Source organism: Denticeps clupeoides, chromosome 1 (genome assembly GCF_900700375.1).
Source record: "Denticeps clupeoides chromosome 1, fDenClu1.1, whole genome shotgun sequence".
NCBI lineage: Eukaryota > Metazoa > Chordata > Actinopteri > Clupeiformes > Denticipitidae > Denticeps > Denticeps clupeoides.
Genome location: NC_041707.1, coordinates 15,777,354 through 16,017,992, shown reverse-complemented (window position 1 = coordinate 16,017,992; position 240,639 = coordinate 15,777,354). Strand labels below are relative to the sequence as shown.

The 240,639-nt window shown below is 41.4% G+C and overlaps 15 protein-coding genes across 31 annotated transcripts in view; 3 read left to right on the top strand and 12 right to left on the bottom strand.

Annotated features, from left to right (window-relative positions):
* Positions 1-14,069: 14,069 nt before the first annotated feature.
* Positions 14,070-22,857, bottom strand: ewsr1a (EWS RNA-binding protein 1a). Its single transcript, XM_028997379.1, is given in 17 exon segments — positions 14,070-14,450; positions 14,529-14,754; positions 14,922-15,019; positions 15,141-15,282; positions 15,375-15,494; positions 15,619-15,748; positions 16,898-17,013; positions 17,166-17,183; positions 17,858-17,895; positions 19,864-19,964; positions 19,966-20,057; positions 20,160-20,488; positions 20,946-21,144; positions 21,435-21,576; positions 21,683-21,734; positions 21,886-21,922; positions 22,628-22,857. Coding segments are annotated over 17 exon segments (1,896 nt in total). The 5' UTR covers positions 22,644-22,857; the 3' UTR covers positions 14,070-14,410.
* A 567-nt stretch (positions 22,858-23,424) lies between these two features.
* On the bottom strand, positions 23,425-38,916 carry atp6v0a2a (ATPase H+ transporting V0 subunit a2a). Of its 4 annotated transcripts, none has more exons than XM_028986972.1 (21): positions 38,644-38,916; positions 38,198-38,388; positions 37,361-37,439; positions 34,356-34,453; positions 32,685-32,822; positions 32,440-32,537; positions 31,505-31,631; positions 31,131-31,213; positions 30,421-30,514; positions 30,068-30,280; positions 28,850-29,000; positions 28,142-28,281; positions 27,802-27,959; positions 27,601-27,691; positions 27,307-27,425; positions 26,486-26,696; positions 26,193-26,312; positions 25,529-25,642; positions 25,334-25,451; positions 24,526-24,697; positions 23,425-24,364 (listed from the first exon to the last, which is right to left on the bottom strand). In XM_028986972.1, exons 2-21 carry the CDS (start codon positions 38,312-38,314, stop codon positions 24,262-24,264), a joined length of 2,544 nt encoding a protein of 847 aa, XP_028842805.1. In that variant the 5' UTR covers positions 38,315-38,388; positions 38,644-38,916; the 3' UTR covers positions 23,425-24,261. The 4 variants fall into 4 exon arrangements, with proteins under 4 accessions (XP_028842805.1, XP_028842823.1, XP_028842830.1 ...); XM_028986990.1 differs by having other exon boundaries at positions 31,131-31,162; XM_028986997.1 differs by lacking the exon at positions 38,198-38,388.
* Positions 38,917-39,592: 676 nt separating this feature from the next.
* Positions 39,593-42,662, bottom strand: nfkbil1 (nuclear factor of kappa light polypeptide gene enhancer in B-cells inhibitor-like 1). The gene is made up of 4 exons (XM_028990057.1): positions 41,514-42,662; positions 41,294-41,406; positions 41,078-41,195; positions 39,593-40,266 (listed from the first exon to the last, which is right to left on the bottom strand). The coding sequence occupies exons 1-4, from the start codon at positions 41,827-41,829 to the stop codon at positions 39,677-39,679; spliced, it is 1,137 nt and encodes a 378-aa protein (XP_028845890.1). The 5' UTR covers positions 41,830-42,662; the 3' UTR covers positions 39,593-39,676.
* Positions 42,663-48,482: 5,820 nt separating this feature from the next.
* Positions 48,483-50,157, bottom strand: LOC114792332 (apelin receptor B-like). Its single transcript, XM_028983334.1, has one exon. The coding sequence runs from the start codon at positions 50,072-50,074 to the stop codon at positions 49,010-49,012; it is 1,065 nt and encodes a 354-aa protein (XP_028839167.1). The 5' UTR covers positions 50,075-50,157; the 3' UTR covers positions 48,483-49,009.
* An 8,103-nt stretch (positions 50,158-58,260) lies between these two features.
* On the bottom strand, positions 58,261-87,159 carry LOC114796037 (TBC1 domain family member 10A-like). 4 transcript variants are annotated; one of them, XM_028989883.1, is made up of 10 exons: positions 86,948-87,159; positions 86,379-86,845; positions 76,695-76,794; positions 76,006-76,113; positions 75,825-75,931; positions 64,725-64,839; positions 64,339-64,404; positions 63,351-63,540; positions 62,925-63,094; positions 58,261-61,592 (listed from the first exon to the last, which is right to left on the bottom strand). In XM_028989883.1, the coding sequence occupies exons 2-10, from the start codon at positions 86,573-86,575 to the stop codon at positions 61,137-61,139; spliced, it is 1,509 nt and encodes a 502-aa protein (XP_028845716.1). In that variant the 5' UTR covers positions 86,576-86,845; positions 86,948-87,159; the 3' UTR covers positions 58,261-61,136. The 4 variants fall into 4 exon arrangements, with proteins under 4 accessions (XP_028845716.1, XP_028845723.1, XP_028845708.1 ...); XM_028989890.1 differs by having other exon boundaries at positions 86,379-86,842; XM_028989875.1 differs by having other exon boundaries at positions 86,379-87,159.
* A 4,629-nt stretch (positions 87,160-91,788) lies between these two features.
* Positions 91,789-120,248, bottom strand: atxn2 (ataxin 2). Of its 6 annotated transcripts, none has more exons than XM_028983917.1 (25): positions 119,746-120,248; positions 115,915-115,948; positions 113,001-113,060; positions 112,117-112,188; positions 111,431-111,578; positions 108,449-108,463; positions 105,800-105,924; positions 104,937-105,028; positions 104,618-104,806; positions 102,894-103,051; positions 101,567-101,806; positions 100,332-100,514; positions 99,900-100,079; positions 99,680-99,781; positions 99,038-99,108; positions 97,457-97,507; positions 96,782-97,152; positions 96,451-96,520; positions 96,228-96,374; positions 94,434-94,500; positions 94,067-94,260; positions 93,528-93,651; positions 92,979-93,337; positions 92,671-92,830; positions 91,789-92,471 (listed from the first exon to the last, which is right to left on the bottom strand). In XM_028983917.1, the coding sequence occupies exons 1-25, from the start codon at positions 119,862-119,864 to the stop codon at positions 92,443-92,445; spliced, it is 3,360 nt and encodes a 1,119-aa protein (XP_028839750.1). In that variant the 5' UTR covers positions 119,865-120,248; the 3' UTR covers positions 91,789-92,442. The 6 variants fall into 6 exon arrangements, with proteins under 6 accessions (XP_028839750.1, XP_028839733.1, XP_028839741.1 ...); XM_028983900.1 differs by having other exon boundaries at positions 94,428-94,500; positions 119,746-120,247; XM_028983908.1 differs by having other exon boundaries at positions 94,428-94,500; positions 96,451-96,517; positions 119,746-120,247.
* An 859-nt stretch (positions 120,249-121,107) lies between these two features.
* mapkapk5 (MAPK activated protein kinase 5) lies at positions 121,108-139,565 on the bottom strand. Of its 2 annotated transcripts, XM_028998809.1 has the most exons (14): positions 139,073-139,565; positions 137,299-137,372; positions 135,213-135,288; positions 134,721-134,818; positions 133,946-134,054; positions 133,201-133,290; positions 132,704-132,799; positions 129,638-129,718; positions 129,073-129,260; positions 128,704-128,824; positions 125,447-125,577; positions 124,893-125,008; positions 124,471-124,575; positions 121,108-123,929 (listed from the first exon to the last, which is right to left on the bottom strand). In XM_028998809.1, exons 1-14 carry the CDS (start codon positions 139,106-139,108, stop codon positions 123,835-123,837), a joined length of 1,416 nt encoding a protein of 471 aa, XP_028854642.1. In that variant the 5' UTR covers positions 139,109-139,565; the 3' UTR covers positions 121,108-123,834. The 2 variants fall into 2 exon arrangements, with proteins under 2 accessions (XP_028854642.1, XP_028854654.1); XM_028998821.1 differs by lacking the exon at positions 121,108-123,929 and having other exon boundaries at positions 124,482-124,619.
* Positions 139,566-140,670: 1,105 nt separating this feature from the next.
* LOC114792325 (aldehyde dehydrogenase, mitochondrial-like) lies at positions 140,671-151,967 on the bottom strand. Its single transcript, XM_028983323.1, has 13 exons — positions 151,744-151,967; positions 151,284-151,388; positions 150,799-150,939; positions 148,472-148,551; positions 147,942-148,053; positions 145,490-145,618; positions 145,195-145,308; positions 144,983-145,085; positions 143,648-143,832; positions 143,261-143,425; positions 141,578-141,735; positions 141,184-141,298; positions 140,671-141,062 (listed from the first exon to the last, which is right to left on the bottom strand). Exons 1-13 carry the CDS (start codon positions 151,861-151,863, stop codon positions 141,030-141,032), a joined length of 1,560 nt encoding a protein of 519 aa, XP_028839156.1. The 5' UTR covers positions 151,864-151,967; the 3' UTR covers positions 140,671-141,029.
* Positions 151,968-158,023: 6,056 nt separating this feature from the next.
* LOC114799405 (phospholipase DDHD2-like) lies at positions 158,024-167,250 on the bottom strand. 3 transcript variants are annotated; one of them, XM_028996029.1, is made up of 19 exons: positions 167,025-167,250; positions 166,379-166,584; positions 165,886-166,078; positions 164,769-164,959; positions 163,833-163,922; positions 163,446-163,566; positions 163,105-163,194; positions 162,836-162,977; positions 162,503-162,711; positions 161,862-161,929; positions 161,512-161,640; positions 161,310-161,405; positions 160,940-161,092; positions 160,784-160,810; positions 160,129-160,284; positions 159,947-160,049; positions 159,605-159,778; positions 159,173-159,320; positions 158,024-158,754 (listed from the first exon to the last, which is right to left on the bottom strand). In XM_028996029.1, the coding sequence occupies exons 2-19, from the start codon at positions 166,508-166,510 to the stop codon at positions 158,673-158,675; spliced, it is 2,304 nt and encodes a 767-aa protein (XP_028851862.1). In that variant the 5' UTR covers positions 166,511-166,584; positions 167,025-167,250; the 3' UTR covers positions 158,024-158,672. The 3 variants fall into 3 exon arrangements, with proteins under 3 accessions (XP_028851862.1, XP_028851871.1, XP_028851879.1); XM_028996038.1 differs by lacking the exon at positions 160,784-160,810; XM_028996046.1 differs by lacking the exon at positions 167,025-167,250 and having other exon boundaries at positions 165,886-166,074; positions 166,379-166,475.
* A 25,854-nt stretch (positions 167,251-193,104) lies between these two features.
* Positions 193,105-194,788, bottom strand: LOC114798711 (ribonuclease-like 3). The gene is made up of 3 exons (XM_028994631.1): positions 194,723-194,788; positions 193,746-193,807; positions 193,105-193,653 (listed from the first exon to the last, which is right to left on the bottom strand). Exon 3 carries the CDS (start codon positions 193,643-193,645, stop codon positions 193,205-193,207), a length of 441 nt encoding a protein of 146 aa, XP_028850464.1. The 5' UTR covers positions 193,646-193,653; positions 193,746-193,807; positions 194,723-194,788; the 3' UTR covers positions 193,105-193,204.
* Positions 194,789-200,859: 6,071 nt separating this feature from the next.
* On the bottom strand, positions 200,860-206,260 carry plbd2 (phospholipase B domain containing 2). The gene is made up of 12 exons (XM_028983480.1): positions 206,015-206,260; positions 205,306-205,399; positions 205,052-205,210; positions 204,483-204,583; positions 203,753-203,967; positions 203,499-203,593; positions 203,160-203,320; positions 202,931-203,026; positions 202,742-202,813; positions 202,320-202,472; positions 201,743-201,905; positions 200,860-201,470 (listed from the first exon to the last, which is right to left on the bottom strand). The coding sequence occupies exons 1-12, from the start codon at positions 206,197-206,199 to the stop codon at positions 201,303-201,305; spliced, it is 1,662 nt and encodes a 553-aa protein (XP_028839313.1). The 5' UTR covers positions 206,200-206,260; the 3' UTR covers positions 200,860-201,302.
* A 3,393-nt stretch (positions 206,261-209,653) lies between these two features.
* On the top strand, positions 209,654-214,063 carry LOC114787776 (neurofilament medium polypeptide-like). The gene is made up of 4 exons (XM_028975630.1): positions 209,654-210,597; positions 211,683-211,882; positions 212,020-212,144; positions 212,457-214,063. The coding sequence occupies exons 1-4, from the start codon at positions 209,814-209,816 to the stop codon at positions 213,613-213,615; spliced, it is 2,268 nt and encodes a 755-aa protein (XP_028831463.1). The 5' UTR covers positions 209,654-209,813; the 3' UTR covers positions 213,616-214,063.
* Positions 214,064-218,573: 4,510 nt separating this feature from the next.
* On the bottom strand, positions 218,574-226,109 carry thoc5 (THO complex 5). The gene is made up of 20 exons (XM_028981815.1): positions 226,003-226,109; positions 225,550-225,647; positions 225,294-225,437; positions 225,048-225,161; positions 224,817-224,914; positions 224,248-224,394; positions 223,842-223,956; positions 223,436-223,568; positions 223,086-223,163; positions 222,603-222,643; positions 222,405-222,504; positions 222,054-222,162; positions 221,736-221,837; positions 221,338-221,434; positions 221,008-221,119; positions 219,715-219,818; positions 219,507-219,594; positions 219,302-219,417; positions 218,992-219,185; positions 218,574-218,904 (listed from the first exon to the last, which is right to left on the bottom strand). The coding sequence occupies exons 2-20, from the start codon at positions 225,643-225,645 to the stop codon at positions 218,841-218,843; spliced, it is 2,052 nt and encodes a 683-aa protein (XP_028837648.1). The 5' UTR covers positions 225,646-225,647; positions 226,003-226,109; the 3' UTR covers positions 218,574-218,840.
* Positions 226,110-226,341: 232 nt separating this feature from the next.
* On the top strand, positions 226,342-230,022 carry LOC114797371 (insulin-like growth factor-binding protein 3 receptor). 2 transcript variants are annotated; one of them, XM_028992306.1, is made up of 9 exons: positions 226,342-226,505; positions 226,696-226,719; positions 226,801-226,966; positions 227,142-227,379; positions 227,559-227,742; positions 227,870-228,029; positions 228,405-228,440; positions 228,506-228,545; positions 229,611-230,022. In XM_028992306.1, exons 3-8 carry the CDS (start codon positions 226,808-226,810, stop codon positions 228,527-228,529), a joined length of 801 nt encoding a protein of 266 aa, XP_028848139.1. In that variant the 5' UTR covers positions 226,342-226,505; positions 226,696-226,719; positions 226,801-226,807; the 3' UTR covers positions 228,530-228,545; positions 229,611-230,022. The 2 variants fall into 2 exon arrangements, with proteins under 2 accessions (XP_028848139.1, XP_028848129.1); XM_028992296.1 differs by having other exon boundaries at positions 228,405-228,545.
* Positions 230,023-232,829: 2,807 nt separating this feature from the next.
* morc2 (MORC family CW-type zinc finger 2) overlaps positions 232,830-240,639 on the top strand; it is a 13,920-nt gene continuing 6,110 nt past the window's right edge. For both annotated transcript variants that reach the window (XM_029000277.1, XM_029000269.1), the window contains exons 1-16: positions 232,830-232,986; positions 233,824-234,013; positions 234,664-234,717; positions 234,809-234,843; positions 235,219-235,287; positions 235,551-235,641; positions 235,845-235,953; positions 236,289-236,448; positions 237,415-237,526; positions 237,663-237,788; positions 237,884-237,963; positions 238,198-238,280; positions 239,011-239,096; positions 239,235-239,375; positions 239,584-239,738; positions 239,878-240,006. In XM_029000277.1, coding sequence (XP_028856110.1) covers positions 233,946-234,013; positions 234,664-234,717; positions 234,809-234,843; positions 235,219-235,287; positions 235,551-235,641; positions 235,845-235,953; positions 236,289-236,448; positions 237,415-237,526; positions 237,663-237,788; positions 237,884-237,963; positions 238,198-238,280; positions 239,011-239,096; positions 239,235-239,375; positions 239,584-239,738; positions 239,878-240,006 — 1,498 coding nt within the window. In that variant the 5' untranslated portion in view covers positions 232,830-232,986; positions 233,824-233,945. The remainder of the gene's footprint in view (positions 232,987-233,823; positions 234,014-234,663; positions 234,718-234,808; positions 234,844-235,218; positions 235,288-235,550; positions 235,642-235,844; positions 235,954-236,288; positions 236,449-237,414; positions 237,527-237,662; positions 237,789-237,883; positions 237,964-238,197; positions 238,281-239,010; positions 239,097-239,234; positions 239,376-239,583; positions 239,739-239,877; positions 240,007-240,639) is intronic.

The window sequence follows — 240,639 nt, the reverse complement described above, 5'->3', positions numbered from 1 at the left end:
ACCAAGTCTGTACTGGTGGCCTTTGCGCAGTACACTGTGTCATTTTGTGGCAAAAACTGTTTACCCTCAGTTTACTCAGGTAGAGTTTTCAGGGCAGGTAGAAACTGCATTACTGTAAAATCTTGTATTTCTGGTTTGATGGGGAGGAAGGGAGAAGCATAAAATCTAAGCATATAAAATAACAAATTGACGTTCTAGGGAGTGGCACAATATGTAAGCTAGTTCAAATATTGTATATATTACACCCAGGAAGAAACTAATAATAAAAGGACATTATCATGACGAATGCGAGTTTAGGGCACGCTGTGTTGGCAAAGTCACACCGAAAGGGGGACACGAACATCCACTCTTATGAGTCCCTGCAGTTATTTCCCGCCGGTGTACTAACAGATCAGCATACCTGTGAGAAAGTCCTACCTTGGCCAATGCGCATGCGTAGTTTAGAATCACGGTCGTGTTTCGGTCGCGTCTATCATTCTGTCACGTCACCGAATAAAGGAAAGAAATTGTACATAATTGGTGTCTTTTCTACTGTGCCTTTTCTCTTCTGTAGCCGTTTTCTGTTAGTTGAGCGAGGACTTTCGCGCACGGACCACGTGATTTACGGACCGTTCATAAATTCTAAATGTATTACAAACTCAACTTGCTGCGGGCCGAATCTGCACAAATGTAGTTTATTAGTGCTCGTTTTATCGTGTATCTGTCAGAATGTAGTTGTATTTTGTGAATATGTAGTTTTACTTCAATACTTTTCAATATTCATTTCACAGGAATTTTAGCCAATGACATTACAGGTGCTGGTCATATAATTAGAATATATTCAAAAAGTTGATTTAATTCCATTCAAGTATATATTCATTCCAAACTGACTGATATATTTCTATATATATATATAAGGGTTTATTCCTTTTAAATTTTAATGGTTATAACTGACAACTAATGAAAACCTGAATTCATTATCTCAGAAAATTTGAATATTACTTAAGACCACTACAGAGAAAGGATTTTTACCATGAATCAGTCTTTACAGCCAAACATTCAGTACATGCTCAAACTTAAGAAATACATTTTTAAAAATGAATGGTGCAGGCCTGTGTCACTGAAGTGCGTAAATGCTTCTTCACCCCACTGGGCCAAAGCAAAGTACATTTACCCCGAATTACGATGGGTGTTGGTTCACACTGAAAGGAATAAAGCAGGTCGATGCAGGATCCGGGTGTTGCCACGAGGTGTCCACACTGCAGTGGGATGCAGGCCCACAGTTCGCGTTCCACTCAGCACTGGCACAGGAACTGCTCAGGATTATAAAATTATTTATAATTAATTAAATTAAAATTATTTATTAAATTAATTATAAAATTATCACAGAACTAGAAATAGGAACAAAGAAACACAATCCCGTCACTCCCGTGAATTTGTTAATTTATTCAGAGGCGTAACAATAGCACTGATGATTATCATGTTAGATTATCAGGGTTCACACGGGTCAAGGAATTTCTGGAATATCAGATAATGTCAGAAATGGAAAGTCAGGAAATTTGATTATTTGGGTGCCACGTCAGGGAGTTATCAGGGATTACTATTAACACAATTGTGTGGTTCTTCCTCAGCTGGTTGGAGGTTAAGACATCATGGATGTGTCTTGCTCACCTCACCCTTACTAGCTGCATTGTACACTGCGATGACAACACAAGCTAACTGACACACAAAGTCCCTGAGCAGGGCACTTAACCCTGGGTTATTTTTCATTATATATGTTTTGGTGTATTGCTTTTTTAATTAAAAAAAGTAATAAACACCAATACAAGTAATAAAATAAAGTTTAAAATGCAATAACCAGAAAGTGATTATTGATTGGATTTAATTTATTAATATGAATTAGTCAGTGGGGGAGCTGGAGAGTGGAGAGTCTCTAGATGGTCCCACTGATGTCCTCAGCTGAGCTCCCCATCCTCAGTACTTTCTCTGCTGTTCCTGTAGAAGGTCTTCTCCTCGTCTCTCCTCCACTGCCACAGAAGGAACAGTTTGTATATCAGACTGTGACTGTCCAATGATGCTGGGTCCCTGTGGCAGGGCGTGGTCTTCTTGAGGGAAGACGTGTGGTCATGGACCAGACTGCAGGGCAGTGCAAGCCTGGAGGCGTGGCTTGGTCAGAGGGTGGGCATGCTTGGCACAGGTGTGGGCACGGCTTGACTAGGGTGGGGCTTGACTTGGCACGGGTATGACTCAAGGTACGTAGCACGGCATGGGCCAAAGGGCGTAGCCATGGTGGAGTGTGGCTAGGTCATGGATGGGCTTCAGGAGGCGTGGCTTGGTTCAAGAGGCATGCGCTTGGCTTGCCATGGGCGTGGCTCGAGGTACGAAGCTCGGCATGGGTTGAAGGACATGGCTAAGGCAGAGCATGGCTACGTCATGGAGGGAGGTCAAGGGCAACTATGTGCATGGGAGGCATTTGGCTTGCTTACCCCAATCCAAAAATAGCACTGGTGGCCTAGTGGATGTGGTGCTTGTGGGAGGAGGCATGGCTTGGTTCAGGAGGCATGGCATGGTGGTATCAGAGGCTGGAACAGAGTCTTAATCCTGAGTCAAGCAGGCAGTCAGCAACATCAGGGTCAGAGTGAGAAACTGATTGTTGAATGGGTTGAGTGGTTATTTCTGAGCTGATGGGAGTGAAGGATCTACTCTGGATCTTTTCTGGACCTGATGCAGCAGCAAAGGTGCCAACAGATATGCCGGAAGAAAGCCTGCATTCTTCTAAGGGTTGTACGGCAACAAAGAGCAGTCTTGTGCTTTTTTCAGTCCTCAATTCTGGCTGCAAATGGATGCTGCAAACAGATACGCACAAAAACATAGAGGGTGGAGTGTTAGCACTGGTAGCAATTTAATCATATGAAAAAAAATTTAGCTCAGGGTGATCAAAGCACCAGTAGATGTTTTTACTCTGTGTCAGTAGATTCCTTAACAAAAGCAAATCTTCCGCAGAAGGTTGGCTCCCTTGATCTCGAATAAGGGCCTGTTTGACAAAGTCCTTAAATTCTGTAGACCTGTAGAATTTTCGTTTTCCTGCAGCTTGGGTGGCACCATGATTTCAGATAATTTGTAGGTCACAATAGTGAAAACACACATACAGACACAAATATGTACATCAACCCTGAGAACAGGTGGATATATATTTTTTTAATAAACATGCATTACTTGCACTTGGTTTATGCACTGTTAATGAAAAGTGTGTACGCCTACGTCTTTGATAGAAACTTACCATTGCAAAGTTCCCACACATTGGACCCTGGACACTAAAACACTCCAGCACTTTCAACAACTTCTGGACTATATCCCCAGCCATTTGCACAGCTTCACTTTTCACTTTACACATTTGCACACCTTTGCCCTACATATAATTTATGTTTAAAAAACATATACTATTAACAAATGTGTAATATTTGTATATATTTGCATATTTGTAACACTTTTCTAATTACTTGCAATATTTGTAATATGGAGGTCAATAGCAGTTGCACAAGCATTTCACTGCATATCATACCAAGTATGACTGTGAATCAGGGTGGTAGTAGCCTAGTGGGTAACACACTCACGTATGAACCAGAGGACCCAGGTTCAAATCCCACTTACTGCCATTGTGTCCCTGAGCAAGACACTCAACCCTAAGTTGCTCCAGGGGGGGACTGTCCCTGTAACTACTGATTATAAGTTGCTCTGGATAAGGGCGTCTGGTAAATGCTGTAAATGTAAATGTACACATTGTGTGTTTTTAAACATATTACAATTATAGGCATGCAGACGTAGTTTTTTTTACAAATAACGAAACCATTTTATCATTTTTAGTCAAGTCATCAGAATATTTAGACAAAACATCTTCAGAGCTCAAACAATTTAACATGTGGTAAAGAAAGAATACACAGTGTTCACCACATGTAACCGATGATAAATTCCTGTACTTGTTTATTTGAAAACCGTACATCGTAACCTGTAGTTTTTAGAAAATTATAACGGTTGACCAAAACATCTTGTCTGGTTTGTTTCTAAAACTGTCAAAAAAAACCCCAATACGTTATTCAGTTATGTACGCTGCTAACCAGTGTTCACCCGATTGGTCCAAACTGTGTGTTGATTATCACAGATGCTGGTAGGGTTAGAACAGGTCCTGTGGGTAAATGGTCAGACGTTAGAACACCTATGTGTTTGAAGAAATTTTGTCCATAATATTTGATACTTAAATGTGTTCATGGTCTCAGTAGTGGTCCACTTTGATTATGCTATCAAGCATAGACTATCAAATGAATAGTTTTTTTCGAAGCGGTTGTCTAAAACCAACCTGATGTTCCCCGACCTAAATAATGACGTGTGTTGGCTACACTCCTTGTCCGACATGAGGTTAAATGCATAGAACATGTCTCCATTCAAGAAATCTTCTCTGTCGATAGACAAAGCCCTGTTTTTTAGATGTCTACTGGTTGATAATGCCAACTGGTAACACTCTCTTATAGCAGAACTTTCTATGTACTGTGGTTAAAATTGCTTGGCCGGGAATTGTTGTCCATCCACATGGACAACAGTGGTGTGGTGGCCTAGCGGTAAAGGAAGCGGCCCCGTAATCAGAAGGTTGCCGGTTCTAATCCCGACCCGCCAAGGTGCCACTGAGGTGCCACTGAGCAAAGCACCATCCCCACACACTGCTCCCCGGGCGCTGCTCACTCAGGGTGATGGGTTAAATGCAGAGGACAAATTTCACTGTGTGCACCGTGTGCTGTGCTGCTGTGTATCACATGTGACAATCTCTTCACTTCACTTTAAATACTGGTGGGAATTCGAAATCATAATGTAAATGCATCGTTGTCCACCATGCCAATCACAATGGCTTTTGGTAGTGTCCCCAAAAACAGGTTTTCCTGATTAGCCATGCGGGTCCCGGTGGGCACTGAGAAAATTTGTATGTACACTCTGTCGATAGGATACTTAGCAGTCGCTGTGACCAGAGCATGTCCCAACCTGACAGCCGGTGACACCGAAAGCTTTTTAACAAAGAAGGACGCAGCTAGTATGTTGATTTTATTGTCGCTACGCATTAGACAAAACTCGTCCTTAGCCCGTGTTAATCGAACATTAATATCAACGCCGTTCAGCATTAGTTTTTCTTTAACAACGATGTCGCTGTGTATAGGCGTTAACAACTCTACAACATTACTAGCATTGGTGATATCGGCCCTTTTTTTAAAACTCCAGTCGGATCTGCGATATCCATCTGAGCCACAGTATCCTTGTAAAATAGACCTGCATAGAAAAGTGATTCCAGGGTGTGGTGATCATTATTCATCAGATACCCTATGATGCTTCTGTACGGGTATGTATTTGAACGCTCCTGGATAATTAATCAACCTCAATGTTGCTCCATCATCTATGTTTGTACCATCCAGTTAGTGATCTTGAGCCTTGTGTATAACATATTCTTCTCCATTTCCTGCTATAAAAAACTCCAGGGGCGCAGCCAATGGCGAAATAGGAAGTACTTTGATGTATGTACTTTTTTCTGTAGACAGCTGCGTCATAGGAACAAATCCAACTCTGACTTGACACAATCATCGGACATGCCGTGTATTATCGCCATGACAAAAAGATGGTTTTTAAAATTCTTTTAGCCAGATGCTCGTGCAAGCGTTGTTTACCCCGCAGTTCCTTTTGGACACTGAGCTTTTTTTGTTTTTCTCCCCATGTGAAATTCGTTTTACACCCGGTGGTTTGTGCGTAGACCTCCTATGCATTACCAACATACCTGAACCACCCTGCCCACCATAATCTTGTTTAGGTCTCATGACATAGCTGACGACATTGGTGACAATGTTTTTAGTGGCCGATTTTAGATGGGGATTTGCTATAGTGAATCCTTTTTTTCAATAGCAGTAGCGGCACTCGAAAAATACCGCCTAGCCCTGCGCCATACATAGAAGGCACGTCATAAAAACCAGGAATCCCACCTCCCACTTTGCCTTTGATAATATGTCACATAACGATGTGGGTTCATTGTGTATGGTGTTAAAGGTCTTCATAGTTTCTCAAATTCTTTGAGATTGTTTTGTGGGTATGAAATGTAATTTTTTAACCACCTTACTGTATTTAAATGATATGACGCGATTCTGATCTGATTTCACTTCTACAGCTATATCGCTCTGGGATGTGTGATTTCGAAACACGCACGAAGTGTGTTGTCATACTTGATTGTGACAATCTCTTTGTACGCATTGTAGAAGTGGGACAAAATAGTCACCCACCACCTGGTATTCTCTAATGTCTGTATAGACAAAAAGGGCGTATTCGCCACCATACAGGTTGGTGGGGTATATTGCATATGACCGCCCCCAACAGATCCACCGTAATGGTTGTGTCAAAATGTTTGCTGTTCTTGAAACCTAAAATAATCCTAAATTTACCGGATATCACTATGGTGACAGGTTCAACCGAATAGACATAAACCTTATTAATAACGTTGTCATAAGCAAATGGAACGCCGCGTATCATTGTATGACTGTTGATCTCTTTGACTATATCCAGGAAGCTTGTGTAGTAACTCACACATATTGCGACACCTGTTCTCTGACTGATTATATTTTTGGTCAAAAAGACGGCAGGGTTACATAAAAACCCTCGTCGCCCATGGTGTTGTTTTATCGTGAATGAAAAACTGGTTCTGGAACTGTTTTTAAAATGATTTAAACATCTACTGCGTCTTTTTCATTAACCCAAGAGTTAAACTTCATAGGCCAGCCCCATGTTCATCCTTTCCAAAATTTTCTAAACTTTAAACAGTTCATTACTGATTAGTTTCATCTTTTGCAATTCTTCTTCATAAAAGGTACCGTCTATTATATAACCGTCATAATCTTTCAATTTGTAAACCAGAGGTATACGCGGGATACAGACTGATATAGTAAAGAATTCCTCTGTATAGTTTTGTTCATATCCTTTTATGAACGCGCCTCTCGCTTTAGAAATTCTTACAACATCGCCTGTTTTGTATTTAAACACCACTTTGCATCGTTCACACCGTACAATGATTTAAACACTTGCTCTTCATTTTCAGAGTTTACATCTACAGGTCTCATCCTAATGCTTTGGTGGTAACTAGCATTGTATGAAATTATTAAGTCAGGGAGTATGTCTACATAACTTTTAGAATTGACTGATGTCAGATATCACCACATTCTACCCTTAATAGTTCTGTTGCAACGCTCGACCACACTAGCCTTTAACATGCTACTGATGGTAAACTGACCGATACAGTGTTTTTTCATTACATTTTGAAAACCTTTGTTGAAGAACTCTTTCCCCAGTCGGACCGCAATTTTTGAGGTACTCGGCCTTCCTTTAGAGTTTCAAAAGCCAGTTTCTAACAACATCTATACACGTTAGCAAGTATTTATAACCATCATTTTCCTTTGAATACATAGACATGTCAAGGTCTGCTTGGAATTGTTTGTTTATACCGTACACCATGATTCTATTTCTCTTGTACTTGATACGCACAGGTTTGTGTAACGTGTAAGCATCCTCCCCTGATAACCAGTCGGAAACTGTCCTGTTAGACAGAAGGCCTCCTATATTTTTAAACACAGCATCTTATAACCTTGTTTTACCACCAAAGGAACCCTCGCTGTCTGGCGTATAGTAGTGTGCTTTTAAAAGATCTGTCATGGTGTGTTGTTTTGTGAAATAATGACACAGTCTGTTTTGGTTACACAGCATTTATTTTCAAAGAATTATGCATTGTCGAGGTATTGTAAAAATTTAACACTCATATTTAAATCGCTCTCAATAAGGCATAAAACCAACGTGTCCACGATGGTATAAACATTCATTATAACATTTTCAAGCAGTTTAAGAATACAGACATTGGTTACATAAGCACACAACGTTATGATATGAACTATTCTAAAACTATGATTACGCAACATGGTTTCTATGATCCTACATATAGATGCATGACAACATTCATCAGCGTTTACACAAGTATTCACAAGGATTAGACCAAACTATAGAAATTCTTCTGGCTAACATCATGTGTTTTTTAAGATTGTTCAAACATTTTCAAGATGTAACATAAACAGTGTTAAAATGATGTACCTCATCAGCGCTAACATTACACAACAAAGATATTATTATATTATATATATTACTTCAGATTTAGCTAAATCTTTTGGCAGACAAAGACCCAAGTCTACATAACATTCTTCTCACCACAGCGCATGCAAGCATTTATGAGTTTAAAAGTCTTTTGTGCCGAACAATCCAATTCGTCGGCACCCCACGGATTTAAGGCCTTGCACGAATGTGCCGCAGCCGCTGGGGTCTCCTCATCCAGGGTTTGCAATGGTGGGGTGCCATGTATGTTAAATTCTCCTTCCCCAGACTATTGGCCAGTTTGTTGATCCAGCAGCAGTCTTCATTAGCACTGGATGCTCCATTCAGTGTTATATCCATGGCTCAACAGGATCTGTGAAAAGTCAGCATCAGCATTGGGTTCTGAGGGCCTGTTCTGCTTTTTAAACGGTTGGCCGGAGTGGGCAATGATTCATGGTGTGATTGTGCGTTGTCACATTCCACCTCTGCATGAAAAAGCCGGACCCTGATTTCGTTGTATCCGGCCAAAATTTCACGCCATTTAAACAATCTGTCAATCTTTTTGAAGACGTTGTGAAGTATGGACACATCTTTCCATGGGTACGTTGCTTTCATATCCTATGGCGTACACATGGCACCACACGACTAACATTCTTACAGTTACACATGTAAATGTAAGACTCCGATTTCCTCTCTTGACGTCCGCCAAACATATAGTAATGGTTTTGATCTGTAGCACTGGCCCACGATATGTAGAAAGGCTCTGTAATTACGCGTTCACCCGTTCCCACGGGTTTTTCCACCCATTATTCTTGAACAAATTCCAGTCTTTAGTATGAAACGATATACACATTTGCTCATCTGGAATAAATTTTTGGTCCATGTCCACTGAGTACAAATTCACATGACACTCCTTCTTGTCAAAGACATAACCACTGACACGGTCATCAGATAACAACCATTCATATTCTTTACATCCAGCAGGGTTCTGAAGAAATTCACCAAGGATCGAGGCCATCTCCTTTTTGGCGCAAATGGAGTTTCATAAACAACTAGCCTGTTTGTCTCTTCATAGTCGCAGCAAGCAGAGTGGACATTGTAACAGAACGTGTTGTACTCTGTTCAGAGACGACCACCACCACCTCATCTATTACCCTATGTCAGTGTGTCAAAAAGAGACACCTTACCACAGGCTGGTGAGGGGAGAGAGATAGAGGTGGGGAGGGGATATGTGAGTGGGGAAGGGAGGGCTGGTGAGGGAGAGAAAGATAGAGTAAATTTTTTTCAAAACATTAGGTCATGAGAAATATTAGATATATTTTACCTATTTTTAAATAGCTATTATTATTAGGTATTCTTTATGCAAATATATAGGATAGAATGTACCAAAACAAAGCGAGTGCAAATTCCTACCTCACTTTTATTGAGTAGATTCTATAAGTTGTTTTTTACAGTGTGTTTTAAATCAATATCTTGCATTGACCAAAGACATCTGACATTGACAATGGGATAAGAAAAATGTTTGACCAGAATTCTTAAAACTAGATACATTTGTTATTTTAAAAACATTTCTTACGTTATCATGAGCAAACTATGTTAAGACACCTGCATCTGCTACCAATATATTGTCAAATTGGGGCTTTTAAAAACCTGTTCTTGTCAGGCAATAGTATCACTTCTAAGGCCTGATTAAAGCTCTAATCCATGGTTACATCTATTCTGTCTATCTGATGGTCTGGGCGATCCACCCGACTTCCACAGCACATGCACTTTCAGGAATATCTGGATAACAACCAATCAAACCGCCCTTCACGGTCTCTGATTGTTTAGAATATACAAACCTAATATGTGTCTGCTGTGTGAACCATAGGGAGATTACAGAGATTTTTCTCCCCCTGAACGACTGGTCACACCTATACAACCTCTGATGTTAATAGTCTCATCCACACCCACTGCTGCTATTCCAAGCTGCCCACTGCCTCAGGTGCAAAATAGTTCAATTCATGTTCAAGCAAGATACTGATTTAAAGATTTTTTAAAGATTGTTTTTGTTATGGTCATTGGATATAGCTTGTAACATGTAAAAACGCACTGCATTTAAACTAATCTGATGTTACCTGTACATACAGAGGCATGGCACAATAGAAATGATAAGAATGAACAGTTTCTAATTTATTAACAATGGTGGATTAATATTGCAGTTATGTAAAAGTGTCTGAGTCTGCAGGTTTCTATATCATCAAGCAGGTCAAAAGGATCTGTGATGATCTTCCCTGCCCTCTTCTTGTTTCTTGAGAGGAACAGGTCATGGATGGAGGGCAGAAGGACACCAATAATCTTTTCTGCCATCGGCACAGTCCATTGCTGTATTATCCTGTGCTGTTGAGTGGCTGCTCCACACCAGAATGTGATGGAGAAGCACAGTACAGACTCAATGACTGCAGTGTAGAAGTGGCTTAGCAGCACCTGTGGAAGACTGTATTTCCTCAGTTGTCTCAAGACGTTCATCCTCTGCTGGGTCTTTTTGAGGAGGGAGGAGATGATGGTCTCCTACTTCAGGTCCTGGGAGATGTTGGTATCCAGAAACCTGATCTCCAGATAAGACACTGGGCTGACTGATATGGAGGGGGGAGCAGTGTTGAGGGATTTCTCCTGAAGTCCACTGTCATCTCCACAGTCTTGAGCATGTTTAGCTCCAGGTTGTGCTGACTGCACCAGAGTACCAGCCTCTCAACTTCCTGTCGGTATGAAGGATCACCATCCCAAAAGATTCCAATGATTACAGAGTTGGCTGGAACTTACAGCTGATTCCTGGAGATGTAGTCCTCAGCGTAGAGGGAGATGAGCAGTTGGGACATGACACATGCTTGAGATGCACCAGTACTGTTTCAGAAGAGATCTCCCCCAGCCTTACTTGTCAGGTGACAAGTTGAACTGGGAGAGTTAGAAAGCTGAACTAAAGTCCGCAAACAGGACCCTGGCATATAGGTTCATGGATGGTCAAGGTGTTGCAGGATATAATGCAGCCCTATTTTCACCACATCACCAACCAACCTGTTTGCACGGTAGGCAAACCTCAGGGGGTCTAGTTGGTGTCCTGTACTGTCCAGGTAATGCAATCAAACATTTGTCTACGTCAATTAAAATCATTATATTTTAGTGGATGTTATTACACTAAGCATTATGAAGTGAGATATTATGTGTAACTAATCATTGCCAAATCAATTTGGTCAATTTAGATCAACATTAGTATAAAACAGTTCAAAGTAATGTGATTAGAAGAACATCAAAATTCATAACAAATATCTATCTCATATTAAGTCTACTTTAGATGACAGTAAATCACATCAAAATTGTTATAGCTGTTGACAACATTTTAAGTGGCATGGTTTTATCTCTAGTGCATATCTCAGTGATTTGAAGTGTAATCAAATATTACTGTTCATTTAAATGTTTATTGATTTGTTCTAATATTTGATTAAACTCTTTCTCTTTTGTCATCAGCCCACCTGTATAAAATGCACTGTGATGAATCCAGGCTTGACCACTTTGGCCATTTCTGTACTCCACATGCCAAAACTGGAAGCTTGAAATACTCTGGGACAAGTTACACTTGCAGTCTTTGCTTAAATATCTGTATACCATATTTCTGTATTCTGTATTAAAGGAAAGGGGTAATACAAGTTACTGCTTTCCCTTTGCCAGGGAGGGCAAAGATGTCCTGATATATACAGATCGCCAGGGCGGGGTGAGGTCCCCCCACATGCAGGAGGCTGCATAGGTGATCTGGCAGTGGGAAGTGCTGCATGTGAGATCCCTCAACAAAGGTGAAAGGGATGAAAGGCAGATACATTTGTTGATAATGAAAGTGTTCTGGAATCGCTTTGGCCACCTGGTGGCAGACCTTTTGGCATTCAAAATGAAAGCACAGCTGCCACTGTGATTTTCTCTTAGGAGCTGGAAGGACCAGCCAGCAGAGCTCCTGCAATGGATAAGAGAAGACTGTCTGGAGGTGATTGTAATATGCCAGGTGGTATCTAGACTTGAGGCAGATGCTGGTAGCCCCACACTGCTCGGTGCCAGACCTAGGAACTGCCCTCTTGCAAGTGGGGGTGTAGGGGCGACACGCCCAATCCTCAACGGAGGTTTGATGATGTGATGCTTGAGCGGTACAGCCTAGCTTGTGTGGGTCTTACAGATTCTGTAATCCATACACTACAGAGTGCCAGAGCGCCATCTACTGTGTCAAGTTATGCAGAGTGGTGTGCAAACCGCGGCATCCGGCCAACTCACTGCTTTTTACAGGAGGTGTTAACATTCCTTCAGGATCATTATGAGGCTGGGTGCCATTTACACCTTCAGTGTAGCCACCCATTGCTCAAACGATTTATAGCAGGTTCCCACTACCCAGAGGTTGGTTCCTCTGTGGGATTTGCAGATGATGCTAGGCAGATTTAGTCATCTGGCCCCATCCACCATGGACTCGGGTGCCTCTGGAACTGCTATCATGAAAGACAATGCTTCTGGTGACCTTGCCCTCTCTGTCCACCCAACCTGCCTCACCATCCTAGGGGATGGCAGCATAAATGTGGCCCAGCTGGTACTGTATTCAGTTTGCAGAGTACGGAGAGCAGAGCAGCGTGTGGTGTGCCCTTACATAGAGAGGGCTCCTACAAGTGGGCAGGGAGGACAGTTTTATTCTCAATATCCAATAGGGAAGCCTTTACCCAGAACTGGAGTTACATACCCAGTAACTTGGATTCCACTCAACATTGAAAGTGAAGCGATTATCATTGTGAAACACAGCACAGCACATAGTGCACACAAAATGTTTCCAAATATCTGCTGAAATCCAACATGAAACTAACTTCACCGCAATGGTTAATCCATGTGTTCCCTGAAATGATGGCAGTAATAGAGGCAGGAACGATGAGTGCAGCCACTCGTTCCTCTGTGGGTGTCAGTTGAAGGTGGGGGTCAGACTGCGGGGGTCACCTGCTTCTTTTAAGCACCATAATGGAAAGAAATTTGACCCTAGTTCAACCAAGTGAAACACATAACTAGGATTTCCGTCAAACACTAGAAAGAAGAAACTTGCACATTTACACCTCACCACCAAAAGCAGTGATTCTGCTTTTTGAGATTAGACCAAACATCACCATTTTATTCCTCTTGACCTGAATAAACAAACCATTTTCCCCCATTTCTCTTTAAGTGCAAAAGCAAGACTAGAGAAAGAAGGAAAAAAAAAAAAAAAAAAGTCTTCTTTATTTTGGTTGTAATGATGTTGATTTCCACTTTTGAGAAATTCCTTGTCTTTGCCAGGTTCCAGTACTCCATGAGGTAAATTACACTTTGTTTCAGCCGGCGGATTTATCATCATGATTATGTGTGTACGCATGGATTAGCACAGGTACACCAGTTTCATGGATCACTCGTCAAGCTTTCCATACAGGGATTTTTACACCAGAATACATGTTCATTCTGGTAACTGCCCAGAGTTTTGGAAAAGCAAGCGAACTAATTCTACTTCAACACAGAACTAAAAGTATGCATCAGTGCTGTGTGATTAAGACACATTGTCCTGACTAATACCAGTAATGGCGTCAACATTTTGTAATGGCCTGAAATTTACTTCAAATGTGAAACTTAAAATTCATAACTATGATCAAAGCTGAAAAATGGTTATCCTGACTTCTCAACAAAAAAAAAAAAAAAAATCCCAACAAGGATGACACCATAACTAGTGCAACTCAGGATTTTATTCTGATATGGCACCTTAGGTACCACCTGCTACATTCAAAATAAGGTAAATTAATGTACCCTGCTGTTAAATTAGCAACTTGAGAGCACAATAGGACTGTGGAATGTAGTTTAAAGAGGTTACTGCCCATTTAAATAATCCATGATTAATACAATTTAGTCACACTCATTAAACAGACATTTTAAACTTGTTTTTTTAATTCTGTATTTTAACAAGTTGGGAGGAAAGCAAAACAAGGGTAAGAAGAATTTTAAAAAATGCTTAGCACAAGGTGCACAGATTACACAAAATACACGTGCCACAAATCCGATATGCACACAAAACAGCATGCACCACGTCATAAAGCACACTGGATGTTCAGCAAAACAGACAACTAAAAAAAAAAAAAATAATAATAAAATACAAAGTTCACTGATTACTACCTGCCAAGCAGACATACTTTCCATTATAAATACTGAATTTTAAAACCATTTGAGGGAAAGAATAGCTAATAGGCATGGTTATGTTGTAAATCCTTTAGTAGGGCCGTTCCCTCCGATCCTGTCTGTGTTCTACCCTGGAGGGGGGAATTACACATTAATAAAATACTGATAATCTCTTCTATTAGCACGTCGTACAAAACAGTAGTACTCACTTCATGTCCATCATCTTGCCAGGTGGCCCCATTCCTCGCCGCCCTCGGCCACCCATGTCATCCATCGGTGGTCCGCCACGACCTCTACCTCCTCCAAAACCTCCGCGATCCATTCCCCGCCCACCACGGAATCCACCTCCACGGAAGCCACCTGCCCCCCCAGGGCCTCCACGGTCCATGCCTCTACCACCACGCATGCCAGGGCCTCCACGACCGCGGTCACCACCTGGGATGGGGGGGAAATGGGACTTTTTACAACCTTCAAATTTAATCACCATCTACCATTAATACTATATTATAATTACTTCCTCAGAATCATTTCATTCCACATTTTCCAAATGAAAACTTTGAGACAGCTCAGGATTAGAGATGCACGCAACCAAAAGTGCATACCTGGAGGGGGAAAGGGAGGGGGTCCAAAACCCTCAGGTTTGGGTGCCTTGCACTGGTTGCACTCCATCCGCCAAGCAAAGTTCTGATTACCGCAACCCCTGAAGCAGGACAAACAATTTAGCCATCAGATGCACAGTACATTATGTCAGTAATTAAAGAAATTACTAATCACCAGCAGTATAAAAAGCCACACTGTTTGAGTGCAGAACTGTCACTTACGCATTGGGGCACTGCCAGTCTCCTGCTCGTTGCTGCATGTTGCCCCCGGTAGGACCCCCACGGCCCATACCTCTGGGACCACCACGCGGCATGAAACCTCCACGGTCCCCACCACGGCCCATACCCCCACGCACCATCATTCCTGCAGAGTACATTTAGGCTGTATGATTCAAGAATGAGACACATGCAAATGTCTGAAATGAATTGTATGTTAAGCATGTGAAGATTCCTTACCTCCACGCCCCATCATGCCACCTCTGCCATCTCTCATGGGCATTCCTCCACGCATCATGCCTGCCATGGGTTTCCGCCGAGCCATAGACACTCTTAACTTCTTCCCCTGGTATTCTTTGCCTAAAGAATACAAGAACACAAAATAAAACCACACATTAACAAAAGCATATACCAAACTTAGCAGTTCCATTTGATCAATTATATATTCATGTGCTTCGTTTCATTTAAAATCACAAAATCTTACCATCAAACCATTCTACTGCTGCCTTTGCAGATGGGGGCTCCTCATAAGACAAGGTAGCATCTCCTTTGGGCTTTCCTGTTTCCTTGTCGGTGTAAATGTTGATAGCGTGCAAGCCAGTACGTTTATTGATCTGAAATCACAGGAGCATATAAAATCATTGTGGATTAATTATGATGTGTGTGTGTGTGTGTGTGTGTGTGTGTAAATATATAAATATTTATATATATAAATAATGTGTCCTATTCTACACATACAGTGTATATAAAAATAGGACAAATGAGTCTTGCCTACAGGTGGTTTGAGGCTACATAAGCGCTGAATATGAATGTCAACAAGTACTGTGATATACTGAAGCAGAGCATGATCCCACTCCATTTGGAAACTGGGCCACAGGGCAGTACTCAAACATGACAACGACCCCAAACACACCTCCAAGGTGACCACAGTCTTGCTAAAGAAACTGAGGGTGTTGGACTGAACAAGCAAGTCTCCAGACCCAAACCTCACTGAGCATCTGCAGTGCATCTTCAAAGCACAAGGTCTCTAACCAACACCTGTTCTGTGACGTCACAATGGCTGGAGGAAGACCTGTGAAGCTCTAGCGAACTAAGGGTGTACTCACACTAGGAATGGTTGCCAAGAACTGGGCCCCGAGTATGAGTATTTGCGCCGGGGCACGCTTACGTCATTATGGTGCGACGGTTTCGGGAAGAGCAGCGCTCTCGCTGAATGCAATGAAGTCCAGTGCTCTTGTTATTTTTTGGCTGGTAATTTTGAGTCACAGCACAGTGACACAACGAAATGTGTCCCCTCCTTTTAACAATCACCCTTGGTGAGCAGTGGACAGCCATGACAGTCTCCCAGGGAGCAGTGTGTGGGGACATTTATCACCACTGCCCCTAGCTTTACATTTACATCATTTATCAGATGGCCATATCCAGAGTGACTGGTATGCACGATGAAGATAATCCTGGAAATGTCAGAATTTTAAAGCATTTTGTCCAGCTGTTCTTGTACACTCTCATCTGCCCAAATTTCCAACAAACACGGCACCTCTCCATCGACCAAAGCAACCCTTTCCCTGCCATGTTGGTTTTGGAGTGTTGCAAAAACGTGATGTCACGCGTCTTGTTCAGTGCTCCAGCACAGTTAGCACTCACACTACATGTGAACTCTCATCTCTTCAGTGTTGTCCCAAGGACAGATGAAAATTGTTTGCAAAAATTTTAGGGGTGTACTTTTATTTATTTAAACACTGAGATATAATTTCAGCACTTACCCTGATAATCCCACTGTGCTTGAAAAACTCTGCCATCTCATCAAGAGTAGCATTTTCTGTTAGACCAGTGATGTAGATAGTGCTGTTCTCAGAGTCATCCTGCTCTTCTGGTCGAACTGCCCAAATATATTGTACATTTATGAACAACATGAAAAGACTCTTGTAACATGAAAAGCATATTGTAAGTAAACAATTTGTTTTGTCCCACTCGGACACAGGTCCTTCAAATCCTTTGGACAACCTAAATAAAGCAGTAAGAAGTACTTACCAAAGTCTGAGTCCATTCCTGATGCACATTGAACATGTAGGAAATGGTAAAAAAAAAAGAAAATAAATGAAAGTCAGTACAGATATTAAAAAAAAACCCAAAATGCAGTACTAAGGCTGATTAAATTAATATTACCCAAGGCACACTTAAGGCTTTAATGACCTTGCATTGTTTACATAAAAAGGAAAATTAGACTACATTGTGTACCCTTGTATTTCTGAGAACTCATTTTTAGAACCTAAAAGCCAAATTGAGTGTGCCTTTTAATATAGGAAGTGGAAAAACTTTCAAAAAACACTGTTCAACCAGTACCAAAATTTGAATTCTTACCCAAATGCCCCAGAATTTTATATATGTGCATCAGTAAGACATGTGACTATAAGTCAGGGACCGTTTACCATGAAAAGAAACCATCTACAGGGTTTTACTGCTCTAGTAGACCTTGTACATTAGAGACTCAGCGCCACTTTAAAGTATTGTTGAAAAACCCTTTTCTTTAACCATTGAAATAAGAATCCCATAGTGAAAAGGTAAAATTAGCCGGGAGTATTGTTTTTTTTGCATCGTCTCATGAATTGAGAGTTATTTACCCCTGAAATTTCCCCAAACATAACCAGTAGAATTGTCAGTAGAATAAGCAAAATATCAGTTTGCAAATCTAGTGTATGTTCTTGGAACTCATTTAAACTTACCACCAGGCTTAATGAAGCCACCTCTGTCTCCCGTGCTGCTGGGGGGGCGGAATAAGCGCAGATATGAAGGCGATTTCCCTTTACAACAGCCACTTCTTGACCACATTGATTGGGGGACTGAAGAGGCCACAATTCTCATACTAAACTTCCCCAAAATCACCCTTTCCAATCAAGACAGCCTCTTTAAAGTGACATGTTTATGAGGGGGTGTGAAGTTACAAATCCTCTATGTAATGGGTTAACCTTGTTCAGTCACATGTAAAGGGTGGCTGTACAGTTCTCCGGTGGCTATATTTAAGAGGAAAGTGTTAAACTAGAGGGTGGAGACACCACCACGATCCAGTCTTTACATACAGATGTTTTAATTGTTTCAGATGATGCTCTAAAAAGATCAAATCTGTCAAGAAAAAAAAAAAAAAAAAAATCCCAACCCCTGCACAGACAAAAACCAAGGCATAGCACTGTGCACTAGAAAAACAGCTGAATTGCTTCTACATAGCACAGGACTGGAGTTGCTGAGCAGTATCTGAAACAATCGGTGTACAGAGAGCTGGAACATGCAATATAGTGTACAAACAAAAAGATAGTTACACCATTACTTCTTTTAACAATGTTTTTAAATTATACAAAAACAGAAGTTCTTAATGCCCCCACTCCCACTCAAAAAAGCAAAAAAAAACAAAAAAACAAACAAAATAAAAACAGTTTTTTCTTTTAGACAAAGTAGCTTTCCCGTTAGTGTAACACCACTTTCAACATCTGTTGTCCCCTCTTTTTCAAAAGGTGGCCGGCCCACACTGACAAATGAGTTGTTGTACTTGTAAAAGTATAGAGGTGTGTTTACATGGCTCTCACTTTGTAACCTGTAGCATATAAATGCGACAAAGCATGTTAAAGAAAAATGTTCAGAGTAAATCATTTCACACAGAAACATGCAATCCAACTCATTTTTTTTTTTTTTTTTTAAAACCACAGTTTGTTCAGCCTGACATTGCTTACCTGCCAAGGTTAAGTACATGATGAATGCAGAGGAGGTGCTTTATAAAATGGCCCTTCAACCTTTGTAAAAACCTTTACCTAGGGCTTGATTTTAGGCAAGACTGGTACGCAAAAATAATTATACCTAGAAACGCATTTACACAAGTTAACTAAATGATTCTCAATTTACTTCCCAATGCCCATCTCACTAATTGTTTAGCATGTGTCATGTCAGTAAAAATAAAATGCAAATAAACCGTGTGTGTGTGTTTTTAAAAACCCGTTGCACAACCACTGCATTCATCTTTAAAAACAACGCTTAAACACTTCCATTGTAGATCATGAGTTTTCAATATAAAGCATATTTTTGCCACCTTTCAGGAAATACTGTAGAAGTGCTAGTGAGAACTATGAGATCTAGGTTGGAAAAAATAAATTAATAAAACCACCAGAAGCATAGCTTTATAAAAAGTCCTAAGAACATTATTTTATGCTGCTATGGTTGACCTCAAAAGTGACATGTTTTATATAGCAGCACTTAATACTATAAAAAAATGTGGGGTTGTGATGTGGATCTCCCTCCACTTGCTTGTAGAGTATAAAGTTTTAGCGCAGCTTCTTTGGACAGTGGGCTATGAGCATGCTCCTTATGAAATACTACACTCAACAGTAAGTGAGGAACCAAATTGTTTTAAAAAGTGAGACTTTGTAGGACCAAATATAAAGATTTCAGGCTTGATACTCTGACAAAGACCCAACACCACCTTACCTTCAGCCAGGGTTTAGCAGGACTAAGAGCAACCACCATGACTAAAGTAATAATTCACTGAGAGAATCTATGGTTTAAATGCAATGCCATTGCTCTCTAGAGAGCTTTAATGTCAAATATATAACATTATACACTATACATTGTAAGTTTTATCAGAGAGTAGGTTCGCTCTTAGCCCTGGTCACTGGCTGTTCACAGCACCTGGAAAGAGGAGAGAGTATTAAGTGAGATGTGAAGATAGGAGCAGACAAACACTTACCCCATGCCTCCACGGTTCATGCCTCCTCGCATGCCACCGCTGCCTCCTCGCATCATTCCACGGTCAAACCCACCGCGGCCACGCCCACGGCTGTCCCCCCCCACCCATACCACGGCCCTCCCCATAGCCACCAGGCTCAGACCCTCCGTAACCACCTCCGCTCATTCCACCTGGATGATCCTGTCTGTAATTGCCTAGAAAGTCAAAAGGACAATGGTTATCTAATCAGAAATTTGATTTTGAAAAATAACACTGAATACAAGACAAATTAAAGACTTAAAAAGGACAACACTCACTGTACTGGCTAGGTGGTTTATAGTCTCCCTGCTGGCCATAACTTCCTCCCCCTCCTCCTCCTCCTCCCTGCTGGCTGTACTGACTAGCTGGGGACTGGCCATATGAGCCAGAGGGTGGAGCATAGCCAGAAGGTGGTGCCTGCTGCTGAGGAGGGGCTTGTTGCTGCTGGTAGCCACCCTGTTGACTGTAGGAGCCCTGTTGGCCATAGCCACCCTGCTGACTCTGGTATCCACCCTGTGAGGGCTGCTGAGAGTAGGAGCCTTGCTGAGGCTGCTGAGAGTAGGAATTCTGCTCATAGCCTGCAGGCTGCTGGCTGGCACCACCATAGCTGCGTAATAGAAAATTAATAAAGCATGGTTCAAAGAATAATCATTTCCAACAATTAATATAAACACCATTGACCAAAACCAATTATTACAATTTCAACCTACTTTATTTTGAATGCAATTATTCACTTTTGCACATTATCTGACATTTGCGATGAAAGGCAAAACATTGGGTCCGCAAATATAAAAATGAGCTCTTTCCCTTCTTCTAGATGCAATTTCAGGGTAAATGCAGTAAATGCATTAAAAAAAAAAAATTTAAGCACTGATTAATGTGTGTCTTACAAACATTCACACTCAACCTTAAGGACCCTTTTTTTGATATTGTAAACATGTTTAAATGCCCGCCGCAGCTGACTAGATGTGAGACATGGTAGAGGGCCTGATTTGGTGAATTGTGTCATCCGTCGAATTCTGCCCAGTCATTGCACGGATCTCTGACAAAGTGGTGGAACTAACCTGGGTGGTGCTGAGGAACTAGGCTGCTGTCCATATCCAGGATATGCTGGCTGGCCTCCATAACCAGACTGGCTGCCATAGGTGGCCTGGCTGCTGCCTGAAGTAGCTGGGGTCGAATTGGAGTCATAACTGCCAGCTCCATAACTTTGTACTGACTGGCTGTAGCCCTGAGGGGCTGTAGGAGCAGCATTATATCCACCTTAAAGGGAAGTTGGGCCATTAAATACAAGTTATAATACAGATGCATCTAAATACTAATGCATTCTTTGTACCATCTATAAGATCTACAGTCCAACTAATTTAATCATTAAACCTTCCTTAGGTCTGATCTGATGAGTATCCGAAAGCATTGAAAAACATTCATGTTCACACCATTTTCTACACATTGACAGTAATTAGAACAAGATTTGATTTCAGTACTGATTCGACCCAACAATCTTTTACAAAATCTCTTACACAATCTACTGAAAACAAGAAGTCCTCACTCACTTGCAGCTTGTGGTTGTTGCCCATACGAGGACCCATAGGCCTGCTGGGAGTAGCTACTGGAAGAGCTGCCTGTCTGGGGGTAGGTAGAGTCAGCAGGCTGGCTGTATGAGCTGTAGCTCTGCTGCTGTCCATATGCCTGTTGCTGTACACAGGAATTCATTTCAGTCATGCAAGGGCATGATAGGGATGCAAAAATATTTAGTAACCTAATTAATTGTCTGTGGGAAACTGCATTGTGGACAGCTAACCTGTGTGCTTTGGCCATAGGCCTGCGAGGGCTGGGCAGCATATGAGCCATACCTGAAAGCAAAAAAAAAAAAAAACTGTTAGGAAACTGCTTGAGCTAAATGTATTAACTAAAATTTTATTATACTGACAAATGGACAAGTATGGTAGATCTTGAAACTGAAAAAAGGCAAAGGTGTTCAATAGTGAAAACAGATGCACCAACCCCTGCTGGCCTCCAGCCTGGCTGTAGGAATTGTAATCTGAAGACAAAAAAAAATAAAAAATTATTAAAAGCAGTGTAAGTATTTACAAAAGACGTCTAAATTGAACTGCAATACATTTTGAACAAATAGGATTTTGCCGCAAATTCAGCCATGCATGTATTATTTAGTAGCTTTATGTGTCCTTCCCATAGCCACCGAGCCGCGCTGAGGTCTTACCATAGAGGCATATAAGGAATTAAATATGGCTGATTAGATACAAACAGAATCAGACACAGGCGGATTGGCATAAGTGGCCAACACACACAAAAAAAACACTACATTCGCAATAGAATTTCTGATTTCCTGTTTCCAGGGCAACCCGGCGTTTCATTCTCAATTTTCCAGCACGTGAACACGATGCGACGCAGGCTCGTTCAAACAAGGAGGCGCGCTAAACCGCAAAGGCGCGCCAACCTAGCTGCTCTGCTAGTGATGATAATCTAACGTGTTTGTATTTCAGGGAACGGTATAGACGAACGTAAAGGAGGAAAAAAATATGGAAAAAAAAGATGGAAACGCCACGAACCGCCCCACCCCCAACAATACACACACATGTCCTACCCTGCCGTACGTACATGAAAGAACACAATGCTATCTAGTTCCAAATGGTTCAGGTTAATAATATCCGTTTTCGCAAAACATCACGTAAACAATACACGGGAATATAAAGTCAAAAGAAAAAAAAATCCCCGTTGTCCTTACCCGCTGCAGACGCCATTTCGTGTCTCTACCGGCAGCTTTGGCGCATGCGCAGAGTCTAATATTTTAGGCCATACCAAGTTTATTTGTGGCGAAGAAACTCGTTGCATAATTGTTTTGATAATAAATTAGATGATGCCAATCTCCAATCAATATAAACGTACTATGATATGTAAATAAAAACATATGGATAAATTGTTGGTTACCTCCTATTCTTATTAAAACATTTCTGGCGACCTCTTTCAAACGAATGGACTCTTCCAGGCCACGTCAGGATGGCCTATATTTGAGCGGGATGGCGTAGAGCAAATTTAAGATATTGGTATTTTTGTTTTAACCACTTAAATGCGTCATTGTAAACGCCAATACAACATAATTCAATACAAAATAAAAAAAAAGTCAACGTTTAAAAGTGCTAAGCAGATTAACAGCATTGGTTTATTTCAAAATACTGCTGCAAGATGCCTATATTTGTATGTATATATGTTAAGTATTATCTGTATGTATAGTTTATGAGTCGATGGTATCTATTTCAGGGGTGGATATAATGCATTACACATTCCATCAGCTCTGTTCTTCATTTAGGTCTAACCTGAATCTATAAAACAGTCCAGGGTGACTTGAGTCTCAACTAACTAAAAACTACAGTATGCTTTATATGGTGGTGTGTTTTGCACTCCTATCATTTGTATAAATGAGGACAATGACAGTGATTCCATATGCAGCGATACATGTGAAAAGTGAGTAGAACACTGATTCCTGCAGCCTTATGAGCCTTCTGTTTAATCTAATTGTGAGAGTTTTTTCATACTCAAATGTTAACTTTATTTGCTGTAAGTGATGATCATGACAACAGACCAAAATTATTACTTTAAGAACCACAAGAGGTCTTAAAATATAGATGTGATTTAAACACCAGTGACACAAATCATGAAAATCAATATATTTTAGCTTCCAGATGCAATTAAATAACATGGAAAAGCAACACCCTTGAAATTCGTATGAAACCACAAAATGTGCAACCGTATATCACAGTTTCTTTTGCTACTGTTCCCTTTTATGAAAACACTTGCACAACTTTTTGTCTTTAGTCAGTGCTTTTAACGAAAATAAGTGTATGCCTTCAGTCCAGTTACAGAGCAATTGAACAATTGTTTTTTGTAAAGGTGTCAAGGTTAGTTTTCTACGTCTCAGTCTGTATATGGCAATGAAAGAATAAATCTTCATTTACTGAAGTACAATCACATTCAATGCTGCACTGAAACCGGCCCACTGAATAACATACATATGGCACTTTAGAATTTGATATGACCTTGATTAAACATAATAGTGTGTGAAATATTTTATATTTATTATGTTTAAAACCCCCAAATTAGCTAAGATCCGAAAATCATAGAATATTAAGAACAGTAATGTTAGACTCCTTGAGACATTAAAGGTTTTCCATATAAAATGCCAACCAGTAACCAGTCTGAAGAGCTCATAAATCTGAGATTTGATTGATATGGATGTCAAAGGCATTGATGTGGCCCATTTTGTCTAAATATATAAAACATCTTGATAGGGAGAAACAGCAGCATGTCAGCAACCACCTCAGCCATGGACATCCAGCTCAGTACAAAAGTTCCTTGGGGAGATTAGAGTAAGCCGTCCTGTTCTAAGACAGAGGGAATCAGGGAGAAGTCAAAAGGAGCAAACTTGACCCCAGTCCCACTGTAGAACTTGTTCTGAAACTCAACCCTGCAAGAGAAGAAAGACAAACCTTAATAAGCAACAAGAGTTGCATGTTTTTGTAATGGATTCAATTGCCTGACCATGGGCCACTGCTGTAATAGTTTCTTGGGTCAGTTTCTGACCATGAACAGAGCCATGGCTGTGTAACTTGATGTGGACATACTCACCAGTGCAGCCTCAGTGCATGTAGGAAAGCAGAGAGGCCCTCCATCAAGAGCAAGATGGAGACAGTGAGAACAGAAAACACAGCAAATGCTACAACCAGAAAGAGCAGGCCCAGTCTGGAGCCAATCCTGAAACCGACCCGCATCACCATCGCCCATAGCACTTCTGACAGCTCTGTTACACAGGCAGAAAGATATACCAAAAGGTTACATATCTCAGTAATCATCATGTGTATAGAGATTTAGGGCCCAATACTTGTGAACTTAAGACTTATGAATTATCAGAAATAAATACTGTACTGATCTAATACATTTACATTTACATTTAAGGCATTTATCAGACGCCCTTATCTAGAGCGACTTACAATCATCAGTCCCCCCCTGGAGCAATTTAGGGTTAAGTGTCTTGCTCAGGGACACAATGGTAGTAAGTGGGATTTGAACCTGGGATTTGAACCTCTAATACTGTACTAATTAAAATATCAGACTCTTTAAACATGACATTAGCAAATCCCTCCAATACACCTTAAATAGCAATGCAAAATTGTCCCTTCAGTGTGGGCATATATGTAAATGTATTGGTAGGGGGGTCATTTCTTCAACTTGTAACTGAATCACTGTCTATTACTGGACAGTTTTCTGCATCAAGGTGATCACTAAGAGCCAAGAAATGTAAAATGTAATTTTGCTTCACATTGGTGGCAGCTACTGAAATTCAGGTCACAGTTGTCATTATTAACATTATTTTCATGACTATGCATGTTTGATTTTAAGTGTGAGAGGAGTTGGAGAGGATTGATGTTACACTCACGAGCATGTGCAAGGCTCAGAGCCCATAGCCGCAGGTAAGAGGCTGTGTTGGAAATGCAGCCCAGGCAGTACTCGATAGTATGGATGGCTTGGTGCAAGAACACGTCCCCAAAGTCAAACTGTCACACAGCCAAAACACACACATTCAGTCTGAATACTGTGATAAACTGTTTGTCAGTGCAATAGGGGTACTAACCTCCTGAGGACCAGCTTCTCTGCCAGTCATTTGATCACCAAGTGCCTCCTCCTCATCATGAACAATGGATGGGGACAAGTCTTCTTCACTCACACGTCGAACTCGCTCATAACCCTACATGGGCATTAAAAAAATCAATTCATGATTATTTCATTTTAAAGCACATCTTCTAAATCTAATTAAGCATGAGTGACGAAGTACCTATCAATCTCTCCATCACTTTCTATAACAACTTAATCCTAATCATGGTTGTGGCAGCATGGAGCCCACCCCAGGGTGCCAGCCCACCACAGCCCAGACAATTCAGAGTTGCCAATTCACCAAATGAGAATGCCTTTGGATAATGGGAAGAAACTGGAAAAACTTGTGCCGATTTGGGGAGAGTATGCAAATGTTGCAAACTTACAACAGTGTTGCTAACCACCATGCCACTATACTTTCTATCTATCAGGGGCAGTGGTGGCCTAGCAGAAAAGGAAATGGACTCATAATCGGAAGGTTGGCGATTTGAATCCCAAGCCGCCAAGGTGCCACTGAGCAAAGCGCCGTCCCCACACACTGCTCCCCGGGGGCCTCTCATGGTTGAACATGTCATAATGACAATCGCTTCACTTTCACTTTTTATCTATTTATCACACAAATACACATGAATATTAATACTCACCCTGTGTGCGCCCAAGCTTTTCCCACCATGGTGAAGCCAGTACAGGTAAAGTGGTTTCCCTAGCAACAGCACAGGTACCGACAACAGAGCTACCACTAGTAGGAAGACCTGCACCCCTGTCTGTAAAAGTACAACCAGAGTCACATTTATTGTTGGTTACATAAACTGTATACATTTTATCCATAACATGTCACAAGTCATTTTTTGTTTATATTGTTGCAGTAAATACAAGTGGATGTGGAATATTTTGTTGTATATTTAATCGTATATGTATATTCTGTTAGGTGACTGACCTGTCCAGGATAGAGCGATGAGGTGGCAACCCCCTGCATTAAGAACATGTTGATAAAGTGGATGAGAATGCTGGGGGCAGAGTAGGACTCTTGCACAGAGAAGGCCAGCCACTTGTAGAAAATCATGAAAATCAGGTATCCAAAAAGACAGAGCAGAAAGAGCAGTTCGGGAAGAAAGAGCAGGTACAGCTTATACATCTGACGGAAATGTCTGCAATGACAGAGAGAAAGCACAAGGACATGGGAACGAGAAAGAGAACAGGAAAAAACAAACATTACAGGTAAAACAATAGTACAAGCTATAATGTGAGGGCTGCTCAAGTGCATGACATTATGCAAAAATCTTCCCGTGGTCTAGGCTGACAACAACCCAAAGCAAGACAACAATCCAAAGCATACATCGAAATTAGTCCAACAGTTCAAGGGTACCAAAACCAAGATCCTGGAGTATCCTGCACAGAGCCCAGCCCTCACTCCTATTGAGAATCTGTGGCGGCTGCTCAAAGTGAATGTCCATGCTCGGAAATCATGTGATTTAAACCATGGAAGAATTGACTAAAATCCCTCATGAGACCTGTGCCAACCTGGTAAAGAACCACTCTAATAGATTTTTGTCAGTTGTGGCTCAGAAAGGGACCACTATTGACTATTAATGGCCAGGGGTCTAATACTTTGATTGTCTCTTTTTTGCACTCAGTCTTATTCATAGATTATTTGTTTCCAACATAACATTTTCATGAAGAAATCAAGAGTGCTGTCTAATTAAGGGGGGACTAATAATTTATGTCTCTACTGTATATACAGTCAACCTGCATACTCACAGATGGTTAAAGACACTCAGCACCACCCCAAAGGTCATGTGGATGACTCCAATAATCACAGACATCTTCATCTTATAGGAGTTCAAGAAGGCAAGGCGATTTGTGGCCATATTCCAAATCTAAAGAACAAACAAAAAGAGACCATACTGTTTTCATGGGGAACTGGTTATGCCTTTCCAATGTGTTTTTCTCTACACACGTTACTGACATTACTGATAGAGATGCACTGAATATGATGATTTAAGAACAATAAACAATACAGTTTTACTCATTTCTGATTGTGCATTTACTCACAGGGTCAATGCCAATTGGATAGGGTCCATTAAAAACCCCTGAGATGTTGGGATCAAGGGTGAGCAAAGCATTTGTTTTCAAGGTTTCATTTCTGCAGAACATGAGAAAATAGGTTCAGTTGTTGAGCACTGGAGTTCAGTTTGTGCTCTTTAGCTCATCTTTGTGCAGATACAAAAATTACAAAGTGTTTCTGTAACTCACGTCCACTGCTGCTGTGTGAACATGGCATGAACGCTCCAGCCAGAGCCAAAGATGTTGAGGGATTTGGAGAAGCAGTCGTTGTAAATGAGGCCAGTGTAAATAGAGAACAGTCCCATCATTAAGATGATGTAGCGTCCGTCAAAAAATATTCGCCAGACCTGAGATCATACATAAAGGGACAAGCATTAATTAAATGTTACCACAGCTTTACACTTCCCAGTTTATCTCAGTCCTTGTTTAGCCTAGTGAGTGATGGTCATATATAAGTCTCAGATTAAAAATGAATATTCAATTGCATTTTTATATAAAAGTTCATAACCATAGCAGAAAACCCCCTTGCCTCGTTTCGTGAGCATCTCTGTTTTTGGCTCATTTCACTCAGCACCATCCAGAGGCCAAACAGAGCCATGATTGCACCATGACCAAGGTCTCCAAACATGACAGCAAAAAGAAAGGGGAAGGTGATGATGGTGTATGGAGCTGACAGAGAGAAAAGCAACTGTTAAAATTGTCAGGCAAGACAAGTTATTGAAATGAAAAAACTGTGGAAAAACTGTAGTATAAAAATTACTAGAAAGCAAAGTTTCAAATGCTTTGTCACTAACAAGTAAATCACATTCTGAAGCAATTAGTTCATTTTTCATTTCACCCTGAAACTTGAGCGAAGTTTTCTGTAGCACTCTTCATTGAAAGTGAAGTGATTGTCTAGATTGATCTCGATGTTGTGCTGGAGAAATAGTTACTGCTTGCTTTCCAATGTCCTGTAGTGTCTAGTCTACCCTCCTGCCTTAATTGAGAAGAGGTTGTGTTTATCAGTTAGTGGTCTGTCTCCACGATCTGTGGCGAAACAAATATTATTATGAGCTGCATGATTTACCATCCAGTTTTATTCTTACAGGTCTCAAGTGACAGTGCATTTGAGGCTGCTGCACTGAGACATTGGAGTTGATGTTTTCTGGTGCTTTTAAGAGCTGTTGTATGGTCATGATAAATACGTGGAATCTCTGAATTGCCATGTGCATCTGCAGTCTCCTAACAACATGCTTACCTGGACTTGCTTCTCTGTAATCTCCAACTCCATAGGCCTCCACGATGCTCTGGAAGCCAGAGGTAAATTTGTTGCTTCTGAGGAGAGTAGGGGGAGTATCACTGCTAGGAATGCGGTTTACAAATGAGGGCACAGGGGCTTCACCTTTCCGCTGAAAGATAACGAAACAGCAAATCTGAGTAAAACCATTAGCAAGGTGGTAAAAGCAGTCTTGGACACTGAAGTCATTATGTAGTAAGTAAGTAAGAAATTTATTTATAAAGCACTTATCATAGACACTTATCATAGATAGTAAAGTGAAGTGATTGTCACATGTGATACACAGCAGCACAGAACACGGTGCACACAGTGAAATTTGTCCTCTGCATTTAACCCATCACCCTGAGTGAGCAGTGGGCAGCCATGACAGACACCCGGGGAGCAGTGTGTGGGGACGGTGCTTTGCTCAATCCCACCTCAGTGGCACCCTGGCGGATCGGGAATCGAACCGGCAACCTTCTGATTACGGGGCCACTTCCTTAACCGCTAGGCCACCACTGCCCCCCCCCAAAAAAATGTGATGTTCTTGTCGAACTTCAGCGCCTGGTGGTGGCTCAGCAGCTGGCTGACCATCCCCACCGTGGGCGTCGTCGACTCGCTGAACGACACGTGGTCACGGGGCCGTGCCGAGAGCGGGGCACTGTACAATAATAAGACAAAGTAAAACAGGATAAAAAAAACCAAACAAGAACAAAGTATAAAACATAACGTAAAAAACAAACACACATATAGGGAATGCCGTAAAAGCAAGACAAACATAAAACAAAAGTTGTTCAGCTCTGATTAAAAGCCAGAGTGAAAAGAAAACGTTTTAGCTGTTTTATGAGGCATTGAGACAGCAGTGCGCAATCAATGTGGCAAGTTGTTCCAGGGTGCCACTGCCTGAAAAGCACAGTCGCCACATGTACGAGGGATCACTATTAGGCCTGGTTATAGGGCAAATCCCAACTCATTTTGTACCCTTGCCTTAATAAGGAATGTTTAAATGATGAATGTGTCTGTCACTATATTCTAGAATCTAGCTGAACTGACAATCCCAGTGCAGTATGTTTTAAGACACCTCTGAAATATCCTAACATTACTAGCACCCCCAGCTAAACACATATTTACAGGGTTAGAGATCTGCCACAACAGGAAAGGTACATTTCACACTCCCGGAAAGTGGTTAGGGGAACTCACTGAACTCTCCTCCAGTGCCCTCCGGAGGTGAGCAAGGTCATTGACAGGACACCACACTTCGGCAATCAGACACTTGTTCGTGACATCGAAGCTGCAGAGGTTGAGGATGTGGTATATAGCCTTCATCTTTTTCACCTGAATCACCCAGGAGTAGGCCGACTCTGATGCTTTGTGCAGTACCTGCTTCAGGTAGTCTTCAGTGCGGCGTAGTACCTGACGGGATCATTGTGAAAAACAGAGAGGTGCAATTTGTCACACGTGATTCTTTTATTTAATGCAACAACATTAGGGACACTGTCAATTTCTTTGCTGGTTAAGAATGATGGGAAAATTCTTAATCACAAATAACATACATTGTTGAGGTCCTGGATGCGCGTCCGTAGACTATCCATTACATCTGCCCGCTCCTCATCACTCTCAGGATGGGGGTAAAGGTGACAATGGTAACTATAGAACAGATGCATTAACAGCACATCTAATACAGGTTGTGCATATAAAAATACTACAATGAGGCTAAAAAATAATAAAAATAAATCACAAAAATGTGTGCCTGCTTTTCCTCTGTTGTTTTTATGTGGTAGCTCTAAGTGATAAATTGTCACCAACAGTTTCTAATTTTCATATACTTCCACTCACCATAGGCAGTATACCAATATTTCTCTCTTTGCAATCCTGTCCAGTTATTTGATTTATCTGATCAAATGTTGCAAATTATTTAGAGAGAAAAATATGCTAAAAAGTCCTTTGGGACTCATAAATAGGTACTTGTTTTATTTATGGCCTTATCCAGAGTTACTTAAAATCAGTAGTTACAGGGACAGTTCCCCTGGAGCAATTCAGCAAATCAGAGACACCATGGTAGTAATTGGGGTTTGAACCTGTGACTTTGTTATTATAAAGATCATTTAAGTTATTTAGTGTTTTCTTCTATTTAATAAGGTTCAATTTGCCACACACGGGGAGAGTACATGACCCAGTTTTTAGTAATCAAAATTATGATCAGATATAATGGACTATATATAATGTACACATTCAACCCCTCAGTGCAAAAAGAAAAACTCACCAGTCACAGATCTTCTGAACCTTCTGTCCAATCTGATCTCCCCAAAAGGAAATGAGGAATACAACATTTTTACTTATCTCACCCTGAAAACCAGATACAAAAGGATGAATGTTTGTACATTATGCATTCCTTGTTGATATTATAGATGTACACAAATGTGTTGTAGCAAATGTCAAATAAAGTTTGAACTGAGTCTTTCAGATTTCTTCTACACAAGAACAGCACTCTGCGCTAGGCTTATTTAATTTACTTGTAGAATTGTTCTTGCTGTGAAGTTGAGGTGACTAAGAGTACGATATGGTTCATTATAGTTAGGATTTGTATTGTTACTCCTTTGATATCACACAGAGCAGTTCTGTAAGATTGTCACTCACCGTGTCAAGGTCAGCCAGGCTCTCATCCACTTCAGCATAGCTGAGAATGGTGTATCCCTTGCACACCCTCCACAGCATACGCTCAAAAGCCTCCATCTTCACCCTCTGGATGAGGCCCGAAACAAACCTGTAACATTGTGGGACTAGTGACCCTGTGTTCGCCACAAACACACACACACACACACACACACACACACACACACACATTCACAGTCACACCCATGGTCGATCTTGAGCACTACCCAGTGTATGTGCCTTTGGATTTCAGGAGTAAACTGGAGAAACAGGAAATAACCTGACCCAACATAGGGAGAGTATGTAACTGTGGGGCAGAGGTGTGACGCCATGTTGCTAACAGCCACGCCACTGTTATTTTTTTTATTTCATTATGTATATTCTAATATAAAAGGACTTTCATGTCCGTTCTATCTCTGTGTGTCACGGCTACCGTCCAATCACTAGGCCATGACACACAGTATAAAGTGGCTGTATACTGTATACTGATTGACCAAGCCTCACATCAAAGTTTTTGACCTGACTACGCCTTTTGCATCGCCCTTTTTCCTTTCATCTGCCACAGATGTTACAGACCCGTTTTTCTGACCAAAACCAAGCCCAGCCTTTGACATTGCATCCTCCACTGAGACCAACCACGCCTGCTCACGTTTACAGCCAGCCGCATCCACTAACACTACACTTAGGTCAGTTTCCCATCTTCTCTCTCCAACGCCCGGACCCCAGCGATCATGAAGAGAAGCCGCGGCGTCCATCACACTCCAGACCACAACCGCGCCTGCTCACCCTCCCTCGCGGAAGCACACTCCCAGTCCAAGCGTCTTCGACCCGAGCCCCAGACGCCAGCTGCTAGTGCACACCGCGGCCAGGTTTGTGATTCTGTGTCTCTCTATATCTGCACACATCCTCGCATTGCTCACCCCAGTTTGGCTCCCAGTCTCTGCATGCTGGTGCAGCCAGTAACAGATTCTGTCTCCAGAGATGGGAATTCTTCATACTGTGGTCCTAGTGCTTCATGCTACAATAGAACAAGGCGGTTAATGGGCCAATGTGTAAAATTTACTCAATGTCAAATAACACACTTTCCCCTACATTTAAAAATACTTGTGCATTGTTATTACACATGCAGTGCCCAATAATAACAAATAAGTGGAACTGAACCCACCCTGGTGCGGCTGTGTACGAAGGTGTGCGTGATGCGTAGCATGTGCGTGTACTCCGTCAGTTCTAGAAGGTTCCGCTGGAGCTTCTCTTTGTTCCGGGCCACCTCACTCAGCTCTACCTCTAGCCTCTGTAGCTGCTCCTGCAAAATGAAAAGGACAGAATGACCCTCAAAGAACCATCAACATAAAGGATCCTTGCAGACATGCTAAAAGAATACATTCTTACATTTACAGCATTTACAGCATTTGGAAGACGCTCTAATCCAGAGCAACATATAGAAGTCAGATGACTTCAGATGTGGACAGTAACAAAGTAGATTTACTTGAGTAGCTGTACTTCACTTGAGTAGTATTTTTTGGGTGAATTTATGACTATGGTGTCACTACATTTGAAAGACAAATATCGAACTTTTTACTTCACTATGTTTCTATCAAAGGTCTCACTACTAGTTACTTTTAATTAAAAGTAAACTAGATTTTTTTTGTGATTGGTTTATTCCTAAATGACAGCCCATCAGTAATCATTAGGGTACTTTCACATCACGTCTGACATAATCTGTAACCGTAAAATAAAGTAAACATCTCTGCAATGCGAGTTGCTGGACACCCTTGGCAATATCTTGATCAAATATTTGATCAAAGTTGGCCATATCTTGGTCAAATTTACAACAGAGATTAATTTCGTCTTAAATCTGTGCTGTGTCTGACTAAAACCAACTATATAATGCCCTACAAAAACTCTCCCTCCAACCATATTTAGGTATGTAAACATTTAATTAGCTACAAGTGAAAGTTTGCCATTAAGTTGTCTTTTAGATAGAAATAACATTAACGTGTCCAAAATGGCCAGTGAAATGACTTTGACCACCGAGGTAAAGCTTCTCTGCTAACTGTAATTTATAATGTTAGCATGTAAAAATGGAGCTACACGGACATGAATCCAATGTTATGTCTATATAATATGTGTAAATAGTTGACAAAGAAAAAAAAAGAGCTGTCATCTTACATTTGGTGCACGTGTGTTGGTTGGATTATAAACAGATTACTTTCATTCTGTATATTTTAACAATTTCTTTTTTCTAGCGGTTTTACAAGCTAGTCAGAGGAATTCGTTTTTTTCATGTGTCGTGCCAATGATGCAAACATGCAGTGAAAGAAAAGGTATTTTTAATATTTGTGGTTAATTGTCACATGTGACGCAGCACAGCACACGGTGCACACACTGAAATGTGTCCTCTGCTTTTAACCCATACCCTGAGTGAGCAGTGGGCAGCCATGGAGCAGTATGTGGGGGCGGTGCTTTGCCCACCTTGGCGGTTTGGGATTTGAACTGGCAACCTTCTGATTATGGGTCTGTTTCCTTACCCGCTAGACCACCACTGTCCCTGTATTTCAGTACTGTAACTTGAGTAAAAATTTGACTGTTCGACCTTCACTTTTCACCAGTGGTGGTTATACTTTCACTTAATAATGAATGTGAGTACTTTGTCCACCTCTGCGTGTGTTATATATTTAACAGAAATTCATAGTAAAAGCTACACATTTTCATTTGTTCTGTTTGTTCTATTAAGCATAATGGTAAAAAAAACGTTAAACAGAAAACACCAGATAATTCTCACTAATTTAATACCGATTTTAACTCTAAAATATACTGTATACAATAAGACACATACCATGATCTCCAGGACATGTTTGGGTGCAGGAGCAACTGGACTATCATCAGTCTCTGGAACTGCAATATTTGCTTTTTTGATCTCTCTCAGAAGATATGCTGTCCAAATAAAAGATAAAAAAAATTAGTATTGTTTAATGATACAACTATACAAACATTATATTATATGTACAAAACAGACAGACAATCTATAGGTTTTAATGCTTTAAAGGTCCCCTATTATGAAAATTTCCCTTTTTAAGATTATGTAACATTAATATTAGTTCCCCTTGCCTGTCTATGGTTCTGAAGAGGCTAGAAATGGTGATATGTATAAAAAGTGCTTTGGTCATTCTGCTTCGCCGTTCAGGGACCACGGCTCGCCTAAAAATAGCTCCACTGACCATCATGGCTTGAAAACGTGTAAAGCATTGCAGATGCTTGGTGATTGAAATGTTTCGTCACGCGAGACTCGGAAGAAACAGCGGTTAAATGTTTTTTTCTGGAAAAATTGCGACACAACATCCTGGTTGTGCCAAACATTGTAGTTGATGAATGTTGTTGATGACGTCATTTCCGCAAATGCCCGATCACATCTATAGGCCGCCCTACTCCTCGTTCCACCTCGATCCTCCTCGTTTGAATTTAAAGTGACACACAACAAAGCGGCATGTCCTCACTGTGAGACTGGCTAAATGTGACTGTAATTCTGCACCAAGTCTGAATTTCGGAATGAGACTTCAGATACAGTTTTAGGGGAACACTAAGACCTACATAAAAGCAAAATGTTTAATATAATTTAGGCCATGCCTTCATCTAACACAAGTGCTGCATGAACATGTTTCATGCACATAATTAAGCCTATGCGTGTTCCTCATGTGGTACTGTAGCAATTTGTTCTGGCAAATGTGCAAGACATTGCATGATCAATGACGCTAACACCCAACTGTACACTCAGCAGTTTCCAGGAGGAGGTCTAATTGGCTTCTCTGCTGTGGATTTGGTGAAGGACGAGACATATTTCACCCCATCTGTCAAGAGAAAGGTGTAGGGGAAACTGCCAGAAAAAACAGCCTCTGTGTGTTATGCTCAGCGGATCACAGACCCAGTCCCTTTGTTGGTCTGCAATCAGCATCCTCTTTACCTCAATTTACATGGGTCTACTAAAAATGTCCTTTGAATCATGTCATGTGTATTCCAGATGTGCGCTATTATGGAGCCATCACCCATATCAGGACTAGATCTGCTGATGCTGGATGAAACAGCTTCTGTTGTTGCAGTTGTGGCCCAAATCTCGTTCACTCCGTCTAAGCTATCTAGCTGAAACATCTTCAGATCATAAAGAACACAGGTCATGGAGATCACAGAAAGTCACAACATCCTATGGAAGGCACAGTCCTTTGTTCATGTGATTAAAAAAGGAGACCGCTCCCAACGAAGAAAATGATACTCTGGCACTCTGTCCTGTTCCCTTTTAAAACTGTTGTTACCTGCATGGGGCACAATTAACTATCACCAAATAGCCAACTATTCTGGCAAAACTGAGACTGAGCCCTGTAACCTGCAGATTGGCTTGGAGCAACATAACTCTTTGACAGTTATCTTCAACAGACCTGCCAGGTTGATGGACAGTTTTTACCCACAGGCTGTCTCCACATCACCTCAAACCACCTCTCAAGCCTTAAAGGTCCCTTATTATGATTTTTTAAAATTAATACAGCTATCAGTCGTCCCCTAACCCTATATTTGAAGTCTCTTTCCTGAAATTCAGCCTTGGTGCAGAATTACAGACACTTTTAGCCAGTCACACGATGAGATTTCAGTGAGATTTCAGAATGCGGCGTTTCAGTGTCGGTAGCTTTAAATGCAAATGAGGAGGAGAGAGGCAGGATAAGGAGGGGAGCGGTCTATAGAAGTTGGGGGCATTCGCGTCATCAACACCATTCATCAACCACAATGTTGGGCGCAAACAGGAAGTCGTGTCGCGTTTTTCCAGAAAAAAATCTAATACAGCGTCTCGCATGACGGAATTAAAAAAAATCAACTTGTTCTCATTTTCACATCCAATCACCGAACACCTGCAACGCTTCACACGTTTGGAAGCAATGACGGTTGGTGGAGTTTTTTAGGGGAGGGGTGGGAAATTCTCTGGGCAGACAAAGGGGAGGTAACCTTTCCCCTTATGTCGACATAAGGGAAGACATTCCAGATCTGACCGTCTGAGATGCCGCTCTCTGAACGGCGAAGCAGAATGGCCAAAGTGCTCTTTAAACATTTCACCGTTTCTAGCCACTGCTGGACCATAGACCATAGGCGGTATAGGGGGTATTAATGTTAAATAATCTCACAAAGTGCAATTTTTATAATAGCGTCCAGAACTTACACACAGCCACAAACCGCACAAAAGCATTGTACCACTTCACACTTTGCTGCTGTATTAGTATTATCATAATTACTATTATAATATATGTTATATAATACATTACTTTGACATTGTTGTGTTGTGTGTTTAAATGTTCTTTTGCAGACTGAGTGCGTGAAGCTTCACAATTCTGTCTTTCTGTGTAATTGTATATGGTCAGATGACAATAAAGTTCACTTTGACTTTAACATATAAAGTGAGGACTTATCTGGAGATTAGGTATGGGTAGATCATTTAAAAAAAATAGATGCACTATGTTGGGAAAATCTTATGGTTAATTTGACTGAAATTGACCAGTACGAATTCAACGTCTACGGTATTTATCACAGGAAAGAAAAACACAAGAGGCCTCATGAGCAGTCAAGTCACTGGCACAGGATGGCATGTAGCCGGGAGGATAGGAAATCCAAACTAACTACCCAGCCTATTAATTTCATTTCGCTATTGATTCATTCTCATGCATTTTAAAAAAGGACGTGTGGTATGTGCTTGATTTCTATTTCAAAGTTCCCACTCTCACTTACAATAACCACTGAATCCATAGTAGATTATAGAACATCTGGTCATTTCTATTTATTAGAAGATAAAAACATGAATGCCCTTACCCAGGATCCTCTCCATCTCTTCACATCTCTTGATCTCGTTGACAAAGCGACGCTGGAAGGAGCTGACGCTGGGGTTGAGCTACAGAAGACAGAGAGAAGGTTTCTGAGATGGAATCTGTCGGTATCTCTGTCCTGCACTGTACACTACACTCTACCACCACTGTAAAAAAAATGTAAATAATACTCAGTAATCACTATGATGATTAGCATATAAATATAATATACAAAAAATCTATCCATTGCTGTGAACAAATGATCAGGGGTAGTTTTTAAGTTTTTATATTACACTAAAGAAATGTTAGATCCAGTCTATGTTAAGCATACCATATTTACATTTATCAGACGCGCTTATCCAGAGCGACTTGCAATCAGTAGTTACAGGGACAGTCTTAAATGTCTTTCTCAGGGACACAATGGTAGTAAGTGGGATTTGAACCTGGGTCTTCTGGTTCATAGGCGAGTGTGTTACCACTAGGCCTCTACCACCCTATACCATATATATTAAAGGTGAAGCCTTCCTAAAACTCTAAAATGCTGAACTGTGTGCAGCAGGGATGGAGAAAATGAACGAAGCTTGTCGCCAGACCCCATATTCCACACCCCCGCGGGTGGGGCAGGAACAGGGGCTTTTAACATTGTCGCAGCCCAGTTCACTGGTGCGTTCTAATTTCGCCCACCTAATTGATCCGGCTCTCGTTAATGCGCACGGCACACGAACCTGTCGGCCCGCGTTATCCTGCTCAGATCCGGCACTCCTGCCATCCGACGATCCGAAGCCCACGTGACCCCACCAAACGCCAGTTTAAATCCGCCCCGGAGCCGGTCTATGTTACTTACGTCTCGGAACTCGACCAGACCCATCTCCCCCAGCTCGCCGACGCAGTCGTACGCGGAGCCGGACTGCAGGAACAGCTGCGCCAGGCACATCTCCTCGCTCCGAAAGCCCGGCCCCATCTTATCTCTCCTCCAGCAGCCACCTTGCAGCCGACGGGTCGCCTCCGGCCTTCGGTATTTCACACCTCACCTGGCTGACGGCACAGATAATGCGGTGACGCATCCCAGCGGAATAATTCACACAAACCCCACTCCGTTCTCCACGGAGCCCGTGGAGGAGCGGAATCCGTCCATCGCACCACCCCGACCCTGTCGTCTAAACTTCCTCCCGCGTTTCAAGCGACTCGACAATACAACGACATGCCACCAGAAATGTGCTCATTGCCAACCAGGTTAACCCATCAGGACCGGTGACAATGTGACAATGTGACACGTTGCGCGCGGGCTACCTTTAATGGATGTCGGCTCATTCAAATTCCCGTCGAGGAGACGGGCCCCGCTGGCAGGCGATCTGGCGCCCGGCTAAAAATCGAACCGCTGGCAGATTTTTGGCTGATAAGAAAAAACGGAGCGCGGCGCGGGATCCTGGCCGATTTATCCGCACGGAATCCTGGCAGCTCCACAGAGTGCGTCCTCGGGCTGCCAGATGTGGCGCAAAAATCCCCCCTCGTCCGTTCTGCGCTTGTTCAGACAACCAGGGCCGAGACAGAGGCGTGATTGCGGCCTGAAGTGCCCAGCTAATATATTTCTGCTGTTACAGCGAGGAAAACGTGTAAAAACACAGTCATTACTACTTCTGCACTGTGTATTTGCAAATGCCAAATAGTCTGTTCTGTAGGTCTAAAATAATCCATATACTAGACTTACAGCAAGTATTTCTGTTATCAATTCTTACTGTGTTTTAGTACATAACGTTAAATTAAATTACAATTCTGAACACCATTTTACAGTAGGAATCAGAATTTTCAACTGGGACAAACGGTACAAACTTTTTCCGGGGATAGTCCTGTATCTGGCAACCCCAGCATCTATTTATTTATGCTGTACCCCGTTAGAGAAGAAGGACCAACCATCTGCCTGTCCTTTGTTTAACAGGGCGAGAATTTAAAGACATTTGTGGAACATACTATTTCGACCCAGTGATTTGTTTAGGTCAATAAGAAGTCGTTTTACAAGGCATGAAACAGACGTGATGTAAAAATCATTCACAACGTTCACATTGTCTACAGTGATCTGAGACAGTAAAATGGAGTAAAAATTAACAATTCAAATCATATAACATTTTTAGTGTGAGATTTAGTGTCAGAGACAAATAACTGTAAATAAATAATAAACAATTCATTGCAAATTCATTCATATTCATTAAAGCATAAGACCATAAAAGGAAATTAACTAATGCTTTGATTAACTGTGTTTATTAAAATATTGCACATTAAATTGATCCTGAGCCACCACAATGAAAATCTTGTCATCCTTTCAGCATCACCTGAGGTTTTGAGCAAGCCTGTTGAGCTCTTGAGACAGGGCAGTCACTGTGTCCATTATAATCTGCTTCTCTTTGTCATCCAAACGGTCACCACAGCGCTGAGTGAACTTGTCCGGATGCCATATGGCCTGCTGCTGCCGGAGAAGCTTCCGGAAGTTTGGAGCATCATTCCGGTTGATGCCATACAGCATGACCTCCACCATCTCCTCCACTGTGCCACGGGGCACTGGCCAGGGGATGTCTGCATAGCCAAGTTTAGCTTGTTCTGTTGCTGTGGCAACGTCGTTGCCATGAAATGTGGCCGTGTAGCGCTCCTCATACCGCCTCCTCTTCACAAGCCGAATCTCTTGCTCTTTCCGAGCTGCCCTCTCTAGGTACTGCCTGTGCTCCTGCTCTAACCGACTGAGAACCTCCCTGTGACTCTGAGCTTCTTTCTCTGTCTTATCCTTCCTCTTTCTCCCACTGGTCGAAGCAGCTGCCTCCCTCTGTGCCCGAGCACGCTGCTTAGCCACATACTGCTGTCTGATGCGCTCTGCCCAGTCCACAAAATCTTCTTCAGTATCCTCGTTATTTAGAAGGAAGTCATCTGAAACAGTGTAAAAAAAAAAAAAAAAAGATGTGGCTATCATAGATGTAGCACATGGGACATGTTCATTTATGTCACTTCAGGTTTATCTTCAGGATTTACAGAAATAGACTGACAAAACAAGAAATGACTTTTTTTTTATCTTGGAGAGAATGTTTAATTAAGTTTTTATATTCTAACATTTACAATGAAGCGCAACAGCTCTCATGAATCCTACATCCTTGTCCAAGAAGAGCTAAACCAGGGGTCACTGTACTCATTATAATACAGTTCTTGAGTTGAATGAGGTGTGGTGGAACATGGAATGATCTAAGATGTGCAGAACTGGTGCCCTCAAGGACCAGGGCTGGTGATCCCTGATCTAAACGTTCCTCTGATTGGGGAGCTGGTGAACAGGACAATGGTGAACACCCCCAATATCTATTGTCTACTATGTAGATTGTGTACATTATCTACCCACTGATAATGCTCTATTGCTCCCCCATAAAATACGACCAACAATAAGTACACTTGAATTTTGGTCAAATAAAAAATAAAGCCAGATTAACATTTTCTGAGGTTATTCTTGATGAGAAATGGGTCATTCTTACCCCTCAAGAGTTTGGAACCAGATTCCAGTTCTCTTGGCTTTGAGCCCCGAATCTGGTCCGATTCCAGATTACTCCTCCCATCACCAATAGCAGTGCAGGCATTTCAACAGCACAGGGTGTTTGTTTTAAATAGATGCTCCTCCCCCACTGACTTCAATATGTTTGTGTTCCTTGTGTGCATTTGAAAATGAAAATACTCAGCTACAAGTGTGGCTCTTTACCGTCGTAGCGGCCGAAGGTCTCGGTGAACTCATCCTGGCACTCTCCCAGCAGTTTCTCTCTCCACTCCCTCTCCGCATCAGTTTCGAATGGAGAGTCCTCACCTGCTGCAGACGGTCCCTACGCCCAAAAGCATGACATTGCAGAAAAGGTTGAACCGCAGTGACTTTTCCTTCACAACCTTCTAACTCTTGGTCATTTTTTGAAGATGCACAGACCTGTGGAAGCCGCAGCCTCTGCAGTATGCTGCGGGGCGTCACGCCAGCATGGTTAGTCACCTCCATTGCCCCGGGACAGTAGTCACAGAGGGGCACCACCAGGTCTTCATAGGCTTCAGCGCATATCGGAGATCACGGAGAATGATCAGGATCACCGTGAAGCAAAGACAACCAATCATAGCAGGAACTGGGAGGAATTGGCGCCAGGACGCCACGTTACCCGATCGGCCGCGCCTCCGCGCCCGCTCGGCGGCGAGGTGCAGCGGGGTGTCCCCGCGGCGGTCCGTCCGCAGCGGGTCGGCGCCGTGCTTCAGCAGCAGCCTGAGGACGGCGTCGTCGCCACGGCGGCAGGCCAGGTGCAGAGGGCTCCTCTTCCTCCTGCCCGCCGAGAAGTTGGGCCCGACCTCCGCATGTTTTCGCAGGTACGACTTCAACTTCAGGAGGCTGCCCTCTTCCACGTACCGCAAAATACGCTTTTGGTGGCGCGAAAGCATGTTGCCCCGTCGTCGTTGTTTTGAGAGATCGCAAAAGAACATTTAGCATGTCATTCGATCGTCAATAAAGCGTTCAAAACATTGACAGCGCCCCATTCAGTTTATAACTGCAGCATTTTACGGACACGGAAGTTGGTCCTCTGGGAGGAGGACCGGATGGAAAACATAACCCATTCATCTTGGTTCCGCACGCTTTTGTTCCTGCCATTGACTAGATTCCCTCTCTATCCTGTAGGTGGCAGTAGAGTTCGATTAATTAGTATTTGAAAGCGCGCAGTCCCAGCACTAACAGGCGCATCTGTACAATCTGACCATTTGTTGTCTTCATCCAACCCTAAAGCGAGAATAGTGTCGCATATTTGTTCATTTACATTTACGGCATTTGGCAGACGCCCTTATCCAGAGCGACTTACAACGTGCTTTCAAGTTAAGAAATTAGCGGGCATGTCGAACTGAATCCCGGTTCGAATCCCGATCTGACCCCACTGACAAAGCACCGTCCCCCATACACTGCTCCCCGGGCGCCTGCCATGGCTCACCAAGGGTGATGGTTAAAAGCAGAGGACACGTTTCGTTGCGTCACCGTGTGCTGTGCTGTAGTGTATCACGATGACAATCACGTCACTTTTTTTTTCTTTCGAACAGTCCATATCCCTCATCAGCCTGTGACACAAGCTCAACAGCTGCCTCCAGCCAAGCAAAAGACACAATGAAGTGCCAGATGTGCACCAAGGCCTGTAAAAACCCTAACCTGTCATTGTTTCTGTACACGGAATTGGAATGTCTATGTCATTCTGTGAATTGATGCTAACACAACAGATAAGAAGAACATAAGAAATAACATCAGTAACTACACTCTGATAATCATCTTTTGGGATGCATTTCTGTGTCACTGGAAAAAATACCTGACATTCGTTTGGAAATTTTGAAATGAATTTCCAAACGAATGTCAGGTATTTTTTCCAGCAACAGAGAAATGGGGATCCTGGTCATTTTGTGTTAAGTCCAATAATGTGTTAATACTGGGATGATACAATTTAGGCCTACTGCCTAAAATGCTTGAGTTAGGATATAATGGAAAGGGTGCTACTGTGGTTCTTGTCTGCCCTGGAGGTCCTGTCACTGCAGCACCTGTCAGGAAAGAAGAGATTGAGAGTGTGAGAATGTGTGTGTGAGGGTGTTTGTGCATGTGTGTGGTAATCCCAGCATATAAAAACGAACATAGTTGATATCTGTTTGCCAGTTACGAGATCATCTACAAAGGTTCCTTCAACAATATCTATATATTGTAACTGGGATTAAACACATAAATAAGTCAAAATCGGCAGGTCGCCACTGCATCTCGTTGAAAATGATATAATTCATGAGAATTACCTTTCAGGACCATCTACTTAACTTACGTATAGACATATGTAAGAGGGAATGACAACATACAGGTACCACAAAGTCAAATGTCCCAACGCCTCAGAGTGTTTATCCCGCCTCCTCTGTGTGTGTGTGTGTGTGTGTGTGTGTGTTGACAGGATGCTGTAAGACTCTTTGAATGGGCACAGCTGAGGGTGCCGCTGCAACAGAGGGCTTCATTTAGCTCTGTGACAGTGCGGGTGGGTGGTGTGGGAGGCCTCAGCACAATAAGCGAGATAGAGACAAGACTGAAGGGCAGCTTTGTGTCCCCAAAGGAGCGATGGTCCTCATTGGACAAGGTCTCAAACTGCAATTCCTGAGATCCGGACAAACCTCCAGACCTCCAGCACTGCCATCAACGGAAGCAACGTGCTTCTCCTGATAATGTCTTCATGCTCATCCAAGCACCACCCTTCCACAGAGACACATACACACCTTTCTCCAGATGATGAATGGTCCCGCTTCTCTTCGGTGGCTTTCCTGATGAATTTGTCAGCTGTCGTCCTGCATGCGTGCGCATCCCCAATTTGTGCGCTAAATTACTGCCTTTGACCTGTACTTCCCCCTGACACAGGAACTGTCTGAGGTCGGCTTCTGCTGAGGCCTCGTGTCCGATTCGCTGACAGACTGTGGAGGACGTGTGGGTCTCCTAAATCTTCATCAGATTGGCCCCCACAAACAAAACACTCCACTGGGGGTCAGGGAAGCTGCCAGGGTCCGTCTCTGTGGGGGTGATGGCTCCGACCAATACTGTTGAAAGACAGGATATCCCTGGACAGGAACCTGTACTCCAGACCTTCACGACCCCTATCCTGCCTGGCCAGGACTCGCTGCTCCTCTAAACCGCCTCCAGGAGCTTCAAGATGGGGCTTTAGGAAGGGAAGGGTAAGTGAAGATCAAGCAGGAAGGTAAATGTGTTGTCTAAGGGGATTTTCTGCAACTTCTGGACTGAGGCCACCTTCTCCACACCATTGTTCTCAAGGAGGAGAAGGGAAAGAATCCCTTCCCCACGTGTTTCTTACCTGGTCTGGTTTTGCTATTGGGTTGGTTTAAGATGCAGGCTACAGGGTTAAAACATTCTGTGACTTTAACAATCTCATTTCATTCTGATCATTCTTTCTCCCAGATTCCTGTCATTATAGTCTTCAAGAACATCTGAATAAAGAATTGAATAAAATCAATACCCCTGTTCCTTGATGAGATGTCATATCATGCATCAGACACAATTGCATTTTCAGAATTAAGTTCATTGTATGATGATAAATTTGTATTTATAATATGCAATAAAATGCAATTGTACAATTGTCAAGTTTTTAACATGAATTTCAGGACATAGCTACATTATTATCCGTGCCATGTAGGCAGGAAAGCTGGAAGCTTTTGCAGAACATTTGTAAACACAACGCAGAACAAAGTCACACAGGTCAGTTCTTCACTGATACACCCATGCAAAAAGCTGACCAACAGGGCAAAGAACCGGGCATTCAGGAAAAATGGGCGTATGCTTCAGCATCTCAGAATGGCCGGTCTGTTTCGGTAATTGTGCGCAGAGATATTTTAATTCACCTCCATTCATGTGAACACGAGCCAGCCAAGGGCAGCATCCACACCTCTCCCACCCATCATTGACCAACAATAGAGCAAGGTTGACCCAACTGCATATCCACCGCGACAAAAGGAGGCTGTCAAGGAGGGAAACCCATTTTCGTGGATCACCATCTTCACGCAGGCGTGGCAGGGTGGGGCGACACCTTCTTACCTCCCCGTTAGGCACTGTGGCGTGCAGCCAGGCCAGGAATCCACAGCTGTACCTTCCTTAGGTCTCCTTTCTACATCATTCTTTATTTTAACATCCTCCAATACGTATCTGTCCCTTTTTAACTCAACCCCCCGTTGTCATTAAACATTAATTATAGGGGTAGGTGACGGAGTGTGATTCGTTACATTGTGGGTTTTCCTTTAGAAGGACCTATTGTCATGCTAAGCGGCACCATAGGTGACGCTTGTCCCTTTAGCCTTTAGTTTGCGCTGTCTTCATTAAACAGCCCTTTTCTGCTTTACCCAAGGAAGAGAGGAGTTGATGGCACACTTAGAGCCCTGATACCAAAGCAAACAAAAGCTGAAAGGGCAACAGGATTCTCAGCTTCCCGAGGAACAAAAACCCACCAGAAATATTCCATCTGAGGTCGGCACACCAGGGGGAAAGCCCTTTCTCCTAATGAAATGGAGCTCTCGGGCAATCCACGCTGAAAATTAGATCTGTCTTCCGACGGAGTCTCCGTTTACTACCCGGCACAGTGGGGAGCTGGTGGGTCTGTCGCTGGACTGGGATAGGTGGCAAAATGGAGGAACATGAAAGGGCCCTTAACTTGCCGTGAAACCCGGTGCAGCGGCAGCGGCGACTCACAGACCTTGATCCGGAGTGAGAATACGCATCATAGCGCCAGTCCATTTACCACTTCACAAACACATATTAGCAGGACAGACAGCGGTCCAAATGGGGCTTCGAGCAGACCAGATCCCTGGAAAGTATCGAGAATCCATCTTTCCGACTTGTCAGATACTGGGACATTCGTGTGATTCTTGTGAATTTCCCGCTGTGGATTAGCAGGCATGTAGGCGCTTGTCTGACAGACGTTTAGTGCACCGTGATCAGAATGGGACGGTTTGGTTGCAAAAAGAAATTGTAATTGCTGCATGGTTCTGGGTACATGTCATGCCAGCGACACATACCCTTGAAGAGTTGAATTTTGGAGGCCTGGTGGGACTTAGTTTCACATATCAGTATCAACTTATTCATTTAATGTGCTGCTTTGAAGTGTTGCAAACTCAGCCATGGCATACCCCTGATTCTTTGTCACACCATGAAATCTTTGAAGTGCGATCAAGTGTCCCCCCTAAATCTCCTTTACATCTTTGCAAATCTTGTCCGAAATCTCCTTCAAATAAGCACCCGTAGCGGTATGAAGCCGTCTGATGCTTACCGCATGGGGTGTTTATCTAGATGGTGGTAGATCTACACAGCTGTTGAGCACAAGAGCGCCAAGCACTTCCTGTCAGTGAAAACTGATTCAATAGATAACATCACATCTAATGATTTCTTTTTTCTGAATAACTTTCAAATTTCACATTCAATTCAGTATAACGAAAACAGTCAGTCGCTCCTTCTGGGCTTCTGAAGACCAATGCACATAAATGCAAAACCTTGAACATGGTGCAGTGGTGGCCTAGGAAGCAGCCCTGTAATCAGAAGGTTGCAGGTTCGAAACCTGAGCCGCCAAGGTGCCACTGAGGTGCCACACACTGCTCCCAGGGCGCCTGTCATGGCTGCCCACTGCTCACCAAGGGTGATGGTTAAAGCAGAGGACACATTTCGTTGTGTCATCGTGTGCTGTGCTGCAGTGTATCGCAATGATAATCACTTCACTTTCACGAACAGGTTTTATTCCAACCACAGCACGAAATAACACCGACACTGTGTCACGCGTGAAATCGAAAATCTTTGTTCCTCCTGCGCGTCGGTGGCAGTCAGAATGGACGGAGCGGCTCTGGGATTTCTTCACCTGTTCCTGCAGAAAATCCCCCTTGTGTCAGGTGTACTTGCATTGGGTCAGCTGCTGCTCCGCACCCCACGTGCACCGTCAGGAGGAAAGAAATAAACAAACCAGAATAAACAGAAAGGTGTTCCGTGGACCACACACAGCAGAAACACACACACACAAGTTCCCTTCCCTCTACTATCTCACAGTTCCTTCCCTTCTTTCGCCGTCTTTTAGATTCTGTCCATCCCATAATCTGCCAGACAGTCTGCGGTTCCTCTGCATTTGTTGCTACAATGAGGTAACCAGCAGATTAAGTGCCTCCATGTGTTTTGTATACATCTTATCTATTTGTGTGTTCTCGTTTCTGCACTCGCTACTGCCTTGGGAATGAATGAATTACCTTTCTAAGGCCGCTTTTGGACGTCAGCACTGTTTGAAACCCCGGAGCACCGAAGCAGCTGCACTTTAAACGCCGCGATCTGTGCGTTTGTGGGCCGCGGTCGGCTAATCTGCTAAACTGCGGCCCACGTGGGAATGAGACGACACAGCGGGGCGGGGGTGTTCCTCACATTTCCCAGTGGGCTTGCTCAGCCGAACCTGCCAGCCACCAGACAGACACAGCCCAGACCGAGGACACTCATTACCCAGCTTAGCACCCAGGGCCCCCCTCCCCAACACAACCCCGATAAGCTGCAGCCAAAAGCTCATTACCGCCAAAATGAGTTCGGAAAGAAAGGCTTTGTTCTAGAGTGAGCAATCGATGGACCGCGTGTTTACTTGCCCGTGACTTTCATTAAACAATTATACGCACTTTAAATCTGAAATCACATAATTATTATAACATTTACAGCATTTATCAGTCGCCTGTATCCAGAGCGACTTATAACCAGTAGTTACAGGGACAGTCCCCCCCTGGAGCAACTTAGGGTTAAGTGTCTTGCTCAGGGACACGGTGGTGGTAAGTGGGATTTGAACCTAGGTCTTCTGGTTCATAGGCGAGTGTGTTACCCACTAGGCTACTAACACCCTAATAACCATATCATCTGTAATAGAGTACTGATAAACACTAATTACTATTAAAACAATTCTGTAATACCGGCACACACCTAAAATACTTTTATTGTTTGCGCAGCTGAATTGTTACATCTGGTTGTGCATTTGCTTTTTCGGAAAACAATAAGAACAATAAGGAGAAGACACCAGCGTTCCTAATTGATCTGGACACGTGTGGGTGTCTCTGCGACTCTCAAAGGACAAACAAGCAGAAGCATTTTGGGTGGCCCAGTCCAGAACAAGCCAAACAGGGGAAAACATACGTTTCCTGCAGGTTTTTTGCTTTGACTCGGTCACAGCCAGAAGACAATGGGAGGGAGAGTAAACCCCTTCGGCACTGTGGCAACAGGAAGTGAGAGCATTTTGCAGATTGCCAAAGACATTCCAACCAGAAGAAATCAATGCAGGAATCCTTTTCTATTTTTCTTCAAAAAACATTTTTTTATTTCCATTGAACACTTCACAGCATTTATTTACAATGTTAAAGTTTTAAGCAAGGTAAATTCATGAAGCCACAAACACACACACATTCTCACAAATAAATTGTCTCATAAAATCATCTCATCTGTCTCAACAGTCACCTTTTAATTGGCCTTCGTCCCTTATCTTGACAACATTTGTCATCTGCCATCTGGCTGTCTGACCCCCCCACCCCACCCAGACCAGTCTCACCCAGACAGCCCCATTAATGCCATTTTAATCACACTGAAACACCTTTCCCCCCCGTCCCTGCAGATAAGGCTGGCCAAACGAGACCTCAGCAGGGTTCATCTACCTCTGTCGCCCATACATGAAGTGCTTACGAAACGAAATAAAAGATTCAGAATGAAATGGGGACTGGTCTGAAAATGCGAGCCCCTTGCATCCCCTGGACTGATTTTTCCCCACGTTGAGTCCACTTAGAAGCAGTTGTGGAGAGCCTGCAGATTCCCACCACCAGCCTCCCACCCAAAGAGCCAGGCCACAACCTTCTGCTGGGCAGATGTCGAGAGCATGTGGGTGGATTTACGAAATGTCCACATGGCGTTGTTAAGAGACAGTTCCTGGTGCGGTTCTACAGTTCAGTTCTTCATCTTCTGGTCTTTGCACCCATATAGCAGTTCCTGCACCTGAAGTGCACTGTGGGGGCCCCCACCCACACACACACATGCAGAAAAGTCAGTCACCACCTTGTCCTTCAACAGGGATTTCGGTGTGCCTCTCTCCCTCCCTACTGAAGATCTTCAGACTTTGGTAGCCAGCGTCTGGTTTTCGGTCTTCTGCGAAGACAGTGATCCAGCAGGACTGGAGTGAAGAACCTTCTTTAGGCTGAGCAGGACCATGCACTGTGAACGGAAGCGCAGGTCGAAGAAGGCGTAGAGAAAAGGGTTGAGGCAGCTGTTGACGTAGGCCAGGCAGGTGGAGTAAGGGTGGGCCAGCAGTAGGAAGCTGAGGAAGGCACAAGAGGAAGGCGCCAGGCCAAGGTAGGAGAGCGAGTCCATTCCCTTCACCACGTGGAAGGGGGTCCAGCAGGCAGCAAACACCACCACCAGCATGGTGATGATCTTCAGCAGACGTCGTTTGCGCTGGTCCTCCTTGCGAAGGCTGTTGAAGTGGCGGGTCACCGTGCAGCCGATGAAACCGTAGCACACCAGCATAGCCAGCAGGGGAAGAAGAAATCCCAGCACCGAGGAGGAGATGCCGAGCCCCGCCAACCATGCAGCTTCACTCCACTCCCCCTTCACTGCCACCAGGCTGAAGTCCATGATGCAGGAGGTGCGGCCACTGTCTGGATCCAGCTGAGTGGTGCGGAAGATCAAGGCGGGCGATGCCAGCAGGCCGGACAGGATCCAGATGGCCGCCAGGGACCAGTGCATGTGGCCGCGGGTTCTCAGCTGCGAACTGGTCAGCGAGTGGACAATGGCCAGGTAGCGGTCGAAGCTCAGGCAGGTCAGGCAGAAGACGCTGGCGTACATGTTGAGGAGCACCACGTAGCTGCTTATCTTGCAGAGCGCCACGCCAAACAGCCAGTGGTAGCCCTGCGCCGTGTACACGGCCCACAGGGGCAGGGTCACCACGAAGGTCAGGTCAGCCAGAGCCAGGGTGCCGATGTAGACGTCCGCAGCCCTGCGCTTGGACTGTGCTCGCCATACGGTGAAGATGACCACGCCATTCCCTGAGAGGCCCAGGATGAAGATGAGCATGTAGAGCACTGGGATGAGCCAGTAGGACGTCTCCAGCTCGTTGTAGTCACACATGGTGGTGTTCTCAGGATCGTAGTCGTAGTAATCTTCAGTCAGGTTCGCCATGTTGAACAAAACCAAAAGTTGGGTGGGAAAAAAAACTGCTCTGCAGAATGAGGAATTGTTCAGTCACCGCTGCCTTCTGGAGGTGATGCGGTCTGTGTTCCCCTGCCAGGCGGGCGGCCCTTTTAAAGCCCGGCATTTTCACGCCCCGCCCACCCACCCCCCACAGACACGGGCGCCCCGCCCCCTCCCCTCTCCATTGAATGGCCATCAGCCAATGACGAGCCTCGCCATCGCACTCATTATTTACGGGACTTGCAGCGTTATTATGTGGGTCCGTGGGCAGGTCGCCCCGTGGACGTGGAGCGTGGATCTGGCACGGGTGTCGGGAAAGCCCGGGCAGGGCAGGCGGTCGCCTTAGAATGAAAAAAAAACGCGCAGGCTGGACGCGGGCAGGTAGCCCCGTGGACGTGGAGCGTGGACGTGGAGCGTGGATCTGGCACGGGAGTCGGGAATGGACAAGCCCGGGCAGGGCAGGCGGCCGCATTAGAATGAAAAAAGCGCGCAGGCTGGACGCGGGCAGGTAGCCCCGTGGACGTGGAGCGTGGATCTGGCACGGGTGTCGGGAAAGGACAAGCCCGGGCAGGGCAGGCGGCCGCATTAGAATGAAAAAAGCGCGCAGGCTGGACGCGCGAACGGCGGGGCGATTAGAGGCTTTAACGCACCGACATTATGAACAAAATGACGCCTGGAAGACGTCCTAACATGTTCCTGCACGAGCCAACATTTTAACTCATTAACTTTTACTCATACACGCAAGAGGACGACGGGGTGCATTTTAAATCGATCAGAGTAAATCTAAAATAATAATGAAGTGAAGTAATATGATATAAAAAAATAATAATACATAAATACATGTTGCTCTTTTTGTATCGTGACTGTGTGGGCAGCTGAATATGCTGATGCGCTTTTTTTTTTTTGCATTGCATGTGGCATTTCGATGCAACACTTTTTTTATATATAATAATGGGCAGGAAGTGTCAACTCTTCGTTAAAACAAATCCCTGTGGGTTTGTGGGTGCTGTGGATCGCTGTGGATCAGGCTGCTAACGGTCAGGGCATCTGCTGAGGACTGAGCGGGTTTCGAGTGGAACATCTGCTATAGATGTTGGGATTAAGCGCGATCGAAAAACAGAAATTGCTCGTACGGAGCAGAACTGATGGCCTGATAGAAATCTGATGTAGAAGAAAACATATTGATATAGAAGACGACCGGCAACCCAACTGTATAATTCAGTCAGTCAAAATGTGCAAATGTGTAATTTTAATGTGTAACATCTACATCAACGGCCAGGCGGGTGAAGGAAGCGGCCCCAAGTTCCACATTGTCGGGTCGGGATTCATTTCGTTGTGTCATCGTGCTGCAGTGTTTCACAAAGACTTCACTTAAAATAAATAAATAAATAGATAAAGTACAGAAATAATGTTTATATATATATATATATACACACACACACACACACACAAACACACACACATATATATACATATACATACACACACACACACACACACACATATATATCCACCAAAGAGCTCACTGGTTAAAAATTATATATATATATATATATCGGGATTCCAACTTGCAAAAACATGACATTTTCATGACAATTTAATGTGTCATGAAAATGAAGAAAACACATTGAATGAGAAGGTGTGTCCAAATTTATGGCCCGTACACATATATATATATATACACACATATGTATAATGAATGAGAAGGTGCGTGCCTGTACTGTATATATATATATGTGTGTGTTTTTTTTTTTTTTACATTGGTAGATTCTCACTGAAGGCATGAACACGTGTGGAATGAACACATATGTACCGAAAACATGTTTTATATTCTAGTTTCTTCAAAATAGCCGCCCTTTGCTCTGATCACAGCTTTGCACACTCTTGGCTTTCCGTTGCTGCAAAACAGCCCGTGACATCTTCACATGGTCAGTTTGCAAGGCAGACTTTTCCCTCGGAACTCCCCTGCGGGGTCCACAGCGCCCCGATCTAGCGACTCTAGCTCTAGGCTGGGGCTTGCTGCAGATCTACGCGCTCCAGACGGGAGGCTTCACTTGGCACCTCGGCCGCAGTGGCGCCGGGGAGCCGCCCTCTCAGTCACAACTATCCTTCAGCAGTTCCTGCTCTGCATCCCTCTGTCCGTCCCTCCCCACCTTTTTTTTTTTTTTTTTTTACTGCTTCTCTAACAGGCCAAAAGCTCTTTTAAAACCGACTGGTATGAAGAAGCTGGTTGCAAGGTCTCTCACAGGCTCTGGACAGGAAAAGGTCCCCAGCCCAACAGTAGCCGCCACCCTCCACCTCCCCTTTTTTGACACACGCTCTATTTATAATCTCTGTCGTTTTCGTTTTTTTTTTTTTTTTTTTTTAGTTTATGGCAACCATGAGCAATAGCCAGGATGTCCTGGCCGGTTCTGCGCCTTGGTTATCTACAGCAAAAATCTCCCCTCCACTGCCCTCATATTATCTTCTCCTTTATCACTGCTCTCTATCTAACATCTTAACAGGATCCGCATGCTAATGTTACAGGAGACAAATGGCGTTTATTCACATAAGTGGAAAACTGAAAGAACAAGTACAGTTGAACACTGAGACTAGTACTCAAAAAGAGTTCCGGCACACAACATATTACATACTCTCAACGTGCTCTCTTCTAGCCAACACACTACACATATTTCCACAGACCCATGCAACACAAAACTCGCTGCGTTACAAAACGAATCACACTGCCGTACAAAGTTTATGAACTTTGTGGTCACACTGCCAAGCTCTTTCTGCTCAGTGAGGAACAATTCACATGTCAGAACACGAAATAACAGCTACAGGCTGACAGACACAGACAGACAGACGGGGACAGCAAAGGAGACAGGGCGCCTTGCAGAAGTTCTTAATTCAGGTTGTTGGGACTGTTTGCGATGGGACAGGGCATGAAGTAGGTGGCCGAGGTGTGAAGGGAGGTGTCGAGGGCGGAGGGAGGGGGCAGTGAGGGGGCGTCTGCGGTTCGTTTGAAGCGTTTTTCACCACCGGAGACCACAGGCACAGCCCCCATCAGCCCCCATCAGCCCCGGGACAGCTGGTTCAGTGCGGGGGGGACCCAGCATCGCCCAAACTCATCACATGCCGTGTGACGTTGTGCAGACAGCATCTTCTTACCAACAAATTGTCTTAATAAGCATTATTAGGACCATACTGCTGTGACCAATCATTTTTGTCATATGTAAACAATAAAGGGGCAGGCCAGTAATGTGTGGTCCATTAGTTCTGCACGCTGGCAAAAGCAAAATAAACGTGCTAGGAGGTTTGCAGGATGATATAATGTAGCATGTGGACAGAACATCAACGTGGCAAAAAACTAACCTGGATTAAAAAAATGAATAATAAAAAATTAACCGCAGGACCAGGACCGGCCAGGTTCCAGCGTTTCTCTGCTACCAGAACCCCTTGCTGAAGGTTTAAGGCTCAGCTCCATCAAGCCGCAGTTGGACATTCCGCCGTGGCGTTGGCTCTGAAGCACAATTGCTAATGAATTTGTGTGAACGCACCAGCAGCTACAACTGGCCTGCTGACACCAACAGAAACATCTCAAAAGACAAAAAGGCAACGGCAGCTTGTCTGCCCCCCCTCTGCAATTCAATCACCATTGTAATATGTAAGGCATTCCCCAGACAAGCATTCATTAAATTACTTACTCTATCTACCACACACCAGGGCAGTACTGAAACATGACAGGTTACAATGGACTTTGATTATTGACGTGTTTCTTGTTTATCAGTCTTTTTTTGTATTTTCATATTTTAAGGTTGTCACTCAGTTATTATTGTAGTCCACAGACGTTTTGCACGGTTAAGATTTTTGGGACAATGTGTCATACAAGTTTGCCTATCATTAGAGCCGAGTTAGAGCACCGTTCAGAGCCACAGCCCTGCAACAGCACACCAGGATGAACATCCCTCCTGCCTTCGTTCTGCTGGCCACAATGAGCTGCTGAAGCCAAGCGGATGCTAATCAGGCAATGGGCAAACGGCCAGAGCTTCGCTCCCCCGTCAGAGCGCCTCTGCTGTCGGCCACCGGTGATGACAGTTCAGATTGAAAAAGCGCCCACCGCGTTGGTGGGGGCCTTCCACCGGCTGACCAATTAACGCTGAGCTGAAAGACGGAGAGCTGGTGTTTCGTTTGTGTGTCCCTGAGTTTTCAAATCCCGAATCTATGAGAAAAGTTTTTCAGTCTCGACTGGCACTCCTTGTAAATATAATGCTATATAAATATAAATATAATATTTTTTTTTCAAATCTTATGTCCAGATGAACCTGGTCAAAGATCATAAATATGCGAGTATAGCTGGGTTTAGCTTGGGTGGGTGGTAGTAGCCTAGTAGGTAACACACTCGCCTATGAACCAGAAGACCCAGGTTCAAATCCCACTTACTACCATTGTGTCCCTGAGCAAGACACTTAACCCTAAGTTGCTCCAGGGGGGGACTGTCCCTGTAACTACTGATTGTAAGTCGCTCTGGATAAGGGCGTCTGATAAATGCTGTAAATGTAAATGTAAGCTTAGTCTTGGCAGGTATGACAAAAAACTTAAGCTGGTCCTTAAACTTGTTGGACAAAACTGGTCCACAGTTGGTATGTTCATTGTGAAAAAAATCTCTCTGATAAACAGGCATTTTACATTTACAGTATTTATCAGACGCCCTTATCCAGAGCAACTTCCAATCAGTATTTACAGGGACAGTCCCCCCCTGGAGCAACTTAGGGTTAAGTGTCTTGCTCAGGGACACAGTGGTAGTAAGTGGGATTTGAACATGGGTCTTCTGGTTCACAGGCAAGTTACCCACTAGGCTACTACCACCCATTTTCCACTGCAGCTCATGCAGGAAGTATTATCTATGGGGGTCTACTCAGATGCACACACATCCGGGTTTTTCAGGCACCCTGACTAGGAGCAATCACTCTCTCTTCTCACATTGTTATTTCTCTATAGGGAATATTTGACAAGGTAGAGGAAGTCCTTATCTCTGTTTAAATTTCTTGTTTTTTTTTTGCTCCTGCACGGGCAAGAGCAAAACGTACAGCTTCAAAGGTGCTGTGATGGGATGGGCTGCAGCAGCACAGCAAAAATAGAGCTGCGGTGCTGCTGTGTTATAAACAGCTAAAGGGCTTGATAAGATCTGCCCAAATCCAGCATGAACATACGTCATATAAGGCACAACAGGGCAATGTCCTTCCTGCAGTGCCTCCAAAATGAGCCAAAGTACTACTGTATTATGGGTTTGGTGTTCTCCTGTGAACAATGACAATAAAAAGAGACTCTCTGATGGATCAGCAGATACCAGATACCATTACCACAGCTCCCACATTCCACTAACCACAGGTTGCTTTTTTGGGGGAGCCAGCGTTGTCTTACATACTTTCCATGATCCAGAGCTTGTATTCTGTCATTTCAAGTGTTTCCTTGTATAAGAAGTTCGCGGATCATCTACAGACACCCCATCCCAACAACTTCACTCCACTGATTGTCAGTGGCCTCTGACCTCTTCACCTCTGACCAGTTGGAGAACACAAACAGAAACACAATAGGACACATCCACATTCTTTTCCCTTCACCAGTTTGCTGCCACAATCTGCTCCCTTTAGTTAGGATCTGTTACTGAAGTAACAAAATCCACACACCTGCCAACACGATGGGGCAGTGGAGGCCTAGCAAGTCAGGAGATGGGGGTTCGAATCCCGATCCGGCAAGGTGCCACTGAGCAAAGCCCCGTCCCCACACACTGCTCACCAAGGATGATGGTTAAAAGCAGAGGACACATTTCGTGGTGTCACCGTGTGCTGTGCTGGAGTGTATCATAATGACAATCGCTTTCACTATTCGGTCTTTTTATTGTTTTCGTTCCCCTTAAATTCTGTCAGTGTGAGCCACACTTCATTGGTTTATTACTGATCATTTATTACATCATTTGCATGCACACCAATGGTCCCACATCCATTCAGCATGCAGGCAAGGTTAAAAGCCTCAACACACACACCACCAGCCTTTGATTCTTGTGGATGTGTCACAGAGGAGTCAGGAGGAGAGTTATGGTGATTTCCAGACCCCGGTCAGTAACCCAGAAACACGAGACCATCAGCCGCTGAGTTACAGCTTTTCTACATGACTTTTCTTCTCAGTCCAGCTGTTTTAAGTGCAGAAATGTCACATGAGCCGCCGGCTCACTCTTTCAGAGAGAAAATCTGCAGACAAAACAGATATAGGGAAAAGCACACACACACACACAGAAAAGTTCTCATTGTATCCTAAAATAGCATGACTAAAAGCCCTGTATGGTTTTGTAATTAGATGATACAAGGGTTGTTTCATTGTGGTTTAGATTAGGATTAGTATTAGTCATTTATAAATTAGGATTAGTAGTTCATTTTATTAAATGAAACACATAATCTCTCCCTGCCAACAAACAACAGAAATGGAGAGTAGCCGTGATCTAGACACAGAGCCTTGGCTGCACACCACAAACTGGAAATAATAGGACAAGCAAAAAGGTAATATATGAAGAACATAGCGATAAAGTGCTTCACAATGTCCAAAATTGTGAAGCCTTTAACCTATGCTCTTTCAGTGACAGAATGACATATGACAGAAATGACGGTCTTCGTCCTAAGAATAAAATATTGATTTCAAAGTACTTCCAGCACAGACTGACAGCACGTTTCTTCTGAGAGCATGGCCTGAAGGGTGTCTGTTCGTGAGTGTGTGGCGGGAAGCGAGGAGACAGCAGGGACCTGCAGTAACAAAAGCAGGAAGTGACTCCAGATCACACAGGCGCAGGAGCAAAAACACACTCTTCAGATAAACACCCAACAAGCGGCGCGACTGACAGAACCACCACTGCGTTCAGAAAATGCCTGTTTTCCAGTGATTCACTGCCTTTACCGCTGATCTATTTATACATGTATCGCTCTATGTATTTTAATATATTTCACAAAAATCTATTTTGTCCTTGGTACAAAGATTTATTGATTGTCTCCCAAACAGTAGCCTAAATACAGCAAGGGAAATATGCAGGATAAGAGCTGTTGATTGCGGTGTCATCCTGTGTACAAATACACTTCCTGTCCACTGGCTGCAGCGAAAGCATCTGTTTGACCTTTGACCTCCAACAAATCACAGCTAGTTTCCTGACCCACATACGTTAAGATGTTGCATGACTGACTTCCATCTGAAACATACACACACACAATTTGCAGAGGGTTACAATCAAATTAAACAATATACATTATCTTAGTCATTCATATGTTTGCAGGGGTCTGACTGAAGTTAATATGAGAGGCTAAAAATAAACGAAACAAAAAATAATCAAATCAACATGGCCACGACAGGCTCATCAAATTCACACATCCATATCTTCATATCTCACAGCCATTTCTGGTTAGTGAGGTGGATTGTGAATAAGATACTTAAAACAGTCTCTACATACTACAGAGCCATTACAAAAATGATCAAAAGACGTTTCAAATCATCCATTGATGTTTTTTATTGCATATTTAGAGTCTGGTGTATGATGTAAAACACATTGAAGTTTTATCTTTGCTGGTGCTGATGGCACTTTTTTTCTCCCATTTGCCATGGAAACCAGATAGACAGAAGGGTGCGATTAGGGTGCGGTCCTCAAGTAATTAAGGGACAGTAGGGCTTACCCAAATGCATAAATCTTATTACTCGGACAGAAGCCTTTTCGATAAAACAGTTGGATTGAGGTGAACTGAATGATAATTATTTTTACATTTGCAAGAGTAAACATAAACTGACAATTAAGAGATCTCAGCAAACTTGTCCATTTGATTAGGGAAGTGAATCAGTACGTGAGACGGCTCTGAGAAAGAGAGAGCATTGTGGATTGTGTGGATGTAAAGGAGGCTTTGGTAGTGGACGGTGGGAACCGAGTGGACTGTGAAGGAGCCAGTGCGCTTTGAGATGCTAAATACCAGCACTGGGCTGAAAGAGCTGCAGGAACAGGTGTCCAGAGCGGCGAGTGAGGAGAAAGATGAGGAGGAAGACGCCGGCGGTACAGAAAACCCTTTAATCGGTCTTTCTTTTTCTTCCTCACTTTCTGGTCTTCCTCACCCGGGGTTGGGATTCCTAAATGAACAGGTGATATTTCAGAAACAGAAAGAGACACGTTTAGTGCAGTAGTATCAAATTTAATTTAGAGGAGAATCCTATTCCATAAACACGCTTCCAATGATGTTTACAAGAAATGTTTATTCGTCCTTCTCGGATAGAAAACGGGATGAAATAGGAACCATGCATGTGGGACAGCTGGGTCACATTAAAGGGGATAAGAATAGTCCTTCACTTTACACATTTGCTCACAAAAACAGGCCTGAAGCCAGGGTCAGATTACATCGTGACATTAAGAAATTTACAAAGTGCTTTGGCACAAAGCCTCTATACTTTTTTTTTCAGTAAATCAAGAAAAATTTTCAAACATTACCAAAATAAATGCTCAATGGCTGTGCAGTCCACAAAAAATATTGCAAAAGCCATAGCCAGACATTTGCATATTGTGAACATCATGGTAAAACAATGATGTTATTAACAATGCTTTTACTCTTTATTAACAAAAACATTTGCCAGGCATTGGCATGGATGATCTTCCATCGTTCCCTTTTTGTTGCCAGAAATAAGATTTGACACGTTCAATCATGTTCATCACAGATCCAAATCATAGATTAATTTCACAGTTTTGAAAATGATTATCATGCTAATAAGTTATGTTGTCTATATTTCCCAAGCCTACTGTGTCTTCTGCAGATTCCAGAAAATGTATTCACACAAAATATAAAAACCCCCAAAAAGATGGGTTCTAGTGTATTAGTGTGAGTCCCTTCATCCTGAGGTTTGTGAGTTTAGAGCTAATTGTCCTATTTTGTACATGCAATGTAATAAACACAAGCAAATGCTGATAATAGAGCAGCTGCCTTTTAAAATGTTTAAATGATTAGGCAGGACACAAGTTCAGCCTTGTCTAAGTGAACTGAACTTTTTTGAGATTTAAACAGACTTTGCTCAGTCAAGTGTCCAGACATCTTCTTACCATTGTACCTCACAACTGCATTTACATATAGACATTTTGTTGTGTCATTGTGTGTTTAATTGTATTAAACACACGGCTGCTTGATTAAATTGAGAACATCATATTGTAATATATATCAAAAAAGATATTAACTGTAAATAGTTCTTCAAGATATATACAAGCAACACTATTTTTTTAATTTATGGAGACATAAAAGACATAAGAAAATCTTTTTGACTGGGATTCCACATGACCGTGTTGCTTGCAAACAAAAACGACTGAATGATAAATGATTAACAACACAAAGACCATAAATCCACAAGCCCTCCGACAAATTAACCAATGCATCTGATTTGGCCTTGCTATATATACAGATTAATCTATACTGACACAAACATACCTTCACTCTATAATACTGTACAATGAAAGGAATGTGTGAACAAAAGACCAAAACCCATTTAAAAGAAATGTACACACACAAACATCAACACACGCACAAATACACACACATACGCACACATAAATTAAGACAGAAAAAGGCAAAAGGACAGGAAATGTATTAATTGTGCATGTTTGTATATGAGAGCTATGTTGTATATGAGAGCTAAGTCAAATACTTGTGTGAATGAGCTTGGCTGAGGTCTTGCTCTCAAATACCTAATATCTTACAGTCAAACAAAAAAATGCCCTCCACTCGGTCCAGTCAGGTCAGTCTTCGGGTATTAGTGAGTAGTGATGAATTAGTTTTAAAGCACCTTGGAGGAATTGTCTCTGCATATTTGTGCGGCTGTGCTTCCACGTTTTCTGACGTTTAAGTCAGAGAGTGAAGTGTCAGAGGCGTGAGGGATCCCTGTACCTCTGGGGAGATGTCCAGCATTGACTATGTAATGACTATGTTCACTGCATATAGCAAAGTTATGTAGCTCCTCTAAATGGCTATACATCATCACAAATAATCTTTGGTCTTAGCCCATCTGGATGAACTTCATTTTCATTTTTTCATTCTGTTGTGTTTTATTCTCCCTTCATGTCCCTTAGCTCTTGGTAAGGTCCTTTACAAAAAAAAAAAAAAAAACACTGGAGCCCCCTTGTGGTTAGAGACTGGTTGCAGCTGATATTTTCTGATATGATCTTTGATCTCCTTATCAGTGGAACCAAATTAATTGTGGTTTCCAGTCCAATCACTGCAACTGAAGCCATCATTTTGGAACAAACTGGGAAATCTCGATATGCACAGCTCATGTGCATCCACTGTAGCATATGTGTCAAACATCCTGCGACATCACTTTATATAAAGATCTATTATTACGGCCCGGCAATAGGAAGTGCTGATAACACATAACCTTCAAATGCCATAATGCAGTGCTCACTTTGCTACGCACGGCACTTTGGCTACTTTGAAACACAAAAAAATAATTTCGAGCTGCTTCAGAGACATTTTTGTCACCAACGAGGAAACTGCTCCTGTACAGATTCAGCTGCAGTGTAAAGATTGCATTCGGCAAGGCAACTGAAGCACTGCATTATGGGATCTGTAGTTTGTGTGTTATCAGAACTTCATATCCCTGGGCTAAAGTAATCTTGCTGGATGTGGCCCACGGGCTGCAAGTGTGTCACTCTGCTACAGGGACAACTGCTGTTAGTTACAGACCTTGTTATCAATGAGCTCAATCAGCAGCATGATTGAGGGTTTGATTCGATAAAATCCTGGTTAGCAGCCCCTATACACATCAGAGGTGCATGTGTGTACCTAATTGTCTATAACTACAGAAATGAAAAAAATGTCCCCATTTAACCTTACAAATCACACATTGCAGAGTTAACCAGACGTCTGTACTGAAACTGTTTGCTCCCAGATTGTTCCCCATCCATGAATTGTCTCCCTACACTATTGTGCGAAAGGTTTTTGGCTGAAAGGTTTTCATTCTCTTCCAATGGGAAGACAGTGAACATTTTTCAGTCAGTGAGACTATGCATGGCCTACAGGTAGGTATCGTGTTCAGCACTGCTGAGGCTCTGTGTAGAGCTGTGAAGGGTGGAATTTTTCAGGAGGGAGCCATCCATTTGCTCCTGGGATGGGATCTGTTCAGGCACCTCCACTGGGGCAAGAAAGTCTTTCTTTGACGCCTCCTCCCCAGATTTGGTCTTCTTTTTTTGCTTCTTCTGCTTGTCCTCTGTTGTCTTTTTCTTCTGAACATCCTCCTCATCCTCTGTGGTAGGCGTCTCACTTTTGGTTGCCAGGGGTGAATCAACTATGATGGTGGGGTTCTGGCGCAGGTCTTGTCGCTTGGGCGGCTCGGCCACCAGGATGGCACGAGCACCATGCATTCTGGGAGGAGATGTGCAGTCCAGCTTGCCGTGGTTCTCTTTCCAGCGACGCAGCTGAACTGAATGCTCCTTTTCTATGTCCCTCTCAGACACCGGGAGCTCCAGTACCTGAGAAGAGAAGCAACAATCACATTAATGGCTGAATTTTCATTAATAATCTTTTACAATAGTAAGACAACAATCAATTAAAAATTGGGTTGGCAAAAAAGCTGAGTGAAACTTCATATTTAATTTACTCTTGAAAAATTAAGCATAATTATGTATTTTATATACTAAATAGATATTTAATTCCAGCGGGTGGTGAAAACTGCCCAGTGCATCACAGGGACTCCACTTCCATCCATTGAAGAAATCCAGAGGAAGCACTGTCTGCGTCGCGCTCGCAGTATTCTTAAGGACTCCTCCCACCCGGCCCACAGACTGTTCTCTCTCCTGCCTTCAGGCAGACGGTTCAGGCTACCACGGACAAGAACCTGCAGACTTAGGAACAGCTTTTTTCCTAGAGCTGTCTCCTTGCTGAACTCCTCTGTCCCCCCCCATACACTCCTGATAATCACTGTACTACCCATTTTTGCACATAATCATTGTACTGACTTTTATTTTTGTAAACATGTTCATACTTATTTTCCATCTCCTGCACATATCACTTTATGTATATACATAACTTATTTGAACTGTATCCTGCACTTGCTGCTTATTGCACTTCTGGTTAGACCTAAACTACATTTCGTTGCCCTGTACTTGTACATGTGTAATGACAATAAAGTTGAATCTAATCTAATCTAATCTTAAATCCAAGGTAACTCTTGTAATGGACGGGGTGGCAAAGGTGGGGAGAAGGCAAAGATTTATACCAATTAAACAGTTGCATATATTTAAGGTAATTTATTAAATTAACTCTTAAAAAAGTAAGTAACAGAATATACAAGCTAGATTGTTTATTAAATGCATAAATCAGTTCATATTAATGCTGTACTTACATAACTGTATATAAACTATTTGTTTAAAAACTAATACTGGTAGTAGCCTAGTGGCTACTACCCCGGTTCAAATCCCGCTTATTACCATTGTGTCCCTGAGCAAGACACTAAACCCTAAGTTGCTCCCTGTAACTACTGATCGTAAGTTGCTCTGGATAAGAGCGTCTGATAAACGCCGTAAATGTAAATGTAATACAATTTAAAAACCGAATCAAATGCACATCCACACCAGCAGATGGAGATAAATCCACATTTGTGACTAAAATGCATTAGCAAGCAACACTTTTCTAGGGAACTTAAAAGACCTGACAGCCCACAGCAGTGCTGATGTTAGTGGTGCATCACTTGCCTGACTCAACCGAACTGGGCTCCCTTTACTCTGGTGTCTGCTGATTCATGCCTGAGACATGCAGATTTTTGATTGGCTGCTTGTAACACTAGGACTCTGACCGGTCTGTACCTGACTGGTCTGTACCTGTTGCACCAGGAAGCTCTCCTGCATGTAGCGTGGCTCCACAGCCCTCAGCAGCTCCATGGTCTCATACTGACCCTGGCAGGCCTTCAGTTTCTCATGAGATCCTAGCATGCACTTCAGCAATACAAGACCCACACGGAAGATGATTTTCACTCCTACAACCAAGAGAGGTTAAAAGGTGGAAGCTGAGAAGTATAGTATTTTGCATTCAATTTGTAGATATTGTCTGGTTTTCCAGTGGAAATAAAAAGAATGGTGTTGACTCAAGACATTTTGCACAGTATTGTATGATATGTCCAAAACATAGATTATACCTAACGTCCACAGTGTTTACACTTTAAAGTTTAAAGGAGTGCACAGACACACTGCAGGGACATGATCCTCCTCTGGGTGATCATTCTCTAGTGCTACCTTCACAGAAGAACATATCCCAAACACGCAGCACCGAGGCCCATGGCAGCGTCCGTGAGAAGGCGCACATGAACCACTCAGTCATGTAAAGGATCGGGTCAATTTTGTGCTTCTTCAGGTGCCGGTGGGCCACTGGGGACACTCGCCGCAGCAAAGCAAATAAAATCTCACCATCCAGCTGGATGGCCTCCTGCAAGATATGACATCAGACAATGACAGACAATAATGGACAACCACACCCAGTAGCTGCGATTCAATTGTACCAGACACATGACCAGGGTATGGTGGGCTAGAGCTTTTTTTTTTATAGGACTATTTATATGTTTATAACATTACAGGCATTTTCAGACATAAAATACCTATTTACCACTGAAACACTGCAGAGTCTGCAGGCAGCAGTGTTGCATGTGACCTGAAACTCCTCCCATAAAACACTGCAGAGTCTGCAGGCAGCAGTGTTGCATGTGACCTGAAACTCCTCCCATAAAACACTGCAGAGTCTGCAGGCAGCAGTGTTGCATGTGACCTGAAACTCCTCCCATAAAACGCATTTAATGTGAAAACTGTTACAAGCTGTAAACTGGGGTTTCTACAGGCGTTTCACCTGGAAGTTAATTAATAAGTGAAAAGTGATCAGTTAAAGAAGTTGTCTCAGCATTAAAAAAAGTCATAGATTATATGAAAAAAAGTCGCTTTCAGCCACAAAGTAAACATCTGCATTAAACTGTTCACATGTAAACAGCTTTTTTTACTGGGTCAATATTGTGCTGTAAAAAAAAAAATCCTAGATCTGTGGAAAAAGATGATTAAAAATAGTGTACCAAAACGTGTGACAAAGGCCTGCATGCCAATTAAATGGATAGAGCTGCTCTGAATTTCTGTAGAGGCTGCATCTTTATGTGCACAGTAAACAGAATTCCGATGGTTTTATGGTGTCAGTTTGTGTAATGTGTAATCTTTAGGAGGGTGGAGGGTCATGTGGTCTTACCAGTCCTGCACTGTAGTATCCAGGTAGGTACTTCTCACAGATTTGCACAAGGCCCCAAAAGGCATCCTGAGAGACACCACAGTGTGTAATAGACTTTTTGTGAGAAATGTTTTGGAATAAGCTGTGCAATATTTAGTTATGTGGTGTACAGATATTATATGTGATTGTGGTATATTTATAACCATTTCTAGGCAACTACGGCAATGTAGAAGGTTAAAGTGTGACTGAAGGAATATCAGATCTGATTCCTCCCACAAAAAGGAATAAATGAGAATCATGTGCATATCACGACATCAACAGGAATGAAGCATGATTGATATAAAACGCTACATCACTGCAGTGTGGGAGTGTGGTTGTGTTTATTTGAATAGAAGTGGGAGGCTGACCTCAGCTGGCATATGCATGAGCAAAACAGCAGCGATGGGGGCCTGGGCCTGGCAGTAACCTTCCTCTGGCCGGTGGAGTGTGTAGGCCTTTAGAACACGAAAAAGATCCTGCTGCCTACACACACACACACAAATAACAGCCCTTAAAAAGAATCAGAATCATGTTTAGCAGCCATTTTAAAGCACAGCACACGGTGCACACAGTGAAATTTGTCCTCTGCATTTAACTCATCACCCTGAGTGAGCAGTGGGCAGCCATGACAGGCGCCCGGGGAGCAGTGTGTGGGGACGGTGCTTTGCTCAGTGGCACCTCAGTGGCACCTTCGCGGATCGGGATTCCAACCGGCAACCGATAAGTATAAAGTGTGCTTTGGTCATTCTGCTTCACCGTTCAGAGAGCAGCAGCTCAGATGGTCAGATCTGGAAAGTCTCTCCTTATGTCGTCAGAAGGGGAACGGTTACCTCCCCTTTCTCATGCTATGACCACCCAGAGAATTTCCCACCCCTCCTGCAAAAAAGTAACTCCACCGATCGCCATGCCTTGAAAACCTGTGAAGCAATGCAGTTGCTCAGCGATAGGATGTAAAAATGAGCACAAATACCCCTCATTTGCATTCAAAGCTATACAATCTGGGGAAATCTTATTGTGTGACTGGCTAAAAGTGCACCGCAGATGTATTTCGGAAAGAAACTTCAGATATAGTATATGGGGACAACAAAGACCAATATAAAAGCAAAAAAATGTTCATAATACCTTTAACACATGAATAAAACATTAAAACGATACCATTAAATATATATTATTTAAATAAATGCCCTGGTACACGTTTGCCAACAAGGTGCTTCTGAAAGCGCTATATTTGCCAAGAACCGGGTTGTAAAGATAATTTTTATATTTATAAAATTTATATTTATATATGGCCGAACGATATGAAGGACTAATAATACACAAACTGCAGATCCCACAATGCAGTGCTTCAATTGCCTTGCCGAATCTTTAAACTGCAGCTCAATCTGTACAAGAGAAGTTTCCACGTTGACGGCAAATGGGTTGTGAACAGTGAGTAACGAAGCAATAGTAATTTGTTACTGTAAAATGATCAAAGTAGGATTCCTAATAACACCAACAGTGGAACAGTCATTATTGCAATAGTGAAGGGAACAACTGCAGTTATCAGGAGCATCCTAAACCATCTTTTCCTTCTTTGCTTCTTAAATTTCCTCCTAAGATGCCTCTGAAAGAATTCTGTCTTCCTCGCATATTTTACATCGTCACTGGACAAGCTGTCACATCCAACGAAAGTCACATGCTTCTTCTGCTTCTCTGGCTTATTGCTTTCTGTGTTTTCATTTGTTGCGTTTTTTAAATCATCCAGAATTGGATACAAATTCTGTTTTGACATCTTTAACTTAATAATCTTTAACTTTAACTTAATAATCCTAAAGATTTGGCTTATAAATAGATTTCTCTTGGTCAAAGAAAAATTAAGAATATTATAAGCATAAACCCCTGCAAAGAATATTTTACCCTGCAGAGACAATCTTAATATATGATTGGATATTCAGGTTCTTTCTCTGACAGTTTAAGGTAATTCTTCAATGTCCAATTTACATTTACGGCATTTGGCAGACGCCCTTATCCAGAGCGACTTACAACGTGTTTAAGCTACCATCGATGAAGAGATCAATTCCGGTTCACTAGGACCCCAACTATGAATACATCTATTTTATTCACTCTGTTGTAGATTCTGTACACAAAGTTCGACAACAAGAAAATGACAATTTAATCAAAATATTCTTTAAAGAGGAAGGTCTTGAGCTGTCGTTTGAAGGTGCTCAGTAACTGAGCTGTTCTGACCTCGAGGGGAAGTTCATTCCACCACCGAGGGGCCAAGACGGAGAAGAGTCTAGATTAATGTTTTCCTTTTACCTTCAGAGATGGAGGGACCAGGCGAGCAGTACTGGAGGCTCGGAGTATACGAGGTGCAGTGCGAGGTGTAATAAGGGCTGTGAGGTAGGATGGTGCTACTCCATGTTTGGCTTTGTAGGGCAGCATCAGTATTTTGAATCTGATACGTGCAGCTACTGGGAGCCAGTGGAGGGAGCGTAGCAGAGGGGTGGTGTGGGAGAATTTGGGAAGGTTGAAGATTAGTCGTGCTGCTGCATTTTGTATGAGTTGTAGAGGTCGGATGGTACATAGTGGTAGACCATCTAGAAGGGAGTTACAGTAGTCCAGTCGTGAGATTACTAAGGACTGAACCAGTAGTTGGGTGGCCTGGGTTGACAGATAAGGGCGGATTCGTCTGATATTGTAGAGAAGGAATCTACATGAGCGAGAAAGATTGCTGATGTGAGTTGAGAAGGAGAGTTGGTTATCTATTGTTACTCCAAGGTTGCGGGCTGTTGCAGAAGGAGAGAGCTGCGAGTTGTCTAGGTAAATAGCAAGATCCTGATGTGGTGAAGAATCTGCTGGAATGAATATTAGTTAAGTTTTGGTGGGATTGAGTTGGAGGTGATGGGCTGCCATCCAAGACGAGATGTCGGTTAGACATGCAGAGATTTTGGTAGCAGCATGTAGATCAGAGGGAGGAAAGGAGAAGAGGAGTTGTGTGTTGTCAGCAGTGGTAGGATAATCCATGTGAGGAAATGACCTCACCAAGTGATCTCGTGTAGAGGGAGAAAAGGAGAGGACCTAGCACCGAGCCTTGAGGTACACCAGTGGAGAGTCTACGTGAGGTAGAGGTGGATCCTTTCCAAGTTACTTGGTAAGATCGCTCATCAAGGTAGGAAGCAAACCACTGCCATGCTGAGCCCCGAATTCCAAGCCTCTTCAGGATTGACAAGAGAGTCTTGTGGTTAATGGTGTCAAATGCAGCAGAGAGGTCAAGGAGAATAAGAACTGATGACAGTTTTGCCAATCTGGCTGCATGTAGCTGCTCGGTAACCACCAAAAGGGCAGTCTCGGTGGAATGAGCTGTTCTGAAGCCTGACTGGTTAGGATCCAGGAGGTTGTTCTGTGATAGATGGAGTGATAGCTGGTTGTAGACACAGCGCTCAAGGATTTTGGATAGAAATGAGAGGAGGGAAACTGGTCTGTAATTGTTAATGTCTGTAGGATCAGCAGTGGGTTTCTTTAGGATTTAAATAATTAAGAATATTATAAGAACAACTGTAAAGAACATTTTGCCCACGCAAATACAAACTTTATACGTATAATGATCAGGTTATTTTTCTGACAGTTTAAGTTAATTCTTCGTTGTCCAATTTAAATAATTAAGAATATTATAAGAACAACTGTAAAGAACATTTTACCCACACAAATACAAACTTCATACGTAATTGGATAATCAGGATCTTTTTCTGACGGTTTAAGGTATTTCTTTGTTATCCAATTTAAATAATTAAAATAACCCCAATTGTTAAATAACTTAAACAATGCAATAACTAAAAGAAACATAACTTATAAAAAATAAAAAATAAGTAGTGCTTGTGATTAATGAGTAAAATGCCCTGTTAGCATGCTAGTATTAACATGCTAAAATGTTCATTTTTTAACATGATCTAAACCTCACCGAATTGAATGTAACGCATATTCGCCACGGCCTGTTAGTATTTCAGACGTTATAAATTTTTCAACATGTTCCAAACGTCACCCAATTTAACGTGACAAATCTTGGCCACGCACTGTTAGCGTTTTTGATGGTCACATGCTAGCATTAGCATGCTAACATGTTAATTAATTACCATGTTCCAAACATCACCTAGTCGTGTGACCGCCTGTTCCATCGGCTACTGTAGTTATACCGCATGCTCTTACAGCTGACACCAGCTCTGAAGGCCACGCCCGCTGCTGCGAACAACGCCCAGACAGGCCCGTCAAAATTTTCATGGAATTTTGATTTCTAGTATTTTTTTTATTTTTTTTTTTTTTAGAATTTTTTCGGTGGGTCATACTGAAGCACGCACACTGGCAAGGTATAAATCAAAAATTTTTACTTTATTGTGTGAAGTGTGCTATTACTTTTATAAGTGATCGGAGTGGGCATGGCCGAGCTATTAACGCTCAAACAGGTTCATTTCCCAATTGAAATGGATTGAATGTTAATTTTAGCATTGGTAGCATTTTTAAAACAAGGCCCCTTACAAGTGATACTGCTACAGTGTCATTGCCAACAAAGGGGGCCCTACAAGGTGTACTGATACAGCAGCAGCGCCAGCACTGTAATTCAATGTACCACTTCATTAGGATGCCTGCTCAATCAGCCACATTATTAAGGTCACCCGGTCCTTGGCCACTTTATTAAAAACGCCCGGTCCTTTGGCCACTTTTTTAGGAACGTCCAGTCCTTTAGCCACTATATTAGGAATCAAATTTAATGTGAGGCATCTTGGCCACACCCTGTTAACACTTTTTATGTTAGCATGCTAATGTTAATTTTCCAACACGCTCCAAACCTCACCAAATTTTACGTGATGCATATTGGCCACGCACTGTTAGCATTTTTAATGTTAGCATGCCAGCATTAGCATGCAAATTTTTCAACATGCTCCAAACCTCACCAAATTTATTGTGACTCATCTTGGCCACGCCCTTTTAACGTTTGCTAGTGCTGGCATTGTGACAGTAGCAATGTCCAGTACAGGAGCTTGTGTGATCGTAAAACCTGCAGTAGCGCTCAATGTTTGAAAAAAGGAATTCAGTTGACTTGTAGTTGACTGATTTTATTGCTTTTTATAAACATCTGAAGTTGGTGACTATAATGTGGCACAAAGAAATAGTAAATATTGTTCAAAACTCACTTTTAATACATAGTACAGTGTACTCTTTCATGTAGTAAAGATTTTATTGATGAGCCCGGGGAGCAGTGTGTGGGGACGGTGCTTTGATCACTGGCACTTTTACGTATTGGCATGTATGACACATACGGTCTATTCTCAGCGATGGTAATGGTCGCTCAAATCAAAGCAGGGGTCCTACTATTATCACCAGTACAAGAGTCACCACTGGAATAACTAAGGATAAAACTGACATCAGCACGTTATTCATAAACCTTCTTTTATACTATTGCCTCTTAAAAAATCCTTTCTTCCTCGCATATTTTACATCGTCATCGGACAAGCTGCCACATCCGACGAAAGTCACATGCTTCTTCTGCTTCTCTGGCTTATTGCTTTCTGTGTTTTCATTTGTTGCGTTTTTTAAAGCGTCACATTCCAGAAATGGAGACAAATTCTGTTTTGACATCTTTAACTTAATAATCCTAAAGATGTTGCTTATGTAAGGATGGACACACCTCCCCCTGCAGACAGCTGTTTTGCAACACAAAAGGCATGCTTCTGTGAGGATGGACATCATGGGAGCATGCCTTTTGTGTAGCAAAACAGCTGTCTGCAGGGGGAGGTGTGTCCATCCTTACACTTATAAAATAGCTTTCTCTTGGTCAAAGAAATATTATAAGCATAAACCCCTGCAGATACAAACTTAATATATGATTGGATATTCAGGTTCTTTCTCTGACAGTTTAAGGTAATTCTTCGTTGTCCAATTTAAATAACTTAAATAACCCCAATTTTTAAATAACTTAAAAAAAATAACAATAAAAAAAAAGTAGTGTTTGTGATTAATGAGTAAAATGCCAGAACACTACAGAGAGTTCACCACAAATCAGAGTTAAATTTGAAGCTGAACCAACTGATTCTTCCTTATAGGTTGTTTTTTTTCCTGTGGAAAATGGTGGAGTTTTTGTATATGAGAGATGTTTGTTGTATTCTCAAAATGTAGTTTATACCTATATGGAATTAATTACTGTTATTTAACACCGAACAGAGTAAGTTTTACTTAATTTAACTTTGTTTTGCAGTGGAGTTTTTACTGTGTATTTATAAACATATTGAGGAATAATTTACCACATATTCACGTTAATTTCTATTTTGATGCAGCGGAAAATGACAAATGTTTCAGAACTGTTGGTGATGTAAAGGTACAACAGTCACATGACTGTATATGGTTTAAACAAACATTAATAACAATAATATAACAGCAAGTGGTGATTAACAGGCCATCGTAAACATGGTGCAACGCCCCTTGATGTTATTGTAAAGCAGTAGATATGTCCAGAATGATGTAGCATTCATTGAAACTGTGAGCCATTTGATTCCTCTTCTCCTGTGAGGGAACCCCTCTCCCTTTCAATCACTTCTGGACTCTTATCCCCCCCAGAATTTTGCACAAATTTTCAGTTTACACATTTGCACAGCTTCACCCTACCTGTTTAAAAAAATAAAATTGTAATATTTGGTTATGTTTGCAATATTGGCATGTTTGTTCACTTGACTACTTGCAATATTTGCAGTATTGAGGTAAAATGCAGTCGCAAAAGGATTTCACTGCATATCAATCTGAATCCTTCTCACTCGTACAGCAACCTAAGCCCCGCCCCTGGAGGAGTTGCAACATAAGCCCCGCCCCCTGGAGGAGTTCTTACAACACTTCACGCAGACAGAGACTCACGCACGGACGCCTGCAGCCTGACTGATCAACAGCTGAGTTTAACACCACCACGCAACACAGTCAAAGACAGAAATAAGAATTTTGGCATGTGCAATGTTGAACTTGTCCTGATGTTCAGCAATGTTGGTGTGCATTGGCCGTTGTGTTAATGAGCGAAGCATGAAAGGTTGGGATGAGAGGAAACATTTAATTTGGCCTGTGCGATATAGGCGGTATGCGATATACATTTGGCCAACGTTTGATTATACCAGCCTACTGCAGAAAATGACAGTCTCTCACGGCAGGGTTTCCGTGGATCCTTAAAAAGTACTACATTTGAGCTTCTAAAAAAATTAATCAAAAATGCAACAACGCATCGATTAAATCGACTAAAAGAGTTGGCAACGAATTTCATAATCAATTCATTGTGTCGCGCGACACGGAGACATTTGATTATTACAGAATAAATTAGTTGAGCACAAAGTGCAGCGAACACGCTTGGTCTCTCTCGGGCCCTGATGCCTGCAGAGACAGGGCAGAGCACAAACAAACCGTGGAGGTAGAGGAAAGATACAAGGTCATATGGGCCATAATTCGCCTGCAACATGCAAATTTATGAAAAAGGTGCCGCTTTGAACGTTGTTTCTAATGCCACCAGAGCAAGCAGGCAGCCAGCAGTTGTTTGTGCATGTGCTCAACACGACCACGCGTTTCGTGGGCTTTTTTTTGTATGCGCTAAAACGGACCACGCTGTGGACCAGGCGTCACGCGTGGCCCGTTTTTTGAGTGTACAAAAAATCCCACGTAACGTTCTAGCAGACGTTTTAGACAATTTCTCCTCCACAACAAAACAGCGAGCTCGTCAGCCCACGTGCGGCGAGCTGGAGAGGACAGGTGAGGTGCCTGTAGTTCGGATTTCACAGCTGTCTCCAAATTATTTACAGGAGTCGAGGCGAGGCCAAAGGCCAACAAAACTTGCTTTTAGTTATTATCTAGATGTTAGTAAGCTAATTTGTAAACATGCTCTAAACATCACCAAATTTAACGTGACGCATCTTGGCCATGCCCTGTTAGCATTTTTGGCATTATCATGTTAGCATTAGCATGCTACATTCCAGGCATTAGCATGCTAACATGCTAATTTTTGAGCATGTTCCAAACATCACCTAGTCATTTGAACGCCTGTTCCATCGGCTACTATAGTTGTTGACGCCACACACGCGGCTGCAACCAATGCCCATCAAAATTTCCATGGAATTTTGGTTTCTAGTTATTGCTCAAGGAGCAGCATGTTTTTTCATCCGATTCTCCAATTAATCAATAAACAAATAATCGACAGATTAATCGATTAGTAAAATATTCATTAGTTGCACCCCTAATTCAAAATGACTAGTAATCCTTAAATCTAGAGTTTAAAGGTCTTAAAAAAATAAGTAAACACAGTAAATAAAATAAAACAACCCTTCAATCTGACAGTAATCCTCCGGTTGCTGCACACTTCCGGGTTTACTAAGTGCAGCGCATGGGTCAGTGCCCATTTCCTACCACTTGCCTGATTGGTTCCTCAAACAACATTCATGAAGTAGATAACTCAGGATTTAGACCTCATCATAGTACTGAGACAGCACTGGTTAAAGTGTACCGTTGGCCTCTGATCAGGGCAGTATCTCGCTGCTTGTCCTGCTTGACCTTCGCGCAATGTTTGACACTATTGATCACACTATTTCTCCTCGACAGGTTAGAGAATGTTGTTGGAATTAAGGGACTAGCCCACTCCTGGTTCACGTCACATTTGACTGATCGGTATAGTTTGTGGGCATTAATGGTCAGTGTTCGGGACTCAGGCTCGGTCTCAGTGTTTCAATCTAAGCTGAAAAAACATCTGTTCATTCTGGCCTTCTGATAAAAATCCCAGACACAGTGTCAATTATTAAGTTCAATTTATTACACAGTCACCTAGGCTGTGCTAGTTAAAGTACCGGGCCACTATTACACAAATGTACTACTATAACCATGTATATCTGTACCAGTTGTACAATGCCACAGTCTGCCGCTGCTTCTGTTCGTTCTCTTCGATGCACTGAATCAAGCGCCCAGACTACCTCCAGAATTGTATTCTTACAGAATACAAAGAACTGTTTACTGCAAAATCACAGCTTGTACCCTGCATTTTGAAAAGGCTAGAATCTGTTACACGTATCAAAAATTCCTACACACTTCATAAAGCACATGTTCACAACCTACTGACCAAATTTCATGTTAATCTGATGAACGACAAAAGAAAGTGCAAAATACTTTTTCTCTTGGTGAGTTGGTGATGCTATACCAAGGTGTCAAAATTCACATATGGATATGAATATGGTGCAATACTGAATATTTCTGTGAAGTTTCACGTCAATTCCTTAATGTTTATGATATTTTTTTCTTCCTTGCCATTTCAAGACTGTTCGACCATTATCAAAAAAAGTTTCACAATTTAAACTGTTAAACAATCCAGATTATCTCACTTCTTGCTGGGCAGAGCATTTGGGTTTCGCAGGCAAATTGAGATACACATGCATATTAAATTTGATGGCGATAGGTGAAAGTGTTTTCCTAATAAAATGGCCGAAAGACAAGGCATTCGTAATAAAGTGGCAGAAGGAGCAGACTGTTTTACAGGTCCCCTATGCAAGCCATATGTTAAAATGCCGGCCTTGGCATGATCTACAAGTCATCGTCAAATTCATCTTTGTATGTGTAAGCATATGGCCACAAAGTCCAAAAAAAAAAAAAAGTCTAATTTTGGACTAGAATAATGAAAGTGTTCTATAAACTTTTTGGGGGAATTGCATGCGACCCATAGACCCCACTTAGGCAAGCCATATGTCAAACCAATCCCAATTTATGCAGGACTCCAAGGTCGCTAGCTTCGACAGCTACCCACAGGGTGCCAAAAACCTGTTGCAACACATGAAAAATTGGTCTGTCATACTGACAGGCCCAAATAATCCATGAATTTTTCTCATCTTATTGACACGTTTTTGTTTTTTCAACATTGTGCATGATCCATAAGATGAGCCGAGGCAAGACATATGTAAAAACGTTGGGTAAGGCAAGATCTTTGATGATTCTACAGTACAGGCCAAAAGTTAGGACACACCTTCTCATTCAATGTGTTTCCTTTATTTTCATGACCATTCTTACTGAAGGCATCAAAACTATGAATGAACACATGTGGAGTTATGTACTTAACAAAAAAAGGTGAAATAACTGAAAACATGTTTTATTTTCTTTTTCTTCAAAATAGCCACCCTTTTTCTCTGATTCCTGCTTTGCACACTCTTGGCATTCTCTCGATGAGCTTCAAGAGGTTGTAACCTGAAATGGTTTTCCAACAGTCTTGAAGGAGTTCCCAGAGGTGTTTAGCACTTGTTGACCCCTTTGCCTTCACTCTGCGGTCCAGCTCACCCCAAACCATCTGTATGTCTAACTGTCTGGCCACAAAACTCTAAAAAGCAAATTTTCCAACTAAAATTATAAACACGTTGGCGAGATAAATATCCCGGCAAGGCCTCGACTCCCAGGTCACTAGCTTTGATGGTTGCCTGCAGGGGATAATCATTGGTCTGTCATGCTGACAGGCCCTAATAATCTCTGCAAAAACAAAAGGGCTGCACCTTCGTCACAAGAGAAAAAGTTCTTGTGAGAAAAACACTTGCAACAGATTCAGTCAGCCTGCCTCGGCTGGTCTGCAACTCTCCGTGAGCGCTTTGTGGTAGAAAAAGTTTTTTTTTTGTTTGTGTTCCACCACAACATTGTATACGGTACAAAATATACGGTGTATATGGTGCAGAACCATTGGAATCTGTTGTGCATGATCTTCGGCAGAAATGAGCAGCATTCCTTTTGCACGTGTTCAGTAACATGAAGTGAAACTGATTACGTTTGATGCAAAATGCAGGAAGTGCTGCAGGGTGGTGGAAGCCTAGTGGGCAACATACTCGCCATCTGATAAATACTGTAAATGTAATGCCACAGGTCAAAATTGCAAAAAGTTGTGGTGATTTGGCAAAAGCACAAAGAATTTGTGCTGATTGGCTGAATTTGCGTTAATTGTTAACATTGCAATGTCCTAGAGGGACTGCAGAGTGCATGGGAATTTTGGATATGGAACATGGCCCAGATTTACTGGTGTACTGTGCGCTGGGTATCAAGTAAACCTTCATTAGTGATTACAAACCATCCACAGAATTGGTTTCAACCCAGTAGAGACAATGATGTTTGTAATGAAACGCAATTCAACAATACTTATTTATCGTGTAGTTGAGTGTAAGTAAGCGTGGTAACTTTAGTCTTGCACAAAACATTATATTGTGTTCATTCTAGAAAAAAAGACTAATAAAGGATCATATTATCTTATCTTGCCTTCTAAGCCTGCTGTTTTTAAGGTTACATTTGACCCATGGATAACAGTTTTGCAAAAGCAGAAAGTTGTAAATCAGTTTAAATCCAGTGTAAACCCAATGTAATAAAGTGTATCACATTGTTATATAACAATACATTTCATAGCATGTTGAAACATGCTAGTTATTTCCTGGTTAAAGATGTGAAAACACAGAAGCACTCACCCGTGTCCCCCACGTGCCATGAACATTTCATGGAAGGGGAACTGTCTGTGAAGGTCCTTCTCAATCACATCCACCCAATGTGGGTCTCCAAACTGTTGGTCCAAATCCTGAATCACACAACAAAAGCAAGGTACATACACTGTTTGCAAGGGTGCGTGCATGCGCTGAGACAAGCACTGACCTGAAACCTGCCTTGGTTCTGCTCCTTCTTGACTTTGCCCCCACATAGGTAGAGCCACGCACGTCCACGCAGAGATGGAGGGATTCCCTTCTGACAGCGAAATTTTACCTGAGAAAGGGCAAAAGGAATCGACATTGTTGATAATGGAAAACAAGAAGACCCATGCAATGCAAAAATCACGAACAATAAAGTTTAAATTCCATGTGTTGGTTCCATATAGCATCTGGTACAAATAAACAAACAATAAAACATATTCTAAGAGGAACTGTCTATGGTGATGATGCCTGCATTTTAAGTGTTTAACACCCAAGGGATAAGCACAATATACAGCCACCGACAACTCCTAGGAGTTTTAATTATTTAGTAGTCAGAGTGAAATTAGCCACTGATATGGTTTAGGTAAAATTTCTATTTTAGCGCTGTGGTTCAAATCCAGATCCTGGCTTTGTGTGTTTAGTTTGCGTTTGTGTGCAAGCTCTCCTTGTGTTTATTACATGTTTCTTTCAGGTTCTCTGGTTTCCTTCTGCTGCTCCAACGCATACACACTGGGTGGGTTTGTGATGCTTAATTGACTGTAGGTTTGAATGTGTGTATGATTGGTATTTGTGTCTGCCATGTGGAGTCTCAGGATTCAGCGGTTAATTCCAGTGAGTGAAAGAGCAATCATTCTGTTCTCTATTGCAGCGGACCTTCTTGTGTTTCTTGGCCATCCACCTGTCCCAGCTGTTCAGCATCTCAAGCCATTTGGCCTCCCTCTGTCTCAGCACCTCCAGAGGGATGTCCTCAGTACTGCCAAAAATAGGGGAGAAGAATTACAAAACAAACAAGTCTGTGAAAAGTACTACAAAACTACCTTACTGTTGTAATCTAAAGGTACCTTAGCTCATTCAATTCAAATTCAATTCCAGAATCAGTGAAAAAGCAAAACTTCTGAATGTTTTGTTTCTATTCTTTCTTAAAAGTGAAGTGATTGTCACATGTGATACACAGCAGCACAGCACATGGTGCACACAGTGAAATTTGTCCTCTGCATTTAACCCATCACCCTGGGTAAGCAGTGGTCAGCCATGACAGGCGCCCGGGGAGCAGTGTGTGGGGGCGGTCCTTTGCTCAGTGGCACCTTGGTGGATCGGGATTCGAACCGGAAACCTTCTGATTACGGGGGTCGCTTCCTTAACCACTAGGCCACCACTGCCGTTTCAACTGAATACACTCTTTAACTGAATACACACAAAGTGCCTACAGCAAGACACTATTGGAAGCTTTACAGGATAGAAATCATTACATACAAATTAGTTTGTGTGCATCCTCTTGTGAAAGGTATGCAATATATTTTATAGAAGGCAGATACATGACACTTGTCTTATAAACTTTGAGTCACACACTTTTTTAGGCAGCCCTTTACAATACTTTTAGCTATTTCAAACAAAACTGCTGTGCACACACCTATCCAGACCACAAAGATTATGAGTAGGGATTCCAGTAGCACATTCTACAACATCCTGGTAAAATAGGATCAGGAGATCCCTTTAATATAACCAGTACACATGCAGGATTAGGTCTTGGGTCAGTTCAGAATGCCCACGTATGGGTGAGGTAGACTAACAGTACACTACTGCTGAGACTCTACACTGTACCCTAAGCAATCTAATAATACATTCAGAGAGATATGGCATCACTGCAGTCTAACAAAACATTTACAACACTTAACTAGACATGAATAAACAAGACAAAGTCCTTTTACAAGTACTACTAATCCATGCATGGGTTTTAAAAATAAAAGTATATATTATATACTTATATAGTAGGGCTGGTAGTAGACTAGTGCGTAATAGGCTTGCCTATGAACCAGAAGGCCACAAAGTCACAGGTTCTAACCCACGTACTGCCATTGTTTCCCTGAGCAAGACACTTAACCCTGAGTGTCTCCGGGGAGACTCAAATTGATATTAACACCATAACTATCAAATTACAAATGAAGGGCATCTGGGCAGATAAAGCAGATACCCCAAAATATTAACATTACTCAGAATTTGTTTTTTTTTGTGTGTTTTTTTGTGTGTTTGTATATTTATCATTTGCAATTGGAAGAAATGCAGACTGGCACTGTTTAGTGAACAATGCGGATATTGTTAATCCCACATGTGCACAGTGGGCCATATTCTCCAAATGCTAAATACCTTCCTTGAAATGCACCTTTAAAGCAAACCTGTGTTTATTTTGTCCTGATCAATCTTTTGGTTTAAGAAGTAGGTCGAATAAGAAGCAGATTTCCTCTCATGATAAAGAGCTCAGATAGTCCTTTCCCTTCTCTAACTCACTCTCACACAGAGAAATGTCTGCCTTTATTGTAAGCAGCTGACAGACACACCCTGTATTATATTATAGCTGGCTGACAGGGACTGAGAGACGCGTGTTTCTCTATGAATTCAGTCACCCCTCGCCTCACGTGAACACAAAGATGAGAAAACATGCAAACCATGCACACAACTGCTAAGTAAAGCAGGCTGTTAAATCAGACTGGGTGTAGTTAACAGGAAACAAATGCACAGACACATACACACACAACACATCAACAGACATCCCTCAGGATGTGCAACCCAGATGCAAACAGCTAAAGCTGTTTGGCTTCTGTTCCGCGATTTGTGGGGAGAGGCACGAACACACACTCCCTCCAGGTGGAGGATTACCCTGGTCACCTGGATAGGCTCAGACTCACGTACATTTACACAAATGATTTACGCATCATTGATCAATCAGTAGTTACAGGGACAGTCAGGGTTAAGTGTCTTGTTTATTGACACGATGAAAGTTATACACAGTGATACACATTGTGATACACAGCAGCACAGCACACGGTGCACACAGTGAAATGGTTCTTCTGGTTCATAGGCGAATGTGTTACCCACTAGGTTACTACTGCCTATTTCATAATACCAAATACTCACTCACTCACTCCTGCTTTCAACTGGAGATCTGGTGTAATTAAAAGTAAAAAAAATAAATAAAAATTCATAGAGACCTGCCTACGTTCATCTCTTAAACCAGAAAACGTTGACAGGCTAGTTTTTATCGGTAGGCCTGAATTATGTTCCTGTTCCTTGTAGTAGGTGCCTTTTCTGCATAGGCTTCTTTTTTTCCTTCATTTGTTTGCACTTTATCATTGCACTCGGCAGTTGCTATTTATTTAATTTTTTGTTAACCCCTTGTCTTGGGTAAACTATTTTATTATTTATTTTTATTTCAGGTTTCATTTTGAACTAAAAGCCTTGTTCACTTGCTGTTTGTTTAAAATAGAATGTGCAATAAAAATATGTTTTACCTAAAATAATGAAAAATCATGATAAATAATCGTGATTACAATATTGATCAAAATATTCTTGATTATCATTTTGGCTATAATCATGCAGCCCTAGTGTGTTTCGAAGGGGCAGATAAATCCCTGCCTGCTTCAATGCTTTGATTTTATGGCTTGAACAAAAATGCGTCACGGAGTGCAGGAGTCATAGTTGAATAAACTCACTCATCTTCATGAGACAATGAGAAACGAGTCACGTCCAACATATGTTTTTAATTAATTGCCTGTATCGCTATCTGTACAATATAGACTATCTGCAACGCTTTACTCCAATAACTTCCTGTCCTCGTACTCTATTTGCACCACTCACCTGATAGGTTCCACCCATGCACACGCATGCACACTCCGAAAGCTGCTAAGTTGCTGCCTGATCAGTCCCAGGTCGTAAAAAATACTTACATATACGACTTTACTGCACAGTCGGATCTAATTCTGTACATTAACAGTGTGTCTATGAATGTGTTCAGATAAAAAATCAGAAGGTTGCCGGTTCAAATCCAAATCTGCCACTGAGCAAAGCACCATCACCCCACACTGCTCCACGGACGCCTCTCATGGCTGCCCACTGCTCACTAAGGGTGATGGGTTAAATGCAGAGGACACATTTCACTGTATGCACTGCTGTGTATCACAATGACAATAACTTCACTTTATCCACTTTATTATTATTATTATTATTATTAAACCAAAAAAACACTGTTTATTGTTTCTCTACTTGCAACAGTTTATATGATATTTACCTAAAAGAATCACAATATTTATCATGTCAGAGATAGATTGATGTAAGTTTTCCATGTAAAAAAATTATATGAAAAGAATTCAAATGTAGGATATTTTAGACCTTGAGTGATAAACAATGCATTTCAGATCAAAATTTTGAAAATATTATCATTTCTTTTATGTGTGGATCCTGAAATGCGTTTTAGTCAGTCAAAGTTCATGAGAACCAATCGGGCAGCAACATGGCGGCTTTCAGGGCTTTGCATGCATGGAACCGATCAGACAAGTAGTACTGATTGGGTACTGACAGAGCCCTCCATTAGAAATCAAGCAATTACAATTCGAGCACATAACCACGTGACTGAAACCCACCTATTTCAACTTTAAGTGGCACACCGCCCTTCTGCTGTGCTCAGTGCAGTGATGTGCAAAACCCTAACTGTTGCCCATGCCATAGATATATACACTAGACGTCGCATTGAATGGGGCCATCTAATGGACAGAATGAGTCAACAGAGCTGCCATCTTGGGATGGGATAGAGCTCCTTTTTAATGAATGAACATCCAAGGTGGAATTATTCTATGAACCATAAACTGACACATTTGAGAAGCGATTTTTATCGTCTTGGTTTTTTCATTTGAAATAAATGTAAACTACACTCCTACTACATGCAGAACATTGCAAATACAAACACCACAAAAGAGGCCAGCAATGCTCACTGAAAGACCCTGGCTGTCTTCATGATAAGCCCTGTAGCGTTACCACTCATACATTTATATTTACACTTTTATCCAAAGCAACAGGCCTTTTTATGGATTTGCATGGAACCATAGACCAAAAACTGTACACAATACATTTTTCAGACAAGGAAAATACTTAATTTTTTAAATATTCATTATGAAAGATGAACATCTATACGACACCCCTTGTCGTATCACGTTGTGCTGCTGTGACTCCCTGTATGACAGAGAGTCATGCTCAGCAATGAGATGTGTCCCATGTTAAAGCAATGCCAATTTAGGATGCTCGTCCTCTACTCTTGGTATGCTAGTTACAGCGGAATTTCAATGTAAAGTTATGCTACAGTTATTAATACGCATGATACAGTAAATAATCGTAATTTAATTTGATATTGCGATTTGTCAAATGAATCATGATAAATGTTTTTTTTTTTTTATTATTCAGCCCTAGTTACAGGGACAGTCACTCTGGAGCAACTCAGGGTTAAGTGTCTTGCTTAGGGACACTATGATCGTGAGTGGCATTTTTAACCTGTGACTTTAGGGACTTCTGGTTCATAGGGGAGTGAGTTACTCACTAGGCTACAACCACCTCACAAATAAGACTGAAATGAGGCAGAGCAAACACACACACACACACTTGAACAACATTTTGCAGTTATTAAAACACACACTAATCCAATCACTATTCCATTCAATCTGTATGGATTAATATGGACCGCATTAGCAATGGCAGGCAGATGCCAATGTCAAGTGTCTCAGGAACAGATGGACCAAAGCAAGGTTGGGTGAGGTTTAACATCTGGGGATAGGTTGCTAAGTCTGTTCACAAGGAATGCTAAAAAAAAACAAAAAAAACAATGTGCTATATCTATAGGTAAATAAAATCGGCGTAGACTCTACATCGCTATATATGGGATGTATTGTTGGCAAACAGTCTCCTTTGTACGCCTCATATTGCTAATATTGCTCATAGCTGCTAATGCATAGAAGTAGGTCACGCTGTTCTGAAGTAAGCCACTGTGATTAATAAAGAGATCTAAATAAGAAATCATGTGGCACTTGTAATCATAACATAGAGCCTGTTATGGTGTGTAAAGAGGTTGCCAATTCCCAGGCCTGTAGGAGTTGAGAATTCATGAGTGTTTAAAGAACCTCTGTGTCATGATGTTTATTCAGTCAGAGAGTATCTGCCAGTAACAATTTTATTAAATCCCCACTATGTAGTAATCTTATACTACATATTGATGACATTCGTGCAAGCAATATATTTAAATGACCAGGCAACAACAGAATGGCAGAGGGAAGGCTAAACATTAGATACAGAGATGCAGCAGCTGGGCCAACTTCACCATCTTGGCAAAAATATGTAACTGTGTGGGTACGTTCAATCTTCTTTTCTCCACCCACTAAAACACCATGCCTCTTAAGCAAACCTATTTTTAAAGTAAGTGCGGGCCATTCCCGTCGAGAGGGAAGAATTAACTGTCCTCAAGTGAAGAGATCTTTCAGCAAATAAATAACTACCAAATAGCTTAAATTTTTAGTTTGTAAAACCGTACAGAATCACACATTTTACACTCTGTGTGTCAAGACAGCTTTTCAAAGACCAGAATTTATAAGGCCTCAACAATAGAGGGAAAGCCCCTCTTGTTTGGCATCCACCCAGGCCCCAATGGTGATGGGACCCTACAACTCCTGCATGATGGAGGGAGCAACTGACAAAGGGACCAAATACAGGAATACAGAATAGAACATGTCCGCTCCTGCCCTTTGCAGGAAGAAGCTGGGCACCAGGCGGGCGAAAACTCTAGAAAACAGGAAGTTTCAAAAGTACTGGTAGAATGTATTCTCCATTGCACCTCAAACCTACTTACCTTTATATAGACCTGCAGGAATTACAGTGACCTATAAGAGGATCAAGAGGGCAGCTGGTATGATGGTGGTTCAAGTCTTTCAGAGACTAAATTAAAACTAATGGCTGGTGGAATTTATGGTTTCTTAGGTAAGCCTGTACATGATAGGCTGCCACATGTAGTTTCATTGAATTTCCCCAGCAACAAACTCTAAAAGTTTGTATCAACCCAGGAATGCTAAACAGTCCCATACAAAAGAAAATTATCTAGCAGAAAAAATAGCCCTATGAAAGCCTGATGACTTTAAAGAAGGACAGTCATTCAATGGAGTTTTGTTTAGTTTGCTTCGTACACACAGCATATGCTCACTTGTAATATTAACATTTATGAATGACAGTGCTATTTGTCTAGCAGGGACTGGGAGCTTTCAAGGAATGTCCATTTTTGCAGTCCTGTAAGACTTCCTTGAAAAGGACGCACTGTTTACTAGCCAAATTCACATTCAGACGCCTCCATTTGCTACAGAGAAGCTAACAAAAGCTTGAAACCACTGCCAAGAATACGAGGGCCAAGACACTTAACAACAGCCCCAGTCTTCATGGGCCTGAGATTCCTCTTCAGATTTGCAGTCAGAAGAAAACTGGATCAGAAAAAAGCAAATGATTTATTTAAATGTGGAGAAGTGCTTAAAAACATTCAGGGCTAAACATAATTGAAAAACCACTTCAAAAAAACAAAACAAACCATCCCACAACTGAGCACCACTCGTTGAAAGTCACACCATATAGGCAATTTTCTTCAAAGGTCCCCTATTATGAATACAAGGTCTGAAGTCTTTTTCCGTAATTAGTCCTGGGTGAAGAATTACAGTCACGGTTACACAATGAGATTTCCCCAGGACACGCCATCTCAGTGTTTCATTTTAAATGATAATAAGGAGGAGAGAGGTGGGACAATGAGCAAAGCAAGCAATGACGTCATCAGAACCATTCATAAACAGAACGTCGCGTCAGAATTTTTCCAGACAAAAATTAAATTAACCCACTGATTCTACATCATCTCACTCGTTTTCACATCCAATCACCGAGGAATTTGAATGCTTGGCATGTTTGGAAGTCATGAAGGTCAGTGGAGTTTAGGGGAGGGGTATGGGAAGCGCATTTGTATTACATTTTCAAATATATTCAATTTCAGATTCTTTTGGCACAAATCTCTGCCCATAGAGGGGTGGGAAATTATCTGTGCATGAGAAACTGGAAGTAACCGTTCCCCTTATGATGTCATAAGGGGAGACATTCCTGATCATAATTACTGATCATAATTACTGTTTTTGCTATTTTGTCTTGTCCCAATTGTCTTGTCCTATTTTGAAGATAAAAAATTGTTGCATGATATTACTAAATGTATTATGTCTCAGCATATAAACATTTTTGTACATTTTTCATTAAAATAACTCTTCGTCTTTGGATTTATTGTGATTCCCAGTGTATGGTATCCTGGCATTACTGTTTTCACATTGTTAGATTTGTTAGATTCAATAAGGGAGCTGGATAACACCATGGGGTTATTAAAAAGGGGGAAATTAAATATTGCTTAAATGGAGAGTATGTTTATTACAAATCACTTGTAAACAGATTATATATCTAATTCTGTAAGGGCACCAGGACCAATTGCATTTGATCCCTTGTCCTTGAAATGTAGATTTTGCAGGATGTTTGGGTCTCATGGGGCAATGTCTTTAGTTCCATGCTGTTTGATTCAGATTAGAGTGAGACATGAATACAAATTATATGTTTTTATTAAGAATGAATCAGGAAACCCTAATACATGGGTTCATTTTACATGGATATGAAAGCATATGGAACACAGGGTTTACATACATAGTGCACTTAACAAAAGAGCAAATAGGAAAAGAAAGTGAAAATGAAGTGATTGTCATTGTGATACAATGCAGCACAACACACGGTGACACAACAAAATGTGTCCTCTGCTTTTAACCATCACCCTTGATGAGCAGTGGGCAGCCATGACAAGCGCCTGGGGAGCAGTGTGTGGGGACGGTGCTCTGCTCAGTGGCACCTCAGATGGGAACAAGCCCCTGGGAACAACACGGTGAACTGCACATAAATAACCAGCAAATGACCATCCAACTGAGGCATAAATATTTACATCCAAAAGAGCCACCCAAGCTGCACCCTGTCACTTCGAAGTGAACGAAGTTCAGTGGGCATAAATATACCGTGCCTTGTACATGGGCCATTTATATGGATACACCTTAATAAAACTGGTTGGTGATATTAACGTCCTGTTTGTGGCACATTAGTATATGTGAGGGGGCAAACTTTTCAAGATGGGCATTGACCATAGTGGGCATTTTGAAGTCGGTCATCTTGGATCCAACTTTTGTTTTTTTCCAATAGGAAGAGGGTCATGTGACATCAAATTTATTGGTAATTTCACCAAAAAAAAACAATGATGTGCATGGTTTTAATGTAACTTTATTCTTTCATTAGTTATTTACAAGTTTCTATCCATATAAATGGACCACCCTGTACTTTCTTCCTCCCGCACTCAGCCACACATGTGGGCCAAGCAGGCAAGATCTTACAGACAACTGTGCAAGATCTTACTGCATCAGCGAGAACGCTGTGTACAGGTAAAGAGAACGTCACAACCGATCTTCTCTCTGAAACTTCGCCACAGTAAAAGGCCACAGGTTTTAACTGTGAGGAGACCCTAAGCAGAACTTCATTGTACACCCTGAGATAGACACTAGACACACACTTATATACTGATAGGACTTATGCCACAGACTGTCAATTCATGAAATTACTTGGCAGAAGTGTGACCTAGCTGATTATTATTATTAAAATAAACTAATTAATGCAATAATAACTAAAATAATAAGCCAGTCAAACATATATCAATCAATCTCCCCGGCCAAATCCAGGAACTTGAGTCAAATTATTATTATACTTGAATATTGCTGCTGTGTTATGAACAGTGACATCCATAAACATCCAAACTGCTGACATTCACCCCGGCACACAACGTACTGCTTATAGCAACGGCCTCTATTTACACAAATGCAATCTCTCTGCCCTTGTGCTGAGTAATGAATGACAATTAACAATAAATCCAAAACCAAATTTAGCTTCAGCCAGCAAACGAAGCCCCGTCCTTATGAGGACACCGTTGTATTGAAGTGTGTTGCTGTAATGAAGTCTAGTCTGACATGAGGTAGTAGTTGTGACAGTAGTAACAGAGGACATGCCATGTCTTCTTTCTCACCAGAGACAGCATGGGACAATATGTCTGTTCCCTGTACCTGGTCACCTTATTCTTTTCATGCCAATGGACAATTGGAGAATATTGGAGGGTTACGGTTATTATAGACATTTACTATTCAGCCAAGTTTAGTCACCTAACCATACAAATTCAGTATCTGCATTATTCAATCTGAATCTACAGTGGCTTGGGGCAGGAGAGATTTTATCCTTGTTTGTGGGGGGTGTAAGTGTTGTATCAGCATTACGATGACAAGTTAATATTTCACTTTGGTCTTTGACCAGTCTCCCTCTCTGTAAAATCCACTTCCCCTGGGGTTTAATGCCATTGATTCAAGCTACATTCTTCTACAGTTCGCTTTGAAATCACTAAGAATAAATCCCACAAAGTCAAGATGCTCAGTTACTTACGCCTGGTTTTGACACTGCGCCCCACCGATGAACCCATACTTGTCCGCCTGCCTCTCACTGATGGCGGAACCGTTGACTTCGGAGTCAGATGTGGATCCGAGGGACGGGCCCTCTGGTTCAGTCAAGCTTTCAGCGGTTGCCTTGGAACTTTTGGAGTCTGCGGACGGCAGTCCATTCCCTTGCTGGAGTTTCAGCATGTCTGTAAATCCGCACCCCCTCACAAACAAGACAGCAGAAGGCGACCCTGCAGACGCCCTTCTTCCACTTTCAGGATGGAGAACTTCGGTGCTAAATTAGTGTACCGTCTCCAGCATCGTTTCTTCCACTGCAGTGACCAGGGTACTCAGAGGCATGGGTGCCACAGCTTGAAGACCCCATGTGCAACGATAAGGGTGATGAATATCTTAATTAATGAATAAATACAATTCTGACACTGAAGATCTTCACAGGTTCATCTCGACGTTCTGCTGGACGTGAAAAGGTTCCGTTTATTAAGTTGTATCGGACCTGTCTGCGCTACATGGCAGGGAAATCTAGGTAAACAGTAAACTTTTTTTTTGTAGAATTACCAGCCAGCAGGCGCCTTAGTTCCTCTTTGAACGCGTCGGCCAACGCCGCTTTCTTTGCGAGTTCTCGCCGCGGCGAATTTGAGAGAGACGGAGCTTCCACTTCCCACTTTCGCCCTGGCTAGCTGGCGGTGAGAGAATTTCATTCGCGTTGTGGTTCACGGCGAACGCTGACAGCCAACGACCAGACAAGACGAGCGTGTGGAAAGAAGCGCGACTCTCGGCCCGAGTCACGTGACGCGCGCACAGCATCCGGGGCTTCTCGGAACATCGCCCTCCCTCCTTTAGGGGTCGCGGCCATGTTGGGACGGGGTTCCAAGCTCAATAAAGCGAGCTTCTTCGACGGCTAGTAATAACAAACGAAGACGAAGCATCAAGGGATACCATTATGCCATTTTATTTGATCACCTTTGTGAGGTAAAAAAAAAAAAGGGTACACACTTTTTACAATCTTGTACGTTACGAAGTGACACCTGTATATATTGTGTAGGCTGCGTTCGTGCTCTCTGAGGGCAATGGTGGCCCCGTAATCAGAAGGTTGCCGGTTCGAATCCCGATCCTCCAAGGTGCCGCTGAGGTGCCACTGAGCAAAGCACCGTCCCCACACACTGCTCCCCGGTCGCCTGTCATGGCTGCCCACTGGTTAAAAGGTCACCTTTCTTTGTAGCACCATGTGCTGTGCTGCAGTGTTTCACAATGACAATAACGTCCCACCAAAACTGAACTAATATTCATTCCAGCAGATTCTTCACCACATCAGGATCTTGCTATTTACCTGGACAACTCACAGCTCTCTCCTTCTGCAACAGCCCGCAACCTGGGAGTAACAATAGATAACCAACTCTCCTTCTTGACTCACATCAGCAACCTTTCCCGCTCATGTAGATTCCTTCTCTACAATATCAGATGAATCCGCCCTTATCTGTCAACCCAGGCCACCCAACTACTGGTTCAGTCCTTAGTAATCTCACGACTGGATTACTGCAACTCCCTTCTAGCTGGCCTACCACTATGTACTATCCGACCTCTACAACTAATACAGAATGCAGAAGCACGACTGATCTTCAACCATCCCAAATTCTCCCACACCACCCCTCTGCTGTAAATGCTGTAAATGCTGTAAATGATAAATGCTGTAAATGCTACGCTCCCTCCACTGGCTCCCAGTAGCTGCACGTATCAGGTTCAAAATACTGATGCTGGCCTACAAAGCCAAACATGGAGTAGCACCATCCTACATCACAGCCCTTATTACACCTCGTATACTCTGAGCCTCCAGTACTGCTCGCCTGGTCCCTCCATTGCTAAAGGTGAAAGGAAAACATTCATCTAGACTCTTCTCTGTCTTGGCCCCTCGGTGGTGGAATGAACTTCCCCTCGAGGTCAGAACAGCTCAGTCACTGAGTATTTTCAAACGGCAGCTCAAGACCTTCCTCTTTAAAGAATATTTAGATTAACTTGTAAAGTTCTTATTGTCTAACTTATGTACAGAATCTACAACAAGAGTAAATAAAAAGATTGTATTCATAGTTGGGGTCCTAGTGAACCAGAATTGATCACTTCATCGATGGTAACTTGAAAGCACGCCTTAAATGTAAATATAAATGTAAAACTTCACTTTCAAATAGGGTTGCCAACCATCCCAAATTGACCTGGACATCCTGAAATATGGGTGGTCCTTTATTCCCATATTCCTATGAGGCCTAATTTATTCCAATCACAGCCTCATCAGCTATTAATAGATTACTGTAAGTAGGGCTGTTAGAAAATATTAATACAAAATTATATCGTGATATTTTACGTGGTGATATTGTATTAGTAAAAGTATATCAAATATTTTTGTATACAAATTTGGTCTGATTACAGCATCTTGTATTTCATCTCTGTTTTTACCTTTTCAGTGGTCTGTATAATATCACAATATGTACAGTATCACAATATAACGTGATATATACGTATCATGACCTGTGTATCGTGGTATATATTGTCTCGTGAGATCCTTGCCAATACACACCCCTAAATCTAAGTATGGCAAAATAAGTAATGTATGCAAACTTTGCAATGACTTATTTTTCAGGGGTGTCTAAATCGCGGCCACATTCTGCAATATCACTTTATATCGATTTATTATTATGATTTGGTGATACAAAGTGCTAATAAGACAAAAACTGCAGATCCCATAATGCAATGCTTCAGTTGCCTTGCCGAACGTGATCTTTACACTTCTGCTGAATCTGGACAGCAGCAGTGTCCACTTGGTATGTGCTATACCACTGATTTCATCTTCCATCAGATACCAAGTAAAATGTGTAAGGTCTAAATGAGGTACAGATGTGGATGTGGTTCCCCATCTTGTGGTTGACTGTCAAATTCTGCTGATAGGCCCGGAAAGATTAGCGCATGTAGTTTTCATGTAGTTTTCTGTAACACCAGAAGAGCAGTCTCTATGGAGTGGGCAGTTTTGAAACCAGAATGATTTGGGCTGATTGGGCTGAAAGCTGATTATAGATGCTAGGTTTTCGGATTTTTGAAAGAAAAGGTAAGAGAGAGACTGGTCTATAATTGGAAATATCAGAGGGATGATACTAGCCTTTTTGAAGGCGTGTAATGAAATCTTCCGTAAATTTCCATCCATAGGCGCGTCAAGCATCACTTCGGCCACAGAGTAAGTCATCTTCTGTTTTAATGTTACATCAAATCAAGTTACATCAAAATAACACAAACAATTCCAGTATACCTATTCATTGGTGGTTGTGTTGTATTTTGCCCAGATACAATACTTCTATTTTCTTATTGGCTATTGTGTAGGCCATTTCTTTTTTTTATTATTATTGGCCTGTAAGTTCCCAGGACCCAGCCGAGATGTGCTTGTTTCATAGGCATATTAGCATAATAATTTGGTTTCTTCAACACTTCAGACATCTTCTTCTGCCACCTCTTCTTCTAAATTGGCCATTGATCCTACTTCCAATCACAGCTTCTTCAGCTGCAGACGAGTGCAGCATTATTAGCTGTGCCGCCTACCATAGAGGAGTGTGTACAGGAGGGAGCACCTCTCTGGCTGTTCTGGCATCGATATCAAGTGGTGTTTGGCCAGCCGGTGCGTGAGATTTGACAGCCCTGGTCTACAGTCTTGGCCAAAAGTTGACAATTGACAAATATTTATTTTCACAAAGTTTGCTGCTTCAGTTTTTTTTTTTTATATTTGTGTCACTTGTTTCTGTGGTGTATTGAAGTATAATTACAAATATTTCATAAGTTTCAATGTCTTTTATTAAAAATTACAGTCAATATTCGCAGTCTTGGCCTTTTTTTTTTTAAAGACGTCTGCAATTTGCCCTGACATGCTGTCAGTCAACTTCTGGGCCAAATCCTGACTGATGGCAACCCATTCCTTTATAGTGGAGTTTGTCAGAACTTGTGGGTTTTTGTTCGTCCACCCGCCTCTTGAGGATTGACCACAAGTTCCCCATTGGATTAAGGTCCGGGCAGTTTACTGACCATGGACCCAAAATTTCAATGTTTTGTTCCCTGAGCCCACATCAGAGCCATCTTAGTTTTTTTCCAGTGTGAAACCATTCATGCACTGAAACAAAATGTGAGCTATCAGCTGACAAAATATGAAAGAATCTCCACTGATGGAGATTGCACACACAAGCTAAAATGTTAAGTGGTGCTAAGGTATATGGGCAAAATTCTTACATTAAGACGTACAGCCTCTTTAGTGGTACAAAGACACTGTTTAGCCTCTTGCCAGTTTCACTTAGTCCCACTTAGTTCATTCATTTGTGTGTTCTAGGCGCAATCTCATTTACATTTACAGCATTTATCAGACGCCCTTATCCAGAGCGACTTACAATCAGTAGTTACAGGGACAGTCTCCCTGGAGCAACTTAGGGTTAAGTGTCTTGCTCAGGGACACAATGGTAGTAAGTGGGATTTGAACCTGGGTCTTCTGGTTCATAGGCGAGTGTGTTACCCGCTAGGCTAGGAGTTCCCAGAGGTGTTTAGCACTTGTTGGCCCCTTCGCCTTCACCCTGCGGTCCAGCTCACCCCAAACCATCTCGATTGGGTTCAGGTCCGGTGACTGTGGAGGCCAGGTCTCCACCTTTTGTTAAGTACAGAACTCCACGTGTTCATTCATAGTTTTGACGCCTTCAGTGAGAATCTACCAATATAAATGGTCAAGAAAATAAAGAAATCACATTGAATGAGGTGTGTCAAAACTTTTGGCCTGTACTCCTACATGAGTAAGCCTTGTCCACCAGAGTCTGGGAGGTTGTGACCCAGCTGTCTAGATATTTGGCCATTGGCTGACTGGGTTTGTAAGAATGATCTACACTTAGTCACTTTGGATTACATTTATATACTCTGAACACAGTAACAGGAGGAAAACATTTCACTGGCTAACTTTCATATGGTATGGTTTGCTTGGCTGGGTGAGAAATTCACCTGCAAAATTCTAAACGATCATACACATAAATTTCAGGCCAAAAACATTTCTTTCACTATTTAATGCAGGGGCATTTAACCACATTTGATCACAGGCTAATCCTCTAGGTTCCTGTATTGTTCTTTAAACAATAGACAGTGTGCGCTCACTTTGAGTGAGTGTGTGTATGGAGTTTGAATGCTCACCCCATGTGTTTGGCGACTCTAAATTGTCCATAAGCATAAATGTGTAAGTGAATGGTGTGCGCCTCACTGTGGGCGAGTCCCTGCCCTGCCCCCATGCAGCCCAGACCCAGATAAAGACTAAGCAGTTGTCTATAGTGAATGTTCGGCCTCATTGGTAGTGATGATATTAAACAGATCCAGCATACAAAGAAAAAGCTTTCAGACAATTCAGTTTTTAAAACTTTTTTTTATTTTTTATTTTTTTGGAATTTGTTTATATTATCTACAAAGTTTTTTTTAATTATTTTTCTTTAACTTAACAGTTGTACAACGGTCAAGTGAATCGGGGCTTGCCATCTTAATTAAATAACCCTCTCTGTTTTTGCCAAACATTGCCAAATACAGGAAGCTTCTGTTTTTTTTCCCATTTAGTGCTTAACCCCATGTCTTGAACGCAGCAATAGTAGCAGCAATTAACAGTAACGTTAATACTGTGTATACACTGGAAGAAGAGTGGTAACTTACAAGGTGCAGATGAAATGCAAGTTCCAGTTTTTAAACCTTTATTTATTTATTTATTTTCGCCCACTCCCTTGGCATGCGGACTTGAGTTGCAATTAGTGTCTTCTTTCCTGGAGTTCTAATGCACCACCCCTTTGAAATCAGTCATGTGGTAGTAGGGTCCTTTCCTGTTAAAAAGTCTGTTAAAATCTCATCTCAGCTTTGCCTGTTAGCACTCAAATCAGGGGCAAGAGGAACAGGGGCAATGTAATTTTAGTGCCCATTTTCTCAGGCGCAAGGGTTATCTGTGGTTTAGGGGCCAGGTTTGTGGGTTAGAAGAGCATCGTCAGGGATCTCTGCTGCAGTTTGCAGATCCTGCACTATAGCTGCTGCTGATGGTGAGGTTGCACTGGACACAAAAGAGAGGAAAAAAAAACAACAAAACATTAGCGTAGTGTAGTATAACATAATACAAAAAATTATGAATCAAATTCAATAGCAGAATTCACATACAACTAATAACATTTCCTTTTTAATCAAAATGTTCGATTCTGAAATGTACTGTTAATCTAAGTTTTCCTGAGGAAAGGAAAAACAAAATTGCTTACCTGGAGCATGGGCCATATAAGAGAAGTGTGTGGTGGAGGACACAGGAATGGGGTTTAGGGTGTTTTGCGGACCAGCAGGGGGCTGAGTGGCCATCAGCATCATTGGAGGATGAGATGGCGTGGCATGGTGGGAAGGTACCATCCCAGACTGCATATGGGCCTTATAAAAAGGCATTACAAAACTTGTCAGTCCCCTTGCTTTAGAAGAAAATCACTGATAGCAACACCCTTAGGTAAATGTGAACAGATTGAGGGACATTTCACCTGTTATCCCCCCCCCAAAAAAAAAAAAAAAAAAGTAAACTTACCTGCTGCACATGGGCCATGTGGGAAGGATTGTATCCATGCTGTGGGTGGAGGTAGACAGCCTGCTGTGCACTGGCAAAACTTGTCTGGGGTGACTGCGTATTAGGACCCGGGGTCATGGAGGGTGGGGTGTGGGCCAGGGCTGAGTACATCTGCTGCTGAGGAGAGCCAGCCAGGTGCAGGGGCTGTGGGGGTTGGTGAGGGGGATGCTGTACTGGACTTGGGGCAGGACCATGAGCAGGGCCATGTGGGGCTCCCTGCTGAGTCTGTCCTGTGGGTGTAGCCGAAGGCTGAGGGTGAGCATGGGGGTGGAGGGTGGTGCTTGGATGAGGAGGATACTGTTGAGGGAGTGGAGCAGAGACTGCAGAAAAAAAATCAAGTTTATGTGACTATCATGCCAATAAATATGCAACATGTGGATATGAAATCAGCGTAAAATTCTAGCATAGAAAAGTGTTCTGGCAAGGTAATGAGAACAACTTGGTCCCTGATGACAGGAATTTGAAAAGCCCTAGTTACTGGATGAAGTTAAAAAAAAAAGTGATCTTTACCATACATAGTTGCCTGCTCGCCATACTGGGTGGTAGAGGAGGACACTAATGTGTGCTGCCCATGAGTGGGTGGAGTTATCATCCTAGGCCCACCTTGCATCACGGGACTGAACACATGCTGTGCCTGAAGGAAACAATGGAGAATTCATCTCAGTTCACTTTGCTGTTTTATGCAGCACGTAACATCATTAAAACATTCTCCACAGAACCCACAGTTTTCCCTCAATATTTCTGTCATATGCTGCAGTAAACAACAAGAACAATTACGTTTACACTCAACATGGCTATAAATGCCATATGTATTATTCTGACCCTGTCAGAATTTTAGAAAATCCAAAATTAATTCAATCTTGTGTCCTGAATTATTTTTTTCCTTTTCAAAAAGATGTACTTTGTACATTTCCACCCATGCAAAGGCACAGTTCAATGAAATCACTGAAAGCCTACAACTATACATACTGTAACACACCATTAACAACTGTCCACTCAAGTACTGGAAAGAGCTATCGTAGTAGTTGCAGTGCTGGTTATTTCAGTACCTGTGACTGATAGGGCGTCATCTGCTGTACCAGGGGCTGGCTGGTGAACTGCTGTGGGCTGCAGGCGAAGTATTGGGCAGAGTAGGCTGGGCTCGGGGCTACAATGGGTGGTCCGGCTGCTGTGGCAGGGTGGATCATAGTAGAGGTACCTGGAGGGTGATGTTGTTCTGGCCTTTGCTGAGGCATGCTGGGTACTAAGAAAGTAGAGATTACGGAAGAATTATGACAGCAGTCATGATGTTTCTCTATACAAACAGGTTAGTCTGACAAAGAAGTGCTCTGGAGGGACGAAAAAAAAAAAAAAAAAACGGTCAGAGATAATGCAAGGCACATAGAGAATATTAGTATCTGTCACTCTCACCTTTACCTGGTCTGTAGGGCTTATTTTGGCTCACAGTCATATGAGGCACCTGCACATGATACATAGCTGGAGGCTGAGGGCACAAAGAATACAGGAAAAATATTAATAAAAGCACATCATCCTTTCCAAGATGGTAAAAGTCAAAATAAATCTACTGAGCCCAGTACTTATAGCCAATATATAATGCAAAATGGCATAATGCAAAACAGCATTGCATGCATACAGTGAGGCCAAAAAAAGATGAGAGAGGTCTGTAATTTTAAATCATAGGTACACTTCAAGGAAAATCCAGGAACATCACATTCTATAATTTTTAAAATAATTTATTTGCGTAATTGTGCAGTATTTGGCCAATAGCAAAAATTCACCTCAATACTGTAATGTAACCTTGGTTGCCAATGTCAGAGGTCAAATGTTTCCTGTAGGTCTTAACCAGGTTTGCACACACTGTAGCTGGTATTTTGGCCCATTCTTCTATGCAGATCTTCTCAAAAGCAGTGATATTTTGGGGCCTTCACTGGACACAGATTCTCTATTGGACTGAGGTCTGGAGACTGGCTAGGCCACTCCAGAAGCTTGTAATGCTTTTTAAGTAGCCAGTCCTTCGTTGCCCAGGTGGTGTGTTTGGGATCATAGTTATGCTGGAAGAATCAGCCACGTTTCATCTTCTCACTGATGGAAGGAGGTTTTTGCCCAAAATGTCACATTGCCTGGCCCCTGTCCCCTTTGCAGAAAAGCAGCCCCAAAGCATAATGTATCCACCCCCATGCTTTACAGTAGTCATGGTGTTGATCTTTTTGATTAGTTGTTCTCTTGTCACCATGCTGCTTGCCTATTGTAGACCGTGCAGGTGTGCAACCTTGTCCCTGGTGTCCATGGTCTTGACCAGGGTGGAGGTTGGAGTCTGACTGTTTGAAGGTGTGGACAGGTGTCTTGTATACAGATAAGGAGTTCAAACAAGTCCCATTTAGGGCTGAATCGATTATTCAAATAACTCGAATGATTCGATTACAAAAAAAGTTTGAGGTAAATTCTTTGCCTCAAGGCTTCGTTTAATTTGCCACAATGTCTATCTATTATCGTATCGCTCTGGAGGAGCAAAGCAGTGCGGAGCTGCGCCGGAATCTTTGTTCTACACGGACTTAGCCGAAGCACATTTTTAAGGAGGCGCAATTTATTTTGAGCTCTATGAAGATACCGGTGTGGGACCGTTTTACGCTGCGTGGACAACGTAGTGCAGTGTATAACTGTAAAATGGACAAATCAACATTCATTAGCATATGGATTTACTTTTGGGCAAGTTAATAGCATTTGTTATAGCATCAATGTTTTTTTTCATTCCCCACAATAATTTTCCTTTTTTTTGATTAAAATAAAACCAAGGACAAATAGGCTAACCTATTTGTGAATTTCATAGTTTTTAATGTACAACATGAATGTTTCACAGAAAGATTGATTAAATGGGCTTTATTCTGGAGCCAGTAACCGAAAGGTTTTAAGCTTTGATCTAATAAAAGTGTTTTGTGAGGAATAACAGCCAATTGCTTGCTCATTTAAGAGGATTTTCATGTTGCATAACACACTATTGATAGAGTTGTTTAAAAACGCAAAAGTACGATTTATCCGATTACTTGATGGAAAAAAAAAAAAGCGACAGAATACTCAATTCCAAAAGTATTCGGTTGTTGCAGCCCTACTCGATTCTTTGACTTGCCCCACTGTATGTACATTTTGGTGTGTTTGATGGTGAAGGTAGAAGTGCATCGTAAAAAGGGGCAGAAAGGAGTGAAATGTGCTCACCTGTACACCAGGGCTGACCGGGGTCAGCGGGTACATTTGAGAGAAGCAGACAGTCTGCCCGTACACTGCAGGGGGCTGCTGCACCATGATGGATGGGCTGGGCTGCCCCTGGGGCCGTGTCAGAGTTGGTGTCGTTGCAGGCTTAGGCTACAGAGGAAGAATAAGAGCTCAGATCATTTGGATTCATATTCATTTGTAACATGTGGCTTTAGTCTGTACTTACAGGAGTTGTGAAAGCCCTGGGATTGAACTCTTTAGCGTTTGGGTTAAGTGTAGATTTTCTTACATGTCTGCTGAACACAAAATATGTAAGTGCTGTTCAACATCGTATGATCAGAGTTGGTTACCCAAAAAAACAACTCAACTAGCAGGATGAAATGTAAAAAAGAAGATACAAAACATTAAATCCGTAATAAATAAATAAATAAATAAATAAATAAATACTAATGAACAAAAACAAACAAAAACAATGTTCTAAAATAATGCAGCAACCACTGGAAATATAAACCTAAACACTCAGATTTGTGGCAATGCAATCCATCTCCCCAACTCACTCAGGCACAGCGTCTTTCCTCTCTTCCTTGTCGTCCTGTTTGGCCACAGCTCCAGAAGCTGTGGGGGTGGATGTCTGGACCCCCTGTGACAGGACGTCCGGGCCTCGTTTATGCTCTGAGGAAGTGGATGCGGAAGATAGTGATGGTGACGGAGTCCCAGACTTTCCGGTGTTCAGGACAGGAGCTGCAGTCATGGCAACAGGAGTAGCTGAGGCCTCCTCACTAGTGGAAGGTTCTGGGCCTGGTTTGGGACCAGTCAGGTCTGTGAGGCTCTTGTCCGCAGGCAACTCTTTGGGTTTTTCCCCTGCATCCCGCACTTGTTTGGGTACCATAGACTCAAACAGGGGATCAGGATTTGTGCTGGACTGCAACTGAAACAGAAAAAGGGAGTAAAACCCCCACTAAAAGCAAGTGTTCCAACTTAATGAAAGCAGCACTGAAGGCAGGAATTTGCAGTTCATACTAGTTAATAGAAATTGCAACAACTTCTGAACCATGTATCTGTTAAGAGGACATGGATACATCTTAGGAATAAGAAATGTCATGATTTTTTCCCCCCAGGACAATTACACCATAAAGAACAAAAAAATCATATGTTTTACATATAACTAAAAATGCAGAACACCGTAACTCCATTCCATGAACAAGATATAATGTAATGAGCATTTTCCTTACCATGAACACAGTGAGAAGGAACTCAGCCAACACGCTCCAGGCCCACTGTAGCTGAAAATCAAGTTATAATAGTGAATTGGCGGCTACCTGATTCACATGATCACAGAAGTGAATGCTGCCTCATGTAAAAAAAAAAAAAAAAAACTGGGGGATGATTTATAAAATGGAAAAGAATGTAAATAAATTAATAAAATAAAAAATCCAATATGACTCTACATAATGGCATTCTACCTGTTCTTATCTGAGAAATGACCACTCTCCCATAGTAACATTAACCATTATCAATGGATACCCTTAATTTTCCCCAAACTGCAAATTAAAAAGCGTTCCTCTGTCAAAGGGCAGTATTCACTTCTGTATCTGAAAATCACCAATTCACAACCACCAATTCCCCATTATAACTCTACTTTTGTACTTTCAGCAATGCAGGGCATAAAGATTGTGTTCACAGAATTCGTTTGAACTATCCTCATGGCAAGAAATTGCATAAAGGAGCAATCCTATGACTTTTTGTACTAATAAATTTACAAAAAAAAAATTAAATAAACAAAACAAAAACAAACGAAAAAACACCCACACAGCAGTAACTATACACATTGGTACCCTTTGTAGGATTTAAGTTAATTGCACAGTAAGTCATAGAGAAAGAGATTTTGCACAAGAAAACAAGCAAAGTCAGTCAGGACATGTGACTGTTTACAAGCATCAAAACAGCAGTAGTGGGCAACCTGATCCATGGAAGACTGACACCATTGTTAGGGTGATCAGGTAAAGCGTGAAATTTATAGACTACTATAGAATCACATCAAACTCATTTATTTACACATAATTTTACATTGAGGTTCCATGTGCTGTGCACAAGATTGTCAACTAATTATCAGCTTTACTCATATATACCGATTTCACATTTAGTTTACTTTACTTTACTTGGCAGAGGCTTTTATCCAAAGCGACATACAAGAGGAATTTCCCCACTTGCTGACAATTTTGGCAGCAACTAACTTTCACTCACTGATTGCTAAGACACGAGACACTACCTAGTGCAACACAGACCCCAAATCAAAACATCTGAACATGTTGGTGATTCCAAATCCTGCAATGTGAAGGGTGTAGCAACAAGCTATAGGCAATGATATCACATTAACTGGGCTGAGGGAAAATACAGTACCTTAAAGAATAACAATTTTCTTCAATATTCTCTTCGTCATTGTTTTTCCAACACAATTTTAAACTCATTGGCTTGCTCAAGCATTGTGATACATTTATTTTCCTTAACAATGTGTATTAAACCTAGTGTTTCATCATTTCCCAATTCACATCTGACAAGAGTTCATGACAAAACTGTTAGGAGGCAGACATATCTGGGAATCTTTCTGGTGAAACATCATGCTGCTGAACAGTACTATTGTGTGTTGTGAATAGTAGAGACACCTACACACACTTAGATGCATCCATGGATTAGACTGCCCATTCCTGCTTCAAAGAACAATGGGGTAGGAGAGAGGAGGAGAAGAAGAAAAAAAAAAAAAAAAAAAAAAAAAAGACAGACAGACAGACATCTAAAGCAAAGCTTCTGCTTACCCTGAAATCCACACTGAACTTCTTTAGGTTGTCTATTTGCTTTCTGTGGTCCGGAGGCATGCCTGGTGCTCCTGTAGATTAGAGGAAGCACAGAACATCTTTTGGTCACATGGACCAGACCTCAGGTTCAGACAGGACAAAATGCTGCCATGGTTATGTTGCAGCCACCAGCAGAATAAACAGAAATCAGGCTGGGCGGAACTAGATCACATGACTGATGTCAAGGTATTTTTAGTGGAGTATCACTCTCTTAATACCTAATGTCAGGCCAGATAATATGGAGATTTTTCTAAATCTTATATTACAGGAGGTGAACCCTAACTAGCAATAATAATCTTACTTCATCCAAACATACTTCAGGTTATGAAAGCCTAAATTCTACTGTTGATTTGTGATCCGAACTGGAGCATTTGGGCATTTCCCCTAAAGCATTCAGCACTATTCACCATGGCAACAAAGAACTCTAAAGATCTGGATGTTATGAAGTTTCTGTGATATTAACTATATTCAAATTAGGGAACCGCTGGTTTTCTGTTTACATAGGAGCTCTTCACCTGCACTGTGCCTCTCTTAGTACTGCAAAGCAAGTCTGAGATGTTGATTCAGAATGTTATGAGAATTGTCAGTGAGTGTATTTCAAACCTTTATTAACAGGTCTGATTCCAGAGGAATCCAGAGGTTTGATGTTATCCTTGTTAGTTATTGGAGAGCTCTGCCTCCCCTCTTGAACCCGTGGATCTTTAGCTGAATTGCAGGGAGAAAACCAAAAAGGACTGTTTTAGGGTAATGAAAGAAAGTGGTACTGATTCAAAGCAAAGAACAATAAAATAAAACACTGAAGCCAGAATAAGCTGCTAATTACCCTCAGCAGAAGGCGTGGCTGCCAAATTTGAGGCAGGACTGGCAGCAATGGGGGATGCCGATGACATGGGCACGGTCACAGAGTCAATAGGGGCGATGCCAGCCTGTGGAGAAGGTAAGGAGGAGGAACCAGGAGAGGCACCACCCAGGCTGTTCTGTCGAGGGGAACGAGGCCTGTGTGCTTCAAAGAGAGGAAAGAATATTGGAAAATTTGTAAAATGATGCTTTAACAGAAATATAAAATCACATATTTTGAGTCCAGTAATCCTAATTGTTTGAAAAGCAACAACTCTGTTGTATTCCTCCAGGAGCACAATTGTTTTTATTGATCAAGTTATATAAAAACTATGGACTATGATCTGTGCCAGAAATTTATGTTTATGTACATCACACAACAGGTCATTAAAAATTTAAATAGCAAAAAGGAGCTTACCTCCACTTACTACGGAAGACCAGGTGCCACCAGAGGGGCTGCTACGAGCAGGCAGTGGGGCGGGTGCCTCCCCTGACGCATTGTGGGACATGAAGTCTACGCCTGGTGGGGGGCCACTCCGACAGGCTGGCGCTCTGTGTGGGCGGGGAGTCCGCTGTGACTTTGGAGACATCCTAGGTGGCCCTGCGAGTGGAAAAATGGTAAATTTAAAGACAAATAAATATCCAGAAAAGCCTGGGCAGTACAGTGCCAACTAGTGTGCAGGACAAGCCTTGATCAAAAGTCCAGTGCTGTTAGTTGGTGTGGCACTCACATTCACATTCACACTCAGTGCAGTGGTCAGTATTTTCACTCAAACCATTGGTGGAAAAATATTTACTTGGGTGAGAAAACGGTTGACGTTATGTTTAAAAATAATTCTCCTTACAGAAATATACTTGTATAGTATGACAAAGCTGATGTAATGACTATCTGATCACACATCAAGTCAAGTTCTGAGTGTAAAGGGTTTACCATTAAAACCTCAGCTCATTAAAAAATGTAAGCATAATCAATACCAAAACACCCCCCAAATAATGTAATCTATAGAACAATATGGTTTGTTTTTTAAACAAACCATATTTATGATATGAATTACTCTCATCCCTTGTTGACTTCAGCCTGTAAAAACACTCCTATATGAAATGATACAGTGAAAAGTTATCTGGCACATACGAAAATTCCCAAGCTGTTAGGATGAAACAGCATGTGTTCACACCAAATCCCTGAGCAAGTCAACAGTCTCAGATTTTATTGCATCTGTAAGAATTTTATGATTTGTGCTATTCTGTAAGCAATCAACCAATAATGGGCCAAATCATAATATGGCAAGCAGCTGCCTCTACAGTGCAAGCAAGATCTGAGATCACTGACAGAAAAAACCCTCAGTCCACATAACCCAGGAGTGAACTCCTCCTTTCCTCCACCAAAAGTGGGCGCCAGCTGTCACAGCTTAAATCTTTAGGGCCGCTGCATGTCAAGTCCGATTTTTGTATTTTACAATTTCACACCAATTTTACAATTAACCAAGCAAAAAAGCAATATTGATTCTGGGAAAATCTCACAAATATCTATAAGGGGTAGGCCATATCTGCACATTAAATCACAGTGCATTATATACACACAATCAGACTTGGTTTGCAAAGACCTCAAAACACCACCCGCACTCAGTGCTGTGCCCCCTCTTTGAGTGGTACCTTCAGAGGACATGCGTTTGGGCACAGTGGAGACAGAGGCAGACGAGGGGTGAGATGGAGGCCTCGAGGGCCTGGAGGGGGGTCTGGAAGGGGGTCGGGTAGGTGTGGCTGCCCGGGGGGGCAGGGAGGAAGAGGAAGGGGACGAAGAGGAGCAGGAGGCCAGGGCGCTGGGGCTGGGCTGGTAGCGAGAGGGTGGGCGAGAGGAGGGAGACTGGCAGTGCGATGGCCAGGGGTGGGAACCTGGGGGACGAGATGAAAGTAAGAGAAAGGAGAAAAAGGGGGGTGAGAAAAGAGGGATGAAAAGGGATGGAGACTGAACTGAGGTACAAGATCAAGGGGAAACGAAATGAAACTAAGGAGCCAAGAGAAATACAAAGCAATGACAAATGGAGTATAACAAACAAAAACAACCATGAGTAAAAACTATGACAAGCAGGGGAAGACCACCTTATGAAATTACTGTACACTGTAAACAAATACAGTGCATCCAGAGACATTTAATTCAGTGCAATATGACCTATGAAAACAAGTAAGTACACAAAGTAAAGAATCATTTCATTGAGGCTGATAATTTTTTGGTCAAGCGGGTACCCCAAAAAATGTCACATTGAAACTGCACACCATTTCATTTTTTTCCCTACACACTGAGGAATGGCAACAAATCATTTGCAAGCAATAAAGGAATCAAAGAGAGGGATCATCAAACAGCTCACTCATTAGCATTCCAATCATGCTATGAAAGCAGAATGAAGAAAGAGTAGTGAAGATTATCACAGCATTTAACATTCTTAAAAAGCATGTAATTTGAAACAATTGTTAGACAAACTATCCCAGGTTATCAGATACAGAGCCATAATGAATATTCAATATATTGCCTATGACTGGTATTCTTCATACCAGTTTCTCATCATGGAAGGAATTGATATGATTTTGTGAAATCTATTGCATAGCTCTTAGTAATTGTCATTAGGACAGTTAATTCAAGTCACTGAAAAATGGTGGCCTGACTAGTATGAGACCTGCAACTAATTTACACAGACTTGTCTGACATGGATGATCTTACATTAGGGTCATACATTTTATGACAACTTCAAATCTTATGAGTTACTCCTCTTATGATTCCTCCTCTCATAATTCAGCGTGAACAAATACACTGCTGGCATAAAATGTGACTGGCCTCTTGTTGCATTCTCATGACCTCAGGACACCAGAAATTCTCTGTTTCCTTTTCTAGGGCACCTCATTCTTCAGAACTAGTTCAGTTTAGATGCTCAGTCATTCTATGAAACCAAATGGCTAATAGAGGTGCTGTGTTTCTGGGGCTCACCTCCATTGACAACACGTTGGTCAGCTGGGGCACCACTGTAGTCATGGGGGCTAGAACGAGGGTTGTGGGGCCCTGGACTGCACTGTGACAGTCGAGGAGAATTCTGCCGCCCCGCGCCCCATGACAGGTTTCTCTGGCCTGGGGGAATGTACTTCTCTCTGTACAGAAGAAATATGTAATTTGTCACAGGAAAAATATAGTTACACAAGACCCAACATATTTTCTAGAAATTGAACCCTTACTACATGAATATTAGCTCGAGTGTGTGTGTGTGTGTGTGTGTGTGTGTGTATATATATATATATATACACCTTACAGGGTTATTTACATGAGTACTAACTATTTGCTCTGAATTTTAATGAAATAAGTTCCCTTTGATATTACTAATAATGTTGAGAAGAAACGCCATTTTCATTAGTTTAATATTTATTACCCCCAAAATTTAGACAAACAGGGATAGTCTCGGCTTCAACTGGTCCCAGACATGCTCTATGGGGTTCAGGTCAGGGAACATTGATGGCCCTACCATATGAGTTCCTGAAGATGTGACAATTCTGTGGTGGAGCATTATCATCCATTAACTGAAAGTTGGGGGTGTGCTGGAGGAATTGGGGGATGATGTTAGGTAACTATGATGTCTGTGCAGTGACTGAGCCATATACAATAACCAAATCTGTACAATAACCACCTCCACCAAAGCAAACCTTGGGGACCATGCTGACCTCAGCGTATCGCTCACCTCGCCTTGCTCACGTGACACCCATTAGTGAACAGACAGTAGACCACTGATGTATCGTCCAGGGCACATGGTCTTGTGCCCACTGCAAACGTTCACGATGGTGTCAGTGGAGTCACCTGCAACTGTCGTCTGGCATTCAAGCCAAAGCTTGGTTGAGAATGGTTTGTCTGGAAACCCTAGTACCCCTTGCATCTCATAAACAGGCCTGTGGCCTGTGTGTAGCAACTGCATAACGATGTCTGAGTGTATAGGTCATTAGGTATTGGTCATCCTTGCACTCTGTCACTCATAAGGCTCCACTCCTGCATCTGTCATGAACTCTGCCAGTAATTCTGTATTTTGATGAAAGTCTGCTGATGATGTTCACAAGCAACATTGACTGCCTGCCACCGACCCGAAAGGACGACTGACAATACCAGCTTTTTTGATGCCACATTGAGAAAGGTTGTCTCTTGGTATTGGCCCCAATATAAGGCACACCTGTACACAATGAGACCATTACAAGAAAAAACACAAAATGAGGTCTGTATCACCCCAATACAATTGCCTCCCTATCCCAAAAACGCCTAAAGTGAAACAAACACTGTATGTATGACATCCACTAAGTCTATCACAATAAGTCTATCACAATATCAACTTATTGTGAGTAGTTTTTTTATTTTTATTTTAAAGTGAAGTGATTGTCACATGTGATACACAGCAGCACAGCTTTGTCCTCTGCATTTAACCCATCACCCCGAGTGAACAGTGGGCAGCCATGAAAGGGCCCGGGGAGCAGTGTGTGGGGACGGTGCTTTGGGATTCGAACCGGCAACCTTCTGATTACGGGGCCACTTCCTTAACCGCTAGGCCACCATTGCCCCCCACTGCACGTGCAATCCACTAAATGGGGTAGATTTAGCACAGTTCTTATTCTACCAGCCACAAGTATAATAAATATCATAATGCAACGGTACCAGAACAGTGTCTACATGAGTGAGCTCACCTGTTCAGTGTGTGAGATTCTCTCTCCCCACGGACCACTGCTGTATATTTTTCCTCTTCAGAGCGGTCATCGTTCTCCAGTGCAACACGTGCTTTATATGAGGCGCTCGATTCAATCTCGTCTGCCAGCTGCGCTGCCCGAGCTTCACGTTTGAGGAATTCCTCGGAGTTGTCACGCTCCAGAGGAACTCTGGGATACAGGATGGGATCATAACTGTACACTGACTAACATAAGCATAAAATACTCTGCCAATTGCTAGAGAATGATATGAACTAAGGGCAGTGAGGCACTGTAAAAATAACAAGCAGAATATACTCACGTGTAAGAGGACAGGCTGCTGTCATAGGTGGACTTCACACCATATGTCTCTTCATTGTACTTAAACATGTCATCAGGGTCCCAACCATTGGACTTTACATATATATATATAAAAAAAGTTTTTTAATTTTGTATCCTAGTAACAAAATGTGATTATTATGACAAACACATTTTGGGCTAAAACATTCTTTAGACCAACATATATTTCTAATCACAAGCTGTTCTCAGACAGGCACTACAACCCTGAATATATCGGGGAAACTGATAACTTCTGTCCAACTGCACCCATGTATGAATACAGGAGGTCATGTCTGGAGAAAGAAGGGTTGCCTTCGTATTGCTTTCCACTCTTAAGTTTGTGGAAACGTCCAAATACATTAACTTCTCAAAAGCAGTTATGGATGATTGACTAGTCTTGTAAGTGAACTTGGTTTGTAAACAAACTTCAAGTACTTGTTTTTGCATAATCTCTTCCCAGTCACACCTCACCTAAACCAAATGCAGTTTTAACAGGTTGTGGGTGTTGTGTGTGAAAGGACCACTCTAAACTTTTATTTTATTTAAATTGAATAATAATTTAAAAAAAAATCTATTTCTAAAAAAAAATTCTTACCTAAAATTAATTTCCACATTTTCATACTAATGGTTATGGCTGCCAGAGCCCATCCCGAGACACTGGGTGCAGGGCAAGGACTCACCTAGGATGCGGTCCCAATCCACCATAGGGTGTGCACACACATCATTCATAATCACACCTCTAGCCATTTTAGAGTTGCTAATTCACCTAGCATGCATGCCTCTGTGAGAGTGCAGCCCCAACATACACTTTTTACTATACTAGCAGACACATACAATGGTACTTACCATGTCAGTGTCCAGAGACTCCAGGCTGTCTGAAGGGTGTGATTCGCCCCCATCCCATGGCTCCAAGTCTTTCTCTTTGTGTTCTCCATTCACACGAGCACTCACTGCAGAATCTGTAAAGTTATCTATACATCCACACATTACAAAAAAAATTACATTTCACCACAAAGTGGGAACACAACACACAACAGATGTACAGGTAGTACCAAAAAAGAACGACGAGGCATTAACACAGAACCAGGCTCTCTCAGTGTGAGCAGCTCCCTCTACAGTCTCTTTCAAGGGGGTGTATTACAAAGCAGGGTCTCTCAGCTGGACAGACAATTCCAGCCAGAACACAAAAAGATTCAACCTTCTATTACAATTGATCTAAAACAGACCAATAATCATTTAACAAATATGAATATTTCTATTCAATCTGATGTCTGAAAGCTATCAGAAATAAAGAGCCTTGGCACTGTGTTAAAGACGCTGTGAACACAGCTGCCCACAGTCTGATGAGTGAAGAGTGCCTGAGGAGCACATTAACAGGAACCAGGTACTGTTCACTGTTCCAGCAGGGTGAGGGAAGAGCACAGTACAATATTTACGTGTGTACTATATATATTTTTATGATCACACTATGGGGGGTCTGTGTGAAACAGTATTTCAAAACACTGTATACTGTTATACTGACAATAAATCTCTTTAACTGACTTCAGATCTCAAACTGGAGCCTGTACAAGTTCCTCATGATTCACCATTAAATAGCAAAAATGATTAGTAATTTTGATTGAGTGAAAAAAAAAATGTATATATACACACTTAAAATAAATCTACTATAAACCAGTGCAGCTAACATGCACTCAATGGCAGATCAGCAATAAAAAAGGATGTATTCAGGACTTAGCTTGAACATAATTACCAGTCCTACCCACCTTTGAACAAACCCCTAGGCACCAGTCAAACTGAACCAAAGCTAGCATTAGGGCAACAGATAGCATTCAGGAGAGGGAGAAGCAAAATGCATGCACTCTAGATTGATAACATTTAATCAGAATTTGCCAATCCATTCAGCAATGATATTAGTAGATCTACTCCAAGCAGTCTTATTTTAAACATTGGAGGAAAAACAAGAGAATGGCAGGGTTTTGTTGGCATGCTGATTCAAAACAATGATCACACTTTATTCTACCAGGCCTTGTTACACTTTGTCTATGTATACAAGTACAACATGCAGTGCAACAAAACACTATTCCAACTGTGGTGCTTGAAAGTCTATGAACATTTTAAAAACGTTTCCAGATTTCTAGATAAATTACCTTAAACATCAAAATTTCCATAACAGTTAACAAGTTATACCAAAATAAACAATTTATTTATTTATTATTATTATTTTTTTTAACTTAACACTTTACTTGAGTACATTTGTGAATTAGAAACTCTACTCTTTTTTTCACTACATTTGAGTGTTGCCCATTTTACATTTCTTTTAAAACCATTTATCCCATACATTAGGGTTTATTTTTGCCACACAGATGCTGCCAGTAAATCTTACACGACTACGTTTCACCATTCAGACACAAACTGTGGGGGCACAGTGCCAAAAACTTTCATACAGACCCTTTTAGCATTTGGAAACATTTTGTTAAATAAAGCCATAAGCCAATTAGATCACTATGTGTTTTCCGTAGAGGAAGAACTTTCATCAATGCTAATACATATAATTAGCATATATAAAGATCAGAGTTGGTCCGTTGATGACTACAAAACATGTTATTGTTTTTTCTGTCTGAATACATTATTTCTAAAAAATAAATGAGATTTCAATCCAACAGTTACTCACTACTTGAGTAGTCTTATCCCTAGAAATGTTTGAACTCATACTTAACTAATTCTTTGGATGACTACTTTTTACTTGTACTTGAGCATTTTTATTCTGGACTAATACTGCTCATAGCTGAGTAAATTGGCTACTCTATCTAAGATTCTTTTGAGTTCTTTAGTGTGATACATTGTAGAAACAATGTGGGGTGGTGGGGATGTACTTGACCACAAGTACCAAAACAGGCCCTCACCATGGCACTACTACCACCTTAACCACCACATTTCACAGTTGGGATGAGGTTTTAGGCTTGAATTAATTTTACTTTCCTCAAACATTATAATTGTCATTTAAACCAAAAAAAAAATAATAATAATTTTGTATTTTTTGTTACTATCTACGACAAATGGTGAAAATCATTTATTTTGTAATTTGCATAGAAATCTGTACAATTCTAAAAGGTTCACAGACTTTCATGTATCACTTCATATTGTACAAACTTGTTTGTTTCATACATAGACTTTATTGTAAGGAATACTAAGAAAATATAAATAACATAAAATATGTTACTACCTAAGGACAAATCTATATTGTGTGTTTGCCTCTGATGGGGGTGATCTGCATTTATTTAACACTGGACTGAGAATGTTTTTTTTACCAATAATTTATTTGATATTACTTTCTTGTTCTCATTGAGGCACAAAAGGTCATGTATGTGACCCTGTGTCTCAGAATAAAAGTCCAGCACTGCCCAGAGTGATCATGCTCAAACCCCAAGCAGAGTGCTCAAATGAAACAAATAAGTGGAAGTGAAATGAACAAAAGATCAGAAAAGGTAACATTACCTGTTTCTGAAGAGACTACACAAGGGGAGAGAGAGGGGAAAAAACAAAGAGAAAAAGACAATGGAAGACCAGTGTTAGCAGCAGGCCCTCATACACCTTCATACCAGACTATACCACATATTTAAACTCTCTGATTGGATGAACCTCCTTGTTCTTTTCAATCATCTTGCCACCTCTAATTTTAAGCAGTACTTTATTTCGGAACTACCAAGTTGCTCGCTGAACATGATTGATCTTGAAATCACTTTTTCCACATTATGTTATGATATAGCCTTATTCGAAAATGGATTAGAAAATGTTTTCCTTCAGAATTCTACACACACCACAATGACACATGAGTGTAAGTATTCACAACCTTTGCGACTGTGTGCTGTGTATCACAATTACAATCACTTCACTTTGTCTTTGTGAAACACTGCAGCGCAGCACAGCACACATGCACTCAACCAAATGAGTCCTCTGCTTTTAACCAATCACCCTTGGTTAGCAGTAGGCAGCCATGACAGGCGCCCGGGGAGCAGTTTGTGGGGACGGTGCTTTGCTCAGTGGCACCTTGGTGGATCGGGATTCAAACTGGCAACCTTCTGATTACGTGGCTAGGCCACCACTGGCCCCCCAAACGACTTCACACATTTTGATGCGAACAAAGCGCAGATGGAGGGGGGAATAATAAAAAATACTTTTGTTTCTCCACAGCTGATGTATGGAGGACTTTTCCTCTAAAGAGTTAGTGCAGGACCTGGCAACAAAGATTGCACTGATCAGCTGGCTGGCATCCTGTCTCTGATCTTCATCATGTCTCTGAGCTAGTCACTGGTCCCAGCATGTTTCAAGACCACCACAATAATACCAGATATAAAGACATCTTCAGTGACATGCCACAAAAACTACAGACCCGTTGAGCTCACACCATTTTCTGTTTTGTTATACAAATTTTGTGAGCTCAGTCGAGATGAAAAAAAATCAGCATGCGACTACAACCTCCACTCCTGTAGATGGCGCTGTACAGCGTGGTACTTTGAATTACTGCTTAACATTTCAGACATAATTAAATTGCAAAACATGACAGACCAATAACAGCATCTTGTATTTTAGCTCTGTTTTTACATTTTCAGGGAACTGCAGAATATTGCAATATGTACAGTATATATACATGTACAACATATGATATGAACGTATCATGACCAGTGTACCATGATTCATATCGTGAGATTCTTGCCAAAAGACACCCCTATTATTCACAGACCTCAGCTCTGCCTTCAACACAATCATCCCTCAAAAGCTGGTTGTGAAACTAGACTGAACACAGGATCACCACAGGGATGCGTGCTTAGTCCCCTGCTCTTCACCTTGTACACTCACGACTGCACGGCCAGACACTCCACCGACCACATCATGAAATTTGCTGATTATATGACAGGGGTCATATTGGGACTGATAAACAGGGATGATGAGTTGGCATACAAAGAGGAGGAGGTGCATGGTGCCACAACAAACAATCTCTGAACATCGATAAGATCATGGTGGACTTCAGAAAATCACATCCTGCCCACAGTCCACTCATCATGAACAGTTCAGCAGTGTAAAGAGCACCAAGTTATCATATTCTATATACACTTAATATATTCATAAACTGATATATTATCAGTTATGTGAAGTTATATTATGTTTGGAGTAAACCCAGCACTGCTCATCACTAAGCTAATACCATCTCATGGAATCACTAGGCTAATACTAACCATGGGGCAGTGGTTGGACTAGCAGGTAAGGAAACAGACCCATAATCAGAAGGTTGCCGGTTTGAATACCGAGCCACCAAGGTGCCACTGAGCAAAGTACAGTCTCCACAAACTGCTTCCTTTTGTGGCAGCACACTGCTCACCAAGGGTGATGGGTATCACAATGACAATCACTCCCTACAGTGAAGCACCGTGGTGGCATGTTTCTGAGCTGCAGGAACTGGGAGACTAGTCAGGATAGAGGGAAAGATGACTGCAGCAATGTAAAGAGACATCCTGGATAAAAAACCTGCTCCAGAGTGCTCTTGAACTCTGACCAGGGCTTTCATCAGGACCACGACCCTAAATATATCAAAGGAGAGGCTTCAGGATGACAATGTTCTTGACTGGCCCAATTACTGGCTGTAATTGCTGCCAAAGATGCATCGAAAAAGTATTGAGCAAAAGCTGTGAATACTTATGTACATGCGATTTTTCAGGTTTTTATTTTTAATAAATTTGCCAAAACCTCATGTTAACTTTTTTGACATGTATAGAATTCTTAGAATTTTTTCATATATTTTGCTTAGACTTGACAGCACAATTTTTAATAAAAATTAAGTTTAACCATTTTGAGTATTATTACACTCTTCTCTAAGCCATAGTATAAAATACTGTGACTACTCTTTTAGCATGGCAGTTCATAGCCTATTATTCCTCTGAAAATAAGACAAACCGCAGATCTACATTCAAACCACCATTTGTGGGGGGGTTGCTGAAGAAGGGAATAACTAGGTGTATATTTTAGGACTTTTTACTCTTCCCTTTGAATTAATTCAGTTTTTATTCCAGTGACTTGAAATCAAGATGAAAAGGGTATTTTAAACCCAAAGAAGGAAATAAAAATTTCTTACACCTGACCCCGTCTAAACCCATTCACTCGATTTGGCCATCAAAGTAAAAAGGGAACCGAAGGAGAAAGTTCTCACTGCTGATTTCTGTGGAAAGCTGTGAACCTTGGGAAGCCTCTAGTTTAATATGAATTAATTTGACAGACATTAAAACTGGGAAGACTTTTAATTGTAATGAAATTGAAGTAAATTCATTGAGCTCTGTAAGTCTAAATAGCAATAAACCAAATACTTTCATGAATCTGCAGCTTACATTACTGTCTTTACGTTACTGAGCTACATAGCTGAAATATGCTTTTTTTTTTTTTTTTTTTTTATAAATAGCAGCTGCAGTTTTGTTGATGTGTACTCACCTTTCTTGGCATAGTTGAGGTCCACATCTCTGAAGTGCACTACCACTACGTCCGATGACTTGAAGATGATGCTCTCCACAATATCTTCACGAGGAGGTCCACCACTGAGCTCTGAACTTCTGTGTGCAGCATCTAGAACCATTTCACACTGCAGACATACAGAGAGTAAAGGCACAGGAAAAGGAGTGCCAGACAAATGGTCTCATTCTCAAAACAAACTAGGCTATGACCCACACATGAACACGAGAGAATAAATCAATAGACGGGTAATGCCAGACCAATGCTCTTCAATTCATGGTCTGTCATTGTGATAAGCTACTTTTACAGAAGTCCTTTCTAACATAATTATAAATGAAACTACAGGCCACAAAAAGCAGGAATCATGCAATTACAGCAAGATCTGACCAATGAATATTTCATTAAAGTATCCTGGCCACTTATGAGTCATGTGATCCTTGGAATTCAAACAAAGTAATATTCTAATGTAAGCTATGATTAAATGATCAAGTGGTCTATAATGTTCTGACTGGTTCAGCAAAGGGAAGGACAAATTGAAATGGGATTATTGTATTGTACTCCATTGTATTATATATTAAATACTTAACTTTAAGCATTCCATTGCTTAATTCTTTTACATGCACTTAGTTATGATACAAACCTGAATTATGAAAGTTGAAATGACTCACCTCTGGGCCATACGTTTTAAAGACTCCTTCATAGACCATGCCATTTCTGACCTTAAGTTCACATTTGGTGCCCTTCAAAAGAGATCAGGAGGCAATAGTTTATTTTGATTATGGATAAATAAATGTATACTGCAGAGATATCTGTTTATCTAAAGTATTTATTTAATGAATGAAGGAGGTTTTAGGAGACAAATAAATTTACACTCATAAATATCAAGACAAAATGTCAACTACCCAGTAAATTAAATATTTTTAAAGGTTTAATTTGTTGCTTAATGAAATTAGGAACTCATTACCTTAAGAGACTACAAATTTGCATAATACATTTTTAAAAATTACAAATTCCCCCTTCAATGAGTCACAAAACTCACTGTTATTTGAAACTTTGCTCATGAATGTGACTGCATCATATACAAGCTCTGATGAATGAACAATGTATTGTAACTGCTCCAAATTGGGATGCAAAAATTGTGTGTATATTCTCTCTAATTTACATTTTAGATATATATATATATATATAAAATCACACAACAAATATGTGACTTAAAAAGTTTAATGAAAAACCCTTACAATAAGACCCCTCTTCAAGCCCTCAATCGGTCAGTAATCCTCTGGGTTGACTAAATGCCGCACGCATGTCAGTACCCAATCTGTACCACTTGCCTGATACTGATAGGCTGCACTGATAACAGTTATTGGTTTTAGAAGTTATCAGAACCTCCTCAAGGAGTTAAATAAAAGCCTGCAGACACTTGAACCTGATCATCTTATTTTGCGAAGCAAACCAATCAGAATGCTGTTTGTCGGTGGAATCAGAAACACAGGGGGATTTCCAAAAACAAGACTGGGAGCCCCTTGGTGTAGGTCATGGAAAGTGGACTTACCACTACTGAAGTCAGGACATGAACCATCCGCATATTTGCATAAACACCATTGAAGGAGACCTGAAAAGAGGAATTACAAAAAAAAAAAAAAAAAAAAAAAAAAAAAAAAAAAAAAAATGTAAAAAGGGTACTGGCTAGGATGTCACACGCTATGCTGCCACAGCCTCCTCAGGCTGAAGTTACACAACAGGGACCTACTTCAGAGTTTCATGACACAGCAAAGTCACACATTACTGTACTGGCTCAAGAATAATGTACAAATGTGTGATGACATTAATTAAGCATTTTGTGCATCAGCAAAGAAATGACCAAAAAAATAGTTCCGAGTCATAGCCAAATGTAACACTGGACCTTTTATTAACCTATATAACATCACCATATAAAATTTGGATAAATTTGATAAGTCACCTTGAATAAAGTGAAAACGAAGTGATCATCATTGTGATACACTGCTGCACAGCACATGGTGCACACAATGAAATGTGTCCCCTGCTTTTAACCAATCATAGTTAGGGAGCAGTGTGTGGGACAGTGGCACCTTGGCGAACTGGGACCAGCAACCTTCTGATTACGGGGTCACTTTAACCAGCTATGTCACCACTGACCCAGTAAAAATGGCATTAAAAAAAAAAAAAATAAATCCAGGAAAAATTACATTGTCGTGTTTTTTAAAGAAATGATTTGTATATGGCACAGTATTTAGCACCAACAAGCAAGAATCCTGTTACTTATCTATCCTTCACTCGCTATCTGTATAGAAGACACCGGTCCACACATTCCAACAGTTAGACTCAAACTTCCACCATGGCCAAGACCTGAGAACTATCTAAAGACACCAGGGTCAAGATTGTACAACTGCACATGATTGGGATGAGCCAATCTACAATAGGCAAGCAGATTCAACTGTTGGAGCAATTATTAGAAAATTGAATAAATACAAGATCACTGACAATCTCCCTTGACTTGGGGGTCCATGCAACATCTCTCCTTGTCAGGTACAAATGGTCAGAAAGCCCACAACTACACAGTGGGAACTGGTCACTGACCTGGGGAAAGCTGGGACCACAGCAACTATGGTTACTATCAGTAACAAACTGCGTAGTCATGGACTAAAGTCCTACAGCCCTTGAAAGGTCCCCCTGCTTACGCCAGCACATGTCCAGGCTGAAGTTTGCCAGAGACAATCTGGATGATCCAGTGGAGGACTGGGAGAATGTCATGTGGTTAGATGAGATCAAAAAAAATAACTGAAGGGTTCAAGAAGATTTTGGGGAAAACCTCCTTCCATCAGTGAGAGCATTGAAGATGAAATGCAGCTGGATTTTCCAGCATGACAATGATCCCAAACACACCGCCTGGGAAACAAAGGAGTGGCTGCGTAAAAGCATTTCAAGGTTCTGGAGTCTCCTAGTCTCCAGATCTCAGTCAAATAGAGAATCTGTGTCCAGTGAAGGCCCCAAAATATCACTGCTTTTGAGAAGATCTGCATAGAAGAATGGGCCAAAATACCAGCTACAGTGTGTGAAAACCTGGTTAAGACCTACAGGAAACATTTGACCTCTGTCATTGGCAACCAAGGTTATTGAGGTGAATTTTTGCTTTTGACCAAATACTTTTTCTGCACAATTATGCAAATAAATTCTTTAAAAATCATAGAATGTGATTTTCCTGGATTTTCTTTTACATTCTCGCTCACAGTTGAAGAGTACGAATGATTAAAATGACAGACCTCTCATCTTTTTAAGGGAGGAACAACTTGCACAATCAGTGGCTGCCAAATACTTTTTTGCCCCACTGTAAATATTTCATAATTGATGAGCTTGTCACTGCAGTAATAAATATTTTATTCATTATTAAATATTTTATTCAATATTAATTTCATTGAATAGAACAAACTATTTAATGCACAATTTAAAGGCTTACTGTGCATTGAGGTAAATAATCAAATGCATGTTCCTACAAGCTGTTTGAATATAAATAGGGAGGAATTAACCCCTTTATGTTTCATTTTGGAAAATCACAGATCCACTAGCAGATTTTTTTTTTGGGAAATACATAACACCTGGTCTGAGAATGACTAAATCTGGGCGAGAACAACCGCAACCTTGTACTTCACTGATTCTCAGAGACAGCTCTGATCAAATACCCTAAAAAAATCCCCCAAACAAACAGGCTGTCCTGTTTATTTACTGATAAATATGGTACCAATGGAAATACTCTTATACAATCAACCATAGAAAAAATCTTTTGATCTTAGTCACACATGAGCCTAATGTTGCTGGTGACTGGCTGTCTAATATAATGCAATAAAGGTGGGGTCCCATAATAAAGGCTGAAAGGAAAAAGGAGGCCCTGAAACCAATCTTGCCTTGTAGGGCTCACAACTGTGATTGAAATTAAAATTCACCTGGCCACATTTGTCAAAGTAAATCGATAGTTCTGGTGCCCCTAACAATGCCATATTTTCATAGTGAAACATAAATGTAACCTGTTTCAGCTCACGTGTAACTAAAATGCATATTAAGCTGCTCAAGGCACTGTTATTAACGCAGTCAGAAACTATGCGTCACATCATATTCTACCACACAAACCTGTCAGACACGGTTTACAGAAGAAAAAAAGTCAATTAAATGAAAATAATAACCAAGTTAGACTCTGGTAAGATTTTACTTAAATTTCCAATGATCCCCCCCACTTAAACTCGTGTTTTTCATTCATCTGTAATTCCTACATAAGCAATAGGCACTTCTCACCAATAAATATAAGATGAAATTAATAAACTTCAAGACAACATTACAAATAATAATTTCCTTTAATAATGAAAACATTCTTTAACTATTTAATCTGCACCACTAGGAAATATTGAGTTACAGATCTGTCCATCTCTAGATATTGCGAGGGAAGTCAGACTTACTGCAGTGGTAGCACCCTTGGCATTGTTGCGTCCCCTGAAAGGAAAGAACAGAAAATTATAGACAGCCACTTCAAACATTACAGTTGCTTCCAAGACAAATGACAGTTTATTTCAATCATGTAAGATACCATATTTTCTCACTGCCTTCTATTCACAACCAATTATTTCTAGTGTGATGGAGAACAGATGGTTTGACTCAATGATGACAGTGAAAACCAACAAGCAATCAAATTTGTATTAAGAGCCTTATATATGAGAAAATTATAAAAAACAGCTTGACACCACAAATTTGGTACGGTCACTTCAGTGGAGAACCTGTTGAGCAGCTGAACAGAGCACTGATCTTCACATCTTTGATTCCAAAATGATCTCAGGACAATCATGAAAGGCATATAATAGTAAAATTATTCTTTAACGAAAACCTCCCCCCTTCCCAGATCCTCAGACATGGCACTGACATGAATGCAAGATGAAAATGTTTTTTTTTTTTTAATTTTCACTTGTTTTCAGAGAAGAAGAGTGACCACAGGGGTGACAAGTGTAAATAATTACACAAACAAAAGTCCTTGGTGGGCAGCTGGATCCAGAAAACCTCTCCTGTTTCCATCAATTTATAGACCAAATGTTATACAGAAAAGTTTACTTTAACATCGCTCTCTCATTTCTAATTACCGCTTCGTCCTACTTGCGGTCACGGCTGCCAGAGCCCATCTTGGGACACTGGGCGCAGACTCACCCAGGGCGAGGCTCCACCACAGGGTGCACACACACACTCATTATTTTAACAATTTACTGAAGTTACTAAATTTCATTTCATTCATATTTTAGATAAATGTGCCACATTTGAATCAGGCTATGTAGTTTTACCGTTTTACAGTATACCAATGCCAGGCTCTCGACTTTCTTTTTGTATTGGTTCTTAGGTGCACCAAATTTTTGACTGCATCACATTTAACAACACGCCTTTACAAGTTCACCTTTTAAAAATAAATAAATAAATAATCGCTGTGCATATAGGCAATATTGACTTGTAAATGATTAACTAACAAATAAAGTTCTTTATATGAAGCACATCTCCACAAGAAAGATAACTCACTGAAAATGTGTTGGTGCTTAAAGTGATTTATGGAGCTGAAATCAATACAGGATCAATTAAAAAGAAAGAAAATCCTAATTTAAAAGTGCAAGTGTTTTAAGGGCATGAACTTGATTATCATCTCGAGGAGAGGGGACACTGGGCCAGTACATATATCAGTACATGTAATGTGTTTTATAGATGCATTGTGCTTTTTCAGTGTTTAATGTTTCATTTTACTCGAGCTCTGGCTTGCGCAGTAAATGGCTGGTCAAGTTTTGATTTCGCGCAAAAATGGATGCTGAGCCGGTGAAATGGACGCCAACTTCTGGCTATTACATTCTGGTTGAACTGGCAACGAGGGCAAAGTCTGAAATGTGGAAAAATGTGAAAAATTACAAAAAATGATAAGACACGTAACAATCTCATGTTGGCCTGCATCCGCCATCACATTAATGTCAGATTCGGCCTTTTAAAAACCCATACTTGTTGGGCATGGGTCTAAATTTTAAGTCCCGATTAAAGCTGTAATCCATGGCTACATCCATTCTGTCTACCTGATGGGTCCAGGCTACTCACCTCTCTGTCAAACGTACAGGAATATCCAACCCATGGGCAATCAAAGGCGGGCCCTGTCCTTCACAATCTCTGACTGGTTTTGAATATGTTCCTAATATGTTGCTTCAACCAGGAGGAGTCTGGGGAGACTACATCTAGGTAGAATGTTGTATTTGGGGCGATCTAGGGGCATCGCCTTTTCTGTCAAGACCTCAAATGTAAGAAGACACTCCCTTTCTCAGAAATACTTTGAAAGGGGCACGACCAAGGTAGTTGAACAGTTGAAGAATGAGCACCACATGACCCAGTTATCTAGTGATCCCCCCCCCCCAACCCAGTTTTGTACTCTTCAGTATCCTAATGGTGCAGTAGAGGTGTGATGCTATATGGCTGTGTGTGATGCCAGCGTGTCTTCAGGGAAGCTGTAAGCTGACATGTATGGAGGTCACACGCGTTTACAGGAAATGCATGTTATTAGACAGACTATGCAATCTGGGGGCAGTGGGTTAAAGAAGTGGCCCCGTAATCGGAAGGTTGCCGGTTCAAATCCCGGTCCGTCAAGGTGCCACTGAGCAAAGCACCTTCCCCACACACTGCTCCCAGGGCGCCTGTCATGGCTGCCCACTGCTCACCAAGGGTGATGGGTTAAATGCAGACAAGCAATTTCTTTTGGGATTAATAAAGTATAAAAAAAATTATTAAAAATACATATCCAAGGCCATGATGGGCGATGAAATTAAGTCATAATATTAACCTAACAAAGGTTAGCCACAATTACATGGCGTTTTTAACGAACATGGGTTAAGCACAGCTCGACGGCGGCATAACTCCGCAGCACCCCAAATAAAAGGCGTCACTCACACAAATGTCATGCTTCAAGGACACGGCGGTCCGCGCGCACGCCGCTCCGCCTGCGACCGCGCGCTCGCGGACGTCACGCCACGCATCCCGTGATGCACCGAAATCTCCCAGCGTGCGGGGCTCCCAAAAAAACATCGCAGCGGATCCGTGACCGTGGCGGCCCAGGCTTGAAAGGAATCGTTGCTGCGGCACATTCTAGAGACATTTTTCGTCCGAGGACATTAAACGAGACTAAACTGAGCCCAAGGTAGAGGCATTCAAAACTCCTCAAAAAAAATCAGATTTCACATTTATACAATAAACACGCGTTCCTCTGCACATCCAAATGCACCATTACACTCGTTTAAATCAGAGCTATGGTTTAAATAATGACTCCCAATTAAACATATATATATATCGTTTGCTAGGTCCTGAGATGCCTGTATGTGTGTGTGTGTGTGTGTGTGTGTGGAGCACAACTATTCAGCGAAAAGGCCCAACATTCAGGTGTGCGGAACATGCCGGCTGCGCCACCTCCAACAGCGTCCTGGCGCTAATGACACTGCGGCTCCGCACCCTCCGAACCGCACATCGGCCCCTGTAACATGTTGCCAGGTCTGCGTTTTATACGCGACTTCAGGAAATTGTGTTTTTTTTTTTTTTTGGTCGCCTATAAATATAGTCAGTCACGGGTTTGAGATTTTTAATATGGTGCTTGTCAATATGAAATGAACAGGGGGGGAAAAAAAAGTGCAGTAGGTCAGGTCACCCACACAGTTATTCGTGTATAATTTTGTGGTTTAGGTTTATACATGGTTAAAATACAAAATCAGAGGTTATTTTAGGCTTGGTTTCGTGAGACCGTGGCTGGTGTTATTCTCGCGAGATCTGACTGCACACTCACTTACATATATATATATATATATATATACACACAGAATTTTATACAGAAAATCTAATAAAACTAACGATTACAATTTTGCTACAGGTAGGCCCCCGATTACCTCAGTGTCCTAATGCCCAAGTGAAAAGCTATGGCGCACAAAGTTTATAAGTATGGGGCAGGAATGCCGTGGGACCGGGGAGTTTTATAGCAGAAGGGCTCAATGTCGAGCGCATGTTAAAAAGATCGTTTTCCTAAATATTTTTTAAATAAAATAGATTCGACAAGCACACCGAGGTGCGCATATAATGCAAGTGGCCTAAAAAACTACAATGCCAGGCTGCATGTATACACGCCACCATCCACCAGGTTCTACGTCTTCCCTGGTTCCGCCACGCATTAGCACAATCCAGGCCGTCGGCGCGAATTAAAACTGCCCGTGGTGTGAAGACGGACCGCTCCCCGCAGCACCCACCTGCCCAGGCTTTGGCGTCCGCCCGCCGCTGCACTCCCTCCGGCTCCAGAGGCCGCAGCCGCGCCGCTGCCGCCACCAGCGCCGGGTCTGCGATTTCCACCGGCCTGCTTCATGGACATGGCGCTCCCATAAACGACAACGTGCGCACACGCGTTCTGTTGCTCACATAAATTGACACGAAGCCAAAGATGCGGATAAAAAAAGCGCGAAGCGGAGAAGAAACGGTCGCGACGCAACTCGCTGCTAGCGCAGATTATTCAGGACCACCGGGCTGGCAGAGGCAGCCTGCTGGCCTGGCTTAAATATACTCTTTTAAAAACAGGAGACGAATCCTTCCCGCTCCCGCGATTCCCGTAAAACGACGGTTCGGGCGAGTCCTCATAAAGCTGTATCCACGCTAAACCAAAAAGACTAGTTTATTTAAGTTTAATGAAAAAGTGTACTATAATTTAATCAGACTACGGCTCTGACAGTGAAAGGACCTGGATGGTCTGAGGGGAGTAGGGAGCGCGGAGGGATAATTACACACGGCGCGGCGCTCCGGCTCTCCTACGCCGCCGTGGAACCGTTTGACAGCTGCAGAGACAAAACCGATTCGTGAGAGCAACACGCCGTCGGTAGATATTCTTGCAAAAAGACCCAGAACCGCGCTGCCGTTTGGCGTCGGCACTGTTTAAACGAGGGACTATTTACAGGAAGTAGAAGGACGGGCCGAGCGCCGACGGGTCGTGCTGCGGCACCCACGTGAGCCGGTGCAGGGAACCGGGGCCTGTCAGCGTTATAAACACGCAGCCCCGGTGCGATCTGCACACCGTTCATATATACCTATTATTAATTATGATGCAGTGGGGGCAACCTCACCACGGACAAGCTTGCTATTAAACAGATGTAGGCAGGCTGTGGCCTCGTCAAATCGAAGCATTCAGGTGTTGCACAAAAAAAACCCATAGTAGAAATTATAAGTGCTGTGTTATATCGTGTCCGAAACAGTTGTTCCAATAGAGGCCAAACTTGTTTACTATATAGTCATTTGAGCTTCCTTGAATAATATTTATTGTAGTTTATGGAACAGTATCCAGAAATACAGGTCAATGCAATTTCACAGCAAAATACAACTAATTAGAATATTTTGGAAGTGATACTACTACCATTTGGCCAGTTAATTCAGGTAATTGGTTTGATTGTGTAACACCCCTCTACCAAATAAAACAGACACTTTGTTCTTTCAGGAATTTCTTTTAATACAAATATCTCAGCATATTCATAAGATTTCAAACAGACTTGAGGACAAATAAAATTCTGAGGTACATCTTCCATGTTGAAATGACAATTAGTGTGTAGGTGCAACAAGGACCTTTAAAAACTGAAAAAAAAACTTAAAATAATGAAAAATTAATTATTAATTCTTTTGAAAGTGGAGAACTGGGACAGAACAATACAAACATAACATTGTCAGAAATGTACATTGTCTGTAACGATCAATTGTTATTGTCTCATTACAAAACTGGAACTCCGTTTGAATTAAAGTCCTGGAGAAAAATGGTGCATAAGATGACAGCTTTGATGATTTATAAAAAAAAAAAAAAAAAAAAGACATTCTTCTCAAACTGGCTTGGCAAGGTCTGTCCAAGAGAAACCACAGGTTCTCCCCGTTCATTTCACACATACCTCAGTTCCACAAGATGTCCTTAACGTGGCCAGGATAAACACATTACCCCATTACACCACACAAACACGTGAAACCATGCAACATAGTCTATAAACTTTCTGTAACACAACTGGATAACAACCACTAAATTATCAAGCAAATGTTGTGGGACAAAGCCCACTCTAGCTCTGAGGAAACGTCAGATGCATGAGAACTACACAGAGGAGTCATGAAATCCCTATGGACTATGAATTCTGTGAAGAAAAAAAAAAAAAAAGGTAAACTGCTTTTCAAAGTCACATTGTCATGGTTTATACAGTAACACACACTGTTGAGAGAGGCACCACTGTATTGCAACCACAGCTGTAAGGAGACAGGTTTCTTCATGCCAAACAAACCTACCATGTTTAGCACGCAGAACTGAGCTGTGAAATGCAGCAGTAAGTTCAGAATCAACAAAATGCACATCCTGAGCAACACAGCGTTCTTTACGGAACTTTAAAGGAGCTATGTGTGGGCCAGTGTATTCTGAGATTCAGATTGCTAGCATTTTGTTTTATGTTTAATGCATTTGGTATCAAAATGTTCATTTAGTTATATGCATTTAGAATTGTGACTATTTTTCTTGTCATAAAGAATACACAAGCTCTACATATATTTCAACAAACTGTAGAAACACTGTTTGCAGCTGGTTGCTACTTTATGTTTTGTCTTCTACAGTGTTATCGTTTTGTTCTATTTCTGTATTTGTTGTCTATTTCATCAATGTTGTCTTTGTAAAAAGCTTCTGATTAAATTTTTGTTTGATTGCAGTTTCCCTTAAACCAATAGGAGCTCTATGCGCTACACACAGATCCTTTAATTTGCAACTTTCAAGTAAATGCAGATTTGGCCTGCAGAATTGAGGGATAAGACAGGTAAAGCTCACTGAACGGATGTCCACAACCTTTGTGTTCTAACTGATTCAACACTCCAGTGAGAATACAACATGTAATTTTTTTAAGTGGATTCACTTTTTAGCGGCACATCAGGTTTGAATATGTGCTGTACATCTATAGGTTAGAGGCACTAACCATAGTGCATCTCAAACATCAGTTGATGTCTTCAAAACAAACTGTAAGACAACTGTAAGAAGATAGGGGTCCAGGGGTCTTCGGAGCTTTAGAGTTGCTAACCAAGGCTACCTGTTTAGTCTGCTTTAACAGGCCTGGTTCAACTCATCCACTAAAAGTTCATTGTTCTTTTATAAGATGAATGAACCAAGAAAAAAAAAAAAAAAAAAACACTACCCTCTCAACTCAAAGGAGGGAACCCTGTGTGGGGGAAGCATTAACATAAGAGAGAATATTAGAATGAGAGAGAGACTGCATAAATGGCTACTGAGCTACTGTACGTAATCATCACTAAAAGGGTCTCTCTCTTGCAGGGAAGTAAACCCTTTGGGGGCATCTCTCTCACTGCCTTTTGCAATCTCAGGCACACGTGCATGCTCAAAAGCCGCAGCATAATGCAACCACAAATGGGATGACACATGGAACCCATCTCTCCCTCACAGACGTGCACAGTAGCTGACAACTCAACGGCAAGTCTCAGTAGAAGAAACTATTCACAACTGTTTCAAGTTTAATATGTTTTCCTCACAGCTAATTCCAACGTCTTCATGGTAGCAGCCTACAGGAAGCAAGACAAGTGTAATGCACTCATCACATTTTGTTTCTTTTTATGTACAGTACTCATCAATACTACCACATCAGTTTGATTTCTTATCCTGGAAGACAAAAAAAAAAACCTATGCTCAATCTATTTGATCACTTGTCTAATAAGACAGACATAGCATACAGTTGCTGTTAACGTGCCTGAGGCCACACCCCTGCCAAATGGCCCACCCCACCCCCAAATCGAGACAAATCCCAACCACATCCCTGACTGGATCCAGTTTTTTTCTTTGATTTACAGTTCGCTTCAATTCATGCAACTCAATCAGGCTTGATGGTGAAACCAACAGCATTTCCTACACAGTTAACTATCATTTTTTGTAAATAAATAATTTAATTAGGATTATTAAAAACAGCAGGAAGCTGACTACAGCTAAATAAAATGTGGCACTGTGGACAAGCAGGTCATGTTTTTTTTTTGTTTGTTAGGCCTCCCTTCCCCTTCCAGGCCAGGCTGAAATTCATTTATCCTCTTTTTTACCTTTATCTTCTGTTTCACAGAACAAAATATATATGTTTAAATTTTATGTTTTGTTTCTTAAAAAAAAAAAAAAAAAAAAATTGTGAACAATTGAGGTATATCTACAGCTGTACAATACTCTTATGAGTATGTGTGGGGGGAGAATAAACATTCAGCACTTCATTTTACATGAAAAATGGCTCTTTACAGTTATTTGCTTTAGAACAAATGTAATAAACAGTACAAAAAAGGAGAATCAGGACTTGCTACTGACAGTCTTGAAAGTTTGTCTTTTCTTCAATGGCCTGTTTCACAATCTCAGCCAGCTTCAAGCGGTCCACCTTATCTGAAAACATTCTCCCTGAAATACAAAACAGCTCTTACACACATACCTGCACCTATACAGCAGAGCATCCAAACACATCTGAAAGGTTGAAAGCTCTGTTTCACTAGTGTTGAGTCTTTATACTTACACCTTCATCCCTGGCTGTATATTTAATATTGACAAGTACCACCAATATTCACTACTATTTATGCCTCTGGTTCAGATCCATACCAGCCACAAAATACTGAGTCTACAAGTAAAAAACATACTTATACATAAATATTCCCCCTAACTGATCTTCTAAACCACTGCAAACTAAGGTATGAGATAAAACACAACACATTTTACATATTGCAGGATAAAAAAATAGAATCATCCATTAAACTGTACTAGTGCAATTTCTAAAAGCCTCATATGTCCTTGTGTATATTAGGTATCATTGCAAGAGCTGCTGATATATTAAACATGTATGTGAATTGCTTATAAGCAAGACCCTCCATTTTCTATTTAACAATCTAACAAAATATGCCAACCCTAATGTGTGTAAACACATATAGAAACACACATTCACACTCACCATCCCAGGTTAGTCCCTGCAGGCCATCTCGCAGCAGCTTGCAATCACGGTTGACGCGCCAGGCCTCATGCATCACCTCATTCAGTTTCTCATCCTCGTTCTCTCCTGTCACCACATAAACTTGTTAGCAGCCCAATGATATGACCTCTCTGAAACAGAGTGACATTTTTCTGCCATGGTTGTTCAAGAAATTAGAAGGAATTCAATGCAACAGTTCAGTGCAAACAACACGTAATATATTAAACACTCCAGTAACTAACCAATCACAATCTAATATCTATTTGCTTATTTAAATCCATGTGGAGACATTTTTTGTATATATTGGGTCTATGAATGAATTTGTAAATGTGTAATTACACGTCCAAGTTTATTCATTTGCTTTTTGGTATAAGAATGTATGACCGTGCCCACAAGTCTCTCACCAGCTTGTGGTAAGATGCACTGGGCGATGACATCTCTGAGTTTCTCCAGAGCCACATTGGAGTCCTCTCCTCCATTCTCTGGATCATGAATGAAGAAGCCATCATTTGGTTTTGTGCTACATGTAAGGAACACAAAAAAAGCTGTTGTGAATGGAGTCACCTGTAAACGATCTTTTTAATGTCAGACTCCATACTGGCTATGTGCCATACATTCATGCAAACAAATAAATGAATAAATATCTCTCTGTTTTAATACACTAAGCAAGATTCTTTCCATATAACGGTTTTCACTAAGTTAGGATTAACTAACCTAGGCTTTGACTAACATTTTATTATGGTTTTCTTTAAGCAGCTGATTGTGACCTATGGGTATACTCTTTGATTATGTAATAAGATCATTCTAATCATCCTTTTCACTGTAGGTGGTCACAAAATCAACCTATTTCATAAAAATTACAACCCACTCAAGAAGTCCACTAATACCTACCTCATTTGTATTCCTCAACTTTAGCTACCAACACACAAGGATAGAGGGATAACAGATACAAACTGACCCGAGCATCTTCCTCTTCCTCAGTATTGGGTTATTTACGGAGTTGAGGGGCTTCAGGCTCACATTCAGGTCCTGGATGCGCATGTTGGCAAGCTGCTCAGCATGTGCCTGTTGAATCCCAGCAACAACTGCCTATAAACAGAATACACATACGTGCAGTTAAAATACACAAATGGTGCATGGTCACACAACACTATTTATTTGGGCTGCACTTTATATATCAACATCATTGCAATTATACTCTTCAAAGCGTACCAGCACTCAGCACTAATGCATATGCCTCTTTTATACGGAGAAACGGTCAATAAACAATACACTTGTGTATTAATGTACACTATGAAGAATACACTCATGACCTTTGTATTATGAGGAGTAGTTGGAAACACCCTGCACTCCTGTTTTACTATAAAACATTATTTATATATGCAGCCCTGGGCATAATTAATGCTGCTGTTTGTTCAGAAATGAAGGTAATTGTGTAGTTTCTCTAATGCGTTATTTTTTCTCATGATTGAAGTTTGCCCATGTTTTATTGTATTGCTTGATTGGTTAATGTGAGTTTGTAGTCACTGGGACTGCGTCCAGGGAAAAGGGGTCCCAAAAGGATTTTGGGAAGAATCCTGCAACTTCAATTCACGTGTGCACGGAAAACGTGTGCACTTTGTGCTTTATAGTAACAAAAGGTTATTGAGACTCAAACTAAGAATTTGCAGTGACTGGGGCAATTACAAAGTGCTACCAGACTGTAACATTTTTTTTTTTTTGTATTTTTGCATGTGTATTTTGTCCAGTATTATGAAAGTGAAGTGATTGTCATTGTGATGCCGTTGTGTCCTCTGCTTTTAACCCATCACCCTTAGTAAGAAGTGGGCAGCCATGACAGGCACCCAGGGAGCAGTGTGTGGGCACTGTACTTTGCCCAGTCGCACCTCTGTGACCCCTTGGCAGCTCGGGATTCAAACCCACAACCTTCTGGTTTTGGGGCCACTTTGTTAACCGCTGGCCCACAACTGTGCATACTAGTGAAGGGGAGTTTTGTTTTTGGTAATGTTCAAGTGCGTTATATTTGCAAGCTGTTTCAGTATAGGGGTTTGATCACGGCCTGTGGAGAATTTTAGTAATTATTGTTTTTGGCTGCATAATAAGGGGGTGTAAATAGGTTCACTACGGTAATCTATGTAAAGGCAAATATCCAGCACATATATCGTACACACAATTTTAAACAAACACAGGTTCGCCCCTAATAGGAGGAATTTGAATAGGCTTGCCCACCATCAAGGCAAAGGGGCACTACATATGTATTGCATTCAAACAATGGTGTAGCTGCCAAGCATTACTAGATAAATCTAAAGACATACAGTGAATCCAGAAATAATTAATTACTTTTTTTTGGTTACTTTTTGTTACTGACTTGTTTCAAAATGGGTAATTCTACACACAACACCCGATAAGAACACAGTGAAAACAAAAATTACTTTGGCAAATTTATTAAAATAAAAACACTGAGAAAGCAGCTCATGTGCCTCCTGTTTCCCCTAATCATCCTTGAGATGTTTCTGCAGCTTAATTTTAGTCCACCTGTGGGGAAAAAACAGTTGATTGGACATGATTTCGAAAGGCACACACACCTTCTATATAATGTCCCACAGTTGACAGTTCATGTCGGAACACAAACCAAGCATGAAGTCAGAGGAATTGTCTGTAGATCTCCCAGACTGGATTATCTCAAGGCACAAATCTATGGAAGGTTATGGAAAATTTTGAAGGTCCCAATGAGCACAATCATCCGTAACTGGCAGAAGTTCAAAACCACCAGGACTCTTCCTAGAGATGGCCGACCACCTAAACTGAGCGATCTGGGGGAAGGGGCTTTAGTCAGGGAGGTGACCAAGAACCCAATGGTCACTCTGTCAGAACTCCGGAGGTTCTCTGTGGACAGAGAAGAACCTTCTAGAAGGACAACCATCACTGCAGCAATCCACCAATCAGGCCTGTATGGTACAGTGGTGAAACCACTCCTTAGTAAAAGGCATATGGCAGCACACCTGGAGTTTGCCAAAAGGCACCTGAAGGACTCTCAGACCATGAAAAACAAAATGCTCTAGTCTGATGAAACAAAGATTGACCTCTTTGGTGTGAATGCCAGGGGCCATGTTTGGAGGAAACCAGGTCTACAGTGAAGCATGGTGGTGGCGGCATCATGCTGTGGGGATGTTTCTCAGCTGCAGGAACTAGTCAGTATATAGGGAAAGATGTCTGCAGCAATGTACAGAGACATACTGGATGAAAACCTGCACCAGAGCGCTATTGAACTCAGACTCAAACTCAGACGACCCTAAACACACAGCCAAGATATCAAAGGAGTGGCTTCAGGATGACTCTGTGAATATTCTTGAGTGGCCCAGAAAGAGCCCAGACTTGAATCCGACTGGAAGTCTCTGGAGAGATTTTAAAATGTAACAATGCTTCCCATCCAACCTGATGGAGCTTGAGGGGCGCTGCAAAGAGGAAAAGGCAAAACTGGCCAAGAATAGGTGCGCCAAGCTTGTGGCATCATATTCAAAAAGACGAGGCTGTAATTGCTGCCAAAAGTGCATAGACAAAGTATTGAGCAAAGGCTGTGAATACATGTGTGATGTCTCAGTTTTTTTTGACAAATAAATTAATAATTTGCCAAAACCTCAAGTAACCCTTTTCCACTTGGTCATTGTGTAGAATTCGGAGGAAAAGAATGAGTTAAATCCATTTTGGAATAAGGCAGTAACATAAAATAAAATGTGAAAAAAGGTGATGCACTGTGAACTTATGGCATTTAGCAGACGGCCTTTATCCAACGCATCTTACAGTCAGCAGTTGCAGGGACAGTCCCCCTAAAGAAAATCAGGGTTAAGTATCTTGCTAAAGGCCACAGTGGTAATAAGTGGTGTTTGATGCACCCGACTTTCTGGTCATCTGGTTCATAGGCGAGCATCTTACCCACTAGGCTACTACCAATAGAACTTGTGAAAAATAATGATTATATTAACATAAAATAATGGCCTCTCAGTTGAACTATCATTATCATGGTCATCACACATTACACTGTTATACTTACTGATTATTTCATGTTTAAGATTCATCTACTTGAGAGCTGTCAATCATTAATCTGAGTCTGCTGAGACTTGGATACTCTTTGGAAAACACTTTGAATAGCATAATTATTAAGCTGCCTGTGAAAATAAATATCAGAATGAAATATAATGATCTTAAGAGTATCACCTTGTCCATCATCATCTGGGCTGAGGGCAGGATATTGTCCAGTGCCTCGGTACAGTTGAGCCAGGGGTGGGCCAAAACCCCCTCTATGGTGAGCCTCTCCTCTGGCTTCACCTTTAATAACCTACAGGAACGCACCAATTACAGGGTATGTCCCCCAGAATGTGTTGCTCAGGGACACAGTAGTTACAATATTTTTTAAAAAGTATTGTAAAAGTAAATGATGACATTAATGAACCATGGAATATACAATACATGCTATAAATATATATTAACTATTTATATCTCTTGAACAACTTAAGGTTTTATACAAAAAGCAGATTTCAAGGTAGACAACTGTCACCACTATCACAGACACTCTCTGAGACTCACTTGCGCACAATATCCTTGGCCATCTCTGAGATCTGACTCCACTCTTCCTCTGGAAAGTCAAAGCTGGCCGTCATGATCTTTTTACGCATGTCTTTTGGGATGGTACGACTGTGACGTTTGGAGTAGAACGGCGGGTATCCACACAGCATCACATAGATGATGACACCCAGAGACCAAAGGTCACAGCTCTGAGGAAGATGAGAAAACGCAGGGAACAGAAAGATATTCAGCAAGATATGAGGAGAGAATAACATTTATATTAAAACATAAAGGAAATAAATAAAACATGAAAGTGAAGTGATTGTCATTGTGATACACTGCAGCACAGCACAACGAAATGTCTCCTCTGCTTTTAACCCATCACCGGGATTCGAAACGGCAACCAATTGATAACGGGGCCGCTTCCTTAACCACTAGGCCACCACTGCCCCTCGCTAGACCACCACTGCCCCGATGTGATGTGATACAAATGACAATTTCAGAAGAGGAATAACAGAATATCTCAGATGGTATGATGGTATTAGTACAACAGCACAAAGTACAAAAGTGTATCCCTTTTACACACCTTGTTGTATGTGTAAGGGGTAGGTGAGGTAGGTATGATTCCAGATTTCTCCTTCTGATGTCGCCTTTGTGCCTCCAATACCTGACAAAGAAACATAATTTAGGTTATCCATGATAATATGTTTGAGCTTTACAAGACTTAAACTAGTTAAAGGGACCAGGCTTAAAAAACATTAGTACAGTTACATCAAACTACAGCACGCCAACCAGTAGATGAGAGAGTGTGTCTTCATTGAGACATGAGGAAAACATTGTGGACTCGGCTATCCAGCTGGACTGACTGAGCACTTTCCAAGTGGACAGGTATGACACTTTGTCAGGTAAGACCAGAAGACGTGGACTATGTCTTTATGTGAACTCACAAACGCTGCTGCAACACTCATCATCGTGAATCGAGGTCTTATAGATACCTGCCGAGGGAGTACAGCTGCGTGCTGGTCATGGGATTCGAACCAGCAACCTTCCGATCACGGGTCTGCTTCCTAACCCGCTAGGCCACCACTGCCCCTTATTATGATCACTACCTGATCATCAGCAAACTAGAATCGATGCACGCCGACAGATTTTTCTTCAACAATGACCAAAATTCTTTAAGCATGTGACCTTTGCTACCAGAGGTGAAAATTGTCTGGACAATGTTTACACTATCAAGGCTCTATCCCACCCCCACCTATGCATTGAGGAGGTTACAGTCTCCAAGAACATCACAATGAGAGCAAAGCAAAAACCCTGGATGAAGACAGAAGTGCGTATGCTGCTCATGATCAGAAACGCAGCCTTCAGATCTGAAGACAGATCTGCCCTCGGGTCTCGTGCTATGAGGAGCTAAGAGGGACTGAGGGACTACGCACAGAAAAATCAATTAATGTAGCAGAGCATACAAGCAGTTACAAATTACAAGGTCAATCCACAAATCAGCAACAGGACCCTCCCAGACAAACTAAATGACTTTCACATATTTTGAGGAAAGCGACACCTTTCGCAGGAAAGAAGAACCTCCCCACCTGCCTGGACCCACCAGCCTAATGGCCCCTATATATCCACCAACTGAGGATGCCATATCCCCTCTGCCCTCCGCCTCTCCTTGACACATTTGACTAGAAACACTGATATGTTAGGATGTTGAATGCTTTCAACACAATCATCCCTCAAAAAGCACAGGAGTACCTCAGTGAAAGTGAAGTGATTGTGATACACTGCAGCACAGCACACGGTGACACAACAAAATGTGTCCTCTGCCCTTGGTGAGCAGTGGGCAGCAATGACAGGTGCCAGATGAAGAGATCAATTCCGGTTCACTAGGACCCCAACTATGAATACAATCTTTTTATTCACTTTCATACACAAGTTCGACAATAAGAAAGTTACAAGTTAATCTAAATATTCTTTAAAGAGGAAGATCTTGAGCTGCCGTTTGAAAATACTCAGTGACTGAGCTGTTCTGACCTCGAGGGGAAGTTCATTCCACCACCGAGGGGCCAAGACGGAGAAGAGTCTAGATGAATGTTTTCCTTCTACCTTTAGCGATGGAGGGACCAGGCGAGCAGTACTGGAGGCTTGGAGTATACGAGGTGCAGTGCGAGGTGTAATAAGGGCTGTGAGGTAGGATGGTGCTACTCCATGTTTGGCTTTGTGGGCCAGCATCAGTATTTTGAATCTGATACGTGCAGCTACTGGGAGCTAATGGAGGGAAAATAGGAGAGGGGCAGTGTGGGAGAATTTGGGAAGGTCGAAGATTAGTCGTGCTGCTGCATTTTGTATGACTTGTAGAGGTCAGATGGTACATAGTGGTAGACCAGCTAGAAGGGAGTTGCAGTAGTCCAGTCGTGAGATTACTAAGGACTGAACCAGTAGTTGGGTGTCCTGGGTTGACAGATAAGGGCGGAATCGTCTGATATTGTAGAGAAGGAATCTACATGAGCGGGAAAGGTTGCTGATGTGAACCGAGAATGAGAGTTGGTTATCTATTGTTACACCAAGGTTGTGGGCTGTTGTAGAAGGAGAGAGCTGTGAGTTGTCCAGGTAAATAGCAAGATCCTGATGTGGTGAAGAATCTGCTGGAATTAATATTAGTTCAGTTTTGGTGGGATTGAGTTGGAGGTGATGGGCTGCCATCCAAGACGAGATGTCGGTTAGACATGCAGAGATTTTGGAAGCAGCATGTAGATCAGAGGGAGGAAAGGAGAAGAGGAGTTGTGTGTCGTTAGCAGTGGTAGGATAATCCATGTGAGGAAATGACTTCCCCAAGTGATCTCGTGTAGAGGGAGAAAAGGAGAGGACCTAGCACCGAGCCTTGAGGGACACCAGTGGAGAGTCTACGTGAGGTAGAGGTGGATCCTTTCCAAGTCACTTGGTAAGATCGTTCATCAAGGTAGGAAGCAAACCACTGCCATGCTGAGCCCTGAATTCCAAGCCTCTTCAGGATTGACAAGAGAGTCTTGTGGTTAACGGTGTCAAATGCTGCAGAGAGGTCAAGGAGAATAAGTACAGATGACAGGATTTTGGATGAGAGGAGTCTGTAGTTGTTGATGTCTGTAGGATCAGCAGTGGGTTTCTTTAGGATTGGAAGAACCCTGGCTGTTTTAAAGGCGGATGGTACATGGCCAGATGACATTGAGCTGTTTATGATATAAGAAATGAAAGGAATGAGGTCCCCTGCTCCTCACCCTGCTGACTCTCGATTCCCCGACGGGGAGTCGATGCTCTGGGGGCATTTATTTTTTTATTCACACCCCTCACACGGATTTTTCACACTCCTGCCCTTCTGAAGAAGGTACTATAGCATCAGAGCCAGATCTTCCAAGTTGAAGAACAGCTTTTACCCCAGGCTGCCCCCCCCCAATTATGTGGTCCCAGGGATCTTATCACTACTACTATCATCATAGTATATCATATTCTAAATACATTGATATATTTTCATATTGCTGCTACTGCTTGGTTTGTCTAGTTTGTCTCAACCTGCACTATGGGTAGGTGCACAATGTTCTGTCACACATTGTGCTGTGTGTTATTTCCATTTGCAGATCCCCAAAGCTTTGCAATCTCATCTTTGTGTACTTGTATATACCTGAGGTGCTACATAGTAAGGAGTGAATTGCGGTGTCATCAGATCGCCTTGGTCGATCTTGGCGAAACCAAAATCGCATAGTTTAACGGGAGCATCCTGCAAAAGGGCACAGAAAAACAAACACAGATTAAACATTTACAAAATGTAAATGTTACAAACTGTAATTATCCAACTTCAATAACTCTGTTTAAAAAAAAAAACATTAATTAAATCCAGTAATCATCCTTCCCAACTTCCTTGATTTCACTTCACTTGCAATCCCCACAGCAGCAATTAGTTCACATAATTCCTCTTCAAGTGTACATGCTGTTAAACATCTGAATGCATTATCTCACCTTAGGGACTCGATCTTACTCATCCACTACACTGCCAATAAATACCATTTTGCAGGGCACACCACCCCATCAGAAGGACTGATCTGGCAAGAAGAGACAACATACACAATTCTAGGCCCTTGCAGGCTCATGCTCCTGTGGCAGAAAGCAGTCTGCTCTCACCAGCGAGTTGTCCTTGAAAAGCAGGTTCTCTGGTTTTAGGTCTCGGTGGGCAATGTTGAGCGAGTGACAGTGTTGAAGTGCCTGTGCAATCTGAGGGACAGGAACAAATGAATAATGTTACCACATTTTAACATATGAGACATTAAGTATTGTTGAGGAATCAAATCGCAATATGTTATTTCTGGATATGGAGAGCAAGACTAGTTTTTGTCATTGTAAGTGACAATAACTCTTTAATGTTGTTTCATATCAACACAACACTTGAATTTTATATTAAAATAAATAATCATGCTAAGAAAATAATATTAAGGCTGCATCCCAATAAGCAACAGCACAAATGTTCATCCTGTCATAGTAATAGTTTAGTATTACATCGCCTGCCATGGCATTATTCAAACACCTTTACAGTTTAAAATGATGGCAGCACAATATCTCATACAAATATTGGCCATTAAAATTTCCAGGTCAGTATTGTTTAGAACTTTAATTTTTGAAAGTGAAGTGATTATCATTATGATACCGCAGCAAGCACAGCACACGGTTCACACAATGAAATGTGTCCTTTGCATTTAACCCATCACATTTGGTGAGCGGTGAGTAGCCATGAAAGGTGCCCGGTGAGCAGTGTGTGGGGACAGTGCATTGGCAGTTCAGGATTTGAACCCGCAATTTTCCAATTACGGGTCCACTTCCATACCAGCTAGGCCACCACTGCCACACACAAAGCCATAGCTTTGACCCATACCTGTTTGGTGACCTGGCTGGCCATCTTCTCTGTGAAGTGTCTGTGCTGACTTATCCTGTGGAAGAGCTCGCCCCCCTCCATCATCTCCATAACAATTAATAACCTCGCCCTGAAGAGTGACCCATATAGCAGGAGGAGGAGGAAAGAGAGGGAACAGAAGGAGTTAATCAATCCTGTTTTTGTCTATAGAAGAAAGGTAAAACCATGTATTTATAGACAAATGGCAACACATTTTCAAATTTATATAATTCCTGGCATAAATGGGTGGAAAAAATAGCAAATTATATTAAAACTTAGCAAATTATACTCAAGCTGGAATCATATAGAACCTGATAATAGCAACACAAATAATTTTTTAGCTTTTTTTTTTTTGCCAGATTCAGATTCTAGATTTTACTTCAACATTACTGCCATGGCAGGCTCCTATAACGATTAACTATTACTATGACAGGATAGAATGTTTCATAATTTCATTCTGTAGGGCTCTGCTCCACAGAATGCAATTACAAAAAGTACATACAAATGGCACACAAAATTTAATATAGTCTTCAATGCTTCATGCTTAAAAGAATGTTTAAAGACTTTGTCATTGCACAATCAATCATACTTAGTACAACGGAATTAGACCATGCTGAAGCATGACAAGTAAACAATGAGGCTCAGATCATTATCACAGTTGCTGCCTTACATGTTATGTTCACAAGTCATTCCAATTAAAGCAAGTGTGTAAATTATGAGGTGTGTGTGTGTGTGTGTGTGTATGTATGATCATTACCTTGGACTGGACTCATGTGGGAACTGAACACTGTTAGCATATACCTCCAGGATCTGGACGATATTTGGGTGTGATGCACACATCATATGTAGTCGTACCTGAGTATAAATCACACAAGACACATTTTGTCTAAACTGAGCAGGATAAGTGTGGCCGCTTGAACTAAGTGAAACAATCAAAAGAGCAAGAGGGTGAAAAAAATATGGAATAAATGAACAGAAGAGAGGACAGCTTGTACTGTTGATAACACTTCAGAGAACTGAGAGTGACAATAAAAGACTGAGGCTGCAGCTATCACATTCACACATGTAAAAACTACCCTGACTTGCTAGTGCAGATATTTCTTACACACATTTTTAATTTATTTTCTATTTCAACTTGGTTTGTCAAGAGAAAATAATGAGATTAAACAGCTTTTTGCAATAGGCATATAAATAGTCACCATGAGTCCATAACATGTAATAAGAAATTGTCACTAAAGCCTATATTTACCTCATTGCGTGCTTTGGGTCGGTCTATGAGGATTTTAAGAGCCAGTCGCTCTTGTGTGGACTTCTTCACACAAACCCTGTATGAAGGGGCATACAATATACAAGACCATTCACCATTCAGAATATGCACAGTTTGTATTTCAAATCAAGAAGTGTTTATGCCCACTTACAGTATGTTAGCTGCTTTTTAAATCAACACAATTTGCACAATAAACACACAATTTACCAATCAAGTAGCGTTTTCTATTTGTATTGGTAGAGACCAGCTGCCCAGTTTGTGTTGAATATTCCCTTCATTAGTGGTCAGTTTCATCATCGGGTTGCTGTTGGATGTACACTTACATAAATCCAGTTAGTGCTGGTATTTTCTGGTAATTTGATTAATGGTACTTTGATCAGAAGTGACTTGACGAATTGTCACTAAACCTAAACTGTGTTAAGACCATACCTAATAAAACGGCCAGGACTTCAATTTCAGTGTTGCATTTGTACAAAAGTCATGCTAACTTACAATTATGGTAAGAGGCTAATTTTATGGTTTATGTTCAGGAGTACACAGCTGTGTACTGTTGCCAGGAGCCCAATCAACATTTCCATCCTCATACACTTGCCACACAACAGCCTGATTGTGCAAAAGTCCAAAGGACAAATCATTCTGGCATAACTATATTATATATTACTATACTGCAAACTATAGTTGTTTTTGACAGCCCATCTTAATTCTAGTTTTAGTCTAGTCGTTGTGTCAAGCTGACATTTTAGTCTTTATTAGTCTTATTCACCTCCAGACTCATTTTAATTTGGTCAAGTTTCAGAGCATTTGAGTAAGAATTACCAATTAATATTTTACTCTAGTTTTAGTCAACAAAACCTAAATGACATTTGATTCTCATATGAAATCTCATATGATTTTTTTGTTTCCTTTTATATAGGTAATACTGTACCCTAATACCGTACAGCGCAGAATTACAGCCACTTTGAGCCAGTCCCACAATGAGATTTCCCCAGGACGTGCCATTTCTGTGTCTGTAGCTTTAAATGATAATGAGGAGGATAGAAACAAGACGAGGAGGAAAGTGGCCTATAGAAATGAGCATGCATTCACGTAAGTCATGTCAGCGTTTTTCCAGAAAAAAAAAAAAATTAACAAACTGGTTCTTCAGTGTCTTGCGTGACGCAAAATGCATTGCTGAGGAAAAAAATTTACTTCAATAATTTTGGCTGCAATACAACAAAGAATGAAGAATTTAAGGGGGTCTGAATACTTTCCGCACCTACTGTATATAGAAGTGAGAAAAACAGAGGAGGATGAGATGGAATTTTGCCATAGATTTTTGCCTGTTTTAGTTGAACACTGAAATTATTTTTTCCTTGAGGTACAAAAGGAAATTTCCTTCAATGAAATTAGATTAATTTTGTTTTAATTCACAACTTGTTTCAAGTTTCATAAAAAGTGTATGGGGGACCTATGACCCAGGAACTATGAGCGAGAGTGTGTGTTTATGAGATGGTACAGTGGTGTGTATACTGTAAACACCAAGGCTAAACTAAATCCACAATAAATGTTAGCGGAAGACACTTGGATTACAAAGCCCTAGCTGGCATTTTTAGCTGTAGGCACATACCAGAGCTGTTTTCTGTAACAATATGTTGTGGTCTGACACCTGGTTATCTCTCATATTACATTAAAAATGGTTTACATAAATGCACAAGAAGCTGTTTACAGAAGCAACTACGGAATAACATTGGAATAACTTCCTGCCTGAATACCTCTGGTGGACTGGACAATAGATGTATCTTATTACTGATTTAGTTATTCATCTTTGGGGCACAGTTAAGGTCATGACTTAATTTCCTCTTTAAAACCATTAAGCAATCACTGGTGCAGAAGAGTCACACCCATTACTGACATTTCCTGAAACCTGCCATTGGCCTGCTAACATACCACAGGGATCTTTATTGTCCTCTCCCTGAAAGGTTGTTTTTTGGAGGCCGGAAATCGCCTCATGACTGCCAGTACAGAGTAATTAACATGTTTAAGAAAAGAAAAAGAGAACCGCAGGTAGAACAGGGCAATAGTGTCTCACCTCACAGGTCCACTGATGCCAGCTCCAAGTTTCTGTGTCCAGTTGATGTTGTATTCCTCCAATATTGAGGTTTCCTAAGGACAAAGAAAGGCATTGCTTAGCAATTTAGCATCTTGAGGTCTTGTATACCAAGTTAATTTGCTAATTGCAAATTAGACATCTAGTGCTGCTTATGAATACCGGTAAGCCTTTGCAATTTTACTCAATTCAAATAGAATAAATTGATCTGAAAATGCATAAATACATGTATAATCGTGTAGAACAAAATTCTGTAGAACAATAACCCTAAAATTTTGCATTACAAACCTTAACTATGGCATCTTCATGTGATAAACTTGTGTTTGTCTAAAGTGGTGTTCCCATTTGGCATGCAAAGGCTATGATTATTTCAAAAGCAGAAAAAAGCAAACCACATCTCCTGACATTTCTGCGTAATTTGTGTGAGCCAGTTTGCCAGTAAGAAGATCCACACCCACACTTGCACGGACAAAAAGGTTCCAAAAATTTGCCAGGGTTGTAATTCAGTGATCCAGAGAGAAGGTTGAAGAGGCCTACCACAGCTTTAGAACCTATATATATATATATATATATATATATATATATATATATATATATATATATATATATATATATATATATATATATATAAAACTTAATTTTTTCATTTCACTGTTTTTCACTTAAATGTTATCTTGCTTTGCCTATGCAACATCAGTTTGTTGATGTTGCACACATGCACTTTTTCAGTATCAGTACATGCTCAACTTGGACTTGAATTGCGCCACAAATTGTGCTGTGACAGGTGAGGCATGGACTGTACAAGACATCTGAGGGTGTCAAGGTGTTTGGAGAAAGTCCTGTAAGTTGCAGGCTGATGGCCCCATGAAACACACTCGGTTTTTCAGCACATCTCACAGATGTTCAATCGGACTGAGGTCAGAGGAATTTGGAGGCCAAGCAAACACCCCGAACATCACGATTCTCAAATCATTCTTGAACAACTCTTGCAGTGCGGAAAGACGCAGAACCCTGTCCCAGCCATAATATCCATACTTCCCCACAAAAACTACACAGATCTTCTTCTTCACATAACACATCCTGTCGCCCGTCTCATCGTCAAGTAAACAAGTCATCCACATGGTCTAGAAGAACTGCTCATCAGACCAGACCTGACCACAACTGGACCTTCCAACATGTCAGCTTTAGACTCAACAACTTCATCTGATGACTTATATATACACAAAATGAACAACCGTAAAGAGATCAAGGTTTAATCGCTTCCTCTGCCAGTGTTTTTTTTTTTTTATGTGACTAAGTCGCCAGCGAAGCCTGCTTTAGTGGAGCACCGCCACACTAGACCGATATAGACACACTTACGGGCGTTTCTAGAGCAAACACTTAATCACAGCAACAGCCTGACCTTATAAATCACCAGATTGCGACCTGGAGGACTGACGTCGGGACCTTTCCTATCGTCTTCTGTGGGGTCCTGCTCGGACGTGGTTCCCAAAAATCCGAACACGGGCCCTGTCCAGCGAGGTTTCAGATGGTTTCAAATAACACTGCCGACTCCCCTCCACCATAAACTCGTATTTAGGGCGCCAGTCGTTCAATCGGACACGCTACTGTGTTCCATTAAGATGAGAAACAAAACCATACCGTCACCTGCACCCTAATTACTGAGAAAGAAATATTTAAAACTTTTAGAAGTAAAAGTACACATTCGCTCGAGTTGGGGTGACTCACTTTAAAACGCGCAGAGCAGACCACGCACCTTTATAAACTTGTCCACGTTGTTGTCCTCCGACATGGTCCCGCGGCTTAAAGTTCTCCCCCGAGTGAAGCCGCTACGAGGCCGCCGGGCATTACAGGCAACATGCAGGTCTCTGCTAGACACAGGAGAAGATGTGGCACACGCTCCTGAAGACGGGCTCCGGCCAGACGAGAACACCGCGTTCGGAGGAGGGGGGCGAGACGATGAGGCGGACGGTGACAATATCCACACCGGGTGACTCGCTCCGCGTCTCCCGGTGCGCCGAGAGGGGACGGGGCGCTTCAAGCGGCGGGCGAGCGAGGAGACCCAAGGCAGGTCGGCCGTGGGAAGTGCCGAGACCACGCCACGAACCGGCCAGCAGCGTCGAATTTAGCCGTCCGTCGAACAACACGGGGCGGGTGAACGCCAGTCGGTACAAGGGAAGACGGGAAAGCGCCCCGCGGTCGCGCTTCGTCCCGGCTGGATAGCAGCAGGCTAGCGACTTTCCCCGAGAAAAAACACGGACAAGCTGATCAGGACGCGGCGCTGTCCTCCACAAGGCCTGGACCCAATGTTCCACCTCGGTGCGATTCATTACACATTCTTTGGACTTCTATATTTGCATATTTACAGCGCAATCCTGCCAAATGTTTAAATTATGCCATATTCAACTTGTTCCTTTGGCACATTTGTCTAATGGTGTTTGTGTACTCAGGCAAATTTTAAGACAGCCATTTCGTGCGGGCTTCGCGAGGTCCTTCGGGACGTAATACATTTTACGAAATTACATCCAAGATCCGCTTATTGTACGAGATTGACGACTTTGTTTTTTTCCGGCGCATTGACTCACGTGTTATAAACGGAAATATACAAAACTTATTAAAAACAAGCTTTTATTAGGTTTAAAATTAAACTTTACTTTTTAAAAACGTACTGCATGTTTGTACGTTTTAAGATATGATATTAAATGGTGTTTTTAAATCTTATAATGCATCCTGACCTAAATTCATGACATTAACTATCAAACTATGTAATAAGGCAATACATTTGGGTATTTGAACAATTGCTTGTCTTTCCCTACGCTGTACAGGAGTAGAATCTTCACTCAGTGGTTATTATGCATCTGTATTCAATTTGTATAAGCTTTAAGATAAGACACATTGCTCAAATTTAAATCAGGAATTATGAAACAGGCACAATTGCTATTAAATATGTACCCATCATACCAAAATTAGCTGTTAATGCAAAAATTGGCAAATTAAATATTGTTCTCTTATCTTTACCAGACAATATTATAAAAAGAAGTGATCGTCATTGTGATACACAGCACAGGGTGACTCAATGAAATGAGTCTTCTGCTTTTAACAATCACCCTTGGGGAGCAGCCATGACAGGCTCACGGGGAGCAGTGTGTGGGGGCAGCGCTTTGCTCAGTGGCACTCAAACCCACAACCTTCCAATTAGAGGGCTCCTTTCGTACCAGCTACGCCACCAATGTTCTGAATATAACATTAATATCTCCATTGTGCAATACAATTCTAATCACTTCTTTGCACGTGTTGTGAACCTTTACAAATAAGGAACATTAAATGTATATGCATGAATGATATTCAAACCAATAACGTGAAATTGATTTATTTAATATATAAAAATAACCTAAACAAAATCACAGGGGCGTTTTAAGCATTTATTACACAAATCCTTTCACATGAAAACCACTTTTCTTTTTCCATTCCTTTAATCCTAACATTACTAATTCAAAATCCTGTCAAACCACACACCACAAGTGTTTTCTGGAAGCACATTCTCTCTTCACAATGATATGGTAAACTCTCATTTGTTCTAAAAACATTTTCAACCAACATTAACAAGCCAATAATAAACTGTAGTAATTATAGAAAGTGAATATATAATATATGGTGCTCCAGTGTGATGTTGCACTGTTAATGTTGGTTCATGATGCTTTTTGGGTTCATCCTTAAGAGTTCTTCTGGGGAACTTTAATTGTAACCTGTAGTGTAGGTAAAATAAAAGTTCAGTGAAATTGACTATGATTTTGGGTTTAATTATAGCAGTAATATTAAATATATTCATGTTAAGTGTGTTGCGTTAAAAGCCGATTGGGATCATACCGTTTTGACCTCAGTATAGTTTTCCAGGCCATACTCTCCCAGCTCCCTACCATTTCCTGAGGCCTTGTAGCCACCAAATGGTGCCTGAGCTCCGAACACATCATAACAGTTTATCCTGTCAAAATAAACAAACAAGTGGGACCAACAGTTAATTTTCTCTGTGCAAAAACTCAAAAATATACCAAAACAAGTTTGTTTCAATGAGATTAGGATTCCACAATATGGACACCAGATTTATGAAGTGTTGCCAAAAAAGCACCAGACACTGTAGTGAACTAGGCAATCATCTAAGCCTATTTTAAGAGGAATAACAAATAAGCCTATGTCTGACCGGTATTCTATGAGGTGCTTGTCTGTTTTACAGAGTCTATATTATGGAGTAAAAAAGAGTTACCAGACAGTTCCAGCCCGCAAGCCATTTGATATATAGTTGGCTTTGTCTATGTCCTTTGTGAAGACAGCGGCTGCAAGCCCATATTTGGAGTCATTAGCTCTCTCCACCACCTCCTCCAGTGTCTTAAACTTCAGGATCTGCATCACTGGCCCAAAGATCTGCAGGCAGAGAAATTCAACGATGGTAATTATTGCATGCCAATATTCATGGACATATAAAGTTAAAATACACATTATAATACTTATAAACATAAGTTGTTTAAAAATGGAGTCCATCTGAAAGATTTAAGATTTTAATATTTGCAAACAGTACTGAATACCTTGTCATGGCTCAGTTAGTGTTTAAAAGCTGTGTTGGAAAAGGTCTTGTCACTAATACAAGTTACCCTATTTTAATTGTAATAGTAGTAATTATTTACAATATGAAAGTAAATGTACCTAATACATTGATTTTATTTAATAAATTATGAAGGAATATTCTTAACATTGACTACTGTCAAACTCCTTTCAAATGCATTAACAATTTTAACAGATAATATATATTACTATACAGTGGGTATAGAAAGTATTTAGACCACCTTACATTTTTCACTCCGTTATATTGCAGCCATTTGCTAAAATCATTTAAGATCTTTTTTCTGCTCTAATGTACACACAGCACCCCATATTGATGATAAACAGATCTGTTGCAATTTTTCAGATTCATTAACTAAGAAAAACTGAAATATCACATGGTCCTTCAGTACTTATTAGAAGCGCCCTTTTGATCTAATACTGCCATGAGACTTTGGGGGAAAGATGCAGCAAATTTTTCACATCTGGATTTGGAGATCCTGGATTATGGAGACCACTTCGCTCTTAAGAACCTTAATTGTAACCTTGGCTGGATCTGTGCCTTGCCACAATTCTGTCTCTGAGCTCTTCAGACTGTTCCTTTGACCTCACTATTCTCATTGGCTCTGACTTGCATTGTGAGCTGTAAAGTCTTATATAGACAGCGGTGTGGCTTTCCTGATCAAGTCCAATCAGTATAATCAAACACAAGTGGACTCAAATGAAGGTGTAGAACCATCTCAAGAATGATCAGAAGAAATGGACAGCACCAGAGTTAAATATATGAGTGTCACAGCAGGGTCTGAATATTTAGGACAATGTGATATTTCAGTTTTCATTTGTTAAGAAATCTGCAAAAATGTCTGTGTTTTCCTGTCAATATGGGGTGCTGTGTACATTAATGAGGAAAAAAATAAACTTTAGCAAAGTTCATTTGAATAATTTTAGCAAATGACTACAAAGTCTGAATACTTTCCGTACCCACTAGGTGTGTGCCCTCAATCTTGGTTTCAGAGCCGCTTCAGTGCATTGTTCCGATTGGATTGGATCCTGTTTCCTATCGTAAACAATGCATCACAGTGCACAACGGTCAAAGTTCAGCAAAATGTAACTTAATTTGTATTTATTTTCTGACATTACTTCTTTACTTTATAATGGCAGACACTGACTAACAACTAAGTGAAGGCTTTTGGTGGAACATTACAGCATGCAGACAGTCCAACTCAAACATCCTAACGGACAGGTTCAATGTAAGGACCAGCAACTTGTCACACCTTTTCTTCCAGTAACTAAAACTGATTACAATTACAAATTTTCCTAGTTACATAATGTTGTTAATGCAGCTCCCCACCTCTTCACGTGCAATGGTCATGTTGTCCTGAACATCACCAAAAACAGTAGGCTGAATGAAGTATCCACGGTCAGCCGCCACACCTCCCCCACACATCAGTTTGGCTCCTTCTTGCTTCCCACTGTTGATATAGCCCAAAATCTTCTTGAATTGCTCATCATCTACCTGAATAGGAGGAGTGGAGTAAAGTTTCAAAAAATTGAGACACATTTTTGTTCTGTCACAGCTCATTAAATAAAAATACATTTATAAATCAACACTGCTGAACGATTATGCATTCTACGATTAGAAATGATACAGAACTGCAGATTCTTCCCCATTATGTATGACTGCTTTTAACGTGGACTTTGAAATTCGCTAACCTTCTGTACAGTATTTCTGTCATACCTGGGGTCCTTGCTCTGTACCCAGATTGTATGGGTCTCCCACCACCCTTCTCTTTGCACGCTCCACACTGCGTTCAACAAATTCATTGTAGATACTCTCCTGCACATATGTACGGGAGCCAGCACAACAGCACTGGCCCTGGTTAAAGAACAGGGCAAAGTGGGACTGCTCCACCGCTTCCTCCACTGTATAAAGACAACAGACCAACAGCGTACAGCTCACACACATTTGTTTTACTTTAGCAAGTAATAAAAAGCAATAATAAACCCATGTCTCATTAGACTTACGAAAAGCCACATTACAAACATTTAAAGTGAATGTTTTATGGTTCTAATTACAATGCAACAACTCATTAAAATACAGATAAAATTGAGAGATACTGTGTGTGATTTCTTCTTTAAGCTATGGGTACATAATTCTAACACAGTTTCCAAAAAGGAGCACCCTCTATCGGGCATGAAACATCACCCTTAAGAATGTTCAGTTTAGTAGATGAGCGGGTCACCTACTTTTAACTGTGTAAAAATATCTAGGAGATGTGACATTCTATGCAAAAATTTTAACCCAGATCAGAATGCAAAATCGGACGATGACACCTGAGTATGAGGATGTACACTTGATGGGATCAGTGACACCTCCCCTACTTTGGGGGGTTCTGTAAATCACTACTACAGACCATGGAGTATATTATGTTCTCTCACAAGTGGAAGGTACATAATCAAGATTCTCATATCAACCTACAATTCAAGGACTTTTGAATACCTGCAACTGTGACAAGTGTGTGCTAATGTTGTGTCGATTCTCAAGAGACATTAAATCTATACTAAAATTTTGTATTGATTCAATATCATTTAGCACTGGAAACGATTCCACCCCATGACTAATTCCAGTATTGCATCTGCTGGATCACGGAAATGTCTGGCAGACTACAATTTTCCAACAGGCAGCCCCTCCCCGCGGTTACATGTAAGCATACGTGTAAACACACACACACACACACACACACACACACAATGTGTCCAACAAATAACGTTATTCATGGAACCCCATCCAAGTATGGCGACGGTATTGACTCATGCTGAGTTGCAACATAAGGTGCGTGTGTGTGTGTGTGTATATATATATATATATAAGATCATCAAAAAAGTTCCTGTGTTTGTTTTTTATTTCCCTGTGGTATAGAAAACAGTACCATCCTTAGTATTGGGTTTGAAATTTCACTATCGTGACAAGCCTAGTGTGTGCTATAGTACAGAGAAATGAAAGTACAGAGTATTTACTGCAAGTTCTGTGGGAGCCTGTAAGTATAGGGCTACAACTAGCACCAAATCTTACTGTTAGCATCAGACAGAATGATGTTTGGACTCTTTCCTCCCAACTCCAATGTAACTTTCTTCAGGTTGCTGCTGCCTGAAGCCTGCTGGATCAGGTGGCCGACCTAATGCAGGCACCATAGAAATGAAAACACTACATATTTGACAATAAAATATTCATTAGTAACATTTTGTTAAATTTACCTAGACACTAGTGTATGAATATACACTTACCTCAGTAGAGCCAGTGAAAGCCACTTTGTCCACATCCATGTGAGAAGCAATGGCTGCCCCAGCACTTGGGCCCATTCCAGGGATAATATTCACCACTCCAGGTGGGAATCCCACCTGACATGACAGACATGGCAAAAAGTTCTGACATTGCACAAGGAGCATATTCCAGCTGAATGTCTACAGTACGATTATAAACAGATTATCGCAAGAGAAAATTGATGCTGTGGCGGTATATATAAAGCTATATTTAAGGCCTGATTACAGCTTTAATACAGGGTGCTCTGAGAATGCAGACCTCTTTGATGAGATGGGCCACATATAGAGAAGTCAGGGGAGTCTGTTCTGCAACCTTCATCACTACTGTGTTACCGGTGGCCAGAGCTGGACCCAGCTTCCATGCCTGCATCAGTAGAGGGAAGTTCCACTGGATAGAGAAAATTAGAGAAAGAGGATTGAAATAAATAAATAAAAATATTTCACAGGTAGTCTATTATTTGGCGTATTAAGATTATTTAATTGTGTAGTGAATTCTGGTTCATAGTGGGTAACACACTCGCCTATGAACCAGAAGACCCAGGTTCAAATCCCACTTACTACCATTGTGTCCCTGAGCAAGACACTTAACCCTAAGTTGCTCCACGGGGGCTGTCCCTGTAAATACTAATTGTAAGTCGCTCTGGATAAGGGTGTCTGATAAATGCTGTAAATGTAAATTTATTCAAACTGTAAGCAATGGCTATGAAACTTCCAATCATTAATAAGATTAAGTTTAGATTAAGTGAATTATACTGAGGCACAATCAGTTGCACAGTTTAGGAGTTTATTCAAAATCCTAATATCCTTGTGCCTCATTGAATCTTCTCCAAAAAAAAATCCTAGCAGACCCTACATTTTTAATATACCTCAGATCTAATTTGGGACTGGAATCCTAAATAAAGTGCTATATTGCAAAATACATACCAGACTGAAATAAATCTATGGAGCACCTTTAAACAACCAGTTGTGTACATAAAAATTGACAGCTAAGAACAAGCATAAACCTTTAGAACATAAAATAATAAAAGCATAAAAAGCAGGACAAAGCAATAAAAGTAGTAAAAATAACAATAAACACAGCTCCTTACCCACTTCTAACAAAAGCTGCAGAGAAAAGGTGAGTTTTAACCTTGTCTTAAAAACCTCTAGCGTGGGAGCAGATAGAACATGCCAGGGAAGGTTGTTCCACAGCTCGGAACTGCAACCCCAAAGGCCCTATCTCCACAAGTCTTTAGCCTAGTCCTAGGGATGGCTAAAGTCCTAGGGATGGCCTAGTCCTAAGAGCAGCTGATCAGATGACAGAAGTTGTCTAGCTGGACTGTAGATGTGGAGAGGGTCACAGAGGTACTGAGGCACTGACCCAGTTTAAAGAGCTTTAAAAACAATTAGCATGATCTTAAACTACCCTAAACTTCACTGGTAAACAAGGAAGCGATGCCAGAATCGGAGAAATGTCACGCTTTCGCTTGCCAGTGAGCAGACGGGCCGTGGCAGATGGGTTAATCGCTGACCAATAAAGTATAATGAATTGCAGTAATCCAGCCGTGACGTGGTAAATGCATGGATTACCCGCTCCAGATTGCCAGGTGGTAAATAACCTTTGACCTTGGATATAGACCTTAATTGCTAAAAACTTGTTTTTATGATTGAGGACACTTGTTTAGTGACAATTTTGCACTTGAAAATGGCATCAGGGATTACCAGGCTCCTCAACCATAAAAACTAAAATATTTCTTCTCTTCAAATGAACAAATTAATTTGGGTCCAGCAACAAAATTCTTCCTGCTTACAACGCAACTCACAGTATAAAAACTGCAGCCAGACACAGAAGCACTTCTGCCAAGACTCAGCAACACAAAACCCTTACTAAATTAATCAATGATCCTGCAAGACTTCTGGCTCTCTTTTTTATACTTTATACAAAGCTTTGCTAAACCTGTTTCTCTCTCTAACCTGCGTGCCCAGCCCACATTAGTTTGTTTCCCTTCTACAGTTTCACATTGTTCACTTTCTTACTTTTTCAGGTCAGTAGTTGGGTAGTTTCAGGTCCTTTAACAGGGGGACATGTGCCCTATCAACTACAGTCTCCTGGGAAAAATATTGAGTCTTGTAATGAGTCGCTCAATGTCGAAAAATCAAATTAGACCTACTCATTGCACCCCATGACAAAGAAGCTCCAACACACAAGATACTAGTGTGGATTAAGGGTTAATGGAAGTGTGAGTGTGAACAGCTGACCTAATAAAATACAAAATGTTGCAAGATTGCATAATGTCCATAATGCTGCATATATAATTGTTACCATTAGTATCATAATTGAATCATGAAACAAGCGTAGATGCACGCGACTAGTGAAGTACACTCTTGTTGCCAATCAGCTCACACCGCCAGGCGGCTGCGCACATTCAAACACTCTTCTAATGCAGTTTCATTTGTTTGCTGTTTATGTAAATGTTCATCTAACTTCTGCGCTGTGGTCTTAATGCAGTGGTGACCTAGCTGGTAAGGAAGTGGACCCATAATCGGAATGTTGTGGGTTCAAATCCTGTGCCACTGAGCAAAGTACCGTTTCCACACACCGCTCCCCAGGCGTCTTTCATGGCTGCCACAAAATTCTGCACTAAAATACTGGCCTTGTTCTTCTATAAGAACAAATTATATTTATATTTATATTGTTCCATGTGTTCCATGTGAATCACCAGTCTACTCACAGGAATGATCTGGCCACACACTCCTACAGGTTCGTGACGAGTGTAGCAGAAGTAGTCCCCATCAATGGGAATGGTTTTTCCTTCCCATTTATCTGCCCAGCCTGCATAGTACCTGGAGCCACACAGACAGTCTTTACTTTGCAAATCAAACAGGATTAATTGAATTAAGGATGAACTATTAGTTTTGGGGGCTCTTGCATCCACTAAGAAAGCAATGTGCAGCTCTCAGTCTACAATGCTCTTATATAAACTCTCTTGGCCACTGACACCTACTGCTACAGGCGTTACCATTGTTGTTTAAAATGGGTTTGTATTAGACTTTTAAAGGGGAGATTTAAACAGGGAGGAATACCCCCACAAAATTTTGGCCATCAGTCTAAAACAATAGAATTATCTGAACAAAAACAAATAAACTGAAATCAATAAAATCTCCAAATATTAACACACAAACCAAAACTAATTATGTAGAAACTGTGCATAATGTAACAAGAATGCAGTCTTCCTATTCTCAGCATCTCAAGCACACTTACCTGAAACACTTGACCACCATGGGTACATCCACACTGTAAGCAACAGCATAAGGTTTCCCATTGTCCAGAGTCTCCAGCTCCTGCAAACCAAAATGTCCAGGTTATCCTATAAGCACCAAATCCAAGTTCATTTTCTGAAGCGCTAGACACACTCTGGTACAGAGCTTAAAGCAGATAAAAATCTCATGTACACAGTAAAGGTCACCACAGCAGATAAGCAGTAGCTGTTGTTAGACAGTGCAGTTAGGCCAACATGTTCCTGGCCCCATTGCGAGTAAAGAAATAACTCAGCATTAACTCAAGTGCAAGTTCATTGCCTACACGGTCACTTTGGTCTCCGCAGTAACCAAATAAAGCACAAAGAAAACACAGAGAGCAGCTTATCTGAGACGACCAGACTGAATCCATGTATCCATTTAATAAAAATATAAATGCAATATCAACACTCAAGTGCAGGAGGTTAGAATGTTTGCTTTAATCACAGTCAGGTTCTAACACCAAGCAGTCTGAAGTACAACAATTATAATGAGTCCAGGAAAACTTCACATTAAACTACGCCGCAATCAGATCATAATAAAATATTGATGCACAAATTATCATTGCACATTATTCATGTTTGTTTGTAGAGGTGAACCTTCACTGGCCTCACGATTTGGTACAATCAATGCCTCGAAATGGATGCATTGCGATTATTCTCATACATTTTCTACATTGTAACATATCGGCGTTCACCTTCTAACAGTTGTATGTACTGGTAGTATGTTATTACACGGGGTGGTAGTAGCCTAGTGGGTAACACACTCGCCTATGAGCCAGAAAATCAGGTTCAAATCCCGCTTACTACCATTGTGTCCCTGAGCAAGACACTTAACCCTAAGTTGCTCCAGGGAGACTGTCCCTGTAACTACTGATTGTAAGTCGCTCTGGATAAGGGCGTCTGATAAATGCTGTAAATGTAAAATTATGCTATGGGCGGAGTTAGTAGTTTGCCCCGGCCCTGATGCAGAGCATGATGGAAAGCCCAGCAGCGGCGTGAGATTCTCTTTCTTCAAGGCAGACCTTTCTCTGCATGCTTCACCAGAGTTTCCTCCACTACAAACTGTCCCGATCCCGTTACAAACTGAAGCCACAAACAGCAGAAAAATGGCTGGTTCCTACGCCCACCACATCAGGTGAGCGCGAACTGAACACAGACCGTTTTTCTGCTCATTGGAGAAAATCTAAAGCCGCTTTCAGACCACAGGGCTCAGCGCAGAAATGTGTGGTTGTCTTAACTGCCGGAGAGACAATAATGTCGTGTTGTAGATCCCTGCACACAGATTGGTAAGATTCAGTGATTGTCAGCTTTTCCTCCATTCCCGCTTCTGTGTATGTTTCGAAGTGGCAGAAAGAACAATCGGCAGCTTTGATTCCATTTGTCGTGCAAAAAAATGTCAGAGTTCGTCACAAAGTTCAACAAACTTCAACTTTGACCGCAGTGCAAGAACAAGGCTGCAGAGTGCTGTGCCGTGCAAGGTGAAATTCCTGCCCAGGGTGGCACTGTACTCAGATCAGGCGGCCACAGTCACTTCCGGCACTACTTTTAAATGAGAATTTTTATACCGCTGCTAAATTATATCATTATATAATTTGCTTTGAGTCATGAAGTATTGATTATACGATTAATTTCAACACCCCTATTTGTTTGAGGCTTCAGTGTATTGGGGCAGTCAATTAAACACACATATCATGTCTTAAAGGTTCCCTATCATAAAAAAATTCACTTTGTGAGATTATTTAACATTAATACGAGTTCTCTGGGCCTGTCTATGGTCCTGCAGGGGCTAGAAATGGCGATATGTATAAAGAGTGCTTTGGCCATTCTGCTTCACCATTCAGAGAGCGACAACTCAGACGGTCGGATCTGGAATTTGACCCCTTATGTTGTCATGCAGGGAAAGGTTCTCATGCTTCGCCTAACCAGAGAATTAACTCCACCGACCATCATGGCTTCCAAACGTGCAAAGCGTTGCAGTTGCTCAGTGATTGGATGTAAAAAATAAGCACAAATAAATTTTATTCAGTCAGGTAAGGAAAAATTGTCCAGGGACATTTAAGAAAGCATTTTCCAGTTGCAGCTGTCCCCTTTTTCATGTTAACCAGTTATATGGCAAGGGATATGTGTTGTATATGCAACTTTTTGATGACACATTGCTTTTTGCAGGGAATCGAATGATTCTCGCTATTGCTGGGTTAAGTACTATAACAACACGAAAAGGCGTAGGACAAGCACAGCATAAAGAACTGATTGTTAATCTGAAACCCAGTCAAAAGAAAATGAGACTCACTGCCAGGTAGGCAGCATCTTGCTCAATACGATCAGCCAGCCGGCTCAGCAGAAGTCCTCGATTTGAAGCATCCATTCGTCGCCATGGCGACCCCAGCTTGAACGCATCCTGAGCTGCCTTCACTGCTTTATCTACATCGGCCTTAAGAGAAGGCGGGAGAGGGAAAGAAAGACATGCTTATACGAGATGGTAATTTAGTCTAACAGCCTACTCTTCTCTTAATGGTTCATCTTGAGCCCTGCCTAAATAATATGACAGGCGTTTGGTGGTAGTAGCCTAGTGGGTAACCCAATCGCCTATGAACCCAAAGACCCAGGTTCAAATCCCACTTACTATGATTGAGTCCCTGAGCAAAACACTTAACCCTAAGTTGCTCCAGGGGGGGGGACTGTCCCTGTAACTACTGATTGTAAGTCGCTCTGGATAAGGGCGTCTGACTAATGCCGTAAACGTAACGCCGCGTTTGCCGTCTCACACACACACACCTTGTCTCCTTCTGCCACCTGGCAGATCGCCTCCCCAGTAGAAGGGTTGACGGTGGGGAAGGTCTTCCTGCTGACCGCGTCGTGCCACTCGTTGTTGATGAAGAGCTGAGGAGAGCAGTGTGAAGAGACATCGGGTCAACACGTTGTTCCGGCGCCAGTGGCCATGTTGAGCTGCCTCGAGCAGAGCACGAGTTGTTATCAGCGCTTCCTTCCTTCGTTGCGAAGTTACGTAACGTATCCTGCGAACTTACAGCACACTTTTAATGAAGCTTAAAACGGGCCCTTTTAACTTCAGCTTCTTGAGACAAAACTGGTTACACTGGATAATGGACATAATTCAGAGGCAGCGAAGAAAAAAAAAGTGCAAAATGAACAAAACAACTAGTGAGAAAATAACCGAGCGAAGAAAATCGAATTCGCGTCTCCAATGTTGTCGTCAGGCGCAGCGCCGCGGCGGTACCTTGTTGAAGTGAACTTCGGGCTGCGGGTTCGGGGCGGGGATGGCTGCGGCGGAGTACCGACAAGCCGCGAGCCTCCACAGCGGCGGCGGGAAGGAACGGCACAGCACGGCGCGAAGCATGGCGCTACCTCCGAGACAAACACCCGTCCAGACAGCGGACACCGTGAACCGAGCTGCAGACACGCCACGCCACGCCCACCGCTCGGTAGACCGACTGGGGATAAAGGCGAAGCGCAGTGCGCATGCGCACAGGCGGGTCAGGCTGTCTGCAAGTTTTCTGGTCTCTGTGCGCTTAATAGTTGGATTAATGTGGCGCTTGCGCGTTTGCATGGCTGTACTGCAGAGTCGCCGCGGCCAAAATCTTTGAGACTGACACAAATTATGGTTTTCACAAAGTTTGCTGCTTCCGTTTTTATGGCAATTTGCATATACTCCCGAATGTTATGAAGAGTGTTCAGATAAATGGCCATGAAAATGAACTTAATTAATGAACTGATCGAGTTAGAAGGAGGGTGATCTTCTGTCTCGAGCCAACAATAAAGCATCCTCAGACCATTCATGTGTGGGGCTGCTTCTCATCTAAGGGAGTGGGCTTACTCACAATTTTGCCTAAGGATACAGCCATGAATAAAGAATGGTAGCAAAACATCCAATGATAGCAACTTCTCCCAACCATCCAAGAACAGTTTGGTGAAGAACAATGCTCTTTCCAGCATGATGGAGCACCGTGCCATAAGGCCAAAGGGATAACGAAGTGGCTCGAGGAGCAAAACATAGAAATTTTGGGTCCATGGCCAGGAAACTGCCCGGACCTTAATCCAATAGAGAACTTCTGGTCAATCCTCAAGAGGTGGGTAGATGAAGAAAAACCCACAAGTTCCAAGCACTGACAAACTCCAAGCACTGATTATAATGGAATGGGTTGCCATCAGTCAGGATTTGGCCCAGAAGTTGATTGGCAGCATGCCAGGGTGAATTGCAGGTCTTGAAGAAAATTACTTGATGTAATTGTCAATAAAAGCCTTTTAAACGTAAAATGCTTGTAATTATACAGTTCCTGACAAAAGTATTGTCACTTGTGTACAAATTGACCTCATGTGCCAGTGAAATATATTTTGAATCAAGATTTTTTTTTTTACAAGAAATGGCTCATTTTATTCTCAACAGCTTTTGTAATAATGTTTCAGTACAAAACGAAACTGTCAAAAGTATTCTATTATTCAAAGATTGGTAAAGCCCATTAAGTCCATTTTTGCAAAGACGTAAGTGTTGTTGCCTTGTCATATGACCTTCACCTTTGACTAATAATGGATAAATTAGGTGTCCGGTGCATATAAAAAGAAGCCCTGTACATTAGACCTTCACATCAACGGCCACTAGACCTCTGCAAACATGCCTAAGATTCATCCTTAGACTAAAGTGTTGATTATCAATAGGCTGAAGACCACCTCCACTGCTGATGTGGCAGACACCTTCAATGTTTCAGCGTCAAGTACAGAAGATTAAAAAAGATTTTAAGAGACAGGAGACGTTTTTGACAAACCCAGGTCAGGCAGACCCAGCAAGACAACTGCTCAAGAGGACCGTTTGTTGGCTCGAATATCCAAGGCCAGCCCATTTTGCACTGCAGCAGAGCTCCACGAATCCTGGTCACCTGAAGTTCCTGTGTCAACCAGAACAGTTTGTCGGATTCTGTCTTGAAATGGCCTCCCTGGTCGAGGACAATAACAGATTATAAATCACCAACATCCGGTATGACGAACGCGGCTCCAACAGTTGCAGACAGGAGGACGCTGCCAGCACAGAGAACATATTCATCATCACCCAGCATGACGTGAGGAGAGTCTTCAAGAGAGTGAACGCCAGCAAGGCAGCAGGACCAGACGGCATCTCGGGGAGAATCCTCAGAGCCTGTGCAGGCCAGCTAGCACCTGTGTTCACAGAGATATTCAACCTCTCTCTATCTCAGTCGGTGATCCCCACATGTTTCAAGGAATTCATAATTGTTCCAGCCCCCAAAGAAACCCCATCCTGCTTCCCTTAACGACTACCGCCCTGTAGCCCTCACCTCAGTAATGATGAAGATCTTTGAACGGCTGGTCAGAGACTTCATAATTTCTTCACTAGATTGTGAAGGAGATTGGAAATCTGGTGAACTGGTGCCAATCTCCACCTGAACATCAGCAAAACAAAGGAGATAATAGTGGACTTTAGTACCAAGCAGGAGAGGACCTACCAGACCCCTGTCATCAACAGGAGCCCAGTGGAGAGAGTGGACTTCCATTACCTCGGTGTTCACATCACGCAGGACTTGTCATGGTCCTGTCACATCAACACCGTGGTGAAAAAGGCCCGGCAGCGTCTCTACCACCTCAGACGCCTGAGAGACTTCAGACTGCCCTCCAACTTCTACTCCTGCACTATAGAGAGCATCCTGACAGGAACCTGGTTCGGGAACAGCACCTTACATTTACATTTACAGCATTTATCAGACGCCCTTATCCAGAGCGACTTACAATCAGTAGTTACAGGGACAGTCCCCCTGGAGCAACTTAGGGTTAAGTGTCTTGGTAGTAGGTGGGATTTGAACCTGGGGGAAGTGAAATGAAGTGAAGTGATTGTCACATGTGATACACACGGTGCACACAGTGAAATTTGCTCACCCTAAGTGAGCAAGCCATGACAGGTGCCCGGGGAGCAGTGTGTGGGGACGGTGCTTTGGTTCATAGGCGAGTGTGTTGCCCACTAGACTACTACCGTTTTGCAGGACAGGCGAGCCCTACAGAGGGTGGTTCGATTAGCTGAACGCAACATCTGTACCAAGCTCCCTGACCTTCAATCAATCTACAGCAAGTAGTGCTGGTCCAGGGCCAGGAAGATCATGAAGACAGTGGTGGCCTAGCGGTGAAGGAAGCGGCCCCGTAATCAGAAGGTTGCCGGTTCAAATCCCGATCCACCACTGAGGTGCCACTGAGCAAAGCACCGTCCCCACACACTGCTCCCCGGGCGCCTGTCATGGCTGCCCACTGCTCACTCAGGGTGATGGGTTAAATGCAGAGGACAAATTTCACTGTGTGCACTGTGCACTGTGCTGCTGTGTATCACATGTGACAATCACTTCACTTTAAAAAAAGGACATCAGCCACCCCAACAATGGACTCTTCTCTCTGCTGCGATCAGGGAAGCGCTTCTGCTCCCTGAAGTCCAACACAGAGAGAATGAAGAGGAGCTTCTTCCCGCAGGCTATACAAGCTCTCAACAACAACACTACATAGAACTCTAATACACTCCAGCACTTTCACTCTCAATCGCTTCTGGACTCAATTCCCCTAGAAATGTCTGTGAAGATTCTCAGTCATCCAGTTGAATTTGTCTGAAAGTTGAGTCATGGCAACTGGACTTTCTTTCTTTAAGGTAGAGACGTTTCATTCTGCATCCACAGAACTTTGTCAATCTGAGGGAAGTTGGCTTTTGCCCACAAATTTATCCTCCAGGTTGGTTTCACCTCAATCCCGCCTTGAATAGGCTCATTAAGTGGAACAAAGGCAGGGGATGGATAGTTGTGACAGCCCCGCCCTGGCAGCTCCTCCTGTCCCCATTAAGCGGGTCGTTAAATGTGGCCAACCTGGGGAACTTGGAAGAAAGGGCAGCAAAATAGGTTGGAGATCAGCTGTATCTGAGGCCTCGACCCCTGCTGAGTGAGGGTATGTTGATTTGCACATGCAGGGCTTCCCGCACTCCTCTCTCAAACCACCTGTCTTCTATGTCCAATATTTGAACATTCTTGTCCAAAAATGAGTGTCCTTTGTCCTCAAGGTGAAGGTACACAGCTGATTCTGGCCCTGAGGTGTTGCTCCTTCTGTGCTGGGCCATCCTCCTGTGTAGCAGCTGCTTGGTTTCCCCAATGTACAGCTCGGAGCACTCTTCACCGCACTGGACAGCATACACTACATTTCTCTTCTTCTGTTTTGGTGTCCGGTCTTTGGGATTTAGTCTTTTGGACACATCAGCCATGTACGGAAGGACCAGGTTCTTCCGTTGGTCATGGGATTCAGGTTGTTCTATGGTCCTTTTCATGAAGGAGGATCCTGCCTTGTTAAAGGCCCACTTGGGATATCCACAGGTTTTAAGGGCCATCTTCAGATGCATGTCTTCTTTAGTAATCCTTGTACAAACTTTTAATTTAATTTTTAACTCTCTTTATCCTTGCACGTTTACCTTGTTATACTTTGTCACTTTATAATCTGACTTTATAGTCTGATTCCACCTATTTGCACACCCTCACCCTGTTATACATTTTATGTTCTAGGTTAAAGACATAAGTGTAATATTTGGTTAAGTTTGCAATATTTGCATATTGGTTCATTGTTTACCTGCAATATTTGCAATAATCTGGTCTGTAGCAGTCGCTAAAAGCATTTCACTGCATATCATACCGTGTATGACCGTGTATGTGACAAATAAAATTTTAATTTGAACTTGAATCAGTGCCCAGAAGCTAGCACTAAACAAGACAATTGAAAAAACGTATACCATTTGCCAAAGCCCACAGCCTTCTAAAAGGATTGACGCTAGACAAGTGGCAGAAGGTGGATTTTTCAGATGAATCTTCTGTTGAATTACACCACAGTTGCTGCAAATATTGCAGGAGACCTACTGGAACCCGCATGGATCCGAGATTCACCCAGAAAACAGTGAAGTTTGGTGGCGGAAAAATCAGGGTCTGGGGATGTGCGAGAGATCTGCAGGGTGGAAGAAAACATCAATAGTTTGAAATACCAAAAATCTTAGCTAACCTTTATATTCCCAACCATAAAAGAGGCCAAATTCTGCTGCAGGATGGTGCTCCATCACATACTTCCATCTCCACATCAAATTTCCTCAAGGGGAAGAAGATCAAGATGCTCCAGGATTGGCCAGCCCAGTCACCAGACATGAACATCATTGCGCATGTGTGGGGTAGGATGAAAGAGGAAGCATGGAAGACGAAACCAAAGAATATGGGAGGCATGCAAGAATATGGGAGGCATGCAAGACTCCTTTCTTTGCTATTCATGATGACTTCATCAATAAATTGTATAAAACCTTGCCAAACCAAATGGATGCAGTCCTTCGAGCTCATTGAAATCAGATTATTAAATTATTAAAAATCTGGTTAATAGCAGGTGTTTCTACAAAATACATAAGCGACAAGACTTTTGTCAGGGACTGTACTATAATACACCACGGAAACAACTGACACAAAAATCTAAAAACACTGAACCAGCAAACTTTGTGAAAACCATTATTTGAGTCATTCCGAAAGCTTTGTCCATGACTGTTCAAATTGTTTCTTTGTTCCCTCACAAACATTAGGTTATCCCTGTTGTCCACTTACTATTTGTTGCAAAATGAGAGCATGGATTAGCTCATAGATTTTTACAATGAACTTAAAATTAAATATTCAAATGTATTTCTACTGCTTTATTACAACATGACTGGTTTCAATTAAATTAATATGCATTGCTACTCCTTGTATTCTGGGGAGGTACTATAGCCTGCAGTTGCTGCACTCTGGACACCTTTCAAAAATATTTTCACACCCTGACTTCTTGGGTGGAAATATAATTAAGTCCTGTACAATAATGAGTTGCGTTTTATAGTTGACAGAGAAAGACAGCCTCTCATCCAAAGAATGTTAATACTGATGAAGATATAAAGAAGACAAATACCACTGTTGGACTACTTTGTGTTATAATGACTTTTAATATTAAATACAGGACATTTTTAATAAATAGTAGTGTGTAGTACAAATAAGGCAAAACAAATGACCATGACAACATATCTGTGCAAATTATTGAAATGTGTAAAAGGAGAATTCCAACCAATAAGCAAATTTTCTGTTAGTTGGTGTGAGCAGGGCTCAGTTGAACATGGTACTTTTTCCACCAACTTTATTCACGTTTGGCAGCATAATTGACAAAATCCTTTCATTCATCTTGGCAGACAAAAAAAAAAAAACATACACTCTGTAAAGAGTGTAAAGAGCTAACTGTAAATAGATGACAATAGTTACAAAATAGAGGTACATTGATAAATTCATGAAACGCATATGTAACAAGACCAATCAGATGTTGAATTTCTGGTTCCTGCTGAGGTGTTTTGTACATTAAAGCACCCCAAAATGCTTGTCACTTGTGAGGCCATCATAACACTGACAACTCTAGATAAAGTGCATACAATTTGTCGGACAACATCTGTGTTGCTGTACTTCAGCATGTAAAAAGAAATTTTCACTTAACCAGAAGGGATTAATCACCTCCATTTTAGCTTAATTAATTTGTAAGTTTTTCTTTTTATGTTCAGACTCAACGTTTCGGTAAGAACTTTACAAATTAATGTAGAGATTCTCATGAAACTTTTATAATATGTGGATCCCTCTCTATATTAACCGCGACAATAATTACACCAAATGCAGTCAAACTCATCTGGATACCAAAGAGCTGACTATTACACACATTACTTTGCCTTGTACCTGTGCCTCAAACAGTAATGCCACTCAGCCATTTCATAATAATATCCATATATTTGTTCATAATTGTTCATCTGATGCAGTAAATAATATGGATATGAATAGCTATAAACAATAAGCTATATTCTCATACAGAAAATTAGCAAGTCTTTGGTAGCAAAGGGAATTTACCATGGGGATAACAACAGATGGCATAAAGCCACAGCTTTGTAACATTAGTTCCTGTAGTTTCTCAGTTTACAGTTTATGAACACTAAATATTTCTCACTATGTTATTTAAAAGGCAGTATATTGCTCAACCTAACAAAGGCAGATGTGACCTCTTTAATTTTGGAGTTATCCACCAGGATTTAGGTTTACCTGCTCTTTCCATTATTGTAACAAATATAGACTGCGCAATTGTATACATAGATTATTTTTAAGAAGGTGGCTGTTCAAAAACCACTCCAAGTGTTTCATATATTTCCTTCAGCAGCAGCAATGCTGTATCTTCAGACTCCCTGTTTAGAAAGCAATAAATAGGAAGCTGTAAATACAATAAATACAAGAGCAAAAATAAAAGATCATATCAGTTCATATCAGGACACTCATGCATTAATAAGAATAAGTTGGTAATGTACAGTGTATCTAGGAAGTATTCACTTCGCATCACTCTTTATGTTACAGCCTTATAGGGTGGTAGTGGCCTAGTGGGTTAGACACTCGCCTATGAACCAGAAGACCCAGGTTCAAATCCCACTTACTACCATTGTGTCAAATGGTTCTATAATGCAATTAGAAAAAAATACAATAACTTTTATAAGAAATATCCATTCAATGGGTTTGCAACAATTCTGCACACATTTCTACATTGCAGGAACAGTGGTGATTACTAAATGTGTAGAATGCATTAAGAATAAAAAAAAAAAGAAGTCTCACCAGTAACATAGGTGGCTCTGGATAGCAAACAGATACTCATTGAAACTCTCTATAGGTGTCTCCTGTAGAACGTAATCTATACGTCGTCCTCCATTCAGCATCCCTACCTTCACGTCTCTTCCCTCTGGACTAGCTGACTCCTCCATTCCTGCAATCACAAAAAAACAAACATGACATACTAGCATCCCACATCATTACATATCAAGCTACATCATGAAACTACAAACTTCACTAGGGATGTGCAGAGATTTGCTGACCTCACAATTATTTGTATTCAGATAAGTGCTTTTTGCATACAGAATTTGAGCATACTTAGCGTCAAGTTCCCTGTGCATGGATTTAGCCTCGTCCTAGACTTCAATGAAGATCTTGTTTGTATATCTAAAATATTTTATTATATTCAAGGGGACAATGAGCATTTTTCATCCATACTCTCAGGTTCTTGTATAACTGGAACCTCTGTTGGGGATTTTGTGCATTCAGCTGCCTCGGCTGTAGGAAGCGCTGCAACAGGGAAACGGGTGAAGGACTGCCAGGCAGTCCGCAGTGATCCCATCACATTGTTCTTCAGGTCTGCACTCATGCGGGTCAGGCTGTCTTTCAGCTCTGGAGGGGAAAGAGAAACTTATGAAATATACCAATATGATTGCTCTAAGGTTAATGGACAACGTGGGAACTTCACAAACATCAATATTTAATCTTTAATATTTAAAATTGTATATACTTTGTAATTTGTAATGTTTAAAAAGCAAGAAATTAATACTTTGGTATTACCAAGGTGCATCCTCTTCCTCCCTTTATGATGGGGGATGAGCATGGGTTCAAGGTCCAAATTGGAGACCATCATTGGCTCAATGCGGTAAGCCACTGGATCAAACTGCATGAACATAGAAATCAGAACTCCCTTTAACATCTGTCAGAGTGTGTTGACATGAGTCTGTTTCTGGTTCCCTTACTGGGTGATAGATGTTGAAGAAGCCTTTGCATGTGGGGAAAGAGTACTCCGGGTCAATACGCTTCAGGCCTCGCACTGTCAGGAACATCCCGATGGGAGAGCCGAAAGCAAAGAAACAGTGAGGATGGAAGGAGAGTTGAGGGTAATTGATGGACACCTGAGTTGGAAGATGAGAGACAACCAAATATAATAATCAGATGTCCATCCCATATTTAAGGATTCAGTTCCTGTTGAAGTTTTATGCGTTATTAACAACCTGCAATGAACACTTTAACTAAATATATTGCTATGAACTGCTACCAATTTCAAATCAGTTATATACACTGAGACACTGGTTGCAATGAACAAACAAGATGGAAAATATGATTACTTAAAACAACAATGACTCAAGACTAATGTCACATAATAACATTAATTCATGCAGGAATTCAGACATGTTCAGCTCCACAAACCTGTACACAACACCACACAAATAAACACAACTAAACAAAGAAAAAAAGTGATCAGATTCATACTAGAAACAAACAATTCCATTCTCATTAAGGAATTTAACACAAATACAACTTTTTTTCAACGGAAGAGAAAATTTCAGATCAGTCCAGATGTAACAGATGAAATGGGGAAAATAAAGAAGTAAATGACTGCTCAAAACCAACCTGGCCATTCACAACAGCAATACTCAGCTATCCCGAAAGCAACAAAAGCCAACCAGAAAAATTGAACTACATTATGCTGTGCATTCTGTACAATCACTCATGGTGACAGTATGGTGTGCTTTGGAATTACACAAACCTGTACTTTTATTTTCTTACCTGGCCAATCCCCACATCAAAGTACTCATAGTCTACAGCACTGGTTGTAGACTGGGCTCGCAAGAAGCTCTGTCTGTGGTTGACAGTGGCTTGGTTCATGAAGCCTGATGAGTCAATAGGAGTTAAAAAAGTTGCCATCCCAGCCTTACAATCCTGTGATGGCAACAGCCAGGGGTACAGAATAAAGACCACAGGGTTAAATGCAATTTTCTTTCCATAACAACTTTGATGGAAATGCTTCAAATGCCATTTATAAACTTTCATGTTCTTTCTGTCAGAAATGACTAAAATGTTACACACATTGCAATGACAATGAACTTTTCTGATAATGAATGATTGATTGATTGGGTCCATTTTTGTTGAATCTCACCTTTATGATTTTTCTGCTTCTGACCAACTCTAAGATTTTTTTCCGAGGTCCAAGGGGTAACCCAAGTCCTTGTAAGTCTTTCTCAGAGCAGAGTAACTGAGCAATGGAAAAAATGTAGATTGATTTTGAAAGAAAAATGACACAGAATAAAAAAAAAAATTATTCAAGAAATACAGTTAATTGACATCAATCAGGTACTCACCAATGAGTCTAGATCCATATCTTCCTTCTTTAAAATTTGAATATAACTCTGGAGGCCAATCTGACACATGGCTTCTTCTAGATCATCCTCATCTTGAAAAGAACTGTCACTGGTGGCATTCTTTGGTGACTTAAGAAGAGATTTGAAACAATCTTCATTGTAAAATACAGTAAAATTTTGCAAGCCATTAGTTATTATTGAGGCATTAGTAATTCATGTAAAAGCGCTAAAAAGTTAAATATAATTAATTCACTTGCCATGCCATAAATGAAACAAGTATATGGTGGAAAGTGTATTAAGCAATGATATAAAAATATAGAATTACTGAGAGTGACTAAATGAAAGAATACCATATGATTTTCTGTGTGCACTGGACTACATTTCTGGTTGGTTAGCAGGTCAAACAGGATGAGAGACCCTGCAAAAATAAAATGCACATTTATGCAAGTCTGTCGCTTAAAACTTGTAATATGCCATAAAATCCAAAATAGGAAAAACAGGGACTGCTTGGCTGTTCCCTCAAAAGGCCACAAAGACTAAGGGCTGTATTTCCCCAGCACTTTTTATAATGTATTACATGGGGCATTTTTGTTACTGTTATATAGCAATTTGAATGAGTAGATAAAAATAAGACACTAGCTAGGCTGCTTGCTAGTTATCTGTAATATGGAAAGACAAAACAAACAAGCTCTTTTGCTACCACCCTTTTAATAAATTAAACCCATTCCTTTTAATAAGTCAAATGCCCAAGTGTAGTGGTGAGTCAGTGGTAATTATAAACCACTAAACCACTACCACACATGCAGATTATCACATTTTTAATCACATATCCCCATGTGTAACATCCTTTAAAGTGCCAATAAAATATAGCCGTGAAAGAAATAAAATCTAATTCATCTGTCAAATGGTTTAATTAAATTCTCACTTCATTTTATAAACATGTTTTTTATCATTGACTTGGGATGTGGATAGCATGAAGATATGGTCTGACCCAGGCTGTGCCCCACTAGGGACATCTCTCCATGGAACCCCGGGTGACGGCTGCAAAAGAGGCTGTAGAGTCGATTGATCTCTGTGACCACAGTGTCCAAGATGGTCTGGCAGTAAGTGGGGCTGTTGTAGAAAAACAGATCCAGCAGCGTGTCGTTGGTGAAGTGACGAAGACGGCTAATACTGGGTAGAGTGATTTTCTGGATAGCCCTGCAGAGCAAAATAACACGTATTGCTTTTTAGATTTTTCCTTGTTTACAACAATTTCATGCTGGATCTCCTGGGTTAATCCAGAGAAACCAGTGGGTTTCAGTGGGAAATGAACAGTGCTTACTCATCTACTCCAGTTGCATCACCATGGAGAGCACTGTGCCAGTCAACAGGCAGGAACTCCACCCTCCCAACTCTCCCTTCAGCACGAGCCGTCCTGCAGTGTGCCGTCAGTAGCCCCAGAGCTGCACTGCGAAAATCATTCACTGGAGAAAAACACAAGCACCAACATTAGTGCTAAGAGCTTTTTTAAAATTTATGTATAAAGGAAAAAAATTACTTAATGATTTCAAGCACAGAAAGGCACACCTGCACCCACTCACAAACACATACCACACTGAATAATGCTGCGAAACCGCAGGTCACATGCAGGCCCAATCCCATGCACCATGAATACAAGGTGGTCCACCGTCTCAGGTTCCCCTATATAAAAGCATTAGGACTTTCAGTGATGACAATCTCATTATTGATAGCTGATGACAATATATTGCAATATATACATATTCCATATACACATTAAATAATGTAAATAAACTACTGTTACATGATTTCAGAAAAACCGACTTGTTGCACAGTCCCCAATTTTGAAGTTAATATAGGATTACATGGAATTGGATCCATTCCATCCATTATTGTTACAAAATAACAAAGACAACAGGAAAAACAAAACTGACCCTCAGGAATCTCTACAGCAATATTCTCAATCCCCCTCTTCACAGTACGAGGCCTAGTCTGGTCAGAAGGGGAGCCGACCCAGTCATCTGGGAGGCCAATTGGCTGATACTGCATAATATGCTTGGTAAGACAAAATTACAGAATGTTACAAAATGTTTATTTGTAATTATGCTATTTATAGTATATAAAGTACACATCCAAGCAAAAAATTAATATTCCACATTGTCATGTCAATTTCATAAATCCAAAAATGTATAACATTCAGAGGCTATCTAAAATGAATGATATGTGACAACTGTAGTACCTTACATTCAGTACAAATAATCTACTCATTATTAATGAGAGCTAGTTATACTGAAGGATGGATTGGATGGATGGTGGCTCACCTTGGGATTGTGGAGGATGACTGTTTCTCCCGTGGGAAAATCTAGTGTCCTCTTCCACTCACCAAGTGTTACAGCAATCATATAAGCTTCCTGCAAAAAAAAAAAAAAAAGTAATTACTGTAGCATCTACAGTCAGCTAAACTTTGTTTTTACCATCTTATTATCAATGTTTTAACAATACTGATTGAACAATTTGTAGTGAATACTGCAATCTGCCTTCATTTGTAAAATGTATTTGGGTCTGTTCTGTTCTGTTGCATCTGTTGCAAGTAGAGCTGCGCAGAATGAAGGGTATGCAACACAATCTCCAACAGGATTTTGATTATACCGGCCTACCGCAGAAATAGCCGTTCCTCGCTAAAATGACAAAGTCGCATCACCTGCGCAAAACCACGCCTACTTTCAGCACATAGAAATGACCAAGGGAGGTCCTAGCCTGTTTGGTGCCATGTGCAAAAAAAAGTAAATCACAAAATAAAATCTGTGAATCCTGGTGGAACTACATGATAAAATATGAACAAGCAGAGTCTTACTGAAATATTTTGACAATATTTTTTATGTAAACTCTACAGCTGAATACAGAAAATGCAAAAATGTTATATAATCACTCACATCATACAAATATGTGGTATTTCACTGGCCTTATGGGTGTGACCGAAAGTCCATTTTCAGTAGAATAACCCAGATATCGTTTTATCTGGTACATGGTTATGCTATATGTTGATATATCTGTAAAAAAAATATTATACAACTTCCTGCTGCAATGCCCTTGCTATGGACACATGTTACCCTTTGAAAAACAGTACACATTTAAATTTACTTTAAATTATAAACCGCAATATATATATCTATGTTTACATTTATAGCACAATATGAATTTTATTAATTTCACTTTCTCAACCCTATTCACCAGGATTAATACTCTTGCTCACTCACCTCTAAACGGTTACTAAAGGGTTCTGGGTAAGGCAAGTACCGGGGATCGTCATTGCCTTTGTAGAACCATGTACACCGTTGGACTTCGGAAGGTGCCTGATCCCAGTAGACTGCATATCGAAGGCGCTCAGAGAGGCGAACATCGTAGCGCCCACCTTCCGTAGCAACAATGCTCTCCTGCCCTTCTTTTGCTATGACGTAAATAATAGATCCAGATCAAGAGGGACATTGAATTGTCCTTTTACAGTCAAGCCTGAGATACTAATCCAGTAAAACTGTCTAGAAAAGCTTTTATATTGGTTACCATTAGAGCAAAGTCAAGCATTTAAGACCTGTACTTCTGAAAAACAAAAGGTAAATATGAACCCAATTATCTTAAACATAATGTCTAAGTGTCTTTTAAATAAAAACGATGCAATAGTAATGTCTAATTCCTGTTTTGTGCTGTATATTGTGCTACAAACAATAATTTCTAAGCAAACCTAGGCTCCATGTTAAGGATGGCTGAGGGTGGAGGCATAAAAAAAGAGGCAGTCAAATCTTGTTGCAGCATCCCTTGCAGCTTTTTTTTTTTTCCTTTTATCTTTTCTCAGCTCAAAATTCACACAAAAAAAAACATTTTTATGAACCTCCATCACATGCCTTAAGAGAGTCATAAAGGAAATAGTAACTCGTTCAGTGATAATTAAGGGTGCTGTGGCGTTCTCTCTCTATTTATCTCAAGCCCATCTACACCCATTTGAAGCCCCTCCCCCTTTAAGATGTATCACACTCTTGGAGAAGTATTTGGCACAGCAGCCAGTTGTCACACAATTCTCCCTGGATCATGGAAATGTTCCATCCATATGGGAGCATGGCTTCGGTTTGACTGTGCCCTGGAAAAACACCTCTCTGTAAGTCTACTTCTGCTGGAATATAAGTTTTTGTTGCCTTGTGGCCAAGCTCCTTGTTTTATTTTCGACTCTTGTTGTAGTTAGCTAGGTCTTGAGCCATTTTAGCAGACACAACAAACAAAGAAGAGTCCATTCGACATGCGCTCATGCTCAGACAACACAATGGGAGTAGATGTAAAGTCAACACAGCTTCCTTAAAGATGAAATAATTGAGTAAAACTTACCGTTCTTAAGAGCCTCCTCAAGTTTCTGAGAGTCTTCTCGGCTGAACGGTAGCCATGCATCCTTGGCATCAGCACGGCGACAGTAGAACCAATGAGGCTGGACTGGGTGGTAAGTGTGCAGCTCAGAACCCAGATCCAACATTTCGAGGGAATCAGCAGGTGAAGATGAAATTTCATCCAGAATGGACTCTGTCTGAGGAAGACCAAACTAATCCTTTCATTGCTTAATAAAATTAATAGGGCTGTGTGTTAATATTGATTTAAAATTAACATTCGTTAATCATTGGGAGCAATGCAAAACATTTTTCTTGCATAACTAAAATTTAGAATTAAATATGCATTATTAACAAATATTGCAGAATTATTTTAAACCAGACCTACATTTTATTATTGACAATTTATGAAAAAAAAAATTACAATACAATTAAATTCAAGACTCAGTGTCTTGGTGGCAATATTTTCACAGATGACCATGTGCAGGTATTTGTCACACCTGCTTTTTATCTGTGACTATGCGGGATTGGGCCTGATTACTTCCGCGGAGTAAGCTGACGTCTTCCTCAGCCGTATCTGTATCCTGTCTGGTGGTCACTGCAGCCAACCAATCAATAGGGTCCTCAGACATCACGAGACCTGCTGTATGACAACGGATCTGCTTCCTACAGGTGGTGGGTCCTGTTTCGCACCTTTAATGTCCCCCTGGTGAGAAAAGAAATAAAAAGACTTCCGCTTTGAAGAAACACATCAAAACACACGCTTAAAAAAAAAACAAAAAACATGAGAACTCTCTCACAAAAGTTGGCTTGTACACACATTTTGAAGCAAAACTTCTGTTCAGTAACTAATATATATATATATATATATATATATATATATATATATATATAAACTATTTATGCCAAAGTAACACAGTAACATCAACAGAAAACTTCTCAACCTCTTGACCGACCTACAATATCAAATTACTATATTAGCGAAGTGGTGTAAATAACCTGTCCGGAATAGTTAATGAATTAAGAAGGATTGAAATATGAATTATTCCGTGCGTTAATCACGAGTTGCCTGCAGCTCGGTCATTTGCAGTACATGTCAACAGCGGGTCAGCAGCCGTACCAGCTGGTGACAAAAACAAGACCCACCTCATATCTCAGTTTCCCACACATCCGGGCGATGCTCCGGAGGGACCTGCATGCGGTTACAAAGCGTCGTCGCATCCGGTTGAAGAGGGAACGTGTCGAATTTATACCACGAACCAACGGGTAAACGAAATAATGTAGAATTGGGCGATTTAAATGAAAGCGAAATTCCCCGTGCTTTCTGTTGCCTCTGCGCGACTACACGTCCGCCATGACGGCAGGCAGAAGTCTGAACACGTGACCAATGGAGTCAACCAATAGGAGCAAAACCACATCCTGACCGATTAAATGAACAGATTCGGCCAAACGCAAGACCATTTCCGCCAAAGGGGTTAAAAATATTCAAGACTTAGTTAATAAATAATGACTTATAGTGACAAAATAGTGACAACAACCTTGAAATAATGACGAAGGTTACTTAGTAATCTTAGTAAGAATAAGACACAGATCAAGAAGAAGACCTTGAACCCTGAGTTTAATGAGGTTAGAAGCTGCCATTGATGTATGGTTTTTATAAGTATTTTAAATTTATTTAATTAATGATGCCTACATGTGGCTATTTTACAGGAGTGTAGTTATTAAATTAAACATGCAGAACTGGCCAAGAAGACACTGGACATTTCAGTTTGGGACTACAACATTGGCAAATCTAATGACTACATTGGTGAGAACAGAGGCAGCACTCATTGCTTCTTTTTAATTGGCTGACCTTCTTGACCCCCTCTTGACATTTATTGAGTCCATAAAGACTAACTGCTTTTAGTTGAAGTGCTGTTTTTTTGTGTCTGTGTTTTTATGATGATCAGGGATGAGGTTGCTATAAAGATATTTTACTATATTCTTAAAAGGTTAACAAAGCTTAAGCTACACAAAATGATCTAAATCTAAAATGACAGCACTTTCTATTTTTCCTTCTTTGTAAAAGGCAATACATCTATAAAATGTACTGTACATTATCCAGAACATTTTATGGATTAACAAGAAAAAAAGACAAGTAAAACAAGAAAACACATTAAATAGATTTTAAATAAACATTCACTTTTGTACCCAGCATGAGCTTGCCACATATTTATGTGAAATCCTGCTTTCAACAGAGTGGTATGTTTTTGTCTATTAGTTACCTATCCAGAAAATGTCCCAGACAGACATTTTGCATAGGCAAAATAAAACAAAATGAATGCTCCATCTTGACCGAAGAACTAGCCACAAATGTATCATTTAGTAGTGATAGAGAAAATGTAAAGTAAGGATAACTGTAAGCATAAGGAAAATATTCTCAGAAATGTAATTCCTCAGTGTCTGTTAATACTGAATAACATAGAAGGAGATGAACATGTTTATCAAACACATCTTTTTCAATTCCTTCAACCCCTTGACAGGAGGTTGCTAGCTGGGCATCTCTGCTAAAGGAGAGCGTCTGAAGCATTGGTACGAGTGTTTGAAGAACAAAGATTGAGTGCTGGCACACCCTCCTTAACAAGAACACCAGTGATTAAGATTGCTGCTCTGCACCGACCCTGACTCACCACCACCTCCCTGTCTACAACCTGTCCTGCATGACAAAAAAGAGACAACTGTCCTATGCCAAAACCCTTTACATCTCCACCTACTCCCACTACAACTCTTTACAACTGCAGCCCAAGCCCCGAATTTCCCCGAATTGCTCGGATGTGCTGTGCAGTAGCTGCAACGGAACATCTTATCATATACTCATCTAATACAGTATCATATTCCTATCATGCGCCATGTCACTGTATTGTGACATTATCCACCCTTTTGCTCTGGCGCATAAACATGAACATCAAAATGCCCAAATTCCTTATTTATTAAAATACTAATTTTCCTTTTAGACTCAAATAGTAGTTTCATAACTGGCCAAATGATAAAAACTGATCAACATCAAACAGAAAAAGCTGCCACTTTTTTCACCCATACATATCAGCCTGGCAGCCATTTACAGTTTCAAATGCAGACATGTAAATAACAATGACAGTTCTAGCAAGTGAGTTCTAGCAAGTGAGCGTTCTGTTGAAAGGAGACTAACTGTACATTCAACATCTGCGTAGACATTTCAAAGAAGTGGCATCTTGTCCTGTTAAATATGCTTGATGCTTGCTAACTGATGAATACATTAAACAGTGTGTGACCAGCAAAGATAAGAAGCAACAGAAATAATAAAGAAATAAAAAAAATATATATATATATTGTTTTTATTTTAAGCAGATATCTTTGGATATATCACTGATAATACTATGTTATGAATTTAATGTAATAAGCAAAAAACCTTCTGTTGACAAAGTCATGCACAGATCCCATCTCTCCAGAAACATTAAACCATCTGTGATTCTGTAAACCATTTTCTGCATATTGGGAATGTTTTACTTAGGAACCAAGAATTCATACACAGTGCATCTGCTTCAATGCCAAGGAATCAGGACATATAAGTCAACTATTTGGTAGAGATCATATGTGAGATCATTTGCATCTAAAACACTAAGACTAGATCTATACTTTCTAGATCTGTATTGTCAGTGTCAATGGCCACGCACCATGGACCTGTAAAAAAAAACATGCACCTTGAACATTTTTCCAGTTTTCTCAGTTTACAAGCAGATGTTTGCGAACTTGAAAATATTTATGGCACCATTGCGGTATTGCATCAAGAACGGTGTAGTATACCTTTTTGTATGAATAAAGTCATCTTATATAGGCATGCTGTATGACACGGTAATGCCCCCCAGCCCCCCAATAATAGCCTATGATGACATCTCTTCTCTTTATACCCTCCTTATAGTCCTTCAGTACTCTAGTCTTCAGTAGTCTAGTCCATCAGTAACTAATTAAGATAAAAAAAAACTCAGGTGAAAAGGTGAGTTGATTATATTAATACCCCACCCCAAAACCTTCCTGATTTCCTATCTTATGCGTTCTATTGACTACTACTAGTCACTACTAATAAGCACTTGACACTGATTTTAAACAAAGATGCCTTGGAACAAAACTATATTTCATTGACTGGAAGGATCTCACCTTCCTGTTTTCTATGTTAAAAAGAATACAAACCAGTACTTACTCTGTGTAGGTCACCCACTCTGTATGACCTGTTGACTGCCTATAAAATGGAATGATTGCTGCTTTCTCATTTATGGACTGTATATATAGTGCATGTACTGGAGCAGGCAGATTCATTCCTGTATGTTTGGACCTGTATTGTTTTGCATGTTAAATAAAGGGTTTACCTGGAGTTTGGTTGAAACTGACAACAAATGCTAATGCAACCCATGATTGTTTTTTTTGTTTTGTTTTTTTTTGTAATGTACCCTATGTTAACATATTTATTTGTTGGACCTTTAATAATGGTGTTTGAACATGAACCACATTTCTTTATAAATATGCCGCAGTTCCCAATCATACCAGATTTTCATTAGATATCTAATTTCACACAGGTTCACACATGTTCCTTAATAAATAGATGGATAAGTGTGGTTTTCAGTCTCATTTATTTAAAAATTACAGGGAATACAACAGTATACTCTGGGCCATCTGTGCCCATGCCTTTATTTTCTCGATGTATTCTAACAGGAAACCAGAAAATGTTTGCACACATGGGCCAGAGTTTGCATAAACGTGCATATTTTAGCGTCAAGTTTTTTTTAAAAGATTGCAACGGATACGTAGGAAGAGGCGTACATTTAGGCCCCATTTTGTGCATACGCAATGGTTATAAATAACTATTTATACACACACTGGTGTGTGTCAGTCTTTTCTGGTCAACAGCACATGAGTGATGACTCCTGCAGTAAAGATGATAAGAATGACCCCCAGGGTCATTCCACGACACAACGCAAGATCCTTGTTGGACAGAGGCTCTCAGTGATCAGTGGTCACAGCGCCATGGTCCCCACTGTCTGACAAGATCTCATTTTCGGTGTAAGGTAAAGAGGTGCTTGTTTTCTCAGATGGAACTTCTTGCGACATGTCTGTTGGGAAGTTGCAAAATGACAGGCTACAATATATATCCATCTAAACATGTACTTGCCCTGCTACTACAATCGCAGTACAACTGATGCAATTTTTGTCAGGATTTATTGTTTCATTTCATGTTGGACCGTGAGTCCGGGAGAAACATTTTCCCACTGCATACTGTGCAGTAAGTGGAAATGACCAAAGAAAACATTGCATAAGTGAGCAACACACATCCAGAGATTGTCCCATTATTGCTGTAATTAATTGCAGTAACTAATGTAGAAGAGGGATTGAAAAAAATCTGAGCAAAACATATTTGTGATTGACAGCTGACACAAACCCCACTTCCTCATTGAAGTGAGGAGGATGACTGGAGGTTACAGTGTTGCTGGCACCCGTAATCAGAAGTTAGCAGGTTTGAATATCAAAATATTTTATTATTTCTTTACTTGGTACAACACTCATGATGTGACGCTGTAAATGTAAAGTAAACAGTGTACAGCTTATCAGTTTGCTCTGCCCTCAAAATGACTAAACACACAGACTATAATGTCCAAACTGCTTGCAACAAAAGTGAGTACGCCCCTAAGTGGAAATGTACAAGTTGTGCCCAATGAGCCATTATCCCTTCTCGGCAGGGCCTATTCTAGACAGGCATATATACGAGGGGGCAGACAGAAATGACAGGCGCCATGACAGGCGCCCGGGGAACAGTGTGTGGTGCTTTGCTCAGTGGCACCTAAGTGGCACCTTGGCGGATCGGGATTCGAACCGGCAACCTTCTGATTAAACCTTCCTTAAACGCTAGGCCACCACTGCCCCCAGTGGCATGGTGGCAACGGAGGTGGGAAATGGGTGGGGTGACGATCAGGGAGCTTTGGATAACTGTTTTAGTCAGGTAACTGGATTGCACTTTTTTCAGGCATCAAGTACAAAGATGAACATCCTGAGAGATAAAAATGAATGAATTATTTTAACATGGGGTGGTAGTAGCCTAGTAGGTAACACACCCAGCTGTGAACCAGAAGACCACAAAAATCACAGGTTCAAACCCCACTTACTACCATTGTGTCCCTGAAAAAGACACTTAACCCTGAGTGTCTCCAGGGGGACTGTCCCTGTAACTACTGATTGTAATTCGCTCTGGATAAGGGTGTCTGATAAATGCTGGAATTGTAAATGTATTAAATCCAATGAACTTGCAACGACAGCCACGTGCTATTGTCTGTGCAGTTGGTGGTGCCAGAATCACTGGTTTCGGGGACAATGACAGCTGTCCGCCAGTCTAGTTATCCACACCATCCTTTCGGTCCATTGGAGCAGCAGTCCCGAGGCAAGATTAGGATGTGTGCGTCGTCCCCTCCTCCCACCCCGACCTCATGGATGTTCTATGGACTCAGACACACGAGACACTGGAAACGATTCAGACGATTCTGATAGGAGAGTCTGAGATTTAAGGTGTGGCGCCAGAGGACATGCTAATAGACCTCTGGGCCTGGCACAGGAAGCGCCTGCTGTGAGGCAGGAAGTGATGTCATACCTCCAGGGGTGACCCATCTGAAAGATCTGGGGAAAGAACGCAGATAACTGAACATCATGAACATCAGGATGCACGTCCATGAGAACTGTGGATTTAAGGATCACCTCAGCCCATAATTAAAGGGCTCTGCTAACAGAGGCTGTTGCTGGAGACCAGTCAGTCAGTCAGTCACTTAGCAACAGCTGCTAAACAAATCACTGTTTTAATTGAAATTTCAGGCAGGCAGTAAAAACAGATTTAGTGGAGTTTGAGATTTGGTCAGCAGGAGATTTCACAAGCTGTAGGTACAAAAGAAAGCCACTTTGTGCTCATCTTATGCAGAATCTGTGGTATTTTAAAAGAACCAACATAGATATTAGGGTTGAAACTGCAGAATGTATCATAATATCAGTACATACAATGTGAGCAGCTTGTGTGTGTGTGTGTGTGTGTGTGTGTGTGTGTGTGTGTGAGTGTGTCATGTCCTGCAGTCTATGAACTCACCCTGTAGCAGTCAGTCGATATTGAGAAGGCCAGAACTGATGGTCAAATGATGATTTATTGAAGCCGTCCGTGTCATCAACCAACTTCTGCCACCTGCTGGACGTCGCGGGTATTACCTTAAACCACGTAGTGCAGCGGGAGGCGGCGGTCAAGCTCTTACTCTGTAGCAGTCAGTCAATATTGAGAAGGCCAGAACTGATGGTCAAATGATGATTTATTGAAGCCGTCCGTGTCATCAACCAACGTAAGAGCTAAGCAAGAGCAGATACCAATAATTACGATCACATCCCCTGTCATGCACAGCACCTTACGTTAGTGTATTTCTTTCCCTTAGCATAACAAATCACGTCTTTTCTCACAAACATTACAAGATGCTCAAATATACTTTAGTCATAGTTACAAACCTTGTTCCCTTATCAACTGATGCTAGATTTGTTGCTTTCAACTTTTTCGGTTGTCCTTTTCTCTGCGTTCCCACTGAGCCTCTCCTGCTTTACTTCGCGTCTTCTGTCTTACCTCAAGCTCAGTTCCGTTACCGTACTTCCGCTCACAGAGGGGTTATCAAAATAAGAGCGGGTAGCATTACATTCATGTAAATCTTACGTTTTTTGGTCTTTACACTCCCTTTGACGTCCCATCTCACATCAGTACCATGGACAGACGTATTAATCAGTCTTTTCATACAATTCTTTCTACAGTACAGTAAATAAGCTCAGGCTGAATCTGCGGTAAGAGAAATAGGTTCCTGGTACCTGTGACCCAGCTGACCCACATAGAGAACCAGACCAAAATGTAACAGCCAAGAAAAACAAAGAAAATTTACAGACATTTACATGCAACAGTGTTGATCAGATAAACACAGTGACAAAGTACTGAAATATTTTTGAAAAAGAATATTAAACACTTCAGGTATTGGTAGGAAAGGGGGCATTAAACGATAGAGCACCGCCCTCTGCTGGGGAAAAAGACCTCTGCAGCTCAACCTGTTCCCGTGACCCATCGCAACCAGGCAAATAGTTTTAGTTGAAAAAAATAAAAACAAATGAGAGACCTTTTTATGTGTGTATACTAGGAATATAAATAATACATCACAACCATGCATCAGATTAAACACTGAACTGGACTTTTTGCCCCATCGCCAGCCCACTAGGGGTTGGATTCTCACTCTTGTTGCGTTGATGTTTTGTGGGGCAGTGGCGGCCTAGCAGATACAGAAATGGACTCATAATCAGAAGGTTGCAGGTTCAATCCCTGAAACACCAAGGTGCCACTGAGGAGCCACTGAGCAAAACCCCACCCCCACTTACTGCTCCCCGGGCGCCTGTCAGGGCTGTTGAGTTGTATGCACCATGTGCTGTGCTGTGTTTCACAATGACAATCACTTTCATATTGAGGAAGTGGTGGCCATAAACAAAAAGTAGCACTTATTTGTGTTTTTATTTTTACATTTAGAAGATGAAAAACCTACATCCTTTAAAAATGTATATACAATTTATATGCACATGGTGTCATCTTATGAAAAATAGTCAGTTTTTCAATGATTAATATTATCAATAAAAATATTATCAATAAAAAAAAAAAGAATGCTTTATTGCCTTACAAAGGGCAATCCAAAAACCTTTATTGAGAACAGCTAGACCAGCAGTAAGTGTGCTTACAAGATCTAGTGACCTAGGAGACGATGATGTTGCCCTCCAGGGCCGATCCACAGCCCATGCAGACTGGATCTCCCCCTGGACTGGTCAACATCAATGTCGGTCCCACTGCAGGTCCTGCAGACCCTCATGATGGCTGCAAGGCCGGAGGGTCAAAGGGGACACCTCTGAAAGGGAAAACGACTCTGGATTAGCCACTGCAAATGCAGATACAAACACACACACCATTATGAATCTGGTAATATCTGTACACCCTAAAACCTCACAGATAAAGCGTCTATTATTAAATATCAGCACCATTGCAGTGGTATTAAATATATGACACCTGTAGTGTCACATGAGTGCGTGTGTGACCTGTAAGTCTCCTTTGCCTTTACGTGTTCCACTAAGATGTGACATTATGATAATATCAGAGATATGTTTAATGGCACAGAAAGTCCCCAGTCCACAAAGATCTTCCATGCAACATTACCAACCTGTTTACCATAGAACGCTATGAACAGAGATCCATGTATTCTGATTGATCTCATACTTCAGCATGAGACCACAATAAAATAAATAGGGTTTAAAAGTTTTGTGCCACTGAAAACTCACTTGTTTAGGCTAAAATAGGATGTGTAGAAATACTACCCTGTTTTCACTGTACAATTTGCCTTGGAACTTTACCCATATGCACATCCTTGCCAAGGTGAACAGTTTCTCAAGGCCTTGCAAGATCCCCCTCCCCTTGCGTCTGATGTTATATTAGTAAGGTCATCCTTAATAGTTGTCCAAAAAGTTGAAACCTTATTTATATTACATGGAATTGTACATATTAATAAACCTATGTGCATTACAGCAAAGTTCCCAGGTGAATTCTACAGTGAAAACAGTGTTGTACATGTGCTCTTTTAGCCTAAATAAATCAGATTTTAGTGGCTCAAAACTTTTAAACCCTTTTTATATTGCATGGAAATGTCCATGTTCATGATAAATAAATGTATTCTTACGAGCCTCATCTGTTCAGAAAACGTGGCTCTTATTAAAAGTGCCAATGTGAAACGGCATTATGGGACATAATGGAAACATTCCCAATAAAATCTGAGGTAATGTCACTGAAAATAAGCAGTCTCAGAATCCAATACAACCAGCCCAAAGGGATCCCGAGTCACACATTCACTGCTCAACAATGTGCTCATGTGTGTTCCCTCAGAGCTGCTTGGATTTTGGGTCAACACAAAAAAGCCATTTACTGATTGAGAGGTTGTCAGTAACGTTACTTGATGGAAAACAAGAGCTTTGTCATAAAACAAAGCAGATACCGTTGTTAGTATCTTCTGCCACAAAGAAAAGGGAAATACTGTCTCAGGATGTGCTAAACCAGCTAGATGAAGCCATGTGTAAGGAAGAAGAAAGAAAGTGAAGTGATTGTCCTCTGCATTTAACCCATCACCTTGAGTGAGCACTGGGCAGCCATGACAGGCACCCGGGGAGCAGTGTGTGGGGACGGTGCTTTGCTCAGTGGCACCTCAGTGGCACCTTGGCGGATCGGGATTCGAACCGGCAACCTTCTGATTACGGGGCCGCTTCCTTAACCGCTAGGCCACCACTGCCCCCACTTAAATGCACAATACTAACAGTCTGTATAATTTATAGTTTGTTTTATATTCTTACGATTTTTCTTGGCATTATAAGTGATATCAATCTCTGAACCATGCTGTGACCAGACCCTCAGTAACTTTTGAAGGCCAGCACTGTATGGACAGTAGATCATTAAATCATCTGCACACGTCTGGTTATTGATTATAGTTCCACCGACTACACATCCATGTACACATTAAAAAGAAGAGATGACAGAACACTTCCTTTACTAACCACATAAACATTAAAGGGGACGGACACACAGTTACCCCATTTAACATACGCAGACTGACAAGTAAATCAAATTGATAGAATCTTAATTCAGGAGTTGGGGACCCCACTGTATTGTAACATATAAAATAACGTCTCATCAGTCACACAATCAAACTCTATCCAGAACCTTCTGTACAGAGTCTGAATCCCAAAATAAGCATTTTAAATCAAGAATGAAAAAAATTATAATAATAACCATTCAGATGACAACAGGAACAATGTCACATATTCCACAGTAAAAAAACAGATAAAAATGTATGTCATTAGCGCTTCAGAATTCAGCACTGCAGTGTCATCAGAATTTCTTTGAACTGAAAAAACAACCAATCACTACATCTAATGAGTGTTTAGTTGAACCTGCTAAAAAAAATCCTACCTGCTTTTTTTTGGAAAACACCACTTCCACACTGTCAAGAGTGTAAATCACCGTACACCATCATGAGCTAGTAAAATTCAGCTTCCAGATTTACAATCTGAAGTAAAATTAAGCAAAGTTAAAGACAACACATTCATTCCTTTTGACAGATTTACTGTATGTCTTTTACAAAACTGATGTGTTTATTTTGAAGTGTTCAACAAAGCAATACCAGAAGTGTTTCTCTACCCCAATACAGATTTTTTATATCAAATTTGATGTGTAATATCAAGCTGTTTTTCTTTTGGTTGCAATTTTACTCACTCAAACTTTATGTTTCTGAAACAGATACCAGTGATAATGAAGATGACAGTAGAAGTTCCTCTCGGACACCAGGGGACACGTCACTCAGATGGCTCTCTACTACATCCTGCATGGCTATATATCCCTCCACCAGATTGTGAAATTCAAAGTGCCAGAAAGAAAGTATGAACCAGTGGTGGGATTTCTCAACAAATACAGGAGAAGAGGAGGAAACAAGGGCCTACGGCTCCCATTCCAAACCAAGATGTCCACATGACCAATATTTCACATTGGCCAATAATGTAATAATAAAAAAAGGAAGGTGCAGGGTTCCTGGGTTCACAGGAATACCCAAAGTTATGTGCAAAAATGCAACGTACACCTTTTATTCCACAGCAGAGAATAACTGTTTTTGAACATATTATGCACTACAAGTACATATGTTGTTTGTTCCTTTTTTACTTATTTCATGATTTTTAAAAAATAATATATTTACTGATTGTACATCAAATTTGAACTTAATCTCATGATCTTTGAGTTGAAAATTGTCAGTGGTTTGGAAAAACAAAAAAAGCCTGTTGTGGTTCGTTCATACTGTCAAGGCCGATCCAGGGGGTGCGTTCACTGACATGGGGCTGGAGCTGGAAGCAGACTGTGGGGTGAATATACGTGTAGGCAGAGCTTCATGGAAACAGGGCAGGGGCAGAGGTGATCTGGAACAACTTCTGTTTGCCATGTTGATGCGCATGCAGCAGGGCAGGTATGTAAAAGAGTTCAGTAGCAGGCAGCGCCACGCACCGCCAACAGGTGGGAAGAAGTAGCAAGCATCTGGTCACCGTGGTGATGTGCACGCTGCAGCAAGGAGCCAGGCTGGAGATGGGGTTAAGGAGACTAGTTGTGGGGGTTCCTGTGTGTGCCCCTACCGACAGTGATATGTGCCACAGCTACAAAGAGAAGTTATATTTATTTTTCCAGAGGCATTCATCCTCCATTCATATTTAATATTACTCAAGCACTAAATAAACAAAACAATGTTTATGTCTTATTTCATCACATGAAAAATAGCCCATCATTTAGAAATGTGCAATTATGACTGGAACATCACAGGTTAATATTCATAAACCAGCAAGGAGTCACTCCGCTCAGCTCACATTATACGTTCAGGTGATATATTTCCCGAAATATGAGTACATTCTGAGCACAAAACAAAACTTTATCGTCGCCAGTATACTTTAAAAGCGCGACTTCCCTCCTTTAAAAACGCTGGCGCCATTTTACATTTACAGCATTTATCCCCTGATCCAGAGGAACTTACAACCAGTAGTTACAGGGACAGTCCCAGCGTCACTTAAAATCGCATCATGACACAGCGCCACTAGAGTCACACATTACGGTGTAATGTCACGTAATACAGTGAAACACCCCACTTCTTGTCGCGGGGTTCAGCGCGACAAGTGGGCGTGGTTAACGCTGTCACTTCAGACGCGCAAACCGGACAAAACAGCGGCTTTCAGAGCGCACCATAATTCAGGAATAGTTGAAGAGGGGGAATAAAAAAGGGTTAAACACTTAGAGGGGCAGGAGCAGGTAAAATAGTTCCATCGGTGAGCTCACCTGTACAGACGGAAGTGATTGAGGTGGCCTCACATTTTCCTGATCAAAATAAATGTCATTATGAAGGAAACACTGCGTGCACGAGTCGAAATAGCTTCTACCCTGTCTAGCAATTACTGGGCGACTGAGTTGTTCTAAAAACTGGACTTTACAACAAGTTTATTTATTACTGGTTTTAGTATTTAACTGCATGTATTACTTCTTATTACTCCTTTAATGAAGCTTCATCAAATTTAAAATCGCTGTCACGTTTTATAAGCGCCTCCGTGTTTAATGTTAGAATCGCGCTGCGCCGCACGCGTCGGACGAGAACGTCGTTGTCATGGAAACGGAGTTTGTTGATTCTCAGAGCTGTAAAGCGACCGAGAGGAGCGACATCGTTTTTGGTGAGTAGGGAGTACAATGTTAAAATGTTATTTTTGCGTGGACCGGCTGGTTTGTGACCTCTAACCCTTCAGTGCGGGACCCGCGCCATGTTTTACTAATTAAAATAGTCTCGTTTATCCAGCCGACATCGGTTTAGCTGCTCTTTACAGAGCGAATATGTTTATACTCGTAGCAACAGACTTTCAGACGACTATTCACACAGATATCCTCGTTTATTTATGTATTTCTGCTAATTCGCATATTTGGCAGCTTCACCTTCACAATTTTGAAAAACGGGGAGCAGCTACTTGTGAGTGAGTAGTACATGGAATAAAATCATTTCGTAGTCTGGTTTTGTGGCTGTCGTTTGCTGTGTTTGCCCTTGTACTTTTACTGCTCAGAAAGGTGAATTCAGGGTTTCTAGATGTACTCTCACTACAAATCATGTGGTGACTAAAGAACTTTAAAAAAAAGCGCTGTGCTCCGGTCAGTGACGTCATCGTGTTTGTGTTTTAATTTAAACAGAGATAGAAGCTGATCAAAGTTAGCAGATTACGATATTCATCAGGATGGAGACCATGACAGAGCAGCGAGGAGGACCAGGACATCCAGGAATCGACAGCAGCAGGAAGACGACAGTCGGCCCAGACCCAGTTCAGCGGTGCGCGGCTGCGTATCTACTGGGTGCTCGGGCCTGGACTAAACCGACTGAGGGTAAAACTTCGCATGTTTTTTTGTGTTTTCTTGATTAATGATAAAACCACCGATCCCTTAATTTGGGGCAGTGGTGGCCTAGCGGTTAAGGAAGTGGCCCCGTAATCAGAAGGTTGCCGGTTCGAATCCCGACCCGCCAAGGTACCACTAAGGTGCCACTGAGCAAAGCACCGTCCCCACACACTGCTCCCCGGGCGCCGGTCATGGCTGCCCACTGCTCTCTCAGGGTGATGGGATAAATGCAGAGGACAAATTTCACTGTGTGCACCGTGTGCTGTGCTGCTGTGTATCACATGTGACAATCTCTTCACTTTCACTAATTTACAGTTGGGTTTTGTGAAAGTGAGGTGATTGTGAAGATTTCAGAATCAGCACAGTTTTAAAGTAAACAAGGAAATAATTCAAGCAAATATTGTTAACTAAGTCTTACATGTTACTATTGTAGATTTTACACTTGTGGTAAATCTTGTTATTGTCTCTGTTGAAGGTTTGGCTATTTTGATTGAGCCAATGCCCCTACCAGCAAAAAGGGCGAAGAAGGTGGAGCAATACCCTGCAGCCAGGAAGCCCCAGCGATTCCCCAAGGCCGGGAAGTCACAGGTCAACACGTTGACCAAGCTGCCCCTGAGGGGTACCGTAGCCAAGCCGCCTCTCCCCTACACTGCAGCCAAGAGGACCAGACCAGACAGCTTGTCCAGGAGGAACCAGACGAGTTGTCCTTACAGAAGACCCCAGTCTGGAACATTCACCATGCTGCCTCTGCCTGTCACGGCTGTGACCAGTTCACCAAAGGCAGGCATGAAGGCCACCGGGACGCAGCCAGACCCGACCACCACCTGGACCCAGCTGCCCCGGGACAAGCTGGTCTGTCTCTTCAGCACACAGATGGAAACCACCTTCTCGCCTCCTGTCGTCCAGCACGATATCAGAGCGAGAAGACATGAAGAGAGAAGCTCAGCAGCAGCGAGAAGAGGCGGCCAGGATCACTCGTAATGGGATAGACTGCAGCGTACTGGCTGACCGCTGGCACTACCCTTAGGTTTGGCCTAATTAATGGGGAAGTAAGTGAGAGGTAAGTTAGGAAATATGTAGAAAGTTAGGCCATAATAGTTATTAAGCTATATGTAGTAAGATAGATAATAATAGTATGTAGTAAGTTAGGTAATAATAGTTATTAAGTTACCCCCTGGTCTGTCATTTCAGCACTCAGTTCTGCAGCAAGGAGGACCAGGACATGCAGGAATCGACAGCAGCAAGAGGACGACGATCGTTCCAGACCCAGTTCAGCGTCCTGCTGCTGTGTATCTACTGGGAGCTCGGACTTGGACAAAACCAACTGAAGGTAAAACTTCACATGTTTTTATTATCATTAATTATCAAATTAATGATAATAATAATTTTTAAGTCATTTTTTGTCATTAAGCCTGATTGTCATTAAGTTATCTTGTCTTACATGTTACTATTGTAGATTTTACACTCGTGGTAAATCTTGTTATTGTCTCTGTTGAAGGTTTGGCTATTCTGATTGACCCAATGCCCCAAACAGCAAAAAGGTCAAAGAAATTGGAGCGATACCCTGCAGCCAGGAAGCTCCAGCGACACCCCAAGGCTGGGACACCACAGGTCAACACGTTGACCAAGCTGCCCCTGACAGGTACTGCTGCCAAGCCGCCTCTCCCATACACTACAGCCAGGAGGACCAGTCCAGGCACCTTGTCAGGGAGAAACAAGACGAGCCTTCCATACAGAAGATCCCAGCCTGGAACATCCACCGTGCTGACTCTGCCTGTCACCGTTGTGACAGGCCACCGGGACGCAGCCAGACCCGACTACCCCGTGGACCCAGCTGCCCCGGGACAAACTGGTCCATCTTTTTATCAATCAGATGGAAAAGACAAATCCACCCAGTGCTGTGTGCTTTTCATCTGGGAGGAAACCGCCTTGAAGAGAGGCTCAGCGGCAGCGAGAAGAGCCGGCCAGGATCACCCGTAATGGGGAAGTAAGTGAGAGGTAAGTTAGGTAATATGTAGTAAGTTAGGGCGTAATAGTTCTTAAGTTATATGTAGTAAGTTAGATATTAATAGGTAGTATCTAGTTAGTTAAGTAGTAATAGTTATTAAGTTATATTTAGTAAGATAGGTTGTAATAGTTAGTATGTAGTATGTAGCAAGTGAGGTAGTTATAGTTATTTAGTTATATGTATTAAGTTAGGTTATAATAGTTATTAAGTTACCCCCCTGGTCTGTCTCTTCAGCACTCAGATGGAAAAGCTGATTCCACTCAGTTTTGTGTGCTTTCCATCTGGGAGGAAACCGCATTCTCACCTCACATCGTCCAGCATCATATCAGAGAATCAAGAAGACATGAAGAGAGTTGCTTGGCGACAGCGAGAAGAGGCGTCCAGGATCTGCAGCATACTGGCTGACCACTGGCACTACTCTTAAATTTGGCCCAAGTAATGGCTAAGTAAGTGAGAGGTAAGTTAGGTTTGTAATAATTATTTAGTAATATGTAGTAAGTTAGGTAATAATAGTTAGTAAGTTATATGTATTAGGTAAGGTAATAATAGTACGTAATATAATGTAATATGTAAGTTAGAAATTCGTATAGATAGAACTTGATGTGATTGATATGATGTCTGTGTGTTTACGTGTGCTGTTCTAGTGACACGGTAGTACAGTGCTTGGAGCTGCTACCTTATAGAAAGAAACTGGGTTCTAGTCCTGGCCCGGGTTCTTTCTGTGTGGAGTTTGCGTGCGCTGCCTGTGTTCAAGTGGGTTTTTCTCTGGGTACTCCGGTTTCCCACACTCAAAACATTCAAAACATTATTTCCAATGTTTTGTCTAATATCTAATAATTATTTTGGCTTGGAAAACCAAAATCTTCATTTTCTATTTCTTCTTCTTCTTATTATTATTCCAACTGCATCTAGTCCTACAGTTTTAATCACACATGTTTATTCGGCCCATAGCGCAGAAGTGTGCTACTACTTTTTTAAGCGATCCGTGACTCCACCCGTGTGCCACACCCATTTTTCTGACCAATTTTTCCCATTGACTTAACATGGGACCACTTTTTTTATGCTTTATTTGTGATTTTCAATTTTTCAACAACAAACAAATAACAGCTGTTGACCAATATCCACCCCCACCCATCCAACAGCACGAAGAGAAATAAATTAATAAATAATAATAATAAACCGGAAAAAAAAACAAAATAACAAAATAATAATAATAATAATTTATTTATATATATATATACATACATACACAGACACACACACACACACACACACACACACACACACACACATATATATATATATATATATATATATATATATATATATATATATATATAAAATGAGGAAGGGAAGGGAAGCAGTCTCCTCTCAGTGTTGTAGTATTTTACTTTGTATATGCATTAAGAAATGACATGTCTATGCTGGACTTAAACTGGATGATTTAACGTAATGGTGACCATATCTCCTTGAACTTTTCCTGACGATTAGCTTGATTGCATTGCAGTTTTTCCAACTGCAACATGGAGAGCATTTCCTTAATCCAACCATTGAAAGAGGGGGGCTTGTCTGATTTCCACAACAGAAGAATAAGTCTTCTGGCCATTAATGAGGTGAAAGCTACCACCTTGGCTTGAGATTTCGTAAGAATTATATCTGGAGGGGGGGACCCCAAAAATAGAAAATGTATGGTGTAGATTCAATCGTTCTATTACATAAAGATGACAAGACTATGCAAATATTTTCCCAGAAATTGTACAATGACTGGCAGTTCCAGAACATGTGGCCTAAAGTAGCTGGCCCTTGGTGACATCGTAGGCACTCCGAGCTGGTATTAGGAAACATTTCTGCTAGTTTATCTAATGAGTAGTGTAGACGATGTAGTACTTTAAACTGGATCAAACATTGTCTAATACAGACCAAGGAGGTATGAATAGCTTCTAGGCACTGTTCCCATGCCACTTTAGTTGCAATGTTTCGAATGTCATAAGTGTTCCCTCAGCGAAGAGGTCTTTGATAAAGATCAAGCCATTGTTGTGCCAGGTTTGAAATGCTGCATCCGTTTGGGACGGTAAGAAAAGATGGGTATTCAAAAGGGGAGAAAATAAGCTTAGTTGCTTTATACGAAAATGTTTCCTAAACTGGAGCCAAATCTTAAGTGAGTGTTTTACTACAGGATTAAGGAGGCGTGAATACGGCTGCATAGATATTGGAGCGCTCATTAAGGAAATAGGACAAAGCCCTGAATCACCTTGCAATTCCATGTCTGCCCAAGCAAAGATCCAGTATATTAATTTACTTATGTTTGCTGCCCAATAGTAGTACATGAAGTTTGGCAAACCCATACCACCTGCTGCTTTAGGCATTTCAAGCAAAATATTCCTCATCTGCGGGACAGATTTATTCCACACTAATGAAGAAATCAAAGAACCTAAATCCTTGAAGACAGACTTGGGTAGGAAAATAGGAATCATTTGGAATAAATACAGAAAGTGTGGAAGGACTACCATCTATTCACTCTTCCAGCCAAAGAAATGGGCAATGAAGACCATCGTGAGAAATCGCTTTTTGTACGCTCAAGTAGAATTTTAAAATTGCGCGCATAAAGGTGCTTATAAGAATGGGAGACATTAATTCCCAGATAAGTAAATTCCACAACCTGCTTAAATGGAAAGGAACTAAGATCCAGTGACATTGCTAACTGATTAACCTGCAAAATGGTGCTTTTAGAAAAATTCAGTTTATAGCCTGAAATTAAACTATATGACCATAAACTATATGACCATAGTTCCATGAGGACTGGTATAGATTCTAAAGGGTTAGACAAATATATTAGAAGGTCATCTGCATAAAGTGACAACTTATGAGTTTTATTGAACCTGGTTACACCTGTAATCCTCTCCTCTTTCCTAAGGGCAATCGCCAAAGGCTCTATAGCTAAGTCAAAAAGGAAAGGTGACAGACAGCAACCCTGTCTTGTACCACGATGCAAAGGGAAATAATCTGATATTACAGAGTTAGTTCGTACAGAGGCCAGTGGTGAATTATACGTTATTTTAACCCAAGATATAAATGTCGGACCAAAACCAAATCTTTCCAAGACCTCAAATTAATAGTCCCACTCAACCCGGTCAAACGGCTTCGACATTTCAGGCAGGACAGTAGAGTGTGAACAATATAATATATTGAACAAACGGCGCATATTAAAGAATGATTGCCTGCCTGGTTGTTGGGTGAAAGCAGTCACCCTGCAGCGCCAGAGCAAGAAGTAGACAGGAGAACCATGTGCCATTCATAACTCAGCCGAGGAGAAATAAGGCCCCACCGAAGTGCCGACCGATTTCTGCCTAAGCCAAGCTTGCAGTCTTTATTTATACACAGAATTGTGACCCCGAACAGGTGAATCACGTAAAAAACATAGGAATGCAGGCAGAACAGAAATAAAACATCTCCATATATGGTTGGAGACTAAAGACTAAAATAAACACCTTCTGAAGAGAAGAGTCAAATTCTTCTAACACTGGTATAAAACCTGTTTGGTCCAAGTCAATTATTTTAGGTATCACCGAATCCAGGCGGCAGGACAGGACCTTTGAAAGAATTTTATAATCGCATGGAAGGAGACTTATTGGTCGGTATGAACCACATTTACGTGGGTCCTTATCTTTTTTTAGTAAAACCACTACACTCTAAAAACTGCTGGGTTAAAAACAACCCAATTTGGGTTATTTTGGTAACCCAGCGCTGGGTCAAAAAGGGACCAACCCAACGCTGGGTTATTTTGACCCAACAAGTTGGGTTACACGTTTAACTATTGGTTAAAAATGACTACGCTGCTGGGTTGAATGCAACCCAAAGTGGGTCAGAAATGTAATCTAGAAACTTGTGATTAAAATTACTAAAATAAAAACAATTCTACAGCAACATACTTCAATAATGGAATTTTATTCATGACAAAACATGTAAAAAATGTATCCATATGAATTTAAGATATTTTTTCCATCTCCACCTCAGCATTAAGACAATTTTTATGAAAATGTATCAAACTGTATCACAGAAACACTGTGACTGAAGTCAGTAACAATGCATCACAATTTGACATAAAAACTTTATCGTGCATAAACATCAATAGATACTAAGATATAAGAGTCATCTGTAAGAAACACACAACAAAACAGGCATTAAGAACATCAGACTTAAAAGCAACTATGAAGATCAGATTTGGTAAAAATAAACTTGCAACTTTTCTAAAAAAGTGCCCTCTGTAAAATAAATAAATAAATAAATAAATAAATAAAAACAATACTAGACACATCCAGCACAAGAAGAATCAGATACAAAATGAACAACTGCAAGCCTATTTGCTCTAATCAGTGCAACAATCCAGACACAGACATGAAGAGCTGTGCTATAAGCATAATTGTGTCTTACCCTGCTAGCTCATTCTTCAGCTTCTGAACCTTTGGAGGTAGCTCACTTCTAACTTAATTTCACATTGCCTGCTGAATGAAGGTAAAAGTGTTTTTCTGCACTTCGGCACTGCAGGTGAAGTACGTAGGTAAAGCCAAACAAGAGGCACATTGCTTGAGGTAGGTTGGTAAGTGCTTCCATTGCCAGGTTGCCCTCTCATATGATGACCAGTCTTGAGGGGTTGAGCTGTGGCAATGCTGGGCTTGCAGTACTGTTGTCCTTGTAGCAGAGGAATAAGTGTCCATGGAGTCTCCCTCAGTAAGGCTCTACATAGTGCAAGAAACAAGACAAAAAAGAATATTCAGGTTCACAGCAATTTGTCTACAATCAGCTGTATAGAATTATTTGATATTATAATTTTTGTAATTCAATGTGATTTTATTTTAGGCACTGTAAACAAGCTATTTTGTGTGTGTATATATATAGGTGTCTTTCATGTTGTGACAGTAGGTGGTATATTGCACAATTTGATATTTGAATGGTACAAATGGAGAAAGGGTTTACTCGCTGAACTGCTCTTGAAGAACATAGATGCATCATCTCCAAGAATGATTGAAAGTCCTCTCAGGACAAGGCATCTAATGGCTGTTGGCTCTGTGCTCTGCAAAGTGGTATAAAACACACTTGAATGTAGAACAAAGGAAATATATCTTATATCAGTTTATTTGTCCATATAGAGAAATACCACAAGGGAAGGTGGGAGAACAAGTTTATGTATTGAACTAACCATCAATACCATTACAAGAAGAAAAGAGAAATATCAACCCACCGTTGTGTTGTAGCAGGGCAGCTAATTGCTTTCCTATCCGACCCCTCTTCCTCTTGAAATTTCCATCAAACTTGGACACAACCCATCAAGAACTCTTCTTTAAGATTTCTACCAACAATCCTGTTAAACTCTAGGTAAACCTGGTATATATTAAATATGCTCAGTTTTGATATTCAGGCAGCGTTATTAATAACATAAATAAACCTCTCTGAACATCATGTATGTAAAACAAATAAGAAAAAAAAACATTAAAGGACACATTCACAAACCTGGCTTTCAGTGAAAAGTGCTGGCCAGCGTTGGATCATCTGCTTGATGTCAGGCTCATCCTTTACTACCTCCTCTCGTCTAAGAGCAAATGTGATTCCTGATGCAAGCAAGGAAAGTGCTTAGTTCTTGAATAAGTTCCATGTTTTAGCCTGTAATGTTTAAAAAAAAACTGTGCTCTTCTCGCAGATATCAGAGCAGTACTTGCATTTCCAAAGCATTTTAAAGTGGCTTTAAACAAAACTAGTAGAAGGATACTCTAAAAACACATTGCTGCAAGTATCAAATGCTCACTGTTCACTTAAGACAACCTCAATATAGACACATTCAAATGCACGTTTCAAACTAAAACGTTCCAGCAGTTTCTAATAAGTAGTATTTGAATAAAGAAAACAACTCACCTTGTTCGTCCACAAAATGGTTCTCGTTGCAGCAAGCAAAACTCCTTTAAAAAGTCAAAACTTGAGAGAAACAGACAAATGTAGACATAAAGGTATACTTCTAAAATACAACATTAAACCCAAAACCCCCTTTCACAGCGTATATGCAAAATAAAGCTTACCGATCTCCGTGAGTGAATACACACACAAATTGGTGGCTCCAATATTAAGAAATGTTAGCATAGCAAGTGTTAGTTAGCAAGATATTAAGCAGTGAAGCTTGCATAAAACTTCAAAATTTCTCCCCTCTTCTTCCCCCCGCAGCCTACAAATTTTTTTCCCACCCATCTCCTACCCCCGCGGCTTTCTCTCATAAAATTATTTTTTCGCCCTTCAGAAACTTATTTTTTCACCCCTCAGAAACTAAAGACGGTGCAAAGACAATGGCGGCTCCTCTCGCTGATGTCCCTGGTAGTTGACGTGACGTGCGTGCTCTCTTTCAGGTCCGCGTTCCCAACCCAGCACCGCTGGGTAACAGATCAAGACCGATTTTCAACCCAAATTGGGTTAAATCACCCCAACAACAGTCTCAACCCAGCATTTGGGTTGAAAAAACAACCCAGCATTTTTTAGAGTGTATGACTGCCTGGGTCATTGTACAGGGTAGTTTCTTTTGGGAAAGAATTTCCTCAAAAAGTTTGTTTAAAAGAGGGGATTGTTTAAAAAACTTTATAAAACTCAATTGGGAATCCATCTGGGCCGGGAGATTTACCATTTTGCATGGAATTTATAGCTTGTGTTATATCTTCGCAAGATATTCCAAGGTCTAAACGTGACCGATCTTCACAGGTAATCTTAGGCATTTCTAACTGATCAAGAAATGTATGTATTTCAGATGGACTGACATGGACCTGAGAAGTGTATAGTTTTGTATAATATTCCTTGAATTGTTCATTTATGGTTGTTGGCTGGTTTGATACAGTGCCATGCGCCGTGTGGATCTCAGATATTGTGTGGCTAGCCTGAATTTGCTTAAGCTAATGAGATAATAACCTGCCGACTTTATCACTGTGTTCAAAAGCAGCCTTTCAGTCTCAGCAATAGAAAGATTGTTAAATTCTGCTTGCAAAAGCAGCCTGTCCTTGTACAACTCTGGATTAGAGGAACCAGCAAATTTTTTGTCTATTTCCAGAATTTTTTTGGACAGGTCCACTAGCTGGCGATTATGCACTTTCCTCACATGGGCTGTATATGATATTATTTGTCCCCTAAGAAATGCTTTAAGAGCCTCCCAAATAGTGATGAAGGACATACCAGGTGTGAGATTGACATCAAGGAAGAAGTCAATTTGCTCCGAAATATGGCCTCGAAATGATTTATGAGGCGCCACATTCGACGAGTTGCGATGTTGCTAGGAAAGCACATATCGAGTTGCACAGGGGAGTGATCCGAGATCACGATAGGGTGGTATTGACTATTTGTGACGCAAGAGAGAAACCTACTATCAATCAAAAAAAAAGTATATTCTTGTGTATGAATGATGGACAGGTGAGAAAAATGAATATTGCTGGGAGGTGGGGTTAGTATACCTCCATGGGTCAAACAATTTGTAGGATTCCATAAATGACAAAACAGCTGATGCAGACTTGGACACAATCTTGGACAGTGTGGGATTCGATCTGTCTAGATTTGGCTGCAGGACCAGGTTGAAGTCCCCCCCCCCCCCAGAATTAAGTGATATGTGTCTAGGTGTGGGAGCTTTGCAAAAAAGGTTCAAAAGATCTTTGGGTCGTCCCAGTTGGGGCCTTAGACATTTGCTAAAACTTCATTAAATCCACACAGCTTCCCTATAACTATGACAAACCTGCCTTTGGTATCTGATATTACAGACTCATTTACAAACGGGACCCCTTTTCTTATCAATATCGCTGCGCCTCTTGATCTGTCCCCATATTCAGAGTGGAAGATGTGACCTTCCCAGTCTCTCTTTCATTTTGAGTGTTCATTAACTCGAAGATGAGTCTCCTGTAGAAATATAATCTCAGGGGCCAGGGCTTTCAGATGGGAAAAAATCCTGCAACGTTTTATAGGGTGGTGCAACCCTTTAATATTCCAGCTTACAAAATGCAGTGAGCCCGGCCCTGACCTGTTAAGACCAGCCATATCGTAGATAGCCTAAGCAATACCACACACTGAGAAGGAGAAGGGAGAGGGAGAAGGAGAAAAAGAAAGTAAATCAAATAAAAAAATTTAAATAATGATACAAAAAATAAATGAAATCTGAGCAAACTTAAACCCCCAAAACCTATGCTGGCCCCCCATAAAGCAGGGGACCGCATCAAGTGAGCGATAAACATACCACGACAGTGCTCAGGGTGAACTACCACGCTCTAATAACAAAACAAAAAAATTATGGCAATTATGGTAACGTCATCAATAACAATAAACAGTAATAGACAGTAATAACTGAGCACACAAATAAATCAACTGAAATTGAACATGTACTGAAACTGTGATATTTTAACCAGAATTTTGTCAATCATAAATCAGACCAGTTTTATAGAAAAATACCTAAATAGGGAATACTGTACTTCCTATATGTACAAGATAAATAACTTACAGGATCAGCTGAATTTCTTATTCAAAACAGGCAAAAAGAAAAGTCATTCACCACCTGGATGTCCCTCAAAGCGTCGAGAGATGAAGGCTCGGGCCTCCTCTGGAGAGGAGAACGTTTTCATTCAGATGGGTCATTCTGAGTCGAGCAGGATACAGGATGCCGAACTTCACCCCCTCCATCCCGCGGAGCTGCCGTCTGATGTCATTAAATGCAGCCCGAGCCTTAGATACTTTAGCCGTGAAGTCTGGGAAGACCGAGATGGACATGTCGTTTATCTTTATACGATGCTTCTCTTTGGCAAGACGCAGGATATTTTCACAGTCCTGGTAGTAGTGGAAGTGGGCCACGTTGACGCGGGGTGGATTTCCCTGCCTGGGCCCTGGAAGAAAAGATTGGTGGCCCTGTCCAGCAGTGGCGCTTCTTTCAACTCAAAAGCCTGCTGAAGTAGTGACGAGACGAAAGTTGTGGAGCAGATCTGAGCCTCAGGAACTCCTATTATTCTGACGTTGTTCCTCCGCGCCGCAGGCCTCGTAGTCTGAAGAGTAGTTTGTTTTCCTCTGGTCGATTTACCAGCCATTTCTCCGGGTTATATGTGTGTAGATTCCTTTCTGACCAAAGCAAAACTGACGGTTCAACAATGAAAATTTTAAATCACGCTCGGCGGAGCTCCACACTAATGCGTCTACTCCATAACACGCTCAGCCATGGGACCACTTTTTGACGAGCTCTCATAGCCACAATTTTATCGTAGACACTCAAAATTCAATATACCACATCTCCATGAACCCCTCTTTGTGTTCATTCACTTTTTTGCCAAATAGCCAAGCCTGCGCTCCTTCGCTCCCATGCATTTTACAGAGCAACAGGGATAACTCTTTCAGCCTTTAAACCACCACACATTTAACCAATTCAACCGCATTTAACCTCTTTCCACTCATTCCTTCTTCTCCACTCCACTTTTATTTTAGCATGCTAGCATTAGCATTCCACTCTTCCTGTTCTTTCCTCTATTCTTTTTGCAATTTTACCCATTCTACAAAATTAACTAATTCAACAATGATTCCACTCTTCCCTCTTCATCCTTTTATCCTATCGTTTTTTAAACAATCACTGGTTTCCAAGCCAAAATGTACTTATAATTAGTTTAAATTGGCAGCTAAATTTAGTGATCTACTGGTTGTTCTGTGAACCAGTATGAATTGGCAAACCGAAACCAAAAACCCTGGTGGTGTATTGGTAACACATTCACCTTCGTGGTGGAAATACCGGGTTCGAATCCTGGCCTGGGTGGAATAATTGGTTTGCCCTAAACATTGTTGTTTTTCATTTTTATCTGTCTGTTTGTCTGTCTCTTGTCTGTTCTTTATTATATAATGACATCATATAATATGACATAAAATACCTTACTCTAAATAATATAATACATGTAATATAAAAATGCTCTTCATGGACAGGAATTTGTGATTTGTCTTTTACAGAGCAATCACTGGATTATATATGAGCCCCCATTGTGATGTACTGGGGCTCCTATCTTTAGATTTTTTGCCCTCTTGAAAGCCATTACTGCAAACTACAATAAATGGACAGCACAAGTATTATGTATCTAATTATAATACATGGTGTTATTTTTTGCTTTTATAATGGTCTTAGTGGTCCCCTTATACTGTATCTGAATTCATTCAATTCTGTAGAATTATAGACATTTTGAGTAGGAGTAAGGTAAGGAGGAGAAGAGCGGCCTATAGAAGTGAGGGGTGTCAGGATCAAATTATATAGATATAATAATATATGAAACAATGATTAATATTACATTCTCATGAATCTGTATTTAAAGTTTCTCATTTGCATACAAACGGCATCATTTTTTGTAGACAATATCTCATAGTTTTTTAGATACTAAGCCATTATATTGAGAGAATGATTATGTGAATGTCATTATTTTGGTACATAACTTCGTATATGTTCATATATGTTACGTTAGCAGTAATGGCTTTGAAATATTATAATAGGAATTAATAGTATTGTATGTAACACAAACTCAGACACTATCCAAAGCCACTTACTTCTAATCAGAGCCAACATAAGCATTCAATTGGGTCCTAAGCAGAATTTGATTGCAGTTGCTCAAAATATGTGTAATAAAATAAATGATCCAACACAGACTTTTTCACAGTACTGTATACGGTATATGTTTCTCTGCTGTGATGTGGTCTTATTATGTCATGACCTATGACTGCTTCTTATTGGCTATGGGGCTTGATTGTTGAATATCATGATAAAAAGAAACCCAACACAACAGCAGCTACCAGTACCATCCCGGTTCTCACTAAAAACAGTTAAGCCAGGAATGCAGCCTAGTGTCATTCCCTTTCTAAAGTGAGTACTTTGTTCCTGACAAGTTGGATTACATAGTTCACAGACATTTTACATCTTACAAAGTTTTAAAGCAGGAACAACTCTCACTGACAACAGGTCAGGAACTGTGTATATACTATTGCACCTATCTCTATCTAAAGGTAATGGATACTTCCAAGATTATTCATACTTTTAGAAAAAAAATTTGAAGAAATAACCACTGGACAGGAATTGATGCTCTGAAATTTTTATTAAAGAATTAGAAAAATGTTGCATTTGAAGACATAGAAAATTATGCATAGTAATATGCTAATAAAGGAATAATTAATCATTATATTGCTTCAAAATCAGCACAGAATTTCAGCAATATTTCAGCAATTCAGTAAAGACTTTGTGAGAAGTGAATGTGTAAGTTACAGAAGAATGCCCTCTTCATAATGCACAGGCCACCCTTTAACACAGCCAATAACAATCCAGCGCGTATCTTTCTTTCCACGGTATTTACAATGGGGTAACTTTTTCTGTGATTTTGATTTACAGGTGACAATAGGGAATCTCAGGTTGCTTATTGTCAAGTTTTTTCCATAAGGACGGCCTGCTTTAGCACAAACAGGATTAATTTGACCTTTGTTGGCCAGTATGAAGGTGTTTACAGGTTTACAATCATTGGTTCCTCTCTGAGAGATTTTTCTTCTTCTAATCACGTTGTCACATTGGTTTTCAGCCATTTTCCCATTAACATGTTGGTTCAGAAATTTCTTGTACCGTTCCATCACTTCTGGGGACTGGCTGGCAGCAAAAAGAATTACAGCCAGGAAGATCACCAATACAAAGGGTAGTGGACGGATATGCATGATGAATTCTAAAAAAAACAACAAAAAAACACTTTTTAAGGATCATCTCTACACTCTACACATTAGGGACACTTATATCATTGCAATTATAGCGCCTTACCTTAAATATCAGTTTACTCACAGATTTAGAAATTTTCTTTGTGACAAGGTCTGTACAGTACACTAAAAACATACATGAAAGTATGTTAATTACGATTGGAATTTTTGACATTGTTTGTATACAGTTATCATTGAATTTGTTTTTCATGTGTATATATGTATAGACACACACATACACACACTCACACTCACACATTCATACATACCTTCATACATACTCTGCCTGTCTTAAAAAACACTTGCATTTAATAAAGCAAATAGGTCAGAGCCTCCCACTTGATAATGACTGCATAGATGATTATGTTTCAGCTGGCAACAAATTATTTAACCCTAATTTATGCAGATAGTAGCTTCTTACAACCATGTAAGAAAAAAAATTCACCTGCTTCATAATGGTCAAATTATTATCTTGCATTAATTAAAGAAAAAATCTAAGGGTTAACATTGGGTTAAGAACTGTTAAAAACAGGAAGGATAATGGGGGACCATCATCTTCAATGAAGAAATGTGGTCAGAAAAAAATCACTCAATCACTGAAACGTTTGGTGTAATCACATCGTAAAAAACCAGTAAATTTATTCTGTCCTGATTGCACAGGCATTATCAAATTGTTGTTCAGGGAGGATGAGAAATCATTTTCAAACATGGGTTGGCTACCAGAGCTTAACCCTGTTGAGCCTTTAGGGTTCCTATCATCCAATCAAATAATGTTGTGATATTACAGAAGCTCATTGAAACAATGCAACAATGGCTAGAGGTGGTCAAACAAAATATTACACATACACAAATTATACCACATTAATGTAACCTTGAACCAGAATTTTTCAAATGAAAAACAATCAAAATTAAGAATACAAATAGGAGTGTTTTATACAATGCATTTTGTTACTAACACAATTGGGTTTTTTCAATCAAATAGTTTAGATTATAGGTCATTGAAAGTAAAAAAAAACAACCTGTTAAATAAAACAAACTAACCTGTGAGGATGTAGCTTCAGATGTTCCTATTTCTCTCTCTCTGAGTCTATTCAGTTTCTGTTGCTCATCTGAGGTTTCCTCTTGATCCTTCCTTAAAGTGGTATGTAGTTGCGCATAACAGATTACACCACGCCCCTTTTTAACCACCATGTCAAACATTATAGATGTAATACCATCACACTTTAACAATGTAACAAGAAACGCAAAGATAATATGTATGGTTAAATGTAGAAAAACATGTATAGTTTTTTGTATATTTCTTCTATATTTTTTATTTCAGTTTTTTCTCTTGCACTGTGTGGACTGGAACAAAGATCTAATTTTATTGTACAATTGTACTTAATATGACTGTGCAATAACAATAAAGAGTAATATCTTATCTTATCTTATTATAATAAGATTCTGTTTCACCAAAAAGTATAATAAGATTCTGTTTCACCAAAAACAATGTTGGGCACAGACAGGAAGTCATGTTTGAGTTTTTCCAGAAAAAAATTAATTTACCCACTGGTTCTTCAGAGGCTCGTGTGATGGAACTAAAAAAATATTTTTTTTTACATTCAATCACCAAGCAAGTGCACATGTTTAGAAGTCATGACAGTCAGTGTAGCTGACTGTAGCTAGCCTGAGAAAGGGGAGGTAACCTTTCCCCTTATGACAACAAGGGGCCAAATTCTAGATCCGGCCATCTGAGCTGCCACTCTCTGAACGGCGAATCAAAATGACCAAAGCACTCTTTGTACATATTGGGATTTCTAGACATTGCAGGATCATATACAGGCAAGGGGAACTAATATTAATGTTAAATAATCTCACAAAGTGACATTATTATATCATGAGACTTTTTAAACATGTCACATTCTGTGGAGCCCTCAAATGTGGAGGTAGGGCGACAGTCATGGGGCAGCGCAGGAAAGGGCCCTATCTCCAGTGGTGTGGGAGCAATTCCTGGGATGGTGAAGAAGGTGGGTGCTGGTGGAACAGAGAGTGTGTGAGTGACATTGGGGGATCTTTTTTAAAATATGCTCCACATGCATGGACAGTGGTGTAGGGTTGCAGGATGGAAGCCTTTTCTTACAAAGAAAACCATCCAGGCCTGGCAGAAATTTGCCAAGTTTCTCAAAATCAAATGGGAAAATGTGTTATGGTCTCATCAGGTTAACCTTTTGAAACATATTTCAAACATCATCTGCCCCATGGTTGAAGTGGGTCACATGTTGACTAAAGGAGTAGTTTGAAGCTCGGAAAAGTTTAGCCAGGCAAAAGAAGAAAAAACAAAGTTTCTTGGGATGAAAGACAGAAGGCTGGGATAGAAGACAAAAGACAAAATGGCCAGGTTCTCACTTGCTCCAGAACTGGTATTATGCATCTGATGAGTGGTCTGTATGCTGGAACAAATCGTAGAGCTTCTGCCCATCTTTACTTTTGAGAAACTCTGCCTTTCCCTTTTATAGCTAATCATATTATCATGTCTGAAATCAATTATCAATTTCAGCCATTATCTGCTCCTGTGCTAAGGACCTGTAGCAGGCATCAAATTTTAAATGAACCCATTTAGTGGATAAAGGTGTACAATTTGCCAGTTTGAACATATGTTACTATCTATGCTCTACATTTACTTTTACAGCCTTTATCAGACGCCCTTATCCATAGTGACTTACAATCAGTAGTTACAGGGACAGCCCCCCCTGGAGCAACTTAGGGTTAAGTGTCTTGCTCAGGGTAGTAAGTGGGATTTGAACCTGGGTCTTCTGGTTCATAGGCAAGTGTGTTACCCACTAGGCTATAACCACCCATGTTCTCTTGGCTCATGTGACTTGTAAGTATTTTCCTATTATTCAATTTGAAGGAATGTCCCAACATTTCCATAATTTGTGTTGTACTGCTGTGGAAAAATAACTTCTTCTGACCTTTATTACCAATAAATTAAATAAGTTTTGTTTTAGCACAACAATGTGATGGAAATTACCTTTATGAATATACGTTAACTAAAATGAAAATGAACAAACTTTTTTGAGTAACATGCTTTTGATTTGCTATTTGTTTAAAATCTGCTGCTAAATCTGCTGCTATCAGCTGCTAAAACTGCTTTCTACAAGGCAAAACTGGAAGCCTCTGCCCACAACCCTCAAAAACTCAACATCTTATCCCTTCTCAACCCTCCAACTCCCCCTGCCCCATCTTCCCTAACTGCTGATGATTTTGCCAACGTCTTCACAGGGAAGATTGAAAAAAATCTGTGAGACATTCTCCACCACAAATACTACTCTACCCTCTGAAGATTCTACAACTGCACTAAATAATTTTTTTAAGCTCACATCTGATTAAATTATTCAGATAATATCTAGAGGCAATCAAACCACCTGTCCACTAGATCCAATCCCTTCTGCAATGCTTCAAACCATCTCCCCTGACCTCATCCCTTTCATATCTTATATCATAAACAGCTCAATCTCATCTGGCCATGTACCATTCTACAGAGACTGCCCTTCTGCTGTTACCGAGCAACTACATGCGGCCAGATTGGCAAAACTATCATTGGTTCTCAATCTCCTTGACCTCTCTGCAGCATTTGAAACAGTTAACCACAAGACTCTCTTGTCTGTCCTGAAGAGGTATGGAATTCAGGGCTCAGCATGGAAGTGTTTTGCTTCGTACCTTGATGAGTGATCTTACCAAGTTACTTGGAAAGGATCCACCTCTACCTCACATAGACTCTCCACTGGTGTCCCTCAAGGTTCTGATCTACATGCCTCAAACTCAATCCCACCAAAACTGAACTAATATTCATTCCAGCAGATTCTTCACCACATCAGAATCTTGCTATTTACCTAGACAACTCACAGCTCTCTCCTTCTACAACCTGGGAGTAACAATAGACAACCAACTCTCCTTCTCGACTCACATCAGCAATCTTTCCCGCTCATGTAGATTTCTTCTTTATATCAGACAATCCGTCCTTATTTGTCAACACAGGCCACCCAGATACTGGTTCAGTCCTTAGAAATCTCACGACTGGATTACTGTAACATCCTTCTAGCTGGTCTACCTCTATGTACCAACTGACCTCTACAACTCATACAAAATGCAGCAGCACAACTGATCTTTAACCTTCCCAAATTCTCCCACACCACCCCTCTGCTAAGCTCCCTCCACTGGCTCCCAGTAGCTGCACGTATCAGATTCAAAATACTGATGCTGGCCTACAAAGCCAAACATGGAGTAGCACCATCCTACATCACAGCCCTTATTACACCTCGCACTCGTATTCTCCGAGCCTCCAGTACTGCTCGCCTAGTCCCTCCATCGCTAAAGGTAAAAGGAAGACATTCATCTAGACTCTTCTCCGTTTTGGCCCCTCAGTGGTGGAATGAACTTCCCCTTGAGGTCAGAACAGCTCAGTCACTGAGCACCTTCAAACGGCAGCTCAAGACCTTCCTCTTTAGAGAATATTTAGATTAACGTGTAATTTTCTTCTTGTTTGACTTATCTATAGAAACTACAACAGAGTGAATAAAAAGATTGTATAATTGGGGGTCCTAATGTACTAGAACTGATCACTTCATTGATGGTAACATGGAAGCACATTGTAAGTCACTCTGGATAAGGGCGTCTGCCAAATGCCTTAAATGTAAATGTAAAAAGTTACATACCTGCCATTCCCAACCCACACTGCAACATCCTGGCACTATCCTGTTTGTCTCCCTGATTTAGTAATTATTCAATTAACATTCACAATATAAGATGTGCATTATTGAATGTCACTTGAAAGTGAAGTGATTGTCATTGTGAAACACTGCAGCACAGCACACGGTGCACACAACGAAATCCCCTTAGTGAGCAGTGGGCATTTCATAGTACCTTGAGTACCTTCCAATTATGAGTCTGCTTCCTTAACTGCTAGGCCACCACTGTGGAACAAAGGGAACAAAGTGACACATGGCCACAACTCTCTGTTTCAGAGAACAGTAACACCGGAAATGTATAAAGGAAGTATATGGTTTCCTGTTAATTCACTAGATCCAATCCCTTCTGCAATGCTACAAACCATCTCTCCTGACCTCATCCCTTTCATTGCTTATATCATAAACAGCTCAATCCCATCCGGTCATCTGTACCATCTGCCTTTAAAACAGCCAGGGTTCTTCCAATCCCAAAGAAACCCACCGCTGATCCTACAGACATCAACAACTACAGACCAGTTTCTCTCCTCTCATTTCTCCTTGAGAGCTGTGTCTACAATCAGCTATCACTTCATCTGTCACAGAACAACCTCCTGGATCCTAACCAGTCTGGCTTCAGAACAGCCCATTCTACTGAGACTGCCCTTCTGGCTGTTACCGAGCAGCTACATGCGGCCAGATTGGCAAAATCATTGGTTATTCTCCTTATTCTCCTTGACCTCTCTGCAGCATTTGACACAGTTAACCACAAGACTCTCTTGTCTGTCCTGAAGAGGTTTGTAATTCAGGGCTCAGCATGGCAGTGGTTTGCTTACCAAGTGACAACTCACAGCTCTCTCCTTCTACAACAGCCCACAACCTGGGAGTAACAATAGACAACCAACTCTCCTTCTGGACTCACATCAGCAGTCTTTCTGCTCATGTTGATTCCTTCTCTACAATATCAGACAAATCCGCCCTTATCTGTCAACCCAGGCCACCCAACTACTGGTTCAGTCCTTAGTAATCTCACGACTGGATTACTGTAACATCCTTCTACCTGGTCTACCTCTAAGTACCATCCGACCTCTACAACTCATACAAAATGCAGCAGCACGACTGATCTTTAACCTTCCCAAATTCTCCCACACCACCCCTCTGCTACGTTTTCACCACTGGCTCCCAGTAGCTGCACACATCAGATTCAAAATATTGATGCTGGCCTACAAAGCCAAACATGGAGTAGCACCATCCTACCTCACAGCCCTTATTACACCTCGCACTGCACCTCGTTTAGTTACAAAGTTACATACCTGCCATTCCCAACCCACACTGCAACATCCTGGCACTATCCTGTTTGTCTCCCTGAATTAGTAATTATTCAATAAACATTCACATTATAAGATGTGCATTATTCAATGTCACTTGAAAGCGAAGTGATTGTCATTGTGAAGCACTGCAGCACAGCACACGGTGCACAGAACGAGAGCACCTTAGTGAGCATTGGGCATTTCATAGTACCTTGAGTACCTCTGTGGTACCATGGCGGTTCAGGAACCTTCCAATTATGAGTCTGCTTCCTTACCTGCTAGGCCACCACTGGCCCAGTTGTGTGTGGAACAAAGGGAACAAAACGAGACAATAGAATGCCATGAATGCCATGTTTCAGAGAACAGTAACACCGGAAATGTATAAAGGAAGTATATGGTTTCCTGTTAATTCACACTTTTTTGTAGAAGCAATTGTTGAACTGTGAGCATAGTCACAACTTTAGTTTGAGTCTTTATCCTTCATTTGAACTGCAAAATGAATAATTGTAAGACTGAAGAGCAGTGGTAACCAAGCCAGTGGGCACCTGCAGTTAAGATTTACCTGGTATTCAGAAATCCATCTCTCATAGATTCAAAAACTGCATATTAATATAAGCATTTATGAATTAGGGTGTGTGTGTATTTCTTATTTTGGGAATACATGGCATCAGGATGCATTGTGGGCAGAAGAAGAGTGGAGGCAGTGTGATGCTTTGGGAAAGGTTCTGCTTGGAAACCTTGGGTCCTGCGTTCAATGTGAATGTTACTACTTACCTCAACATTGTTCATGTACACCCTTTATGAATACATTATTCTCTGAATGGCAATGGCCTCTTTCAGAAGGATACTATGTCCTACTGGCCTAGCGGTTAAGGAAGCAGCCCCGTAATCAGAAGGTTGCCAGTTTGAATCCCGATCCGCCAAGGTGCCTCTTGAGGTGACACTGAGCAAAACATCGTCCCCATACACTGCTCCCCGGGCGCCTGTCATGGCTGCCCACTGCACAGTGACAATCACTGTGACAATCACTTCCCTTTTTTTTTTTTTTTTAAACCACACTGTGAAAATCAAGACTGGCTTGAGGCACAGAAAATGAGTGTATGATTGCTAGGGCCTACTCGCTAATGCATACATTTTCTATAATACGTTACAAAACACAACCTGGTTCTTTATTGACATTTTATTCCTAGAATAAGAATTTACACAAAAATATCCCTTTTATTACACAAAAAAAATCACAATGCACTATTATAAGACTTAATTAAAAGCTGTGGCTAATTCCTGATGTGATTCAAATGTGAACTTCCACCAGCATCTCAGTATTTTGAATAGATCCCATGCAGTTGCCAAATGCCTTTAGATTTTGTCCTGTATTACTCAATTGATGTTGGCTACACAAGATTTGTTTCTCCTGTGTGCAACATCTTACTAACAATGAGGGCTGGTAGCAAAGAACTGAATGAGTCTAAACACAATTCAGATGTTTATCTTAAAAACCAAAGGTTCATGGCACAATTTAAGACCCTGAACATTTCATGCCATGAACAACCATAAATGAAAAACAGAATTTCTTTAATTTTTACTGCAGCTTGCAGCAGATGTCTCAGGTCATGGCCATTTGACAAGCACAGTAGGGAAAGCCCAGCGGTCAGGATGGCCCATGTGGAGGAGGTCATCGAAGGGGGAGGTGCTCCACTGAAACACTGGCACCTGCTTCCAAGTCGGGCCACTGGCAGCCAAGAGTTGATACTCCTTATACATGGCATAGGATGTTACCTATAGCAGAGAGGAAAGGTAATTGATTCGCCTTTACGTGCAATCAAAGATTTAATTAATGGACACTGAGCTGATAAAGGGACATTCAAAAACATTTGTTTAGGGGCACAGTTGCTGCTTTATAACAGAGTAACACTTCGCTTGAGTCTCTATACAGCCCATTAAGAGCAGGAGTCACTACTGTGACTGTTTTACTGTGGGTGGGACATGTGGGGTTGCTCAGTCTTGTTTTCTAAGTAATAAGAGTCGTGGAAAAAAGATCCAAAGCACACCTTCATGTCAGTGCCCCCATGTGGTCGTTGCTTCAGAGCACCGAATGGGTAAGTGCCGTTGGCAGGGTTAAGGTCTGAACGGGCAGAAATGCTATTTTCCCCATTATGGCATGGGTTACATCCCTCACACTGGGATAAGGGGTCCTTCTCAAAATTATTATACCTGAAGACAGGAAAGGAGATGTCAGACACTAACAAATATTATGGCAGGTAGAAAGAAGTGATTATTCAGCTAAAAAATGTTATCAGTCAAAAACAAAGGTGACATGTATTAAATGAAAATGAAAGTTTTGTCCCATCCATCATGAGTATCAAATATATACAAAATCTAACCCAACTAACTGATTAACTGACTGTTAATGCTTATTCCAAACCAGGTTTGCGGCTGCCGGAGCTCATCCTTGGACATTGGGCGCAGCCCACCAAAGTATTTAAATTAACCTAGTAGAAATATGTGCAACTCTAGCATGAATAAGAACAAAATACTAAGAAGTGCAAAATACTAAGAAGTTGCACTAAGAAGTGCAAACAGATATGGGAACACAAGTGTACTAATTTCTGTTATTAGGATGCTCACCTCATTAGCTGCACCATGGATTCCAAATCAGTGACCAGGGACTGGTTTCGACGGAATATCTGTGCTCTTGGATTCAGGTCGAATGTGAACCATGAGCCAAACCGGTCAACCAATGCAGGGCATCCACTGGCATTGAAGATGTCCTCATAATACCTGAGCATAACATTTTAAAATACTGTGAAGTACCAGTAGTTCTCTAAATTCTACAGTCACCATTCCACGATCACAAGCATTCCTGATATTCACAATTGAGTCAGCGGTTTTCTTTCGTATTATAAAAAATGTAATTCAATAAAGGACTGTAGCTGAATGTCACTCTATGGCGGCTCTTGGTAACTCTTGATAAAGATAACTAACTTTCAATGTTCTTTTCTTACAGAAATAAAAGGAACCCCTCAATATACTATATGGCATGTACTTACGGGATGTTGTAACTGGCCCAGTAACCCTTCTCATAAAGCTCTTTAGTCTTGTCTTCAGTCACAACAAGACCCCTAAATAAATTATGAAAGCAAAATCAAGCATTATTTATTTTTATGCCCTACTCAATAACTAGCATTTTAGAAAAATAAATAAGTGAATTCTTTCAATTGTTAGTTATGTGTACTTACGGGATCTGCTCCAGAACTGTAAAAAGTTGTTCAGTTACGTCACTTCTGCCTGGAGAAAAGTGCTTAAAATCCACCACCATCCATTGGTTATTATACCTTCAATGGTACAGCCAAAGATTTATAAACATGAGTTCGCATTTAAAATAAACAGTTATAATTTAAAAAGTATGAGTACAGTATGGGGCAATTTATCGTCCCGTGTGTAATATTCTGAAGTTGAAATACTAACGTTCCACTATTAAACTTGCTGAATAAATCTGCCCACTCTTTGCCAGACTGAGCGAGGCGATTGGCCACAATGTTTCTGAGCCACTCCATCACTGTGCCTTGTGGAACCACAAACTTCCATAGGTCAGGGTTGTTGTTGCCGATAGTGGTCTCCATGGTAACCTGAAAGTCAAAATATTAGAACTAGAGCTAAAAGAATGTCTGTCTAGGCTAATAGATTCTAGTGGACTAATTCAGACACCCATGAAATGTATTACTATAGATTTTTCATACCATGAAAGATTACTAGTCGTATAGTAGTGCATATGATTGTGTATTGTGCAGTCAATAATAAACCTACCAGGCCGCTGCTTAAGATATAAAAATCATCCCCAGAGAAAATAGCCCCAGGGTAAGAGGAAAAGGCCTGGACGGCACCAGGAATAATGGATTCACCTGGAACAAATATATGTTTGTGTGCTGCCATAATCCTTTACTGCCCCCTAGTTGCGGGGCTGCAAAAAGCACCTAGATTCTTTAGGAAACTGGATAACTACAGTCACTACTGCAAAATACATTGTTAGCGTTCTGTACACATTTTAGATCAGTGTATACCTCTAGAAGACATGTGATATGCAAATGAATACTTCTTCATGATCCTTAGCATGGACTGGTAGTTGTTCCATGTATCATGTGACACAAACAGCTCTTTATTTCCTGGTAACAGTTTCACGAGGGCAGAACAGGATCCTGAGCCTAAAGTCCGTGATTGGCTCGTTTTGTTTAGGGCAGCCTCAAGATCCTCTAGATCTCCACCCATCTGGAATAGCCTGAAAAATAAACAGCCCAAAAAAAGTCCAAGGACCTTTCTCAGCATTATAAATGTATTTCAAATGAGACATAGAATGAGGAGCAGATTAAAACCTGAAAACAGGTCACTGGCAGGTGTTTACTTCTATTAATTGTGCATTAGGTCTTGGGTTGATTGTCAAGAATTTTATACCAGTCCTCAAAGTAAGACTATCAAAAAGTAAGACTATCACAAAGACGTTACGTCTAAAATGTGCTACTACTTCATCTAGACTTATTTGTGAAATAATGCCTTGTGCATCTTTACGAATTTAAAATACCTTTATTATTAAGATAGTTGTTAATCCTAATTCCCTTAGAACTGTTACAAGATACACAGAAACCAGGACCTAAACGACAAATTAAAAGTAAATACAAATGCTATTGCAAAGGTACACACTAGTCTCTATTAAAGCGTCAATGTTAACTATACTTTGTACCTTAATGCAAACCTTCAACAGAAATCAGTTATGTCATAAAAGGTGTGTGTACTCACAGGAACCCAAATGGATTGAAGGTTGGAACGCCTGTGGGAATTGAAAGCTGACCATTATAGGAGTCCTCCAGACCTCTAAGTTGCAACAAAGTCAGGTAGACCTGGGCAGTTAAAAAGAAACTCTGACAAAATGTTTCATTTTGCCACAATATTTCACAACATAAACAATTTTCTTTCTGTTGAATAAGCATATGCAGTACAGGCCATATCACTCAGAAAAATATATATATATGCTTAGAAATTTTTTGGAAATAACTTTAAGAGAGGAGATTTTCTTTCAGAACATCCTGCAGTGCACACAGAGATCCAGACTCATCTGGAAACTTCTTCGGCAGTCCGTGCCTTCCTTCCATGTGTGGAAAATGTCCTCTGCACTTTGCAGCACCATTTCAAGCGTGTCTTTTTCAACAACATAATTTGAGCCTTTGTGACTAAACAATCTAATACCAGTAACTTACATTTGATTTCAGCATTTCTAACATTTTCTTGTAAAACTATTTAAAATAGTAGAGCAGGTCCATACTTGACTTGAAGTGCAAATCATGGCCTTAGAAGACCTACAGCGGTACCTGATGCCAGTAGGGAGAGTCAGACTCCCTCTCGATCTGTTCGGTGACCCACTGAAGATTTGCCATGATATAAGTCTTCAGCCGCTGGCAGTAAACTGCGTCATAATCAAAAGGCCCACAGTAACCGATCACCGTGTTCACCCAGTGCTTGTAGAGAAGCTAGAAATTCAGGAGGGAAAAACAATGAGAGCAAATGGGATGGACACCTGGTGAAGTTTTAAGATGCTACTGATAGTGGTCTGTCGGCCACTCACATCTGAAGTAAGGACAGCCTCCACAGCCCCAGCAGCGTATGCCTGGGTGCGATCTTCATAGCGCCCACTCGTGGTCACTTCCAGGTAGGACCAGCTGCAACACAGCAGGAAAAAGAGCTCAGATTTTAGGATAGAAAAATAATATGCTAGATATAAATAATAGGATAGAAATAATAAGATTTTTCTAATGTGCAATAACATGTGACCCACACACACTACATAAAATATACACTGTATATAAAACCATACTCGGTTACTTATTCCTCTCATATGGCTGACACTCACTTGAATATACTGCCCCTTGTCGTATTGTATTATGTTTATTTGTACATCTGTATTTTCTGCACTATTTTGTACATAAATGTCTGCACTGAAGGAGGTGTTTTTAATCTCATTGTACATGCGTATAGTGGCAATAAAAAGGCATTTTGTTCTATTCTATTCAGTAATTTAGAACGCCATGCTGGCTTTTAAACATTATGCTCAGTGAGCATCTTCACAGTACTTCAGAAAGATTGCGTTTTGGCATGCTTTACTTCAGCCCTCTGTTCATCATCCTAATACAAGCGGACATGTTAACATTGCGGGATGCCACGAATGAGGGAACACTCTCGTGGTCTAGAATATGTAGAAGCACGTAAATCACACAATCCTCGGCTGAAGGAAAAATCGGACGAAGGTCTAAGATCGTCTGCGTTTCAGGTCTTACCCCGATGCCTCTATGTCGTCTGTGAAGTTGGCCCAGGCCACAAAATCAGGCCGAAATCCGTCTCGAATGGAAAGTTTTCCTGTCTGCTCGTCAATCACCACTGACTGAATGACGCCGTAAACTGTACAAAGAAGAGACCAGTTTATAATACAAGTGAGTACCAAGCACGACTGCGTAAAAGCCATCTTTACTAAAGCTAGTCACATGACAGCCGGCCCGGCTGCGCAGCAGCTATTTCAAAATAAAAGTCACGTGATTTGTTACGCTGACGCAAGAACTCAAAGTTCGCGCCATAAATGCAACTCCAAGTTCATTCATTTTTACAACTCTCATGTAAATGTTGCATGTTAACTTCCAAACATTTCACAAGCAACATTAGGATTCTCCAAGGTGCCACACCCTTTTTTAATCTCATCAGGTCCAGATACCACAGTACACCAGGGATGTAGAAAGATGCAATAGCTTTATTAACTAATCGTAATAAACAGTCTGTCTCTTTCCCCAGGCTAAACCACTCGCAGTGAGAGCGGGTGAACACACTCCACTTCAGGACCCACGGTCATTTACATAACATTTTATAAAAACGGGTGAGCACCCTAAAAACACACCAGACACACAGATCTCCCCCAAAAAGGCAATCATATGCATACTCCACTCCTTCACTTGTGAAATTGAGATCTCGCTGCCCTTTTAACTCCGCCCCCTACGTCCAATAAACACGCAACACATATACACAATCATTCATTTAACGAAAGACATTTAAAACCACTTCCCTGGTGTGGGCCAATAAGACCCCCCCCAACGCTCTCTGGCCCGGACCCTTCTCGATGACATATTTACATTTACATTTACGGCATTTGGCAGACGCCCTTATCCAGAGCGACTTACAACGTGCTTAAGTTACCATCGATGAAGAGATCAATTCCGGTTCACTAGGACCCCAACTATGAATACATCTATTTTATTCACTCTGTTGTAGATTCAGTTCAGCCGCCACTCCCAGTCCCCCCTTATCTACCTAACTATTTTCACCCTCGGCCACAACCTCCTGTTCTCCCCACTTACAGCCCCCCCCAACACATGTCTGCTCTCCCTATATCTCCTCCTCCCCACCTGCACCTGCAATGAGCCTTCACCATGTGATGTCCCCCCTCCCCCCATAGTCTGCAACACTATCCCCTCCTGAGAGAGAGGACTCGTTCAAAGGCTGTCAACCAGGGTCCAGAAATCCGGCCTTCCCCCAGTGGCTCCCTGGGGGCCTCGGACCATCAGGAGCTCCAATTGAACCGGAATGGGATCTCTTGGGAGCGTTGAGATCTTACAGCCACCCCATTCCTCTGTGATTGCTGCTCCCGCTCCCCAGGCTGTCATGACGGCACCTCAACAGAACCAGAAACATAAGGCTTCAGACGGTTCACATGAATCATATTTCTGTGTTTCCTTCCACCAATCTCTCCCTATAAAACACTCCTGATAACCGTTCCGAAATCCTAAAGGGGCCATTAAACCCCAAAATCACAATACCTCTCCTGATTAGTCGATGCATTTTCTCGGTGTCCCCAAACCAGTTCAGTCAACGTTGTCAGAATCTGCACAGCCCCCCCCCCCCACACATACTGACTGATCCCCCTGCAGTCCACTGGCAACACCATTTCTTGAGCAAATCACACTTTGTAGGGAGTGAAACCAGTACATGCACGCTACTACGGTATGCCATCATCACATAGAATAACAACTTATCCCAATTTTGTTGAATAACATCCACAAACAATGATAACATAGACAGCAGCGTACGATTAAAACGTTCCACCAATCCATCAGATTGTGGCGAATATGGGGATGTACGAGTTTTGTTTTTGTGAAGCAGCCTACATACTTCCTGGAACATCAAAGATTCAAAGCTACGAGGAGTCCCATAGCGGCAAACCCATTCCTCCACCTAAGTCCGAGCCACCGTCACCGCCTCCTGGTTTGGGGGAGGAAATGACTCGGCCCATTTAGAAAAATAGTCCCCGATCACCAGGATGTAGCGATTTCCCTTTCCAGACTCTGGGAGGGTGCCCAAAATACCTAACGCCACACTAGAGGAGGCCGTACAGCCGGGCCTTCTTTCCGTGATGCACAGTCCGCACACTCTTTACACCCCTTGCGTACGTCCCCCCGCCACCCTGGCCAAAAAAAAAAAAAGCTCCTGCTCTTTTCGCAACATGACGGACACCAACCCACGAGGATCCACCACCTGCACAATTTCACCATCCTTCTGTAGCACATGCACCAATAACCCATCCTGTATTTGCAACTCGCCCCAGACGGGCGAATACCGGCGCAACTCAAAAGCGCCTCTCTGCACTGGGGTCACCGTTTCTACCTACACGCGCTTATTTCCCCGTTCCGCCTCGTTGTCGTGACAGACCCCCCTGCTACATTCCTGGCCGTTCTTCTGCCTCCGACTCCGACGTGCCCTGCTGTCCGGACCCTGCCGTTTCATCTACGCCTACGACACGGCAGATCCCACGCTCCTCCACTGCTGCTGCGCCCTCCGTTCTACCAGCCTTTCACCTCGTCCTCCCACGCCTGCTTCTGCGAGTGCTCCTCTGACCCAGCTGCCTGATGGAGTCTGCCATGCTGCGAATGTTGCTAGCTGTGGGCCTTGTCCCACAGAGCCATACATAACTCATACATTTTATAAAATCCCATGACATTAACTGCAGAAAACTATTTTTAAGGACACAGTCTTACAACGGAACACAATTGCAATTATCTGAAAACTGTCAGTAAACGTTCATGATTGTTTGGGTGACCAGAGATAGATAAGATAACCAGGAGGAAAGCACCAACAGCACAGCGCGGCGCAGTAACTGCAGGGGTAAAATCCGCAGTTCTCATCTCCCCTTCCACGAACCCTCCTTTTGTCTACAACTATGACAATACCAACCCATCCCTCTCCTTCCCACTCGCACGCAGCGAGCTGAAGTAATGCAGTTTGTGAAGTTATGCTGAGTCATTGTAAGATGTGCCAGAGCACTGCTGTGTGTGCAAGGTGACCGGGTTCCTCCTCTCCTGCCTCTCTGTCGGAGAAGAGTGTCAGTCTACTCATCAAAACGCATTTAGTAACGCCTCGCCCCAAACAACGCCTCCAGTTCATGCTATGCTGCATGTGCTTTCATGTGCTCCATGCTTTTTCCCAGTCACGCTCTCGGCATATACTGTCCACAACTGCAGGTCAGGATCGGTAGATGAATTCACACTGATGGCTTCCATTTTGTGCTGTGTGTGTGTGTTGCTGGGCTCAGAAACGCCTGTTTGCGGTACGCAGCTCTCTGGGGACTGTGTGTGCAGAATGCGGCTTCACTTTTAAAGCATCAGCAGGAGGGGATTCCAGCGGTCCGCCGCCACTGCCTTGTGAAAGCACTTTGAGAGCTTGGCCTGAAATACTGAACAGATTTTTAACACTGTGTTAAATAACCACTGGGGATTCCGTATTGTTGTTCTATTTGTACTGCATCAATAACGAACGACGAATTGAACAACAGCAACCCATTAAAAGGCGGCTGCGGCAGCAGAGGTGATGAAGGTGGGTTTAAAAGTGCAGTAAATGGACTGGAAGTGGTAAGGGCTGCTCTTGGGGCGTTAGGGCGCGATGACGCAGTGTGGAAAGGGGCGCTGCGCCTTTAAGACGCAGACTTGGCCGTGAGCTGGGAATGCTGCTGAGTCGCACGATTTGGTCCACGTCGCTCTATAAAACGCGGCGGAGCCCGGCGAAGTGCCGCAGTGCTTCTGGCGCGGAGCGAGGGAGAACATGAGCTACATCACGGACGCCTTTTACGGCCCCGGCCACTACCGCAAGGGCCACCACCTGAGGTCCGCCCCGGCGCCAGCCTCCAGCGGGTTCCACAGCGCGCCGTGGTCCCGGAGCACGGTGACCTCCTCCTCCTCCTCCTCCGCCGCGGGATACCGACGCGACACCCTGGACGCGTTTAACGGAGACGCCAGGTCCCGCAGCGAGAAGGAGGTCCTGCAGGCCCTCAACGACCGTTTCGCCGGCTACATCGAGAAAGTGCGGCACCTGGAGCTCCAGAACAAGCACCTGGACGCGGAGGCGGCGGCGCTGCGGCAGAGCCACGCCGGCCGCTCCGCGGTCGGCCAGCAGTACGACCGGGAGCTGGCGGAGCTCCGGGAAGCCGCGGCGCAGCTGGCGCAGGAGAAGGCGCACGCCCTGCTGGAGCAGCGGCACGTCGAGGAGGACGTGGCGCAGCTGCGCGCCAGGCTCGAGGACGAGGCGCGCGGCCGCGACGAGCTCGAGGCGGCCGTCCGCGCGCTCACGCGCTACGTGGACGAGTCCGCGCTCGCGCGCCTCGAGCTGGACAAGAAGCTGCGCGCGCTGCAGGACGAGCGCGACTTCCTGCGCAGGAACCACGAGGAGGAGGCGGCCGAGCTGCTCGCCCAGATCCACGCGGGACAGGCGACCTTCGGGGCGCCGGAGCCGCCGAGGGCCGACGTGACCGGCGCGCTCCGCGAGATCCGCGCGCAGCTGGACGCGCACGCGTCCGTGGGCGCGCTGCGGGCCGAGGACTGGTTCAAAGGTGAAGTATGTGCAGCATTTATCCAGAGCGGGACACTCGGGGTTAAGTGTCATTTACATTTACAGCGTTTATCAGACGCCCTTGTCCAGAGCGACTTACAGTCAGTAGTTACAGAGACAGTCCCCCTGGGGACACTCGGGGTTAAGTGTCATTTACATTTACAGCGTTTATCAGACGCCCTTGTCCAGAGCGACTTACAGTCAGTAGTTACAGAGACAGTCCCCCTGGGGACACTCGGGGTTAAGTGTCATTTACATTTACAGAATTTATCAGACACCCTTGTCCAGAGCGACTTACAGTCAGTAGTTACGGGGACAGACCCCCTGGGGACACTCAGGGTTAAGTGTCATTTACATTTACAGCATTTATCAGACGCCCTTGTCCAGAGCGACTTACAGTCAATAGTTACAGGGACAGTCCCCCCTGGAGACGCTAAGCATCTTGCTCAGGGACACAGTAGTAAGTGGGATTTGAACCTGGGTCTTCGGGTTCATAGGCGAGTGTGTTACCCGCTCACAAGATCAAACAGGACATAAAGAACGGACGGGCCCCTGTCCGTGGTGCTGAAGCTCGAGGTCGTTTGCAGAGAACCTTGCAGCGGTCTCCGGGTCGGCGAGTGCGCCACCGGTGACTCTGCGCTTTTCTGCAGACGTAATCAAGCAAGTAAATGCCGCAGGCCCACGTGTCCCTTCGGTGTCCTCTGCCTCGAAAGGAGACGTCACTCCGCAAAGTCTGATGTTTTGTTTTTTTCGAAGAAAAAGAAATTTGCCATAACCTTTTAATTTACATTTAGAAACATTTAGAGACTGGAAACAAGTGGAAATGCTGGTGATGATCTTTGGAAACATTATACCTATCAGTTATACCTATCCATAACATTATGACCATGACATTGAGTGGGTCCCACTCAATTCCATTTCCATGCAACAGCAACAACAATGTGGATTGTGTCAAAGTAACGTCCACGTGAATGCATGGTTTCCCAAAAGAATTGATGATTGATCATATATGATTACTTTACTTGTGATCGAGACTAAGGCCCTTGCATTATTTAATGATGGGTTTCTTGTGGTGTCACTTGACAGTTCGCATGGACAAACTGTCCGAAGCGTCGCGCTCCAATGACAATGCCATCCGCTCTGCTCAAGATGAGATGGCAGAGTATCGGCGGCAGCTGCAGAGCCGCACCGTGGAGCTGGAGACACTGAAAGGGACGCGTGATTCCCTGGAGAGGCAGCGGTACAAGGCCGAGGACCGCCATCAAGGAGACATGGTGTCCCTCCAGGTACATCCTTCTTCGTCAGATGTCTGCGACAGTGTTGCATGTTGCCCACAGACCAAAATGTACAAAAAACAATTACTGGTAACTCATGAACTTCATGACAAACTGACCAAAATTATGTATTACTGTACATTACATAGGAAACAATTCATCAGATGAACAATGAGCTGAAGACCACTAAATGGGAGATGGCCAGCCAGCTGCGTGAGTACCAGGACCTGCTTAATGTGAAGATGGCGTTAGATATCGAAATTGCTGCTTATAGGTGAGTTTGGTTTTTCTAGTACATTGGACCCACTCAGTGTCAGCTCAAATTCTGTTGTAGGATTAAATAATGAACCTAAATATATCTATCTATATATATATATATATATATATGTGTGTGTGTGTGTGTGTGTGTGTGTGTGTGTGTGTGTGTGTGTGTGTGTGTGTGTGTGTGTATGTGTGTTATTTTTTTCCCCTAATGCATTTCTAACGTCTCCCTCTCACCAATGTCCTGCATATCCAACTGTTCATCTAGCAGATGGGTGGTGTTTTAGTTCATCTTACACATAAAGTTTGTTTGATTCTCATGTAGGAAATTGTTGGAGGGTGAGGAGTCTCGACTTGTGTCTGGTCTGAGCATGTATTCAGTTCTGGAGGGCAGGGTCACGTCTCACACAAAGGAGGACATTGTGACACAGGAAGAGGAGGCCACAGAGGATGGAGAGGAAGGACAGAATGAAGAAGAACAAGAACAAAAGGAAGAAGAAGAAGGAGGAGAAGAGGAGAGAAAAGAGGAAAAGGAGGAGGAAGAAGAAGATAAAGAAGACAAAGAAGAAGGAAAGGATGAGGAAGAAAAGTTGGAGGAGAATGAGACCAAAACAGAAGAAGAGAATGGAGAAGCTGGGGAGGAAAATGCAGAGGGTGAAGAGACAAAAGAGGAAGAGAAAGTAGAAAAAGAGGGAGCTACTGAAAAGAAAGATGAAGAAGAGGATGAAAAAAAGTCTCCTGCTGCTGATAAACCTTCAAGTTTAGCTCCTAAGTCACCCGATTCTAAATCACCTGAGTCAAAATCACCAAAACCCAAATCTCCCGAATCAAAATCACCTAAACTTAAATCTCCTGAATCGAAGTCTCCACCTAAAACACCCCAGCCTGCGTCACCAGCAAAGCCACCAGCACAACCATCTATGGAGGAAAAGTCCACAGCCAAGAAAGCTCCAGAACCAAAGTCCCCCATTGAGGAAAAACCCAAATCCCAGCCAGAAAAGACAAAGACAGCAGTGCAGGAGGACTCAAAGGCAGCGGCGGCCAAAGACGCACCAAAGCCAAAAGAAGAAAAGGAGCCCAAGGACATAGCAGAGGATAAACCTAAGGAATCTAAAACAGAAAAGCAGGAGCCCAAGCAGGAGAAGAAACCAGGTACTCCTGCTAAACCAGCTGAAACAACAGAAGCCAGCAAACCAAAGGAGGCACCTGTCTCAGCCAAAAAGGATGAAGAGCAGCAAGTTCCTGTCAAGACAGATGATGCCAAACCCAAGGCAGAGACAAAGCCTGCCACAAAGCCTTCACCAGAGAAAGCATCACCTGAGAAAGAAACAAAGAAAGAGGAGAAGAAGGCAGAATCATCACATGAAGAGACAAAAGACTCTTCAAAATCTAAAACAAAAGAGGTGGCAAAGACAGAGAAAGCTGAGAAATCCTCAAGCACTGAGGTAAAGGAAAAAAAGGAGGAGAAAAAAGGAGGAGAATAAACTCCAAGTAGCACTGAGGAACATCCTCAGTGTTTCTAAGCTAAAGACATTACTGAAGGCCAGTTCAGCAAGCAATAGTTTCATGAATCGAAACATGATATGACCGCTTCTATGTATGACCGTAGCAAATGCAGAATGTTACGTCTGAATGTAATGATTGTCTTAATCAAGTGCATTAAAAATGTCCAACTTGCTGGGAAAAAAAAAAAACACCCACCATCATTATGAATATCATTAATATTTCATAGGTATCTATACTTGATATGCAAATGAATATATTTACTAATAGAAAAGTATATTTACCAATGTAAAGTAAGACTAAAGCAATGTCCATGAAGCACTTTACCCATACTGTGAATGCAATGATGCAATGACTTGTGCTGGAAATGTAGAAATGCTGAGAAAAGTGACGCCCTAATAAAGCTGAAAAGTGAAGCATTTAATCTCAGCCCTGCAGCTTGTGTATTTCTTTCAGGAAAGCTTGCTCCCCTCATCCTTAATAACCTTTCATTGTGTAAGAATCCATTAGGAGGTAAGTTTGGGAGGAATAAGCTCTTCACGTGCTGCATTGCGGCAAAAAAACAGCATAGCTGAGCACACACACTGTTTAAGAAAATGTGTTTTCAGAGTCAAAGTACTGTAAAATGTAACAGAAAATATCTGTTTTTAAATAACATTCTGTATTGTAACTGCATAAATCTTATCTAAATACTGGTATAAAATAATTTTGGTTACTTCAGTTCATGTGACAAATTCACCCAGTGCAATGTTTTCGCCCCTGTTTAACCTACTGCCATGAAAAAGCTCTTTTTGTACATCTGGTATCTCCGTTCTGCTGTCCCTGTGGAGCGAACCTACACTGTAAAAAAAATGTAAAACTAGTTTAATTGTGGAACACTTTTATTCTGCACAGGTAACATTAATTCTGCGCACACATATAAATTTCCCTCCTTTTGGTACCATGTATGGGTAGTATTGCTATTGTTATCCTTTGATTTTTAAAAACATTTTTGGAAGGCCTTTATGCTGCATATGGCAGACTACAAGAAGGAAAATTCTGTTATAAAACCAGAGTGCGGACTACCCCTCCATAATTGGGGGGGTACTGCCTTCATAACGCTTCGGGGACTATTATGGTCAAGGACATATCTGTCAGAGAACTACAGGAACATTACAAAAATCATAGTGTAACATGCAATTATTTTAAGGACAATAATGGAAATAAAGGAAAATATTGCTTAAGTAGAAGATTTTTTTTCTGCTAGAGGAACATATTGCCCAAGTAAGCAAATTAAGTTGAGTAAACAACAACCATTAAACCCACAATGAAATAAGTGTTACATGAAATAAGTGTTTGCTGCTACATGTTTTGCTTATTTGAAAATCTATTATTAAAATCTATTATAAGTCTAATCTATTCGTCTGGGTGATCAGATGTTTTTAAAAATGTCTATAAATATGAAATTGTGGAATGCAAAAATCAATACCACTAAAATAAAAAAAATAAGGCGAGTTATTTCCTAGCTAGTTTGTTTTTTACAATTTCCCTATAGGTTTCACTGATTGTAATGTTTTTTCAGAGCATAATGTTAGACCTTCTTATGGATTAATTAGCATTAGCCTAATAATAAACCACGTGGGAGAATTAATTTATTCAAATAAGCCTGGTTTAAACACAGAACTTATCTTATCAACGAAATCAAATAAAAAAAACAGCACCCCTAGGGTCACAGAATATGGTGTAGCACCTGTTCTGCAGATGAACTGTGACCTGCGCGTGCACGTGTTTGTGAAGTAACTGTGTTTCTGCTGAATAAAAATGTTTCTGCTGAATTAAAGTTTCCCTGCTCACGCCTGTCAACTGGTATCCATCGGTCGGACTGAAGAATACGGGCTCAAATCACCGGTGAAAGTGAAGGGATTGTCATTGTGACACTGGATTGTCATTGTGACACTGCAGCACAGCACGCGGTGACACAATGAAATTTGTCATCTGTATTTAACCCATCACCCTGAGTGAGCAGTGGGCAGCCATGACAGGCACCCAGGGAGCAGTGTGTGGGGAAGGTGGTTTGCTCAGTGGCACCCCAGTGGAATGGAAGGGCAAAACATTGTCAAGGATCCATAACATGTCCAGTTGTCATTTAAATAACCTTTTTTGAGCTAATCTGCCACAAGTGTTTTCCGTTCGGTTTGGGTCATTTGGGACTGTTTTAATTTTATTCTTATTAAAAACTCACCATTGTCATGTGATGTCATGCTCTTGTGCCTCCATCACCCTGCATTACATAACATCAGGCATGACATAGGACAGTATTTACTAACCTTTCCCTTTCTGTGAAAATTTTGGTCATTTATTCTTTGCTTATTCTTTCCTTTTGAATTTGAATTTTTCAATTTGAATTTTCCAAATTGAATTTGTAGTTTTGTTTAGAGTGAGATTTTAAATGAGATTTTACACTTCCTCAGTAGTGAAACTGTATAATTCTTGTTTATGTGAGACTTTTGTGATTATTTGACTCACCTTTTCATAACTATTTAGAGCAGCTTGATACCTAGTGTTTATGTAAAAACTGTATTTTAAAGATTTTAACGCTTTACTTTTGCTTGGATGAGATTTATGAACATAGTACAATACATTTGAAGTTGATTTCATATCTCGTTTGTTGCATTGTACTATAAGACATTATTGAGAGCATTTTATGATTCAATTGAAACAAATGGTGTGCGCCCTGCTGTGCTAAACAATAATTGAGTCTAGACTGCCATCTAGGGGTATAGAAAGGAATATCCAAGTTAACCCTGCACCTTATACAAAGAGGGAGTTTTATATAAAGTTATATGTTGACTGCTACAAATGTCATGATGTATCCTGGCTTTGTTCTCTTCCACCTCGACAAACATAACTCTACTTTTAATATGCCGGGCTTTTGAGACCACGGCAAGTAAGCTTTAATGTGACTCAAAACCTGTACAGTTCAATTGAAAAACTTTGCTTTGATGAAGCACCTTTTGATTTAATTACAGCTATCAGTTTTCATGGTCATGTAATAATATGTAACAAAGATACCAAATAAAAACTTCTACAAAACAAGAACTTATAGAACTATATAACTTCCATTTTTCTTCCTGAATCCAAGGAAACAGGAGCCGGTGTTTTCCCATACACAGAAGATGGCAAATCGACATGCTGAACCAGTATCCATACACTGGCATATTATCATATTGATGCTACTTGTCTGCCTGGTTTGTCTCAACCTGCACTATATTATGCATAATGACCTTTCTCATGTTTTGTGTTGTTTGTTATTCCATTTGCACTATGTCTTTTTGCACACTGTGAATACCCGAAGCTTCACAATCTCGCGTCTCTGTGTACTTGTATATGGTGAGATGGCAATAAAGTTGCCTTTGAAAGGGAAAATTGAGAACAGAACATAATATCAAGAGTACAATATGTTCAGCAATATTTCTAAATACTACTGACTTCATTGTCAGAGGTATAGAAGCACCAGTTTACACTGGATGACAATGTTCTATTATTGAAGGCAGGGCTCCATTTCTCTCTAGTGAGGACTTGTGCCCTACACACAATGACCTGGCCTGGCCTCCAGCACAAATGTCTATTAAACAGTTATTGAAAGTCTGTATGTGTGAGATTTGATTTCTTTTGATGGTGGATGTGCATATTTTCAGGCATTTGCCTTGCCAGTTAGTTCCAACCCATCACACACAGACACTCAGAAAACTGGCTGATATAAAACTGCTGCTCAGAAAAAAAACATGGCAACAAAGTGTTAAAAATCTTTCAATGAGACAGAATTTTCTAAATATGGAAATTACTAAAATTTACTTCAAAATTTCCCTAGGTTCACCTCACCTAGTCTTCCCCTGTTCAGTTTCCCGTCCCCATTAGTTTTATACAAGCATTGGTAGATTCTCACTAAAGGCATCAAAACTATGAATGAACACATGTGGCATTCTGTACTTACAAAAAAAGGTGAAATAACTGAAAACATGTTTTATATCCTTTGCTCTGATTACTGCTTTGCACACTCTTGGTATTCTATTGATGAGCTTCAAGAGGTCGTCACCTGAAATGGTTTTCCAACAGTCTTGAAGGAGTTCCCAGAGGTGTTTAGCACTTGTTGGCCCCTTTGCCTTCACTCTGTGGTCCAGCTCACCCCAAACCATCTCGATTGGGTTCAGGTCCGGTGACTGTGGAGGCCAGGTCTCCACTTTTTGTTAAGTAACTCCACATGTTCATTCATAGTTTTGATGCCTTCAGTAAGAATTTACCAATATAAATGGTCATGAAAATGAAGAAAAGAACGAGGTGTGTTCAAACTTTTGGCCTGTATGTTCTTTTTCTCATTTATTTTTCTAATAAATATCTTTCTTACAGTGTATCGTCTGATGGAATAGTATGGCCATGTTTCTCCTACATTACTGATGTTTAGGTGGACATAAATGTGTTATAAATGTGTGTATAAAAGTGTGTGTGTGTGTGTGTGTGTGTGTGTAATTGGTAGGGGTTTTAGAAAATATCGATACAGCAATATCCCACGATATTTGAATCGATATCAGGACCCTAAACCTCCACTCCTGTAGATGGTGCTGTAGAACCTCTACTCCTGTAGATGGCTGAGTACTCTGAAATACTGCCTGGCATTTCAGGCAGAGTGAAATTGACAAAACATGACAGAGCGAGCAGCTGAAATTATATCAGCCTGGGACAAAGGAAATGGAATTTGCAAGCGGTCATGCTTTTGTGAAATTTTCAGGCAACACAAACAATTTACAAGTTAATCTCAACAGGAACCCTACAGCTACAGTACAGCAACAATGGAAGCCTATTCACACAAAACGACAAAGCGCGCTGGATACAAACTCACATCCACCTCGTGCTCAAAAAATGAAGAAATCACTAGTGCATTTTATTCATCAGGATTGTGCCTAAAGTATTGTGATGTAATTGTATCATGCTTCGTGATGTGTTACATATTGTATTGTGAGATCCTTGCCAATACAGCCCCCGAGTAATTTGCATATATTTACATCTCCCAGTATTCAACTGTATCAAAACAAACTGCTTAGTTTCCAAAAACTCAACTGCTGTTTATTACTTTCATTTGTCTTTATTAAAACTGAACTATAAAAGGTTAGAGAGATAAATGAGAGATGAAAAGGGAGGACTACAATGTTGTGGGCAGCTGGGAAGTTATTCAGCGATGACTGAAGAAACCTTGAGGATGATTATATTTGAAGGGCTTCAGACGGTTTGGACCCCTAAAGGAAAAGAAAAAAAATATTACATACATCTGCTTATTTACTCAATCAATGAATTCAATAAAAGCACATATTGTTGCATGTTACCTTGCTGTTCGTAAGCACATCTTCTCTCTTGGGAACTCTCTGGGTCCCTCCACACCATCACACACCTGACTCTCAGTCTCCAGATATACATCCAAACACATACACAATCGCTGCAGCTGATTGGTCAGGAGTTGGTGGCCAGGGCGAGGTCCCTGCAGTTCCATCCTGAACACATTCACCTCGCTCTCCATAGCCTGTAGGAAGACAGCAAAACGGAGCTGGAGTTCAACAGGAGTCATTTTGTGTGAGTGTGTTTGTTCCGCGGATACATAACACTGCTGGAGCGAGCATATCTTAAAATGTTTCTTACCCGCAGGTTGTCATCAGTTCGGCCACTTCGTTCACCTTTCCAAAGGAGTGATAGAGAGTACAGTGGAGTGGCGTCAGGATATCGGGGATTCAACACGATAGCTGCTTGTAAACGAGCTGGTGAAACAAGCAAACATTTTTTCCCAATACAGAACAGTTTTTCCCTTTTAGAAATGCTCAAACTTTGTAATTATTCCTACTCTTACCAGTTCCTCTTTCCAACACGGCCATAAAGAAGAGATCGGTCTCATGAGCAAGACCTGCCTTGACCACATGCTGCACCATTGGCAGCTCCTGGACACACAAGTAGCAAAAGACACATCAAATACATACTAAATGAAACGCATCTAGCCCTTAATAACTTCTTTTGAAATTGCATGCAAATCTATGTGGAAAAAAGCACAATGGTCGTACCACAAATTCCTGGAAAGTGATTGTTGTCCATCTGGCCAGACGAGACAGAACTTTGGCAGGAAAGAGGTCCTGGCACTCTGCAGACACTGGAATCATGCTATGCTCTAAAGCAGATTAACACAGGTTAGAAAGGCAGGGTATATGGTTTCTTGCAACCCCTTCCCAACTGGATCCACACATTCTTATATATACAGTGGGTACGGAAAGTATTCAGAACCATTACATTTTTCACTCTTTGGTATATTGCAGCCATTTCCTAAAATGTACACACAGCTCCCATATTGACAAAAAAACACAGAATTGACATTGTTTGCAGATTAATAACAAAGAAAAACTGAAATATCACATGGTCCTAAGTATTCAGACCCTTTGCTGTGACACTCAGGTGCTGTCCATTTCTTCTGGTGATCATTGAGATGGTGTGTTTGATTATACAGCTCACAATGCATGTCAGAGCAAATGAGAATCATGAGGTCAAAGGAACTGCCTGAAGAGCTCAGACAGAATTGTGGCAAGGCACAGATCGTAGGGTGCTAGTAGCCTAGTGGGTAACACACTCGCCTGTGAACCAGAAGACCTGGCTTCAAATCTAACTTACTACCATTGTGTCCCTGAGCACTTAACCCTGTTATTACTTAACCCTAAGTTGCTCCAGGGGGACTGTCCCTGTAACTACCGATTGTAGGTTCCTGAGAGCACAGTGGCCTACAGAATCCTTAAATGGAAGATGTTTGGGATGACCAGAACCCTTTCTAGAGCTGGCAGTCTGGCCAAACTGACCTATCAGGGGAGAAGAGCCTTAGTGAAGAGAGAGAGGTGAAGAAGAATCACTGTGGCTGAGCGGCAGAGATACAGTCAGGAGATGGGAGGAAGTAAACAATCACTCCAGCCCTCCACCAGTTTTATGGCAAAGTGGCCCAACGGAAGCCTCTCCTCAGTGCAAGACACCTGAAAGCCTGCATGGAGTTTGCTTAAAAAAAAAAAAAATCTGGTCTTATCTGGTCTTACAAAGAGGAATGGCAAAAGAACCCAAATCCAGGCATCTTTCCCAAAAAGACTCATGGCTGTATTAGATCAAAAGGTTGTTTCTACTACATCAAGGGTCTGAAGGACCATGTGATATTTCAGTTTCTCTTTGTTACTAAACACTTTGTGTTTTTCTGTCAATATGGGGTGCTGTTTGTACATTAGAGGGGAAGAAATATCTTAAATGATTTTAGCAAATGGCTGCAATATAACAGAGTGAAAAATGAAAGGTGGTCTGAATACTTTCTATTATGTTCATCACATTACCTAAAGAGATGAACTGCTTGTGCAGAGCTAGACGCGCCTGCAGTCGCCCCCTCAGGAGCTTCATGGTGCTCTCCATGTGGTTGGCACTGAGTGCGCTCCCTGTTACAGCACTCTGTGGAAGGGAAAGAAAAAAAAAAAAGAACAGGCGCATCTCTTGTTAGAAGAGACTGTGTGACCACACACCAGTGACTATTATTTAGAATATCAAAGACAACTGTTATGCATTATCAGTATTATCAAGAGGAATATAAATGAACAAATCATTCATTCTAGCTAAATTATGACTGTTTTTGTTTAAATGAACTAAGGCACTCCACCACCTATATTTACCTCTGGACTGTCACAAGGAAATTGGAGTCCACCCAGCCGTTGTACCCAGCGGTAGGGATGTCCCAAATCAGAAATGTAATCTGCAAATGTTGCAATCCTACAAAGAATTAAGAATCAAACCATCATGCCACCCAAAAAAAAAAAAAAAAAAAAAAAAAAACACCACCACATTTGTCTGGTCTGGATTTGTTAATAGTCTAGAATAGGGGTCACCAACCCTCGTCCTGCACATTTTTGTGTTTACCTTAATTCAGCCCATCTGATTAAACTTCTATACTTGTTATTACTGAGTGCTTGAATTGAATGAGGTGTGGTGGTACCTCCAAGTCCAGGGTTGCCGACCTCTTGTCTACAATTTATACAATATGTCTCACCGAAATGGTTGCACATTTCCTTACCCTACTTTATCAAATTGGTATCGGTTGGCGGGATTTGGGGTCTCTCTGCCGTGATCTGAGGCATAGAGGCAGTTCAGCAGAGTCTCAGGGTTCAGCAGCTCCCTGTGAAAGAGAAAGTGATTTAATATATTTTCACATTACAGGATTTCTTCTGCAAATATTACCGACACTCAGTCAAAAAAAAAAAAAAAAGAGTCTAATTTTCATTATAGTACTACAGACGTATAATAAATGCATGATTAATCTATAAAGGGTGTGAAATAAAGTGCACTAAAGAGCAATAGAGGTTGATTGGTCTACATATCACCACAGACTCACCCAGCACTGACTGCTCCACACAGCTGAGAGGAGGGAGACACTTTGGTCTTCACAGTCAGTATGTTCAGGTTCATTAAAAAGTAGAAGAAGAGATGCAAAACACTTCCATCTGAGAACAAAAATGAAAAAACAATTTCTCAGAAGAAGGTCTAAAGCATGAAAGGAGCTTCAGTCTAAGTATGTGGTGGCTGCTATTTACAACATAAGAATTACAAACTTAATCTCAGGAAGAAATATTTTGCCACATTTGACTGCTGATTCGAGTCACATAATATATGTGCACAAAAATACAATAGATTTATTCTATTCAACATTATTTGCCAGTTTGCATCATAATGCACAGACTCAAACCTTTGCATTTGAGGTCAATGCAGAGAGAGAGGGGGTGGCGCTTCAGCATTTCCTTCCTCTTATCATCCAGCTGTCCTCCGAGTGTTGCACGCCGACGTTTCTGAGACAACACGAACAGTTACGCAGGCCAGCTGCATGTGCACGAAGGCAGATAATGCACTCATGGTGAAAACAGCAGCACACTAAGAAATCTCTTACAGTGTTCTGTTCTTCTTCCAAGTCTGAATCACTTTCATCATCTGAAAAGAAAAACACAACACACCTTTGAAATGCACTACCACTTGCTTTGTGTTGTCTTGTGGCATGTAAAGCTGCCCCGCCGACCACTAAGGGAGCATTCCTAACAAATATAACAACTGAAGCAGCTGTGAACATGAACAAAATTGAGATGCGATAGTTAACAGATGAACATGTAAATAATGTAACATAAAATGCATGTTATATTTCGTCTGTAGTGTCTTCTTCGTTTCCCTTAATATACTTGCTCATCCAACCTCGCAAAAAGTATTATACAGCATGTAAATACCATAACAATCTCTTCACATATTTCCCCCCCTTTTGGTTAGTTTGTATGTTTTGTAATTTTTTTCTCTTCTTGATTGGTGCACTGAATGAATCAATATAATTACCGATCATGGATTTATACATTTATAGACACAAACACATACACAAATCACATACCTTGTGAATCCTCTGGAGGCTTTGAGAGGGCTTTGGCTTCATCCACATCTCCACTAATAAAGACCGACAGGTTCTTGTCTAAAGTGCACAAAACACACATAATCCGGTTTTAAAATAAAAACAACGAATGCCACTGCATAAGTGTCTAATGGTGCATGTTTTAATGTAACTTTGAATTACAGCTCAAACATCCTGAACATCTAATCTAATAATCATATTATAACTATGATCAAATTTGATACAAAAATCAGAATATCATGAAACTGTAACCACCTTATTCAGGTTCACCATTTACAGCGGTATTGAAGTGTCTAGTCAGCATAGTCATTATGTGTGCAAGTTTGCATTACCACTGGCTTGTCCATAGGCATTAGCCTGCACCAAGAGCACATAAAGTGGGGGAGGAAGGTGATGAGCAACTTCGGCCTGTTTCTGCACATGCTCAAAAGGCATGGAAAGGTATTCTTGAAGAGGAAGAGAAGCCTGAGAGAAAGAAATATATAACACATCTCACGAATGTAAAGGTGTAAATTGTAAATTTTATGTCATCGTGCTGCAGACGTTTTTTTTTTTTTTTTTTTTTTTAACTGCAAGGTGTGATACACCGGTCCACTGCCCCAGGTTCAAACCCCACTTACTACCATTGTGTCCCTTAGCAAGACACTTAATCCCGAGTTACCCCCGGGAGACTGTCTCTGTACCTACTGATTGTATGTCACCCTGGATAAGGATGTCTGCTAAATACTGCAAATTTACCTGCATAATTGACTGTAATCCAGGCAGCAGACTACTGAGGTATTCTTTCTTCACTTCTATTCCCTTCTCGATTTTCTCCTTGCTGGCTAATGAGGTCTTGTACTGCTGTGCCAACCTGAATGGAAACAAGAACCCCATTTAAAAACACACCCTTACCATGTACCGCATAATAGCTTCAACAACCTTGGGCACATTGGATTGTTATATTAATGTGTATATAATGAAAGCACATCACATTCTGGACGTAAAAATAAGTCATATTACCTGTTCATTATCAGTAATTCTATTGTAATATGTTATGCAATGCCACTTGCACAGCAATATTTTTATTAAGGTTAAAGCAAAATTAAGCATTTTAGGCTGCAACATTGTAACCAGCAACAAAGACAGGAAGAAATGAAGCGACCTTTTCCTCTGTTCCAGCTCCCAGTCCAGTCGAGCGAGTGTCAGCTGGTGGGGGTCCTCTTTGGTGATGTGAGGACGTGAGATTTCAGCAGGAGCCTCCGTGAAGAAGTCCTCTGTACTGACCAGCTCGATCTCCTCATGCTGGGACCTGTGAACATACATTCAGATGCAGACACAGACACACACAAGAGCACAATACCAATGAACCAAAGTATGAAGCAATGTTCATACTTTTCACATGTGCCTTTTCCTAACTGCAGTGATTGTCATTGTGATACACAGCACAGCACAACGAAATGTGTCCTCTGCTTTTAACGATCACCCTTACTGACTATATTGATTATATTTGAATGCATTTTTCATTAAAAAATAAAAATAAAAAAAGGCTGGGGGCAAAATAATGGTGCTGACTGCCATGTGAGCACCACCTCAGCAAAACCATATTATTTTCTATCACTGCTACGATTGACAAATTTCACCCTAGGCAGAGGAAAAACAGCTTAAAATTTTGGTAAAATACTAAGGGCTTTTAGCCAGTCAGGACAGAAGCTGCAAATAAGATGGACTCACTTGAACTCCAAGCACTTGCCAATCTCCTTCTGCAGGTGCATAACCTCATAAAGAAGGTTCTGCAGCTGAAGGTGAAGCACATCCACCTTCTGCTTTGTCTGGATTATGTGGATTTAAAAAAACATGAAACACAATCAGAAACACTGATGACAACAGACTTCGTTTGGGTCCAGTTAACACAATTTGTGGCATTATTAGACAATGTGGAAAACAAGAAAAAGGAGGGCAAACCTCATGTGTCTGGTCACGGCCTCTTTTCAGTCTCATGTGTGCCAGCCGGTTCAGTTTCTTCAGCATCATGAAATGAACACAACTCTGTCGACGTCGCTCTTCTATTTCCACGGACTGAGAGAGGTTTTGATCATGTATTTAAGTACACATTCCCCCAAATGAATGGACTAGCAATTATTTGTGACCGTTCCATTGCTCATCGCATGACTACTTCAAGATCCAGTGTCAAAAATATTGTGAACATACCCCATCTTTGGCTCCGTTTGACTTCAGTTCCTGGATTTCAGCCATGAGTTTGGCGAGGGCTGCACAAGTGTCTTTATATTGCTGGTAGTCTTGTTTTGGATCTCGCCCCTCCAATTCTCCCTCCTCGTTATAAACCCGCGAGTCCTTGAGAACAACAAAAAAAAACGTCTGTTAATGAAGCAACTGTGACATTGCGGCGATGTTACAAACGATCGCCTTGCTAATAACAAGCATAACAGGTAATAATGGAGCTTACTTGTTCCCCCTCTCCGCGGCCTCGTTTTCCCTCCGGCGTTCCTCCCTCGTTACGAATCACTTTAGGTTTGCGCTTCTTCAAAGCCTCAGAGGCCATCGCTTAAAGAAGACAACAAGCGCAAGACAACGATCAACTGGATTAATCTGTTATTGACATCGTGCTGTTTGTTCGTCCCCCAATAGCAGAGCGACGAGTTGGCGCCTGTTTGTTGGCATTCAGGTAAACTGGAGGGAAATCTCCAGCGACCGAACCCGCCAATTGATAATATCCTCTTGGCCATTACAACCTAACACAAATGTACTAATTTAAGCAAACACAAGGTGTAAGAATAGCGAGCCAAACGTGTTCGTTCGTGGTGCCAACACTAGCCTTCGCGACCGAAAACGCAGCCATCTCAACAAACCGCCGACTCAAAGATTGCTTAATTGTCCGAAGTTAATTAGACACACTCACTATTCGATAAACTGTGTCTCAGATCAGTTTATAAACCACACGCGTCGGCATCAAGTGTTCGCTCACACTGGCGGAAGGTTTTGATTACGGCTTCCGGGTCAGAAGGTTTTACATTTGCTGCACACTTAAGAACATGCAATTGACACAGAAACTATTTGTGAGATAATTAAATAATAATAAAAAAATTACAATAAATGTACGCATGTGTATAATTTTATTTTGGTGAAAAACACGTGTTGTCTTTTAATGCAAAATAGATCGAAATGCATCTCCCAAAAGCGCACCAAGAGCAGCTTTTATTTTGAAACATTTCTGTGTTGCTCCGGAACCAAACAAATGTTACGCTGGTTCTGGACGTCATGGTGTAAACATGTCCCATCGCTGGCAAGCCACATGAGAATTTCATTTCGAACAATTTCATTCCGTGTGCGTTCGAATGCGCTGGCATTCAGTTTCTGCCCGGGATAAATTCGTACGTGTCGGACATTTGGAAACATTTTGAGGTGAAACGTTTTTGCTTATGACGTTTGTATCCCAATTGCTGTAATATTGCCTTAAAACAATATTACTGTTTGTTTAATGTCAGTCATGTGCTATGAAAAAAATAAACATCATAATTTACTTATGTCGTTTGTGCCATCCACGTTTAACATCTTACTTCATTGAACTTTTTTGGACCGCTGACCAACGTAGGCTCGTGGACCATTGCATATTCACGTAAGATGAGTCAATAACTTCACTCTGAATGGAAGACTCTGGTGAATGCATATAAGTGAAATGTGTTTTTGTTTTGTACAGTTAAGGGATGGGTCGGTGGCAGCCCTTAACTAACTTTCGGCGCCATCTGGAGCAGCATCCTCCTGTGGTGATCTTTTTTGTGTGTCTTCTTATGCTTTCTGCCACCTTCAGTGGTTTGGCCTTCTACATTCAGACGCATGATGTGAAGAACCCTGATGTGGTCCTAGTAAGTAGTCAGCATGATTTGCATTCTGATGTGCTGTGAGAAGTTGTTTGTCCAGGGTCACATCTACTGACATTGCTACCTAACACTGTCTGTTTGTTAATTTCATTGTTATTGTACATGTTATATGGCTTCAGTTTCAGTTATTATTTAATTACTAATGAATTTTCCCTCCCAGGACTGGAACCAGTTTCTTGAATCTGTCGCAGGCCTCCAGTATTGTCTGCCCCAGAATAGCACACCGATCATGACATCCAGTGAAGAGAATGGGAGCAGTAGGGGTAATGGACTCAACTCCGTTGAGAATTCGGAGATCCTTTCATTGCTGGTTCCTCTGGTCATAAAGGACAGCATGCAGCAAGCATCTTCGTTTAACTTCAGCACCACAGTACAAGGAGACCAGCTGGGTCTCAGAGGTGAGAGTACACTTATTTTCTGAGCATGTCTGCTGGGAGGGTATGTGGTGGATGTGTGATTGGCAGCTTTGTGATGTTTGAGATTAGCTTTAGAAGTTTCTGTTGTCAGTATGGTTATGTTATTCTGTGCTATGGTGCGAATTCAGTTCACACTGCATATTGTTTTTGCTTTGATCCAGGGTCAATCAGGAAAGAGGCTTTAAATCTTACCTTCTTCTTCTATCCACGCCCCCAAGATAAACATTTTGCAAACACTGTTGCCAAGAACAGTCTCAACCCTGACACAAATTCAGGAACACAAATTCCTGCGCAACAGATCTGCTTGACACTGTCTGTTCCTGCTCACATCTTGCCTCGTAGTCCGTAAGAAGCTAATGAATTAGCTTTTCTCATTCCATATGTCATACTTTAATTTGATATATTTAATTGTCTTACATTTTAGTGTAGATTCTATAATTTACCTGGACTCATGGGTCATTTCCCTCCTCAGGCTTCCCCCCTCCTGCCCAGTAATTGAAGACGTTAGTCAGGACTGGCTAACCCCGAAGGCTGCTGCTTTGCAAACACAAAAAATGAAGGACCACCCTAAACTGCAGTGCCTCAGTATGAAGTTCACCCCTAGTGCTGATTTATCAGTCTGGCTTTCACAGGTAAATATTCTAAATGTTCAAAGGAAATTATTCTGAAATTATTAATATTTGTAATTTATGTGTCCAACGTGTATGTGTCATTTACATTTACATTTACAGCATTTATCAGACGCCCTTATCCAGAGCGCCTTACAATCAGTAGTTACAGGGACAGTCTCCCTGGAGCAATTTAGGGTTAAGTGTCTTGCTCAGGGACACAATGGTAGTAAGTGGGATTCGAACCCGGATCTTCTGGTTCATAGGCGAGTGTGTTACCCACTGGGCTACTCCCACCCATCTACCTAGTGTCATCTAGCTTTGAATAAAAAAAATGCTTATATAAAAAGATATGCTTATGTCGGTGGTATTTGATGGAACTGTGTGTTTCTCGGGCAGGCAGAAAAGGATCTGGCTGAACATCATCTGTTGCTGGTCAGTGCTGCTCTGCTGATCATATGTGGACTGCTGTGTTTCACAGCAAGTCTTTCTTGTTCCAGATCACGTCGTTACAATGGAAATGACCTTAGTATCCAAAAGGTAAGAGAACTGAAATCATAATATCAGTCATAGATTATTATTACTATTTTACATTCTAAACTCATTTCATTAAATAAAGATTTTCCTTTGTCCTCAGTCTTTGGTTATTGAATTTAGGCGGACATTAGTAATACAATTATATTTTCAAAGAATTACAATAACAACCTTCGTCTTAAATAATTTGTCATACAATTGTAAGGGGGCAGTGGTGGCCTAGCGGTTAAGGAAGCGGCCCCGTAATCAGAAGGTTGCCGGTTCGAATCCCGATCCGCCAAGGTACCACTGAGGTGCCACTGAGCAAAGCACCGTCCCCACACACTGCTCCCCGGGCGCTGGTCATGGCTGCCCACTGCTCACTCAGGGTGATGGGTTAAATGCAGAGGACAAATTTCACTGTGTGCACCGTGTGCTGTGCTGCTGTGTATCACATGTGACAATCACTTCACTTTATTATTACTTTATTAATAATATTTTTTAAACAGAATCAGCAAACAGATAAATCAGGTTTACTGACTGTTAAAAGAGTTGTAGCTAAATGGCTAGTTCAGGGTCATAGGTCAGTGGTGGCCTAGCAGTTAAAGAAGCGCCCCGTAATCAGAAGGTTGCCGGTTCTAATCCCGAGCTGCTGAGGTGCCACTGAGCAAAGCACATGCACCACACACTGCTCCCTGGGTGCCTGTCATGGCTGCACACTGCTCACCAAGGGTGATGGGTTAAAATCAGAGGAGACATTTTGTTTTATGCACCGTGTGCTGTGCTACAGTGTTTCATAATGACAATCACTTCACTTTCACTAGGTCAACAATAATGACTTGTGTATCAATAAAAATTGTTGACCTATTCAGTCAGTAGATAAAAGGACTCAGAAATTCAGCATTTGGGTGTATGTACAAATGCGGGTATGGTCAACATTTAAACAGTGTGTCTGTTCAGTGGCTTTTAACCAATATATTCAGGACTAGAGCCTCTGTTCTACTGAGTTGAGCCAGACTCAGATAGATTTTACTTTTTTCACTTTTATGAGCCAATATGTAGAGAGCCTGATTTGATTGTTTTACTTCACAGGAACCACTGCTGGACTCCTGACATGACTAATCTACTCTTCTTTAACCAGTCTGAGGACATTTTAGAGAAAATACGTTGTGAGCACAAAAAAAGAAAGACAAGAAAATTACATGTGCAAAGAGTTTCATTCTGCTCTGAGCATGAACACATGGATGCAAGCACAGGGACAACCCTCAGTTTCTCATATGACATGAAGGGTTTGCCTCTGTTACCTCTGCCATGAAGGATTACTACAAGAACCTGTCCTTTGCATTGACTAACTTGGATTCTAATTATTTTTTTTGCCTTTATGTGCCATTTGGTTCCATTGTCTATGGACACAAAAGATTTTGCCTGTTGTAAACATTGAAATGTTTGATGGATGTTGATGTTAATAAAGACCTAATATAATCAATAAATTGCTATAAAAGAATTTGATCATTGGTGCTCATTACAGTCATACGTATGGAGTGTGTCTTGAATATGAAAGTAATAAGATATGGACTTGGTGTAGAAAAAACTTAAATAAAGGCATCATAAACTAGCAAAAAATTTTAATGATGTCAGTTGTCAGTATATACATACTAGAATGATGTGTAAAATTTGAGAATTAACAATTACTGGAAGTGCCCCTTTGTAGTATTTATATTACCATGTTTTTGTGCAGATTACCCTTGGTAGACAGTATCGGCTAAGGCATACGATATAGTTTTCGACATAGTTTTTTTGCCGAAGTCCAAGGAGACAAATTCTGTAAAATATTCTGAGAACTCTGGAGAGGAAAATAGTCAGATATGTCAGCAAGGACCCCCGGACATCGACCAAGATGTCTCTCACTGACCTGGCATTTTCTGGGGTCAATGTTTCAAGGAAAGCAGTTGTGAGGGCTCTTAATAGTAGTGGGCTTCAGGGCCATCATCCTAGAAGAACCTTATCACTCAAAGAGTGGCACAACATAGCCCAACTGGGGTTTGCACATGAACATTTGAAAGGTAAAGATGTGCTGTGCTTTGGTCTGATGAGACTAAATTGGAAGTATATGGGCACATTGATGTTTATGTTTGGCGAGGAAAGGCAGAAGCCGTCAACCCTAGAAACAGAGTTCCCATCGTCAAACATGGTGGTGGGAGCATCATAATCAGCCCCAGGCATAGTGAGTCTTGTTCGGGTGCACAAAATTATGTTGACATTTTGAGGGACAAAATGCAAAAATCTGTTTTTAGTCTAGGCTGAGGTCATCGCTGGCTCTTCCAAGAAGACAATGAACCAAAGCATACATCTAAATTAGTCCAACAGTTACAAAGACACCAAAACCAAAATCCTGGAGTATCCTGCACCTCAACCCTATTGAGAATCTGTGGTGGCTGCTCAAAGTGAATGTCCATGCTTGGAAATCATGTTCTTTGGACCAGTTAGAACAATTTGCAATGGAAGAATGGGAAAAAAAACTCTCAGGAGACCTGTGTCAACCTGGTAAAGAACCACTCTAAGAGACTGGTGACAGTTGTGGCTCAGAAAGGGACCACAATTGAATGTTAATTGCCAGGGATCTAATAATTTTGTCCCTTTCTTGTTTCAACTCTGTGTATCAATACAATGTTCTAATTAAATTTAGTGGACATTGTTATTTATAGAGTATTTGTTTCCAAAATAACAAACAGTTGTTGTTAATGGTTAGATTCACAAAGTCATGAGTGTTGTCTAATTTCATAGGGGGGAGCTAATAATTTTGGCCTCAACTGTATGTGCATAGTATTTGAACAGAAAACCCTTCAAAAGAAACCTGTCCTCAATAAATAAGACCATGACTGACTTTTTTACAGCAGCTCTATTAAGAAAGTTCTACTTACTACTGTTCTCATTATGGGTTGCCACAGTGAATAAAACATCTGGTGGATTGGTGCCGGAGCAACAGCCTGACTCTCTATGTCACCAAGACCAAAGAGATGGTTGTCAACTTCAGGAATAAACCGACTGTCCCCACCCCACACATGATGGATCTGCTGTTGAGATAGTTCCTGGGTGTTCACATGACAGATGACATCTCCTGGAACCTCCACCTGTTATGTCCTGTTCGAACTGTTCATTGTACAGAAACGTTTCTCTAATAAGGTTTTTAAGTTTTTAAGTTTCCATTTTAGTTAGTATAGTTTAGTTTAGTGTGTATATACATATATTTTTTTCTTTTATGATTGGGTCAGTAATGGCCTAGCGGTTAAGGAAGCAGCCCCGTAATCAGAAGTTTGCCGGTTCAAGTCCTGAGCCATCAAGGTGCCACTAAGCAAAAGTGCCGTCCCCACACACTTCTCCCCGGGGGCCTGTTATGTCTGCCCACTGCTCACCAAGGGAGATGGTTAAAAGCAGAGGACACATTTCGCTCTGTCACCGTGTGCTGTGCTGCAGTGTTTCACAATGACAGTCACTTCACTTTCACCATCGAGGGGTCTGTGTGAAACATTATTGGTATCTGTGTATACTATTGTACTGACAATAAACCAATCTTGAATCAATCATCTTGATTTCCATGTTCAAACCTATGCAGCCTGGCCTCTCTCAACATGAAATGTTCCTCTAATAATTTAAACTATATGGATACTGTACCTTTTTTTTTTTTTTTTAAACAAAGATGTCAATGTTTCTTCTTTTTCTTCCTTCGGCTGTTAGGGGTCGCCACAGAGGATCAACCAGTCTGGCTGTCCACACAATTGACATAGCAAAAGTTTTACATTGGAAGCCCTTACCGACACAACCCTCCCCATTTGCCCGGGCTTGGGACCGGCATCAGGAAACACATTGTCATGTGTATCCCCAGATTGCAACTGTGCACTCATTCCAAACCCTGTCCTCCCTCAGAGCAAATTTCATCAGTGCCACCATCTCTGTCTTGTAACCCTTCCCTTTCGCTCTTGATGATACCGGCCTGACCACCTTCTTCACCTCTCTAACATACTTCCCATTGCTCTGGACTGTATCTGATCATGTCATGTATCTTGAAATTTACGTCTAAGATATTATAAAACCATAAAGGTCAACTGTAGAAATAAACAACCTTTCTGCCCTATTTTTGGTTTGTTTTTTGAGCGTAATCTGGCAACCCGAGTTCCGCCGTGACGCACATCCATTTCCTGTACCTTTCAACTGACGGGAGTCCTCACCAATAAGCGAGTCGTCCTGGTGCTCCTCGCGTTCCTATTGGCTGTCGGTGCAGCAGGGGGGCGGATTTTTTATTCGGGCTCTCGTGTGTTTTCGCGAAGGAGTGCAACCCGTGGAGAAGCGTTACGATGGAGGATTTTCTCGCCCTTTGCAGCCCCATTTGTATCCCGTCGCGCCGGATATAGACTTCCGAAGTTGCATACCGGGTGACAACATAGCGAACGCCGACGAGAGGCCCCTGCTGGTACCACAGCCCACTATTTTAACGTATCTTCGCGTTTTGCGTCCTCTAGCATGCTAACGGAGGCTTTCGTTTCCACGTCAAACAGGCTTTCGTGCTGTTTTGTTTGTTCGCGCGCAGAGCTGAACTTGTGTTGTTGCCGAACACGCACCTCCTGGTGTGCGACTGTGGCCGTCACCCTGCAGTGCAGGCTGGACCTGGCGTGTCTGGGTTCTGGCCTTCCCGGCTTTATCGTTGGAGCCTAGTCGAACCAGCATGCTGGATCCGGCGCATGTTTTCCAGCTCGGCCCCGTTTATCCGCTTCTCTCACCTGATGGACGGACGTCCGTCCGTCGGTCCTTCCTGCCTGACGTCACAGGCTTTAACACCGACTGGATCTTGTTTATTTCGCTCGCCGGCAGCCCTAAAGAGGGACTGATGGAAGGATGGATGCTTTATTCATCCCAGAGGCAAATCCACAGCATCGCCTGTGCGACCCAGAGGTTTCCGTTTTACTCGACCAGCCATTTATTTTAACAAAAAATAAGCTCAATTTGTGTCCCCAAGAAGGAACAGAAGCATGGCATAGGTCTACAATTGTACCTTCCAATAACACGCAAGCCTACACCCCGTAAACATGTGCTTTATTACTGTGTGCATTCCCTGTTTTATGATGGTTATTGAATATTTCCACTGTGTCTGAAAGTTCTTAATATGGCTGTTTGTGGGTGAAGTACGCAGCCCTCTGATAATACACAGTGAGCACCGAGCCCTTAAAAACCATCTTTGAATGCTCTGTTTGCTGTAATTGAACCGTTTTATTTTTCCTCATGCACTGAGCACACTCTTCTGTTTTCCTAGGTTGCCAGTGACGCAGGCCCTGCTGTTATAACTGGTGGACTGGTGTCTAGAAGTGGGAAAAAGTGCTTTTTTAATTATTTTTTTATTGTTTGCTTTTACAATTGCAAATAGGCTGTAGGACAATGGCGTTCTTAAATTACAGCAGCCTCAATCGAGCACAACTAACCTTTGAGTACCTGCACACAAATTCGTAAGTATCTGAGTTAAAATGCAGATTGACCTTGTTTCAAACCTGCATGTTTAGAATGATTGAGCAAAACCACATACATTTAATCTAGGTATAAATTCCATATATAATGGAGTCTATAGGGAATTTTCTTTTGTATTTTTGGGAGCAGTTGCCAGTTTTTTTAAACATGAACACACAGAAGACCTCTGATTGTTCTAAGAGAATGTTCACAATCACAGTCTTTTAACCACACAGAGCAACTTTGCCTGTTTTATTCATTATTTGTACAATAAACAAATTGTATCATGCCAAATTGAGGAACTGAGAAAGGGGATTTAAGTGTGAAATGTGAAGTGGTCTTTCTCACTGATATCTGGATCAAAGTTCTATGTAAATGTACAAAGTGCTTTCTGAAAAGTATCAAATAATAGCTATGGCAGAAAGTAGACTGACATATAGTTGTGACCTTTTGTATAAACTAGCATCAGATGGTTAGCCTAGTGGGTAAAACCCAGGTTGAAATCCCACCTACAACCATTGTTTCCCTGAGAAAGACACTTAACCCTCCAGGGAGACTGTCCATGTAACTACTAATTGTAAGTCACTCCGGATCAGTGCATCCGATAAATGTGTTAAATGTAAGACTGGTGTGCTTGGACTTGTGCTTGCAGAACAACCCATGAGTTCCTGTTTGGGGCCTTGGTTGAGCTTGTTGACAACTCTAGGTATTTCTTCTCTTTTGTCGCTGCATTATATTACCATCTTATTTTACCATCTGAGCTCCCCTTAATGAAAACCTTTGTTTTGTGTGTACAGAGATGCAAATGCGACAAGAATTGACATTTATACAGGTAATATTATTTTACTTATGTAGCCCCTGGGAAGTAGACTTTTTCTCCACTTTTGCTTAAAGTAATATAAAATGCAAGTCATATAGTACAGAATGTTGTTGTTATAGTACAGGTCTGCTTAAAATTTTTTTTTAATTCAAATTGAACATTTTTTGTCATTGTGATACACAACAAACTGTGTCCTGCATTTAACCCATCACCCTGAGTGAGCAGTGGGCAGCCATGAAAGGCACCCTTGGCGGTTTGGCATTTGAGTCCGATTGCTTACTCGCTAGTCACACACTGCCTGTATGCTGCACTGTATGCTATTGTAAATTAAATAAATGTAATGCTAATAAGAATGGTATTCCCCTTTTGTCTCTTCATAATGTCCAGAGAAAAGGCCTGAGCTCAGGGGGGGCTTCATACTTTGTTTTCTGGATGATGGAACAGGAATGGACCCAAGTGAGTGACCTTTTTAAATGCTCCCGCTTTAATCAGCCCATCACCACATGAACCACATAGCAATGCACATGGAATCTTGAGGAATACAGACATATTTTCAAGCAAGATACAGGGTGACTCTACCATTTACACCAGTGTGGTTAATGTTGTATTACATCACCTTTTGTTTGTGCTTCATTGAGCATTTCAATGGCAATGTTTGCTTCTACTAATTTGCACATGTGTAGCAAAGTGATATTAAACATATATATTTTCCACTTCAGGTGAGGCAACACATGTGATTCAGTTTGGCAAGTCCAGTAAGAGGTTCCCAGAGTCAACACACATCGGGCAGTATGGAAATGGACTGAAATCGTAAGTAATTTGTTTTGCACATGCAGATGTCTCAGCATGTAATCAGAATTCTTTGTACATTTGCAGTCAACCTTTTAGTGATGTCTACCACTGTGTTAAAGCTTGTTAAATAACAATCTGTTAATCATACTTTGTAATTTTTTTTTTATCTGCAGTTGTCTGCTTAATGGTTGACTCTTTTTTTATTTTTTAAAATGTTTTAGGGGCTCTATGCGGATTGGAAAAGACTTCATCCTTTTTACCAAGAAAGAGGAGAAGCTCACCTGTTTGTTTTTGTCACGTACCTTTCATGAGGAAGAAGGCTTGGATGAAGTTAATATTTTTTTTTGTCTTTTTAAATCAGCTACTTTATTTACGTCACATGTCATCCTATGCTCTGACTAACGGGTAACCTGAGATCACAGATATCACAGATGCTACATTGAGATACTGTGGGAAGTGGTTGATGCTTAAAGGATATGGAAAATCAATTAAAAGCAGGGACATTTAAAGATCTGTGATGACAACAGTGTTGGAAAACCAGGAATGCCACTTTTCCTAAAAGAAAGCTAAATGTATCGGAAGAGTGCAAGGTATTAGGGTGCATTTTGGCAAGGAACATCCCATTAAGTGAAAAATCCTTATTTCTTTCTGCATTTCTTTGTTAGGTTATTGTTCCGTTGCCTAGCTGGGATGCAATCACAAAGCAACCCTTGACTGAGGACCCGGAGAAGTTTGCAATTGAGACAGAACTCATCTACAAATACTCCCCCTTTAAAACGGAGGAGGAGCTATTCCAGCAATTCAACAAGATTGAGGGGAAGAGTGGTGGGTTATCAGTATGCCTAGGATTTGATTCCTTTTGTCCATAATCTATCTATCTTAGATAGATTTTATTTGTAGTAATAGGTGTAAATAAATAGATGATATACCTGTGTACTCCCATATACAGTATGCAGGAGCTTCCTGAAGCTGTAAGCAAATTGTCTGGTGACCAACCTACCTTAGTGAAAATTATAAAAATCGTTAGCTACAATAGGGATTATTTTGGCCTTCATTTAATGGAAGCCGAACTGAATACTTGCTGGAAACACATACAGTTGTGGCTACAAGTTTTGAAAATTACATACTTTCTTTCACAAATTTTGCTGCTTCAGTGTTTTTAGATCTTTTTTGTCAGTTTGCTGCATTTTCTTCGGGACCCTGAAGCCTTTTTCACAACACTTGAACATTTCTTCTTGAAGTTTTTGATCCAATAAATGGTTGATTTAGGTGCAATCTTAGCAGCAATATCCTTGCCTGTGAAGCCCTTTTTATGCAACAATGATTTTAAAGCATCCAGTCTACTATTCTAACTAAATCAGTATGACCGAATGATCTCCAGCCTTGTGTTTGTCAGCACTCTCACTTGTGTTAACGAGAGAATCACTGAAATAATCTCAGCAGGTTATTTTTGGCAGGGCTGAATTTCTTTTTTGGGATAAAGTTTATTTTTATGGCAAAGAGGGATTTTGCAATTCATCTGATTACTCTTCATAACATTCTGCCGTATATGCAGATTGGCATAATAAAAACTTTGTGGAAAAAACAGTATTTGTTTTATTCTAAAAACTTTTGAAACGGGCCAGTTTTTTTAAACCTTAAATTTATTTAAGCTTGCCTTCTAACATTGTGTGGAACACATGGATTTGGAAAAGATTTGACTATAGTAGTAGTTGTAGAATTTCCAATAGTCTGTGATATCCTTTTGACCCTCCTTTGGTTTATGTTAATGGTGCTGTTTTTGTCTTAAAGGTACTCTGGTGGTGATCTATAACCTGAAACTGATGGACAACAGAGAGCCCGAGCTGGATGTACAGAGTGATCATCAGGACATATTGATGGCAGGGACCCCTGTGGAGGGGGTGTAAGTATATGTTCAGCCAATATGAATAATATTGGTTTTTATTGTGCTTTATACTTTTATGAAATATTGTTGTTTTGTCATTTTTGATCGGCAACATGTATGTTAACTGTTCGGTTTAATTATGTATATTAATCAGGAAACCCGAAAGGAGATCATTTCGGGCATATGCTGCTGTTCTGTACATTGACCCTAGAATGAGAATTTTCATCCAAGGGCACAAAGTCAGAACCAAGAGGATGTCCTGCTGCCTTTACAAGCCAAGGTAAGGTACACGTTCAGACATTCACACACTCTCTGTCACTGTCACTCTCTGCACAGATGTTTACAGTTTTGAACAAAAATGTCCTTGTTTTCCAGAGTTTATAAGTACACCTCAACCCGCTTTAAAACCCGGGCAGAACAAGAGGTAAAGAAGGCTGATCACCTCGCCAAAGTTGGTAAGTGTTTAACCTCGACGGTTTGTGACATTAGCCATTTTTTATTGAATATCAAAAGAATCTTAAAAGAGTCATGAGGACGTTTTACTGTTTTTGTGTCCAGACATCAGATAATAATGCAAGCTTCAGATTTCATTCATGTACAGTGGCATCTGATATTTCAAAGAACACAGAACAGCTTGAAATGACTACCTTATTATTAAAGTATTAAAAGTATATTGTTATTCCTAATAGCTGAAGAGAAGGCTCATGAAGCAGAGAGCAAGGCCCGTGCCCTGGAGGCTAAACTGGGTGATGATCTGTCCAGAGACGCAAGAGTAAGCTTTTCTATTCCTATAGGGTAACACCTGCATGAAAGTTTTTTTTTTTTTTTTTTTTTTTTTTTTTTTTTTTGGCACATGTAATCATGCCCAGGTTCCTCCTGTTTTCCCTGATCATTCTTGAGATGTTTCTGAAGCTTAATTGGAGTCCACCACAATAAACAGTTGATTGGACATGGTTTGGAAAGACACACACCTTCTATAAAAAGGTCACAGCACAAACCAAACATGAAGTCAAACAAATTGTCTGTAGACCTCCCAAGACATGATTGTCTCAAGGCACACATTTGGGGAAGTTTGTTATTTAAAGCCAAAAATATTACAAAATACCACCAAGATCAAGCAGGATCTCATATCGTCATATCGCCCACCTATACCCCAAAGGGTGTATGTGGTCCAGAATAATCTTTAGTTAGGGGCTATGTGTCGAATGATGAACATCTGGGGAAAAATAAAGGAGAAAAAAAGACTTATAGGAAAATGCACACACAAATTACATACAAGCAAAAACAAAATGTTTTCAAAAGAACATGCTCATTACTAAATTAAAGTAAATTAAACAAACCCAAGCTTCTCAGAAACAGGCATATTCATTTCACTCCTTTTAGACTTGTCAGCAGATTGATCTAGAAAAAAACGTGTGTGGTTTTAATGTTGTACTTGATTGTTTTTAAAAATATACAAAATCAATTTTTCCACATAATTTAACCTTCTATTCCTCTGTTAGGCCGCCCTGCGCAAGGTGCAAGATGCTGCAGCAGCGATGCGTGCTGAAGCAAATAGGAAACAGAGCATCTATCAGTCAAAGCAGAGGTACATGCTTACCCGATGAGTGTCACTAAATACATTAATTACTGTAATGCATGACCACAGTACATATTATGATGCAGGAAAAATTCCAGTACAGTTGACTTTGTTTAATAGCAGCATCTCCATTTTTCTTTTGGTTAGAGCCCTCAAGGAGCCCAAAGAGTTGAATTTTATCTTCGGCGTGAACATTGAGCGACGAGACCAGGATGGAATGTTTGTGTACAACTGTAGTCGCCTGATCAAAATGTATGAAAAGACAGGTCCTCAGCTTGAGGGAGGCATGTGAGTACTATGAATGATTCTTATATACTTTATCAAATAGCCTAATGAAACTAAGCAACTTGAAATACTGTGAAAGTGTTGAGTGTGGACTGTTGTTTGTTGTGTTCGACTCAGATGGTTATTATTTTTAAACCATTAAGGCTTTTGTTAAATTATTGTGCTTAGGTCTATGTGCATGTCTACCTGACTGGCTGTATTGTTGAGACAGGGCGTGTGGAGGTGTAGTTGGCGTGGTGGATGTGCCATATCTGGTTCTTGAACCAACACACAATAAGCAGGACTTTGCTGACGCAAAGGAGTATCGACACCTGTTGCGGGCCATGGGCGAGCACCTCGCACAGTACTGGAAGGACATTGGCATCGGTGAGGCCCAAGAGAACTTAATAACAAAGGAGTATGACCAAAATTGCATTCTCACAAACATGAAATGTAAAATATTATATTACACAAAAACAAATCTTTCTGATGTTGGTGCACTAATTTCCCTTTTTGCCCTGAACAGCTCAGAAAGGCATAGTGAAATTTTGGGATGAGTTTGGTTATCTGTCAGCCAATTGGATTTCGGTTCCTTCAAGTGACCTCCGGTACAGAAGGCGCAGGGCCATGGAGATTCCAGTCACCATCCAGTGTGGTAAGACAAAGCTGCAGTACTGAGTGACTTCAAAATGATCCACTTGATTGGTGTATGATCCTTTATTAGGGGCAGTGAGGGGCAGCGATGGCCCCGTAGCAGCCCCGAAATCAGAAGGTTCAAATCCCGATCCCCAGGTTGCCACTGATGTGCCACTGAGCAAAGAACCGTCCCCACACACTGCTCCCTGTTCGCCTGTCATGGCTGCCCACTGCTCACCAAGGGTTTATTGGTTAAAAGCAGAGGACACATTTCATTGTGTGCACCATGTCCTGTACTGTGTATCACAATGACAATCCCTTCACTTTCATTTTCACTTTATTATTTCCACAAGTGGAAAATTTACATGACAATTAAAATCACGAACGAAATACCATGAAGAACAAGCAAGTTTCAAGCAATACTTAAAACTAAAATGATAAAAAAACGAATGCAATTACTGAATTATTCAAGTAATTTTTTTTATGCTTTATTTGTGATTTTCAATTTTTCAACAACAAACAAATAACAGCTGTAGACCAATATCCACCCCTCACCCTCAGACCCACCCATTAAACAGCAAGAAGAGAAATAAATAAATAAATAATAATTATTATTCAAGTCATTTTAACATGACATTAAAAGGTAAATTGT

Coding starts and splice junctions, on each gene's coding strand:
- atp6v0a2a (XM_028986972.1), bottom strand. CDS start 38,314: ATGGGGCCGGGCTTTCGGAGCGAGGAGATGTGCCTGGCGCAGCTGTTC. Junction 34,454..37,360: donor AGAGATGGAGAGGATCCTGG/GTAAGGGCATTC, acceptor TTATTTGGACAG/CATATCTTCTGAGAGAGATC. Junction 27,426..27,600: donor ATCCAATTGGCATTGACCCT/GTGAGTAAATGC, acceptor TTTGTTCTTTAG/ATTTGGAATATGGCCACAAA.
- nfkbil1 (XM_028990057.1), bottom strand. CDS start 41,829: ATGTTCTTTTGCGATCTCTCAAAACAACGACGACGGGGCAACATGCTT. Junction 41,196..41,293: donor AGAGGCTGCGGCTTCCACAG/GTCTGTGCATCT, acceptor TTTTGGGCGTAG/GGACCGTCTGCAGCAGGTGA. Junction 40,267..41,077: donor GACCTTCGGCCGCTACGACG/GTAAAGAGCCAC, acceptor ACACTGTTTCAG/ATGACTTCCTTCTAAATAAC.
- LOC114792332 (XM_028983334.1), bottom strand. CDS start 50,074: ATGGCGAACCTGACTGAAGATTACTACGACTACGATCCTGAGAACACC.
- LOC114796037 (XM_028989875.1), bottom strand. CDS start 86,575: ATGCTGAAACTCCAGCAAGGGAATGGACTGCCGTCCGCAGACTCCAAA. Junction 64,405..64,724: donor TCATGCATATGCCAGCTGAG/GTCAGCCTCCCA, acceptor GGTGTCTCTCAG/GATGCCTTTTGGGGCCTTGT. Junction 63,541..64,338: donor GATACTACAGTGCAGGACTG/GTAAGACCACAT, acceptor CATATCTTGCAG/GAGGCCATCCAGCTGGATGG.
- atxn2 (XM_028983900.1), bottom strand. CDS start 119,864: ATGTCCATGAAGCAGGCCGGTGGAAATCGCAGACCCGGCGCTGGTGGC. Junction 104,807..104,936: donor AGCAGCCTGTCCTCTTACAC/GTGAGTATATTC, acceptor CCTGTATCCCAG/AGTTCCTCTGGAGCGTGACA. Junction 94,261..94,427: donor GCCCTACAGACCAGGTAAAG/GTGAGAGTGACA, acceptor CTACTTTCTTAG/TACCCAGCATGCCTCAGCAA.
- mapkapk5 (XM_028998809.1), bottom strand. CDS start 139,108: ATGTCGGAGGACAACAACGTGGACAAGTTTATAAAG. Junction 133,291..133,945: donor CCAGCCAGGTCACCAAACAG/GTATGGGTCAAA, acceptor CCTGTCCCTCAG/ATTGCACAGGCACTTCAACA. Junction 125,009..125,446: donor AGGAAGAGGAAGATGCTCGG/GTCAGTTTGTAT, acceptor CCTTACATGTAG/CACAAAACCAAATGATGGCT.
- LOC114792325 (XM_028983323.1), bottom strand. CDS start 151,863: ATGCTTCGCGCCGTGCTGTGCCGTTCCTTCCCGCCGCCGCTGTGGAGG. Junction 148,054..148,471: donor ATGGTGGTCAAGTGTTTCAG/GTAAGTGTGCTT, acceptor GTGTGGCTCCAG/GTACTATGCAGGCTGGGCAG. Junction 141,736..143,260: donor TGACCATTGCACGTGAAGAG/GTGGGGAGCTGC, acceptor CTCTGCCTGCAG/ATCTTTGGGCCAGTGATGCA.
- LOC114799405 (XM_028996029.1), bottom strand. CDS start 166,510: ATGTCTGAGGACCCTATTGATTGGTTGGCTGCAGTGACCACCAGACAG. Junction 162,712..162,835: donor GATGCAACTGGAGTAGATGA/GTAAGCACTGTT, acceptor TTTGCTCTGCAG/GGCTATCCAGAAAATCACTC. Junction 161,930..162,502: donor CCTAGTGGGGCACAGCCTGG/GTCAGACCATAT, acceptor TTATTTTTGCAG/GGTCTCTCATCCTGTTTGAC.
- LOC114798711 (XM_028994631.1), bottom strand. CDS start 193,645: ATGCATATCCGTCCACTACCCTTTGTATTGGTGATCTTCCTGGCTGTA.
- plbd2 (XM_028983480.1), bottom strand. CDS start 206,199: ATGGCTTTTACGCAGTCGTGCTTGGTACTCACTTGTATTATAAACTGG. Junction 204,584..205,051: donor ACTCTCCCTACTGGCATCAG/GTACCGCTGTAG, acceptor TTAACTGCCCAG/GTCTACCTGACTTTGTTGCA. Junction 202,473..202,741: donor TGGGCCAGTTACAACATCCC/GTAAGTACATGC, acceptor TGTTATGCTCAG/GTATTATGAGGACATCTTCA.
- LOC114787776 (XM_028975630.1), top strand. CDS start 209,814: ATGAGCTACATCACGGACGCCTTTTACGGCCCCGGCCACTACCGCAAG. Junction 210,598..211,682: donor GGCCGAGGACTGGTTCAAAG/GTGAAGTATGTG, acceptor GTCACTTGACAG/TTCGCATGGACAAACTGTCC. Junction 212,145..212,456: donor ATCGAAATTGCTGCTTATAG/GTGAGTTTGGTT, acceptor ATTCTCATGTAG/GAAATTGTTGGAGGGTGAGG.
- thoc5 (XM_028981815.1), bottom strand. CDS start 225,645: ATGGCCTCTGAGGCTTTGAAGAAGCGCAAACCTAAAGTGATTCGTAAC. Junction 224,395..224,816: donor GGCAAGTGCTTGGAGTTCAA/GTGAGTCCATCT, acceptor GTATGTTCACAG/GTCCCAGCATGAGGAGATCG. Junction 222,163..222,404: donor CATTGACCTCAAATGCAAAG/GTTTGAGTCTGT, acceptor TTTTGTTCTCAG/ATGGAAGTGTTTTGCATCTC.
- LOC114797371 (XM_028992296.1), top strand. CDS start 226,808: ATGGGTCGGTGGCAGCCCTTAACTAACTTTCGGCGCCATCTGGAGCAG. Junction 227,380..227,558: donor AGACCAGCTGGGTCTCAGAG/GTGAGAGTACAC, acceptor GCTTTGATCCAG/GGTCAATCAGGAAAGAGGCT. Junction 228,546..229,610: donor ATGACCTTAGTATCCAAAAG/GTAAGAGAACTG, acceptor TTTACTTCACAG/GAACCACTGCTGGACTCCTG.